At 39.2% G+C, this 288,358-nt stretch overlaps 1 protein-coding gene across 1 annotated transcript; it reads right to left on the bottom strand.

The window, feature by feature from the left end:
* Nucleotides 1-105,876: 105,876 nt before the first annotated feature.
* csmd2 (CUB and Sushi multiple domains 2) lies at nt 105,877-288,127 on the bottom strand. Its single transcript, XM_036566374.1, is given in 64 exon segments — nt 105,877-106,341; nt 108,949-109,126; nt 109,221-109,413; nt 111,562-111,649; nt 115,460-115,572; nt 115,792-115,953; nt 116,066-116,131; nt 118,590-118,769; nt 119,088-119,199; nt 119,290-119,363; nt 120,697-120,870; nt 121,018-121,191; nt 122,259-122,438; nt 123,221-123,397; nt 129,196-129,378; nt 132,737-132,910; nt 135,158-135,346; nt 144,242-144,415; nt 144,529-144,702; nt 144,826-144,999; nt 146,580-146,774; nt 146,982-147,167; nt 149,389-149,577; nt 151,485-151,631; nt 156,248-156,436; nt 171,504-171,617; nt 174,334-174,414; nt 174,504-174,649; nt 177,616-177,793; nt 183,383-183,571; nt 184,875-185,084; nt 185,212-185,328; nt 186,637-186,706; nt 187,003-187,121; nt 188,316-188,420; nt 189,396-189,492; nt 193,185-193,309; nt 196,236-196,439; nt 197,563-197,658; nt 205,431-205,544; nt 207,570-207,686; nt 209,078-209,272; nt 212,995-213,182; nt 213,351-213,489; nt 214,414-214,605; nt 218,208-218,410; nt 234,443-234,569; nt 243,559-243,750; nt 245,012-245,168; nt 247,065-247,234; nt 248,051-248,239; nt 249,296-249,511; nt 250,045-250,161; nt 250,492-250,662; nt 252,693-252,892; nt 254,965-255,103; nt 257,458-257,652; nt 262,040-262,366; nt 267,161-267,343; nt 275,773-275,885; nt 276,617-276,720; nt 280,690-280,811; nt 287,772-287,896; nt 287,997-288,127. Coding segments are annotated over 63 exon segments (9,792 nt in total). The 5' UTR covers nt 288,116-288,127; the 3' UTR covers nt 105,877-106,341; nt 108,949-108,966.
* Between the last annotated feature and the right edge of the window lie 231 nt (nt 288,128-288,358).

The raw sequence follows: 288,358 nt of genomic DNA, 5'->3' as shown, positions 1-288,358 counted from the left end.
GTGAATGCTGTTTACTTGTGTATAGGGCAGTTGCATACCTAGTTACCCTGATGAAAAAAGAACAGCTTAGACCAGCAGGGTGTTTTGTGGTTTATGCTGGTTTAGGACTGGTCTGGTGCTGGTTCAGGTGGTCACCTTGCATGGCCCTGGTGGTTGAATTGCATACTAGCATCCAGAACACAACAAATGCTGGTTTTGTTGGTGACCAGACTATGCTGTTTCATGGTTACATTCATGGTGTTGTTACACAAAAAGTAATCCATTACAACAGCTTTAAGGACTGTATGCTATTACTAATGTCCATGTCCCAGGGAAGGCCACCAGAAAACTGTGAGTCTACATTAACTGTTCTTTACTTAGGATAAGTATCAGCTGGCTGGAAAAGAAGTCATCCGATGTGCATAGGAACAAAAGATCCTTAGGGGAGTGAGTGGCCTTACGTTTTGTGCCCCTGCTTAAGGCCTGTCCCTCCTCAGCCAAGCCAGTGTTACGGGATCGTATCCCGGGGTTCTGCTGAAAGGGCACAGCTCCATTATGCCGCAAGCAGAGGTGGTGGGGGTGTGCAGTATGGCAAGATAGCAAAGGGGAAGGGTGAGCAGGGGGTCTCTGTTAGCATTTTCACTCCCACTAATAGCAGCAGTGACAAGATAAACATCCCCAATTATTTGCTCACCCTGCTGGTCTCTGTCTGACCACAACAAATAGAAAGAGAACAGTGATACATGTGATACATGCAAAAAAGGCATATGGAACAAAAATATTACGGCAGTAACATACACAACACAACACATAATATACACGTACAGAACGGTCTATACATATATATATATATATATATATATATACACATATAAACCCTATGACATGTTTGATGTCTTTTAAAGTGAAGTTAAAATATTTAGATTTATCATTAGGTTATTTACAGGAATATTTTTTGAAGTAATTTTGGAGCATTTCTGTTGGTCCGTTCATCATGAAATTTTGACACAACATAAAGGGCAAGTTGTCTTTTCAAAGTAGGTCAAAAAATGAAAAATGACAAAAATGGAGATATGAGGTTTTGTCCCGACAGCAGCGATTTTCTGCAACTTAGAAACTGATATTTTTTGTGTTTAAAGCTGTGTTTGCTAGTCATGTACTGGCTAACAGTTTGAAGTTATGCTCAAAATTTGCTAAAATTGTCACTACCGAAACACTACTAAAACATTTTGGTGAAGTCTGAGTAGTGTTATTATTATATTGGTGGTGTTATTATTGTATTGGTGGTGACAAAGTGGAATGTTTAATCATTTGTTTTGATAAAATAAACATAATTAAGGTACAGGGTCACTCAAACCAAAAGATTTTTAGTCTTAAGTCACTGAAAATGACTCTACCAATTTGGTAAAATTACATATATTATATATATAAGGTATGCCATCCCCTTTGTGTTCACCTACACATTGCCTTGGATGTATGAAATGCACAAAGAAAAAAACAAATAAAAAAAAATCATCATTGATTCTGTTTTATAGATATTTGGAGTTTTGGCAACATAAAGTACAAAAAAAGAAAACTCTAAAAAGGCTTTGTTTTACCTTGGTTAAATCTAAGTCTGGGCAACAGGCCCATAGTGTATTTAATATATCATAAGCATAATCATAATCAGGCAAGAACTTACGATAAAAGTACTTACAGTTTTTAGTGCAACAAGCATTATAAAATAAGGCCAATGCGGTGCCAAGACAGAAAAAGAACAAATATCAAAAGAAGCTTGTACTGAAGTTCATTACTATTCCGAATGAATCCCTTTAGGCTACTCATTACTTAGTGCGCATTTACAATATTAAACAGGTATTAGAGCAAGGTTTCCTGCTCATTTGCCAAATCCTCTCAAATATCAAACATTTCACCGATTGACTGAAGACAAAATCGCCCAATTAATTATTCTCCAGTAATTCTCCAAAATCCTATTTCAACATGTTGATGTTCACTTTACATATCGTGTAATGTATGTGTAAATGCTGTCTTGCCTGATTGACTGACAATCTACTTCTATTTCTGCTGACCTATACAGCACAGTGTGTGGCCAGAAAAGGTGTTCACAATCAGGATGCCTGCATCAGCTGTACTCAGGGAGGTCCAGATGCTCGCATCGTGAGAAGAAAAATAGGAAATGAGAACATCCCCCTATTTGAGCGACAACATTATTAGTCTCTAGTCACACAAAGAGACTGAAGGAGTCAGAAAGTACAGCAGTCACTGTTATTCCTCTCTCTATCAAGACTCTCATCTTTCCCCCTTCTCTCCTCTTCCCTCTCTTGGCTCTGGGTGCTTGTTATCTGCCAGGGAGAGGTCTTTTCTCTTCCAGTGAACAGTTTCAGCAGCAGGCAGTAATAAAGGCTCAGGACCATGTTACTTTTACAAAGCCATCAACAGAATGAAATCAGGGTAAAAGGGAAAGCGTGAGAAAAAAAGCAAACACTGATAGCAATCTCAGATGCGTGGGAAAGAAGGCCAAGAGGAGAATCAAGACCATTATACAGAGTGACTGCTACCTGCAGCACCACTTTTCATCAGGTATGGTGGACCTGAAGGGTGGTTCTGAACGTTATGTGTAATTATAGCTAATGTAGAATCTTCTAGAGGATTTGAGGTGTCGTCTACATGCTATCATCTTGTGCAAAGACTCAGAAGTGCAATCCTACAGAATGCTTCTTTAAACCCAATTCAGGATATTGCGTAAGAAATGGATGCACCATGTCTAATATCACAAGGTGAGTCCCTTAAGCCAATGCAAACTGATGTAGCCTAAAAGTTGCAGAATATTTCTGCTTTTCTTTGTGTTTGGTGACTGACATCGCAGCGTGTTGTCCAAGTACACTTCTGAAGGCTGCGGTGCTCAGAGAATCAGCACGCACACGCCAGCCAGCACAATTTAGCATGAAATGGGCAAGCGGCAAGGAGGCGGCACAGTTCCACTTTGGGCACAGTTTGAAACCAGCCATGTGATGTGTAGACCATCCACATCGCAAGCATCCATCAAACATCTCTCAGAGGCTGATGCAGTTTTTTATTTACACAGTGGAAAAAGCCTCACAGTAATGTGTCAAATTTCTGTAACAAGGCTCATTTTTCCTCCAGGAAAGTCAGGTAGAAAATTAGGCTGGATTGTCTATTAGTGTGTATTGCTGGGGTTTTTAAATGTCAGCTTCATCATGTGCTCTATATACGTCTTTTGTCTTGACTTTACAATATGAGTTGACCAATAGGCATTTTTTAGGGTCAGCACCAATAATTAGTTAACAAGGAGGCTGAGGACTGATCTATAAGGCTGATATTAATTTTCCATAAATTTGTAGTTTATAGAATAAAAATGTATTCCTACATAATAAACATAATGTTTAATGAGGTATAGAGGAGAGGAGTGGTTGCTTTCACTCCACATGTTGCTCATAATGCTGTGGGTGGGATATTGAGACAGGTCTCAGATGTGTTGATTGGTTGTTCCCGACATGTCATATTTATTTCAAACAATCCAGGAAGGTTGTAGGTGGGAAATTAGCCAGAAGTATTTCTGGTTGCATTAGAAATGCACATTCATCATATAAAAGCCTTTTTATCAGCCAGGAAACGTTAAAAATGAAGATTCCCATTATCTAAAATATGCTAAATATTGGATTAATTATTGGTCCCTAGTTTATGGTGATGCAATGGCCACATACAATTGTTACACATTGCATATGTACTTACTTTATCATTCATCATTTTACTATTATCTTTTATTGTGCCTGTCATTGCTACAGAAATAGAAGGATAGCAAAGCATTGGTCTAACCAGGAGTCTGAGAGAGAGAGAGAGAGAGAGAGAGAGAGAGAGAGAGAGAGAGAAGGGCAATGGTTAATTAGTCATGTTCCGATCTGTGTGTTAAAAAGAGAGAGCAGATTGTGATGGTTTTACAAGAAATTCAGAAAATGGCTGCAGTAGGTAAGGAAAGGTCATTTGAGCTAACTTTCATGAAAGCACTTTAACCTCCTTTACCTGTGTGCTGGACTGCAGCCCCACCATTCTGGCTATATGCAAAATGAGGGTCAGTTGCTCCCTGCTTTATAAGACACTTTTTACTATAGTGCTTAAAGCCTGGAATTAGCATCTGCCAGTGATAAACTATGTACAATGATCTGTGCCCAGCTGAGCCTTGCACTGAGAAAACTGCTAATAAAATGGAAATTTCTTGGCTATGCAAAATTTCAGTTGGGCCCCTAGGTAGAAGCCTGCTTAAATAACAGGCGGAGGGACCCAGCTGAGTGCAACTGGGCAAAATGTATTCAATAGATGTAGATCTAATTACAATGAGCACTTTGGATGGAACAGCAATAACTGCTGGGACCATTAATCTAGTCTACTTGGCCAGCATACAAATCCAAAGTAAAATATAGATACTCTATTCTGTGCACTTATTTGGCACTTTGCCTCTTTTCTGACCTTAAGTGTGGAATGTCAAATGATCTAGTTTATAAAAAAAGAAGAATATATATTGCACACATTTATAATTTATAATGTTTTAATTTAATTTTAATATGACGTTATATGTGCAGTATTTAACAAAAAGTTCAGTCAATTTTTATGTTTATAACCTCTCCACAATGCAGCACAAAAAAATGAGGTCACTCCAAAAAAAGATGATTCTTTAAGGGTTCTTTAGTAAAGACAATGGTTCTGTATAGAACCATAAACAGTCAAAGAACCATTGGCATGCATAAAGGGTTCTTTGCAAGGTGAAATCGTTCTTGAGATTGATGGAAAATGTGTAATACATGGTTCTACATAGATCCTTCTTTAAAAAATGGTTCTACAAGCTTGACATCATAACAATACAAGAATACTTTTTGGTGCTATAGAGAACCATTTTCAAAAAGGTGCCTAGATAGAACCATATTTAATACATTCTCCATCAATCTGAAGAACAATTTCATGAAGCAAAGAACTCTTGGAGCATACCATTGTCTTAACTAAAGAACCCTTGAAGAACCATCTTTTTTAAGAGTGTAGTGAAAATACTTATGGTATCTAATATAAACACTACATTTACTGAATAGCAACTGAAAGTACAACACAAACAGGTTTTTCTCATTTCGTCTCTGTTATTTCCCCACCAGAAAACATTAAAGCAAGTGTAACAGCATTACAAGAAAGATTAAAGCTGCCAATAACAGTCATTTTTACTCATCACTTATTAAATATCTTATTTCAAGCATTTTTTTCTGGAAATAAGCAAAAAAAGTTGGCATTGTACTTGAAACATGCCAATGGAATAAGATATTACTTACATTACTTAAAATATTTTGCTTAAAATAAGTAAACATATATAGAAATAGGTTAAATAATCTTCTAACATTTGTAGAACAATCTCATAATTAGAAATATTACATATATTGACAACATTCAAAATGTTTTCACTTGCTAAGGTATCATTTTTTGCAGTGTTGTTTTTGAAGTCTAAAGAATCTCCACATAATGTAAAGGTTCTATACCAGTTTAATCCAAAAATCCAAGCCAAAAACGCTTTATGAGTCTTTTATTTTTAGCGGGTGCATGAACACTGAGATTTATTATCAGGAAGGCTTCTGCGAGGGAAGAAAGCACTCAATCAGACTCTTACATTGAGAGGCACTTCTGATTATGCATAAGACTTTTATTTGAGTCCTTAAGCAATGATGCTGTCGTAGGAGCTTTCTTCTGCGGTTGGGTGTAATAGCATGGATCCTTTAGGGTTTTCTTATATGCCATGTGAGTCCTTGTTTTGTGCCTGTATGCCAAGGATTTACTCACAGAGGAGCGCATTTGCTCGGGTGTAAATTTGTATTGAATCTGGCCCCATGGTTTGATAACCAGGTGTCGGTCTAAGCACCCCAGACAGGCTTTATCCCCCAGGCTTAATGTCCTTGCAGTTGAGCGTAATGCTGAGAGATGGATGGGCCCGACGTTCTGGCCACACCAGGCTAGGCTGTGAGATTGCATGCCTGATACCATCCTCCATCTCGTTGGTTGTGACATTGGTCCGATCAATACAGCTCCCCCATGCGCCGTCCGTCAAACCGGCGAGGTAAGCAATATCTCCAAAGAGTTGGGAGCCAGAATGGGATAGGGGTTGGAGAGTACTCACCAACAACCTACACCCCTCAATATAACTACTTCACACGGATCACTCAATCTATCCCATGATGGTCGCTCATGAAGGACAGACCTCTCTCACTGTCTCTGATTCTGTCCATCTCCGCTTCTTCCTCCAGCCTGACATCCTGTGATCGACCGGGTGCATTCTGGAGTCCAAGCTGTGACCTGGACTCTGCGAGACCCCATCTCCATCACCTGCTTTCCATTTCTCTTCCGCTGTTTCTTCCCTAATCCCCCCTCATCCACAGATTAACCACTCTCAGTGAGCCCCACTCAGGCTGCCTTTAGACAGCAGGCTAAGTGCTCAAAATCGGATTTAACTTCCAATCCGTTCCCTTTTTGGGTATCCATTCACACAACATGCAGCCCAAATGGATCTGTGTGCATTCATTTGTAAGTCCAGGTAGGCTCATCCTCATAGCAATAACAAAGGCATGTTCAGGAACAGAGTTTGCCTGACACGTGTTGAGAAAGAACCAACTCTAATTCTTAACTAGGATGTTTTGCTTAGTGATTCACTCTCTCTTCATATGAGAGTTGTCTGCAGAGGCAGTAGGGAAGACATTCGTCACATTCTTAAGCAAACACTGCATGACAGAGGAAGATATATACTGCCCTTTTGTTTGCTGCAGCTGCTACTGCTCATATTTTTTTTACATAGCAGCTTATTTGGCTTATATTTCATTCCATCTGTGGAGCTGCTAACTACTTGCCACCATAATGTGACTTACATCAGAACTGTCACTTGGTTAATAATCTCTTTCTGGGCTTGTCAAGTCATGAGGCTGAACAGAGATTATTAATGTGGTCCAATCAGAACTCATGATTTCGGGTCTCTTGTGATCCACCAACAGTTTCCTTGTTCATTTCTATTTCTTTAACCTGTCTGTCTCAAAGCAGACTCAGAAGACAGTATTGCTTTTTTGAGAAGTTTCCTAAATAAAACCTATGCCACATTTAGGGTAGGGGTCTCCATTCAAATGACTCAGCTTGTGTGTGTGGGTGTATTTATACACACATATATGTATATGTTGTGTGTGTGTATATATATATACACATATATATATGCCACATTTAGGGTAGGGATCTCCATCCAAATGACTCAGGTTGTGTGTGTGTGTGTGTGTATATATATATATATATATATATATATATATATATATATATATATTAGGGGTGCGGGAAGAAATTGATTCTTAGATGCTTCGCGATGCAGACGTGTTTGACAGTCTCTCGTTGCAGATTTAACGTATCAGGAAACCAAATGCGCTGCTTATAAATGCGAATAAGTCCATTCATCTCCAAATGTTCGTCTGTCTTTCTCTTTTCTTTTTTTGTTCGCTACTAGCCAGGCAAAACCTTGTTGCTACGTGACCTGCAGTCTTTCGATATTGGACGTAAATGCATTATGGATCATTACAAATACTTAGCTTTAAAAGTCGTCAGACAGTAAGAAAATAGAAATCATGTATAGAAGAAAAAAGATGCATCGATATATATATTCAACAGTGATCAGTGGGAAAACAGTATATCAGTGATCTCGGTGTGCAAATGGCAAAGAAGAAAATGAAAACTGACATTAGATCTTTGTTTTTCTTAGTAAAATGTGAGTGCAAAAAGGTATTTGACATGCATCAGTAATCGTTCTTGGTTAACCACATGGCTAAACACATTTTCAAAACATACAGGAGATCATGCTGTACAGCATGCATTTGTGTTTTACCTATTTAATAGCTCTTTCAGATCTAAATTATAGATAGATTTTTATATCTCTTTTATCCATGAGCGCACATGAAAAATGAGGAAAGACTTAAATAATGATCTATTGTGTTAAACAATTACAAGGCTTTAAGATGAATGAAGTGCATGTACTGACACTTAATGATTAGTTTCTATTGTTGAGATTACTGAACTGTTTTATATAAAAGCTAACGTTAATGCAGTTAATAAAGAATACAGTAGCAACATAATTATAATGCAGTGTCACAGTGAATAGTTCAGGTGAGAGAGAGGTTAAAGCATTATTTCTTATAGTTATGTAACAAGTTATAGTTCATTTTAGATAAGAATGTTTTCAACGTTAAATCAGCACGTTCATAGTATAACACTAATCACTTGGTCAGGGGGGTATAGGCAAGATCGACCCAAAGAAACCTATGCCACTGGCTGTGGCACATAAAGAGTAAAACTATGTCTATCCAAAGCACTGTTGCCTTGCACTTCATGTTTAAGTTAGCAATATAGCTCAGGAACTTATATGAATAAATGATGAAGAGAGACAAGCTTATTCCCTATATAGAGTCAACCCTGTGACCAAAGTATCACAAACCAAAATTAAATAACATAAATCATCCCTCTTCAGCCTTGGCTTTAAACACAGTGAACAATGCCAATGTAGCCGAGCTTATCATGTTAACCTGATTTCCCTAGAAGACCTGAAAATACCACACCGGAGTTACTGATGAGTTAATCCATCTGCTTTGCCCTGAAGGCAATACATTATGCAAATGCACACTTTGTTTGGGGTGATTTATATAACCGCAAATGGCTCTCTAAAGCACCATTCACTATGTGTTGATTGCGGGTTAGTGCCATGCCCCAATTCTCTTCTTTATATGGGTTTATCCTTAGACCTTTTCATTAGGCAGAATCTGTGGGATGGTGATAACATGCTCATTAAACACAGGCATTTTCATATGTGGTGGCATCTTTAGAATCGACGCACGATGAGGTAAAATAGCAAGTTTCTCAAGTGAGAGAAATTAACTCGAAATGCTTTATATTAGCAATATAATCAGGACTACATGAAACAGTGCGCTGTACTTTTTATGGGCACTCACACACATTAGGCATTTTCTTAATGCTAAATGAAATGCTAATTAAGGGAATGAAAATTAGGCACTGGAATAAATACCTGTGAGAGAAATTATATAAGATCTCTTGGTGGTGACATGGTTGAGTCTATATCATCCTACAGTCAGTGTTTTCATAACAAAAGGTTTTCACTTTTGTATTGCTACTACCACCAACATTCAGCACTGACTGAACATTAACAATAAGCTCCATGACTGTTTGCAACGAGCCAAATCTTGCCTGAATACTTTTCAAATGTTGTTGCTTGTCTGCTCCTGCATTTGCTAGTGTGTCACATATGCACGGATGCCTATTTAAATGTCTTGTCGCATATGGCTTCGGAAACGACACCTCATTATTGTCCTCTGGGTAGGCCAGACAGAGCAAGGGGGGTGGATAACAGGAGAGATGGTGGAAATGTCGACCGCCGCGTGTGTCGTAAAAGAGATATTTACTGTAAATCTCCAGCAGATGGGGGGCCGATAAAAATCACAAACACAATCACAAGCGGCTTTATTACAGCCTACACATCTGTTCCTGGAGTTAGCTTGGCAACGGGCCACCATGCCTCACATGACAATTGTATAATATTTCACTTATTGCCTTTTAATGCCACTGGATGGGTATTATAGTGGTCCCATAGGGCTGTATTTGCAGCAGTGCATTGAAGTAGGCAGCAATGTGTTGAAACTAGGCTAAAATCCTGCATAACATATTCACAGCAGCCTACTGTAGAAAGGACTACAGAATCAGAGAAAATGAAAGGCCACAGCAGAATTTAGCATATCAATACACCAGAGGAGGAGGTGGAATTAGCACCATGTTTTTTTATCCTTATTTTTGTATGAATAGGCAGTGCAGTCTCCTTGTGTAATTCATTATAAGCTGCATCAATACAGAAATGATTGAAGCAGAGTAGCAAAATGCCGTAAATCTAATTAGTCTCATTGATTGTGGCCGTGCTGGAGCAGCGGTGGCAGGCGGCAGGGCGATGCGTCAGAGGCAGAGGGAGGCTGAAGGACGTGGTAAGTGGAGGGGGCGTCAGGCCACAGTAGACAAATGGCAACGGGCTGCTGATGAAGGTGAGCCTGTGCCATCTGCAGCGCTCAGATGAGCTGACAGCAATTTCTCACCCCACTGATGCAAAGCCCCTCTACCCCCTCTCCCTCATTCACCCACTGTATCCCTCGCTCTCGTTCTGTCTTTCTGTCTGCCTCTAATATGGTCTGGATATCCCTTCTCCCTTACTCCCTTTATCCCCTTTACTTTTCCTCTCTGTTGATGCACAAAGACTCACATTTTATTCAATGAGTGTATTCCCACCCTGTGTGAAACACATGCAGTACACTCTCAAAAATAAAAGGTTCTTTGGAGCGATGTCAGAGAAGAACCCCTTTAATTCCATTGAGGACCAATCCAATAGCTAGTTCTTTAACCAGACCCCCCAAAAATTCTAAAGCACTCTTGTGGATTCCTGATGATTAAAGATGATGAGTTAGAGACTTATTATTATTATTAAACAAAACATATCATAAAAAGAAGAAGAACTGCAGTTACAAGTTGATTTCTTTTGAAAGGCAAACCAAGGGATGAAAATCAACAGAGTCCAGGACTGAGAGAGAAAAAAGGTCCAGGCACTGTGGGTAGTGTAACTTTAATGTTTAATGTTTTGTTGACATATCAACAAAAATAACAACTCTTAGAAATTAAGAAAAGGGATATGGAATAAACTTTATACAACAATGATGTTAAGATCCATATGTATTGATAGTAGTGATATTTGGATATAAAAGTCATGTTAGACCCTCAAAGATTTCATAAGTCACCCCATTTCTTTGGAAGACTTAAGCAAGCCAGTCAGCAAAATACACTACATGGACAAAAGTATCGGGACACACCTCTTAATCACTGAATTCAGGTGTTTCATTTAGTCCCATTGCCACAGGTGTATAAAACCAAGCAGCTAGACATGCAGTCTGCCTTTACAAACACTTGTGAAAGAATGGGTCATTTTAAAAAGCTCACTGAATTTGAGCATGATACTGTAATATGATGCCACCATTGCAACAAGTCAGTTCACAGCTACATGCAAGCAAAGCACAATGCCAAGCATTGGATGGAGTGGTGTAAAGCACACCGCCACTGGACTCTGGAGCAGTGGAAAGGCATTCTGTGGAGTGATGAATCATGCTTCTCTATCTGGCAATGTGACGGACAAGTCTGAGTTTGGCGAATACCAGGAGAACATTATCTGCCTTGTGCCAACTGTAAAGTTTGATGGAGGAGGGATAAGGCTATGGAGTTGTTTTTCAGGGGTTGGTCTAGGCTCCTTAGTTCCAGTGAAGGGAAATCTTAATGCTTCAGCATACCAGGACATTTTGGACAATTGTATGCTTCCAACTTTGTGGGAACAGTTTGGGGAACCCCCTTTTCTGTTCCAGCATGACGGAGCCCCAGTGCACAAAGCAAGGTCTATAAAGGCAGGGCTGGGTGAGTTTGGTGTGGAAGAACTTGACTGGACAGCACAGAGCCCTGACCTCAACCCCAAAAACTGGAATACTTTGATTAAAAAAAATCTAAATTTAGTTTGTAATAAGATCATTGTAGTAATTCTCTTTCCTGTCAGAATTCACTTAATGAAATGTAGAGTTGCTGGCAGAGGACTCTGTAGGGTCTGGATGGTTAAAGAACCATTTTTTGTAAATGAAATGTGAGTGTGAAGACCCTCCATGTGATGTAAAGGTTATAAACTTTCTTAAAAAGTTTGCATTCTTCTATACTTCTTCCATGGCATCATTAAAGGAACTCTTTTGACACCTTTAGTTTTTCCTTTAATTTGTTGCAATGTACATGAATTGGAAACAGCACTGTGAGTCAAAAGAAATAACTATATTAGGTGTGAATTTATACCACTGGGCTTGTTTGTGTTTGTTATGTGTGTGTGGGGGGAGGGAGGAGTGGTCGGGGCTAGGATACAGCAATGGGTCAAACCTATATGCTGACAGGTTAGTGTAATGACCTGCCTGAGGGAATGTATGTGCAATCTCCACTACATGGAGAGGTACTGAGCTGGTGACTTAAAGCGAATGACCCCCATTGAGAGTTGTGGCTTGGCGATGGCCGATAAACATCCATGGAGGCAGTGTGCTGCTTCTCAGCCCTGAGAGGGAGATTTTATCTTGAGAATAAAACTGTCCAACAAGCAATGAAATGTTCCTGTACAGTGGTGCTTTCCTGTACAGTGACTCATTTACCATAGCAGCCAGTGCAAGTAAACGTCTAGGGCCAGTGCTTGGACCCCTACATATTGCTTTCTCCTCAATTGCCTTCCTGCACAATTTATGTGAGCACAGGGTGCATAGCGATAGTTAGTCAGAATCCTCACTGTACAAGTGACCCACTGACAAAGAAAGCTGCTCCTGCATAACGCAGCTTACAGGGCCATACAAATAGACAGCAAATATCCAGCACAACTGCATGAATAAAACTCACTGCCTCATATGTCACTATGCCAATTTTAAGGGATTAAATTTGTAATTCTTGCATCATCAATGCTCAGAAATGTACACAGGTACACCACTTCTAGTCTAAAGACTAAAGGCTTACTTTTATGTGTGAATTGAGCCATAAACAGATCTCTTATAACTTTAAGTGTCAGTATAGCTTGGTATCTTTCAGGTTTTGGAGGTAAAAATAGAAATTTATCAAAAGCACATTCATATTTTTACTTTCTGAGTTTAGGCATTTTTATACTCCGAACTGAACTGAATTTTTTTAAAGATAAGGTGAATTTTTGCTAAGCAAACAATTTAGCAATTTTCAATTAGCAGACCTCACCAAATATTTCTATAGCTAAATGCAATTAATTGACAATTTAAAAAATTCACACCTTCTGTAGTTACTGTCGCTATGTGTATCTATACCACTTGTAGATTAAAAAGCTCAGTACTATAAAGAAAAGTTTAGAAACACATTTCATCATTCAAAAGGCTTTACAAGATGTTCAGTGCAGATGTACATATTTGAGAACTGACCGTATTAATGTAGGCAAATGTTAGTAAAAACAGGATTGTGGAAACTGTTCATTCCAGGACTTTTTTGGCGACTAGACAATAAAGTTATTACTGGAGTTATCCAGAGCAATGTTAGATGCTGAGGAGGATTTGTCTTGTATACGAGGACTTTTAGCAGACTTTAATGAAACTGTACAAATGTGAGTGCTATCCTGTTTAATCTGGCTATTTTTTAAGCTAACTGTCAGAGGCTAAATTCAGAAAAACTAACTTAGCTAACTAATATTAAGTGTTCAGATTAATTCTGCTGTTTTGACACAGAGCTGTGAGTGTGGTCTTTCACATAGTATAATCCAAAACTTTCCATCTTTTGGACTGCAATTAAAACAGCACCACCTGATTCTGTTCCGCAGTAACACATTTTCATCATTGATTAGTCTAATAATTCTGACTAATTTACTACAGTTTTGTAGGAGATTTTCCTTCGCTTGATGGAGAATGTAGTGCTTACACACAGTTGTGATTAGCTGACAGGTTTGTCAGTCGTTATTTTGCAAATGGTCAGTTGTCCTGAACTTTAAAATACTTGGCTGTTATGACAGAATTTTTCTGAATTTTCATGCTCAACAATGTTCAATTAGATCTCAACAAGATCTTCCAGAATGTATCCACATGAGAGTAGTCTTTCTCCTTTACAGCCTACAGGCAACTAAACAAGAAAGGATGTGCTCATGCACAGATGTGAGTGCGGATGAAAAGAAAGGCAGAAGGAAAGTTCTATCTTGATTTACTTTGCAGTTATTGATTCAACCTTCACTGTCATTTTTTTAGTCTAATGAGAGAAAGTCCACTAGAACTCCAAAAATCTCAAGCCTCTAAAGAACCATGCATTATACATTTAGCATCACCAAACCTGGCTACTTTTTTGCCCACTTGATCTGTTTCCTGATACAAGATTCCTCTCAGTAATTTTCCTTTAAAAACATCAAGAAAGTAGCATGATGAGCAAAAGAACAAATAAAGAACAAGCATGAAATGTTTCTGAATAGATTTATTTTACATGTATTTCACAGAACTCTGAGATTGTGCGCCTTTTCATGAATAAGTCTTCAAGGTTATTGGGAAAACTATTTTTTGGCATGTTGCATAATTGATTTTTAGATGAAGGATAAGTATGATTTATTGCGACTGTAGATACATATTCCTTTTTGTTCTACCTCTGATTTATGATTTGATAGACCTGTATGTGAATGATGGGTGTTTTATCGGACTGTACATCATGCAAAGTAGTTGATCACAACCAGACCATCAGTCAGTTGTGATAGAGTCTAAAGGACAGAGGATCTGCACTCCTCGAACACTTTGGCCTTATTCTATTTTTGAGAACGCAGTATTTTATACGCAGAGTTTTATACACTAGACTCAACTAAATCATTTTGCTCAAAATAAACTGACTGGCTGGTGTTTTATTGCCATTACAAACACTCTTGGTAGGCTCTCACACTAGGCGGGCTGCCTGTTTTGGATTTGCAGGCTGTTTTAACAATATTTTCTGTAGTGTTGTGATTGTTATGCATTGCTTTTTGAAAAAATACAGAACAGATTCATTTATTACAATATTTTTAAAGATTGTTAACAAGTTTGTAATTTTTGTCCACAAAATACAAGAGTATCAAGTAGATTCAGTCCATTATGGTTAAATATATCGCTGCTGTCTGAACAAAACCTTATATCTCCACTTCTGTTGTTTTTCAGTTTTTGACATAATTTGAAAATGCCTGTTGCTCTTTACACTGTACATATCATGATGAATGGAACAAAAGAAATGGCCTAAAAAGACTTGGAAAAAAGTCTGGTTCCACTGACTTACAAAGTAAAGAAGGTTGTTTCCTTCCCCTGTAAGTTATCATTTTGGAGATACAAGGTTTTGTTCCGACAGCAGCGATATGCATTATGTAAATTCAACCCAAATTTCTTTTTCAGGAGGAGTTTATTGTGGTTCTGGTCCCTCTGTAAATCCAGTTCACCAGTGTGCTCAAGTCGAGTTAATTTAAAAAACTGTGAAGTAAGTCACCTTATAGCTGAGGTTGACCTGACTTTTCATTTTTAACAGTGCCTATAAAACAGTCCCTAACTGGGAGCTGCCCATTTATTTGAATAAAGGTTCTAAGTAATTAGCTTGTGTGACTGTTTGAATATACTTGACAAGAACCACCTGACCATAATGGCTTTGTTTACATGCAGATTGAATACATTCTGATTATAGATTATGGCTGAGGTGTTTATATGCTCACTCTACTCAACAATCTGATTGAAAATCTTCGTTTACATGTACACTTCAAGTAATCTGACCTAAAATTACGCGCATACGTAGAGCACCACGTAGTGTCGACGTTACCATGACAACGAGCATCACATGAATCCAGTCTGAGTGAGACCAGCAGCAGTGTGCTACCTTTTTTTTTTGTTTTCAGCTGCCGCACTAGTGTTTATATTTGCTTTAAAATTATGTCACACTCAGGAAAACATACTTCACAGGTACTTATTAAAGAAGGGTGAGAGGAAGACGTCACGTTCTGAGACACATAAGTTGGACGCCCGGCCCACTGCTGTCTTTTAAAGTTTGAAGCATAATCTTCGTCTCTTCTGCAGACCAGTTTCTGCTCCCGCCATGTTGAATGTTATAAACTTTCACTATGACGCACATGCTCAGAATGTACTTAATCTTTCTGATTGGGAATGTAATCAGATACAGGCGTCTACATGGCTATTATTCTTCTATTTAACAGATTATTTACAGAATTACCGACCTTGTTCAATCAGGTAGAAATTGTATTCCAAATGGTCTCAATTGGACTAGTCTATTCCAACTGAGGTGTATACATGGACATATTCTATTCCAACTGAGCTATTAGTTGGATTATTAAAGGATTATCAGGCTGCATGTGAACATGGCTAATGTTGCATTAAACTACTCAGGGAGCATTATGCATATCTGTGGGCATCTTGGTTTTCTTTACGTTCAGTTATTTGACCTTGTGCCTTGAGACGACATATACCCCACTATAAAGCTTACCATTTGGTCATAAGGAACGTTATGTCTGAATAAATGCAAAAATCTGTCACTCTGGTTTGTGGAACAGCTAACCTGGAGGATCAATGTGCAAGCTCATACAGTGCATACAGAGTGAATACAGGGGATTGTTGAATTATACCAATTTGAATAGAGATAAGAAGAAAGCATTCTGTATGTGTACCTGTCTACCTAATGCTTTGTAATGCCACACGAATACCTCAGAGGGTGAAACTAGTTTTCATTATCTAGAAATAAAGTACTGTGCAAAAGTCAGAGATCACCCATCATTTATTATTTTGCAGTCAAAAAGCCGTTAAGTACAAGTTATTCATTTTTGACCTACAATTGACCTACAATGAGAATCAGCTTTTGTAAATATTACATTACTGTCCCAATTAACAAGAACCATAAGTGTCATGCAAACAATAATGGCAACTACAGTTCTGAGCAAAAGTCAGAGATCACCTTTCATTTATTTTAGCCATTAAGTACAGGTTCTTCATTTTCCTGCAGATATTTTTGAGGAGAGTAGTTATAAAATAATCCACTTTCACAAGCAAGGGGAAAGTCAAAGGAAAATATCTGAAAAACTGGAGTTCCCACAACTGAAGTTTAAAAATTGATTAAATAATACAGATACTCATGGGACTCAATAACAGCTACGAGTGATATGGTAGACCACCATCATATAAACACTACTTAAATCTTTTATCTTTGAGAGAGTGGAGAAAATCCAGCTGCACTCTTGCTTTAGATTTTTATCCACGCTTCCACTGTGAGAAAACTGCTCAACACTAGGGGTCTGAAAGAACCTGTAATGAGAAAAGCAAACACACTGCTGGTGCTCTCAGAACAATGAACTGTCGAATTCAGAGTCCAGACCTCAACACTGTTGAATGTGTTTGGGATTACTTGGATTGTGAGAGGCAGAAAATGCAACCAACTTCTAAGACTGAACTTTGAAGGTATACAAATGTCCCTGCAGATTTCTTTGAAAAACTAAAAGCAAGCCTCCCGAAAAGAATGGAAGCTGTAATGAAGTCAAAAAGTGGAGACAGTAAATACTAAAAGAAGATATTATGTTTAGTTGTTGAGACTCATATTCATTCTGTGTTTTCTGCTTTTTTTTCTTGATGCTTAAAAAAGAAGTTCAATTTAATTAAAAAACTTACTTAATGGCTGTTTTGACTAGAAATTAAGTTAATGAAGGGTGGTCTCTGACTTTTGAACAGTACTGTATTAGGATAAATGTGTTGACTAGTACACTGATGATTGGCTGTATTGAGTGAATAATTATTGCACATTAATAATAGAATTGCAGGTATTCAAGAGATTAGATTAACCATTTAACCTCTAATTTTGGGTAATTTGTAAGAGTGGGCTTAGGAAGGGTTTAAATGTGTTTTTCTGACCATTTTGTCCTTCAGCACCATGCAGTACCTATATTTTCTTTAAATGGATGTAATTCAGGGGAAACATATGAAAAATAATTATTGCAAATTATTAATCCCCCTGTTGACATTTGTTGTCCAAACCTGCCATGTCGGCTGAGATGTATCATTTGGCATTCAATTTACTCTGCTGTTCTTGTGATTTTAATTTACAACACGTTCACCACAGATTCAATTTCATAACCCATGCATGTGTATGTACCTTCCGTCTTATTATTTGTCACGTTAACCTTTCCCTCTTTCAGTCCGGTATCATATCTCTCTCCATGCATACTTCTGGCGATCCACTACTTGGTATAATGCTGTGCCTCCAAAAAAAAGAGCTTATGTATTTATAATGCATTTCTAAGCTCATAACTGCCGACGCAGAGATCTTACAGCTCATTTGCATGCCACACGTCTCCACTCTGCACTGATGAAAATTATCATAATAAATCTTTTAGGTTCACAGTCAAAGGACCCAACATCCTCTATGCCTACAGCCTGGAGTGCTGAAGAAAGTGGAGTTACAGAGATTAGAGATGCATTTAGGAAGTAATATCATAGACCAGCGCTGGCGTGAAACAAATAGGACAGAAAGTAAGTGGACCAGTGTAATGAAGTAAATATCTGAATGTTAGCAACGGTTGCTATGCCTGTGGTGATGGCTGCCAGAGGTTGAGAGAAGTTGACTGTTGACAGACACGGTTGGAGGTGGTTCATGAGCAGCATAATTCATGCAGGCTCTGCTGTTGCAAAAGCTTTGCAATGAAAATTAATCTATATTAGAGTCTTTCAAGATTCACAACACAGAGGTGATGACTTTCTACTGAAGGGGCTTGGCTGACGGAGCCCTCTTAGTTGTGGTCAGTCTGGAAAGACTTTGACACAGATCCATTTTCATTGCAAAGCTTTTGCAATAGCAGAGCCTGCATATATTATCCTGGCCTTGGCACCTTAGTCCTGATTTCCTTCTACATGTGTGTGGTGGAGAGCATCCTCACTTCCTGCACCACCATGTTGTGCAACAACTGCTCTGTTGCAGACAGATAGATGCTGCAACAAGTGTTTGCTGCAAAGAGGATCATTGGCAGCAGCCTGCCCACCATCATTGACATTTACAACAGCAGGCATAGGAAAAAGGCCTTCTGCATCATGAGGGACTCTACCCACCCCGTTAACTGACTGTTGGCCCCCCTCCATTCAGATAGGAGGCTAGGCAGCAATAAGGCCAGAATTACCAGGCTGAGGAGTAGCCTCTTCCTGACAAATTCTGCATCTCACTGAACAATTGCTGCTATTATTATTGTTATTCCACATCAGGGCATCGCTGCAATTTGACTCTGATAATTCTGCACTTTAAGACTGAAAATTCTACAATCTGTACTCTACAATTGCTGCCTTCACTGGGCAATTGCTGTCTTACTATACCATTTGCCGTTATTATTGATATTGTTTCATCAAAGCACTGCTGCGATTTGGGCCCATTTGGCCACCTTGTTTACCTTTTAGTTTTTCATTGCCTCATTTCTATCCACACTCCGCTCACTTTACAGTGATACTTATATATTTATTTACCTGTTTTATTTTTAATGGTGTTTATTGTGTGTTTTGTTATTACTGCTACCTGAACAGGGACCTGAGTACTTCATTTAGTTCCCTTTCATGTACAACATGTTCTAGAATGACAATAAATGAATGTGGATGTGAACCTGAATGATTCACTGTGGGTAGCTGAAGACTTATTGCCCCAGGCAAATCCTGTATGACTGGAAAACACTGTCTGCTGTGACCTTTTCATTAATCTTATTTTCCATGCCAAAGCCAATTCATATCATAAGCATAGTTTTGTCACCCTCTCATGTCCACATAGGCCTAGATATAAAAAAAAGAAAGCGCACTACTGAAGCAACCACTCCAGTGGCACATCCGCAAGGAAGTGCTCCCCATAGACTTTCACAGATTTTCAGGTTTTTAAAGGTCTCTTTCTTTTGGATATCTGACAGGATCAATGTTTTTTGTGCAATGTTACCTGCTAGTTAAGCCTGTCCCTATTATATGATGCTACCAAGCTATGAGGGTGAGCAGGCTAGCTTGTTCTTCTGCAGAGACAGCTAGACACTGCATCTTTCCCAGCTGCTGCTCATGTGATGTCATTGCACAGCTGAATGTGCTGCGAAGAGGTTTCTATCTACAGGGGGGTTCACACTGTGTTTTTCTGAAGGAGGAAAAAAATGAGGCACATCATGCTGTTTTTTGCATTTTTTGAAGGTTATGACAAGTAAAATTAGCCAAACATCTTGCTTATTAACTATAAATATTATAACAAAACAAGATAAAACTTATCTGAAATGTCAAGCACTGCACTCTGCACCCTGATTGTGCTACAAACCTATTGTTTAATATGTATAGACAAAACGTATTACTATTAACTAGCCAATGTTATGCTGTTAGCAAGAGCATGCTAAACTAAAAAGCTGGTTTTTGCTTTCCATTCCACAGAATCTCTAAACGGTATCCCTACACACTCAAGCACAGATGTCAATTAAGGGAAGTGCAGTTGATAAATATCTTCATTTAGAACTTCCTGCAGCGTCATAATCAAACAAGAAGCAACACTCATCTTCGGGACACATGCAATGAGTGATGGGAAAATTTTGTTCACTACTCCCTACGCAGTTTGATGTTCCCTTCCAACTTGAATATTTTCGATACCTGTGGTTTGGAATCACTCTTAAAATGTCTGAATAGCCTGTGCAGTCCACTTTGCAGGGAATTACTTCGGCAAATGAAATGCACTGTTAGATCTGCGAAGAACTGCAACCACTAATCCTTAGCTTTTATCTGATTGGTCAGCACAGAAAAAAATGCAAAACACAAAAGATCAGAGTGCATAAAAGGTGAGACGTCCTGTGTGCAAACGCATCTTTGCCTTTAAAAACTATAGAAAAACACACCTCAGCCTGCAAAATGCATCTAGGTGATGGTTGGAGACAGAGAACAATACTACCCACCCAGAGAGAGTGGGGTTGTTACTGCATCACCATAGATCAAACTATGATGTTCGATGTTCAGGCTCATCTTTAAACCGTTACTCAAAATCCAAAATCAAAGATATTATTATATAAGCATTTTTGAGTAAAATATTTACATTACATCCATAGTCAGCCACTCTTTTTACAGCGTATAGAGTGGCCAGGTGGCTTTACATTGTTAAATTGTTATGTATGAAGTGACCTCAGCAGCTACATGGCTCTCTAATATATAGCTGCTATTGCAAAAAAACCCTCATATTTGGGACTGTAATGTATTGCTTTGGAACTTTAGTCTACTATCTGTGTATAAGCTTTCTCCAATGGTAAGCTGTGATATATGGTGGTGGGTTAGTACAAAATGAAGCCAGAGCCACTTTCCCACCTGGGCAAGACCAGACAAATGCTACGAGGAGGAGACAAGCTGTGCAAACACACATCTGTCACCTGCTCAAGGGTGATTTAAAACCATGTCTAGAAAGAAAGAGATCCGTCGCTGTCGCTGGTTTCACTCCTTTTCTACTCCCTAAACCTTGTTTTCTCCAATGATAGTATCAATAGTATTAAAGTAATTTCTACAGTATCTAGTGCATCTAGTGTACTGTCACTCACAGCCAAAGAATATACAGAAATGTATGTTAATCAATGCATCTAACAGCTTCATATTGTGTTATTTCTGAGACATGACTGAGCAGAGTGTAGCTCTAGAAAGGAAGTCAACTGTCAAAACATGACAAAAATGTGATGCAACTAATAGCAAACATCAAACAGTTGGTTATTATGAAATACATGTTTTTACATGATCTGGAATCAAACACAGGACTTGGAAAATATCAGCTTCAAAGGATTTTTGAGAAACCTAATTATTTAGGCTAGTTCACTGCCCACTTTATGACTGTTTTTCTGAAAACAAAGACAGCAATTTCATCATAATTAACACGAGAGGGAGGGTGTTATCGTGAAATAACATCACGGCTGTGATTTGGTCGCAGGCACGAGCCAAAGGCAGGTGTCATAGATCATCATAGCCGTGATGTTATTTGCGATAACACACGACCTTGAGTGTTCTATTGCTTTTATACAACAGTTAAATAAATAAAGTAAGAAATTAATAAACTGGGCCGTGAACGTGGCGTTTAATATGTTTTAATGTTAGCAGTTCCTTCCGCCAAATTATAGTTCCTTAACAAGCAGCTCGCTGCTACATCAGAGTAACGAGCTCCGCTCACTCGCTGCACAGCCGGCAGGTCGTTCTCCAGCTCCACACAGACCAACTGAGAGTTTGGGAATTTAATGCAGCCTCATCTTCTGACCAAAGAGTCTGACCAAATCGGCTGTCAGTCAAATGTAAACTTAAATGTGTCCATTTTCTGTTTGTGCGAAAGTAAGAAGTAAAAACGTTCAAATGGCTTGAGCATCTCCTACAGCTGTCAAAGTCGTTGCTTAGCAACGGCATCTCAGCAGAGTGATACAGTGTTTGTGAAAAAAATGTGATGTTAGGCGAAATAACAACACAGTTAGAACTCTTCTTAACCAATCAGCTTGCGTGGCCAGAACTAGCTGTTGTATAATGCTGGATAGCTTGTTCACATATAGCTCAAACAGGATGTAGTCATGCTGATAAATGTTGGTTTTACTAAACAAACGAAGTACAAAATCGGGGAGAAAATTAGGGAAAAACGCCCAAAATAAATAAATGCCCAAACAAGTAAATAAATAAATAAACAAACACAGCATTTCCTAATTCTTTTGGACCATTATGGAGATTATTAAAATTGGTTATTACTCAAAAAAAGTCATTTAATTCTGAAATTGTGTTATTACTGCTGCACAATCTCTTATACCCATAGAAATGCTCTAAGATCACTTGGAATAAAACCTCTTTACATTAACTTACATTGAAAGGTATTGCCTTCTCCTGTAAAGCTACTATTTTGGAACACATTTGTTTTTCTTTGGACAGCGATGAGTTGTGTTAACATATTACTGTTACACAGTTCTCTCAAAAGGCTTCAAAATTAGTACAGAAGTAGAAAAATAACCACGCCATATATATCTGTATACAACCTGTTTATCTTTCTTTATTTTAATTACTTTTAACTTATTATTCAGTAACAACCACAAACTTCCACTGCAATTTTTAGATTTATACATCAACCAACTTGTTACAGTTACAATTACTAACTTATTATTTAGTAACAACTTGAAAATTAAGATGTATTTTTTTGGTAAATACAACATTATTACCATATCACAAATACCACAATATTACCATATCATTACATACTTATTACCAATCATTTTCTAATTAAAAAATAATACATATATGTTACCAAGTTTAATGGGAAATGAGAAAATAGACAGCAGTGAGAAAATGAACGACTGTACATAATTTGACTTAGAAATATGCTTTCATGCTTTTTTATGCATTCATCGCTTTATTCACCCATTTATGTCCCTCTTCAGAGAACTCTTTGGGCTAATTTTTGATTACAGTTACATTGTTCTTTTGAAGTTGCTTCACCTTCAGCTCCACCACAGCATTATTAAAATCAAACATCTGAAAGTGCTGTTTTGGGGGTAACCGTCGTGTACTGAATCAGAGCCTGCTGTTGAGCAGTGGAGAGAATGTGGATGTTGCTTGGGCCTTGGACTCATCATGTTAATAACAAATTGAAATCCAACACCAGATGGCTTCTCAATCTTGTAGATTTATCTGGCATGCCCGCAACACTCTTCAGTTTTTATCATTCAGATAATGCCAGCATAAAGAGACAAGTTTTTCATTAATTGTGAATATGGGGACTTTTGGCAGCAGTACAGAGCTGAGCATGCTCAAAAGCAATTATTCATACATGAAAAGCCAGCCACACTAGAGATAGTTACAGATTTAGAGGTAAATCTAATTATACTTATCACTGCTGTCGGAAGAAAACCTCCTATCAACATTTTTGTCGTTTTTCAGTTTTTGACATTTGAAGATGCCTTTTTCCCTTTATACTGTGTGTAAATTTAATGAAGAATGGACCAAAAGAACATTAAAAGTGAAGTGTGTCTTTTCCTTCTCCTGTAAAGTTACTGGTTTATTAAAATTTTCAAATTTAGATGGTAAATGTTGGCATTAAGAACCATAAACTATGGCTTCTTATTCATGTTTAACTGAGGTCCCCAAAAGTACATTTGTGCCTTACTTTAAATGCATTACATTCATTATGTTGGGATACAGAACGCCAAACCAAGTGGCATTTATTTGAAACAGACCATTCAAAGACAGTAATTTTCTTTTTGGCAAAGTATTCTTTCAAAAGACAACTGGTGTGTTTCAGATCATTATTATTTGAGCAGCTTCTTTGCAGATTTCTGTAAGTGCACATCGTGAAAGCCTTGAACGCTCCTGAAGTTATGATCCCATCAATGAAGACAAGCTCACTAATATTACTGTAAGATAAGACTTGACATTTCCACCTCTGTGCTTTACAGTAGCCTTAGTGCAGTTGGTTTGGAATTCCTTTCTAGTGTTTTTCTCTGAAACAAACAGCACCTTAAATAAGTTAATTAATTTTTACGAATGGTTAAATTGTTAAAGTGTCCAAATTCTTTTGGGAGCCACTGTATGCATATATGTACAGTTGAGTTGAGTAAAAAAAATAGATGGCTGAATACTGAATACACTGTGTTACAATACATAAAACAGTAACAAAATACATTCAGAATACATTTAGATTGCATCTTCATATGGCATATTTTAAAACTATGCTGCTGTCATTTTTACTTCGTTCGTGCTGCTCTTTGCTGTTTAATGATTGGCAATTTTTTACATGTAGACTCACTTACAGATGAGGTAAACGGTACTGAGATTACTCAGAATTAGGGTTGGAAAATGCAACATTACATGTTCTGTTTATGTTGCCTGTTAACAAATTACTGATTCTCTATTATAAAGCACAGCTCTCTCAAAAAGCTTTGAAATTAGTCCAGTTATGGAACAATCACCACACTACATATATGTGTATAGAATATCTTTATCTTTCTTTATTTTAACTTTTTATTTAACTTATTATTCAGTAACAACTAGAAAATGTGAATGCACTTTTAAGATTTGTACATCTGGTTATAGATAGATAGACAGATAGATAGATATATAGATAGATAGATAGATAATTTCACAAAAACGTACGTATAAACAAGCATTGATTGCGTTTCTTTAATATTCCGTTACATCCTGTCCCTGCATGTGTAGCTTAGGAGCTCATTTTTCGAGCACTGAAACAGGTGGAGAGACTCTGAATTTTATCTACAGCAAATGAAGAGTGAGACAGAAGCAGGTGAGATAATGACCTCCTGTGCGTGCCTGTGGACAGGGCTAATCCGCTTCCCTTTGGTAGTGCCAGCCGTGCAGAGGACAGATGTATGTGCTGCTGGAGCTCATTAGACTGGCTGTGACTAATTGAGACTAACAAGTTCACGAGGACACCTCGCAACTAACACGCTCGCCCTTCCAACAGTGAGCCCACGCTTACAAGCTCAGCTACAGGTTCCTCCTGCTAAACAAGCCCCCAAGTTTCTCCAACTCAACTTTTTTCTTGTTTTCTTGTTTTTCCAGAGATGTTGAAGCTGGGATTGTTTTTAAGCATCGGGGAATAGTCTAGTTTAATGTGGCTTGGCCCAGTTCTCGCAGTTGTGTACTCAGACTCAAATAGCAGGTCTCCAGCTGCATCCACTCTCTCCAAATTATTACCATCATTCATTCTGGTCAGCTGTGGTGCTGAGAGAATGCTGAGAGATGTTTTAGAGCTGCGTTTGACGCAAGCCTATCCTAGACCACAAAGCTGGGGGAGACAATGACAGTAGTGTTTGGACACGCTATATGACATGCCTTTTGGAGAGGAGCTCCTGGTTAGCCTTTCATGCACTGGAACAGATTTATGTGGGCTTAAGTAAATTGCTACAATGACTTCAGTCAGATACATCATAAAAGGCCCATATCCTGTGTTTTTCTTGTTTTCTTCACTTTTATTTTTCCCCTGAGGTCCATTTATGACATTTGTGTGGGTTTATGTAACAAAAACAGTCCTAATTCATTTTTACAAAGCCGGTTTCTAACTTCTTTTTATCCACTGGAATTTAACAGGTTGTTTTTGTTACCATCAAGACTGATTTATGTAAATGATCTATGTTCTGATAGGTTGCCCTGTACACTGCCTCATTCAGAAAGCAGTTCAGTGCAGCAGAAATATTTGATGCTGTAAAAAGTTAAACTTGTTTGCACATGTTCAGTGTACATACAGCTAAACTTAAGCATGAAAAGTTGGTGCTCGCCTGTCTGGTGGTACAGCTTAACATTGGGTACTGCTTCCATTCTGAATGATGACTAGTAAGAGACAATTTTAGTCTGAGAATTGCTGTAACATTACTGTGTCAGTCATCTATCCAACAGGGCTGTATATTAAGTCAATTGAGTAGCATAAAGAAAGCAGACAGAGGAGCACATTTATAAACATGTTTTTCTTATTAAGAAAACTGTCTTGGTCATTCAAAAGCAAAGGGAAATCTTTAGGCCCCATTGGGGTAAATCTGTGGATGAGCTAATGCTAGAGCTAAGAGTTTAACATTAGATGAGGGACAGTTGTCGTTTTCTACTAAAGGTAAATTATTTTCAGCTTAAGAAATGATGCTGAAACATGTCAAGTTGTCAAGGTAACACTGACAGCAGAGAAATATCTCTTCCAACTCCTGCTATCACAATTAGCCTAGCCACACCAAGTTATTTTAAACTTCTCATTGATGTCTGTGGCAAATGAAGGCACTCATGTTTCGTAACGCTAGCAAAGTAAAATAATGGTGTGCACCACACATTGACTTTTGTTACTGGGCTTTTTCCATATGCTGCACTTCTAAAGACGTGTTTTTGCATATACCCAATTATACTTTTCATTCCAAGATCATATTCTAAGAGGCCTCACAAGTCAAGGAAAGAGAAAATATCACACGGCTGTTTTAGGAGCACAATGTGATTGGTCGGTTCCCTGATTAATAAACAATTTTGGTTGGTACATTTTTATCTGTTTTTACGGATACCACCACGGAAAACCACCCTGATTGAGTCTCCTGCAGTCCCTCACAGACATGCTGATATGATTTGAGGTAAAAATAGACACACCATGATTGAAAACACCTGAATGTTGATTCTGAAAAATAATAACATGATGTGCTAGTCTAGCATCCTAGTAACCGTGCATAAGGTTTTATTAACGTCAGCTCTGTGGAATTAGCAGTGTTTCAGCAGCTAAGTGCACTATTAGCAATTGTGTAAAAGGGTATACCCTTATATGTATATACTTATATGTAGCCCAGGCTCCATTGCCCATCCCATTACTCAGGAAAACCAAACAATTGAACGGGGTGTATGGGTGTGATTTTTGCTACAAGGTGGAACGTTGTGCAGTCTTGAGCTTTGTAGCTTATTATATGGTTGATGCAAATTGTGCAGGTGAAAAAAAGTGATGCATAGTGATGAAGGAGCTTGTTAAGTTAGGAAGGCAACTCAGTAGAGACATTCAGTTAAACATTTTATCCAAGTTCATGCATGAAATAATGTGTGATTATTTTGTGAAATAAAAGGACTATAATCAAATGCTTATGAATATTACCTGTCACGTTTTGTACAAAAGAGAATTTAAATGTGTGAAAATGTTTTTGTTTTGCTTTGTTTTGCTTACATAATACATAATACATAATATAACACTACAATATTATAAACTACAATGCTTAACATGTTAATATGATAATCCTGTGAACTTTATGATTCTGTAAACATGAGTTTAATAATGCACAGATAATCTAAAGGTTATATGAAAGAAAGTAACTTTATTGCCTAAATTTGGTCAATAAAAAATTTATTTTATGTGGATAGTTAAATATTTTTTAAGTATGCTTCTGTATGTGAGTGAAAACCATTCACTCAACTGTACTTCCTAAGTTTTACTAAAGCATAATTTAAAGGAATTCATTTTAAATATACTTTTTTAATAATAAATTTAAGTTGACATGAAAATTATCTACTTTTGTAAATACTTTTGTTTAGGTATACGTTTGTATGTGAAAAATATATTGAAAGTGTACTTCTGAAGTTGTATTAAAACATACTTTAAATAGCATTTCTTTAAAATATACTTTTTAAATAATACACTTCAGTTGACATGACAATTAAATACACTTTAGGATGTTTAGAAGCACATGTATTCTAAATGTAACAAAACACTAATGTATAATTTTACATGTATTTCTTCAAAGTATATATTATAGAAATATGGAAAAAGTATATTTAATATGCATTTTCATAAAATTAAATGAAAAATGTACTTTTAGTGTTCTTTACATAATTTTAACATACTTTTAGTGCTTCCTTTTCACAAGGAAAGGCTTCAAAAGAGGGCTGTCACTGACGTCAGTACTAAAAAAGACTGTAAATAAATTCTCAGGTCTAATCATTTTTTAATGTTGTGTCCATCCAAAAAATGATGGGAGAGAGAGGGAAGAACAGTGAAGTTGTTTATGTGAGTTCACGGATTTCTGACTCACTGACACAGCAATGCACACCCAAACTATACCAGTGTTGTGCAGTGAACTGTATGCATAAGAAATGAAAACTGTGTTTCAGTATTTCAATGTCAATATCTAAAACCATTCAAGATACATTTTTTACTTGTTGGCCAGGTTTTTTTAGGACTACATCACTGACGTAAAGTAATATACAGACAGTAGGCAATGCACTGAGAGAGAAGGCACTGAGTCGCAAGATTATCAGGGTTCCCTACCTTATACCTCTCATTGGCAAGTTTACCTACTAAACACTGACCTAAATGCCAGACTGCTCGGCTAATGTGGAGATGTGACTATAGTACCTAAGAATAAGTGTTTGTACAGTGTCACCTTTTAAACTTTACAGTTCTAGACGTGAGAAGTTCACCCTGTCAAAATCTCAAGTCACCTTGTGAAAGTGTGAACTCATTTCACTACATCAGGCTGAATCTTTCCTCATACTTCAATGTGAATAACCTGCTGTAGACTGAATAGGCTGTGTAATATGTAAATGCTTTGATTTTCATAACAACACTAACACAATGAATTCAGAATGTGCTGTTTAGCAGCTTCCATGTAAGCACAGTTGGACTGGGATATGATAACATTTTGAAACGTTAACAGTTGAATAATATAAAATATTATTAAATTTATTAATAAATTTATTTTTAAAAAGGAAATAATATGGGACCTTTAATGCTCAAACGGTCATTTAGACTTTTCGTATAACCACTATTTTCATTACCATCTCAAAAACCTTGCTCTTTCCAGCATTCATTAGATATCCCTCAATGCAGGCTGCACCACTAGATTGAGGTACAATTTGGCCTGTTTCCATAAAACCTTTTCTCAACTTTCTCACCACTGTGTTTGATACAGAGCCATCAGTTCCATTAAACCTTTTAAATATTAGCCTGGAAAAATGCTAAAGCACGGCTTTAAAAGGTTTCTGAACCTGATATGCAAAAACATGAAGCCTAAATTTATGAGGTGTCAGAGTGAGAGTTTCCTCTCTGATCCTATTCCCCTGTAACTCCTGACAGGGAAGAGGGATTCATTTATTTACTCTCTCTCTTTCTATACCTGGTTGTGGCTATATTTAGCGCTGTCGTATGAAGCTTTGTTTGTTTCTGATCTACAGAAACGCTGCTGAAGTCTGTGAAAGCGGTTTTAAAACCAAACGATAATAGTCTCGTTTTTGTCTTCCATAAATAAAGCCAGCAGATCTCAGAAGTAAGCTTTTTCCAAGAGAGATACGCCCACTATTCGGTTTATTCTATTTATGACCTCTCAAAGTGCTGCAAATGCAGATTGATGCAGAATGTTCTGATATCTGCACAGAGTGCAGATCTTGAACTCTTCAGCAATCTTTAATGGCAAAGGAGACCCAACGGTCTCATTATTTTTAATGGAGGCTCACTGTTACAGGGATCACATAGTAGCGGATCTTAAAAGTAACACCTTCATCTCCCACTCCTCCTGTGGTATAACAATGCTGTCTGATAGTCACTGTGAGCTACTGGTATGCAAGATTTTCTACTGATCTTTCACCAACAATGTGTGGGAACCATGTTAAAAATGCAGTTAAACCATTAGATTGTGTCATGACTATAATGTGAATGTGTGAAGGGAAAGGGCTATTAATAGTTTTCTAGGATAATAAAGCTCTGGTCTGGCAGAATGGGCAATGTGTAGGTCAGGGAAACTAGAGAAACTATAGGGACCAGTATAACTATAGCTGTGTGGTTTACTGCATGGTAGGGCTGAGTTCATCTGAATTCAATACCATGAATTTCCATTTTTTATCTGAATATAACAGCAGGACTACAATGTATAATCCCCTCATTACAAAGTTGAATGCATATTTGAGAGTTCAGTGGTGCAAAAACACTGGTCAAATGAAATGTAGAAAAAGTGAAATGGTCAGTTGAATTCTAACCATATTCTTCCCAAGTGGGCAGGCACAGGCCTGAATGCTTGACCTCTACAGTGAGGGGGTCTTTTGGCTGTGTTATACTGTAGTTATTGAATAATAAGCCTTAATATGTAATAAACCTGGAATTTTAAGGGGTAAACATAATGCATAATAATAATAATAAGACATTATACTATCAGTGCCAAAGGAACTCAGTGCAGGCTTATGTAGTATATGATGATATTATATTATTATATTGTATTATATTATGTACTGCAATATGTCTTTGTAAGCTTTAAGTACAGTGACAGAATTTACATACTTGTCATCTTGGGCATAGATTATTATTGAGAGACGTATGATGTTGTAACCCAATTATAAAAATGATATGGCCCACCAAATTAGTTTAAACTGCAGGCTCACACTAAAAATAAAATAAAATAGAATAGGTATTCATATTAATATTATATTCATACTACTATTATATTCATATAATGTTGTGATCTATTTAAACTCAAAATTAAAAGGCATTAACTGAGATAGTAATAAGCTAACTATATTGACGCTATCAGAACAAAACCTGGTTTCTCCAAAAGGGTAACTTTATGGGAAAATTAAAATAAAAAAAAAAGTAAGTTTTTTAACTGGACTTTTAAATTAAATTTTTTGTGTTTTTTCCATTTTTTTTTAAGATCTGTTTGATGTCTTTTAAGTTCAAAGATTTAAATTCATTGATTATTTAAAAAAACAAAACTTTATTTAAAAATGCTGTCTTACTTTTTCATGTCATTGCTGAAACACAACAATTTTTAATTTAGCCACACGCCTGCATTTCAGAGCAGGAAGTGAGACTGCGTCCTTGACCCTCATGACCACATGGTGAGCAGTCAGATCCCAATGTTTTAAAGTAAACATGCTCCAAAAATCAGAAAATCAGTGTGTGACAAAACACATTTTCTGCAACTTTTTTGTGTTTGCAGTAAACTATTCTGATTTTATAAGACAGCCACAACTGAAGTTTGTAATATTTTGATAGTGTTAAGGTTGTTTTGGTAGTGACAAATTGAAATGTTCAACCATTTGCTATTAAAAAATAAACATAATCATGGCATAGGGTCTTTCAAAGCAAAATTATTTTAGTTTTAAGTCTAAACCAGTTAAAAATCCCAAATATGTTTTAAACTTGGTAGAATGATCCATACACATCTTGTAAGCTGTATTTGTGAGCTCTGAGTAAAGTGAGGCATATTTTCCTTAATATAGGAAAGTGTATTAAAGCCTTGACATTTCCAATATTTTGTTCCTCACTATGAACATAATTAGGGTGGGCCCTCAGGGCTTAAGCCCTGAATGTTTCAATGCCAGCCCCAAATAATTTGAACAGCTCAGATTTATAAAAACAATGAGCTGTTATAACCACCACTCTCACTTAAAACTCAAGTACTCATCATATGCCTCCCCAAGACCCCTCTTATATCACATTGAGGACAAATTTACTGTGGCGCAAAGGCGAGAGAAAATGAAAAGTAATTACATATATGAATTCTATCACTTTACCAAAAACTTGCAAAGACATTACAATACATTACATGTTAATATAACATATTATTCCATTCCAAATAAGTATAATTCATAGGTTATTAAAAGAAATCATGGCATGGCTCATAATGCATTTATGACTAGGTAGAGTTTCTTTGGTACAAACAATATAAGGTGTTAAGAACACTACTTATATTGCATTATGTTAACAATTCATAATGCATAATAAACATGAATATTAAGTTTTTTTTATTGTTAATAAATCTTTATAGCCACTTTTATAATGCTTAATGGACGCATTATAATGTATGCTGAATTTGGACATAAATACTTATAGACAAACCATTAATAGAAAGTGTTACCCAAATTTTTTTCTGATTGATCATCTTTATTCTATAATGAAACATCTCTCTTTTCTTATTGGGAGTGGTCTCTTCCAGGATGACAATGTCCCCATCCACAGGGCATGAAGGATCACTGACTGGTTTGATGGACCATCATCAAAATCATCATATAAAAATGATGTACAATGCTGTTTCTAAAAAAGTCCAATATATCAAATGCATACACATTTTGAAGTTGATGTCACCAACATGTTTCAAAAAAGTTGGGATGGGGCTAAAAAAGACTGGTGAAGTTGTGTAATGCTAAAATAAAACATCTGGTGATTAAATAGCAACAGGTCAGTAACTTGATGGGGAATAAAAATAGCATCCCAGACAGGCTGAAACTTTTAGAAATAAAGATGGGGAGGTGTTCACCACTCTATGAAAGACTGCAGGGGCAAACAGTGCAACAAATCAAGAATAACATTTCTTAAAGTAAAATAGCAAAGAACTTGGGTGTTTCATTATGGTTCATAATATCATTAAAAGATTCAGAGAATCCAGAGAAATCTCACACAGTTCATTACTGCATCCACAAATGCAAGTTCAAACCTTACCATGCAAGGAAGAAACCATTTATAAGCAGGTCCAGAAACACTTCCACCCTCTCTGGGCCTGAGCTCATTTAAGATGGACCAAGGCAAAGTGGAAAAGTGTCCTGTGGTCTGAAGAATCAGAATTTTGAATTTTGTGGTAATCATGGACACTGCATCCTCCAGGCTAAAGACCATCCAGCCTGTTATTAGCACACAGTTCAAAAGCTAGCATCCATGATGGCATGGGAGTGCATAAGTGCACAAGGCATGGGTGACTTGCACATCTGTGAAGGCACCATTAATACTGAATGTAATATACAGGTTGTGGCAACATATGCTGCCATCCAGGCAACATCTTTTTCAGGGAAGACCTTGCTCATTTCAGCAAGACAATACATGTATTACAACAGTATGGCTCTATAATAAAAGAGTAACAGTGCTAAACTTGTCTGCCTGCAGTCTAGACCTGTCACCCATTGAAAGCATTTCTGAAATGAAATAAAGGAGACCCTGAACTCATAAGCTGCTGAAACGGGAAAACGTTTTACTTTCAGAACTACAGCAATTGGTCTCCTCAGTTCCCAAATGCTTACAGAGTGTTGTTAAAAGAAGTGGTGATGCAACACAGTGGTAAACATGCACCTGTCCTAACTTTTCTAGAACATGGCATCAAATTTAAAATGGGCATGTATTTCTCAAAAAACAACAAAATTTCTCTGTTTCAGCATTTGATATGTTGTCTTTGTACTATTTTCAACCAAATATTGGGTTTGCATGATTTGCATGTCATTGCATTCTATTTTTATTTACATTTTGTACAGCATCCCAACCTTTTTGGAAATGGGGTTGTAAAACATATGCTATGCCCTTCACCGTTACATAATTGAAGACCTATGGGAGATTTTTGATTGATGTGTTAACACTCTTCTCCACCGTCATCAAAACACCAATTGAGGGCATATCTTTTGGAAGAGTGGTGTTCCATCTTTCCAGTACAGCTCCACAGACTGGTAGAATCTATGCCAAAGTACACTGAAGCTGTTCTTGTGGTGACCCAGTACCTTATTAAGGCACAATTTTTTACATATACAACATTTATTCCAATAATGTCCTTTTTAGCAATTATCAAGGAATAAATCAACATTTGAAAAAAGCATGGTTGATAAACAGAACACAAGACTTTGAACTACTTCTGCCAAAAGAGCCATCAATTCCAGTTTTTAGGTCAGCCTTGCTTTTGAGTTGTTCTGCAGATGGTAATTAAATCTTTAATTGTCGGGGGGGCAAAACTGGCAAACAGATTTAATTATCGCCTTTAAAATTAAGCACACAGATTCGGCCCCATCTCTGATTTATCGCTCTCCCTTAATACACACAGCTTTAATTGTACTATTAAGTCAGAGAAAACATCATTCAAGGCCAGGCTCACGGAACCACGACTCTGAGGGCTGAAACAAGTGGAGATCTTGTGAGGACACAGATAAGAGCGCAGGTCTCTTCAGACATGAGGCTATTTTTTAGGCCAGGCTTTTTACAAGAGTGGGACATGGCCTTGTGTTTCTACACTGTAACAAATGTTAATAGTCTTCCATGTAGTTGTTTGCCATTATGTTCCTTTAACACAATATTATTTTGTTAAAACATAAATCAAATGACTACCTGATTTACCCGACTACCACCAGCTGTTATTTGAGTATTATTTGTTTTAATCTAGTATAACTTTTACAGTGAATACACTAGAGAAGACACACTACCACATTTTCTTTTCTGATATGATACCACATCAAAACCTTGTGTATTAGCTAATACCAATATAAATTCAAAAGCATTTTACTTAAAATGAACATCAAAAAGAAGGCCAACATGACACCTATGACACATGACACACTATTAGAAATTAAGGTTCTGTGCAGGTACATTTTTCATTCATCAAGGTACAGACAATGTAAGTGTTCCCTCAAAGGCACAACAGTTATTTCAAGGTCCAATTGTGAACCTTAAATAAGTTTTTCCCAGGTGAAAAGTTCGTATTTGTACCTTTTCATAACGTAATGTTTAAAAACAGAACAATAAAATAAAAAGCCTGTAGATGAGACGGGGTGTGTGGAGAAAATACAACTTAGAAAATATCAATGGATTATGGTACAATTATGTTCCCTGACTAAAGGTACTGAGATGTACCCTCGAGGGTACCACCCCAGTGACAAGAGGGGTACTGCCCCAGTGACAGTCTCATACCTTTATTTCTGAGAGTGCAGAGGGGACCCTCAGACCCTTCTAGGCCATCAGAGAAGGCCTAATGATTTCTCTGAAAGAAAAATATTTATTAATATAAGTATTATGATTATTCCGTTTAATCTGCAAGTACTGTCATTATACTCTTATTTCATTGCTGAGATACAGCCAAGTGAGATCTCCTATTGGTTAGGCCTTCAGGAGCTGAACTGAAGGCCTAACGTCAAATTAACCACCAATACAATTATGTATTACAAAACTTACAGTGGACTCAATCACATTTTGATTGAATGTGAGCAATTTTACCAGGAAAAAGTTGAAGATACATCACTGACTGTGAGTATAAGTGATAGCCTTGAGTCTTGACATTTGTTGCCCGATCTGAAGGCCTAGTTCTAGTAGTCACAGTACGCCGCTGCTAGTATTCATAAATAGACGTATTCATATGAAATGATTTAGAAAAAAGGCAGTTGTATTGAAAAGGGAGAAAATAAAATATGTGGATGTTTTTAAGATCTCTCTCTTTTTTTAAAAAAATTGAATCCAGTTGGGAAGCAGAGCAAATATTTTAACATCAAAATCATCTCGAACACTTTGAGCAACTCAGCTTGAAGTTTCCCTTTCACCTGTGTGTGTGTGTGTGTGTGCGTGTGGTCGGCTAGACTGTGCTGAAATCTGATCATTCATAGCAATCTGTTCTGAGGCCCCTAACTCAGAGATGGCAAGCTGACCACCTGTAGTTCCAGCAGCCCTGCACTTTTCCCATCTCATTGATCTACACACACAAGCTCTCTGCAACACTTTATCTACATGTATTAAAAGCCACAACAACTACCAGCAGCCACTTGACATGTGGGTATTAAAAAATCAGCAATGAGAATAAATATAGCAGACATTAGAAATTCATGTCAGGCATCCACATCAACTCACCAATGAGCGCAACAAACTGCATCACTTTTTCTTCATGGCTACTGAAGCTCAAAGAGCAGAGATGCCCAAGACGGAAATCATATATGAGAGCACTTTAAATAATTGGACAATGATAAAGATGCAAAATGCAAAGTAAATATAGTGATCCATTATCCAAGTACCAGCATGCAACCTATCCCCTCTCCCTCCGACTTGCACCTCTGATTTACCTAAACATTTACATCTGAAGCCTTTTTCAGTAAAGATCTGAAAGGTAAAAGTGAGATTAAGCTGTTCAAACCAAGCTGCTCATCTGAACATTTGAGTCATAAGTGCAGTCATTAAGCAGGCACTAATGGACCTGAGCGGGAGTTTTGCTCTGGTGGTAAACCCACACAACGGCCCATTATCCTGCCCATGGAGAAGAAACATGGCCGCACACATGCCCTGATGAGGAATGGAGGCTCATCAGAAAGAGGTGTTTATCATTACATTTGCATTTCATATTTACACAGTGATGGGCCATAAATCAGCAACCCTGATCTAGTGAAGATGAGTGTGAGTGACAGTGACTGCAGTGCAGTCAGAGAGGATAAGAACTAAAGCTATAACAATTTCAATACAGTAAAGAAAAATGGAAAAAAGAAACAGTGTATCAACATTTAAAACTGTATTGTTGACAAGCCCACAGTTGACAGTGTCTCTTGTAAAATCTGAAGGTGAATTTAAACATCACATCTTGAAAGTCACTTGAGATCACCTTTCATTTATTTAGTTTCCAGTTAAATGGCCATTAAATATAAGTTATTCATATTTCAGCATCAGGAAAAAAGTAGAAAACAAATGTTTAACAGAAGATTAAACAGAAACATCAGCAACTAAATAAAACATCAAATTTTGCTGTATTTGATGTGTCCACTGTTTGCCTTTATTACAGCTTCCATTCTTTTCAGGAGACTTGCTTTCAATTTTTCAAAGAAATCTGGAGGGATATTTTTCCACACTTCCAAAGTTCAGTCTTAGAAGTTGTATTATCTGCTTTTTATGATCCGGGAAATCCCAAACACATTCAATGATGTTGAGGTCTGGTCAGCCCAGTGTTCTGAGAACACTAACAGCTGCAAAATAAATGTACAGACATGAGTCACAATCTCATTTAACCCATTAAATGGCCAGGGCTCACCAGAAGGCCCAAAGTTTTATTATACTCTTCTATACCTAAAAATAGCTCTTGCATTGGAGTCCCTGTAGTTACTGAATAATAAGCCTTATTATGTAATAAGCCTGGGATTTTAGGGGTTAAGGGGACCATAAGTGATTTGACAAAGATCTTAAATGAAACTGTCATGTAGCATATAGTTTGCAACTGATGACTGCCCAGAGTCTGCAACTCATGGACAGTGCTACTATGTTCAGGTCCTGCTAGTTTTGAGGGCATTACAATCATAGTTTCATTTTTAATTGAATGTGCTAGAGTACAAATTTATCATTGTCTAATTGCTTTGCTGTGTGTGGGGACAAACAGAAAAATATATAATATATCAATATATACATTTCACTATCCACATTTCATAGTCTAAATCAGCACTAATCACACTAAATGTCACATTAGGCTCCTCAGCATTTAATTAGCTTGTTTACATCTCCCTCTGCCAGAAGGTTAGCCATCCAGGTGAGAATTCTAAAGATGAAATTAGCGCTAGCTGTCATATTTGGGAGGAGGTTGTCTGAACCAATGAGGTAAGGGCATAGGTAAGAAATGTCTTGGAAAATACGCACTCTTAGCTCTTATTATTGACTTTTGAGCAGATAATTAGCTCTTTATTATGCTGCAAAACGCAGGCGCCAGTGACGGACAAAAGTTCAGTACAAACAGCTGTCAGCTGCGGGTTGATGTGTTTCTTTTGGTCCATCGGACTGTGTGAAAATGGTGCACAGTGAAAACCTTCAAATCTCACCTTTATTGGCAGCTTAATGTGCCCCTGGTGGAGACTAATAAGTCCTAAGCTGTGCTCTTTATTACCAGATGAGTTTGGTTAAAGGGTCCTGATAGGTTGTGCTGAGTGCCCCATGAGTGGGCTGTTATGCACATTACAACACCGAATCATCTCATTCAGTGATCACTCCTGATGCTAGCAGCTGGAACACAAGCTGGTATAGCACTGAGTAAAGAGTTTCAAGTCGTCAAAGCTATTCAACATAACTCAAAGTACAATTTAAGCTTAATCAATGTTTAAAACCTTGAATGTCCAGACATTCTAAGGGTAGTGGGTGAAAAGAAGCCAAACAAGTTTGAATTTAAATGATATCTGTAACAAATTTTAATCTTTAACAAAATGCCAGCATGCCTTTTACATTATATGAACATTTAATTGTAAATGGGCCAGTAAAATGGCCTGAGATTATTGGAAATAGCATCTCATTACATTAATGTACATTAAAGTTCAGAATGTTTGTTCTTCTTCCATAAAGTCACCATTTAGAAGATAAGAGTTTTTTTTATGACAGTGTTATATTTGTAATGTTTGTCATAATACTGCCAGGCATCACAATTTAAACAGCCAGCAGTTAGAATGAGAATGGCATTAAAAAAGCATGTGTTTCATCAAGGTTGCAACTTGTATGGAGGAACAAATGAACACCACTTTTATAACTAGCCAGCAGAGGCAGAGCAACATTAGTGAGCACAGCATATAACAAACTGTCTGAAACAGTAATATACACTGCCAACATGGGAAATACAGGGCATTCTGGGGGGATCTAGGACCCCCTATTTAACTTCTTGGATCCCCTGAATGTCTCAAAATTAGTCCCTGAAAAAAAATGATTATGACATTATGCTGTCTGTTAGAGAAAAATAGACACTAAAATATAAATTCAGGGAGAGGTCATTGTTAAGCAGGCGAGTTTCTGCCTTTGGTATTCTTTACTAACTATTAATCCAGTACTGATCTGCCTCAGGGAGGTGTTTTTGCAATCTGGTTTACTCAGTTGGTCATTTATAGCCTAGCAACTGTAACTATGCCTGGGATACCTCTGAAAAACTTTACAATATGCCGTAGCACAAAGCACTGTTAAAGCAAACACTTTGTTGTCACTGAAGCTAGCATCAGTGCCGCTGTGGCAAGTAAGTTAGCAGCCAGTCAACCCAATAGCCAGCCAACATGGGACTGACCGAATAGCAGGAGGTATTTTACACACTGTACAGTGCATCAGTGACTGTTGAGGTTGTAAAGCAGTTCCACAGATGAGTCAGCCTCCATGAGGCTACCCTACACTATAATTTTTAAATGACTTTCCATCAATTACAATACAAAATCTGAACTAGCTACAGCAGGCAAGACTAATTCACCACATGGTCACACACCTGAAGCATTTCTGTGTCTCAGGTTAGCAACAGTGAAGTGCATCTTCTAGACCAGACAATAGAAGACTGAAAGATAAAACTTCAAGTACATTACCTGTTATTCGCTTGGTGTGCTGCATTGTCATAGCAGAGTCAATTCTTATGACAAAGTTTCTGCAACATTTGTCACACATCACAAACCATTAGGAAGCCATTATACTGTTGCCCAAAAACATCTGGAAGCAATTTATTTTTCTCACTTCAATGAGTAATGTAAGCATATGAAAGAACATATCCTGAAATTCCAAATTTCAGTTTAAACAAACAACTACAGAGCAGACATCTGTTTCCAGTGAAGCTCTACTTAAACTAACCTTTATAATGAATCTCTGAGAAATCCTCAAGAGAAAACTCATTAACTTTGTTCTTATTGCTGTTGCCTAACGCTTGATCAATGTCTTGGCCCTAATCCCCTTTTTAAAATGTCACATCTACTCAAGATCACATTATTCACTATATGGGGTTGAAGCCTTTCAGCATTTATTCTCACCAAGCCAAAGTGAAATAAATCCTGCATGTAAAAACACTGAGTGTTGAATTTGTACATAGATGACAGGGTATGCTACTGTAGTTAGACCATATATAGACAGATGCTATTAATCATAATGTCAAAAATAACCAAGTTATTTAAACATCAAAGAAACAGATTAAGGAGGGCTTTAACAATCTCGCCATCATTTTGTTGCAATGCCATTCATTAAGAATATTTAAAATGGACCAACACTAAACCACTCTGACAATATTCATGGTGAAGAAATCCTCAATATGTCTATGACATCCATCATTCTTTTTCTTTAGTAAAATGTACAGTTAGTAATTTCCCAAGTCTACCCCATCCTCCACTTAGATTCAGAGACACTAGATGGCTCACAAGCATCACAAAAAGAGATTTAGGCACAGATTTGGATTAAACCAATCAGAATCAACTGCAATTGGCAGGTCAGTCTTTAATGCTGTCAGAATAGAAACTATAAGACAACACATTGTAATGATAAATTTACAGAGGTAAGAAAAAACATTCTTAACTTATAATGGAAATTCATATAAAAAGTTTTCTTTCTAAGTCACTTTGAACTATTTTTTTGGTCCATTTATTATGACATATTCACACAATGTTAAGGGCAGCTGGTGATTTCAAATTATTTTGTAAAACAAACAAAAATAAAAGACTGAAATTGAGATATGAGATTTTGTCATGACAGTAACGACACACTGAAACACACAGTATTCACATACATCCTCTAGACTCTCAGATTGTGGTTGGGTAAATATGAGCCAAAAAAGACTGAAAGAATGCACTTGTTGTTTATCAGCTTGATCATCGCAGAGAGAAACCACACAGTAAGATACAATTATTAAGATTGATGTGACACAATTGTTAGCACCTCTGCATTTAGTATTTTGTGCACTGTTTACCAAAATCACAACACAGTCTTCTCTAATAATGCTGGCTGAGGTGGGGAAACACATACAGAGAGCTCTGAAACCATTTATACAAACAAAATCTCTCCAGATTTCTCAGTGTTCTAAGACTCTGGTCCTCACTTGTGGGTTTAGGTCAAGGGACCAGGATGACCACTGCAAAAGCTTGATTCTGTAGGCAGTCAACCATTTTTGTGTGGATTTGGAGGTCTGATTTGGATCACTGTTCTGCTTTTCTGTTTCTTTTCTTCTTCCCAAACTGAGGGTTTGAACATATTTGAGTTCAGTCCAAAATACTGTAAATCCATTTGTAACAATTTTAGATATAAGTATTTCAAAAGAATAACAGCTGACGTATGCTGGAAAACACATTTATCTAATACAAGGTAGTATTAATCAAAATATTGCATTGACATTTCTTGTATTTGTAAAGCCCAGTTCCAACAACAAATATCATTCAAAAAGTCTTTCATACGTTTGTCATGTGTGGAGAGTAATGAGGCTGAGCAAACCTTAATAAAACTAGCACTAACACTGAGAATGACACCATATAACAAACTACAAAGCTTTTAACCAAGAAACACACAGAGCAAAACAAACACACGGCAGACACTGAACCATATAACTACATATAACAATGAAATATAGACTAGACAGCCAAGGACTGAAACAGGGGAGTAGATATAGCTAGAAACAATAGGGACCACCTGGGAGAAGGAGGATAAAGGAACTGCAAACGGGTGGGAATCCTAATAGGGAAGGTGGGGGAAAGGGCGGAGCAAAGGAACCAAAACAAAAACAAATCACATGGCCAAAAAGCACATGGCTACAACACAGGGGAAAGAACAGGCACACTCAGAGGAGCACTGGGGAAACGATGACAATGTTCACTTGTATTCTTTTGAAGGCAGGTCCATCACAGCTCCAGTTTGAAAATTCCCAGTGATTACATTAGTAGTGGAGATGGGTATTTTCAACAACTTTTGTCTCAAACAATTTGGGTGTTCTCTGATCTTACTCATGTTGATGGGTGGATAAGGGCATTTGACCTATGTGTCACTTTATACTGAAATAAGAAATCATGGATGTCTACTTAAGTTCCTAAAGACTCAGATATGTTCAAAAAGGTCAGACACGAATGGCAATATATGCCAATTAGATTTTGTTGATAACTGACATGTAATTTTTTTGCAATAAGTGTGACAAATATTTTTGAAAAAAAAAAAAAGTTTAGTTGTAACATCAAAATGCTAAAGACATTGTTCAAGCCTTTTTACTCATCACTACCAAGACTGTCAATAATCCTAGAAAGCACTGTAGTCATTCTGATTGCATTCTGACTTTTAAAAAAACGCCATCAATAAATCAATTTACATATTCCAGTGTCAGCATTTTTCTGCTTTTAATGATTTTGCTCTCTCTCTCTCTCTCTCGCTCTCTCTCTCTCTCTCTCTCTCTCTCTCTCTCTCAAAAAAAGGTAACTTCATATGAAAAGGCAAAACTTTCTTTACTTCTAATGAAGATAAATACAAAGAAATTTTAAATCAAATTTAATCTAATTTTGGAGCATTTCAATTGGTCCATTCGTTAGGAAACACCGAAATTTCCACACTATGTAAAAGAGAAAAAAGAAGATACTTTGTGATACAGATGCAGTGACAATATATGTAATGTACTAGGCAATAAACAGGACATCTAAGCTTATTTAAAAACTAATGCTTCCTCTCAAAGCATTTTGTACTTTGGTCACACTTTATTTGGGTGGTCCTGTATAGATGATCTACAGAGGCTTAAATCATAAACAACATTACTGGTGATGCTCAGTTGATTATCAACATTATGACTAGGGTTAGGTTTAGGAGTAGGTGTTAGATTTGCCTTGAGGTTAGGATTAGGGTTAGGTTTAGTGTTAGGGATAGATTTGACAGAATCTTACACACTCAACTTCAAGTTCAGTTGCATTTAATAGATATTTAGTTGAATGTTACATCAAGGTATACTGAGCATCTACAAAGCATCTACAGTGGACCAGCCAAATAAAGTGTTACCTGTACTTTTTCAAAACACTGGACATAACACATGGAAATGGTGCATTTTATTATGATCATCCTGAGCATTTACATTTAGTCCATAATGTTGGTTGACCAAACTCAACCACACTGATATTCTGTCTTTAATCATTTAGAATGTCCCTCAAGTCCTCTTGCAGACAAAGTCTGGTACATTTCTGATTCTTTTTAGACTATGTACCAACCTTCCACTTGTCTTTCAATGCAGTCCAGGGTACAAATCCAAAGAGACTGCATTCATCCATTAAACAACTAGACCGAAGAAGAAGAGCAGGAACAAAACCTTCTTCCCTTGCATGCTCTCCAACTTTTCCATCCTTCTCAAACTTCGATGTTAAGAAGGCTGATGGCATCAACAGGAAGAAGAAGAATCTCACCCAAAAACAAAAAAAAGTCTGCACAGCAGAAGCGATGAGAGCGGCTACAGAAGAGAATGCTGCTGTCTGCATTGTTTACGACTTTCCTTTTTTTTATTTTTTATTTTATTTTGCCCATTGCCCAACCTTACATCTCTTTCATCAGAAACACCCAGGAAATAACCCTAGTAGGTCTGCTGTGGGTCTGAGCCTTACAGCAAGTGTAATTATGCCCCAAAATAATCATAATTACTAATGTGCTGGTTGGAATGTCAGGGGGAGTTTCAGGGCTTCATGGGTTGAAGAAGAAGTCAATTGCTTTAACCGGTTCCCCACATCAAATCACTTTGATGTGAATGCTCAATGAGAAAGTTAGAATGAATGTCCTCTGATGACACCGCTAAATTTTACAGGGCCCGAAATTGCAGGTAAGATGAACAGAAAAACACAACTTAGCCTTTTATCTGAAAAGAGGAAGTAAACTGGCTAATCTGATTAAATTGAACTTCAGGTAATAAGTTCACTGAATGTAGCAGAATGTTAACTGACTCAGTGAAACTTTTAGATGACTCCAAGATTTCAAGAGAGATAAACCGTAAGCCACTTAGATACCTGAGGAACGTATATGGGACATCCAACAGCTCATTCACTGGAGAGACTACAAGAGACTCTACCATCTTATGGCTGAAAAACAATCATTGATTTTCTTCTGAAAGACTGGAGGACCCAGTCACTTATCAGCCTGGACTGACTGGTCATTACTATGGACTACAACAAGAACAATATGTGGACACAGAGATTTTTTTTGTCTCTTAAACTTATTACTGCTGATCTTGTAGCTCTGTAACAAGGTACAATCGATAGCTTATAAATGCTTTACAAGTTGAGGTCATTATAAAGTATGTCCTGGGGCCTTGTTTAGTCATTGCTATAGCTATTCAGAGCAAAGTTTAAAAATTTACATGTAGGACTATAGGGTCTGTTTGATTTCAAGGTCAGCTAAAAGAAACAGACAGCCACACATAAAGAGAAAGATGAGGCTCAGAATAAAACTTTTGACAGCCATGGCAACCACAAAAAAAATATGACATAGATATTTATGGGCCAGAAAGACATTTCATTAGGTTCATGTTCTTACGCACTTGACAAGTTGTGCAAACACTAAGAACAAAGTACTTAACTTTTATCTCTCTTTATCTAAAAATATATTGTAATAGGATTAAAAGAGCCAGTAAGCATTTCTTTTCCCAAAGTGATGGGTGGAAATTTGCATTTCTAAGTGTGGAGGACTTTAAGTATGTGCAGTGCTAAATTTTCCTTGTAAAAAGATGACCTTGCATTTAAGGCAGAAAAGCGTGCTCTCAGCATCGGGCGTGTGAAACAGAGTAAGTTACAGGTTCCATTAAACTAGAAATCTTAAATTAATGCACAGTGACTATGGCTTAAACTTGGCAGAGCGCTGTATAGATTGTTGGCATTTCCTCCTCCGCAGGCCCAAACGCCTCCACTCATTTAGTAGTAACTGGATGCTTTATTATGCAGAATAGCTGCCTGGTCGGACTGAGCCAAAGCTGTCCACTGAGAGGGTTGCTAATTCCATTTCTCCTCTTCACATGCCAGCGTAATGCCAAAACATCCAGGATCCACACGCAGCTGCCTCATGCTTCACATAGAGACGGTAGCACAAAAGGACACTTATGTGAGTGTTCGCTACATAATGTGGCATATTTAGAAGAGCAGGAGATAGGCACTATAGCTAGATCAGCTCAGCTCTTGGGTGCCACTAGTAATTTGTATAAAAGCAATGACACAAAGTATAAAAGCGTGACACTCTTATCTGATTTTTACAGTACGTCATCTGTAATTACTATTACTGACTCTTCTCTAAGTATGCCTTGGAACAGAGGTGGAAAAAGTACAGAGAACCAGCGCTTAAGTGAAAGAATGTAAATTCAATTAAAAGAGAAAGTGTGGAGCCAAAAGCATACTTCAGTGAAAGTCAAAAAGTATCTGCATCTGTATCTTTAAAGGGGAATTCCACTGATTTCTCGAACATTTCTGCATAATTCAACCATTAAGATGTAAACAAAGTCTTTCAGAGTGGTTTGATGTGAAATGCCATTTCTCAAAGAGAATTGTTTACAACAGTAGTGATTTGAACCAGACATTTCTAAAAGCTTCTTTACAGAAAGCTGGTAAATGAAATGGTTATAAACACACTTTTTTAATTATTTTATGACAGATTTTAAATATGTTTTTGGCCAAAAATTTACTTTTACTTTTTTTCAGATTTACCACTATTTCACCATCATTAACATCATTAACATCCTATCACCACCACTATAAAGAAGTATAAGCCAGTATGTTTGTCTACAATGAACAATTTCACATCAAACCACCCTGAATGACTTTGTTTACATCTCAAAGAAGGAAGCATGCAGAAATTCTAAAACATTGGTGGAATTGCCCTTTAAACATACTCAAGTATATACAAGTGAAAAGTAAATGTTTTCATAAATAAATTAAAAATTAACGGCGTTGTGGAAGTTCTGACTCTTGTGGATTTACATTAAATGTGCAGGAACGTGACTGATGAGGAAAAATTGGAAAACATAAAAAAGAGAGAAAAGTCCTGGCCTTCAAGGTTTGTAATGAGCTGTAGTAGACTACCCCATACTTGTTAACGTCTCGGATTTACCCTGGACTCTGTAGTAGCCCTATTTGTACTTGGACTACTCTTGGTCTTCGCCATCGGTTGAACTAAATTTATTTTCTGGCCTCGACTGAGTCCAACTACCGCTTTATTTTCTTTTTTCTTTTAACGGTCACCGGCACGCGCTGACTGGCACTCAGCAGCTCAGTGTGAACTGGGCCGGAGCGAACCGTTGTTGAATGTTTAATCTACCGTTTTGATAACTGGCTGTTGCTAAATGTATTCAGAAGGCAAATATTTGCACCTAACTAGCTAACAGTGTTTTAATATCACTAATCAGAGTTAAATTGGTTAGTGATGCTACGTAGCGAGGCCAGTTTACAATCTGAAAAGCATGCATAAAAAGCTGATTGGGTGACGTTGAACCTGGCAGTAAAGTCATGCATAGAGGTAAACAACACTGTTCTGTTTCTGTAAAAACTATTGTACTGTATCATATTGTAAAAACAAACTTGTTAATATAAGGGGCAGATGAACCAAGCAGGTAAAAGGACAGGAAGGGTAGTTGATGTCAGATGGATGGCATTATTGGTTGGAACATTTCGTTTTGCTAATATAAAGGCTTTAGTTTGACTTTCATTTCTGTCAGAGAAGAATCAAAAGACATCTTGATATAATTTTAATGCCAAAACTGACAAACAAGGATTGTCTAAAACAGCCAAGTAAATTAACTGACTTCATTAAACCATCAAGACAAAAAACAGACAGGCTGTTGTTTATAATCACATTTTCATGAAATTTCATTATGCAGGCACTGGTTGAATTCATTTAGCATGAGGATTAGTTGCATTAATTCAGGGAAGAATTCAGAATGGGCACTGGATGGATTCATTCAGAGTGTGCCTTGGTTGGATTAGCTGAGAGTGGGCATTGGGTGCATTCATTCAGATCCGTCGTTGGTTGGATTTATTTAGAGCATGCACTGGTGGGATGAATTGAAAGTGGGCGTTGAATGCACAGAAACTTTGAATCTATACCACATTTGTGTTTGTAAGTAGAAGAGAAGGGAATTTTATTGTGCTTTGAATGTACATACAGTTTTGTTTTATGGAAAGAAAATTGTTCTTTTGTATTTTTCCAGTAATTTGTTCCAGAAGGAGATAAAGAGTAATTAAGGCCTGGTCTTGAGGAGGACTCGATTTTTGGGTTTTGTTATTGACCCAGTCTTGCTTTCATTTGAACTCGGCCTCGCTTTAATTTGGCTCGGTCTTTACTTGGACTTGGCTTCCTTTAGACTCGGTCTTGACTTTGACTCTATTAGTCATGGACTTGTCTTGGTTGGACTTGACAAAGGTGGTCCTTGACTACAGCCCTAGTAATAAGTATTTTGAATAGCTCAATGAAAATAAAAGGAGTCAAACTATGTTTTTTCTTTTGGATATGTAATTGTCTAAATTTGAATAATTCTTAAAGAATTATCCATTGAAAAGTTTAGCCATTTTCACTTTTGCCATTAAATGCAATTACCATCTGATTTGAAGCTGCCTTAGTTGAACCGCCTTAGTTTAACTTTTTTTCCCCTTCAATAATATTGATAAAACATATTTTGATGGAATTGTGCATGATTTACAAAACTTGAAGTGGCCTGGATTTGTATTTTTGTAGGTGAGCAAGCAAGTCAACATTTATCAAAGTGTTTTGTGTTTTTTATTGTGGTGGTTGTACAGGATTGTTTGATATGACGAAAGCTGCAGTGCGGTCCATTCTCATCTTTGCATGACCATCTTTGTGGAGAAATGTGAATGTGTCACAGTGATTACAAAATACAGGACAGAATTTGGGTTTGACTACCTCTGGTATATAATATGATTTAGAAAAGAGAAAGATGTATTCAGAATAATGAGTGTTAAAATATCTTTAAAATAAGACTTCTATGTAATACAGAATTCTTAGTAATAATTGACCGGAATCTCAGAAACATAGATTCACATCAGGGGACTGACCTGAATAGAACATTCGCTTTACTTTAGCAGGCACATTTGCCAGGCTGAAAAACTCTTACATGATGGAGGCTTTTATAGGAGAGAACAAGATTTTTTTCAGGGCTTGGTCAGTAGATGTAAATGCCATCTAGAATGTTTTCATGCCTAATGAAGGTTCCTTCTGCAGGGGGAGACTTATTCATTACTTTATGCTTGGCTGTAAGCTCTCCCATAAACTTAATGACCTTCCTCTTCCTTCATTGATTTTTAAACCCTGACCATTCACCACCTTCACACCAAAATGGTAAAGACTAAATAGAAGTTAACTTTAATGTTTGGCTCAGTCGATATCATTCCTGATAAAGCTGAATTAACTTACAGTATCTTTCAGTTTCAACACTTTTAGAAATGGATAATATTTGAGTGATTGTTCATTGTTACTATAATTAAGTATTGTTTTGGAATATTTGTGCCTAAAGATTTTTTAAGTGGCATTTATTAGTCATTGGTGTAACCAGAATATGGTGTAACCTGGGAGTGGGGGAGTTTCTAGCTAGGAATGTCCCACAGACACTATAGTAAGGTTGACAATGACCAATTAGCCTACTTCATTGCAGCTACCATAACCAAAGAAGACAATTGCCAACCTCATTTTTAATTGCACATGCCTTTCGAATAACAACAACTGAGTGCATACTAAGGTAGGCAAAGTCTAAGTAAACTCAGGCCTACCTTTTACAGCACTAGGCACAGATGTCTGGACAAATGGTTGAATTTAGCAGTTACTTTTAAGGTGGAAAAATTTATGCTGATGCCCCTTTGGGTACAGACTGTATATAAAAAGAGTAAGACTACATTTTGTAACATTTTCATTGGTATCAGAGGCCATTTTCAGCAGGCAGAAATCTGGAGTGGGGCCTGGCTTCCAAGTGAGGATGCCTAGGGCCCACCAGCCCCCACTGTAGCTACATTGCTGGTGTGAGCGTGAAGAAAGTTTTTAAAGAAACCTCCACAGAATGTAAAAGGTCTATTTCAATTAAAGGGTTTTCCTACAACTGTACATCCAAATCAATAACAATTTAGCCACCTTTATTTTTAAGAGTGTAATTAATTGAACAGTTAATGTAACTGATTCAGCCAATTTATCATCTCACCTGACTTCCTGAGGGAGGAAAGAAAATCTGTAGCAAACAGACCTTGAGGGCTGTGGTTATAATACGTGATCAAGATTACAAGATTTGTAAATAGAAAAAATATGTTTAGGAATTCATGGTCCACTTTGATGATACCTCTGCAGCTTTAGTTATTAAATATAAATTCTTGCTGTCAAAGAATTACACTGTGGTCTACTATAAAAACCAGCAGTGATATATTCATGTTCTTGTGCAGACAAATTAAAAAAGTTAATAGACGCTTTAAGACATAAAATCATTTTTCATATTCCTCTGAAGTATTTTTCCCAATTTCACTAGCAGATGTTTTTGCATTTCATTGGCTATAAAACATGCCATTAAACTGAATGCATGTCATAGGGCATGTAAGGCACAGCGAAGCCAGTATGCTTTTTAGGGCATCTCCCATGTGCTTGTGTTGAAGCAAACACAATTTATAAACACAGTTTCTGCAAATTTAAAAGACGTTGAATCATCTGAGAAAATGCTACCAGGCAATTGAAGGGGAATAAGTCAGAACTAGAAATAGAGCCATCTCTAGAAGATTTGGGGTAATTTGTATGGAGGAACATAACTTACTTATTTATCTGCTTATCTCATTTTCCACAATGACTTCTGTACCACAGTGAGATTTTACTGGTTCTGAATGTAAGAGAAAAGAGCAAGAAAAAGAAAATGAGTTCAGGGAGGATGCATAATTCAGGCTGGGGCCTGGAAATTACATTTTCCAGTGATTAAGCTATTATGACTTGGCCTCAAACTGCCACTGCAGGCAGATCAGATCATAATTGTGTTAATGATACACAGAAACCGTGATATAGATGGCGGGGGTGGAGAGGCTGATTAATGCCCAAATGAACTTGAGAACATATACAAATTTATACATCAAAAGGATGCAAGAGGATTTTCTCACTCCATTTAGACTGTCAAACAACTTCTGTCAAACAACTATTTTAAGCTCTACTAATTATTCAGAAGAGTTGCAGAAAACTTCACATAGACATTCTTATGTTCACAAAAGCATTTTGAAATAAATCTGCCAAATTATTGACTCCTCTCTGATCAACCCCTGTGCCTCTTTCTACGCAATCATATTCCTTCAATTCATTTTGTCTCATTCCACTACCATTACCTCAATCAGCATTAGTCGGAATGGTAATGTCCAAAGCATGCCATTAACTCTAACTAGTGCAGAGACTCTACTGTCTCATGCCTGCTATTAGCATCTTCCATAAGCTTCCCATCTCTCTCCCCTGTGCCATTCTAAAGCCCACTAGCTCTAACTCATACACTATGAGATCAAACAGTTATGGGGGCTCACTGAAATCCATAAGATAAGATGAAGTATGCGTTTGCTCCTGTTGCTATGGCTCAGAGTGTGGGGAATGGCCACATAGGAAGAGTATCAGTGGGGGCAGACAGTCTGAAAGCTGAGTGTCCCTTAATCACCAGCTTTCAAAGTCATTCCACAGCACCTTATGTGCATATCCAAGTGCACATTAAAAAGACATCAGGACCAAGGAAAGCTGGGCTACCCCTGAATGCAGCTCTGTATCAATAATTAATTGAGGGGGAGGACAAGTAGCCCAGGACCAGCCGAGAATACGTACCTCACATGTTCTTGATAGATTCTTCTCCACTTTCATGTCCAGCATAAGTAATCTCAATTTTTAATTCATTCATAACTCTCAGAAGTCAAGAGCTGGTGCTTTTGTTATATCATGCAAATATGATTACACAGTTGCATATTTAATTACATTGCTAATGGTGTAATCAGTTACATTCTGTATGGGATGTTTTGTGTCTGCACTTCTGAGATTTTTTTTTGTTTTGATGTCAAATGAAAAAAAAAAAACCTGTCAAAAATTGATGAAAAATGTTTTTCTCTCTGTAAAACATACCACATGCATATTATCAATTTCAAAACATTAAAACTAGTTAAATTAAGTAATAAATTAATTTTCTTTCCGGTTGAGTTATTTTATGTTAATATTGAGGTGTGATTCAAATGGGGTGTTCTGGATAGTGTGATAGTTGGGCTAGTGTTTACATATGCTTTTACATATGTACATGTTTTCATATGTGTAAGACAACCTCTGTTCTTCATTATGACTCAGTTTGGCATAAATGACAAAAAGAGAAGAAATCATGATTTAAGTTTGCCTTTAGACATATAGGTCTTACACAAAAGTCACTATTACTGTGCAGACATAATAGAAAAAATCATAACTTTTTTTCTCACGACCTGCTTCAGTCCTTCTGCTCCCACAATTCCCTGCGCAGGAGTCCAGTACAACACCAATCCTAGACTTATCATCTGTAAATGTCCACTACTGAGAAGATTATTAGTTTGATCATCCTGTTGGAAGAGCTCTGTAACACTGAGATTAATTACTGATCTTCTCTTTGATTTTTCAGTGTACTTAGGCTTTAAAAGTACTCAGTAACACTGAGATTAATTAATGATGATGACATTGATTTATCAGTCTAGTCAGGTTTTAACAGAGCTCAGTTATGCAGATTAATTACTGATGATCATATTAATTTATCAGTCTACTCAGGCTTGAACAGAGCTCAGTAACACTGAGATTAATTACTGATCACATTGATATATCCGTATACTCAGGCTTTAGCAGAGATTTCAGTCTTAGTAAAGAGGCTGTTAATTAACATTCTTTTTAAAATTCGTCTAACAAGCATGTTTGCTACATGATGTGTGCTGATTCTAAAATTGTTTGTAAACAAGCATTGATGGCGTTTCTTTTGAATATTGTATTTTTTTTATCATTTAGTGGGTAAGTATTCTAAAAGTATTCGCTAACAATGTAAAAAGGAAAAGTGTATTCTTGATACTGCCTTGACAAAATGTAACTTGGGCTGAATACAGATATTTAATTTCTGTATTCTGAATACTATTCCCAATACTTAATTTCTGTATTCTGAATACTATTCCCAATACTTGTATTCCGTTACATCCCAACCTTGTTTATTTATTATGTATTATAATACATAATAATACATATAATTTTAAGGTTGTGCCAACAGGCTCCACATAACCATGAGTCGTTAATGTCCAACAGTAGGCCTTCCCCATCACATCATGCTACCAAGCTGGGAGACGTGTAGCTACACTGCATCTTTTCAAACTGACATTAACTCAACACACTTTAGCGCAACACACTTGGAGGAGAACACTAACTCTCCCGTGTCAGTTATGAGACACCTGCGTGTAGGTGAAATGTGTGTGAAAATTTCATGATCAGTGGACCAGTAGAAATGCTCCAGAATTACTTAGAATTGGATCTCTTTACATTAACTTATATTAAAAGTAAAGAACATTTTTTGCTTCTCCAGCAAAGTTGCCATTTTGGAGACATTTCCTTTTTGTATTGTTGACAAAAATACATTGATAAACAATACATGCACAACTATTATTGCTGCTGTGGATCAACAGCTGGTTTATTGTCTCTGTTATCCTGTGCTCAATAGTTATATAACTCCAGTTATCATAGATTTAGAGAAGAATGTATTATATGTTCTGTGTTAAATGGAGCACTGTGTCCTGGAGAAACTACATTTCATTCCTCTCTAAACACATTTGTGATAAGAACAAATGACAAAGTTGACTCTGACTTTGTCTTTGATTTTTTTTTTGGACAGCGACAATATTTGATATCTGTGTGTTTACAGTTCATGTGATTCTCTACACATAAACACATAATCTGTTAATTGCAGCTGTAATGTTCTGCATCTTCTTTCATTCTGAGGCTTTGCATCCATTTTGCAGAAAATAAAAGTAAAAATGGAGATGACTTGACAAGAACTGATCCCTGGCTAAAATGTGACTTAGACTGAATAGATGTCTTTTGATAGACTGCATAACCCAGCCCAGAACTGGCATCTCATCTCTCTGTGTGATTAAGTGCGAGTCAGTCACACCTGATTTGACGATTTATCAACATATTATATGCAGAGGCACAGAGTAAAAATAAATCAAATTTGGCCAAATGTGTGTAGGTCTGAATTAGTCTCAAACACTGCAGATTAGCCACCCAGCAGAGTGAGTAAAGCTAGATGGCCTCTACAAGCTGATCACACAAATGCACACATCCTGCCAAGTCAGGAAAAAGGGGTGAGTGATATGTGGTGGCATATAGGCTGACAGGTAGAAAATGAAATGTAGGTAAACGCAGTATATGCACAGACACAACTATCGCTTCTGTGGATGTGTCTAACAGACTTAAATGCAAGTCATTTTCCAAAGGCTGAAATGCTGAACTGAACAGATCTGGAGACCTGCTGATGTATAACGTTTGTTCCGTGCAGTCTAATCTCTCAAAGGCTTCACAGAAGTTAAGAAAAGAAAATTGACAGTGCAATACATAATCATATTTTGGACAGCAGAATGAATCAGAATCAGAAAAAGAATTGCCAACATATTATGTAATCTTTACATGCATAGCCATGACTAACCTGTAAAAATGTCCCGTTTTGATTTAATTGTTTTGTGATGTCACAAAAAACAACACATTTAAAATGTATCCACCTTTTCAGTCTTCAGCAGTTTGGCCACATATTCTCAGTTAAAAGACGCATTTCAGCTTGAACTGCTTGAGAAACAATGCATAGTACAGGACAGCCAATCAGAACAGCGATCATTTACATGTATCAGTCTTAAAGGCACAACAACAAAACCAGTCTGTTAAATTATAAGGTATACAGAAAAGTTTATCATTGTTTATCACTATGAATTATAAAATCACACTAATGTCGGAAGTGGACCTCAGGGAGTAGAAAAAGAATGTAGAATATGAGCCCCTTAAGATATAAATACTGTAATACACAGGACAAATATATAATTTTATTAACTTTACTTATTGTAATCTAGGCAGACTGACTGCCCAACAAGACTACAAACTCACTCCCTCACAAGCTTTGCCATAGCACAGTGTGGCAATCGTCCTCTGTGCTTGATAAATGGACAGTCAACTCAGTTTATTATGATGAATGGGAATTCAGCAATGAGGGCAGTAACTGGGAAAAGTGCTACCGGTGGCAAATTGAAAGCTGATGCCTACATGACCCCCTGAAATTCTAAACATTTTTGCCCATGTATGCTTTTGAACTAAGGACTGACGGAGCTTCTGCTGTTTGTTATGAAAGATTTTCTCAATATAGTTACTGCATTTTTGATATGGACTGGCAGACTATTGATAGATCTCTCTCGCTCTTTCTCTCTTTCACAAAAAATCGATTTTTAGCTTCAAAGGCTCAGGCACCCATCTATTTAAAGGTCCACTGAGAAGCTGACAAAATATTATGAAAATTATTCATGCTTAATAGATATTATTGCAGTGACAGAGATTGTAAAAAGCTTGTAGTAATTGAGTGGTCTGTGAGCTGAGAAAATTAAACTATTCCTTAAAAAGGCATTGCAGATCCCTTACTCTGAACATAAAATGCACCACAGTTAAAGTACCCCAGGCTGCTTTACATGCCTTCTGCCCATATGTGCCATGTCTAAAAACATTTATCATGGGGTTTCAAAATGCGAATTGCAGGCAAATGCATAAAGGAATATATAAAGGGCCCACAGAATTCTGGATTGTACTCATTTTTGTTGAAATAAAGTTTTATGTAGTATGTAAACATAGCTTCAGAACATACTATTCGTTCGCTAGTCCATGTGGTCCATATATGGAAGCTAAGCTACAAAAATAGCATCTTGTGAGGTTATTGTTTTTGTCATGTCACAAAAACCAACATACAGTTGTAGGTGAATGTTCAAACATCCCCAGTCAAATGACATATTTTGTTGATTTTCTCAGTAAAATAAGTATGAATCCTCTACAAGGAACAACTTAAATATGACATTAGTGCATAATTCATATTTATTTGCTGAGTTTACCATAATGGCAAACAATGAAACATAAAATATAAAATGTGCCATAACATTTGCTCATATGTTACATTTAGCAAATAATTCAGCAACTGTGAATAAAAGTGTGCAGAAATGTGTTTTCTGTAGATGGCATGTTCATTTTCACTTCAGAAAACCTATAAGCATGTAATTTGACCAGGGATGCCAAACTTCTGAATACAACTGTATATCACTGCTGTCGGATCTCTAAAATGGTAACTTTATATGAGAAGCGAAAAACATACTTTACTGTTAATGTAAGTCAAAGGAACCAGATTTTTTTCTGAGTCATTTTGAGCGTTTTCTTTTGGTCCATTCATCATGAAATTTATGCACAGTGTAAAGGGCAACATGCATTTACAGGCATTGTCAAAAAATGAAAAACGACAAATATGGACATACAGGGTTTTGTTCCGACAGCAGCAATATATACATTCAGCCTACAGCAGTTTAGCTGTGCCTATTCACACTGAAGCTGTAAGGAGTGTTTCGCCCTGAACTGCTTTGAGAATTGTGTACAATACAGGTCAGCCAATCAGAACAGAGCTCATTTACATATATCAGTCTTAAAGGCATAGTTAAAAAAAAAAAAAAACATTCTAAGGGATAAAAACAGGTTGGAAATGGTCATGGAAAACTGGATTACGAATGCTTTTGGTACATATCCTTCCACAAACCTAATAAGTGGACGTCACAGGGGGAGAAAAATAGAAAAACAATGTAGGATATGAGTCCTAGTAGTTTGAATGATTGACCTTACGCAACAAACAGAGCTGAACAGAATTTGAACTTTCTCGGAGGAGGGCCTTTCTTGCAAGTTCAGTATGCAAATTGTTTAAGTTCAAGTGTAATGAAGGAGAGTAGAAAGTAGATGAGTGAGGAAGCCCATGGGAGATAAATGGCTTTAATCACCATCATTTCAGTCAGATAATAAGAGCCACCAGTGATGACACAGCAAGCAGAAACAGTTTCAGGAACTAATGCTGCTACTTTTAGCAAGCATTTAACCCATTTCACCAAGAGGTGGCATTAATAAACGATTAACTTTTAATGAGGGCCGCATTCCAGTTTCTTATAATTAGAATTTGGTTCAGTACATTTGAAAGTCTTCCAGTGTTTGTAACAGGCAAGCAGAGTTTTTCTGAAGTAGCTGTGAAACAAAACAATTCTTCAATTCTTAAAACATAAACAAGAAAGGCTCTCAACACAGTTTGCCAGAGAGCCACTTTCTGTTGGCTGTATTTGCTGAAGACTATGTAATATCGAACAAATCCATTCATTTTAGTCTCAAAGGTAACATCTTTGACAGAAGAATGCCCCTATGAAATGACAATGACTTTAGGCCACTTGCTGTTGAAGTAGATTAATGTACTTCAGAGTATCCTCTGATTTGATCTTTGGCTCATGGCAACAGCTAATCCACTGCTTAAGAAACACCAAGAATCTCTCCTAAAGGGCAAGAACTGCTCTTATCTGGATGAGTCGACATCACTGCCTTTGAACAGTGACCCTCAAGAATGTTAAATAATGACAGATATTTGTTTGTCGCATTGACAACTTGGCTTATATTGAGCACGTCACAAACTGGCTAAAATAGGAGACACTGGAACTGGTGTAACTAAATGTGGTCTAATATGTCTATTTTATCCTATATAAGTTCTAATTTAGTGATAAACATCTTAATTGAAAGTAATTGCTTGAAACATTCCATCAGTGTACTTAAATTACTGGATAAGTGCAAGAAACAGTATTTCCCAATTTCAACGTTAACATCATGATGCATTGGAGTAACTTGATCCTGTCATAAGATGAAAAAGTCTGTAGATTGAATTTCTGAAGGCAAACTCAGGAATGAACGTGATCCCAACTAAACCAATTCTATTGGCACATGCTGGCAGAAGTTTGAAGAATTGCTTTTACTTTTAAGGCTTTTTGGTATAATCTTCAACCCAAAGCATGAAAACATCTCACATTTTAAGATGTTTTAAGAACTTTAAAATGTTTTGAGTCACATACCTAGACCTTTTAAAACACTCTAATATTAAAATAATGTATTATGTATACAATACTGAGCACAGGTTTTTGGCACCTTGGATTAAATTATATTTGAAAAGCTATTTTAGTGGGCAGTACTTCTCTTGACAATGCATTTATAACGGAATAAACAGTAGTGACTTTACATGTCAATGTGTTTCTTTAACCATTACCAGATCTCTCTGTGTGGCACTAACTTGTAGTTATCATTGAACGCCTGATTTTTGAAAGCAAGAATATTACATTGTTTTCAGAAAAGAAAACACATTTATTGCCAAGATAACTGGATTTAGACAGTTTGCTTAGGAATTTTGCACAGTGTTGTATATAATTATGTAAGATAAGGCAAACTCAACACTTCCTCACTGTAACAAGCTTGAAATTTAAATCATTTATATTTGTACATCCTTTATTTTGCCTTTACATCGACTTAAAAAATGCTGAGTAGTAGCATGCTGACATTTTAACATGAGCTAGCAAGGTTATATTACACTATTTCACACTACAACAAACACCTCACCTTTGCTTACTTTAGTGATTACTTCCTTTAGTTCACAGTACCCAGTGTAACAGTCCCTTCAATGAAACCTCAAGCCACCCCCCCGCAGTCCTCTCCTCTCTTACACCAATCAATACATTCTCCCAACTAGCCTGTGATACTGACACGTCCACTCTAAACTCTGCTCTTTCAGCATCTCTCGACTCACTGTGTCCTCTTGTTTCAAAGCAGCTCGATCACTGACCTCCACTTCTCACCTGTCTCATGCTCTCAAATCAGAGCGAGCAAGAAGAGGAAATAGCAAAAGCCTACAAGGATCTAAGGGGAACTGGCAAAAGTCCAAGCATCAATCAGTATTTCCCTCTGTTCTCCTCTTTGATCGCTACAGCACAAATCACTTTTTTTACATGTGCATGTGTATGCAAAAGTCTGAACACCCCAGTCAAAAATATAGCATTTTCTACACATGTAAATGCACAGTTTCTATTTATTTTCTGGGGTGATCTTGTTGGAAAAAAATAAAACATAACATATAACATGAACCATCATACTGCACATGTTTTGGGACAGCCCTGCTGTATTGAAGCTCTGTTCTAGGGTGGCCTTAGTTTTGTCTGATGCACTAGGTCTCGATATTAGGGCTTCACTATCCTTGTTTATCCTAAATGATGACTCTCTATTGCAGCTTTAACTTCCACAGTGCCGAATTTTTTCTTGCCACAATCACAGCTTCCAGTTCTGCACTCTTTCTTTATTTAATACTTGTTCTCTAATACTTTGTCGATTGCAGTTCATGAGAGATCATGCACCAGGCTTCAGGGAGCTACAGGCAAAACTACTATATGTATTCTAATGTTATTGATTTTCTTAGAGAGCTTATATAATTGTCTATTTCTTTTTCTCATTATCATTATTGATTAAGATTGTATTCATATTTCACTCATTACTACTGAGATTATTTTTATTGTGACAACTATTATTCTTAGTATGATGACGATTATATTCTTTACATCTTTTATCTTTCATAGTATTGCTATCTATAGTCCTACAACAAGACATCTATTGTCTTTTTTTGCTTATCCCAGTGTCAGTCTCAGCATAATAAATAAAAAAGTTGTTCACAAAAGTGGCTTTTTGCCTAGGCTACATTTTGTTTGTTTTTTTCCCCAATATTCAGCAATTAAACAGTAAGTTTACATTAAAATGTACAGAATTGTGCTCTCAATAGAGGATGTGCTAACTTATTCTCACTTCAGAAAGTCGACAAAATGTTATTTAACCGGGGTGCCCAAACTTTTGCATGCGACTGTATTAGCAGGCCTTGGTGTGAGGTGGGGGATGCAGTTAAAAAAGGAGACAAAAATCATCCCCCAAATGTAAAATCACAATCCCCTCTTTACCTCCACTTTGTATTAATGCTGTTATGTAACATCACTTAAGATGTCTGTTATTTATAAATTGATTCTATCGATCTGAGAATTACACACCAAATTACTTTGACAGTTCTGGTAGTTCTTTACCTCAAATGAACAAATAAAACAGGTACTTTTTCAGGTTCTCCTGGTACGTTGTACTGGTTTGGCTTCAACTGTGTGTAAATCACTCCGAATGAGTGTGTATGCTAAAAGACTGAATATAAATGTATATGTCATTGATAAACAGAGAAATAAGAGTTTTTTGTTGCATATTAAATTCGACAACCAAACATTTTTCAAATCTAATCATTATGGAAACGGGTTGAACTTTACTGCAATGTCTAGTGTGACCACAGGGGCTGGTCTGATTTAGTATAGCAAAGAGCTTTAAATTCACTCACTGCCACACCAAAAGCTGCAAAAGCACACCTGACATGCAGCTTTTCAGTTCAGAAATGAAAATCTCTCTTCTCATCATAACATTTGTCATATTTTGTATCTCCACAGTAATGCAGTATTCATAATGTCTATTAATACCAAAGTACTGGCTGCTTTTGTATTGACACTTTTAATTAACTGAATGCATTTTACCAAATAAGTTTACCAATCATCTAATATATGGCTTAGATTTGTTAAATGTATTCATCTGAACATTTTCATATGCAGAGGGCAGAAAACAAAGTGAAGGATAATGAAGACTGGAAAGTGAAGAGAATATAAGATATAAAGTTTAACAAGCACAGAAAACTGGGGTGAAATAGCGCTGTTGCCTCACAGCAAGAAGTGTGTGATTCCTCGGCCAGGCAACCAGGATCCTTTGTGTGGAGTTTGCATGTCTCCCCCTTGTCTGTTTGGATTTACTTCCTTTCCACAGTCTAAAGGCACGCTGTCAGGTGAATTGGCACTGCTTAATTGGCGCTAGGTGTGAATGTGTGTTTTAGTCTGGACCAGTGACATGTCTCGGGTGTTTCCTGTTTTCTGCCCAATACAGGGATAGGCTCCCACCACCCAGGAGGATAAGTGGCTTAGAAAATGAGTGTGTATGCATGTATATATGTATGTATGTATTTTGTAGTCTCCTTAAGTTTTAATGGAAGTCAATGGAACAAAATCTTATTCTAAGTCATTGTAGATCATTTTTATTGCTCCATTTAGCATGAAATTTTGACGCAACATAAAGGGCATTTTAAAGCAATGTGAAAAGATGAAAAATGGTTTGTTCTGACAGCGACGATATCATTACACTGATTGCAGTTTTGTAAGATTGCATGATGTTAAGATTGCATTATATCATTCAAGAAGGCTCCATTGCTGATCATCATGTATGAAATGCTGCTCTTCTATTCTGTTGTGCTCTGTTCTAAGCCCTGTTCATTTCAGGATTTTGTGGTAGAAATGGAAGTGAAAGAGAAGGGTTTGGGCAATAAATGCTGAGCTGCTTAAGTTTAATTGCTTGTGGTGGCAGTCAAAGTCAATATGCTGGTCAATGGCCCATGGATTCCGCAGGTTCATTTCCCTTAATTGCACTACATGTGCCTGGCCAATGCATAAGTCTGTCATCATTAAAATAATAAGCAAGAGGAGGGAGGAGAGTAAATAGAATATTGCAACAATACAAGACAGATGACTAAACTTTAGGCGCTCGACTGCATTGAGGAAACAATCAAAGCAGAATATTAAACTAGACTATTACTGGGCTGTATGAGCTGTTATGATACTTCGTCATTTCTACTCTGAACTAAAATACCAGTGGCCTCCAGCCAACTATATACTGGCACAATTTAAATTAAAGCCATGGATGCAAGCCATTTTAGTTAACTGCTTTGCTGACCGTTACACTGTTGTGTCTTTTGGCTCCTAAATAAATACTAAAAAGAGGATGATGGTAGAAATATAGCCCCCTACTTTCATTTTTGTTAAGTCAGAGTTGCTGTCATAATGTGAGGGGATGTAAAATGCATAGTTTCTGCCAGCATTAAGGAGTTAAAACGTATGTTCAAGTTGATATACAGAAGCAAAATGCTGTTAGTAAATGAAATCATATTCACCAAGAAGTTTAGATAGAGTCTTGAACAGCAAGCTAACGTGACTCATGTTAGTTTGGTTCTTGCAAGAGGCACAAGCTCATCTTAAAAAGCCATTTCCCTTCGAAAATGGGAAGCCCTGAGGTTCCCTTGTTCAGGGTCTTGGCTAACATCTTGTGCTTTGTTTATCTTGACTTTGTCATTTGAACTGCCACAGCACAGTAGCTGAACTGTTAATAACAACTGGGAATTTAACAATCCTGCGGTCAGACACCAAGGGACCAAATTGCTGAGTGCAGACACTGGAAGACTGGGTAACAGAACAAACATCTTCATGGCAATGCAACAACAGGCTTAGTGTCAATCTACTGCAACTTCAACATTTTCCTTTTAGATGTAATGCATTTTCATCTCACATTTGAGAAAAGTCAGTGCCATAGATTTCATTTCAACTTGTCACTTTGAGGTGACACACTGCTCATACCACCCAACTCATGTCATCAGTGTTCTATGCTAAATAGTAACATTAGGCATTTTATAAATTTGAACTACTAGAACTATATTTTCAACATGCTATGACCCCACATGCAGTCTAGGGTAAGGAGAGTGGGGCCAAAAATGTGATTTAAATATAAGTCTGGAGAATAAACCAGGAAGGAACAAGAATTAAGCACCATTTCTGTCTTCTTTTACCATTTAATGCACGTTATGGTAGACATACAATAACATTAAGGGCACAATGACCAATCTATTGCTTACGTGGAAAGGAGTCTTGAACTGAATGGTGCTAAAGGAAAGAAACCATCAAAACAAGTAACCAACAAAAAAACAAAAAACAAACAAAAAACCTACCCTAGCTTGATAATATGCATCATATTATACAATATTATACAATATACATACAATATGACCAGTCATCGAAATGGTAGACATAAAGTCTCTAATGATGGCCGACACATCACAAAACCTATAATGGTGAGATAGGAACCAAACAGATGAAGAGACATACAAGAGACAGACAGACAGAGAGACAGAGAGAGAACGAACAACGGACCAGATATATGTGGTCTGTAATTAGCTAAACAATGTTTAGTAAGGAATCTGCAAGACTTACTAAACTAGCTAGCCATTGCTGAGCGCTACAGTATTAGTCTTTATTAATCCAGAAGAGGGCTAAAGCTAACAGTAGATAAGAATCTGGCAATGCCTTACATTATCAGAGGTAGTCTGCTGAGTTTACCTTGATCGTCATTCTCGTACATTCAAAAATTGTTAGCTCAGTTTACTTCAGGAAAGGCATGTGAAAGATATAGCTGACTGTATGGACTACATTTCCCATTTCACAAGGATGCATGATTTAGTCATTCCTCTCCAAATATCAAAAGGGATCCGACCCCCACCCTTTCACCCCCTCACCCCAAAACTTAGACCTGTGAATTAAACCTATTCAGTTTATCAGTTCAAGGTAAATGCTGTTAGTCATTAAGCGTTATCTGAGGATAATGTCAGTGTCAGTATCAGTTTGAGTCTGTAAAGTCTAAAAATAAACTATTCACGCACAGAAGGAAATATGCTAATTGTGCTTACCAAAAGAAATGGGTTATATAATTTTACATCTAACTGGTTCACTTATTGTGGAGTCTTGGGAAAAAGATTGATATTGTTGGGAAATGGATACATTCAATTGAACTCCAGTGCAAGCTATGTTTAAATGTTAATGCTGAGATCAATTTCACCCTTGTAAAGTAAAAGACCATTATGTGTTATATGTGCATGCAAATGTATTTTATACAAGGATTTTCATGAGCCCCAGGCAGCCAATCCCACACATTTAGTGCTGACCCATTCTCAGTGGAGAGTCAAGACCATAAAGCTCAATAGATGAATATTTAATACAATGCTAATACAAATGCTACTTTGTTTTATTTTGCCCATGGCAGAACCATTAGATTGTATTTTACTCAGAGGGAAAGTTAGCTGAGACCTGAGAGTATAGCAGTTTACCAGACTGCCTTCTGTAGCAGAGCTATAGCAAAAATATAATAATGAGCCTCATAGTCATCTAAATGATGAGCTTTGCATATATTCATGTTATTTGTAGCACTTTGCGTCTCAGAAATAAAACAGTCCTGCTTTTATTTAAAACATTGTACCCAACTGAAATTATACACTCCTTAATTCATTAAATTAATGGAGTTGAAAAATGCATGGACAGACCATTAGGCCTAATTTTACACATTTTGGAGGGCAAAAAAGGAAAATCTGACCTAGAGACAAGGCACTCTTAGGAGTACATGACTGCACACCTTCTACACACGTTTTATCTGTCTCATTCTTCAGGACACAATCTAGCTTTTCTTCCTCCGCAGCTGTAACTGTGGGAGCACAGGGCACAATAACTGTCAGTCACTCTGAAAAAGTGTGACAACCTTAGAACAACGTTTTTGTCTAGGTCCTGAAATGATCCCCCAAAGCCCCTCTCTCCTGAGACATGCTCACTTGAATGGCTGCCCTTAAACCTGTCCAGGAGGAAGAGCAGAGTTCCTGGAAACTATCTGATCGAGACAGAAGAAGTGGCTATATTTGATTCAATAAAGAGTCATTGGAATTCTCCTCCAGTAAAGTCTGGGAGACGGAGTCAGTCACTCAGATGATCTCATGGCACAATTTTAATCAAAAATGCTAAACCGCTTGTCAGTGAGGTTAGGTTCAAGTTGAGTAACCTAATGCGCACTTTTCTGCAATGCTGGAAGATGTTCACTTTACTTTTTCTTTCTCTTGATGAGCTTATTACACAGTACACATCATTTAACACAAGGCCCAGACACTTTCCAGCTCTATAGCTAAACTGCTCAGCACATGCTGTGTTCAGAATTACTCACTCATTTACATGTTTACCATTGCCTATATCCAAATTACACCAAACACTGAATTTGAAAGCAGCGAGTAACTCAATGCAAGACTTTTGGACCCTACTGTTCTTAGTCACTTTGAAACTGATGTAATATCACAGCTGGAAAAATGTATTTTTAAAGAGAAGCATTTTCTTCAGCCATCAAATCCAGTCAAGAAACCTGCCTTGAACTGTGTTGTATTTTACACTTGAGCAGTGCAGGCCTACATCATCTAATGAAGTTTTGTGACATAGTACACTGTATTCTTCTTTAAGAGTTCTTTAGTAATGCCATGTAAGATGCTTCTTTAAGTGTTCTTTAGTAATTACAATGTAATTAAAACATACAAATAACAGTTAACTAACAATGTAAGGCTCAGATTATTATACATTATTTTCCAGTACCACTTTGCTATAACACTGCCCTTATAAAGCATGTATTAATTATTAGTTATTAATTTAGACATTAATAAACTAATTTTAAACCATACATATACCTTTAATAAGCATGGACTCATTGTAAAGTGGTATCTAGCATTAAGGCAGATTGTGTTGGACTTACTTGTTTAACAAACAATTATAACATATTTTAAGTTGGAATTTTTTTTACAAATATGACAAATAATTGTCTAATACAATGTAGAAAATTAATAAATAGTGTTTTGGTTTGTGGTATATATAAATCGGAGGGGTCTAAACTGTTAGTTAAAAAAAAAAATTAAATCAATCTGTTACGTTAAAATTGACTTCAGAGTGAAAAAATGTGACGATCTAGTTTGAATACAATACAATACAGGTTGCCATTTAATTTAAAATAAACTCATCATTATTTGGTTACTTTGTTCCATTAATTGAACATGAAGTTTCATCCCTTCAACAGACCTCAACTGTGAATTGGTTCCACTTATACACACCTGCAGAGTCTCAATCTCTGTCCCAAAAATATGTGTAATGTATAACAGCAGATAATACAGATACAGCCTGGTTAGAGCCTGTTGAGGAGAACAACTGGGATTGAGTGGAGCTTCTGTCAGCGGCGCTGTGGCCATATGGTCAACAGGCCAAGCGCACAGAATGCTACGCTTTCTCTGATGTCTTAATTCATGAATCTGCTGCATCTATTTGGCTCTCAGTCAGCTGAGGCTGCAGCAGAATGTGAATGTGTGCGGTCGGATCAGTCATGAACGAATCTGTCAGGTTATAATAGGTTAAAGTCTCTCAAGCCAGAGTCTTATTGGGCAAGGTGGTCTGATGATCTGCCATGGCTGACAGCCATTTTAAGCAAACTAACGTAGCAAGCCATCAGATAGCAGGGCACAGGAGGGACACTCTCCAGCTGTTGTTTGGACCACTTCTATGAGGCGTGGTACATGGCACCACACATCATTAACTGCAGACCCAATACAGGGGAGTCAGGGACAGCTTAGGTAAACACACTAATCAAAGTTTCAGAGGAGAAAACCTTATGATGCAGCCTTAGCTAAAGTGCTGTTTACGCTAAAGGAAATAAGCATGACAAACTTCGCTGGTTAAATTTTGGGACAAACTCAAAAAGTATGTTTAAAAAACTGTCTGTTTCTTCACTTCTAAAACATTTCCAGAGTGACTCCAAGATGTTTGTCTCTCTTTAAAGTGTGTGTGTGTGTGTGCGCGCATGTGTATGTGTGTGTTATTCCAAGCTAGGACAGAAGTTGGCAGGATCGCAGAAGACGCATTATTCATAGAGCAACAGTGCAGTGCAGCTTGAGGCCAGAGAGCCAGCCAACTGTTCACAAGCAACTCTCTACAAGATTAATATGCACATCTTCCTCTCTCAGCTGGCACCCAAAGCAAAGAGCTCCTTTCAAACCATTCTACTTTAATATTATGAAATTCATATATTATGATAATAAACTAAACAAACTATAACAGGCCACAAAAATGGACTTAAAGCTGCTTTAGATTTGTTTATTTGATGGAGAGAGTCTGTTCTTGGATTTGTTCAACATCATTTGCCTTTAATAATTATAATTATTGATGAATAAAACATGGCATACTGATTTTGGATCACCTCCATGAAAGCAGACTGGTACTACAATTATAGGGCCTTTGAAAATTGTAGTGTAATTTATTGTACTATGCTGGAAATTTGAACTAGTTATTCACAAAAGATACTATGACAAATCTGCTCAACTTAGCTTGCAGTACTTTCCTTTCAAGATTAAGCTGGTGCTGTTGGCCTTTACTAGGCTACTTGCACATATCCACAATAAGCCTTGTTGAGATACAAAAGCTATGGAATTTATGGATAAATTGTACATGTAAAATGGGTAACAATATATGTTACACAGGGACTTCATAACACAACCATAAGCACTGAATAACAAATTTAAACAACATTGCTTGAGTATTTAGGAGCTTCATGTCAGTATATTATACAACATAAACATGCCATAGTAGATGTCATGTGCTATTATGAGTTGGCGTGACAGATTTTGATCAGTAATATAAAAGTCTGAGGGAAATTCTGCCATTTTTTTTTTAAGAATTCTACGTAATTCAATTACAACCCCTTAAATGGCTAGGGCTGCTGGCCAGCCCAAAGATTTATTACACACTTCTATAACCTAAGAGTAGTCCGTTTGCATTAAAGTCCCTGTAGTTACTGAATAAGAAGCCTATGTATGTAATAAGGCTGGGATTTTAAGGGGTTAAACAAAGTCATTCTGAGTGGATTGATGTGAAATGCACCATTCTAGAGAAACTTACTCTTGAATTTTCCACAGTGGTGGTGAAAACAGCTAGACATCTGAAGCATTTTATTTCTCTACAAGCTTCCTCACAGAAAGTAATTGAAACAGTTATGAATATGCTGTCTGATTCCTGAGATGTTGTTTCACAAAAGCTTTGGCCTAAAACATTTTTTAAAACACATTCACAGTGGAGATGCAAGGTGTTGTAAGGCAAAATAGTCCCCAAAAAAGTAGATTCACCACTACTTTACCATCATCAGCATTACATATAGAAGCTCAGAAGACGTGTAGGTTCACTAGTAGTTTTGGAAAGTAAATAAAATGGCTATGTTGTATATGCACTGGGACCCTGGTTTATATTACCACCACTAATAAGATATGTGAGGTGGTGAGGTTCTCAACAATGCAACATACATTCACTCTGACTGCCTTGGCAAAGATTGAATTATGACATTTTGTGGAATCTTTTACATTACCAGTAATTGTCATAACATATATCATACATGACAGCTTGTGTCACATACTAAAACTTTTGGTAACACTGTAGGGTGCTGTTCATAAGGCAATATGGCACCTACATAAGCTTGTCTTGACAGCTAACAGAACTCTACATAAATGTTTATAAATGCTTATTCCAATAGGCAGCATCTGTCATAAAGGCTACTTTTGTTAACATTGATCAAAATTGGCAAATATAACCTTTATAGTGAATGAAGCCTATTGGAATACATTTATGTAGAGTTATGTCAGTTGTCATGGCAAGCCTATGTAGGTGTCATATAGCCTTATGAACATCATCCTACAGTAAAGTGTTACCAAATTTTCTTTCTGTGGACTCTTGTTGTCACCATGACATCAAACATTTTGTTGTTCATTATAATAGTAATTATATTCCTGGACATCATGACATTAATAATGACAATATGACATCTGCCATGACTTGTTTTTGGCATGCTTCTGCCAGTGTTATGTAGCAGGGTTCAAGTAAAGTGCTGCAGATATTTTATTATGTAAATAAAAGGAAACTACATTTTCATATATCAGGTCCATATGAAAATGTCCACGTCAGGTCAGTTTAAGATTTAATGCTGTCAAACTTGATTTGCGTACATATTTTTATATGTCATTTTGCAAATACTGGCTGTTCATGAATACCTAAACACGTATAATATAAATGTGTTATTCAGTGCTTATGTATGTGTTATATATGTAGATAGTCTAAAAGTGTTCGCCTAATACATTCAGGAGTTCCTATTCTTTTACACAGCAAGTCACTCTTACACTTGATAGTGAAGAGATGTTGACCACAAGACTTATGTGCACTGTAGAAAACAGCATAGATTATCTTATTTTTTTGCATATTGTTTTTTTTTTTGCATGTTTTTGTAAATCCAGTTTACTTTGAGTGTATTTTAGTCATGATAAATGAGCACGCTCAGCATGAAAGCTCATTACTTAGGTTATGCAAAAGCAGAACCCTTAGCTGGACTGAAAAAGCTTTTTAACACACTGCATCAGTACTTAGCCTTAGACACAGTTTTATAGCTCTATTGGTTCCCTATATTTCAAGATTTCTAGTTACATGTTCACTTCTCACTGATGACAAGGTTGCTGAGGCCTGAAATTTTCTCTCAAGCAGCCTAATAGCCCGCCATCCTAACATTCTGTTGTAAATTCTTCACTTACTGTCAGTGCAAGTCATGTTAAATGCTGAGCTAAGTGAATGGGCTGTTTTTATGCTTTTGCCTGCTCTTGAATTTTGAATTTAAAACACAGAATTCAATTACATTTGGAACACTGAGGGATTTTCTGTAGAGAGCAAAATGTGATATTGATGTTATTTCAATTTTTACATCAGTAGGCCTACAGAAAGTAAGAAAAACAGCCAGTGAAAGATATTTTGAAGCACTCCAAGCAATTAGTTCAATGATTTCATTATTTATGAGCAATGCTTGTCTTTGCAAAGCTTTTTTTTTTGTAAAGTTTTTTTGATTCTGCTCGGAAGGATTGTCATAGATTTAAGAAAAAGAGACTTTTTGGCTGCTTTTCGTCTTTGTTCTACTACTTATGTGTACACTCAGTGCCCTGAGGTTCCCCTTGGCTGCCTCATCTGTTCTCTTCGAGCTGTGCATCCTCTCCTGTGCATTTCACTCATTCTGTCAGTCTGCTCTCCCTCAGTGTGAGAGAACAGCTAAGACAGTCAGAGTTATTAGCTGCTGTTGCTGTGTGACCCGAGGCTGGGGACGATGCTCAGAAGCTGGACAGGTCATTGAGATAGGCTGTCTAGCTGGCAGCGTGCGTGTCTGCCTGTGGTAGACAGAGCTGACCCTCAGCCATTTTTGATGCATTGCTGAAAACACTGTGCTGGCATTAATCATCTGTGGAACTACAAATAATACAAGAACACTGCCCATGTATGGTCATTAGATTGTATTAAAGAAACCAGAATTGTCCTCCCTTTTTTAAAAGGAAATTGATTCCCCAGGCCACTCAGTCCATATATGAAAACTAAAATACAAAAACAGCCTGTTGTGAATTTATCGTTTTTGTGATGTCACAAAAACCAAAACATTTACGTTTATCTAATACTCCACTAAAATTATCTTGTAAAAATGAATTATGACTTATGTCTCAGGGACAAAACCATAATACAAGAAATGTAGGATATTTGTTCTGTATAAAATACATGAACCTGTGGCCTACAAAATAATCCCAATGCAGATCTGCGCCTATCTTTCCTAACATGCTGTTATTTCTCACATTTGACCAAACAAAGACTTGGCAAGGAGACCAACTGCTCATTTTATGGGGGTGGTTATCATTCCAACCGCTATTGTAGCCAAGCACCAAACCTACATGCCAAAAAAGAACAACATGACCTCAGATCACCCTACTAAACAACCGATCTATCCCAGGACACATTTGCTCATGCTATTTTCTTTAAGTGTCCTCGCTACTTGCTATTCTTTTAAAAGCATTTATTCAGTTTCCATGCTTACTTCTGCAAGCAAATTCCCAAAACATCAAAGGAAAGTGAGAAATGAAAAGAGCATCTTAAATCTAGTCAATATATCTGTTTATCATTATGGGAATAGTGTTATTATTAAACTCATTTCTAGTCATGAGACCTCAAAATGAGAAATAATAGACATTTGGGGCAGATCTACTAACATTTTTGCATTGTCACAAACAATATTTTGTCATTAAAAGTGGCTGTTGCCATTTACTAAACAGTTCAGTGGTGCTTCAGCACCTATAAAAGACCTAAGGGATGGTTGCTGCTCTTTTGTGCTTTTGTGTATGCATTTATAGGAGTTTTCCTCTCAAAGAGCAAAATACTCCTTTATTTTGAGCAAATAACTCCTTTAACATGACTGACATCATTTGTGCCTAAATAGAGAACAGTGAGTTTTTCCAACATATTTCTTTTCAAGAAAAAAAACCAGCTGTAAACATCTGCTCTGCACATTATTCTTAACTTACATTATTATTTCGACATGATGAGTCAAAACCATAAGCAAAAAAAGGATTAAAAAACTTTTTCTTGTGTCTGGTTGAAACAAACTTTTGTGCAAAAAGCATGTGAGCCAAACATGGTTAGATTACACTGGTCATATTCTAATTGAAAAGTTGCCCCTGTGTTCACATGTCTGGAAGTTCTTAGCAGATGAACTGCTAATCTGCCCCCCCACATCATTAATCACATCCTAGAATGTTTGAATGTTTGAATGACATTGCTTCCTGAGGCTCTGAGAGGGCTGCTAAACCCTGAGACCAGAATGCTATGAACCTGACCAGCTTCAAGCTGATTCATTGTGTCTATTTTGATTCCAACCCCAAGATAAAATGAACTTGTTGTATTAACTGATGATGTTTTGCTTTGATTTGATACAGCTTGCATGACATACACGTATTGCATACACTGATATGTCTACTTCTCTAGTCCAGCCAGATGCTAGTTCCCATACTTTGTACCAAACATAGACCAGATATAGCTCATTTCAGGGCCCATCAGGGCAAGCTGACCTTCTAGTGCTTAGCTAAAAGAGTTTGTGTGACATGTTCCATGATGTTTTCCAGTCTAGTGCTTTGCCTAGAATTAATTTGTCAAAACATCATTTCAGGTAAATAATCTCTGATGTCTGTAAATATCATTAATCACTCTTTTCTGTGGTTTGTCTCGTCTCGTCAGCCTTTCACATTGCACAGTGACTTCAAGCATTTCTAAAAATCTTCTTTCAGTGCTGCTTTCTGAAAAGTCTAGTGAATACAAACAAAAATCTTCCACTCTGGTTGAGCTCAGATGAGTTATGTACATTTATTGAAATTCCTATTTTCACTGACCTCTTGGGCATGCAAAACAAAAAACAATAAACAAATGACAAAGCACATTATCAACAGCCTGTCTCTGGAAGCAAATCCTAAAATACTAGTTTAATTACTTTCCATCAGTGGAGCAACACTTTCACTTGAGTACCATTTTCTCAATAATCTGTCTGTCTCTAATAATATTACAATGCTGGGTAACATCAGGATAATCGCTAATCAAATGTCTGCAGAACAGCCATGTACAGACTTAATCCTAGGAAAGCTTCATTAAATCCTCAACAACTCAACTTGCCCTTTTAATCCCAAATTCTGTTTCGAATGTCTGACAAGGGATAGGATTTGGCAAATGACACTGTATTGCATAGGAAGTCTTTTGCACCCAACGCAAGAAGACTTTTTATAGGGCCAAGGTAGTAATTCTCAGGTTATCATGACTCAGTCATTTTTTAGCACAGTTTTGAAAAAATGGAGGATAAAGGATGGATTTTTAAAATAGTGTATTAAAATATCATACGAAGGGTCTGTCATTTGCTGCCTTTTATAGAAACCGCTGCAACAATCTGGACTATCTATCTTGTTTGTATTGTTTATTCCTCTAGTTTATGAGATCACTATTTTGCACAAGGACATACTACTTCGCCATCTATTGTTTTGAAATAAAATAAGTATTTGTTTGTATCAAACTAACTGATGTAGTGTATTTTAGCAATAGAACACGAGAGGGAGTGTGTTATCACAAATAACATCACATGGGCATGAGCCAAAGGCGAGTACCGTATCACAGCCATGATGATATTTGTGACAATACACAACCTTGGGAGCTCTATTGCTTTTCTCCAAAATAAAGAAAAAAGTAAAGCAAAGTCATTTCAGACATTGTATCAAATGTGCTTTAATATTGGTAATTCCTTCCACCAAAAAAAGTAGTACACTATCAAGAATGATGTCTTAGCAAGTGAGAACATCTTAAGGCTAGTCAAAATCTGTTCATCTACATCTACTGTTTCTCAAAATGAGAATATTTAGTTCATTTAGTTGTTCCTTCACTGCTGCCCAAAAAGTTTAACGATGAGTTCAGAATTCAATGTAGGCCTGCAGTCAGTCTGTTCTTCAGTGTGGCTTGTACTAAAGTATAAACTTATTAATGGTTAGCTGCAGCGTAAAGCGCATGGTTAGCAAACGGTGCTGAGCAGAATGATAGGACAGATTAATAATAAAGCAGAATAACAACACAGTGTTTTCACAGTGGCTATCAGTGGGTAGAATGCTTCTTAACTAATTAGATTGTGTACTTGGGACTAACCGTTGTATAAAATTAGAGCTCCATAGAATCAAGACATAAAACATAATATACTGTTAATAAATTCTAATCTCGACCTTGTAGCTGAAAATCATATATAAAGAGGATGTGTACAATTACAGCCCTAATAAATACAATAATTAGATTAGTCAGTATTGTTTCCTATATTTCTTCTGTGGCCTTATCATCCTTACTTTATGTCAGCTCTGTCATGAGATACCAAAGCTGACCTTGATTTTCCAACTACATTAGACTCGGGATCAGTATGAAAGACAGATTTATTAGTCTGACATTTGGGATTCAACACAATCATCAGAAAGGTTAACATTATGTGTGGAACATAGTGTCAGTGAGCCTTACTTCTCCCATAACTGTTTAAAGTGTGAGGCTACACATCATGTTCAAATTGTATTCAGGTTTCAGCAACAATCCAAGAGTGAATGCTGTTTCCTACTTATGTCATGTTGCCAGCTCACTCCTGTACCAAGAGACAGCAGACACCTCTGAGTATTAGGCTGTCTGATAAATGGGGCTTTGGCAGTCTGGAGCCAGTGGATGATAACTGCAGGGAAAAAAAAACACTTAATACCCTGTTAGCTGTCTACCATACTGCGGAAACACCTGTGGTATGGCCACTGGCTAATAGGGCTAGACATCTAAACAGTCGGAGACAGGGAGAAAAATCTGTTCAGGCAGCTAGAGGAAAAGGTATTAAATAAACTAGAACTGAAAAGTCAGTGCTTAAAAATTGTTTGCCATTTATCTAGTGGCAGTTTTGCTTACCTTAGGCATTCAGAGTAGTTTAAATGAAGTAAATGAAGAAAATACCTACATTTATATGGCTTTAAGACCATAGAGTGCATTTCTCTTTAAAGGTGACACGTAGAAGATTAAACAAGTAATTGATTAAAGATTAAAAAGAGAATGCCACTAATACACTGTGACAAATGGCTTGTCAGGTCAACCTAAAAAAAATCACGTGGTGACAAGCAATTTAATAGTTTTTATTCTACTCAAATATATATTTTGAACTAAACAAACACAAAGCAATTTTTTTAGAAACTTTCAATTGCTAGAGAAGCTTCACGAGAGGTCTGCACAGGCTTGATTATTAATGCTTGCACCAGCCCACTTTGACCACCAATTATGTCTGTCTGCTCCCAGAAAATCTAGTGTCATTCTTGCCCACTCCCGCTTGCAAAACCTCACACCCTTCTTGCCCACACCTGCACTTTTCAACCACACTCCGTGCCCACCTGCACCGCCTACTTTGGGCTATGCATAAGGTCTTCTAACATTTCTGTCTGTGTTTGCTGTAATCCGCTCCACTGGTGTAGGACATGTCCACCCAACCCACCTGACATGGCGGAACAGCCTCTAGACTCTCCGTAACTCCATGCACCCAGCCGCAAAAAAATCAATATAAATATTGAATATTTTTTTATAAATATTTTTGTAGGCTAAAATTTTGTAGGCTTGACAAAACCGTGTGAACTTGCACATGGCACCACACAATGAGCATCACGTGGCGTCGCTGTCGACAGACAAGCATGTGGCACCACAGCCGGCCAGAATAACTGTTCAAGCCCACCCCACCCAGCCAGCCATAATATGCCCCACAACGAGCCTGAAACCTGTTGGCTGTTTACCCACAATGACCATGGTGCCTCAAAATGAGTTCTGCCCACGAATCATTTTGCAGATCACGCAGGACCTGCAGGTGAACCTGCCTTGTGCAGACCTCTGCTTCACATTATGTGGAGGTTCTTTAAAGAAAGGTTAGCTATGGATTTAAAAGCTCTCAACTGAAAGGTTCTTTATGGAACAAGAGGGTCCCCATTGTGTTGGCCTGGTTCATGGAAAAGTTCTTCATAGAAGCAAAGGCTCTCCACTGAAAGATTTTTATGGAACCAAAAAGCAAACCCTTTAATTGGTTTAGAACTTTTACGTGGAGATTCTTTAAACAAACCATCCATTAAAAGAACCATCCATTTAAATGTTTTTAGAGAAACCAATGAGGTTCTCCTGTGGCATTGCTCAAAATACCCCTTTTGGCAGCTTAATTTGTAAGAATGTACTCTTTTTGTGAGCTAATGTTTTAAAATCTTTTCAATTTGTCCCATTTTTGTGTGGATTGTACATCAACAAAACTATAGCGTTAATCTTTCTTTGATGGAGTCTTGATGTTGAATGTGATATTATGATGAATATTATTTACTTTAAATAGAAGCGAAGCAGATTCTTTCTATAGTGCTATATTAAAGTTACATGCATCATAACAAACAGTGCGGAGGGCGGTAGCAGAGTCCTTCTGGACAATGACTGTACAGTACACGCTGCAGAGGCAGGGAGAGGAAAGGTCAGCCGCATCAGCCAGGAGGGTCGTCATGGAGATGACGGAGCGATGACAAATGAATGTCTTTGCTGTAGTTCACTCCCTGCTAGACGTGACATGGAGTCAACAAGCCAGCTTAACCAATCAGAAGCCAGGAACAGGCCTCCTCTCCACAGTTAACAGGTGTAATTATGCACAAGGCTCAGATTGAACATAATCACCATGTCAGCTAGAGAGGGGAGAGCAGGATGCGCCGCTTCAGGGAATGAAGGTCAGCATCAGTTATCCAGGCATGACTGGAGACATTATTCTCATTATAAGGAAGATTCTGTCAGCTCTGGAGCACTGTACCCCTTTTTAATTTCCCTCGTATAGACTCCTGCCTTTTGTGGGTAATTTTTTCATGAATAAATGACTAAATAGCACTCTCAGCTGCAATAACATTTGCTGGCATTTTGCATTTTTTAGAAAACAAGATGAGGTTTATTGTGGAAGTGCTAGCTTCATTAAAAACTACTCTTTAAAGATCTAGCCTATAGGTGACAAGAAGTAGGCTAACTTGCACTGTGTGTATTTATAGAGTCTTGAATCATATCTTGAGTCATCCTCCAAACCTGTCACAGTCATTAAAATTAACTAGCTAGCATGACACGCGCAATGCTCCAGATTCTGTCTTTCACAGGTACTCATCCGAACAATCCGTTCCAGTTTAGACCACCCCTCTGACCTCTCCATTTCTTCCTTACTGATTAGTGGCTCACACTAAGCACTTGCTCTGCCTCCTCCTGGCAGTAAGCTGCCTGCTCCATAATTACTAGAGTGCTCTCCTGAAAGGATCAATGTATGGTTCTATAATGTGCCCAACACGGCCCGTCGACCCACAGAAATTCTTCAGTGCTGCAAAGCAATCTCCCTCCACAGGCAGGCTGCTAATGTCCAGTACACACACCCCCTTGGCGGAGATCCTCATGAGCGGCCCGTACCAAGATCAGCTGTCACAAAGAAGATGCATCTCCATGCTGCACCCATTAACCATGCTGAGTGCACAGCGCTCTAATTACACTGATAAATGCTATCGTCTCCCTTCACACTGCTGCCAATTTATGATTGGGGTGACCCAAGTTACCAACACACATGAAGAGCAAAGAGCAACCCAGTGCCTCAGCTACCTGCTCTTGTACTGTATTGTGCACAAATGCACTTTACTGATTTAGTAGTTTGTGATTTACTTCTATAGTTACACGAGTGTTAGTGCTATTCTGTCATTATCTTAACATGCGTACAAGATTCATATGAACATTTTCTTCCTTATGACGCAAGTATTAATATTAATATTATACATTTTAAATTTAGGTTACTTGTAAGTCTTGTTAATTCTGTACATTTTCATGTACTTTTAACTAATATTTGTATGTCTTGCACTACTGTAACCCAATTCCCTGATTTCCAATATGGCCAAAAGTATGTAGACACCCCTCCTTATTATTGAGTTCAAGGGTTTCAGCCACACCCATTGCTAACAGGTGTATAAAATCAAGCAGGTTACCATGCAGTCTCCCTAGAAACACATTGGTAGTAGAATGGGTCATACTGAAGAGCTCAGAGACTTTAAATGTGGAACTGTCATGGCATGCTACCTTTGCAACAAGGCAGTTCATGAAATTCCTGGCCCAGTCGACTTGAAGTTCTATTATTTTGAAATGGAAACTTCTAGGAGCAACAATAGCTCACGAACTGTGTGTTGGGAGCTTCATGAAATGGGTTCCTATGGTTAAGCAGCAGCACACAAACCTAAGATCATTATAAGTAATGCCTGGTGTCGGCTGGAGAGGTATAAAGCACACTGCCACTGGACTCTAGAGCAGTGAAAACATGGTCTCTAAAGTGAATAATCACACTTCACTATTTGGCAGTCTGATGGACAAATCTGTGTTTGGCAGATGCCAGGAGAACGCTAACCATCGGAATGCATAGTGCCAACAGTAAAGTTTGGTGGGGGACCGATAATGATCTGGGGCTGTTTTCAGGGTTTGGGCCCCTTAGTGTTAGTGAAGGGTAATGTTAATGCTACAGCATACAAAGACATTTCAGAGAATTACATGCTTCCAACTTTGTGGAACAGTTTGGGGAAGCGTCCTTCCTCTTCCAGTATGTCTGTGTCCCCATACACGAAGTGAGGTCCATAAAGACATGGTTTGATGGATTTGGTGTGGAGGAACTGCAGTAGCCTGCACAGAACCTGACCTCAGCCCCACTGAAAACCTTTGGGATGAATTAGAGCATTGATTGTGAGCCAGGCCTTCTTGTTCAACATCAGTGCCTAACCTCACAATTGCCCTTTTGACTGAATGGGCATAAATTCCCACAGACACAAAATCTTGTGGAAAGCCTTGTTTCTGAACAGTGGAGACTGTTATAGCCACAAAAGGAAGGCCTACTCCATATTATATCCTGTGTTTTTATTATGGGATGTCCAACAAGTTCAGCAAACTTTGGCCATATAGTCTATCTTGGCCACACAGTGTTCTTTATTTCTTTCTATATATCTGTATATCTATCTGTCTGTCATTAAAAACAAACAAATAAAAAAAAATCCGTTTTTAAATTTTATTTTGTATTATTTTTATTTTTATACACTGTAACTGGCTACAGGTGGCACGGTGGCGCAGTGGTTAACGATGTCGCCTCACAGCAAGAATGGCCTGGGTTCGATTCCCAGCTGGGCGACCAGGGTCATTTCTGTGTGGAGTTTGCATGGGTTTCCTCCCACAGGCCAAAGACATGCAGTCAGGCCAGTTGGACATGCTAAAATTGCCCCTAGGTGTGAGCGTGAATGTGTATGTCTGTCTGTCTGCCCTGTGATGGACTGGTGACCTGTCCAGGGTGTATCCTGCCTTCTGCCCAATGACAGCTGGGATAGGCTCCAGCACCCCACTGCGACCCCAAAGGATAAACGGTTTAGATGATGTGTGTGGTAACTGGCTGCCGTTTATTGTTGCTTAAAGGATATAGTATAAAAATAAACTTTACAGGAGAACGTAAAAGAATTCTTTACTTTTAATGTGAGTTACAGTAAGTAATTTTGTAGCATTTCCACTGGGCCATCATGAACTTTTCACACAATGTAAAGGACAGCTGCTGTGTCCAAAGGCTGTAGAAAATGAAAAATGACAAAAGGCGATATGTTCTTTTTCTTTTTTTGTTTGGACAGTGATAATTTATAAATTTGTCATCATAAAGCTAAGAGGATCATTGTGTTTAAGTGACGGACAGTTCAGCTGGGCCTTTGTCAGCATTTAAGACAGCTAATGGACATTGCGGAACTCAAGCACAAGATGTACCTGCCTAAAGTCATTTTTACTGACTGATGTACAGTATTAGACCAGATACAATGCTGCAAGTGCCCAGACGAGACATCTTGCTGTGGTCAGCTAGTTTGCCCTCATTCTGTACACAGTAGTGCAGCACCCTCACTGTACTTCCTCCTCCTACTGTCTACACGCAGCTGAATTAAGTTTCTCTTGCTGAAACAACAGAGTCTTTAAGCATGGACTGAAGATGTGTGTGAAGCTCTGGGTTATGAGAGGAAAATGAACAAAATAAGTGCTCTCATTTCCCACTTCTTGCACGCTCCTCCTAACCCCCCGTAATATTGGAGCAGTGGGAGGCATTTGGGTAGCAGGTGTTCTAACACTCTGTGGACGAATGTTCATGATGAGTGGAGCTGCTCTAATCACTGTGCCCTTTCAATAAGCAAAATAATTATGTAATAAAAAAAAACACTGATCCACTGACGATGGGTGAGGTTACTTGAAGACTGCTTCTTGTGAAGAACATGAAGAGATATTTAAGAGAAAGAATATTTGGATGAAGATAAAGGTTTTTATAAAATTATTACCTTTTCTTTCATCCTATACTAATGTTGGTATACTGTAAAGTATTATCGCTGCTGAGTGTTAGAGCCAGTTATATTTTAAATGTAGTGTGTTTGCTTATTTATTTTTATGTACATTATGTACATTTATGTACATTGTTTGTTGTTTTATTGGTAGACATATCTGGTATTTCTAACTGCAAGAGAAACAGGGGGGCAGGGGCAAGATAGGGTAGCCATACTTTTCTTCAACAACATTATGAAAATGCCCTTAGATTTGTTTGTTTATTTGTACAAAATATGTATACGATATTGTGCAAAAGTGAGAGACCACCCTTCACATCTTTACTTTTCAGTCAAAATGGCCATTAAGTACAAGTTATTCATCTTTCAGGAGATTTTTCTGAGGATACTTGATAGAAGATAATCCACTTGCATAAAGAAGGACAACATTGATCAGATTGATGAGGAATGTGTTACATATGGTTCTACATAGCAACAAAGAGAGTTCTTCTATTGTTACAAGCTTGACATGATAACAATAGAAAAAGCCTTTTTGGTGCTATATAGGACCATATTCAAAATGGTTCTGCATAAAACCAAATACAACACATTCTCCACCAATCTGAAGACACATTTCACTAGAATTTAAGCATGAAATGGTTCTGTACAGAACACATAGCTCTAAATAGAACCATTGCCTTTACTAAAGAACCCTTGAAGAACCATCTTTTTTTAAGTGTGCACTCCACAAAAACTGCCACCATCAGAGAAACTGTATTTAAAGCTTTCATCTTTGAGAGGGAGGAGAAAATCAAGCTCTACTCTTGTATTGGATCTGAAAAAATCCACAGGGTTTCTGTCCATCCTACAACTGTGAAAAGATGACTCAACTCTATGAATGGATGTGTAGCTGTCAAGAAGCCATTACTAAGAGAAGGGCAATAAACCAAAAAAAAGGTGTTTTGTTAAAAATCAGTAGTCCAATGTTACAGTTTCAAGTTTTTTTTACTGTTTGTTTTTTTTTTGTTTTTAGCTGTTTTGAGGTTTTTTAAATATGCAAAATGAGTTTGTAGTTTTTCAGAAGCGCAGATGGCAAGACAATATTTCTGGACATCAGTGAGGTCATAGCAATATGTAACTGAATGCCGCAGACAACGCACATAAATACAGGAGATCTGTTCTGTTCATATGAGTGGTCCTCTGCAAAGTAAAGAGGGATATTTTGGAATGAAACAGTTGTTCTCTTCTCCCTTTGTCAGCAGCAACCCCTACCTCTCCCACTTTATTTGGTGAATAGGTCAGACATTAGCTGACAAGACAAAGCACTCCTGATACAATTGATGTCTCAAGCCCCCCAGTGGAGGGTAGCCTTCAGCAGCCATTTCTAGAAGGATCATGCTGAGAAGAAGGCTTAGGGTGCAGATGTCAACACTAAAATGAATCAGACAGCAAACTCATTAAGTAAGAGATAAAAAGCATGGCCATTTCATTTCAGGAGAAAACTCCCTCTCTCCACCAGCCACAGCTTGCACCTCCATGCCGGCTCGCTCCAGTCAGGCCTGTTGCTAGGCAACAATCACTGTGTCAATGATTAAAAAGTTTGATTTCTGAGCCGTCACGGGAGAGCGGTGTTCGCCTTCATAGATGCTTCACGACTGCCAGTGAAGCAGCAAGTTCAAAGATCCTCTGGCATGTAGAAAAAAACTCAAAGTAGAGTGCTAAAGTAGGCTCAGATGGATGACATGAACCCCACAGAAAGACTCACAGCTTCGATTTCATTGTACGGCCAGCATTTTCCTTTTTTCTGTTCTATAGATTAGCGGATTGAGAATGCAGTTCACACACGCTGAATCTGGAAGGAATCAGCGAGTAAGAAATCACGTTTACCTATCTGGGTTTCTATTTAAAAGGCTCATGTCCTATGTTTTGTTTTTCCTTTTAAGTCAACATGAACCTCCATAATTCATTTTACATAACCATTTTCCAACCTGTCTTTATCGATGATCCATTTGCTTCCTGGCAGCCATGAATAGCACAACCTTTAACTTACTTACATAGCTTAGTCTTCGATAAGTCTGCTATGGACAGTGTTCAGTAACAACACCCCTTTTCAATGTAAATGAGTGAGCTAAACTGTTGTAGTTAAATGTGTTTACAGTTGTGACATCACAACCATGACAAATTCAAAATAGGCTGTTTTGCAGCTTAGTTTCCACATACGGATTGTATGGACTTTTGGGTGAAAAGCACATGTTGAAACATTAAAAATGCTTACATAATACATCAAACTGTTTTACTTCAAAAGGGTTTTTTTCCACAATATGACTTCTTCCCATTTCCTCTTAATTTTACATCAAATCAATGAGAAAATAGGTCAGGAAAGAAGAAAGTGCATGTGTGAAAGTGAGCTTTTCAGATTCAGCTCGCAGACACAATGAAGACAGAGCACCAGAGGTCAAAGCACGAATCACCTGAGTCACCCTATCAGATTTTAACAGAGAAATATTCATATATGTGTCCATACTGGATGGATGAGGCTGTGTGTGCCCTTCTTGGCTTTTGCTGACTCTCTTCAGCCTCTCCTGCCCCCTTTCAGGAAAAAAAATAGCAGCGCTGTAGCTCTCACCAGTCTATCACTTCTGTAATATGGCCATTATTGGAAAGTTCCACAGCACCTTGCAGTTTAAATTGTGTCTGTCTGCTCTACGAGACGACAGAGTGTGGGAGCTTATGAGGACAGCACAGTGAGATGTGTCAGGATTTTACTCTCAGAGAATGGGAGAGATCGCTGCCTCTGTGTGTGTGTGTGTGTGTGTCTTAGCGTGTGTGATAGTGTGCAGATGTTGATGCAATTGTCACCAACCCTCAGCAACAATGGCAAACAGTAATGAAGATGCGGTCAGAGCTCAGGTTGTGAAAGGCCAATAAAGGGAGAGAGTTTTGCAGCTTGAGGGTAAACGGACTTTGGGGTTGAAAAATGTTTGATTGATAGATTGATTTAGTAAAAGCCTTCTAAAATGAAGCAGTGAGCCTCATGGGGGATTCTTGGGGTTTTTTGTGGAAACCCACTGAAAACTGACAGCTAAGCTTACATTTCATAGAGTTTCTTTTCCAGAGTCGCATGGTCGCCTGTCTACTGTGTGACACAAATGTCAGTGTAATTCATATAATTAATCTGTAACTTCACTCTCTATTATGCCTCTGCGTTGATAATTATTGGTAGAACACTTATCAGTACATTCTTATAACACACATACTGCTTGCTGTTCTATATTACAGTTATTCTGACTCCTAGATGGGCTCTAAATAATTAATAATCATAATCCACACAAAGTGAGTGTTGTCACCAGTGATCAGAAGAGGAATAAAAATCAGTAACACTTCTGAAACTTGTTATATAACACTGGTATCAGCATGTCATGGAAGATGTGATATGCTCTCATGAGTTGTAACATACACCAATCAGGCATAACATTATGACCACCTCCTTGTTTCTCTGCTCATTGTCCATTTTATCAGCTCCACTTACTATATAGGTGCGCTTTGTAGTTCTACAATTACAGACTGTAGTCCATCTGTTTCTCTGCATATTTACCCTGTTCTTCAGTGGTCAGGACCCCCATGGACCCTCACAGAGCAGGTACTATTTGGGTGGTGGATCATTCTCAGCACTGCAGTAACACTGACGTGGTGGTGGTGGTGTGTTAGTGTGTGTTGCACTAGTCTGAGTGGATCAGACACAGCAGTGCTGCTGGAGTTTTTAAACACCTCAGTGTCACTGCTGGATTGAGAATAGTTCACCAACCAAAAATTGGTCCTGTGGGCAGCATCCTATGCCCACTGATGAAGGACTAGAGGATAACCAACACAAACTGTGCAGTAGCAGATGAGCTATCGTCTCTGACTCTACATCTAAAAAGTGGATTGATAAGGTAGGAGTGTCTAATAGAGTGGACAGTGAGTGGACACAGTGTTTAAAAACACAATGTATGAGGAGAACAGAGTGAAGGGACACAGCACCTCCACACTTTTATTCCCTGCGGGTTCACCCCAGCACCACATGTGTAATATAAATGTGTAGGGGGGTGTACAGTGTGAAGCCATTGAAAATGCGTTGTTTTATATGTTCTTCACAGAAAATGAGCAAACGACAAGGAATCTGAGATCTTTTTCATTTTGGTAAACATTGAAAATGGGTCCCACAGACCCGAACACCACACAAGGGTTAAAAATGCATAGACATGGTAGCTAAATGACTAAATCATGTGGGAGTACACAGAAATGCAGAGGACAGAGGAGATTCAGAGCTATTGTATAGTTGCAGAATGTACAGTATAGCAGAATGCACCATTTAATACAGCAGTATTCAAGAAAATACAGCAGATTACTGTCATAATTCTTTTATAAATCTGCATAGATTATTTACAGTGTAGCATGTTTATAAAAATTTGAGAGGAAATTTATGCACTTTATTGTTGCATGGAGGCAAGCTAACTGTACAACTGCTGCTGAAAATGACCTACAACACTTTTGATCTTTATTTTTTGGCCAAAGTTTTTTAACTTTATTGCCATTAACACACATTGACAGGCATTTAACATATAACAAATTCACCTCAGATTGGGACTTCACTTCACATACATGTTGCAGGGACAGAACACATACACATACATCTACACATGCTATACGCATGTACACACACATACTCGAAAAAACCCTAACTGAGGTAAACAATAACAGGTTTCCATCGTCTCATAAAAATAGGCAGTTTTAATTGTAGCTGGGCTGTCATGTGTTTCATCATATAAACGTTTGACCTTTTATAACCACTGAACAATCATTGGGGGATTAGGCTTCATCCAATAATAGTAATTAATTTTTTTGCAACCATCAACAAAACATGCAGTATGTAACACTGGTCACTGGTAAACGTGTTCAGGCAACACCTCCATCAAGAACAATAATGGGTCCAGGGGAATATGAACTTCCAGAATTTTCTCCAGTTCCTCTTTAACATTCTTCCAGAATGTCTGTATTTTCGGACAATCCCAGAAGAGTATGATCACCAGCCATACCACAGTTTCTCCAGCATTCATTGGTAGAATTTTTTTTAAAAACACAAGCAACCAGCAGAGTCCTGAAATACCGCATTTTAACCTTCCAATCAAATCCTTTCCATAGCTGGCTCCCAACCCCCCCGTGACATCTGGAACATGCAGTTTCCCAGACTCCGTCCTCCACTACTGTCTTTAGCTCTAATTCCCATTGTCCTTTGATATATAAAGTGTTGTCTTGAAAGTCGATCACTAGTTTTTGTAGATATATTTTTTTTGTTGATGCACGGTGTTTAAACAAATTTATAAAATTGGTTTCTGGTTTGGTTGGTTCTCGTTTAATAATATCCCAGTTTGTGTTTTTTGGTCAATCATCTTTATTAGCAAACTCTGACTATGTGAATGAACAAGCAAACAAAAATTGTGCTTTGATTATATGTTTTGATTCAATGTATAGTAAGGAAATGTTTGTTCTACAGGTCAGTCAATACAAATGTTTGTTCAGTTGCCAAATAACACTTTAAACTGTGTTAGTAAGAGAAACAGCTTCACCTTTTTATTCAAATTTATAAAGTACAAGGTTTAAAAGGTGGAAACACACATGCAGACACACCTACACACAGTGGGAACTGACCTGTTTGAGACATGAACCCTTAGGGTCAGTTTTCAGTGCTCTGTCATCTGCACTCTCAGTCTGCAGAGATCTTCCTCAGTCATTATGCCACACCCCAGTCTGAAAACCCTGGTCTGTTTAGATTTTTAGATTTAGATCTGTTGCAGTTTTATGCACTTTTATATCTGTTGCAGTGTTAGCTGGCACACCTGTGTCCATGACCTTTGGTGACAGGGGTCTGAAAATAACTGATAGTCTACTCTGCACCTAAAACCTATAAATATACAGACACTTTAACATACAATACAGGACACTTAGAAATACAGAATAAAGAACAGAATAAAGGAAAAACAAAGGAAAACAAACAAAAAAAATAGTTTCATAAACAGGGAATACGCCTAGTCCTTGACTAGGCATTCTGTATGGAGATTCTCCAATAAAAGGAAAATGCAGTTCAGGACTAGGCTTAATCCCAGAGAAACTAACAATAATATTGTTATAATAATATAAGATATATAGACACCCAAACAATGCTCCAACCATGCATCACATTCCTCCTTCTACAGTAACATGGACAAGACTCAGAAGCTCCAAGCCACAAGGATTTCAGAGGCCAAACTCTTGGATCAAGTTCATATATCTCTGAGTTTCCTCCCTTGAGATGCTTTGCGAGGCCTTTACTGCAGCCACCTTTAGTAAGTGAAAAGCATGGTCAATTCGGTTGATGTCAGGTGACTGACTTGGCCATTTAAGAACATTCCATTTGTTTGCCTTAAGATGATCTTGGGTTGCTTTCATGGTATGTTTTGGTTCATCATCCATCTGTACTGTAAAGCACCGTCCTATCAGTTTTGCAGCATTTGACTGAATCTATGCAGAAAGTAGAGCTCTATACACTTCAGAATTCATCCTGCTACTTCTATCAGCAGACAAATCATCAATAAACACCAGTGACCCAGTTCCACTGGCAGCCATGCATGCCCATGCCATAACACTACCTCCACCATGTTTGACAGATGATATGGTATGCTTTGGATCATGAGCCCTTTCTTATCTTCTCCGTGCTCTTCTCTTCCCTTCATTCTGGTACAAGTTAATCTTGGTTTCGTTTGTCCAAAGAATCTCGTTCCAGAACTGGGTAAGCTTTTTTAGATGTTTTCTAGCAAAGTCTAACCTGGCATTTCTCTTTTTGAGTGTTAACAATGCCTTCCATCTTGAGGTAAACCCTCTGTATTTACATTCATGAAGGCGTCTCTTTATTGTAGATGTTGACAATGATATGCCAGCCACTTCTAGAATGCCCTTTACTTGACTAGATATTGTGAGGGGTTTTTCTTTACCATGGAAAGAATTCTGCAATTGTCCACTGTAGTTGTTTACCATGGTTTTCCAGGTCTTTTGGTGTTGCTGAGCTTGTCAGTGCATTCCTTCTTTTTAAAGAATGTACCAAATTGTTGAAAGTTTCTGCTGTCTCTTTAAAAGGTTTGTTTAGTTTTTTCAGCCTAATGATGCCCCCCTTCACCTGCATCGACACCTATTTGGGCCGCATATTGAGAGTTCCCATGAACGCCTGGAATCAACTCCAGACCTTTTATCTCCTTAATCTTTCATGAAACAACGAGAGAACATAAACCTTATTGGCTTATCGGTCAACTGTCCAATTGAGGGACTATGTAAAAAATGTCTGTAATTGGCTTCATTTCAAATCCACTGTGGCGGTGCACAGAGGCAAAATTACAAAAATTGTGTTCGCTGTCCAAATACCTATGGACTATAAATGCATTTAAATTTTTGCTTTGATCATAATTTATCCCCTTCCTCTCTCAGTCGAATGCAGGCATTACCAGTAACTGATCATTTCTTCTGCACCACTGTGAAACAGATTTTGACCTAAGAAGACTTACAGCCTTTCTCAGCTATTCTCTTTCAGTTACACAACAGCCTTTATTGTTTGGCTGTTTTATAGATATTTCCTTTCTGTTGCTTCAGTATTCATTTTGAGCAGCATCCTCACTACACTAACACTGCAAAATATGAAGCACACTAAAAAGTAATGAGAGGAAAATAACGCTGTAATATCGAAACAGGTAGAACCCAGTCTTAGTGGCATCAGGTGGTGCTGTACTGGTTGCCATGGAAATGTGGAAATATTCAATTTGACAAGCAAGTGAAGCAGATCAGGGGCCCTGCCAGTCTATCAGTTTCCTCTCTGAATGGATGTACCTGTATGATTAGAAAGGGGTGACGTGTGGGGCTAACCAGACTGGGCTAGTTCAGCTGAGCACTATTAAAACCTCAGCCTTCATGAGAAACATTCAACAGAACAGGAGGATATTGGATATGGACATGTCTATTTTGAGACAAAACTCAATAGTCCTTATAGTGCCAATAGACCATTTAAACATAAAAAAACATAGATAAAACATTCTGATCTCTGTTTTTTGTTACCCAATTTTTCTGGTGTTTCTTATTCCAGATTTTGTAGCTCCACCAACATGTAGCGATCCACCAAGATAAAAGTAAAGTTAATGTCATCAATGCACACAGTGCTCCCCAAACAACACAAGAACCATCACGGAAAAAAATCCTTTGCTGTGTTCTCAGCATGACAGCCATGACACCACCTTCATGTTTTAAAGATTGGGTTGTGTGCTTTGAATTATCAGCTGTGTTTTTCCTTTCTTTCCTTTTTTTATTTTTAAACATCAATAAAAATCATCTCCATTATTTTTTGCTTCTTATTTCTCTACATCATTTGAATACAGCAGCTGTTCTTTACGTTGCGTAAAACTTTCATGATGAATGTACTAATAGAAACGCGCCAAAATGCTTGGAAAAAAAATCTCTTTGCAATAACGTGCATTAAAAATTAATTACTTTTTTGCCTTTTCCTGTAAAGTTACCATTTTGGAGATACAAGTTTTATTTTTTTCTTCATGTCTGTAGTCACTTTTCTGTCCTCATGAGTTTGTAGACAGTTACTGAGCCCACATGTTTATGCCTGCAAATTCTCAAGGTACCATTAATATGCAATATGAATATATGTCTGCTTAGTCTATTGAAGCCTTATGCATATCTAAAATGGTGATAGATATCTTTACAAAAACAATAAACAATAAAAAGTTTTATGTTCTTTTTGCATTGTACTCATATTTTCATCTTTGTCTATTGCTACAATATTTATGGAAGGAACTGTACATATTCTTATAGAATATACAGATATATACAGTCACAGATGGAACACAGATTAGAAACTTTACAAGAGAAAGAGAAAACATTCCCAACTGTTAAATGTAAGTTGATGTAACAAGGTTTTATTCTCGCTTTGAACCTTTTTCTATTGGTCCGTTCAGCATTAAACTTTCAGATTATGTCAATAAATAAATACATAAATAAATAAATGAATGAATAAGACACAAATTGAGATACAAGGTTTTGTTCTGACAGCAAGTGATTACAAAGAGTGGCTTAACTACTGTGTCTTCATAGTCAGGCCTGTCTAAATTTAGAACAGAGGCGGGGGGGTTGGGGGGTGGGGGGGGGGCTGAATCAAAAGTTTTTAGCATCACATCTCACAGAATTAATCCTCTGCATGGATATCTCGCTGCTTCATAGCGCACTGAAAGCTCCTCATTACTTACTGTCTCACTATGAAGCAACTGCAGACTTGTAATTAAAGATTCAGTGGAGATTCCGTACAAAGGAAAGCCATTCTTTCTCCCTCCTAACAAGAGATTGTTTATCTGACGTGGCACTAATTGCCATATCACTGCCTTTCAGTGAATGCTACTCTGAGATATTTTCCGAGTTTGAGTTGGTCCTCCTAATGCATACATAATCCTAGAACAGATTAGGATTAATACACCTGTTTTACACTAGCTGTGGGTCAAAATAGCAAAACGGGCTGTGTGCTCTTTGGAAGTGAGTTATTTTGTTTAGTTACACTGTACAAAGGTAGCTTTGAAATTATATATTTAATTACACAGAGTTACACGATGAATAACATTTACATTCAATTTACATCCTTGGTGTACAGCTTTGAATCTGTACTTGCAATGTTGTTTTGATGTCAGGAAATTAACTTAAAAAAAAAAGGCTGGGGATTACTTTAAATTCCCTTACAGATTACGGATTACCTGTTAAATAATATAGTTGTAACCTAATCTAAAGGATTACTGTATTAAAGTAATCTGATTACCTTCCGTTACTTTTGGATTACTTGTCTTTGTAGACTTGTGTATTGTTTAAATAAAGACGAGAAAAATGATTTTTTCACCAAGAATTTAACACAAATCAAACACAAAAACTGCACTGTTTAATGGAACAGAATAATAGATTATACTTGACTTAAACCTTGGGCCTCACAGAAACTGTCACTGATCTCACATTAAGCGAAACGGCCAAACCTAAGTGGAGCAATATATGGAAATATTTCAAATATAAAGATGACTAATTTGTACATGTACACTCATGAGCAGTGGAAAAGGTGGCAAAGTTCAGAAATCAAGCAGAGTTCCCCAGGAAAAAACAAACAAACAAAAAACTTAATGATAGGACAATGAAAAAAAGACTAAATAAGAACACAGGGAAAACAAGTAATGACTGAGGAGTGATCCAGTTCACTGAGTTTAACATGCAAATGCAATATGGTTAAAAACTATATTGCTCTCCTGTGATTTTGCCCTAAATTTAAAAAAAAATCTGTTGCTTAGCCTACTAAAGTCAAAAGATCAGCCCAGTAGAAATCTTATTTTGAGACCCTTTATCAATAGTAATTATAAATTGAGGTCATTCATTTGAGATCCATCTGCTAAAAGGCTGTATTGGTTCACAAGGTGTCATGTATGTGGTTTGAATGTAATCCTGCAGGTAATCCCCCCATTTTTATAAGGTACCTGGAATCTGATTACTGTCTTTTTTGCTGTAACTGTAATGGATTACAGTAACTCTTTTTTGGATCCTGATTACATAACGCTGTTACATGTATTCTGTTACTACCCAAACCTGGGCTTTATATACCTGTTTTACACTGGCTGTGGGTCAAAAAAGCTTATTTTAACTTACTGGGTGCTTTTGGTTTTGGTTTAAAACACATTTTGGCTTTAATGCTTAGAAGGCAGGAGTTGTACTGTTTTGTTATACTATTCAAAGGTAGCTGTGTAATTATATATTTAACTATACAGTGAGATACACATGTGAATTACATTTATATTCAATTTACATTCTCCATGTACAGCTTTGAATTTGTATTTGCAAGGCTGTTTTGTTGTCATAAACCATCAAAAACAGCAAAAATACAAATAAAACAACCTTTTAACTAAAAGGAAATTTCATTCATTTTTGAAACCAATTCCTGTGTAATTAAATCATAATGTAAATAACAACACTCAGAGTGTTTTTGAAGTGAAGTGCTCTGTTCTAGAGAAATTTGCAGAACTACACACAGAATTGTTAAAATACATTCAAGGCAGTGAGGTACATACAGGGCACTAGCAAAATATTCCCAAGAAAACATATTTTTCAAGTTTATCAGTGAGGGACCCATAGGGCCTTCTAGGCCGTCAGAGAATGCCTAATTATTTCTGAGAAAAAAAAAGATGTCTGTATTTTTAGTTCATTTTTATTCAATAGAATCATGCTTGTATTGAAACTCTGCATGTGTTACAATACTACTCTTATTTCATTGTTAAGTTCTGGATGAAGGGTTAAATTCTTTAACTACCCAACAGAAAACTGGCCAACTAGGGATATTTTTTTAGATTTTTTTTTCCAAGTTTCTCCCCAATTTAGTCATATCCAGTTCTACCCAGTGGTGGACGAAGTACACAAACCATGTACTTGAGTTAAAGTATGGATACCCAAGGTAAAATATTACCCCAGTAAAAGTAGAAGTTCCTCCCTTTAAACCTCCACTTGAGTAAAAGTACAGAAGTATTTGCCTTCAAATGTACTAAAGTATCAAAAGTGAAAGTACTGAAAGATGAATTATGGTTCTAATGTCCTATTACCATTTTTGTAACAAAACTCTTGCTTTATCAACTCATTTTACATGAAAAATACTCTAGTGTTACTCTAGAGTAAACCAATCTTTTAATAGAATGTCATTAATTAGTCTGACGCTGATGTCTATTAAAATTATAAAAAGCACAAAAAAACTGAAGGCAAACAGTTTCTTTTAGGTAGAACCGAGTGGCTCTGAAATAACCTTTGCGAACAAGCAAAGTTTCAGTTTAAGATTTATTTGCAACTTAGTTACAAGTTTAAATTTAATAAAAACTTGCTTTAAACAGAGGTTTACAAATGAGTTTTCCTTTACTGTACTGCATCTGTAGGTCTCTGTTCATAAACATAATCTAGCTGAAATGAATTTACTATGAAATGAAATAATGTTTGTATAAATTCAGAAAAAAGAAACATGCCAGTCACAACTGCATACGTGTACATATTTCTATATTGTGGTCTTACACAAAGTTTGGTCAGAGTCAGGAGTTTCTTCCATCGCTTATGTAGTAATAGACACTCCCAAACTTTTACGCTGTTGCACTGACATAGAACCGTGTGCTTCCACTGGGTAGGTGTGTCCAACAGGTCAAAACAAGCTCAAAACAAAGTGCACGCTGTACCCTGATTGGTGTTCTTGCTTCATGCTTCTTTCATTTTGACATGTTAAGTTTTTATACACACATAACCTGAAAGGAACAACAGATTTTGCATAATGTAGTGGAGTTTCCAAAAATGGAAATATTTCAGTAAAGTACAGATACAGAAAAAAAATACTTTTTACTTCGTTACTGTCCACCACTGGTTCTACCCACTAGTTACGACTCCCCCAGTCATACGATACCACCAGCGCTAGGAGGGTGAAGGCAAACACAAGTTTTCTCCAAGTCATGTGAAGCCAGCCACCACATCGTTTCGACATCATTGGACAGTTGAACATTCTTGGAAGAGAACAGTAACCGCCAGTTCTGTTACGTCAGCTAACAGACGTCTTGGCTAGCATCGCGCTGATTGATGGGGGAGAGGGAAACCCATCCATCTCACCCATAGAGAGCGAGGCTAATTGTGCTCTCGTTGACTTCCAGCCACAGGTGCGCATCACATTGATAGGGCCAGCGCTTAAGACAGTTGGTTAGGACTTTAAGAGCTGAAGAGAAGCATTAACATTTTAGATTAACTGCCAGCATAATTACAAATCAATCAACCAGTCGGCCAATTTTGTGAGAAAAAACATCACTCTAGGCTTCCTGGAAGTCCTATAAACGCCACTGTCTGTAGATATGAGCAGCAGACTAATCAGTGGATAGTTAGAAATAGAAAGTGGTGGCAGCAGCTCTATACCAGCCTCTCTACTGATGAGGTCACTGTGAAACTGCTTGTTAAAAATGCTAGTTAAAGGGGAACTCCACTGATTTTTCAAGAATTCTACATAATTAAATGTTTGAGATGTAAACAAAGTAAACAAAGAGTGGTTCGATGTGAAATGCTGCATTCTAGAGAAACTTGCTGAGTCAGAATTGTTCACAGTGGTGGTAATAGGAACCAGACATCTATAGAGTTTAATGTCTCACAGAAAGTTATTACATGAAATGGTTAGATATATGCTGCCTGATGTGTGACACACTGTTTTATGATAGTTGTGTGATAGGGGTTTGGCTTAAAATGTATTTTAATCACTACATTCATAGTGGAGGGATACATGCAGGGTGTTGTAAGGCAAAATAGTCCACAAAGAAAACGTACTTTTTCAGATTTATCACTATTTTACCATCATCAATGTTAAATATAAAACCTCAGAAAACACATGTAGGTTCACTGGTGGTTTTGGATAGTAAATAAAATGGCAATATGTGTGTGGTAGACATTGTGACCCCTGGTTCCTATCACCACCACTGTGAAGAAATCAGAGTCTGTAAGTTTCTCTATAGTGAACCATTTCACATCAAACCATTCTGAATGACTCCATTTGTATCTCAAGGGCTGAAATATTCAGTAATTTTGAAAATTTTATTTTTTAAAGTTAAACAAATGGCTAACGTCTCTCACAATTTTGAAATAAAACACAGAATATTATTTAAATAAAAATTCAAATGTCTGTGTTTAATCTGCAATGGCCAAAAAGTTCCTGTAAATCGATGTTAGCTTAGCACTAACAAACTACTAGAATTCCACAGGGACGCTATTAGAAATTAGCATTATCACAGAGGTGGGTTTTTCAGAGTTTTGACATATGGCTCGAATTGAAGGCCTAGCTCTAATAGTACCGGTTCACCACTGAGGTTTACCACTTTTATACCATTACCAGTGTACATATAAAAACTCAGAAGAAACATGTAGGGTCACTGGTCATTTAGGATATTAAATAAAAGGCTATATTTACGTTGCAGACATTACAATCCCTGGTTCCTATCACCACCACTGCAAAGAAAATCAGTCAGCAACTTTCTCAATGCACCATTTTCTATCAAATGCTAAAACATGCTACATGTTAGCATTTTCACAAATTGTTAAAATATCTCCTCAACCAAAATATCTCCTCTTCTGCTTACACATGGAAAAATACTATTACTTGAAAGTTTAGAATCTGCACATTCAACATGAGCTAAAGTGATAAAAATGAATATGGAATTATGTACTATGCTTGTGTAAGCACTGGTTATAACTGAGGCTCAAAATGGTTAATATATATCAACAGGAAATAAATAAATGATTGTCATCTGTATTGCTGCATTAAACTCAAAGACTCTGTTGAGCCTCGATATAATTCTATGTGTTTGACTCCTGCTGGACTCAGGAGCTTAAGCACCGGTTGCAGGCTGGTAGGGGTCATCCTGTGAGATCTACTGGTAATGACAGATAATACAGCACTGGGTTGTTTCCTCTGCTACAGTTGGACAGAGGCTCATGGCAGAGTAAGCAGAAGCCCTGCTGACCTCAGAGACAGGGAGAGAAAATAGACTTTCAGCCGTCAATCCTTCCCAAAGTCCCCTTGAGTCCGGGCGGCCAAAGACCGAGATTTCACATGATGCAAAATGAAGCCCAGGCTGGTAAGAGCTAGGCAGGGAGGATAAGTTGCTTCTGTATCAGCCAGAAAAAATGAAAAGCCGTCATCTCATGGGCACACGAAAACACAATCACTCACAGATACATATTCACTTGATACAGTATGCAACGGAACTACAAAGGCTAAAATAGAAAGACAAACTGCCAGCGAGTTAAGCTGGTTTGACAAGGCAGATCAAATAAAGATACTGAAGGAACACAAGCAGTGTTACATAAGTCAGCATAGCTGCTCTATTTACGGGACCCTTCAGAATTATTGGCACCCTTGATAAAGGTCATTGTTGTGGGGAATTATGTTTTATTTTTCTCAAAAGCATTTGTCACAATTACTGGTCCCCTTCATTTTGCATTCTTCCACTGCCAAAATAACAGCACTAAATCATCTTTTGTAATGCTTATTTTCCTTATTGTGGGAAAATATGCATAAAGGGATCAAAGATTCCTCCCTAACAATCTCTCCAAACTCCAGACAATCTCTGCAAACTTCTTCTTTAGCTCACACCAAAAGCTGTAAATAACATTTGTGTCGAAGGACTGGGATGACCACTGCAAAAGCTTGTTTCTGTGGTCAATGAACCATTTCTGTGTGCATTTGAAGACATGTTTTGGATCACTGTCCTTCTGTAAGATCCAGCCACGACCTAGCTATAGCTTTCTGGTAGAGGCAGGCGGACTTTAATCTAATCTAATGATACGATGGTGGTCTAGAGTTCATGATACCCTGTATCCAAACAGGCTTCCCAGATCTACTCCAATTAAAACTTCTTCATAACATTGCAGATCCACCACCATTCTTCACCGTAGGCACTGGGCTCTTTTCTACATGACTTTTACACCAAATTCTTTTCATCTCATCAGACCACATAAGTGGGTTGGAAGTTCCAGTGATATTTGATGAATTTCAGGTATTTCGTTTGTGGTTTGATGAGAGTAGAGGCTCGTCACTTGTTCTAATTAGTCAAGTCAAAGTTTATTTACATAGTGCTTTTTATAACAGGTGTTGTCACAAAGCAGCTTTACAGAAAAATCCGGGTCCAAGCCCCCATGAGCGTCACCGATGGTGATAGTGGCAAGGAAAAACTCCCTAAGAGCAAGAGGAAGAAACCTTGAGAGGAACCAAGACTCAAAAGGGGAACCCATCCTCCTCTGGTCAACACCAGGCAGCAAACAGCATTAGTATAAAATATTAGAATAAAAATATTAGAATAATATTTTATATATTAAATAATTTGATGGAAGTGGTGTTTAATTGTAATTTTAGAGGTTTGGTGACCTCATGATTTTCAAAAACTGTGTTCCTTGAATCATCCTCCTCACTGTGTGGGAGCAAAACACACTTTCAGGCAGGTTCATCACAGCTCCAGAATTCTTAAATTATTGCCCCAGTAGTGGAGATGACTATTCAGCTTCAGGCATGAAGCTATTATTAGAGTCAGTGCCTGATTTATGAAGGTAGGCAACATTTTGTCCCGTTTCATTCGTGTATTCTGTGCTCTTTCCTGTGCTGATGGATGACTAAGGGTGTTTGGCCAGTGTGTCACTTTATATTTATACCCCAGCAAAACAAGCCATGAATGACCACATAAGAGTCATATAGAGAGTTTATATATATATATATTACATATATATATTAGAGAGTATATATATATATATATATATATATATTACATGAATCTTCTGTCTTCTAGCCCTAGGCATCCTGTTGTATTCATTATATTGTCTGTTATACTGTTCAGTTTAGTCGAGACAGACCATGAGTAAGAAGCCTTCAGAAGGAATTAACATGGTCTGCAATCACATTAGAATGTTTTAAATGTAATTTATTTTTCCATTATAACATTTTACACTAGCAGCTTCATGGACCAGCTTGCCTCACTTTTTTTTTTTTTGCCTCACACAATTGTAGGCTTCATTTTTTATTTGGAGTGCCTTTGGCTGTGCCCCACCAACAGTGACTGGTTAGAGACCTAACTAATAACATTTGAATACCAGATGATTGGCAAATGGTGCCAAAAACAAGTTAACACTTCCCAAACTCTGACCATAACCATGACCATCGTCCACTAGCCACTTGAACGTGGATGGAAGCACCCTTCACTAGCAGGAAGTCCTATAAGGGTTAAGCAAGGTTCATCACCAGCAGATTGGAGCTTTCTTCTTTCCCTTTATCACTCAAGGTGACAATGACCCTTCAACCAATCACAGCTCATGCACAGTTCAGTGTCTTTAGGGTTAAATCTGTAATGAAGGAGTTTAACCGCTTAGACCTGGAAGGAAAAAATGCAGCCCATTAGCACAGCTTTAGGATCCTACACGAGTCCCAGTGAGGGATTCTGTGGAAATAATGGAGGTTCTTGAGGTCAAGTTGTCTATGGCACTCTGGCCAAGCAAGTACACCTACTCAAGAACAATGTGGCTGCAAGTCACCCCCAATTAGCTCTTGTTCGTGATTTTTTTCACTACCCTTATGGATTTCCACCATCATTCTCTCGTATAGCTGACATTCAGTGATGACAGAAGACATGCGAGTGCAGGTGCAGCATAAAATGTGCCCTGATGTGACCACAATATGCAGCCAAAATGTGCCTGAAATTAATGTTTGATTTACTAATGGCAGTTTTTCAAGCAAACTGCACGCAGCCCTGTCCATTAACTGCTCACTCGTGAGACACAGGGTTACAAAGAGGCAGTGAACTAACAGAGCCATCAACAAGATCGAGCAAAACAAAAATGAAAGTTCATGATGAAGAGATAGCGGTGTAAATATATGACCACCAAAAATTCTACAAGGGAGTTAATTTACAAAAAAAATGAAATATTAACACACATTGTGTTATTCTAAAGGTAAACATTCTTTTCAGTATGTTTTTGAGATCTGAAGTTGTGCTGTTATTCTGTAGTCGATGTCATGCTCATATTGGGAAATGAATGCTTTTATGGATATCCGTAACTGCTGTGTAGTGAATTGTGTAAAACGTGTTTTACTGCATGGACATTTTTCCTCTCAACGTCTGAATAGGCTGTTAAGAAGATGAAGTATGACTATTGTTACATGCATGCCAAAATTGCTGCACACTGAATCTGCATCATAAGTCTGTCAACTACATGAAAATACCCCACACAAAACAGCAAGCTTTGTTAAGAGTGGTAGTTTAGAGGCTTCAGCAGTAGTAGACTACAGTTGAGTAGCTTGAGTTGATGTACAATAGTTTTTAATAGCAGACTTTCATGCAGTGTCATCTCAGAGTGCAGGAGTATCAACTTGCTTGTAGCATGTATGTAGCATTATTCATACTTTGACTCCTAAATGACTTTATAACTCAGATGATTCAGTGACTTGAGAAAAATGTACACAGAACAAAATGTATCAGCGTTAGCACTTTTTAGTTTGACATGTTCGAAAATACTATTCATTTTTGTCATTGATAGGAAAGTATCAATCTCCAATCTAAAATAAACAGAACCTTGTTCAGTTATGAAGAATACATATGACAATACAAATTAAGGGTGCCTTTAATTTGCAACAATTTGAAGTTGTCATGAAAACAACACAGTACCTAGTGTGGGCAATACAAACCATCCAATCAAGAAATGTGGTCAATTCACCATCAGCTGCCATCTAAGGCTGAGTTCCTGAGACTTATATACTTTGGGTGACATGGACCAGAGGTGGCATATATGGTAATTGGCTCTGAAAGTCCCTACTGCTGACCTCAGACCTATCTATATCTGTAAACAAGGACTTGATGTATGGAAAGTTCCACCTTTGCAAACAGGTATCCATTGAATGTTCCCAAGAGAAGCATTTGGAAATTACTGTTTCCCAAATTTGTTGGTTTATTCTCTGTATTTGGCGCTAAGGTTACAGATGATGCTCTAATGCAACACCGCTAATCCTCAGTGCAGACAGCAGAAACATATGTCTAGGTGTCACATAGACCTGATCTTTGACCTGATTTCCTCTCTGTCCTCAGGTTGAACTTCTACAATCTACCTCTGCATTTTCTACTGAAGCGTGTGTCTGTGAGTGTGTGGGACGTGTGTGCTTATTCTATTCTGCAAGAACCAGATGTCGATAACCTGTCACATGCACCCCATTTCCAACTGAACCCATATAGAACACTAGACCCAGAGCTCCTAAAATAGACATGACGCTGACTACAGAATGACACACCACTTCAGAGGTCTGTTCCTCTGTCTAACTGCTGTGTCTGCTGCCAGTGTTAGAAGAAGTCTCTCAACAAACATGTCTTTTCAGATGCTAATGCAAATTTGCATAGTTTTGAAAGGTGGTAGAAATTTGATGCAAAAACGGCCACCATGAGTTGCTCAAACTTAAGTAAATCAGGAGGAGTATGTGATCAGCTGCATTTACAACATTTTTTTGTGTCATCCTCAGATATTTTGCCCAGCTCCCCCTCAAAATGCACAAGTATGAAGAAGAGAAACACCTTCTATGTTCTTCCATGCACAATGCCGCAAATCGTGCATCTAGGATCATGCACAACTTTTGAACATAATGCGGACAGAATGTGTCCATTTTGCAAGTGAAAAAGGTTTCGTACTCTGAGCCCAAAGGCCACCTCTGAAAACACTTTTGTGGTAACATGAAAAGCTGTTACACTGGCCACTGATTTAGTAATGGGATGTTAATCTATGCTAGACTCATTTGCATTTGAGACTATGATCATTACACTAGTCAATTCCTAGACTCAAGAAACAATGACTCCTTGGCAGAGTGCTAAATTTGTAAAATACCTCACACACAAAGCTGTGCAGACTCTCTCTAACAGTCTTTTGTGCCTTCGTCAGTGATTGTTCTGCGTGGGAAGCGAATGGAACTCTGGGCGATGCAGGCCTTTAATTATGCATCTAGGATATTCAGGCATATGTTGCACAAACCTTTAAACATGCTAGCTGGCGCTGTTTTCAAAGTTCAGATAAAAGTACGCTCCTTCATGTAGGCACAGCAGTACAGTAACGAAAACAACTATTTAAATAATGAAATGCCACCCCCACTTTCTTCATGAAAAGCCTTTAGCTCCTGGTGTTTTCTAATGAAGGTGAAAGCTGAAAATACCTGTTTCACCAACACCTTAAAAGAACTCATGGCTTCTTCCACCACACATCTTCAAGACGAAAAGATGAGCCTGGGGTATCTCCACTGCTTCTCCTTTTACATATATATGTCCAGAAGAATCCACACATGCCTTCTGATTAGTGGATCCAGCTACGTTAAGCTGCACTTGTTCTTGGCATCATTTGGTAACACAGTTCATTTTGCTGATGTTTAAATTGGGCAGACACAGTGGAATAGCAGGCTCTGGAGTAGCTGAATGAGCCTAAGGTCACCATGCCCACTGCTGAGTGCTGGTTAGAGGGGTATAAACCCCCAGCATTGGGCTGTGGAGCAGTGGAACGGTGTTCTATACGGTGATGGAACATCATCCAATCTTCTTTTGGATATTTGGTTCCAGAACTAATCATCCAACATCAGTACCTGACCTCACTGATGCTCTTGTGGCTGAATGCAATGTTCAAATATCTGGTGAAAGTCTTTCACTGCAGCAAAGGAGGGACAAACTCTCTAATTCACTCTTAAAAAAGATGGTTCTTCATGGGTTCTTTGGTAAAGGGAATGGTTCTCTTTAGAACCATGAAATCTATATAGAACCACTTCATGCTTAAATGGTTTGTTGCATGGTGAAATGGTTCTTCTGATTGATGGAGAATGTGTTCTATTTGGAACCTTTTTGGATGTCAAGCTTGTAACAATATGAGAACCCTTTTTGGTGCTATATAGAACTTTCTCAAAAGACACTGAACCATATACCACACATTCTGCATCAATCTGAAGGACCTTCACCAACGCAAGAACCATTTAAGCATGAAATTGTTCTATATAGAGCTCATGGTTTCACATAGAACCATTCTCTTAACTAAAGAACACCTTTTTAAGAGTGTACCAGTGATTTCAGATGAGCAAGTGTCTGCAAACATTTGGATATACAGCACAGATTGAGCTTAATATGATGTAATTCTTAGTAGTAAAACAAACGACAGTATTAATGAACCGAGCCACCATGTAATACTGTCTGTATTTGTACTACATTTCCTTGTGGAACCTGTGAAACGGATCCAGCCTTGTCTCATCTTTATATTTTCTCACTACTGATTCGTATCTGATTCCACTGCAGTGATGCTATCTGTCCAGGTGCTACAGCTGACTGGAAATCGAAGCTAATGACACAGAGAACTGGATTCAAAAGCTTATTATTTGCATTGGAGTAAAACTATTCTGACCCATAATGAGGTTTGCCTTTTGCAAAGTTTCAGTGTCACAATTAATGAGAACCAGAAGTGACATGCAAACAATAAGGCACTACAGCGCTGTCCAAATGTCAGAGATCACCCTTCATTTACTTAATTTCCAGTCAAAAATGGCCATTAAGTACACCTTCTTCTTCAGGCGATATTTCTAAGGAGATTAGATATAAGATGATCTGCTTGCATAACGAAGGAGAGAGTCAAGGGAAAATAAGAGAAAAACAAACCAAAACTGGAGTTCAAAAATTATTAAAAGATATGGAGAAAATAGGCCTCCTAACACTGTCACCTTTAGATAAAGAGTTCTTAAAGCTTTTGTCTTCGAGAGAGAGGAGAAAATCCAGCTCCACTCTTGTTTCAGATGTGAAAAATCCACAGGTGTTTCTGTCCATCCTTCCACTGTGAGAAGAAAACACTGTGGGTCTAAAGGATGTGTAGCTGTCAAGAAGCTGAACAGTAAATTGAGATGAAAAAAAAAGAAAGCTTGCAAATCAAATGAAGAAGCTGTTGGTGTTCCTAGAAAAATGAACTGACCACCTCCAGTCCAGCAGCCAGTTGCACCATCTGAACATAAGTTCAATCCTAGCCTAGTTTGAACGTAAACTGCCACTACATTCAAGTTTACGAGCAACTAGAAGTTAACCGGTTGCACCAAGTAACATAGTTTCAACGTAGCTTTAGGTTATAACTTAAAATTTACACATACCCTATAGTAGGTGTAAGTTCTGCCATAAATCTGTTAAAATGGCTGGTCGTTTTGAAACTTGCAAGAAAACGAAATATATCTCAGTACTACTTTGTGTCTGGCACCGAGATATTTTTCTACAGGATCATTCTAAAACTGGGTGACTGCATCAGTGCTCAGGTTGTGTGTGACGCTGATCTTTTTAAAGTGTAACTAACATAGCTAACGTTAGTTTTGTCATTCAGCAGATTTAAATAGTGATTATTACGTTAGTCGCAGCTTCTCTTCGGTACCAACACTGATAAAGTGCCGTTAAAGTATTGTGCATAAGAGCCGAGTTTGAACATCGAAAAAATTCCAAGCAGCAGAACAGAATAAACATACACACGAGACGGACGCTTTGAGGACACCACTTTACTGTAAAACACAGTCTGTTTTTGAATTATAGCTAATATGATCAACATGCCTTGACAAGCGATTTACCGTGTATCGAGATCATACATGTAATGTTTCCTGTTTATGTCGGGTACTGTTACTGATTGGCTGCAGAGTGAAAACGTCATTCTGTGCGACAGTGTTTTGATCTACGATCACTTTACGCACTACTAGTTAAGATGTGCCGTAAGTGTCTGTGGTGCAACCGAAATTCTGTGTGTCGCTAGTTTTAAACTAACTACTTTCAACGTAAGGTTTAGGATGGACTTTACACCCTACATACGTTCAGCTGGTGCAACTGGCCGCAGACAATACTGAAAACCTCTACAATACTTAATTTGAATCTGAAAATGCAACCAACGTCTAAGACTGAACTTTGGAGGTGTGGAAAAATATCCCTGCAGGTTTCCATGAAAAACTGAAATCAAGTCTTCTGAAAAGAATGGAAAGAGTGACACATTAAATACTGAAAATTTGAAAATATTTTGTTGTTTAGGCTTCAGGGTAATTTTATTACATACATTTTATGCTTTTGTCCTGATGCTGGAAAAATGGGAAAATGAAAATGAACAACTTGTGCTTAATGGCTGTGTTGAGACTGGAAATAAATAAATGAAGGTCAGTCTTTGACTTTTGCATAGTGTTCTAATTGTGGTTTCAAATGAAAAACAAAAAATGCTTCCATTTCAATCCTTTTTGCCCCCTAACAAGCACAGTTCTGCATTCGGAATCTTCAAATTAATTCACAACTTCAAATCAGATCTGCAGTGCAACATAGAAAGAAAAAGCAAAAGTATGTTTTTAATTTTTATTCAAAAAACTTCAAAATAGGTTTCAAGTTCAAGAAAGTAGAATAAGCTTAAACACAATGCAAAGCATCATATACAGACGGATAAAATACATTTTATATACTGCAGACAAGCCATGTCGGGTATTACATATGTACAATATGTAAACTTGTATATACAATCTTTTTTACATTTACAAAAAAAAGCTTTGTTTCTATTTTCTCTTTGTATATATATATAGATATTTTTTTATATTCCCCACTAGCATTTGTACTACAATAATGAAAAACATTTACAGATCTGTCAATCCATTTTCTCTTTTTTATATTACAAATGTATTTCCAAAAAAATATATCTCTGTACAAAAAGTTTTGTTTTTTTTTTTGTTCATTTGTTCTCCTTTCTCCTTGTGTAATTCACACTAGGCCAGTCCATTCAGGTCCTCTCACATTTTGTACACTTGCTTTTCAACAACAACAACAACAAAAAAAAAAAAACCCTTTTGGTCAAAGAGCATATAACTGCAGTCTGACTGTGTTCCTTGAGGCTTTGGCTAGGCAGAGCAGTCCTGTAAAAGTCACTCAAGGTTGGGCACTTCTCTCTTGCTGAGCGGAGAGGAATGCATGGGTTGTTTGGGTTCTTTTTTTTCTCAAAAGGAACAGTTAAAACAGGAGGAAAAGCAGGATTCTGAAAAGTGCATACTGAACGTTTCAACATAGATTTTGATTATTTAGTCCAAGGATTTTAATGGAATCATCAGAATACATACTCTGGGGATAAAAACTATATCAATATAGGTTATGTACAATTCAAAATATATTTCATAATATGGATAAACATCTTTTCTCTGGGGACATTTTGAGAGTTACTCAAGGTGGTTATTTGATTTGCTTCATGTATAAGCCAGTGAATAGTTGGCTGGTTGCGGGAAATATGAAGGTAAAGATATTTAGCTACTTTACAGGCAATTCAGAGAGCTGAGATACATTCAATGTAATATGGGCATTTCCATGTGAATGCTACTTCCCTTCTTGTCTTACTTCATCCATATAAGGCTTGAGACTCTGACGTTCACGAGTGAAGTGTGTACAAACAACAATGTCAGTGCAATGCCAGTGCAGTCACACCTGAAATGTAGCCATAGAACCAGCAAAAGTTTGGGTAAGGGATCTTATTTCCTTCCAACTAATATAAAAAGCAAGATCAACATTAACAGAGATATTTCACCAACACAAGCAGCTTGAAAAACAGAAGCTGCTGGGAGTCTGACACTTTAACTCAATGACCAGATCATATAGAGTAATCAGGCCCTTTATAGCTCCCCAGGAGAGACAACGAAGCCTGGTACGAGGTGATAAAGATGGGCCTAAAGAGTCAGCCTTCATTGCAGCTGGAAAATATGAGGATCTCTGGCCTGATCACCTCTCTCTGCACAGTGAACAGGAGCTAAATGACATCATAGAGGCTGAAAGGCCAATAATTGAAAGTTGTTTGCTAGTAGCAGTAATGCTTCAAAGCATTCATATCGCCAAAACGGATATACTTTTTAAATGTTATATCTAATAGAGCAAAGCTATACAATAAAGGCAGCGCATACCTTCCACTTTGGCAAATAAGTACCATAGCTGTTCTATGATAATGCTAAAGATATTGTAAACCAGTGGCTGTATATCAGTAAGAAGGAACAGATTAATGATTACAGCCATCATACATGAAGTCCAGTACAGCAGATGTTTATTTTTTGGGAGGTTTCTAATGAGCAACAGATTGCCTGGAGCCTCGCCAACACATGGATCTACTGTAAACGAATTCAAAGGTTTTCAGAAAAGCTCAGCTCTGTTTGCTTGCTCCTGCTTTCTCTCTTTCTCTCCAGTCATGTGTTTTTCTCCTGGGCTAAGAATAACACAAAGGCTTAACTCTCAGCCAAACACAGCAGAGCAAGAACCAGTAGCTTTGAAATTCTCCCCTGGCAGTTGACAGTTGTTTTTTGAAATGCACCGATGTACAGTATCACAATGGTAAATAGGGAGCTGGGGAAAGACCAAACCTTCTGTGAGCCAGATAACGTCTGAGAGAGCTACCAAAACAGTGGTGCAACGGATGGGCAAGACCTCAAGAAACACCAGAGGTTGCCTGAATCCTTCTCAGCTTCTTTTTCGCAAGTATAAAATAGGAAATAAAAAGAAGGAGAATTTCGGCGCTCTCTCGTCTAAAAAGCCCTTCTCCCTGGAGTTCCCTTAATAAAACCCTAAATGATAGATTGAAAGTGTTTTCCTAAGATCATTTTAATTCAAGTCCTAACGCTAAAACGATAGCTCAGGTCATATGTTGTATTCCCCTTTGCTTCTGTAAAACAGTCACTGGATTTATATCAGAAAATGTCTCAATTTTACCACTGGAAATAAATTGCTGGGGATACAGAGTCATAACTGACATATGATGTGTGGGAAATAGTGTATAAGTGAGTGCAGATGCCATCCACTGTGATAAAGCAATTTGAAATGAAATTATGTGAGGGAAAGGAAGAAAAGAAAAAAAGAACAGCGTCATATTCTGCAATGTGAAGCGAATGCCAATACGTTTAAGATAATGTGCCTGCCAACCGTTTTGCCTGTGAAATCACAGGGGAAATACAATCTTTGCTTTTTCCATCAACTCACAATTGAAACAAGCACTGGGCAATATTATATTCACGTAGCTGAGATAAGCTACAGATTTAAAAAGTAATAAAATTGTAAAAGCAATTACCAGAAGAGAGGTGAAACAGACTGAAGGAACAATACAGCGCTTCCGTTCAGAAGCTGTTTTTTTTTTCTCCGTAGCAAATAATGTCAGGGACTTTAAATGCTCTTTGCAAATGCAAGCCAATGATAGTAGGCACTAGATAATTGTGGGCTTGGAAGTAAGAAGGCTACACAAAGCCAAAAATAGGCAATTCCATGTGACAGAAGGGGAGCCACCACATGAGTATACTAAATGACTACAGCATGCTGGATTGATTTTCCAAGCTGGACCACTAAACAATGAGAAAAAGAAAGAGAGCGTACAAAACGCTGCCGGTCCGGCATTTATGCTCATGTTTTGTAGGCAAATATACATGACTGAGGGCTTCTGATATGAGAACACTAGATGAGCTTAATGAAAGTATAACAATAAAATGGAGGCACGCTGTCTGTGGGACATATGTTGCTCAGATGGGTCTCAAGTACAATCTGGCCAACGTGCACACATTCCTGGACAAGAGCAAGTAAACCAGGCATAGAGATAAACCCACTAGTAATCTATCTAATTGATAAATTATCTTCTGAAAGCCTATCATAACTTTACTGACTGCTTTCCCTTATTTTTTGGGATTCTTCAGCATCTTCTTTTCTTAATAAACAGCCAGCAGTAAGACTGATGTTCAGTCTTTTTATCACTTAGTCACTGCCCTTAATATCAGATCAAAATGAGAGTGAGAGAAACGAAATCATAAACACAGCTTTCTATTACAAGCCATCTCCACCTCCACAATTCTGGAGTGACTGAGATGTTGTGAATATGCCCTGTACCATCTGCAAAGGTCCCTATTAGCCTAAACCAACTTAAATTCTGCAGAAAAATGTGTGTCAACAAATTGCCTGGTTGTTTTTCAGTTTTGGTCTTTTTTAGGTCATACTTTATCCTTGAATACACACAATGCTATTGAAATGAGGGGAAAGTATTAGTATGCCAGGACAAATTACATTTCATACCACGTTTTCTTGCTTTGATCTTAACTAGAAGTAGAACTAACACAAAGATCGAATTGGCACCATGTCGATTCAGCTTTGCCTTGATCTTGCGCGCTTGCTAGAATGCAAGGCTTGGAGATATGACCAGGAGTCAACAGGCTACGTGCTTTGTATGTTATTTCTTTTGTTGTATTTGCCGTTGTTTTGTTTGTGTATAGAAAAAAAGTTCTGTTGACAACCTTTCCATGAAGAAAGGTAAAGTAATTAAAACAGAAGACATCAGCAGCACCCCCCCCACCCCTTGAAGAATTCACAGCTGAGGAATAGTGCTTCTGAACACCATCTCTGTAAGCCTGCAGGCCACAGCGCCCAGAACACTCCATTACTGCTGGCTGCCTTTTTAAATATCAGTGAACAGTGCTCAGGACATCCACTGCAGACTAATGAGGGGTGGGAGGGAGACGGCGCCGCTCAGATGGCCCACACGGAGGAATGCAGATGTCATCCAAGTCCTGAATGTGCACTACATTCCTTGCTGTAAATGCAGGACCCGCAAAAAAAGAAAAAAAAAAAAGCAACAGAAAACTAACAGAATTCAAAGAAGATAAATCGCCTAAAGTCAGCCTTGCCAGCTCTCCCCACACACACAAATAACCTTCCCCATTTCCTTTCATATTCTTTTCCAGCGCTTTCCTCAGGGGCATGTACCGGCTTTCCAATCTCAGCCAGCCAGGGTGGCGAAATGCTGCAGAGAGAACACTCCACGCTCCAGGCTGGAGCGAGCAGAGAGAGGCCCTAATGATAGAACCCTTGTCTTCTAATAAGCCTCAAAATCTCATTCTACTTCAATTCACGCTCTGTGGCTTCAGGTGAAAATTTCAGAAGAATTGATAGTGAAACTGTCAACCAGAGAGGCCCAGTAATGTGAACAAAGTCTGCGTTTATCTGTAATCTCGCAGCTTCAGTGTGCAAGGAAAAAAAAACAGGCAAAATGCACTCCATGGAGAGACAAAAAAAGAATGTCGAAAAGTGAAACAGAGCTCCAACTGTCCAGGGTGTTCCTCTCACTAATTCCATTCATAGCAAGACTCTCCACATATCCCTGTTCATCCAGAGAAAGAAAAAACAGCACCAGCAGGCCCCTTGCTACTGAAAGCCCAGTATGAAAATAGCCCACCCCGTTATTTTTCGCGCTCTCTCTCTTTTTTTTTTGGCAAGCGACAGAATCGAGTGTCACAATCGTCCCCTCTGCCATGCCAAAGTTCCACAGGAAGCTCTTCCCGAAAAAAAAAAACAAAACAAAACCAGAGAAACAGCAGACGCATGTAAGAACAGGTAGAGTTTCAGATAGCAGACGCTGCTGTTGTCGTCTCCGAGGAACATGTTTGTGTTTCCCCGTCAAGATTTTTTTTTATTAGTTTGTTTGTTTCCTGCCTCATCATCAGGGAGCGATCTCTTTTCGCTATAATTAGAATTGGTTAAAAATGAAAATAAGCTTCCATTCTTCTTTTCCAGCCCACCCACGCAGCCCGTTCCTGCCTGTGGGGCCCCACGTGTGGGCAGGGGAACAAACTCGTCCTCAACCTGTGAAGACGGGGATGAACGTATGTGTAAAGAAAAGACAGGAGGCAGAGGAGGAAGAAAGGAGGGGAGACGAAAGATGGAGGCGTCAGACAGATCAGAGCGGGAAAGAAGGCAGAGAAAAAAGAGATGCAGTTAGGAGAGGGAAAAAACAGACGCACTAGTTATAATCAGAAGAAAAAAAAACATGTCAAGCAATATCAAGACAGGGTTCTGAAATTTCTTCTCTTAGGATTGACTCATTCGATTATGAACTGATTAACCTTTTGTCATTATGGCATTATGTGGTTAAAACAAGCAGCTAATCAGAAAATAATGAATTTACTTGCATTAAATATGTACATCAGTTCCACATGAATGACATATACATTATATATCCAAGGTTAGTAGACATCTGCTCATTTAGCATTTCTTCTGAGATTAAAGGTACTAATAAAGAGTATGTAACAGCCTCTACTCTTCTGAGAAGGCTTTACACTAGATGTTGGAACATTGCTGTGAGGATTTGATTGCATTCAGCCACAAGAGCATTAGTGAGGACAGGAATTAATGTTGGATGATTAGTTCTGGATCACTCTGACATATTGCAAAGGTATTGGATAGTGCTACCCAGTACTTAGCACTGGACATGGAGACTCATGTGCAGCTGCTCCAGAGCATCCCATTCTACTGGCACTGCTTTCATCTCTGTGAGTGCTGTTGAACACGTGTATCAGCAATAAGTGCACCTTAAAGTATTATACTAATTAGAGAGGGGTACTGGGGTACTGTCCGGATAGTTTTGGACATATTGCGTATTACATCAACACAATTTTGTCTTTAAGTTTACTTAGTCAGTAAGTGTGTTCATGTATTTTATTCATGTGGAACCAACATACACACTTGAACCAAGTCCATTCATAGCACCATATTTTACAGTGTAGACAATTATAAACAACTTCATGTCCAGGTCTGCAGTCTGCATAGATGTAGTTTATTCTGCAACTTCTTCCTGCTAACATTAAGTTAACATTTCTGACTGTCCTCATCTCCTTGCCTCAGCAGTTTGTTCCCCACTTTGGCCGAGGGCAAAGCCAGAGTGACGAAGTCAGCCTTTCACTTCACACTTTCACTGGATTTTATTTTTCCCCCCTCAGACTCCACAGTCCAACAAACTGCGCGCTGAAAAGGCAGTTTGGGAAATGATGGCTGAAATCTCTAGTAAACGATACCACTGAATCATGCCAAATGAGAAAAGAAATGGCCGTGTGTCTTGCCCTAAGGCCTCCATCCTCATCCAGCACATTGCAGTGCAGGGTTTCATCTGTTTGCCTATGACCTTTTTGTCTTTGGTGCTGAGCAACTTTCTGTCTTTCCCAAATGAAGCACATTAGATATTAAATCCTGACAGCAAGTGTGTGCTGAGGGCTTTGATACACAGGATAATCCACAGGGTTGAATTAACTCTTACAGTGCTCGCTTGTGTCCAGCTACAGGTGATGAATCAACACTGTAAGTATTAATTGTTGAGATTATGCTGTGTATATCAGCACCCATGGTTTGTGTGATTTTATGTATCAAAAACAGTCAGAATTAATTTTTACATGACCATATTTCAACATCTCTTTATCCCTTACAACTAAACAAGCTATTTTTGTTATTGTGCCTAATAAACCTTCAGATAGGCTGCCATGCATTGGGCCTCATTCAAAAAGCAGCCCAGGCTGAAATGAGGAACAACATGTTAAGTTTGGACTGAAACCCTTAGAGGCATTAGGGAACTTCAGCTACTCCTTTTGGGTGTGAATATGTTCATGTGAATTCAAAACTGGCTATTTCTGCAGCAAATGCTGTGATCAGCTGAAGCTCTTAACTAGCAATTTCACACATCTGACTAGAAAAAAATCAAAGAAATGCCCCCTTGGCTGGGAATTCTCACTTGGAAAGTGAGGATAGTGTTCTTAACTCAGTGCATGACGTCAAATTAACACAGCTGCTCACTGTCAGTAGTGATAAAGAATCACATCTGTACTTTTAAATGAGATTTGCTTTAGATCTGTCCACATACAGATGGGGTGTGTGGAGTCAATACAACTTAGAAAATACAATTTCAATGGATTATGGTACGATTATGTTCCCTGACTAAAGCTACTGAGATGTACCCTTGAGGGTACCACCCCAGTGACAAGAGTGGTACTGCCCCAGTGACAGTTTCATCCTTTTTTTTCTGAGAGTGCACTTTGTAGCTAGACTGTGCAGAGGTGAAAAATGACACAGTTGTAAGCTTCTAAGCCAAGCTGAATGCAGCATTAGTTTGCATGTATGCACTCAGTGGACTATGAAGGGAAGCTTACCATGCAGGAACATTTGGGTCCTTTAACCCTTTAAGACCAAACGTGTTTCCACACTCACGAGAAAATACAATACATCTAAATTCTGTGTTAATAACTGGTATTATTGAAAAGCTGAGTTTATGCTGAATCAGAGCAATGAGATCACTTGGTAATTGAGTGATATATCACCAAGTTCAAAAATAAAGATATGGATTAGGTTAAAGGGTTAACCTTATTATCTTGAGTTTAGGTACATTAAAAACAGTGCAACACATTAGCTGAGTGCTCGGGGGCTTACCTGTGGAGAAAGCGGTGGCTATACGGCTGTGCAGACTGTGCTGACCGTGAACTCGGATTCATTGGCCATGATGTCTGTGGGCTGGATGTTACGGTCATACATGGGGTTTTCAAAGGTTGCTCTTCCATTAGTGTTCTCATGGCCTGCGTAACCGTTGAAGGGTACTTTGGGTCTTTTCCTGATGGTGAGACAAGACATATCCAGATTACTTAAACTGAACCATTATTGATATTGGAGTGAAACATACACTGTGTACAGCGAGATCACAGTACTGACCATGTTATCTCACTAGCACAAACAAAGCAATGATTGATTAGCCGGGCAGTGTTTACCTGTGTTTGTAGAGATACAGAGCGAATCCTGCTATAATCATGGCTATAAAAGGCACTAAAATGGCTGCTGCCACTGAACTGCTGTTAGAGGCAAAGTTGTAGCCTGGATTCTCCCCATTTGGGTCCAGACCCTCTGTAGAAGAGACACATAAAGAGTGACTTGTTATAAAACAAAAAGAAAAATGAAAAGACTCAGAACAAAACCTTTTTTTTCTGGCAAGACTTCAGCTACACTGGGGCATGTCCAATTTTACTCAACAGCTCATTTGAGAATCCATTATTTCTAGGAGATAATATTTCACACTTCGCAGACTTAACTTACAAGTGGAAAAGTCTGTGACAAAGCTTATATTCAAATTCATTTTAATCAAATGACAAATGGAAAAACAAACAAATAGAACAAGAAAGTCAGATCTAGATTTTCCATCTATTTCTGTAATAAGCTCTGTAGATGGACACATTTTTGGGAGATGTCAAACTCCATTATGCAAACAGTACTTTTTAATTATAGCTATGAAGACACTACAAAGATGAAGTCATTTGCCATTCATTTTTCAATTTAGACCACAGTGCCTCCCTAAACAACAAGAGAGTGACAAAGCACCTGTTCATCAGACAATGCCAAAAAACTCCCCAATAAAGTAAAAGCAAGAAAGACTGGGAGATTCAATTAACTTACTCAATAAAGCCAGCCTATCAAACCACAACAAATGAGGCAATGCTCTGATGCTCACACACACATACACAAACAATCCCCACCAAACACACACTCAGGCTCAGCACTCCTCAGCCCCCATTTATTAATAAATCTACTGTTTGCTCAGGCTCTCGCACAGTCGGGATCGGAGTGCATACAGCTGTCGATTAGAAATGAAGCACGGCTGTTTCATTATGGTAGGATTTCACAGAAGACCCTTTGATTTGGCCCCCACAAGCCATGTTCTGCACTCTCTCCCTGTCTCTCTGACAAATAGGTCATACAGTAGCCACTTAATATAATTCTCTCCCTCTCTCTCTCTTTACTCCTGCACCCCCCAACTCACAAGAGTTAATCACTTTCAACAGTTTATAACAACAAAGACTAGTGTATAAGCAGTGCTAGGAGTATTTAATTAACTCCTACCACCAGGAGTGAAGACTGGAGAGAACAGAACAGGCTCAGCACTTCATTTTTGATTTATGGAGGATTATTCCTATCATTCCCTACCTGATAATTCCCTAAAACTGAAAGATGACTCATTTACAGCTGAGTGTCATTAACACCCTGCAGTTTATGCCTAAAAATGCACTGCAATTAAGACTGAAAAGCACATATTACTGTCAAGGTGGTTAGGTATGTATGAAATATAATATAATATAATATAATATAATATAATATAATATAATAAAATATAATATGATATAATAAAATCCATTAATTTAGTAAGACAATATTATTATTTTAAATAACAACAACCTAATAATAATAATAAAAAAATAAGTACTTTACTCTGAAGTATATCAATAATAACTATTATAAATTGTTAATTTAATTATTTATGTATTATTGCTATATAAACAAGAACATAAAAATCAAATTATTTGTTTTATGTGCATGTTTTTAGACCTAATTTATAATATAATAATAATATAATATATAATAATAGATAATTTGTTATGTTAATGTCTGGAAACCACTATATATGTATGTCTGGAAAAGTGAGACACAAATAAAACTTGGTGATACATATGATACTATAATAAATATTTATCTCATTAGCAACAACATTAAAATGATAATGACAATAACAACAACAACAATAATAATAATAGTAATAATAAAATTATTATCATTTTTATAGTCAGTAGTAGCATTAGTATCATTACTTTTTGTACTTTATGTACTGGTATTATTGCACTATTCATATTTGATCAGACAGTTACTGTGTAACTGTGTAAATGTTTTACTCTGCATACTTATCTTTCTATATATGCTGCTCTCACAGCATACACAACCTACACTTGTATTCTCTCCACTCATTCTGTGCATATGTATATTAGATTTATACTTGCATATCTACATATTTTTTTTACCACTCTACCGTCCTTCTGCACTTTATATGTAAATTATACTGTATTTTGCACTTCTGGTTAGATGCTAACTACATTTCATTGGCTCTGTACCTGTACTGTGACAATGACAATAAAGTTGAAACTAATCTAATCTAAATCTAAAATAGTACCATAATCAAATAAGTAACAAGAAAAATAACAGCTGATATCTGTAAAGTTAAAGACATACCCAGCCTCTGAAGCCCAAACTGGCCAAACCCTTTTCCTCGAACAAATCCTTGATACACAAAGGAGTTAGATGAAGCCATATATGACACCTGTAAAGAAAAGAGAACAAACAATTAAAGACCTCATATTATAAAGTCAATACATTTTCAAAATGTCAAGAATGAGCTGTTGAAAGGTAAATGTGTCAGCAACGCAGCGTACCTCTTACTGCTGACATTTAATTTCAAACCTAACCCATTCCTCATCCTAGTGAAAAACTGCGCATATGCACAAGCAAACTGTACACACACAGGTATACACACACACACACACACACACACATATACACACACACACACACACACACTCCCACACTAAAGCCCTCATGACCCACACTTTTAATTACATTTTCCCAGCTGCTTGTCTCCGGTGCATTGGTGGTGGAGGGGGGGCGTCTGGCCCCGATTACTCGGCAATGATTTAACTGACGTTTTAATTAAAAGAAAAACTTTCTCAGCTCTCCTATTCCCAGGAGTGATAGCGTGTACGTGTGTGTAGGTGTGTGTGAAGTCCGGGGTCTGGCCTCAGACAAGAGCTCTTTCTGCAGTGTGTGTATGTGGGGGTAAGGGCAGGGAGAATACTAAGCCCCTGGGGACAGAGACCTCTACCTCCCAAAGACTTAGAACTGGTTCCATGTAAGAGTAACAAGCAGCAGTTTCAGTTCAACTGCCATATCCTCCATTGTTCTTCTGTTTTATTGTTTCCTGAGGTCTGTTCATGACATTTATGTCATTTTATGTACCAAGAACAGTCGTAGTTCTTTTTTCATGATCTTTTTTTCAAGCACTTTTTATCTCTAAGAATTTAACAGGCTGTTTAACTGACTGATACATGTAAACTATCTTTTTCTGATTGGCCCGTATTGTGACTCATTCAAACAGCAGTCTCACTCCTTATAACCTCAACATGAATAGGCGGGGCTAAACTGCTATAGGTTAAATGGGTGGATATAGGTAAATATTTTTATTTCATTAACTTCACCAAAAGAATTCAAAGCAGCCTGTTTTAATCTTACTTTCCATATAGTCCCAATCAAACGTTTGGGCGCCCCCTGGCCAAATGACAGGTTTAGTTGATTTTCTAATGGAAAATAAGTCAACTCTACAGAGAACATACTTCTGTACATTTTGATGCACAATTACTGTTTATTTGCTGAATTTAACATATTAGTAAAAAATAAAAATATAATGTGGCCTGTGCAAAAGTTATGGCACATTTTATGTTTTATTTTTTTCCCATTATGTTAAATTCAGCAAATAAAATTTGTTCACTAAAATTTGTGCAAAACTTAAGATATTCACATTTCCTCCCTGTGGAGGATGTAGAGCAGGGGTGCACAACTCCAGTCCTGCAGGGCCAGTGTCCAGCACAGTTTGCTGATTTACATGATCAAACACACCTGATCAGACCTATGTGTTAGTTCTCAGGTTTAGTGGGTGTGTTTGAGTAGGGAAACCTCCAAATTGTTCTGGACACTGGCCCTCCAGGACTGGAGTTGTGCACCCCTGATGTAGAGGATTCGTGTTAGAAAATGAACAAAGCATGTAATTAAATGTAAATTCAAACTTTTGCCTGTGACTGTTTATTACTATCTGATATAATGTATATTACTCAACAGGGCTTATGGATATGGCTATGTTGTAATACATTTTTAAACAGTTATTGAATTTTACATGATGGCAAGATGCAGTAATATTCAGAGTGGACTTGAAAGGTCAGATCCTGTTTCAATCTTGTAACACACACTATGATAACAGTGTTGAGCAGTAAAATGACCATCACACAGAAAAATGGTTCCACTTGCTTTTTGGTAAGAGAACCTTTTAACAAACCAATTTTCATATTTCTAAATAGTAATGTCCTTTCCTTTAAACATGTATGAAGATCTTAAGCTTTTTGAAAGCATATGCAGATTTGACTGAGTTTCAGAAGAGTACTGTTACCATTTGCAGTGAGGATGAAATAAGCATGATAAAGGCGGAACTTAAAAAGCTGCCTGCTTGTCATTCAGCTGCCATTTATAAGGACAAGCTGGACACTATGAATTCATGACGGACCATGTGGCTTTGTGACTTCTTGTTAAAAAAAGTTAAAAGACAGGAAGTAATGTGAATCAGAAATAAGAAGAGGTAAGACTCAGACAATGGAGATTTTTCAAACCCAAATAGCCAGAACATCTAAAACATACAAGTCATTTTTCTGTGAACTGTGATTATAAATTCAGATCATAAACAGACAGTGAATGTCAATTCACTCTAGTTTATGTATGATGTATGATTAAGTATGATGGAGGTTTGGACTGAGACAAACTGAAGTGTCACTTTAAACTCTTTCCCTTGCTCTAATCAGAGAGCAATTAGGAACATCAACATAAGGTCAAGACTGAGAGGATTTAGAAGGTTAAGATGTTAATTTCGGAGGGTTATATGAAATGCTTTGCATCTCACATTACTCTATTCCTCACTAAACTCATCTAAGTAGAGTTACATGTACATATATAGTGGTTTTCTTTGTTCTTCTCACCCTGGGAAGAGTGCAGCAGTGTTCTCAAAGGATCCATCTCACATTTGTACACTTGTGTAAACCATTTGAACTTTTGCACAGTGATATATCACATAACAACAGTAATTCTTAGTTGTCTTATGGCCTTGTTGATGAGCTGGCAGTTACAAACTCCCAAAACCTGAAACTATGAGGATAATGACAATGATATTGAGTTTAAATGTGTTCATTTAGCTCTTTGTTTACATATTTTATTATTTCTTTAATTGTACAAGCAAACTACAGTTATATGTGTGATTGTGTAAGTTTGAATCATGTAAGTGCATTTCCTATATTTTTTGTATTGTATTGCTGAAAGTATTGTTCACATGTATCTGTTCTGCAACACACTGGGTACTGCATGGCAAGGCTGATGCAACATGGCAAAAAATGTCAAAAAATGTTCACTTTGAAATTTATAATGAAATGTCTAACTCTAAATGGAATTTTGCTTCTCACAGAACATAACGGCTTGTTAACTTGTTAAACTATAGCTTGGAATTTCCCATTTAATCAATCAGCAAGAAAACTATAACTCAGGATGTCATATGTACAGGGCCAATTTGTAAAAATACATTTATAGGGCCAAAATAAAAAGTAAAAAAAGATTCTCAATTACATACAGAGCAAAATGAAAGCTTCCATAGACCTCTGAAGTCATGTCATCATTCTGTAGACAGTGACATACCCATAATAGGAACTCCAAGCCAAAGACATTTTCCCTATGGGAAAAATGAATGGTGTTTTCAAAAATTAGCTATAGTTGCATCCTATGGACCTACAATCTTACCAAAAGACCCTGTGCAAGCTAGCAAGCTTTGCCAAATGTGGTAGTTACATTGCTTTGGCAGTGGTAGCCTACAGTTTGAGCATCCGGTGTTGGCATATACTAAAGTATAGCAGCAGCCTTACTTTCATGTGATGTCATTTCAATGCATAGGAATGTTTGCCCGCTTATAGCACAGAAGTAGCAAAATTTGGAATGTTTGGAATGCTTCTGTTTACTACAAGGTACAAAAGCATCAGTTTTTCAAAAATGGCACTCCCCATAGAGAAAAACAGCTAAGATGCTTATAAGAGCATGACTATGACTACAAAGTGATGCATGACTTAGTGGGAATAGGGGTGTGGGGGGCAATCGAGACTTTCTACCTGCAAAAAAGTTCTTTTTGGGGAAAGTCAACAGTAAATTAATCTCTCCCTTGCAAACCACTATCAAACCTGCTGTAAAATACAGACTTCTAATAGTGTGCCCATTTAGCCAAGTACTTAATCCATCAAATGACATAAATGCAGGCCTAATAAAGGAGACTACATACATGTCCATCTAGAGCCCAGTTGTCAATTTTAAACTTGTTGACAAAGATCTCCACTGGTCCTCGGATCTGATGGACCTGCAGCAACAGATGGGCCTCCTCTCTCTTGTAGGTACCTTCATGAGGACAGATAATCTCAGTGAGTGCACTAGTACAGGTTCAGAACCATTACAAACGATGTTAAGAGAACAGGGAGCAGAGTGTTAAGAGTGGTACAAGCCTGAGTAGTGAGCAAAGCAAGTAGGCATTAGCTTCCTGCTGTGGCATCACATGCGAGGGCCAGGTAATAGTGTATGTGCTGGAAGGTTAATGTTTGAGAGGAGGAAAACACTCACCAGCCAGATTGAGCTGCACTCCACTGTGGTCCATGAGGGTGCCATTGACCCGGTTGCTGAACGGTTCAAAAGCAGTTATGCTCAGCATGGCTGGTTGCTTCTTCCCAAGGTACTCATACGATCCCCTCCACAGAGAGTTCTTAGCAAACACTCCACTAGGCACTGGCAGAGAAACAGACAGAGGGAAAAGGAGAAACTGTATAACAATGTTTTATTTCATACATCTCAAATTTTTCACTCTATTCTGGAAGAGCTTTGTGAGTCTGAGACCTACCCTGAAGTTTCGTGTTGGGAGGCTCTTGCACAGTTCCAACTGTTTTTCCGCTTGGTCTGTTATCAGCTGTGAAAGAGAAAAGAGAGCGTAGGAGTGAGAGAGCATTACTAGCAGCAATGCAGTGCTTAATTATTACAGTTTAATGAGTAGTTTATTTGTTACTTAGATGAGTAATAGTGTATAAAGTACATAAAGCAAAGGTCACTGACAGTGAGCCTACTCATAACAACAGCACAGTATTTTCTGTGGAATCTGTATGTAATGTTGTATTGATCTAGTTTCAGGAGACTGCCATTAGCATCCTTACTCAGTATCAATGAGCCATAAATGAAACAGTCATTAATCTGATTACCAGAATCAACCAACTGCATCCAAGCAGAGTCATATCCCAGTGGTCACAGGACTAAACTTTGTAAGAAGAGAACTACACTCTCAGAAAAGTAGGTACAGTAGTACCTTGTCACTGAGATGGTGCCTTCAAAGTAGCAAACCACAGCTGTTAGAGCTAGGCCTTCAGTTCAGGCCATAAATCTCAAAACTCAGCCAAAAACTAGTTAAAAAAATAAAAAAACACCTCTATGATAACAATTTCTGCTAGCACTCCTGTCGGATTCTAGCATTACGTTGATATGTTGAGTGGTGATGAGCTAACTGCAATGGCGATTCTAGATTAAACATGAACATTTTAACCCTGAAGATGTTTAATTTGATACTTGTTACAGACATATTAACATATATTTTACCTTCTATGCTGCAGTTTTACAGTCACTTTCAATTAGGGGTCCTGGCATTGAGCTGCTGCTGCTGCTTTCCATTTCTAACAAGTACCTGGACTTGATTAAAGCACTGCTTGTAATCATAGTCAGTGACCTGTCTTGGACTTGCAGAAGGCCAAAAGTGAAATTTTTGTCTCCCAAAATTGGACACTGCCATTGTGTATCAACACGACTGGTTGATTACGTGGTCATTTGCTAATTACATTAGTGGTTAATCTTACATATTAGGGCTTCAGTCCAGCTCCTGAAATCTTAATCAATGGGAGAACTCACTTATATATCTAGATACGACAGAGAAAAAAACCCTATTTGGACAATTCCCCACTGAGTGTTTCACAAATTTAACCCTTTTGTTCCCCACAATACTTAACAATGTTATAAGAGTATTGATACAATACTTGAAAAGTTCAAATACAGCAAGTATGATGATTTTATTAAATAGAAGTAAACTAAAAATTACAGATTTCTCAGAAATCATTAGGCCTAGAAGGCCCAGAGGTGGCATCTTCACCTCTGCATCTTCAGTACTTATATATAATAACTGAACCGTATTCTGTTGCAATTATTATTTTTTTAGGATGCAATAACTTGACTTACAAATACGTATCACATCCTGAAAAAGTGAATGTAGTGTGCCATACAAAAAAAAACTAATTTCAGGTGCATAATTGGACCTTAAGGACTATTTTTGCACTTTTAAGGGTACATTAAATTTTTGGTTTAACTGAACTTAATTAATTAGCTGATAGAGCATAAGATTTTCTTGATCTGTTAATTTAATATTTTAAGGCAGCCAGTAACTAAAATTTAAGTTAAAACACCAACTTTTTACAGTGCATAAACAATTTCAACTGTCTTCCCTTCCCCACGTTCTATCTTCTAATTAACTCACTATTGAGTCATCGTAACTTTTTCCCCTTAAAATATGCTCTTCATGACAGCTGATTTATACACAGCATTAGTCAGAATGTTACTCTGCTGCAGCAAAGCTTTTTTTTCTAATTGCAGTAGGATGTATTGTACACACAGAGTGAAGACAGAGCTTTTATTAGCTGTCAGACGCCTGAACTCACTCTCCCTCAGCTTCCCCACAGGTGCTGTTAATATTCCTCCGCTGTGAAAAAGGCCAGCAGCACAGTCCTCTCCTCCATCTTTATAGCTTAGCTTTAAAAACTATCAGCGCCATATTTCACCCACTTCCAGCTCAAGATCCATCAAAACCGTAATTTGCAAGTACCACTCTGCTCCTCAAGGCACACTGCGAAATGACAATTGTTTGTGTGCTATTTTGATTCTTTTGTTCGCGTTAACAGCCATGTCTGCTGAATGGAATCCATTCATACGTCGTAGGATGTTTAGCACAATCTGTGCAGTCCAAAAGGCCATTTTCTCTAACCAAATCGCCGGCTTGCGCTGGGCTAATCAGGGCTGTACTAGTATGAAATTCCAATGATAGCATGATGAATTGAGCCCCCTGATCGCGCCAGCCTTTTGAGATGAAACAGGTGCATGCAGCAATTCATCAACATTAGCAGGAGAGAGAAGCACAAAATGTGGTAAATCTGAGCAATTAGCTATTTGATATTAAGGCAGATGTACAACTGCTGTGTTTGTGCAAGTGGCAGATGCATGTAAAAAATGAAGGAAAAAAGAAAAAACTCCCCAAAACTAACTTTTATTATGGAAACAATAGGGGATTTGTAAGTGTGCAGATGTTTTGCATGTCTGAAGCCACTGGGTATGTATACCTGCACATAGTGGTGGCTTGCCGGTCCAGCTGCCATCCGCTCTGCAGGTGCGGTGTTCAGAGCCCCCTGCCAGGTAGAAGCCAGGCTGACAGGTGTAGATGAGCGTGTAGCCCAGAGATGGCAGCTCTATGGCTCTGGCATCTGCCTGTGCTGGGAGCTCGGGCTGACTACAGTGATGAGCTGAGGGGAGGCGGGAAGGGAAGAGGAGAGGAGAGGAGAGGAGAGGAGAGGATAGAAGAGAAGAAAAGAGAAGAGAAGAGAAGAGAAGAGAAGAGAAGAGAAGAGAAGAGAGGTAAGCCTAAATGCACTCTGTACAGGGTTCAAGTAAAGTTCTATTGGAGTGACATATCTTGAATACAAAAATAGTTGTTCTGCATTATTCATCAACCGTGTGGGAAATACTTGCATAAAGCTAAGAGAGCAAAAGAAATCTCAAAACGAAGTAAAGTAGGGCACATTAAACGAAGGCAGCTTCATATCAGAGAACAAATTACTTACCAATGCACTCTGGCTGCATGCCACTCCAAGTGAGGTTGGGCAGGCAGGTCCGAGAGATGGAGCCAAGGAGCAGGTAGCCCTTTCTGCAGCTATAGAACACTGTGCTGCCAATCTGAAACAAAAAGGACCAATTTAATTTAAAACAGTACAAAGAACAGTTTCATCAGTATTTATTACTATTTTTAATAAAATATTTTAATACCTGATAGCCTTGAGTGTTGTTCTGATATCCAAACAGAGGAGTGCCAGGATCCACACAGCTGGTGTGACTGGGATCTAGAACATATTCCCCCAAGTACTCAATCACACTCACTTGTATCATGCCATATTTAAACCTGCAGCTGCCCACAAGGGCTGCATTACTCATAGTTAAAATGACTACACGCAATAAATATGACGTTCCAAATGTTTTCTGAAGTGCAATCAGACTAACATTTTGGGCCAAGTTTGCACAAAGTATGCCCAGTCCTGGACTAAAATACGTTTTAATTAATAATCCCCACTGTATAGCTGAATCTAAGACTAGGTGTAATCTATGTTCAGAAAACAAGCTCAGTGAGGCTGTTTACACCTTGTGTATTCAGCCTGTGTTTTTTTTGTGACTGGATTGTGTTCAGGTTTCAAATGAACAAATGAAAAGCCTGTAAATGCATCGTGGTCGGATTACAATTAGATCACTTAAACCACATTCGGAGGTGGACAGAAACGGATCATGATCACATTTTAACCCAAGTGCAATGAAATACATTTTCCATATCCGCATACAATTACATAAGTGTGTGTGTCTGTCGAGCACTAATTAGCAGGTGAGACGATAAACAAGGAAACGCAAGGCGGAGGATATGAGAAGCCAGAGTTATCCTCAGATGAAAAGCCTTCTTGCACTCTGAGTCGATGAAAGTGTCCAAGCCAAGCTTTTTGATTTGATTTGGTAATGAGGAAAAATTAAACAGAAGTAAAGGGAAATTATGTATGTACAATCGGATCTCAGCTGGTCACACTAGGGAGGCATTTTTGAAAGGTGGATTCTGGACAGAGTAAATCCAGATGTGATCTGGGCATGAAGTACTTGTTGTTTGCAAGGTGTAAACAATCTCAATATGTTTCACCATTAGTTTCAGATTTAGCAACACAAGCTGTGCCTGAATGATGTCTGTTCATCATTGTGCTTTAATTATCTGAATCACAAATCAGAATTATTGTTAAAAATAAGACTGGAGAAACTATCATCATATTAAGACATTAATAAAGCTTTGAAAAATTTGTACTAAAAAACTGAGAACACTGATAAAAGCAATGCACTGGATTTGCTCAATCCAAATGTATACATCATATCTACATGAATAAAACATATTACATCCATCACTTTACTTACTTTTGGCAATAATTGTGTGGTGATGTAATATATTTTGTTCATAAAGAAATTGGGTACACATTTTAATAAAATAAATGCATTCCTTTTTTTTCAGTGGGTTTTATTCTGGGCAAAAACTCAGCAGAAACTTAAATATCATCATAATTATAACTCTAACAGTGATGCAGGTGAATCATCAACTTCAGATCAGTGTTTCACGATTCACTGACACATTCTTAGACCTCTTCCCCTTACCTATACAGGATGGCTGGGTCCCACTCCAGGTTCCATCATACTGGCAGTATCTTCGCGTGGACCCAACCAGAACCAGTGGTGGAAAGCAGGAGAATGAGACGGAAGAGAGGTAAGTGAAGCCTCGGTCCTCACGCCGGCCCTGGGCTGGAATCCCTGGATCCCCACAGAACACAGCTGCAACAGAGAAAATGTTACATGGGATATAAACAGTGACTCCATACTATTACCTGGATGTAAGCAGAGACCCAGCTTTGTGCGATGCAAACAGACCGTGTGAAATAGATGCAGAGCTAATGTTCTGAATATTTTGTTGAGACTTACGGAAGCACTGTGGCTTTTCTCCGCTCCAGTTGCCGGAGCCCTGGCAGGTGAGGATGGTGGGCAGAGAGAGCTGATAGCCCTGGTTACAGGTGTAGCTAATGCTGGAACCCCACTGGAAGTCTGTCCCTACCACCTGCCCGTTAGGGATACTGGGTGGAGCTCCACAGACAATAGCTGCAAGAGAACACAGATGATAAAAAAATAAATAAAAACAGAGTGGCTGGAGAGTGAATCTCTTTAAATTTGAACCTTTCATTAGCTTGCATATTGCTCTGTAGACTTGCCTGCATGTAATATTACAATAAATAAAATAAAACAGCCAACAACAAAAAGTCTTTGATGTGTCTTTTGATGTAATATTAGTCTGTCTGTATGTTAACTGTGTTTTGTTTATTTGAATTGTTTATGATTTACATCAGTGCTCATGTATTACAGTTTAAATTTAGCCTGCTGGCAAATACTGCCACATTTACCTTTCAGTTCATTAGTGTGCATCGTTCCTGGTATATAAATAAAATTAAACGGGGTGCATGATTGAAATCAGCCAGCATCAGAATCTGATTTATTTATTTTTGGGTGGTCTGTTGTGATTTGATGATGTAAAAGCTGCATTTAGTCTGCAATTTTGCGAACATCAGCTAATGGGCAAATAAACTTTGCTGCCTGCTGCATTCAAAAGATCTTTGGTTAATAAACATTTGGCTGTAAAAAAAAAAAAAAAACTGGCATTGGAACTAGCTGTGAAAATGGGTGCTAGCTAGGGGTGGATGGTATGGAAAAGATATTATGTCACACTACTTAAAGACATTTTCATGAAACATTGTATGTATAATGATATACTGACAGACAGACACAGTGCATTACTGGTGCCAGATTTAAAAATTACCATCAAAACTCTGGATACAACGATTTTTATTCAACATCTCACCCACTGTACTGCACCAAATACAAGTTAGTGTTCTTTAAATACTGACGACATCTACAACATCCTCAGAAAAGAATACTGTTCATCACGATAACAAAATTCATCACTATAACAAAATTTACCATAATAATGATAATATTTTGTCATAATGCTGACTTCTAGTGCCAACCAAAAAATCAACGTAAAAGACAATGTAATCAGTTCCTGCTCATTTCTTTCCTATTTGGAGCATTGATCAGTCATTATTGTTTACCAAACCAAAAGTGGCTAGTCCTAGATATGGTTGGGTTTTAGAGCAGTATGACGAGAACTGTACCTTTGCACACAGGCTTGGTAATGTTCCAGGTGCGGTCCTTTGTGCAAATGAGAGTGGACGCACGGTCAGCATCCATGGTGAAGCCTGGAGAACATTGGAAGCTGACGGTGCGGCCATAGGTAAAGTCACTGCCCAGTCTGAGACCATTTGCAGGTACTCCTGGGTCCCCACAGTTAATAACTAGACATGGAAAAAGAAAGATAATATGATGACAAGCACAAATCACAACAAACAGTAGTACATTTTCCAAGCATGGCCAATATGGCTTCTTTGTGTGGAAGATAAAAAAGCAACAGAGAAAGTATTTCTCACTGAGAAGGTATGAAAAAGGAGAGCAAGATATTTTATCACACTAAACCTCATTAAATCTCACCACTGAAACCTCTAAATTAATGAACTGTTTTAGGAATCCTTTTTAATAGCCTCTTTTCCACTTTAGCACATTTCATCCCAATTTAACTCAAACAAAGGTAAATTTCACAATTCATAAAGTGTCAGCAGTTTAGACAGTAACCACTTTCTCTAGTCAGCACCACCAGATCCTGCTCTGTACAAGAGAAACCAACCAGAGTACCTGGAGCCATAATATCTGGCTGTGACCTCCATTAGCTCAAAGTTTGAGCTCTCTCCATTGTGTGTCATGAGCAAGGCTATGCACACTGGCTGATGCTAAGAGGAAGCACAGTGCTAATCTCTATATCGCTTCAGCGCAGGCGATGTAGGTGTCTCTGATCAGCTCACGCCCAGGGCTAGCAAAACAACACCATCCAAGGCTTCATCTGGACAAAGTCTTATTCATCCTCTGCCTATACGTTCTTTGAAAGCACAGCCACTGGGAGCTTTGCGGATGCATAATGTATGAAGACAGTGAGCTGTGAAACTGTGTCCTTATACAGCAGCTAAAGCCTTACCCGACCCCGCGCAGAGCTTTAAGAGCAGTAGTGGTGATGGTTAGATGGTACCTGTGCACTCAGGCATGTCTCCAGTCCAGGTTCCATTGACAGTGCAGTGGCGGGTGAGCAGGCCGGTGGAATAATAGCCCTCTCTACACGAGTACGTAATTGAGCGGGAGAAGACCAGGCCATCGTGGAATTGGATCTGAGCATTCCGAGGAGTGCCAGGATTGCCACAAGACACCACTGAGTGAGAAAATGAGAGAGAGAATTCGATTTTAATGTTATTTGTCATGTTGCAGTATTCTGTAGCTCAGCATACATCAGTTTGACAAGATTCACAAAACTATATCATTTTTATGTTTTTGTTCAACAACATACTCTCAATACCCAGCAGGCATTATGCAACATTATCATACAACCCTTAGGAACCTGTGGTGTCAACCAATCCTGATTGCTACCCTACCCACTTATTTACAGGCTAATAAATACCACCAAGCTAGAATTACTTAACTCTTACTTCAGTCGTAGAACAAAAGTATAAAGAAAACAATGACTCTATCTTTATTTAGCACCAAATGGAGGCCAGAAACAAGTTTTTTATCCTCCCTAAAAGTAGACTGAGGTAGGATAGCCAGCTACCTTGCTAACTTTAACTTTCTGCTTGTTATCCACCTTATTTGATGAATCATTTGTTTGAGTTGTACATTCTCGTGTTTTAAAGTAGGGTTACTACACTTGTGCAGCTGCAGTAAGATATTTGGCTTCCTAACATTAACACTGATTATCTTCCTCTCTTCTGCATTCACCAGCTAAAAAACAAATTAAGCACAAAATCTAACAACTTGCCACCAAAAATCCACCTCAAAGCGGCAGCAGATTTTCAGAAGTTCCTCCCACCTTCAAGATACCTGATCAGAAGCAGGTTTTCCTAATATTTAAACTGGAAAATTTCACTCCATCACTCAACAAAACGTGTTTTTTCAAGAGGTCTTTAGTAAAGATATTGGTTCTTCATAGTACCATGAACACTCAAAGAACCATTCACATGATTAAAGGGTTCTCTGAATCATGTAAGCGTTTTTCAGATTGATAGAGAATGTGTTGTATATGGTTCCATATGTAACCTTTTTAAAAGTTCTTTATAGCACCAAAGGGTTCTGCTTTTGTTATGATACAAGCTTATAACAATAGAAGAACGCTTTTTGGTGCTATATAGAACCTTTTTTTTAAACCACATTCTCCATCAATGTGAAGAACGCTTTAATGATGCAAAGTACCTGTTAATCATGTAAAGCGTTCTTTGAGTGTTCATGGTTCTACATAGAACCATTTTCTTTACTCAGGAATTCTTGAAGAACCATCTTTTTTAAGAGTGGAGACTCTAGAGACTACTGCATCACTGCTGTAAGATGCAAGTAATCATGTTTAACACATGCAGATCTTTTCATTTCTGCTTTAGATGCATAAAAGGTGACATTGATAATCAACGGCACAAGTATTTTCTGTAGAATTAGCAGGTTATACTGCCTGAGTTCAAACTGATCATTAAGCATCCTGAGTCAATATGAATGAGCCATTAGTGTCATGGTCATTAGGTTGATGACCTTAATCAGAACACTGTATTCAAGCAGGTTCTTTCCACAAAAAGTCACTGAAGTGGTTTCAAAGAAGTGACTTTTTGTGGAAAGAACCTGCTTAAGGAACAGTATGTTATAGTGAAAGCACCCTGAGGAATGGAGCTAGGTGAACATACATGGATTTGTGCAGGTGTGTCTGTGCATCCATGTGTAACAGAAATACTAGTTTTAAAAACCACACAGATCAACACACTGAGCCTCAGAGGTCTTTGGGAGATCAGGGGCATAAATGTAGCAGGAATGTAAATGACTAATGGGAGATGAACCCTGCTTTAACCTTTATTTAATCACGGTAGTGCCACTGAGCAAAGCCTGCTCTTTCCCAAGGCTACAGTGCTGGAGGTAGAGGAAGGGCAGAAAGGACCGCCGTGTAGCTGTGGAGCATGCTGGGGGTTAAGAGCCCTGCTCAAGGGCACAAAGGCAGCGGTCAGAGAAAGGGCAGGGACTTCACAAATCCTCTGCTATCGAGTCAATATCCCTAGTGCCCCAAGTGTGATTAAAGCTAGTAGCTCTGCTGTGAGGCCTTAACCCACTAAGCTGGTACCAGCCATTTGCCATAGCTGTTCCTTAATTTGGCTTTTAATTAGTATGAAGTGTTATTATATCCTATTATATTAATTAACCATTTCTTGCCAATGAAGAAAAACAGCTATAATTGCATTTTAATCTACTCTTTTTCTTTAATTACATGATTTTTCATTGATGCTGTTGCATACTTGAAAAAAAGCTGAACATCTGTAAAATATATGTTTTATTTGTGTCACAAACTACTAGTTGAGCATTCAAACATGAACAGGAATATATTTCACACTTCAGTCACCTTCAAATCATTATTAAGCTCTTAGAGATCTGAATGTGTGCATATGCTCGCTCAGTACATCCAACAATAAGGGCAACAAAACGGTGCCTCCTTTACACAGTGGTGGTAGCATTGCAGACTTTAACGAGTTAAAGGGGAAACGTTAAAGCCTGAATGTATTAACAATGATACATAAGGAAAGACTTCTGCAGGCCTGCGACTTGGATATTTTTAATTAGTATAATCAAATAAAATTTTTTCCTTATAACGCTGTCATCAGATTAACTGGACACTGTCGACCCCAATATTGTGCTATGTTTACATGCAAAGATTTTTGCCAGTCCGACTGAATACATTCTGATTACAGATTAAGACTGAGGTGTTTATATGCTCACTCTACTCAACAATCTCATGGAAAATCTTTGTTTACACGCTCACTACAAGTAATCCCATCCAAAATGACACACATGCGTGGAGTACCACTTAGAGTAAGATGTCAGAGTGAGATGAGTTTTCAGGTGACGCACTTGTGTTTTTAATTGGGTTAAAATTATGTCAGACTCAGAAAAAATGTACTTCACATGTACTTATTAAAGAAGGCGAGAGGAACATGTCGTGCTCTGAGACACATTAGCTGGACGCCCGTCCCACCACCGTCTTTTAAAGTTCAAAGCATAAACTTCGTCTCCTCTGCAAACCAGTTTCTGGTCCTGCCATGTTGAACGTTATAAACTTATGTTATTATGCAAACGTACATGCACAGAATGTACTTACACGTTCCAATTGGAAATGTAATCAGATACAGGCGTTTATACGGCTATTATTCTTCTATTTAATGGATTATTTACAGGATTACCCACCTAGACTATTCTGATTGAAGTGTGTACATGGACGTGTTCTATTGCGATTGAGCTGTTAGTCGGATTATTACGTGGCTACTGTGTTAAGCTGCTAGTGAGCAATGAGGAGTGAGGAGGGAGGGGTGAGAACCCCTTGCCAAGATAAAACGAAGAGCTTATGTGTACAACTGTGTACAACACAATAAAAAAATGGCATTTACGCACAATAAAAATGTGTTTTTCAAAAAATGTTGACTGCTCAACAACAAAGACGAGAATCCAGGTCGCTTCCAGTTTTGTACGTCATTTACAGTTCAATCGAAATATGTTCCACCATAGTTTAACTGAACAACCTTCTCCAAAACAGGCAGAATGCGCATTTTTTAGCTATTGTGCAAAAGGGATAAGAAGGCTCCCTCTTGCCCAAGTGAAGTCTGGCTCAGCTTACATCTGCATCTACTTCAGTACAGAACACCTTACACACACACTTGTGCTGCAACTAACTTGGGTAGACATTAGAGCTCTCCATTTTACTAAGATATTAAATGCTTTCAGTTTGTGCCATTTCTCTCATTTCTCACACTAATAAATAAAGCCATTAAAGCAAAAACAAGTTTAGTGCCTAACATACTTTTGCTTCACATATGCTCATTTCTAAAGACACTAACAATGAACTGATCTCTGTCTCCTGAAGAGCTGTCCATCTTAATTACATACGGAATGGATTTTTATAGCTAACCAACCTCTGAGTTTGTGCCATTCCTCCTATTTCTCCTATTTGTAAATAAAGCCTAACAAAAAACAGGTTTACACCCTGACTTTCTTCTTTATATGCACATTTCTAAAGACACTAACAAGGGACTGATCTCACCTTAGTCCTTAAGACTACATGCTGGTAAGTAGTACTTAGAATGTAAATGAATGATTGGAAGCTTAGTTTGTTATCGATTTGTTCTTTTTAAATGTACACAGGACTCCACTACTGCACTGTCACTGCTGTAAGACTTGGATGCACTGGTGTGGATTACAGTGGCCTGAGAATTAAATCAATATCAAGGTATACACATGTATAGTAATGTCCACACTTGAGCACATGCATGTATTTGCACTAGCCTGTAACTTTGCAGGCACAAATAAGTAAAGGAAGAGAAGGCATGCAGATGTTAGATATTCAGTATATGTGAATTTTCAAGAGAGAAGCTTTCGGCCATTCCTTCAAATAAAGGAAAGAGTTAAAGCGGAGAGAGAGTGAGGGTGAGAGAGAGGAGAGAGAAATGGCAGCCATGTCCCCACGGGTAATTAACCTGGGTATTTCTGCTCTTCTGACAACCCTTTCTCTGCAGGCGCTTTACCCAGAGGGACATGAGTGGAATAGCAATGCAGGGAGAGCGAGAGAGAGCAGGACGAACTGGAGAGAGAGTGGGAGAGAAAGAGAGAGAGAGAGAGAGAGAGAGAGAGAGAGAGAGAGAGAGAGTAAGAGAGATTCTGAGGTGGAGGAGGGGAGAGAAGGGAAGGAAGACAGAAGGGTGGGTGAGAGAGAGAAAGAGACAGCATGTAAGAGAGAAATACAGAGAAAGAGGGAGAGGAAGAAAGAGAGTAAGTGTGACAGAGAGAGAGAAGAGAGGATACAAGAGACAGAAAGAGTAAGAGAAAGTGAGAGATAGGGAGAGGAAGATAGAGAAAGAGAGAAAGAGCAAGAGTGAAAACGAGTGAGAAACAGAAGTAAAGAGGACAGACAATGAGTTAAAGGAAAGATAAAGGAGAGGAAGAAAGAAAGAGAGGGAAGCAGAAAGGGACAGAGGAGAGAGAGAAAGAGGGAGTTGAGAAGAAGAGAGAAAGAAAGAAAGAAAGAAAGAAAGAAAGATTAGAGAAAAGGAGTAAAAAAGAGATGGAGAGGAATAAAGAGAGGGTGAGAGAGAGAGAGAGAGAGAGAGAGAGAGAGAGAGAGAGAGAGACCGAGAGAGTTAAAGAAAAGTAGAAAGTAAGAAAGAGGGAAAGAGAAAGAAAGAGTAAGAGAGTGACAGAGACTGAAGAAGAGAGGACAGACAAAAGAGAAACAGAGAGGAGAGAGAGAGAGAGAGAGATAGAGAGAGAAAGTCAAAGTGAGAGAGACAAAAGAAGAGAAGACAGAAGATTGAAAGACAAAGACAGAGGGATAGAATAGACAAAAGAGATAGATAGAAAGACAGATAGATAGAGAGAGAAAGTCAAAGTGAGAGAGACAAAAGAAGAGAAGACAGAAGAATGAAAGACAAAGACAGAGGGATAGAATAGACAAAAGAGATAGACAGATAGAAAGATAGATAGATAGATAGAGAGAGAGAGAGAGAGAGAGAGAGAGAGAGAGAGAGAGAGACAAAGAGCAGTGAGGTGTGTAAGAGACCAGGGATGGGGGGGGTGTCCATCACACGTCTTTGGGATTCGCACTGCAGCGAGTTGAGTTAGTGAGGAGGAAAAAAGGGAAAACAAGCAGAGGAGAGTAAAACATGTGTACAACCCCAGGTGATACTGCACCACTGGAAAAACTACAGTAAAGCTTCTGAGGCTGAGTGCATAACACAGGGGGAGAAGAAACACTCTCCTGCTCTCTCTTTCCTCCGTCTGTATTTGTGTGAAGTTTGGAGTGAGGGAATAAGTCCCTGGCTGAGACATTAGCATAGTGTGTTTAATCTCAGAAGACGCAGAGTGTTTCCGCTGCTGCTGTGATGAATCACACAGTCACACTGGCCTGTTCCCTGCAGCACTGCTGCTCCAGCTCACACTCACCCTGGCACTCGGGCTGTGTGCCCAGCCAGGTGCTGTTGGGCAGGCAGGTGCGCTCTGAGGACCCCCGCAGCACGTAGCCTGGCTCACAGCTGAAGCGAACCACACTGCCTGAGGAGAACTCCTCGCCCAGACGGATCCCATGCACCGGTATACCAGGGTCTCCACATCTACCCGCAGAATCACCTGAAACAACACACACACACACACATATATATCAGCATCTAAAAGGCAAAAAAGACCCTTATTCAGACCCATATATGGCTGTGCAGAATAATTTGGAGTATTTACTGAATAATAAGCCTTAAAGTAGCCATACATGTGTAAATGAAGGCATTCACGAATAATCTATAAAACAGAACTGAACAATAAATTGTTAAATGTTTTTATTACATCATTTTCACTCCCAAGACACTATCAAAATCACCTAGGGGCACCTCTACAGCTTTACCCTCATAAAGACTGCAGACACATGAATATGCGTGGTTATGCAAATTGGAAACATCCCATGTCCTCCAACCATTCCAACCCTACTTCTTCCCCCCACTACGCTGGTTACACTCAGTGATGGATAACTCTGGGTTTACTGGAGTAGATTCCTCATACTAGCTGGAGTCAATGGAGTTGACTCCTTGACTACACTTTTCTTTAGAGACAACGTATGTCTTGTACTTTACCTCTCTGGAGTTGCTAGATATCACAATGATGTGATGAAAATTCATAATTATACCAAGTGTCAGACAAATTTAGGTTCTAGTAGTTTTGAGCTGGAGTTCTTATGTGTCAGCAAGCTGGGATGCTGTTGTAAACTGCATCCCAGCTTGACTTTACTCCCTATCACTAGTTATAAAAAATGCTATTACCTCTTTCAGGGATACAGGAAGGTGTTTTAAGTTGGGAGCGCTTACATTTTTAGCAGTATGTAGGTCACCTACATCCTCACAACAAGCTAAACACTATGCGTTTTTATTTTTTATTTGAATTGGATAATTTGCATTTAAATGTATCTTAACATGCAAGATTGTAGTGAGAGGCGATGATACACAGATGTGCACATATAACCAAAACAACAACCACTAATGCACATTTAATGGTCTTTGCTCTCTCTTGCTGTATGAACTTTGTGCAAATGAGCACTGACCAATCACACTGTTGACATGAGGTGAGGTGTCATACCCAAAGCAAAGCTACACCAGAGATGTTATAAAGGAGGGGACAGGTCTCCGGTTGAAATATGAATAGAAAAGCTTGTAATGCTCATTATGGTGTCTATTTATGAAGGAAGTCCCACCCTCCGATCAAGTAGGCTAATCAGCTTGCTGTTTAAGCCACAAGAGGGAAAGCCCCGTCTCCTTGTGGAGATCTGTGCGTGTGCAGTGGCCAGAAAAGGCAAAAAAAATTTGGTTTTTGTGTGTTATTTGACCCAAAAGCTACAAACTCTTCACGCTGTTATTTTCAGATTTTACCGGTTAGGTTCTATGTAGAACTATATACAATACCAAGAAGAAACATTTTACCATGCAAAGAACCTTTACTCATTCTTTGAGTGTTATACATTTTCTTTACTAAAGAACCATCATTTTTAAGAGTGTAGACATTGAGACTCCTGGATTTTCTATCTCAAACTCAAAAGTTCAGCTTTTTTGTTACTTTTCTGCTATTATTTTTAGCAGTTGCAGTGAAACAATCCTAAAATCTATGAGTGCTGCAGCCCCCTGAACACCCCTACTTCCAGTGTCCCACATCTTTGATGTACTACTCTATTAAAAATGGATAAAGGCCACTTTGGAGAAGTGCAGTCTTATATGTTTGAACCTCAGACTGACTAGTACACCTTCAACAAAACTAAGGACTTGTTGATGGATCAGAGTGATAAGTTATTAACCAGTATTTACTTTTTTGATATTGCTCACTGCTAATGTACAACTGTACTTTAATACTGTTATTAACATTAGCAACAGTGAGCTGGTTAGCTAGTTAACTCCTGGTAAAACAGGCTCACATTTGTCATGTATACATGAGGGATTTTTTTGGACAATATGTATCCTAAATATGCACAATGTGCCCTGTTCACTGCACTGTCCAAACACTGTTAACATTAGCATATGCTTAAAATTTCCAGGTGTCAAGTGATTTTCTTCGTATTATTTTTTAGTATAGTAGACGATGCTGAGTTCAAGTTTATTTCGTAGCATAAAAAAGAGGTCAAATGCATCATTTTTACCATTCTCCACTGAGAAGTACTTAGCACGTCTCAAATGAAAAATGGGGGTCTCCAAGGTTAATAACTGAATGATAAACCTAGTTGAGGGGTTAAAAAAATTTAGAGGTGCGAGTGATACCAAAGGGGGTATCAGGTGTCTAATGAAAGTGCTCTCTAAATAGAGGTCAAAATGTACAAAAATGAATTACTATGGCATTCTTCTAGAAATTAATGAATTTTTTTGTCCCGATTCACTTCAAATAAGATCAGAACTTTTCTCTAAATTAACTTTTTATATTTGTTTCCAACACGTCCCCACACGCATACATAGAAATAACACTATTAACTCCAACAGAGCTCAGAATCAGTTCATCTAACACTGAGTAAACAATAAAAACAGTGTGAATAATTAGATTGCCGTTTTACAGTATCTCTCTGAGGTGGCCATTCTCATATACTAATGAGGTGAGAATTAAGACGGATCTGGGAGACTTGAGTCAGGTGATAATAGACTCTGGATAAGAATGCAATGGGGACAGCAAATTTCCTTCCTTTCATCTGTTCATAATATAAACGCGTCTGCTGCTCTCTGCTGATGAATTTACAAATGATCTCCTCAGTCCTTCATCTAGCCGCCTGGCACTGCAACACAAACAGCCACAAATCCTGGATGTCTCTTTTAAAATTAAGCAAATATTTAGAGATGCCAGTAATTTCTACTTCCTTGGTCCAAAGCTCATAGTTTGGAATTGATATTTATCCCACTGAGATCAGCGCGCTCTGCAATAAAGCGGCCAACGCGTACCCTGGGAGCAGAGACAGAGAGGGAAAGCTGCAGTTTTTGAGAAATATGAATGTCATGAATTGTGACATTAACCTGTCAGTGTGGTTTTACTGCCATGAGGCTGTGTTCCTGCATATCTGAGGGCTGCGAGGGGCTGATGGCTTTATAGTGAAGCTGGCCAGCTCATAACCTGGCAGGTGTGTGGGAGTTCATGTAGCAGGGGCTGATATGGGGAGATTAAAGCAGTTTATGGAGGGACAGAGCGCTTGCCCTTCAGGCCCACGCTCACATAGCTGTATCACTGGCCACTGATCTCTACTGAAGGCCCACAGCTGCTGATTCATCCCCAGCCTCGCAGAGGCCTTCTACCACACTTACAGAGTCCCTTGAGATAGATCGATTAAACTCTAGATGTCTACAGTCAATGCTGTCGCTTCTGTGATATTGGTGATATTTTATTGTTAATTGCATTGGAATTCTAGACTCTGGCACCTGTGGGCAGCGTTTTTTGGTAGTGTGTATTTGTGTGGTGAGGGGGGGTTAGTCACTCTAGGTACCAGTGCAGTGTGGTGGGGAGCCACTCCATTGGCCGTCCAGCTGGCACATGCGGGTGGTGTTGCCTACGATGGAGCGCTGGCCCATACAGCTGTAGCGGATCACTGAACCCACTGTGCGCCTATCCCCCGAGATCTGAGCATACGGAGGCATACTGGGATGATCACACAGCACCACTGCTCAGAAACAGCAGGAGAGAGGCAGAGAGACAGGGAGAGAGAGAGAGAAAGACAGAGAGAGAGAGAGAGAGAGAGAGAGAGTGAGTGAGAGAGAGAGAGAGAGAGAGAGAGAGAGAGATGCAGAAGAAAAGCTACTTTAAACACTTCTGACTTTTCATATGACAGAATGTTGAAAACCTACGAACATCTTCATATCTTTTGGCTAATTACAAACATTTTACCAAGTAGTACATTGCCCATCAAAAGTCTGGGGACAAATCTAATTTTTCAACGTTTTTTATTTTGTTCGTTTGGAAAAAGTTAACATATTAAAGACTAATCAGGTTCACTTTGAGGAAAACAACATCACGCATGGTGAGCATGCCAGTATTTGTGACTACCTCAGGAATAATGCTAAACCCTGACGCATTTTATGCGCTTGTTGTAATGTCAGCACTCATCAGCACTCAAACCTGTCAGGTATTTAAATCACCTTTGGGCCAAAAGAGCATGCTTTTAAAAATAGAAAACCGTCAAATCTTTATTTAGGCAAAACCAACTCTTCACAGCAAGGAAGACACTTTAATGAACATGAAGCTGAGTGTTGCAAAATATAAAAAAGCAAAGTAACCGCAAGAAATTTAAAATTGCAAAAGTGCCTGCAAAGTGCCTGTAAACTTTTAATAGGCAGTGTAATACAATTTTTCAGGCAGAAGTTACACTGCTGTGAAAAAGTATTTGCCCCTCACCGGCATTCTTCTATTTTTGCTACTTTGTCACATTTAAATGTTTCAGATTATCAAATTAATTTTAATATAATATAAATACAACATGAATAAACACCAAATGCAGCTTTTAAATGATCGTTCCATTGATTGGAGATAAAGATTTATTCAAAACCTATATCTCCCATATGGAAATATAACTGCCCCCTAAACCTAATAAGTGTTTGTGCCACCCTTAGCAGTAACAACTGCAATGATGCCATGAGTCTTTTGCATCACTGTGGAGGAATTGTGGCCCACTCTTCTTTGCAGAATTGTTTTAATTTGGCTACACTGAAGAGTTTTTTTTAGCACAAACTGCCCATTTAAGGTCTTGCCACAGCATTTCAATGAGATTCTTTGGATCACTGTTCTACTGCATAACCCAACTGCACTTGAGCTTTCGGTCACAAACTGACAGGCAGATATTCTCCTTCATGATTTTCTGAAAGAGAGCAGAGTTTATGGTTCCATCAATTATGACAAGTTGTTCAGGTTCTGCAGAAGCAAAGCAGCTCCACACCATCACACTACCTCCACCATGTTTGACTGTGGGTATGACGTTCTTATGGTTGAATGCAGTGTTATCTTTACGCCAGATGTAATGGGACCCATGTCTTCCAAAAAGTTCCACCTTTGACTCATCAGTGCACAGAATATTATCTCAAAAGTCTTGGGGTTCATCTAGATGTTTTTCGGGAAATGTGAGACGAGTCTTTGTGTTCTTTTTGGTCAGCAGTGTTTTGGGCCTTGCTGCTCTCCCTTGGATGCCATTTTTGCCCAGTGTCTTTCCTATTGTGAAATCATGTACAGTGAATTTAACTGAGGCAAGTGAGGCCTGCAGTTCTTTAGATATTAGTCTGGGTTCTTTTGTGACCTCCTGGATGAGTCATCAATGCGCTCTTGGTGGATTTATTTTAGGCCAGTCACTCCTGGGAAGGTTCACCACTGTTCCAAGTTTCCACCATCTATAGATAATGGCTCTCACTGTGATTAGCTGGAGTCTCAGAGCCTTAGCTATGGCTTTGTAACCCTTTCCAGACTGGTAGATTTCAATGACTTTGTTTTGCACCTGTATTTGAATCTCTTTAGAATGCAGCATCATGAACTGCTTTTTGAGACTTTCTAGCCTGCTTTATACTGCCAAACATGTTCTATTTAAGTGATGTTTAGGTTCAACAGGTCTGACAGTAATCATGCCTGGGTGTGGCCCATGAAACCAAACCCAACAGTCAAATGAATCTGGTTGACTTAGTAGCGAAGGGGGCAATTTCTTTTTCAAATAGGGCCAGGAAGTGCTAAACAGCAGTTTCTTTCAATAAATCAAATTATTATTTAAAAACAGCAGGTGTTTACTTGAGTTATATTTGTCTAATATTGAAAGTAGTTCGATGATCTGAAACCTTCACGTGTGACAAATATGCAAAAATAGAAGAAATTGGGAAGGGACAAATACTTTTTCACAGCACTATAAGTGCTTCTTGGAGAAAGTGTTTCTTACAGAGGCATTTGGGGAGAGAGCGGTCCCAGGTGCCATCTCCCTGGCAGGTCAGAATGCTGGTGCCCAGCAGGTAGTATCCTGGGTTACATGTGTAGGAGACGGTTGTCTGGAAGCTGTAGCGATGGGGTCCGCTGGGCAGGACCTGTCTGACACTGTTCTCCACATGGCCTGGCTCAGTGCAGTTCACAACTGAGGATAAAAATAGCACAAATGCATTTGTATACAAACAACAGTCCCCCATAACCCAAAAACCCACATTCTATGAACAACTTACAGATACACCTTGTATTATTCATAATGTGTTCTATGCTGTGTTAAGGTTTGTTCCTCATTTTGGTTGTTTATAATCATCAATAAATGCAAAAGGCTCTGGCTGATATTGTCTTCTGCACTTCATGTCATGTGTCTGCACTTTGTATTGCAGTTGTTGGGGCACCATCACCATCATCAGTGTGTCATCTCTTGAGTGGGAGTATTAACAATCAGGCTCTGTTCTGGATTGAAGAACAGTACAGACTGCCATGTATTTCCTTTCATGTACCAACGAGGAACCTTGAGCACCTAAGAGTACACCTATTACCTATAAGGTATAAGTGTATGGGGGCTCTTGTGAGCCTTAGACCCCAACAATCCACATTATGTAACAAAGTTTGGGTAATGCAAAACATGCCCATACACTCAATCCATTGCCTTTAATGTCATAAAATGTATGGCTGAGTGGGGTATATAGATGGTGTACATGCTTGTGGCCATCAGAAAGGTCTCTGGAATTGGCTGCTTTTCTCCATGCATGTCAAATAAAAAATCATATTGGTTGAACCTTCAACCTATGTCTGAGTTTGAAGTTGTATGAAGTTTGGATACCCCTGGTCAACTTATGTGTTTTGTTGATTTTCTAAGTGAAAATAGCACCCTATATAGATAACAAATGTAAATAGAGCAATTCCTCACAGTTCTGCCATTACTTTGATATAATCAGAACAAATCTCAGTAACTGTAACTTTTGCCATATTAATGCCATACACAGACAGGAGAAAACAGGCAATATTTTTCTACTCTACATGTGAGAATTGGCTTCTAAATTAATGCACACTTCTGCGTTGTGGCATGCCTTGTTGCAGCTTAAACAAACAGACATTTTCACTGATTTCAATCACAGGTGAGAGTTTTGTTTTACAGGAGGGTTATTAAATTACATGAACAATATAAAACTGTAAACTCATGATCAGTGATGCAGTTATTTCCATGGGAAGTAAAATTTTCATCCAAATAAAAAGTGGGGGAGCAAATAGGTAGGTAGGTAGGTAGGTAGATAGATAGATAGACAGATAGACAGACAGATAGATAGATAGATAGATACATAGATAGATAGATACATAGATAGATAGATAGATAGATAGATAGATAGATATTTGATTGATTCCGAAGGAAATTTAGCAGCCAGTAGCCAGTCACACAACACAGCACAGTTATAATAATAAGGGTGGTACAATATAAAAAGAAGAATGTACAGGCTCAGTGAAATTGTCAACTATAAATAATACTGTACTATAAACTATAAACAAATCTATCTCACCTATTACAAAAAGGCAGGGATATATACAAAAACCTATCTACAGGCATATATACAACTAGAAATGAGGGGTGCGACGATTATTCGTCTTAGTCGACTAAAATCGACCACCAAATTAGTTGGCAAATAATTTAGTAGTTGATTAGTTGGTGACGTCAGTACGCGTCTTTCTCGTGCTCACTAGGAACATTTTGACATTAGCGCTCACTGGAGACTTAACAACAGCGCGATGGCAGCCTCAAGAACAAAATCCTCAAAAGTGTGGAGCTAAACTCAGAAAAAAAGGTTGTCAGTTGTGCTATTTGTAAAGCTTAGCCTAGCTCTTAGCTGGCACGGGAGCACATCCTCCATGTTGGAGCATCTGAAGAGGAAACTCGTCGGCTCACTGGATGAAGAAGATTCATCTGGGTAAGATACGCCGCGTCCCAAACCGCATACTAGCTCACTAAATAGTGTGTAAAAATAGCGCATATACCATTACAAATGCACCCATTAGTGTAGTACGTGAAGTACAGAAGTGTGTGGTTTGGGGCGCGGCGATAGTTGTGCTAGCGAGCTAGTTAGCTAGTGCTAATGTTAAATTCCGTCCTACTTCATGTTTTGAGCTGAGCTGTAACATTTTTCGAACACTTTCGAAATGCTGTTCTAAGGAATCGTTAATGGAGTTGGAACAGAGAAACAAGTAACGGTTATTCACAGCGACACTGTTCACTTCCCAGATAACGTTTACACTTTTAAACACTGCATTGTTGTCTTAATGCCGAGGCCGCCGGTGCGTTCAAATTCGGCGAACACAGGAGAGCGATTACAAACAGGTTTCTGTTCCCCGCGAACGTTGGCCACCACTCTCAAACAGTTTCAGGAGGTAGTTCTTTTCGCACATACAGGGTAGCTGGACAAGGGGTTACCATTGAAATGAAATGTTTACACAAAGTCAGTCAAATTTAACTGTGTACACAACAAGTTTGCCACAAACGTTCTCCACTTTCCCATCGGTTCCATCAGAGCGCATCTCTGCAGCGGGAGCGCGAGTCTCTCACAAGAGCATGCAGAGATACTGATTTTCCTCCGTTTCCATAAAGACTTGTGATTGTAGACTTTAGTTTCAGCAAAATGTAGACGGACAGCAGAATGCACACAGCACAGACTGCACTGTTAAAATTTAAAATTTAAATTTAGATTATTCATCTTTATTGTCTTCATTGTTGGTTAGCAAATGCATAAAACAACCTCAAGCTAAATTTAAAAACTAATAAAATTCATAATCCGAATAATCTATTAATCGTTTCAGTAATGAATAGATTGTTTGATTATCAAATTAGTTGTTTGTTGCAGCCCTACTAGAAATACAGAAAAATATGCAACAAGATCTATCCTGAGATAAAAAAGGCAGTGCAATAATAAATGTGAAATGTGGATGTTTGTTATAGTAGTTATAGGAGTGGATGTTTGCTCCCCCCTCTAACAAAAGTGGGCTTACACATGCTTTTTAGTTCTGTAGTCCGTCTGCTTCCCTGTACAATTTGTTTCCCCCCCTTTTACCCTGTTTTTCAAGGGTCAGAACCAATAGAGGACCACCACAGAGCAGGTATTATTTGGGTTCTGGATCAGCAATGCTGCTGGAAGTTTTGCAAAGTATACAGAGAAACAGATGGACTACAGTCCCAAATTGTAGAACTACAGAGTATATTATGGTAAGTATGGTAAGTTATCTGTGAGGATATTCTTTACATGGCAATCGAAAAAAAATAAACCCCCAATGTACAGCTAGACACATGAGTGTATGAGCACACATGCACCAACACAAACACACAACACCTTCAGCAACCTTATCTTGAATATTTGTCATTAAAAAAATGAAAGTTTGAAGTCTGTATGCAGCGGAGTGATGGATGGGTAGCCTAGTGGAATGGAGAGGAGGCAAAGCTGGAGAGGAGAACGTCTGTCAGTTCACAACCAAGAGAATGAAAGAGAGCACACTTGAGTGAGATGGAGAACTGGAGGCAGGAATTAGCAGCATGCTTGTCCCTAATCAATCCATGTTCCATACCCACACCCATCTCAAAGTCCCCCCTTTCAGATCCCAACTGTGCCACATCAGATGGCATCAGGCGAGCGCCCCGATCAATCTGGCATACGAGACGGACGCAGGGGAGGATGTGGAAGAGCGGGGTGCGAAACAAGCCCCGGCGGTGCAGCCGCCATTAAAATTCATGACAGATGTTATCAATAAGCCATCCGTCCTGCACTTGCACATGGGTGGAGGGGGGTACACTCAAGCTATTTATACTGCATTGACATGATGATGGAGACGTGAGCGGTGGGAGACAGATGGGACAGGTTGGAGAGGGGGACGCCCTTCCGCTGAGCGGCTAACAGCCTGCTGGGGTGGCGCACTTCGGGCACTGGCGCCACTCTACCTCCTCACACAGCCCGGTGATTTATTCACCACTTTCAGCCACTTTCACTACTTCAGCTCATGTTGCCACCCACTAATCATGAAATGGATAGCGGAAGTGAGGGCATTTATTTCTGTTAGCTTACACAGTCTGCAGTGCTGAAGCTGGATGGCAGGTTGTGCCATGAACGTAAGTGCTGAAATGAATGGTGAGCACTTTAAAGATTTACTACAGTGAATATGACATAAATCCATAAACATGACTTGCATCGTCACTGTCGTAAGAAAATCCTGTATCTCAGAAAGAAAGTGCAGCTAAGAGAAGGCAAAAAATTTACTAACCTTAAAGGACACTGGCTAAAATTAAGCATTTAACCATTGCTACATGGTTAGCTAATATTAAGTTTGTGAGTTTGGACTGTGCCTTCAACATGTGATGGTAGCATGAGGGAAGACTGATTGACGAAGGGGGACAACTCTGAGATCTTGGGCTGGAGTTCTGGGCAGCTTCTCCTTGTAGCTAGAAGGCCAGACCCCTCATAGCTGTGGTAGAACTGACATAAGACAGGGAGGGGATGGGGTAGTGGTGGGGATTATGAACACTTCATCGCAGGAATGGAAGGTGAGGAACTGAATTTATAGGGCGATAGATTGGAAGAAGGAGGGTTTCATGCATATTCCGTCCCTCAAACTTTAGTTATAACATAACTACATCAAACAAGTAACAACTGCATTAGTTAATGTTTTCATTAAGTGATGCCTAACATTAACTATTGGATTGTTGACATTAAAAACCCTTTAAATGCTACATTAATAATGGTAAGCTAATAATATTAAGACTTATACTCCTCTGTTTACTCAGTTCCATCCAAAAATCATCATAATAGAGGATGGATTACTGAGATGACTTGCCAGATGTGTAGGAGAACAAGCTAAAAGTTAAAGCTATCTGGATATCTCACTTCAGTCTGGGTTTTTTTCTATTATATTCTATGTTCTATGATATTCTATGGCTCAATGTCTCTGGCATCCATTTTAGACAGAGTCACAGTTATAGTTTTCTTTATGATGTGGTTGACAACTGAGGGAAGAGTTACACTAATGCAAGCTTGGTTGTATTTATTAGCCCACAAATCTATAATCAGTCTTGCAGTCAGGGGTAGTTGACACCACAGGGATTCTCAAAGGCAATGTCATGTATTTGTGTAATGTACTGTAGTGAGAGAACATTGATGAAGAAAAACATGAAAACAACATAAATTCACAGATTCTGTCAAACAGATGAGGCTAAGAGATTCTGCACTACAGCAAACTGCAAAACAACACATAACATGTTAACCCCTTAAATGGCCAGGGCCCACCAGCAGGCCCAGAGATTTATTAAACACTTCTATAACCCATGAATAGCTCTGCGAGTTTGCATTAAAGTCCCTGTAGATGCTGAATAATAAGCCCTAGTATATAATAAGCCTGGGATTTTAGGGGTTAGAAGATTTGTAGTTGTACTAGGCATTCATGTCCTATAAATATTTCACTGCTGTTTAGCTGGTGTATTTTGTCTGTTCCAACTTGCAAACTTCAGAACAACTGAATATTGTTATAAATATTGTACATGGTAAAAATATCTTTAAGCATCATAATGTTACATCTTTGACATATCGGCCACCCTTGGTTCATACAATGCACAGGGCAACTGCCATTTTCAAATGGTGAAAAGTAAAAAGAGAAAAATCCTAAAAATATGGACTTAATAGTGTTCTATTATTGTCTGTTTGTTGGCTAATAACTGACTGAAAGTTTCCCTGAGGAGAAGTTCTCAGCTACTACGTGGAATATGCTGGATATATATGCCAGCATTGAAGGGCCAACTTCTGAACAATCCTGCATTCTGTAGACTTGAAATGAACTTAATGCATAAAAAATCTTCAAATGTTTCCTGAATTGCCTGCTAAAGAGAAAGCCAAAGCACTTCAATCATCCTCAATTCCAATAACAACGTTGGCATGTCCAATGTAATCACAATGCATCAACAGACCATTAGCACATTCATTAAATGAGCCAATGCTCATCAGGATCTAAGAGAGTGATGATATAGTTAGATGTAGATAGACAGATAGATAGATAGATAGATAGATAGATAGATAGAGAAGGGAGAAAGGGAAAGGGGGAGGGGGAGAGAGAGAATCCAAATAAAGAGAAAATAGATCCAATTTATCTGATCTAGAACACAATTGGACATTAGGCTCGTTTCAACCTCTGGCCACTGGCCATTCGGTAGGGAAGATGGATCATTTTCTGGCCTGGCCATAGACTTATCAGTGTGGTTTTAGGAGGCCATTTTGAAGAAGGTAGTGGCTTGGTCTGACACAAATTGGTGCTGATTAGCGGGGCTGTGTGGGGGCCCTCTGAATTATTGATGCAGCTCACAGCTTACGCCTTTCCAGCCGAGCTCCTTTTGTGCCATTAGCTGTGATTCTGCTGCTCTCAGTGCTAATGATGGGCTGTGATGGAAGGGAGATGGTGGCGAAGCGAGCACAGAGCATCAGACCACTTCAAGTTCCCTCAGCCAGGGTAAACACACATTTATAAAACAAAGACAGGGGAGGATGGAGAGGGAGGAAAAGGCAACTTTACGATTATAATTAACATGATAGATCTGATAAAACTAATAAGGAGGGGGCTAATCCTCTTATGTATCTGCATTTCAGGCTTACAATCATCCTCCACCTCCACAACCCACTACAGGCAAGCATGACTGCATTACTACAACAATGTTTGTATAGTAACAAAGGACAATAGTTTTGAACTCGCACTCTTAAAAGTAAAGAAGCCAAAAGTGTTCTTTGGAGAGACGCCATGGAAGAACTACTTTTGGGTTCTCTTAAAAACTCTTAAAAAAACAAAAATGCATAATTCTTGAAGAACGATTTCTGTAAGTGCAAGTGTGAAGAACATTTTTAAAGTGTTAAAGAGCCTCCATATACTGTGCAAGTTCTACAGCATTCAGTTCTACAACATTTTACATCCAAGCCAAGAACCATTTAGGAACCTTTATTATTAAGAGTGCAGTTGTGTACTGGCCACCCGCAGAAACGTAAAAAAAAAGAAAAGGTTCACATTTCTCAATTTTAAAAAAATCTCTTCCACTCAGAAGCCTGAATGACAAACTCTTCTTTTATTAAATCTTCTGGATTTCTAAGACTGCCTCACAAATAACCATGTTTCTGATCCATGAGAGGTCAAGTCTTTTAATGTGGCAGCAGCCGTCAGTGGCTGAGGCTCAGTGTCTCTCGGTTGTCAGTGCGGGGACACGACCCCGCCTGCAGTCCTTTCTGAAGCTGCCACTGAGACTCAGCCTGCAGCTTTAACCGAATCCAAACACGTCCTAAGGCTGAAGCCTTCCAATTCTGCCCGGCCAAACTGCAAAAGCTTCTCCGCTCTTCAATGACTCACTCCACTTAAATAAATTAATTAACTAATATATGAACAAAAACAGAGAAGAAAACATAGAAATGCAGGGAAGATCTCACAGGGGGGTTGATTCCAACACAGACAAGAGTCTGCCAATCATTTAGAGGGCACTTAAGCGCTAAGTCCATTCAATGTCAGAAAGCATTGCCTCCAAGCACTGACTGATGTATCATTATCATGACAAAACAGAAAAGAAGTCATATGCAAACACTTAATCTCCAGCTTGGAGTGGCCTGAGACTTTAAATTACAACATTGAATTTCATTACACTTTTCCAATTCAGTTTCTTCTAGAACTGACCGGTAATTTTATTCCATACCCACTACTACCCCCAATTGCCAAGAGCCACACAGCTGAGGTCCTTTAAGGTAACTGATCGCGTTTCTCACAAATACATCCATTTTTTTGTGTCAAAATTACTGCTTTAGTACATTAACTCCCTAAAATCTCAGGCCTGTTGCACACCAAGGCTTAATATTCAGTAACTGCAGGGACTTCAAAGCAAACTGGTTGAGCTATTCTTAGGTTATAGAAGTGTGTAATAAAACCCTGGTCATTTGAGGGGTCAGTGCATTTACTTATTAATGCCACTAATTTGTTAAATGCTGTTAACGCATATGACCCTTCAAACCAACCATAGTAGTGCAGGCTTAGATCCATCTGCTCATGCACAGTTGCTGTGACTCAGTGACCATAGCTCTCTCATTCAAATACTGCTTTTAAATGAGAATCCACTGATGACTGCCATTGTACATTTGTTTTTTATTAAAGTATATAAAGTCTGAAAAATTATTTACAAGTGAAACACGGAGCTGATGCCGGCGAACCCAGTAATTCGTCAGACTATGCTGGACAGTGCTCATGGAACTGGATAAATTAATCAACGAGCAGCAATCGTAACAGGAATCCATAATTTGTATGAACAAGAAAGAGCGAGAGGGCTACAATCACGGAGGAGTCAGAACATCTTCAGAGATGAAAACTGGAAATTGCTTTCACTCTAGTGTAATATTACTCATTCTTATGCTTCTCATCATGTTAACACAGGTTTAACTAACTTCAATAAGATTTTTTTCTGCAGATTTTACTGAACAATTCCTATATATTTGCTGAGTTTAACATATAAAAAATGAAAACACAAAATGTAAAATGTGCCAAAACGTTTGCACAGGCCACAATTTATGTTTTGTTTTTATTTTTGCAATAAAATGTGCAGAAATGTGTTCTCTGTAGAGGATGTGTTAACTTATTTTCACTTAGAACATCAACAAAACGTGTAATGAACACAATCTATCTTTAGGGTTAAATTTCAGCAAATAAGACAAATGCAATTAATCATGATTAAGTACACAAAATGTGATTAACCACAATCAATTATTTTAATTGTTTGACAGCTCTTGTTTTTATACAGTGCCAAATGTGGGATTTACATATATCCCATATTTACTGTATATATGTAACTACGGGAAAAAATAATTCTAACTCTAACCTTAAACTCAGTAAACAGAAAGCATGTAGCTTTTGTTAAAAGCACCTTATGAAGTCAGTATCATTTTGTTAAACATGTTAACATTGGTTTCCTCTTGCTTTTCTACAAAGTCCAAACACATACAGACACACAGAGTCACCTCACAGCACTTACTTTTACATCTAGGCAAAGCGTTACTCCACTGGCCATTGGGTTGGCAATGAGACTTGACGGCCCCCTGTAGCATATAACCAGTATTGCAGGCAAAGCGCACGACATCGTTGAGGTTGAACTGAGTTCCATGGGTTACACCATTAGCAGGGTTGCCTGGGTGTCCACATGTGATGGCTACAAAACGACACAACAGAGACTATGTGTTTATAAAAACAGCTATATCCACCACACTGTTGAACACACTTTCTCTTACATCTGCCACTGAGAAGAGCTAAACCAGTACTTACGGACACAGACGGGGGCTTTTCCAGACCAGCGGTGGTCTTGCTCACATATGCGCACGGACACGCCAATCAGTCTGAAGCCAGGGTTGCACTGGTAAACCACACTTCCCCTATAGTTATAGTTCTCGCCAATTATCTGTCCATTTACAATGGGGTCAGGAGAGCCACAGTGACCAGCTGAGGAGAAAAACACCCACACATGCACACAGACGATGACCTTGAGGTACAATACAAAGCAATTTAGCAGCAAATCATATTCTTGGAGGCTGAAAACAGTTGTTAGGTGAAGTGTTGTCTTACCAAGACACTGGACCTCAGATCCACTCCACAAACCATTGGACATACACTCCCTCACCCTGGAGCCCACCAGAGTGTAGCCCGTGTTACAGGAGAAAATGGCCGTGGCTCCGTACACAGTTAGAGTACCAATTTTATTTCCATTGGGAGGAGTTCCAAGGTCCCCACAGGAGATAACTGCCAAATACCAAATTCTCTATTATACTGTGCAAGGATATATTATACACAATCTTTAATAAACTACTTTAAGCTTTTTCAGTTTCATTAGATTTGTAAATTGGAAAATATTAACGTCGATGCTGTAACATCAAAATCTCGCAACCTGGTTATTTTTATACCATTTAAAAACACCTGTTGCTCTTTACATTGTAAGAACACTTGATAACTAATGGACTAATACAAATGATTTAAAACTACTTCCCAATGCAACATGATACCTATATAAGTTATATAACTCGCATAAGGTGGCATTGATGTTTTCTCTCTAGATATTGGGATGTGTCGTGAAAGTCTTTTGGGTGAAATGGCAGCACACTTTAACAACTGACTATGTGGCTTAGTGTATATCACAGTGACATAATGCTGATGAAGTCTAAATCTTATAAATTATAAAATGAAACCTAAGTTACATAAGGGCCACAGAAAACGCTCACTTCAACTAGCCCAGGGGTTCGGCAACAAGCGGCTCTTTTACTGCCCTGTTGAAGCTCCATCCAAGATTTTTAGGTAAAAATAAACAACCTTTGAAAGAAAATAAAGCTCTGCTGATCGTTTTAACACAGTTTTAACAATAAATGGTTTTAAAAGCTGGAGTTATTGTAGCCTGTATACAACAATCTCGCCTAGCTAGTAGCTAACGAGATGGCAAAGAGACTGGTTTAAGACAAACATCAATAGTTTAGAGATGAATGGACTTTTTTGCATTTTTAAGCACTCCAGCTGGTTTCCATTTAAGGTGGAACAGGAAAATTAGAAGCTGGTGAATGAGAAGCGACTTCAGCCTCGTAAAAAATCAAATGTTGAGAGACATTTTATAAGAAATTAATCTACTTTTGCAGCAACGTTTTCTGCTGGAGATGAGAGAAAAGTGGCTATAGCTGAGCTAAAGCTTAAAGCAGAGCAAAGTAAGTCTGCGTTTTTGTTTATATTATATTTTAGTCTGTACTAGGACTTTAGTACATACTAAGACATACTTACAGCCAAAATGGTAAAATGGACATAAAATGTTGTGGCTCTCAAGGTGGTTTGATTTTTGTTGAAAGGACAAAATGGCTCTTCTTAATATTTGAGTTGCAGACCTCTGAATTATTCTGACTTGGCAAGCTATGCCATATTATCGCCATAGCGTACACTAACGCACATGTACGTGTCCAAAAAAAAAAAAAAAAAAACTCACATAGATTGACCTGATATGAAACCTGCAAATGAAACCATACGTAAAAAGAACCCTATTGGAGTAAGTATTTATAAAGTTTATGTAGGTTATGTGAGTTGTCATGAAAAGCTTATGTAAGTTTTGTTTAGCCTTATAAACATTTCCCTACAGTAAAGTGTTACCAAGATATTTTTGTTACTCTATAAAGTGTCCGTGTTTGTGTTGCAACAGCAACTTTCAAGGCTGAGAAATTTTTTATAACAGAAATAGTTTTTGATCATTTATCAATTCCTGACCATTATATAGCCTTTGAGACAAACTGCAGGTGATGCTAACTAAGTTTCTGAATAATTCAATTCTAAGTAGACGTAAAGGTTCTCACTTTCACAGGCAGGTCTTGGCTCAGGATAATCCCAGGAGCTGTTGGCCTGGCAACGGATGACCCTCTGACCCTTGTAGAAGTAGCCAGGGTCACAGGTGAGCATCATCATGGCCTCATACTGATTTTGCATGCCATAAATAAGCCTCCATCTCCCGTGTTCCACTGCGGAGTGGCCGATGTCAGGGCAGGTGACAGCTGGAGAGAGAACATGCTTTCAAGTTAGTCTCAACTCTAAATGTCTGTCCTAATGTGAAGCTCCATCTAGTAAAATGTGAGAGGCTGGATATTTTTAACCCCTTGAACTCTAAGGAATGAATAATATGCCTCTAGTTTAAGGCACAGTAGATGGTTCACAAACATTTCATCAGCTTATTTCAGGCAAGGAATGCTCTCTGAACTTACGTATGCATCGGGGTGGGGCTTCCAATGGGCTCCACCTCCCTGACTCTTGACAAACTGTTGACACCGGCACTGTGTTGGCCAATCGGAATCCAGGGTTACACCTGAAAGTGACTCTTGAGCCGAGAGTGAAATCCTGACCAACAACACTACCATTCACTGGTGCAATGGGCATCCCACACAACACCACTGGGGAGAGAGAGAGAGAGAGAGAGGGAGAGAGAGAGAAAGAAGATATGATCAAGACTTACTACAGTATCCACTAACAATCTCTGACTGTCTAGAACACAGGAGGTGATCAAAAGTGACAAAGTGAGCACTCAACTCTAATATAATTATGATGCAGACAGCTGAGTTTATAGCGTGCCATGTAATGTTAGCGAGCTATATTCATGGCAAACGCTAAACTAGTTCGCCAGCTAATTATATGTGAAGTGCTGTGTGCTGGTTTCCGCAAAAGCCCGGCAATCCCACATTAACTTAACAACTGAGAATTCCTTCTGAGTTTTAATAATGACATCTCTAATGAACACCCTTAGTTAATTTAATTTCCAGTCATAATGGCCTTTAAGAACAAGTTATTCATTTTTTAGGAGATAGTTCTTTCAGTAGATTAGATATAAAATAAACCACTTGCATAAGGAAGGAGAAAATCAACTATGCAAGACCTGACATACACCAACACTGTCCCCATCAGATAAACAGCACAAAATCTTTTATCTTTGAGAGTGAGGAGAAAATCAAGCTCCACTGTCGCTTCAGATTTGAAAAAATCCACGTGTTTCTGTCCGTCCTACAACTGTGAGAAGACAACTCAATGCTATGGGTCTGAAATAATGTGCAGCTGTCAAGAAGCCCCTACTTGAGAAAAGGAAATCGACAACTAAGAACATTTGCAAATCAAACAAAGAAGCTGCTGGTGTTCTCAGAGCAATGGACTGGCCAGCCCAGAACCCAGACCTCAACATCACTGAATGTGTTTAGGATTACATGGATTGTAAAAAGCAGAAAACACACTAACTTCTAAGACTGAACTTTAAAGCTGGGGAAAAATATCATGCAGATTTTTTTTTGAAAACTCCAAATAATTAATTACTTGTATTTACTGACAGTTTTGAATTAAAAAAAAAAAGGGCAGCCCTTACTTTTGCACAGTACTTTACAAGAACAAAGATTCACGACACATTTTTGTTTGACAACAAAGGCAGCAAGAAACTCAGAAAGTAAATCCATGTAAGCAATGGAATCTGATATTAAGCCACTGGAGATGCTTTCAAGACCACAGGGTATAGAGTTTTTCGTCTCACTGTCTAGCTGTGATCAGATCATTTAAGATGGATGTTAATGCCAGGTGTGAACTTATCTATCTCTTGATTTCAGGGAAACTCTTAGCTTCACGCTAAAACACTCAGGTGATCAAGATTCAAACAGAACACACTATAATAATTATGTTCTGCTTCATGTTCATCAGTAAATACACTCAGCTAACATACATGAACACAAACATTGCACAAACCAGCATTGTACCTGTACAAACAAAGGTTTGTGGCAGCTTGAGTGGTGAGTTTAATCCTGAATAGAGATTACACCTGTGCATAGACCCAGAGCACCTGCTGCTCCCAGCTGCTGTTGTAAAGCATAGGTAGAGAAATCCTCTGTATGTCAGCGGTGCAATTCAATGACTCATTTTCCCTGCAGGACACCAGTCTTGCACAGAAAAAGACAGCCTGCATGTACAACAGATGTGACGCAAAGGGTATAAATCACAAGGGTTGCCCTCTAAAGGGAAACATCTTTTGATCTTTTGGTCATCCCTCAAAGCAGACCTCACACATAGAAGAAAAAACAAAACACACACACCAGCAGCTCCATTGATCTTGCTGATTATATAGGAGCCATGGGGCTGTTCATTTCAATCTGTCCAGCAAATGATTGCTAGTATTTACTGCGGATCTCATTGTACTCTAATACAACAGAGGGAGTCCTGTGAGGCTTATGGCCTGAGGCGCCTCATACCTTTCCCAGTCAAATTAAAATCTGCCTCGCTCACAGGCAAAAGCCTTGTTAGTCAGTAAGGAGCGCTACATGGGAGACTGCAAAATGGCCGACTGGATGGCCATGCATGCTTCAGCGAAAGCCAACTGTTGGTATGTGAAGAGTTTCTCCCCTTGGACAGCGCATTAGCAAAAGTGTCTGAGTGAAGCCTGCTGGCTAGACTGTTTATTGTGATGAGCAATTTGGATGGACGCAGCCAAGGCCCAAACGCCTTCCGAATGCCGAATTAACGGTCTCAGCATACCGCTGCCGCAGATGGGCTTAAGATGAAGGATGTGAAGATGGACAGGAAGACAGGCAGGGAATGGCTGCGGGACATATACCGAGGGGTTCTGGATGAGTGCTTTTAACCCACCTTGGCACAGGGGCACAGGAGCATTCCATTGGTAGATGCCCTGTGGGGTGCGGGTGCAGGTGGCGCTGCTCTGGCCAATCAGGCGGAATCCTTGGTCACAGCTGAAGCGCAAGGTACTGCCCAGCTTTGTGCCTGTCTGGCTGTGCACTGAGCCATTCACCGGAGGGTTAGGGGGGCTGCAGTATGCCGCTGTAAGACACACACACCCCACACATACACACCCACACACACACACACACACATAAGAACAGCAAAATAACAGCATCAGTCTGTGCTCTGTCTGCAGGAAATGTGCTTCTTCAGTGCATCTTTTATTCCTTCTAATTCCTCGCTTTGTTCACAGACGAAGCTGCATATTAATGCAGTGTTGGATAAGCCCATCCTTTAAGCAGAGCCACGGCACAACTGTGGAGAAGAAATTGATTAAAGGAGATGTGCTGTAAAAAGTGGATGCTCACAAAAGCCTATAAAACTGATGGATTCACAACACAGGCTCAAATGTGTTTATGCACACTTGTTGGATATTTTGTCTGCTTAAGAATAACACAGATGTAATTCGCTGTGCGCAGCAACAAGTCAACAGTTTTGAATAGGGGAAAAAGCCAGCCTGTGCAGGATGGGATTTCTAGAGAGAAGTCTCCAGTTAAAAACTCTCCTGGTTCAGATACAATCTTTGCAAGGAGGCTTGTGGCACGGATCAGATTGAGGAGGTAAACGAGTGAAACGATATGGGATGGAATGACGTAAAGAGAGGTATTGAGCCACAGGAAGAGATAAGGCAGGAAGCGGGGCGGGAAGAGAGATGCGTCCCATCCATTATGGTTAATCGCTATGACCACATTACATCTCCATAAAAATGCTAATTCCAGGCAAACACCACATGTCTCTATCTGCCAGGCCTGAAGAGCTCCAGCACCCTGAAGACAATCAGATAAGGCTAGACCACTGCAAGAGAAAAAAAAAGTTATGGCAATGGAAGCGTGGGCTTCACTTCAGGTTTTACGAGTGGTGAGGCTCTTCAACAAATTGTGCCGTTAAGGCAGAAAATGTGGAGGTCTCGAGCGAGCTACTCATCCATTAGCAGCAATGGGCTGGGATCTTGGATAAGGGACCAATTTGGGAATTTACAGCTCATATCCAGTGTACAGCATTAAGTAAAACTCCCCATGGAGTGGTAAAATGGCCGAGAGGACGCTCCACTGTTGTCAGAGAGAGAGGTGCTGCCGGACCCAGAGAGGCAGCGGAGACAGGCCTTGGCTCTGGGCCACTGACAGCTGGGTATGAGAGGAGGCTTAAAGGGAATTCAGCCTTCACCCTCTCCATTTGCAGTACATCTAGACATGCTTTATTCCCTCACCTGGCAAAGAGCGAACGCCCCAGGCCTTATGTTCGATAAAATCAAAACGCAAACAAATCTCTGTGTCGCTATTATGCCTTTGGTAGCAAAAACCTGTCTGGCTATCAATCTCTCCAACCCTTCCTCTCAGGACCAAAGGAAAAAAAACATACTCCATCACCAATCACAGCCAGTCACTCACCACTCAGAATACATTAATGCACAAGAGTGAGGTGGAAAAAAAGGTATGCAAGCAGAAAAGATGAGGGAAATGAAAGGAGAGAGAGAGCAAGAGCTTGCCACAAATTGGTGGTAGAGAGCCAGCCTGTGGAGAGAAAAGATAGATTGATAAAGAAAACAGTAGAACGCTTTGAATCTGCCCCGCCATCTGTTTTCCTCCCACCAAGGTATAGCTCCAGAAGGGGGGTCCATATTGAGGATGCGAACCTGCGCGCCGCTGCTGCTAACTCACAACGTCACTGATCTGGCTATCAAAACTCCATCGAGCATGGAGAGACAGAGCGCGGAACAGTGAGGACGCGGGCGGCAGGAGAGAACAGACTCCGCTGTGTGAGAGCAAGAGATGATTAGTCATCCTTCTGAGCCACTCATGATAAGGAGCACATGGAAACTTTTTAAATATTTATACAACAATAACTCATCCAGAATTATGCAGGTGTCAGGAGGAGAAATCTCCAGTCTGAGAGGTTATGAATGTATATCTGCACTGAGTAAATGCAGCTGTGACATTACTGCTCACCTGAATAGCGGATTCGGAAGCCCTTGTGGCTGGAGGTGTGGTCAAAGGACCAGTGCAGGTAGACTTTGTTTGAGGAGCTGGTGATGCTGAGAGGGGACGAGTAGTTCCCACTTAGAGTGATGAGCAGAGGACTCTGTCTGGATGGACCTGCATGTTAAAGACATGACCTTGATCACAAAACACAGCAATCATATTTCTGATTCAACCATAGGCTTAATTTACACTGCAGACATTGGGGACGCTGACGACATGTCCTCACCACTTTTTAAGTGTGCAGTCTATTGAAATTCTTTCTCTTATATAATTGCTCACACTAGAAAAGTGCCTAAACACTTTCTATTATGTCAAACAGACCATGTGGCAAAGTGACTTTGGTCTTTCCTCAACATTAAATTCACACATGATGCTCGGTTGGCTATGCAGTGCACTGCAACAGTTAATAATAGAGATATTTGCTATTTTTTCTTACCAGAAGTGAGTGCAATGGGTGATTGCAGGTTATAAATACAAATGTAATTATTCAGTATGATGTGGCATAAAATGTTTAACGGTAACACTTTATTTAGTGGTCCTTTCTAGATGATTAATAAACTCTTAACAGAGTATCAGTAACACATCAACAGCTTATCAGTGAAGTAGCAGTAGTGAAGCATCTAAATTCACTGAAGTAAATATCTTGAAGATGTACTGTTGATACATTACTAACATTAAGTAGATGTATTGTTAATATGTTCTTCCATACCCAAAACCTAACCCCAACCCTGGCCCTAATCCTAACTCTAACCTCAACTCAAAGCCTAATCTTAACCCTCATAAGTTTTTGATATGTTACTGAGAGTCTGTTGAGCGTTTGTTTCATTAAAAAGGACCACTCAAAATAGTGTCACCGGTTTAACATAATCAGTTTCATGTAACTTTCCTTTTTGTATTGATGTTTTAAGCTAAGAATCATTCAGCTGAACACAAGTCGTCTTAAATAGTTCTTATTCTATCTTTGAACTGCATGAGAATATGACAATCACGCTATGTTTACTGCCTGCTGTTCATCATTTAGCAAAAATGCTAAATGATAACTATTGTATAGACCAAGAATTGAAGGTATAGCTTACGGTCTTCCTAATTAGAAAGTGTATTGTACTGTGATTTTAGCCTAGTGTCACACCTCCCTCCAGGCCTGGCTGAAACTAGAGCCAATGTGGTTGCCCAGGACTCCAATTCCCAGAACTCCTTGCTGCATCACATGGCTCAGGAGTCTCACCGATCCACCCATCACCCTCTTCATCTCTGGACTACTGATTACACACACACCTGTTCCTTGTTTCCTTTGTTTGTTAGTTTAGTATATAAGCCTGGGCTTTAGCTTAGTTTATTTGCGAAGTATCGTCACACCTATGCGCGTACTGAGCGTTTCATCCTTGTTCCTGACTGCTTTCCTGTGTATGACCAGTTTTACGTTTATGACTCTGATTCTAGCTGTACCCTTTTGTTCCATGTTGGTTTTCTGGTTTTCGACTTTCTGTGATTTTGGACAACCCCTTTGACATTAAAGATCTTAACTCAAGTCTCTGCTGCGAGCGTCCGGTTCCATCTGCCACCGTTACACCTAGAGAATGAATAAGCCTGTTTATAACACACTCATGGATCCAATATCAATAAATCAATATATATATGCTACATGTCTGATAATTTGTAGACATCTGCTCATCCAATGTTTGCTAAATTCACTAATTAGAAGGGATACATTTGGACAAACAGTGTATATAGGGTGGGATGTTATATTAACTGCTCAAGACCCTAACCCTACAAAAAACCCAAAAGCCTTTTTATACATAAGCTGTTTACATGTTATTGTTTTTCCTGGTTTGCAACATCTTTCTACAACCTGCTTCTGACAGTTTTAACAAATCTACAAAACTTCAAACACACACGCCAGACACACATCAAAACCAAACCACTGGCAAGCATTTGTAACAGTCAAAACACAGCCCATCTGTTTCTTTCAGCAAATACCAAAAGGCCTGAAACCTTTAGCATATTCTGCATTTGCAGAACAACATAAGCCCTGAGAGGAATCCAGCTTTGTGAGGGCCACCTCTACGTCAAAGGGTTTTCCTGCGAGGGTGTGTGTTTTAGAGTTTGGGACAGGCTGCAGACTGGAAGCAGGCCTCCGTAGAGAGCCGTGTTTGGCAGCACATGATGAAAGTAGCCTGCTCTTCAGCTCGATGGAAGATGAAACGCTGTAATCAGTAGCGAGCATGCCAGCTCCCCTAAGGAGAAGCTCACACTGCGCCCAAATGACATGCAAACACACACACCAGCCGCTGCGTTTTGTCAGGCGCAGAAAGAGAGCGTGTTTCCTTACAAGCATTCAACCAGCGTCACTTACTCTACCTTTGCCCTTCTCTTACTTTCTCTTCTGTATGAAATGCAGCCCATAGATCATTCATGCCCTGTCAGGTTTTAAACAGCATGCATGCTGCGGCATGAATACAAATAAATCTGTGAAATGAATGTAAAACAGGCACGGATGTAAATCGTTCACTTAACCGCTATTTGATCCCAATTACGTTTCAGTGGTTGACCATTCAATTCGAGTGCAATTTAGTTTTACTTGTAATGATCCAGGTCGATTTTGTAAGCCATGATTCGATTCGCAGCCCTTTAACCAATTAAAGAGTTTTTATCTTTAAACAAAAAAGAAACTGATGAACAGACTATGAAATTGCCTCAGAGTTTACAGCGGCACCGCACTCTTAAATTAAAACTACTGTTTCAAAAGGTGTGTTTATATGCGTGCCACAGTAAAAACTCCTTCAGGTAGTACACTTATGAATACAAATTTATTCATAAAGGTTCAGGTTAGCGCTAGATTTTCCTCTCCAAAGAGTGTCAATACATGTCAAATCAGTGGGTGCTTCAGTTTTGGGAAAAAAAAAATCACAGCTGCAGATATTTCAGAAGTTGGAATCTGTGAAATGTGGTAAGAAAATGAAACAGTATATCATATGAACCTTAGATAAACACTAAATTACTGGTTCCAGAGATTATAGCACAAAGTTGTGATGGTTGTTTTTGATTCTGCTGGGTAGTCTGAGACTCAAGGCTGGTCTAATACGAATGACATTGAGCTACTGAGACATGAGCTATTTGGACACTAAAGGAAACATGTGAAATCAAAATAGCTCACAATGGTGCACCATACTTTAAAACTAATATCTTTTGGCATATGTTCTTAATGGGGCATTCCAGACTAAAATTAGAGTTTAATGTATTTTTAGCACAGCATTCCATCCCTCATCCTCATTGCTTTGACAGAATTCACAGTTTTATCTAGTTTTTATGTTTTCATTCAATAATGTTCTCTCACTACAGTACCCAACATGCATTACGCAAATGCATTGTACAGTGGGAATCCCTGTAGTGTCAACCAACCCTGACTACAAGCCTAGACACTGATATACAGGCTAATTTATACAACCAAGCTAGAATTAGCTAGCATTACTCATAACACAATTGAACAAAATCATAAAGGACACAGTGATTCTACCCTCATTAAGCAAAAATGGATGGAGAGACAGAAAGAGGAGGTTTTTACGCTTTCACGCTGATAAATGAAGCCAAACTGAGGTAAGCTAACAATATAGCCAGCTACCATGCTTTAGCTTACAGCTTATTGCCCTCCTCAACTCACATAATTGATTTGATCATTTGATGACTTAAAGACAGTTTCAACAGTTATAAAGCTGCAACAAGCAATTCAGCTTTCCAGTAGTGACATTAGATCCCTGGCCTCCTTCTAAATTCACCGGATAATGGGAAGATACACAATCAGAAGGGAGTCTTCCTAGTCTTTACAGCAGAAAGTCTCACTCTAGAGACTACTGCAGCATCGGTAGAATGCCAGTAAGCATGTTTTACAATAGATGTAGTGATGATTACATTTCTTTTTGACCACACTGTCCCTTTAAGGGAAAAGGAAGGGAACTAATGCAATTGAATTGACAGAAATTTGCTCAGCGCACTGATTAAATCCATGAATTGTTACACTCCTGAAAGGAGGAAAACAACAAAGACAGTAGAATGCTGAATGTCCTCCTCAGTCTGTAACAGTGTCTCCACCATGTGGTGATCTTTTCCTGCTTTAATGGCATCTAAAATGTGGTGACCCTCCATGTATGCGCACTGACCTGTTGGCCCTGTAATCCAGTTTCTAATCTCGGTCTAAATGGGAGCCTGTTGACCCACAGCATGGCCACCGACCTGCTAGCTGCCCCATGTGATCCCGACAGACTAAAGCAATTTCCATCGCCTTTTCAAGTATGGCTGTCACTGCGTGACCTATGTGAAAGAGCATGTATCTGTCCTGCTGGTCTCTCCACAAATGTCTGTCTGGCATCAGAGGTACATGTAAAGTCTCTTTGGCCACAGCACATTCCAGGTCATCAAGCATGTTTCTTTTGAAGTGATGGCTTTGATAAAATCTTGTTGCTACCACAAATAAAAATATATTGATGAAAATGATTAACCCTTTTTCACAGTAGCCATAAAATGCTATTTCTACCTGTTTTGGAGGTTTGCAGTCTTATTTTACCTCAGCACGGCTATCTATGAGGATTACTTTCACAGGAGGGGGTTCTAATCCCTCCCATTTCACCCCTCATTCCTTGCTAGCAGCTCAACACAGAGTCATATGGACTATGTCCATTCCACAGACAGAATGGGCACTAAGAGAAATAGGTTACAACACAATGCAAGACACTCACCATCAAAGATTTCCAGCTCATCAAACTGTCGACTTGTCTGGAAGTGCTCGATTGTGAAGGTGATGTTGTAGCCTGGCTCCACCTTCACCACCCAGGAGCATGACTCAAAGTGGGGGAAGCCGCTGCCTGGAGATTGGCTCAGAATGACCCCTGTAGAAGCCGTCAGCACCTCATTCATGGGACAGGTCACTGGCAGGGGAAGAGAAATATTTATTTCAGTTGTACATCATAAATTCAATTCAATTTAATTCAATATACACAGTTCTTTTTACAATAGATGTTGTTACAGAGCCCATTTATATCCAGATCCAGACCACTAATGAGCAAGCCAAGGGCATGTATGGGAAGAAGTGACATGTAAGTGCAGTGCAAGGCAAACATCTATTCTTTCAATCTACACTGTTTCTGATTCAGTTCTGTAAGTACTGAAGGCAGGAATAATAACCAGCACTTCTTTTGTCATTTACTTTCTAATTAAATAGTTTACCAGCAGGTTTAAAACACGATGGCATAAACAGCATATTTGTTTTTTACTCCTGTTTGTGAGGTAAAATGCGTATAGTTATCATCATGACAGTACACAACTGTTGTGCAACTACCAGGCTAACAAGATAAACCTTGCCGTGGATTATGGTTTTAAATATAATTTACAATGCCACAGAAAGTGGGATTGTTGGTATAGTGGAGTGGGGAACATCACTGTCCTCCATGTGGCTGATTGTGGTTCAGTTCCTTGCCTGGTAACACGATGCTGGGCCAGTGTGTAGACATTTTTGGAGAAAAAGCGCAGCATGAATATGCATTAAACTTAATTTAATTTGCAGCATATTGCAACCACTCATGTTACAGTGACAGCCTCTTAGAGAGATGGTGTAATCATGTTCCAGAGGAAACCTAACATAGTGTTAAGAGTTTTTCCCAAGGCAGCCAAAGATATTAGCTCTTAAGAGCATAGTATAACTCCCTGTTTTTTACAGTGTCAGAAATTTGGCTTAGTAAGTTATTAGCAACCCTTACTGCTGTTTGGTTTTTGTTCAAAATAACCACAATGTGATGCTAGATTATTATTATTTTATTGGCAGGATTTCCAGTGCTGCGGTGATGTGTGTATCCATGACAGGTCTGAGTAACTCAGCCGAAGCCTCTACTGGTGGGAGCAGAGGGTGAAGAACGATGAAGCTTGTGGAACCCAAACCAACCCCCTAGCTCTATTCCTGAGTCTCATTAAAATTGATCTTGAAGAATGGTCAACACAATTATACACACGATCAGCAGGGCACTTGTATAGTCTAAGGGCAAAAGTGCAGGGGCTCAAGCCTCCTTCCGGTCTATCTCTGCATATGCCTGCACCACACTATATTAATAAGAGTCCTTGGGCTAGACTCCAAATGCCACATTTGCCTACCTCTGTAACATGATTAAACTGTAGGTGACTCTGGATAAGAGTGTCTGCCAAATGCTGTAGAAATTTAAATGGATCTCTAGGCAAGAAACTTGCTGTGTAAAAAAAACACAGAAGGATTGATGGGGTCACATTATGATGGACGTGTGTTGGTGTGGTTTCAAACATTTTATCAGTTCCATCAAACACACCACTCAAAGATGCTTCAGAAACTGGCCTTATGTGAAATGGCCTTACCAGCCTGAAGAAGAAACACAGATGAGCTAATCCTCTGGGTTGTACAATGTCCAGACTGTCAAGGTCAACTCTGACAGTCTGGCTTTGTCAATGCTTGTCTGTACCTCAAATATCAATAAAAATGCCTTTATGAAACAGTCTTTCAAAGACAGAGGAATGCTGGTAAGAGAACCTGGCCTCTCTGATCCATCCTTGGTACTGATACACCATTCAGATCACTGCAACATTTGTTCTTTGCCAATGTTGTATGAGAAAGCAAGTCAAGCCGCTGAGCAACCGGAGGTCAGACCAGTTTAGGTCCCACTGCTGCTGACTTCATAGCTCGAAACACAGAACCACAGACATGAAACAAAGCATACACATAATTTGACAGTTCACTTCATACGCTCACCAGCCCAAGAAATGCATGTGTGTGTGCATGTGTACCCATGAGAGGTATAATCTCAGGCTATGATGGTACATGCAGCACCTCAGGCTAGAGGCTACAGCAAAGAGAAGGTGCCAACATTCGTGTTCAATTTGCCTGCGAGGCCATGACATTTCCTTACACTTTTCCTTTGAATTATGAGGCTTTATTCAGTGCCCCATCTTGAAGCCCCTCTATTATTTGTGCTCTAGCTGTCTGCATATGCTGTGAGAATCCAAACACAAATGACAACATAAAAGGATAAAGCCTCACCTTTGACACGTTTCTAATATTCCATCTCATTTTTCCTTCCGTGCCAAAGAGTCACGGATGAGAAGCTGCAGAATACACGGATGAAGCAGACCACAAGCTGGACGGCAAAAACTGTCATCTTTAAATATTTATGGCACTCGCATTTTGGATATGAAATATGGATTTTGTACTTTCTTGACTTGCTAAATAAATCTGCTGAAGGTGTAGAGCTCAGCTGGTGTAAAGGGGCTAAGGCTACAGTGATATCAACACGCAATTACAGCATGTTTGCAGAAGGTTTGCAGTGGAGTTGTCTTTCTCGCCTTCTAATTCCCTTATCTTTTTACCTCGGCAATCAGTCTGCGGAATGTGAATATTGACTTAAGACCACTTGCAGAGAGAACAAATGCGTTAAATCCCACTAAATGACATGACATGCTATAAATTGCTTTGTTTTCAGCACTTTACAGAAATGTATCAGGCTTACTAATTCGTTAAAATCAAATCCCCACATCTACGCACTGATCCATGTCTCGCTTTCAGATCATTCACATTCTGTGCATGCTGAATGCAGCCAAGCTTCAGCGGAGGGATGTCAGAACATGACGGATACCTCAACTCGTTACGCTGACAGAAAAGAAGTCCAACTGATGCAGCTCACTTCAAAAAGTAGTAGAAGGCAGAAGGAATGTCTGAGTATGTAATACCGTTATGAAAACCATCATAACACTTAACTACTTGCACAACAGCAAGTGACCCATGTGAGTTGTTGGCATGTTTACATACTGCAATGCACTTTGAATTGACTGTGTATTCATGCATATCACCCTTTGTCCATACGTCAGTTATCATATGTTCAAAGACATGGCTTTCAGAAGAGGCATCTAACAAAGATTTAAGTGTGTAAAAGCCTTTGCAGCAGGCTGAGCTCTGTGCGAACAGGCTGTGCTAACATTCTAACAGCAATAATGGTGACAACAATTCAATTATGAAATGTTACAGCTAGCAATGAGCAAATTACACACTCGTAAAGGAAAAAGTGTATTATTAAGCTTTCCACTTTCAACAGATCTCTGTAGCCTTTGAGTGTGTTTGTGCGCTGGGCAAATATCGTGCCCAGGCGAGCGCACTGCACGGATTTGCTTTGACACATCTCATTTATGAGGGTGAAATACAGAGGCCTATGAACTGCTGTAGTGCTCCGGGGGGATATAAAATGTGCATGGTGTTTCATTTAGTGACAAACATAATCATAGCTGCATATGAATGCTCACGCTAGCCCATCATCACTGCATAAAGAATAGTGCATGCAGGTAAAAATCAGTTTTTATTACTCCACCACACGACCCCACTTACTGTGTGTGAGTGCGTGCATGTACTGTATAGATGGGCCTACATGTGCAGTGACCTAGATGTTGATCAGACACTATATGATAATTGTGTACATGAACAGCGTATATGCTAACCCACATAAGAAGATGCACAGTAAGCCAGTTAACTACTAGATGGCTATTTTGCTAATATTAAAGGCCTTTAAAGGAACTATCTGAAGAATAGTTTGGTAAAAAATCTAATTTACACAATTTCCTACTTACTGAAACACAATTCCTCAGCTAGGAAGCTATGATGCTAATGTAGCTAACAAGTAACACACACTAATAACCACTCATTAGCAAGGTGCAAACTACTTCACATGTGCTGGTAGTCATTCATAAGGTAGACTGTAACATTAAACACACAACATTGCTATGGTGGACACTGAAATGTTGTTGTTTTAGGCAAACAATTTGCAGTTTTAGATGATCTCTTAGATAAGCAGAGTAGATCTGGTTTCATATGCCATCACGCTGTGCATTATCTGATGGTTGTCAAATTCTGTTGGCAAGTATGACTGAATGCATCCTGTACTGTTTAAAAGCTGCAGGTATGAACGGCGTTAACTCTAAACTTTCGCAGTAAAAGTTTCCAATAATGTTCTGAATATATTCTGTATCAGTGATCTCCAAGCCTGGTCCAGCTAATGAACCTCTTTCTAAGTCCTTCATTGGCCGGATCAGATGTATTTGAGTTAAGTAAGGGGCAGGGCAGCTTACTGGATACAGGCTGGAACTAAACTCTGCAGGAAGGTAGCTCTCCATGCTATCTAGAGTACCAAGGGTCTACCTGGCTCAAAAAAAAAATATATAAAATAACACGGGGAAACCAAAGATAAGATGCCTATTAATACTACATGTATGTGCATGTTTTATCTTAAGTTCTATTCAAGGTGGATTAGTTTTACCTGGGGGGGTGCTGTAATTTAAGTGATTAACGAGGATATCCATGATTTTAATCCAGTACAAATCTGCAATGTCCGTATTTTTTACAAGTCTGCTAATTAATTATTCCAGAGCAAAGTACCTTTTATAATGTGCTGAATGCGGAGGTCCTCACAGTGTAATAACAAAACTAGGCAACAGAATATTTCTTTCTTTTTGTGACATGACGACAAGGGCAACTGCTAAAATGGAGCTCGCTTAATCCTCAAGCTCACGTCAAGACTACTGAAATCCATAGCATTGTTGATCACCGATTTACAAGAAAACAGAAAATGAAACAGCCATCATTCTATCTTTAATGAAAGGACATCTGTGACGCAATTCATTGTGTATTCCCTTCTGTACACTCTGATTATGCACCACCATTTCGAACTGTGGTTGACAAGGAGTGTCAGTCCACACTGAAGTGATGTAAAGTCTCCTCTCTTGTCCTATTTATTTATTTTTTTTAAATGCCATATTTTCCATTTAGCTGCACAATGTGTTAACTGTTGAGAAGCGTGGCACCTGTTGCACAATACCGATGTGAATATCCACATGATGATGTTTCTATCAGGGCTATTTGATAGAAGTTAATATTACACAAATCTTTTATCTCATACAAATCAGCCAGTCAAATCACATACAGATCACATTACTGGATCTCCTCTGGTAAAACTAATCCAGCCTGAATAGGGCTTAATATATGTAGGGTCTGTCTGTATTCTGGACAGAAATTAAGCCTAGACCTGGACCACACAGGATTCTAAAGATTCTCTATTGAAAAGAAAATACAGTCCAGGACTAGGCTTACTCCGTCACCCGTAGTGCTTTTTTCCTTAATAAAATATCGTGATAATATTGTAATCTGTGGTGAAAGGTTAGGTCATCATAGTGATACTGCATTTTTTTTTATCCGCACATGCTACACATATGCCTATCACATACTCGGCCCAAAATGCACAGTCGTTAAGTAATCTCAAACAAACTTGCTTATGTGGTTCAAGTACTGTATGACATACTTTTATCTATAAAAATGTACAAAAGAACATTGCATGGCTAAAAACAGAAGTAACCTTAATTTGCTCATACATTTGTCCATTTTTACTTGTTAGCAACATTGCTTGAGTGTAAAACCAAACGAAGCAAGCTTTGGACGCTGCACACGTCTTGGTCAATTGATGATTAATAATTAACGTTTGGTCTGGGGAGGAAAATTCTGTAAATCTGACTTTTTGCTAAACTGTTCTTTAACAGCAGGTTGAAAATCTGTCTCTAACATTGTAATATAAACATGTTTTTTAAAACATAGCTCTGAACACTAAGAGCTGCCTTTAGTGGACATTCAGCTCAGATTAGCACAAATACAGAGAGCTGGAGCACGAACTTTCACACAGCTCCAGCAGCTCCATCCATGCAGTTCTTTCAGTATGACTGCAAACTGAGATTAGCTCTCTCAGCTTGTCCTTATCCTCTAAGCCACTTTAAAATGGTGGCTGAATGTAAACAGTTTTAGGGCGTAAATCTGAAAAAAGGAGAGAAAGCCTGTCAAAAAGCTCCCACTAATGACAAGTACACATAATCTAAGAACCTGTTCCAAAACAAGATATTTAACTGAATGATATATCATTAGTATGTATACAGCACCATGCAAAGGTCAGGGACCACCCTTTGTTGACATAATTTCCAGTGAAAATGACCATGAAAATAGGCTCAACTTCTTCATTCTTCAGGAAAATTTCAGGACTTTTTTGAGATCAGATATAAAACAACCCACTTGCATAAGGAAAGAAAACGTAAAAACAAAAAGACTTTCCAAAACTAGTATTTTAGGTAACTTTATTAATAAATAAATAAAAAAATAAAAGAAGACGTGAATCCTCACAATCATGCAAGTTCTGCTGGACCAGCAGACAAACAGTGTACACTTCTGTGTATTTTATGTAATACATGTTTCCTGACTGTTTTTCCTGATGCTGTTAAATTAATACACTGTAAAGGCTGTTTTAATTGGAAATTAAATAAATGAGGTGGTGATCTCTGACTTTTACACAGCACTGCACGTGCAGAGAAACCCAAAACTACCAGTGATGAAAACCTAAGGTTAAGGATAAGAACCAGCATAAAGACTGATGTGCTAAACTCAAAACATTGATGAGCAGAGAATAACTTCACATATCTGCACATATATGCACATATATATATATATATATATATATATATATATATATATATATATATATATATATATATGTATGTGTGTGTGTGTGTGTGTGTGCACATATGCCTCTTAAAGAAAGCATAAATAAATAAACGAATGAATGAATGAATGAATGAATGAATGAATACTGTTTATGTGATCTTGGAAACAAGGCATCATAGTCATTTAGGCACATTAAGGGAACATTAAACCAGGACAGTAGAGCAGCTGTATCTGAAAGATAATGCAACACTAATACAGTAGACTGCAGTGACATTTCAGAAGTGAACTACCTCACATGTATCTGACTGAAGTGCAAGATCAGGATATTAGCACCAGATAGGATCAAACAGAACAGCTGCAAAATGTTTGCACATGTGGAGACACACATGCACACACGCCCGAATGTACGTATGCAGCAGCTCACACACATGCACACACAACATGTCTACTTCTAGTCTGAGGTATGTACTATACCCACATTCAAAACATCTGAAGTGAAAAGACATGCCTTCAGCATGTTGGTATTTAATTAGAGTAATGCTTGAGGTGATAAGGGGGAGATCTGAGAGGATTCAGCAGCATTAGACACCTAATAAAAAAAGCATAGCAGGATTTCCAAATGAGCGAGAAATAAGAGGAGGCACCTGCCATGCCTGTTACCAGCCTGTATAGAGAAAAGAATGGAAAAGAGCAGACAATGTGTGTCTATGTGTGTCTGTATGTGTGGAGAAGAGGAAAAGAGAGAGAGAAAGCAAAAGAGAGAGAGAGAGAGAGGAGAGAGAGAGAGAGAGAGAGAGAGAGAGAGCGAGCACCTTCAGTTGTTCCTTTTGCCACAAGCTGTCAGCAATTTTGAGAAAGCCCTGGCAATCTGACACTGTTGATTCTATTCTTTAATTCAACCATCAAGACTTCTGATACATCCACAAGAGCATTACACTGATGCAATCTATTACTAATGCAGGAGCTCCTGCTCCAAGAGGGCTTCTATATCTGCAGCACCACACTGAGAGCTTGTGTCAAGAGTGTATATGGTTTCATATAAAAAGGTGGTCAGTCAGAATAACTTTGTTTTTGAATTGACCTGTCGCTATAAAGGGACAAGTGGATCCAAACTATACCAGCAAAATGCTCCCCACGGTGTCACAGAGTCACCAGACGCCCTCAGGATAGGGGTCAAGCATTCAAGCCTGTACTATTCTCTTGCTGTATGCCACACATGCACTCATCCACTTGTGGAGAGTATGGTAAAAATTTGAACATTCATTTGCATTAATGTTTCTGTAGAAACACTGTCCAGTAGTTTCATGACTGAAGCTCCTGTCGCCCGTGCCTCGTTATTAATCTCCACTGTCACGCAAAGCCTTGTATCTCCTTGTGTTTCTGTGCTTGATTTTTTTGAAAAGTTCCAGTTACACTTAACATCGTGTTAAAATTTCATTGTAAATGAACCAATGAAATAGTCCAAAATTACAAGGAAAATATCTTCAAACCCACTAATTGAGTAAATAAAACAGTTATGCTAACGTAAATATATCGAGTCTGTTCAACAAGTTCTTCTTTTGATATTGTGAAACTGGCAACTCAAAGTCCTGTTTGCAGTAAGTTAAATGAACTGTCCATGACTGATTTATCAACACTTGCATATTGAATTTTACATCATACATTTCATCATATTGGTAGACAGAAATCCAGCTGGAACGTGGGGTTTCTCAGCATTCTTAGCAGTTTGTTGGTTTCCATTAAACAGCACTAATGTTTCTTGTCATCATTTATCATCAAATAAAGCTCATTTTGGGTTGTAACATCTTCAAGCTAAAGTTGAGGTTTGGGTGCATTTTACAGGTATTTGTAATATTGACCATGATGGTGTTTTACCAGATCAGCCTGTATTAGTAATTAAAAGGAAAACAAATGGCTGTGACTCCTGGTCAGCTTCTGATCTGACTGGCTTAAGTGTTAGCTGGTGTGGGTTTGTGTGTCTACCATAGAGAGAAACTGTATGGCTGGAAGTGACGTTCCTTACTATTCCAGCTATTTCCAGTTTCATTTTATTGTGCAGAAATAATGGCATCCTCTGGTTCTTCTTCACACTATAGATTCTTTGTGGAAGAATTCCTTCACATCTTTCAGAATAAGATAATATGAGCTAACGTCTACAGAATGATAAATGAGGATGGATAGGTGAAAATTTAGCCATGTTAGGTGGAGATGTTGAAACAGCTTGCTGACAATAAACTAGTTAGCAAAAAGGTAATTTTTTTTACTTAAAAATATAAAGGGCATTGATAGGCTGTGTTATTTTGAGTTTCTCTAACTTATGCAGGTTTACTTTATATTCATACATAAATCTAGAAAACATAACAAAATCTCTGTTGTACCAGCATGTGAGTTTATATAGATCGTGCCAGCATGCAAATTTGTGTGGGCAGCTCCATAAAAACCCTGACTATGTGTTATTGGATGTGCAGCCATATGAAGCGCGTGTGACCGTACTGGTGATGTGAAATGAGAAAAAAAGGATTATACAGGCAAGAGCTGATGTATGCTGATGCAACATAATCGCGTCATGTTTATATAGGATTCTCTCTGCTTAAATCTGCAAAACAGTGGGTGACCCTGACGCAGTCTGATGTACGTTTTCTAGAAATTCATTCTTTCCTTCACTCTAAGAAACTAGCACTCTGAATTGGCTTCGGGATTCATAATGCATGTACAAAGTAGGAAAAACAGATGACTGAGACAAACATGCAACCTGTATATAGTCAATATATAAAACGTTCTGGCCATAGCATTTTTATATGATTTCTCTCTGTTGCCTTATAGTGTTACTGCTCACTTACATGTCTGTCTGCGGCTGGTGTTGACTTACTGTCACTGTAATTACAGTTTACAGTTCATTCAATGATGAATTACAAGTTACAAGTACACTGTCAAAACTGCACACTTTCTAAACTACAAACACTCATCTTTTCTTGTACTGGCTTGCACTGACTGCAAACACACATACTAATGTTTTACTCTATTCACCTTTCTTTTTGAAAACAGTTAAGCATTTAAACAACTCTAGCTGCTTTAAGTGTAGCTACAGCAGCGATCACCACAGTGGCTAATACTATGCACTATAATACAGAGTGTAATAAATCCAGTGAATAACTGCTAAATGTGCTTGGGCATGGCTTATCTACCTGCCTAGCTAAGAAGAGGAGTTCACAGTGAGGGTAAAATATTTAGAGAAAAGACTTTGAGGATGAAATAAAGACGTAAAAAATATGTCTCTGTGATTGGGAATCAAAGTCCACAAGCAATTAAAGAAATATAAAAGTCCTGTGCCTGGCATTCATCAGTAACTTTGAGCCTATAACATCAGTTTCAAGAAATGTATGCATTTGTTTCTATAAAATATGAATGACAAGTACTGAATATAAAATGACGATTTTTACTATGCCTGGCAGTAGCTGCACGACAAACACTCGTAATTTTGCAGAAATTTACAATTTACAAAAGCATACTGTTTTCTTAAATTACAGTATGTTTTAATATTTTATGAATTCTTGGAATTCTTAACACTTTACTGTATAATGTACTGTAGATTTCTGCAGAACCTTAACTACTCCAGAATCCCTGAAATCTCTGTAAAGTTTAAATGCATCAGAAAAGTGACATAATGCCCATTAAGCTTTGCCTGGACTTTCTGGGTAGTGGACCTTACTGTATTGCACTCTTGCTAATGAGCAGGCATTACCAATAGCTGTGTCCAGTGAAGTGGCAAATGAATTGGCATTCCGACCTTTTATTGTTATCATTTACTGTAGTGGAATTCTGATTATTATTGAAGTTTAAAATTACAGTAAAATTACAGAATCATACTATTTTGTATATATCCAGTACACTGATTGTAATCAAGCTTCCAGTAACTTTTACTTTACATTTTTTTTCCCCCCACAGTATGTGACATCTAAGAGTTAAAGCTCAGTTAAGCTCTCCCTTCAATCCTTTACTATTCCTGTTTCAGGGGTCCAAGCACCTGTCTCCTGTTCAGTAAAGAGAAACATTATTATATTGACTATAAATTTGCAGACTACCTTGGCAAGTCTGAACCTTTCCACTTTTTTCCTTCTGACTAACTCCTTAGTTGGCTTGGCCCTGTGATTTGTGGCGCTGTCTGGCTGCTCAGCCGGAGAACTGCCCGATGAGTCCGGAGGCATGGGGAAATTTGCATGGGGATGAGATGAATATACACACGGTCTTCTTGGATGAGACAAGTGTGGGGCTGAGCAAATCTTTCTGTGTATACTGTATGTGTCAGAGGAGAGTGGGTCCTTTCTGTCAAGAAGAGATAGCGAACAGAAAGCACAGATGACCTAGAGGGAGATGAGAAAGCAGGGGAGTGAAAGAGATTACGGCGGTACAGTGTGTTCAAGAAGGGGATGGGAGATGATGCTGGATGTGCATGAGAAACAGGCAGAGGGACGCTGAGAGTGTGCATGTACGCGTGAGAGAGAGAGAGAGAGAGAGAGAGAGAGAGACTGAGAGAGAGAGAGAGAGAGAGAGAGAGAGGGAGAGAGAGACAGCGAGAGAGAGACGGGGGCAGTGATTTGATACAGGGTGCAGCTGCAGCCTGGATATCCCTTGCATTTCAATGAGCTGTACTCTTTCTTCCCTCACTGCCCTCCCTTTTCTCCTCTCTCACTCTTTCACTCTTCTCTTTCTCCACTTGTCCTTTTTTCTTTCCTTTACACTTCTCTAACCCATATGACTCAAACCTTCAGGCCTTATTGGAGTGACAAATCCTTCTTCATCCGTCTCTACTGCTTGTCAGCGTATTTCCTTCTTTTTTTATTTATTTTTTTTTTTTTACTATTGTTTCTCTCAGGATGGTTCAAACAGTTTCTTTGACACATTCTTCAACAGTCCAGGAAGCAACCCACACAAGTGCACTGAATTTACTTGTTTCAGATCATTTCCGCAGGACCAAAAATATATTAAATTCACTGAATTTTGGCTTTCAGTTTACTTACATTTGCCAACAATCTCAATCAATATACTTTATTCACACTGAAATAATCTACACATTTGAATCAAGTACATTTTTTCAGTGCAACCTTGAAGCTGAACAGCCTCTTCTCCTATATTTACACTGTTCATTCAATCAAATATCAGCTTCATATGGGCGAGCCCACCACCTGAGGACATCCTAACACCCCCAAACCCTTCCATCCCAATCTCACTCTCTCTCTCTTTCTGTCTTCTTCTCTCTCTCTCCGCTATTTGACGCGCCTGGCCTATTTAATATGACTGACAGCCAGTGGCAGCACCCCAACCAAATGGAGCGGGTGTCAGCTGGCTATGTTGGCCCTCAGCATAAAGGCCTTTTCATATAGCTGGAGCGATTAGCCGCCGACACCTAATTAATGCTAAGATGAATTACACCAGTTCAGAGCTAGCGCTCTGCCGTGAAGGGTGAGGAGGTGCATGTTTGGGCTCTCACCACACTAAAGGAGAGCAAATCAGGCTTTTCTGCTTTTCTCTCTCCCTCTCTGCTCTTTTGCTCCCTCCCTCCCTGTCTCCCTCTATTCTCTCTGATACTTGCATATGCTGGGAGCGTTAGCACTTCCTGGCTATAATTAGTTGCATTTATTAGGCCGTGCCTCTTCTGCAGGCTTTCATCAAAGTCTGAAAAACAGCTGCAATTCTTCCCACCATGCACTGCCAGTAAACAGAAAGCCCAATCACCATTTACTCGCATGCTGAGTGAGGATAAACACAGGAAAAGAAACTTTGCATGTGCTCTGCATGTGCGTGTGGAAGGGTGTTAGAGTCGCAAAAGCTTTCTTTTACTGTTTGGCAAAAATTAAAACCCTTTATAAAGTGGAGAAACTACAGTACAATATAAATTCATGCATACAGTACCAGTCAAAAGTTTAGACACAGCTTCTCATTCAATGTTTTTTCTTTATTTTTATTATTTTCTACATTGTAGGTTATTACTGAAGACATCATAACTATGCAAAGAAGCAAACAAAAAAATATATATATATATGTTTTATACTTTAGGTTCTTCAAAGTAGCCACCTTTTGCTTTGATGACAGCTTTGCACATTCTTGGCATTCTCTCAATCGGCTTCATGAAGTGGTCACCTGGAATGGCTTTCAATTAACAGATGTGCCTTGTCAAAAGGTAATTTGTGGAACTGCCTTTTTAATGTGTTTGAGTCCATCAGTCGTGTTGGGCGGAGGTAGGGTTGGCACACAGTTCTATACAGTGAATCGCCCCATTTGACTACTTTTCTAATCCAAACTTTTGACTGGTACTGTATTGTCTATATATATCTATATCTATCTATCTAACTATCCATCTATCTATCTATCTATCTATATATATATATATATACACACACACATTACCACACACATATATATATATATATATATATATATATATATATATATATATAAAACGTTAACTATACTAAGTTGATGTAAGAGGCTTTTTTAAAGGAGTCAATAAGGTATTGATATGACACAAAAAACAGAAGTTTCCAAAGCCAGATGTCAAAAATTTGTAAATTTGTAAAAGTATAAAATGAAACTCCTACCAACCATGCAAATAACCAAATAAACAGTACATAAAGCTTTCATCCTTGAGAGAGAGAGAGGAGACAATCTCAACTCAAACTCAACACTATGAGCCTGAAAGGACGTGCAGCTGTCAAGAAGCCATTGAGGAAAGAAAATATGCAAAATTTAATTCTTTTTGCACCAGAACACAAAAATTTGCACAAGAATACTAAAACTAGACTGTGTCCAGAGCTCAACATCACTGAGTGTGTTTAGGATTATTTGGAAAAAAAATACTTCACAGTGATTGTATCTACACTCTTTGTCCATTTTATCAGCTCCACTTACCACATAGGTGCACGTTGTAGTTCTACAATTACAGACTGTAGTTCATCTGTTTCTCTGCATACCCTGTTCTTTAATTGTCAGGACCCCCACAGGACCACCACAGAGCATGTATTATTTGGGTGGTGGATCATTCTCAGCTATGCAGTGACACTGACGTGGTGGTGGTGTGTTAGTGTGTGTTGTGCTGGTACAAGTGGATCAGACAGCAGTGCTGCTGGAGTTTTTAGACACCTCAATGTCACTGTTGGACTAAGAATAGCCTGTGATACAAACTGTGCAGCAAAAGATAAGCTATTGTCTCTGACTACATCTACAAGGTGGACCAACAAAATAGGTGTGCCTAAAAGAGTGGACAGTAAGCGGACATAGTAATTAAAATCTCCAGAAGCACACGCTACCACCACCATGTCAGTGTCACTGCAGGGCTGAGAATGATCCACCACCAAAATAATACCTGCTCTGTGGTGGTCCTATGGAGAAACAGATGGACTACAGTCTGTAACTGTAGAACTACAGAGTTCACCTATATGATAAGTGGAGCTGCTAAAATGCACAACTGTAGATTGCACAAGTGTAGATACAGGAAGGTGTACTTAATAAATCAGTGTATATTAGCACTAGTCATGAAGGCTAGATTGTATAAATAATTCAAGCTGAACTGTATTGAATAGATTTAGAAGAGCAGTGAACAGATGACACTGCAAGTAGGAAAACAGCTATAGAGGTCCAATCGCTGAACATAAGAGTGTGTGTGTGTGTGTGTGTCTAAACAGAAGACTAAATACAAGTACTCTTGACCATGAAAAAGTCATTTTAGTTCAATTAAGCGGAGTTTTTTCTACCGAGGTGCTTTAACTGCTGTTCAGAGGCACTCTAAATTGGCATTTGAGTGAGAGCTACACTGTGAGTACATCACTCCCCTCTCCTCATCTAACTGAGTCACAAGTCCAGTCAGCTCTAAGGCTCTGCTACAGGGACAGGAGAAAAAAGGTATAATGAGGAGGTAGAGTATGGAAAATGGAGAATGAAATCAAGTAAAAGTAGCCTGGAGGAGAAGGGGGACCTCCAACATACTGGAGTGCTCATATTTGGCCAGCTTTTACTGAGCATTGTGCTTTTATTTAATTCTTCTGACCTGAAATATCAAGGTCAATGTTCCATATACTTCTTCCCTGCCAGGATCAAAGGCAAATAAGAGTATTTTCTTAGTAATACATGGTCAAACTTAAACGTGTAGTTGTACTTTTGAACGGTCCACTCAAGATGCCTGGTAGATGCTCACCTTGTATTTAAGACATTCAAGTAAGTATCTATTAAATTCACTTTTGTTTTCCCCAACCCTAAACCTAACACTCACTCTAACTTCAGTCTAACTCCAACCCAAATCTAAACCTATCCCTAGCCTGGTCCAAATCCTATCTCTAACCTTTTGATAATCAGGTTCACCATATTGAGCATTTGTAGATATGCTATATTGAACCATCATCCAAAAAGCAGGCCCTCTACTGAAACAATACTGTCTGTAATGAAGTAAGACACCACTCAAGCCTTACCATCACAAGAAGGTGGAGGTCCTTCGAACTCAAGATGTGTGCCCAATCGGCAGGTTAAAATGTTGTTCCCGCTCATGTGGTACCCAGGCAAACACCTGTAGCGCACAATATCACCTGTGGGGAGATGATGAGAAAAGAAGGGCAGGGAGAAAGGAAGAGGGAGGGGGTAGAGAAATGGAGGACCAGTGTGTTGAAATTCTGCATTGATTTATCAATACTCTCTCTAATGCAGGTCTGGCACATGCCAAGCTTTATGACAGATTATGGAGGGCACAGACTCCAAAAATGGATTGAAGATCTTTCTGGAGTGTACATATCCCTGGTAACAGTGGCCGGCACTTTCTGCCGCCGTCTCGCTCAAGGCTTGATGAAGGGCATCTCCTTTCACTGTCCGACTTAATAGCTGACAGTAAGGATACAGGGGGGAAAAGAGACAAAGGAAGAGTTGACGTGCCCAGGCTGCATTGCAGTGTAATTAAGGAAGCAGCACGGCACACTTTTCACCCTAATAGTACCGTCAATCTCTCTACCTGAGGCTGCATCTCAAAAAGAGCCACGCATCTAGCTTCAGTGATGCAGCAAATAGGAAAAAATCACACGCAATGACAATCACTACTACATGCTAAATAATGCATGAACTAATTGTACATCATTACATTCAAACATGCAAGGATGGGACCATTTTGTTGGATTTAGGCAGCATATTTATAACACAGCCTTTAACTTAGGAATAGTAAACAAACATGCAGAGCATACTTAATTACTCACACAAGCTGTGTGTGCGTGTGCGTTATGTGTTTACTACAAAGACAACAGCCTTTGCTAAGGCACTGAATTAAGCTAATGTGGCGCATAATCAATGATCAAAACATCAGTGAATCAGTGTGGGTTAGAGCCAGAGATAGACACTGTTTAAACCTCAACCGAGTCCTGATTACATGTTGCATTTCAGCTCTCCACTGGCCCAGAGCAAGCCACTTAGACCAGTTTAGACCAGCGGATCCGTCAAGGGCCAGCCAAGCGGTGACACAGACTTAATACAGGATTTAAGAAACCCAGCGATAACGATGGCTGACCAATTGCAGACACCACGAAAAGTGTTTTTCTACAGTAAAGTAGCAAGCAAGTGTTATTTTAGGACATGATGAAAAATGCAAACTGAACATTTTTTATGAAACGGAAAATATCTCAGGAAGGGGGAGGTATTTTTCTGCTGCAACTCAGATTAAAGCATGTAGGATAGCAAAATCACAGAAGAAGAGTGAGAAGATTTTACAGCCCCTAAAGTTTGAGGCATTAAACAAGTAGGTGTGCTGTACAAACTCCAAAGTAACCTGATGGAGAGTTCCAAGATAGTCTGACTAAATGCACTGAAATTCCCAACAGGTTCTGAGTATTGACTGGCTAAGTGTGTGGTATAATTTCCGAAGTGCTGTGTAATTATTCTGTATAAAAGGGAGGTAAGTAACAAGTCTAACTAAATTACACTGGAATGCTTAACAGGTTCTAGCTATTAAGCTGATAAAGCACATTAAATTATCTTATAATTGGTTAATTACAAGTTGTTAGGTACAAAGAAATGTTTGAACAGGAAGTGTAAAAATCTCTCAGTAAATTGCAAAGATCCAGTAAAACCACCCATCTACTCAGTAGATTCAGTTTGATTTTTATGTGATGGAAATGATACATACTACTTAAGACTCTTATCTCTTCAACAGCCATTTATAGCCTTTTTACCTTATATAACTTCCTGAGAGTTACAGACTTTTCTGATTTACAATATTTACTGATTTCCTGCTTAAACATGCATTACAGTGCAATTTAGTTAGACACACAGTATTTTGTATCTCACACTTACAAGTTACTACCTAGAACCTGTTTTATTTGAAAGACAGCAATTTTAATTATAGTCTATATGATCAACAACACTGGCTTAAGGTTTAAGTGGGGAAATTTGATCTAATAACATGGAGCTTGTGAACTGCCTGCAGATGAGTTAGACCAGTAAGAGGCAACCAAACCCTCATGTGCTATGTACATTACAACACAAGCACAACTAACTGACAGTCTGGTGCATGTCCAGCATTAAAGTCCTAAGCCAGAAATGTGGATATGCTAGTCTTCTTGGCCAAAAAACATGCCTGGACTTAATGTATAGAAAATAATCACAATTTAAATCACAGTCACAATACTGGTCAGAAAAATCAGTTTTTCCCCAAATTTTTCATCCCAAATGTTATCTAAAATATTTACTTTGTATTTTCGAGTTTGTCCCACACACTTACCTGGGTAACCTTAAAAATGTTACCTAAACTAGTCAAAAAATAATGTAATGAATATAAGACAATCATGTTGCTTTTTGTAACACAATGAGACGTCCTTTTTTAAATTCTGTATAAACCAACTTGATTGTTAATTTTCCTAATGATCCACAGGGAATGCAGCTCTGGAAATGAGTGAGCACATCAGCATAGCCCTCTGGGACTTGTTGTCCTGGCGGTGAAGCAGATTTCTCTCCTCAAAGTGAGTTCTGGAAGAGGGAGTGTGTTAGCGCTGAGGGAGTTGTGTAGCTATGTGTGTGTGCGTGTGTCTATGTGTGTGGCTGCCTCTGCTATTCTGGGAACATTATTAATGAGAGGCGCTCAAGCCTGAAAATGAACTGGCAGCCTGCGTCTCTGTTCAAAATGTTCCGCTTACATTGGCACAGGCCACCGTATCCATACAACACATGCCCGCCGCAGCCTGGGACGCTGGATATTACGGATTGTGTGCACATGGTTGTATGTGTGTGTGTCTGTATGAGACAGAGATGGACCACATTCCCACATACCTATTTTGAACTCTTTGCTGGCCATCAGAATTTCTGCATTAGGGATGATGGGAGGGGGTAAGCAGAACTGGAGCCTGTAGGCTGGAGAGAAAGGCAGAGAAAGCCGAAGTGTATATAAAGTAAAGCCATGATCTGCTTTAGCATGTATGAAGACAGGAAGACAGAAGTACCTTGATAGTTGATCTTGAAGAGTCCACCTTTTTCAGAGTTGCTACGGAAACGGATGAGGATCTGATTGGATGTGCTGCTAGGTGGCTCATTGGGTTCGCCCTCAGTGAACACGCCCAGCTTGCGTGTGGTCTCTTGAGGCCCATCCCTGAGGAGACAAAAAAGAGACACCCAATTTACAGTACCAAATGGAAAGAGTGTTTTCCTGTTAGTCTGAAAGGATGGGCCACCCCAGAACCCAGACCACGACATCATTGAAAGTGTTCGGGAGTATTTGGACCATGAGAAGCAGAAAATGCATCCAACGTCTAAGACTGAATTTTGGAAGTATAGAAAAATATCCCCTGCAGATTTCTTTAAAAGACTGAAAGCAAGTTTCCTGAACAGAAAGAAAGCTTAAATGAAAGCAAACCATGGTTAAATACTGAAAAATTGTTGAGGCTTCTGTGCAAGTTTTTATTAAATACATGCATTCTATTAATTTTCCTAATGCTGACAAATAAATAACTTGCTCTAAAAGCTTAAATCTTGACTGGAAATTAAATAAATGAAGTTTAACTATTGCACAGTGCTGTCTATAGTTTGTTTAACACTTTTTTGGAGATTGAATAATTCCATTTGTGTCTTCACTCCTAAATTTCTACTACTACTACTAATTATAATAATAATAATAATAATAATAATAATAATAGCTATAGCTAATAATAGCATATATAAATAGTAAAGATAAGGGCAAACCCCTCATGAAAAAGGTGTGTCCAAACTTTTGACTGGAGCTGTAACTTTTCTAGAGATCATTGCTCTTAGGCTCATTACTCCGGCACAAGACGTTCAACTCACTGACATGAGTCAACTGCGGTCCTAAAATCCTAAAATACAGCAATTTCATAAATTAGGTTAGAATGCAGCCATATGATTATTGTGCTGATCATCATGCAGTCAAGGACTATGTACTGAGTGAGGGCGTGCCACATCCACCACAGTCCCAGCCCTGGCCTGTACTGCATAGAAAGCTCCTTCTGCAAGTGAGCACTGAACAGGCGGAGTCACTTAGGGGCCATGCCCCCAGACTGCCCGTCCCCTGGTGCAGCCAGGGCAATTTGGCTGCTTCCCGATACCAATTTCAACCACAGCCATTCAGCTTAAAAACCGTCTGTCGGCGTCTGTCTGAGTGTGCACTAGAGATTACACCCTGTCCTGTCCATTCAGAAAAGAGCCTGGCTGGCTGGCTGTCTGGGTAAGTGCTGGCTGGCTGAGCTGCAACCAAGCTGCCAGGACAGAGCTTTTCCTGGCTACTGCAGCAAGCACTTTCACTACTGGGGAAAGATCCATTAGGTGACGTTGCACCTCAGTTTTGTGTAAAAGTGATTAAAAAAGGTACTACATATAAGCATAGTAAGTGCATAACGGACTGTAGAAAAGATAGGACAGAATTCTTCAACCTTGGGTAGATTTAGAACAACAAAAGCATTGTGTTATTTGATATTATTTCTCATTCATAGCTCAATGAAACAAGTACAAGAGTTCACGACTTATAAAAGTAATTCTGTTAAAAGTGTGGATTCAGAACTTGCAACTGATACCACATTTGTATTTGTAATCACAAAGACATATTATTATAATTTGTATTTAATGAAATATTATATATATTATATATATATATATATATTATATTTTGTGCATTATTTTGCTATAGTTTAGCAGAAAAAACATTGAGCCTGTCAACAGAATGTGAATAAAGCAAATATAAATACAATTTAGTATGTAACTATGTAGTTAATTATTTAATTGCATAATTATATTTAAAAAAGTATATCAAACTGATACTGAATGACTTCTAGGTTAACTCAGAACACAACAACCTGCTACAGTGAAGGCATGTTTAGGCACTGCTATACAGGCCTGTATACTGTGAATGCAAAAGGCAGATCTAGAGAACTTGAAAGAAAAAGAGAGACAGTGATTGAGAGAGAGAGAGATATAGATGTCCTTGAATGGCAGGGTCACTCTGCACTTTCCACAACCTGAACATGAAAGCTATTTGATTTCAGAGAATGAGTGAAAGTAGTGACAGAGCAAAGAGCATCAGACACATGTGAGAGCAAGGAATTACCCCCTGGAGCAGAGGTTCAGCTGCTCATTTGTCCAGTAACCCATCAAGGCAGAGAGTAAAGAAAAAAAAAGGTAGGGGAGTGGTGAAAGCCAGAAAGAGCAGTGTAACAAATGTGACAAACTTCACATACCTAGTTAATTTTTTAATGATTTAGAATGCAGCCATATGATTATTGTGCTGATCATTGGTTAATTTTTTTAATTAAAATTAACTAAAGTGAGTGAGAAAAAGCAAAATTTAATTTAGAAGTTCTAACCTTTTAAACTCTAGTCTTTTGACTCAGTTATTGATCTTAAGTTGGGAATGCATTGCATGACTTATAAAATCATAACAGATCGCAAAAATGGAGCACACAATGTCAGTCGTTTAGAGAATTTCTAGTCTTGCAACACAATAGTGAAACAGAAAGAGCTTATCAAACATATAATAAATTTTCATTTAAGAATAAGCATTCAAAAACCCAAATCTCTGTGTCATCGTGACAAAAACAAAGCTAAACTGGACCAGACTTCTGGGCACAAACTGTGGATAAACATGGGGCTGGGAAACACATATACCATTCTATTATTCAGTCAGAAGTAGACAAGCATTTTACTGTAAAGCGAGTGCTCGGAGATTCTGATTATTAACACAACAAAGTTATAAAGACACTTGTGCATTTCACTTGGAAAACCACTTTAGAGTAGTGGGCCAATAAATATCATGAATTACACAATAAAACTACTACATAAGGTTATAAGATACCAGAGTGAAAGGTTGAAGTCTGGGGCCATCAACAGGCAGCATTTCTGAACACAGTTCTTGGAGCCCAACAGATGGTCTGCATGTTTCCTCTATTCCAGATTCTAAAACACCTGAATCAATCCATTAATCCATTAAGGACACTGAATACCTGATACAGGTCTACCTGTGAACCAGGTAGCACAAAAATGTGGGCCATCTAGTGAGCCCTAATGAGCAGGGTAAGAAACATTGTTTTAAGGCACTGTCAGCTAGCTCACCATACAGTGATGAAGTCATGGGGCCCATGGATTTGCATCAGAGTGAAGTTCAGGCGCACACCCAAGCCAGGGGCCACCGTGATGAGCCACGTGCAGTCCACCGAATTGGGGTAGTCCTCTGGGTAACCGGGAGAGAAGATAGTTCCGTTGTCTGATGTAATATTCCCTCCGCAGGGCACTGTGAGGCAAGAACAGAATTAAATAAATAAGAGAGAGACCATGAATAACGATTCCACAAAACCAGATTCCAAGGGAATCAGAGAAGAAAAAAAAAGAAGCTTCTCTCTGCCGCTCTTTCCTTAATGCAACTCACCAAGGCCCAAGATTAAGTAAGAAAGCCTGTTAGCAAGCGCGGCCTGGGTTGGTATGTTCCAGAAAGATAAGGGCACAACCTTATCCTGGCAGGGAAAACAGAGGACAGGGGGACCAAGACAGGGGTGGAGTGACACAGATACCCGATTTACAGACGGACCCGTTGGGTAATAGAACATGGCCGAACTCCTCCCCGAAGAGCTCCCACTCCCTCTCCCTGTCTCAAAACTCCACATGCAACTCCACTCTAGAAATCCCTCTACTAGGAACTGCTCTGAACTCACAGCCATTTTGCAACATCGCTTGTTATTTAAATGTTCCTTGTCCGTCAGAAATCAAATCCCCCTCCCACGCCTGCTGATCCCATGCCGCCGCTTGATTCAGTCTTGCTGGAGTCATGGGGAAATAATCAATGTGATTCAGCACGCACATTAAAGACTGGCCTGGACTCATAGGCAGGGGTTAAATTGGAATTTGGAAGGCAGTGGAACTCTTGACAGTGAGCGGGGGAGGAGGTTTTGAATAATGGGCAGCTTTACTTCAGAACAGTTAGCTTAAAAAGCTCAAATCCCAAGTTAGCCTACACCATGAATATGCTGAGAGTTTCAGCTAGTTAACTTCAGTTCTGGAACCATCTCTGCACTGCATAGCTTTGTGTTTATAACACACCTAAGCAGGCACATATACAAATAGACTCCAGAAGGGGCTTGAGCCCCTGCCCTTTTTCCCCTTAGACTGTATAATGCCCTCCTCGTCGGCAAGTACAAAAACTGTATATGACCTCCACCACTCTTCAAGAACCATTTCAGTAAGCCAAGGCTCAGCTTCAGCTTGGGGATAGTGTGTCGAACTAGCGGGTCAGCTCAGGTTCCACAATCTTCAGCGCTCTTAGATGCCACTTCTTGCGCGGCTCCAAATTTTTGTTAGAGTTAAAATCACGGACTGTGCCAGGATAAGCAGAGCACCTACACAAAGTTATAATTCTAATTAGACAGCATATTGGGTAATGCATTGTGAGTACCTTGTATGCTGCAGACAGGGGTTCAAATCCTTGGTTGAGAAATAATACAAATGTTTTTGACTGCTTGGAAAACTCTTAAAACTGCATTTGGTTTCCTCAGAAACATGATTATATTGTCTCTTTTGGTAAGAGTGTCAGTAATATGGTATAGATTAATTGAATTTATATTCACATTGCTCTTTTCCTCTTGAGCCTTTGTATCCCCAAATTGTCTGTCCGTGTGCCTCCACCATCTCATCAGTAAATCAACACCTTAAGTGTAAAACTGTTCAGAGTACAGGGGATACAGACTGTAGTTGGGAAACTAAAGGATGCGGGAACGCTGTTCTGGATTATTACTGCTCCTGCTCTTAGGCATCCATGGGACAATCATGTCTCTCTGACCATTTACCACATTCTTTCACTCAAGGTCTCTCTGGCTCTACTGCCTCTATAGCACCCTCTCCTTCGTAACTTCTTGCCACACACTTTCACTTCCTCCTCATTTCTTTGTTAATCCCTAATGCTGTGTGCCCTCTCCCCTCACCTCACCTGCTAAATGAAGTATCGATCAGGACATTGATTAAAAGTACACCACGCCACCGAGCAGAAATGTGCAGTGATGCTATTGATCGGGGCAGAGCTGGGGGTGTTGACTGAGAGAGAACGGTGCAGAGTTGCAGGGCTACAGTAAACTGACTATGGCCACCTACTCACTGTAGGAAGAACATGAGAGGAGTGGGGAGAGAGAGGTGGGGGAAGAGGGCTATGGCAGGTGAGGTAGACAGGTGTGAAAGCGGTGGTGAACACTGACCACGCTTGTAATGCACGGGAAAGGAAATCTATGTACATGACTTCACACACAGAGCACGGCCCTGTGCTTGATCTGTTATAGAGGGTGTGCAGGGCAATGAGAAAGCCTGTTCATCAAAGTACGTCTCAGAAAGAGTAACAGAGAGAGAGAGAAAGAGGAAGAGAGAGAGAGAGGGAAATGCTGTCAGTTGATGTTCTGTGACCATCAAAAAATGTCATTCACTTCTTAAGTGCTCTCTAATCACTTATTATATGGTTCCGCTCAATATTCACAGACCAAAGCAAAACACTGGAGCCACGGTAATGGTCTAATTGTGCCAACTCACAGTGATTTCTCCAAATAAAAATATGGCCACCTTCTACTTCGGCTTGTGAAAGCATGCTGTTGTCTCAGTTTGGATGTGCTGTGCATCGTACTTCTCTCTTTTTTCTTTTGGACACACAAGCAATGTCAAATATTGACACAAGAATCATCCACACTACAAAAGGTCTTCAGCAAGATCCAGCTAAGCCACTTCCTTGCTGAGCCTCATTCCAGTGGATGACTCAAATGCACAATAGACATTTCCATGATTTTTGAGGGGATAGAATAGGGACCATTAAATATCTTGTAAACAGTTTTTTTTACCAGTGTGAATTCTGTAGTTGACATGACCAGAAGGCTTTTTTTGCATGCTACTTAGGTCTCCTCATATTATGCAATACTACCAAACTAGTAGCACATGCTTCCTTTGAGACATGAATATATCATTGTAAAACTCAACACATGCTTGGAGGAGAACTTCCAATTCTGTTACATCAGCTAACCAACACCTGTATTGGCTAGCACTGTCCTGAGAGATGGGGGGAGAGGGAGGACCATCATACATACCCAGAGAGAGCGAGAACAGTTATGCTGTCTTGGACTCACAGCCAAGGATGACTGTGGCATCATCTCGCACCCAGCAACAAGGCAAATGATTAGACTGTAGCATCAGTTGGGTGGCCGCAGCTTCACCATGAGTTTAATGATGATCCAATGCTTGGACTCTTGGTTCTCATAAGCCAAGGCAAATGACCATATTACTAATGCAATTTGGCACCACTATAGATTATCAACTGCACTCCATCTAGTTTTGGCATTTGGCTTTGATAATCAGACAACATGAGCTGGACAGCTAATAAAAGAAGGCGTGCTGCCATCTCTGTGAAATGCTTGGTGAATAAATGATGGAAATAATGAATAACCAAAAGTAGAGGACCATACTGGCAATACAACAGGGTGCCACCATTAGCACTGTCCAATTGTCTGTCTGTCCACCTGTTGGAAATCTACCCTTGCTGGACAGAGATCTGGCCTTATACTCTGTATATGGAAACTGAAACAATTTGTCTTTGAAGCCTTTCTGTTGCTGTCCAACCCTGGGTCATTCCATGCCCTGAGGTCAAGCACCAGTATCTCATTACTGGCTGACACTTCAGCTGTACATACTTTGTCAACCAGTCTTGACCAAAATTCTACCATTTTGACAGTCAGACAGCAACAAAATGACAACTGTGGAACTCCATATGGTTTGGCAAGTTATTTACAGAAAATACTTGCAGTTAAATGCATCAGGCTTCCTCTGAATTTTGCTGAATTAAAAGTAGGTGGAGACTCCACAAATATCTAGGTGGTTTGTGCTGCAAACCTAAACTGCTTCAAACCCCTAAATGCGTTTTGGTGGCAAAGAGACCACAGATTTTTCATCTTCTAAATTTAAAGGCTGGATTCTTTCACATTCCAGGCAGGTTTCCTAACACTAACGTTCTGCAGAGCTCAGGGCTTCTCAGAGGAGCAGGTTCACTTGCATTTACAGCAGCCTCTGTCTTGTCCTAGGATGCATTTATGCCTTCGTGTCATGCTTCATGTTGGCAGTAGGGTGGTTAAAACGATCAGAGCATGGCACAAAATTTTATGCAAAGCAACATTTTTCTTGCACGACCAAGGGTATGCGTGTATTGTTTGCACAATTCTCTTCAGTTATGCTAACTAACACGACCATGCTCTAAAGCCCAGCAACCTGAATGGAGGAGAAAACACTCTCCGACACACTGAGTGCGTCCCCAAACATCTTTTCTCCCCTGTGCCCATTCACAGGCTCCCACGCTCGTGCCACATGACTCACTGTTTATTTTACTTGTTGTATTGAAGCAACAGAAAATGAGTGGAAGAATTGGGCCAAGGATCAGGCATATGAATGAGGGCCCATTTCTCTTCCTCTACCCTCCGTCATGCCTTTCAGAAAGTATTGATTGTGTGATGCCCTAAGCGTGAGAGAACACATGGGCTCATTCAGGTGGTTTAAGTGAATATATTTGCATAGTTCATCTTGAACATTGTTTTGCCTCCACATAGCTCAGAGCTAAAACACAGAGCAGAAAAAAATATGTGAGAAGTAAATGCTGAGATTCAGAATGTCTTAAACTTTGCTTGGTAACAGTTAAGCCCTCTAGCGCCGAATATGTAACATTTCAGCAGTGTGGCATGAATTAACTAGGTTCTATTTTGGTCCAAATCTGAAAAACAGCTGAAATGAACTGAACTGGCTAAAGGGCTGATTTTCAACAGTTTTTTGCTTTTTACATGGCCATTTTCCAACCTCTGTTTATGCCTTAGAATTAAACAACCTGTTTTTGTTACTCTGCATTAAAAACTGATGTACACAAGTATCTTCTGTTCTACATTCTAGGTCCAGAGAGGCAATGAGGTAGCTATAACTTTGTGAACTGTTATCTTGAGATATCAAGTAAATTATCTTGTTATCTCAAGATACAAAAAGTTGTTAACTTGAGATGACGAGTTAAATATCTTGTTATCTCAAAATAACAAAAGTTGTTGTCTTGAGACAATGAGTTAATTATCTTGTGATCTCAAGATAAAGTTGTCTTAAGATAACAAGTTAATTATCTTGTGTTCTCAAGATAACAAAGTTGTTGTCTTGAGATAACAAGTTCATTGTCTTGTGTTCTCAAGATAACAAAGTTGTTATCTTGAGATCAGAAGATAATTAACTTGTTATCTCAACATAACAATCCAGAAAATTATAGTGACAGCTCATGGCCTCTCCAGACTTCCGTACTGTTCTGATTGCACTGCATCTAGTTTTGGCATCTGACCCCTTGACAAGTAAAATGAGGCATACCAAGCTAGGCCAGCAGCCTGAGCTAAAATGAACAGAAAAACCAGGTTTGGACTGAAATCTTCAGGGACATAAAAATATATCAATTTCAGTCACTTCTTTTGGATATGACACTTGCTTTCTGACAGGCAGGAACAGCACAATGTTTCAATCAACCTTATGATTCAGTAACTAAGACTGTCTGCGGTAACAACACTCCTTATCACTTCGTTAAGCTACACTGCTGTAGGCTTAATGTGTGGTCATATTATAATGCATTCATTGATGTGGCATCACAATCATAACAAATTCAAAACTGCCTGTTTTTGGACTAGGCAGTGAAATGTACATTTTAAACTTCAACCATTTTTACATCAAATTATTTATCAAATAATCAAAGACAAATCATTTTTCTATCACATGGGCCTTCAGACTGAACTCCTTTTTGAAAAGCAAGTCTGATCAAAATGACCACAACCAAAAAGAAATGAACAGGTCGTACCTTCACAGCGAGGAAAAGGGTGATCCCAGTTGCGGGTTGTGCCATGCTGGCAGGTTAAAATCGACTGTCCCATAAGCTGGTATCCTGGGTAGCACTCGAAGGAGATGGACTGTCCTACGTTGTACCCGGCACCGACCACCACACCGTGGCGAAAGGGTTCAGGGTCTGGACATTCTTGGAGCTCATAGGCTGAGGGACAAAGACAGGCAGACACAAAACCAATCTCAGAAGCCCATCAAAAACACTGCTTGTCAGAGTTAGAGATTGGACTGCTGCCTGTAATAATGTTTTTTGTGATTGCAATCCCAATCGATAGGAGTCCTGGAACCAGAGAGAGCGGATGTCTGTTTTTGATAAGCCGAAAAGGACTGAGAGAACAGGAAGTTTTATACCTTTCAAAAGTTTGATTCAGTTCAAAGGTTTCACATAGGCTACTTTTGACTGAGGCATTTGAAGAGCTTGGAGCAGTGGGAAAGAACAGCTTCAAACATAAGCTCTGAAAAGTGACTCTGGGAATAATAAGACCACCTAACACAACATAACTGGACTACAACTACACGTCTAATTCAAATATTGACTACTGCATGTCTGTAGAGAAACAAAAAAGTTGTTTTCTCTTAGCAAAGCTTTCAAAATGGAGGCCATGGCTATCTCTCAATTCTGGCAAGTTGTCATTGTTCATTTTTGGAGACTGAAAATATTACTGTAGACACTCAGAGCACTCGTCAAGTGTCCTTTCTGGTTTTCTATCTGTCAGTCCATCCATCCCATATCTGACTCTTCGAAAACGTTTGAAGACAAATTTGCCAGAAGCTGATCTGATTCTTGCGTCTGATTGAAACAGTCACTGCCCCTCCACCAAAATCCTTTCCAAATACTACAGAAAGTAAGCAAAGATCCAGGGATGCAGGCAGCCCAGGGATATAAATCTGACTAGAAGAATTGATTTCTATGGATCACAGCATCTTTTGTGAGAAACAAAGCATGCAGGCACAGCATAAGAGTGCAGCACTGAATATAAGGCATGATTTATATGCTAATGTTCACATAATTATGTAAATACTGATAGTGCATTTCAATTTCACAAACGTTTATTGAATTACAATATAAATTCCAGCACCTATTACGGTTGCCTTTTCAGAGATAAAGTTTAATTTCACAGACACACTTATACGGCACAGCACCCTGGGAATATATAACTGACAGAAGCAGTTCCTCCACCTGACCAACTTCATATACATCTTTCTAGGCGCAGACCTATTACCGTGCTTAGTGACTGACTGACTGGGCAAGGCATCTTAATTACTAAGGCATTCAATTAAGTACTTTATATAAAGCTGTGCTCAGAGAGACATGAACTGCAATATTTAAAATGCTATTTGCTTTGATGAAATACTGCTAAATGTTATTTCAACATTGTGTTTTTATTATTTTTTAAAATTATGATGCAATGTTAATTGCTAATTAAACCCACTGAGCCACACGTCTTTACCTTGGTAATCAAATCTGAATCCTGGTTTGTTCTGAGAGTGGTCACTATGGAAATACACTGTGGTTTCATGGGATGTGGTCAGAAGAGACGCTGGCACATCCTGCCCACTGAATCTGCCAATCACAGTGCTGGTGTCGAAAGGGCCGTTCCGGATTTCCAGGAAGTCATGATTGGCCTCAGTTGAGAAATTGAGAAACTGAATGTGGGCTCCTGTTTAAATGAAAAATAAGGAGATTATTAGCATTTTTATAACTATCAGCTCTATTTCTTGCAAGATTCACGATTCCATTTCTGACAAGATTGCCTTCACACTTTTTTTTAGTAGCTGTTTCCTCACCATAGCCGACTGGGAGGTAGATCCTCCAAGTGCAGTCACTGTTGCTAGGGTAGTTTCCTGGGAAACCAGGGCTCAGGATGGTTCCTTCCATCTCTTCTCTGATCCCACCACATTGTGCTGCATGAAAAAAGGACAACAAAGAAAAATGCATTACTATACGGCCACAACAATGTCTTTCCCTGGTTATTCAGAACAAGCATAAGACATATTTTGCAGCCATGTAGTGGCTGCATGTACATTTAGCTCACTAGTTTGAAGTAACCTCTTGCCGTTGAGGAGGCTTCATACCCGGCCTGCCACTAAAAGCATTTTTGAGTAGAAAGCAGTGTAATACATTCTCCCCCTGTTGATAATATAAAGGGAACATGACTTTCATTTATGAAGAGGGCCCAATTGACCTTTCAGAAGCATCAAAGGCCTCAAGTAGCTTTCTAGCTTTCGATTTCAAAAGCGCTTCCCCTTTTCTTTTTGGGAGAAATGCACACCTTCTCACGCTCTTCTCTCTCAGCCTACAGAGCTCCAAGCCTAACCCACTGATTGATTCCAACGTCACTTTGATTAAAGCCTTGGCAAGGCTCTGTGAACACAGCCCTACAAAGGCCCAGATCCCCAACGGAGAGCGGAAAGGTTCAAAATGTACTGTGTGTCTGGACAATCAGGGGCAATCAGGAAACTGCTGATGCCGGTACAAGCCATGAATCTCCCCGGTAGTTCCGCCAATCGTAGCATGAGACGGAACTAATTAGGATAGAGTAGGTCACAGTCATTATTCATGTTTGTCAAGAGCCATGCTCAGTGATTGTGGGCTAGTCTTTCTACCTCACCCTTTCACTCTGTTTAATACACACACACACTCGTTCATGCAGTGCCGTGGGACTGAATCTGCGGCCATGGTTTGATCAGTATTTACTGTTGCGCAAGGCCTTGATGTTGTTATTGCAGCGTGAGAGGGCACCACATGAGAGTAGACTGAGAGATGAGTAGCCTTGAGGGCATCTTAATGACATGCCAGTCACTGTGGAACTGAGCACTCATCAACTAATGGATGGGTTCCATTTTAACCAAAAAGAAAGTGGCCAAACAACCCTGAATCCATTTCTTGTTTCAGGAGATACAACACTTGAATTCTGAAGCCGTGTAGGTACAAAACTGTAAACACTGTTTGCATGAATACTGGTTTGTAGCACTGGCAGTGCATGCTGCATCAATAATGCCAATGCCACCAAAGTTTATATTGCTAAATTAAATTGCTAGATCTTGCAGCTCTGCCTGTTTACAAAGTAGAGGGACCAGCTTTTATTAAGCCTCGGTAACTTATTAACTACCTTATTCACATATTCACAAAATGCACATTCAAAGAATGCTGTTTGTCAAGTTAGTGGGAAAGTGTATGGAAAGCTCCATGCGACACAGAAAGCTTCGTACCAATGCAGAGTGGTGGAGGGTAATTCCAACGCCGCACAGTTCCTGGCATGCAGGTGATGTGCGACACTCCCTGCAATTGGAAATAAAAAGAGGAAATAAAATTCATTAATTCACTGATTGATTGATTTGTTCATTCATTCAATATTTCCTCAGTTCTGCCTCTTCTCTTTAGCTTCTCGAGCTTTGTAGTTCACGCCTCTTTCATAGCGCACTCCGAACTGCACTTTGATCTCCTTTTTGGCCATAACCTCTTAGAAGTGAGACTCAAAGCCAAGCCCTCAAAGCATCAGAGTGTCACAGACAGCTTCAGAGACTAGTTTTTTATGCACTGAGTAGTTATGTTGGCCAAACATGAAGCAGGCTTACCTGTAGAGTATATCCAGGATCACACTGGAAGGACACGACATTGTTCATCTGTAAACGCTCGCCCACTTTGAACCCATTCATAGGTATAATTGGTTCAGGACAGCTTGTGAGGGACACCGCTGAGAGATGAACAGAGAAAAGAGAAGGTCAGAAAAGAGAAAAACATGCCAACTGATCTTTAAAATCAATGGATTAACATAAGCGGTACACAGTTAGGCAAGTGCAGTCAATCAATTACTCAATCTACCAATCAATAAGTATATTGAACAGCTGGCAGTCATACCAGGTATTTTATTGACCACCAAGAGATTCTCTCTTGACATTTGTTTATTCTATGTAACAAATGTTTAACTGGAAAGTGGAGGCATGACTGTTTCCAAAACTGTATATCAAACATTTCAAAGACTCAAAAAATTAAAGATTTGTCACTAATTACCCAACAACTGAAACACAGTTCATTGTCCATTATCAATCAAAGACTCAAAGACAGCCTATGCACAATGTCATTGTTAAAACAGTTGTTACCATTAACCCTATTGAACCCAGTGCCACACCAGCAATCTATTCTGTGAACGTGGCATTCATTTAAATCTGCTGCCACAGGAGGTACAGAATGTGCACGTCTAAGTTGGCCAGAGTGAATCGTATCAGCGTGTAGAATCAGTGCTGTCTGTGCAGTCATAGTTCTGTCACTGTATAACAGATGTGCAAATTTACCTTTATTGTTGGAGCACAGAATTATTTTTGGAGGCACACTGTCAGATACACAGAGTGAACCAGCAAGCTCATTTATTCATTTTTTGGGGGGGGGATTTCTTTCCCCAATTTTCTCCCCAATTTAGTCATGTCCAACTCCACCCACTAGTTAAGACTCCCCCAATCACACGATATAACCAGCGCCAGGAGGGCGAAGGCTAGCACAGGGTTCCTCTGAGACCAGTGAAGTGCCACCACATCTTTTCGAAATGCTGCTAACACAACGTCACTGGTCAACTGAACACGCTCGAAGGAAAGTGCCAACTGCCAGATCTGTTACGTCAGTCATGGGGGGAGACGGGGGGGCTATCCTACCCACCCAGAGAGCGAGGCCAATTGTGCTCTCTTGGACTCCCGGCCACGGATGGCTGTAGCATCACCCGGGACCGAATTCATGATCCCTGATTCTAGGGCCAACGCTTAGACGGGTGATGGATTTTCAGTTTTGTTAGATTACACTCTTTACATATCAAATAAATGCAACAAGTAACATCTGCATTGAGAAATCGCATGATTAACAGACAGGAGTAAAATAGACAGCAACTCCCTGCACTTACTCTTGTACTCCAGCCTAAAGCCAGCTGCAGACACACTTATATCAGAGAAGAAGTGCAGGTAGAGCTGGTTGGAGGTGCTGTTCAAGAGCGCAGGAACTGAGGTACCTGCAGAAAAAAGAAAACAGCACCAAGAGAAAGACTTAAAAGACACTTAAAGGCACTGCCTCTAACGACAGCATAAAGCATTCTCATAATGCTACACAGAAAACATGGATCTATAACTCTGTTATGTTCATGATATTAATAACAACTGAAGATACAGATGGAAATTGCTAAGTGCTTACATTAAGCTTTTGCTTTGCAGCACTTTCTCATCGTTTTACAGATTTTGTCATTTTGCATACTGTCTAATTGTTTGGCATCCCCAAATTGAAGGAAAATACTGTACAGAATACTGGAAGGAAAAACAATAATGCAAAGAAATAATAACTAGTAAAGTGAAATTTTGGACCATTTCTGTTGATCCATTTGTAATGAAATGTTCACACGGGGCAGGGTGCTTTTAAGTGGTGTTAAACAAAAAAGCACAGAAAAGTGTTTTCATAATATCTCTGCACACATACATTTATATATATTCGAACGTGATCCACAATCTATACAGCTTGGCTGGAAGCCCAGGAGTTAACCAAGCCTATCCCCTGTAGAGCCTGAGGGCAGGCTGTACACACTTCATCTGAAGTGCAAGAAGGTCTTAAGACTGCAGTAATTTATTAATTGCAGATTTATTATTCACCCATCTCTCTCTAGGGCACTTGTAACATTTGTGCTTGGTGCTGTTCCAGCAGAGAAGGAAAACAACAACCTCCACATTGACACTTACTCATGACAAAAGCAACCCAGAGACATCATAGTATAGCTGCACCTTATCTGTAAACAAGGCATCGTAACCTTTTTAGAATGCAGCTGAATTTTTCCAGGCAATTTGACGTTCTGAAACCCACAATCAAACAAACAAACAAAAAAAAGATACTCAAACTTAGAAACTAGGCCGGTAACTCACTTCAGCTTCCATAGGAGGGGTGTTCAAAGTACCTAAAAAAAAATGCATGAGTCATCTGGCATGGGGAGAGGGCAGCCCACCTGAGAAGCTGCCCAGCATGGTGTCTGTGTTGTCGCCCCCATCAAACACCTCCAGAGAGTCCCAGTTCTGCTCAGTCACAAAGCTGATCACCTGGATCTGGGACAGACAATAGAAAACAGTAAGGTTTGGTTGGCATGGAGAGACAACCACTGAGTCTGAATGTGAATCAGCACTCAGTATAGAGTAAAGTTTTTTGGTATATTGATAGACAGAAACTTTAAACTCCATATTTAGTGCTCCACAACACCTCCCCTCAGCTCTTAAAATCAGATTCCCTCTTCTTCAAACTTTCTGCAGTCTATAAGCTCTGTAGAAGCCTCTTTTTCCACTGCGTTTGTCAATGTGCAAGCCAGTAAATATTATGGCAGGTATCTATTTTTGCCTCACTCTCAAACAGCCTGAAAAATTGGACGGTCACAGTGGTATGGCTGTGGCTATCACTGGGAGATTGTCACGTCTGATAGCCCTGCAGTCAAATGCTACGTTTATTTGTGCTTGCCACACACGCTGAATTGGAACTCTTCGGAAGGTGAAGGGAATTCTATGTGAAGGTTTTTACTGCAGTCTGCCTGACACAAACTAAAAGCAGAAACCCTAAGCAAATCTATACATGCAATTAAAGTCTTTCTTCTCCTTCTTTCTACTTTACTCATTCTGCTCTTAGCTTCTTCTTCTATGTTCAGCAACTTCAGAGAGAAAAAAAAAACAACAAATAAATAAAAATGCTTTATTCAGATGAGCTACTTCAGCAGATAGACTATGCCTATGAAATGCGCACAATCAATACACACTTTCAAATTACAATGCAAAAGACTTCTTAGATGGTAAAACATTCTTTGTCAAAGAAAGGTTAACCGCTCTTCGTACTACCGTAACAGTATCCACAGTCTGTTTCTCAGAGCAAGCAGTAACATTTGAATCGCCTCGTCTTCTGCAGTCACAAATCAAATGGTCCATTCAGCATTACATGTTTGTGACTAGTTGTAACGGAAAGGAGAGATCAAGTAGTGCACAGATGACCTTCTTTACCTTTCCTGTATTATCCCTCATCCATCTCTGCCACTCACTCTAACTTACTCTCCATCAGTCTCTAAAAGAAAAAAAAAAATCTCTCTTTCAATCTATCTCGCTTCTTAACCCCTCACTCCACATCAGTCTTTATCCCCCTCACTCAGAGACATGGATTCTACATGGGTTCTACTTTTTATCCTGTTAGATATGAACAGTATTGGAGGCTGATGGAGCAGTAGCCCTAAACATACATTCAGTTCCACATGGATACCCAGACAAGCTGTTCATATGCTTAAGTTTAATTCCATAGACTTGCTGGGCTGTTGACTGCAAAGATATGGATGGTGTGATTATTTGTAACATGCTTTTTGATAACAATTTATCTGTCTTGTAGTGTAGACTACTTATATTTCTTAAAAACTGCATACTTAAGAATAAGGAAAAATGTAATTAAACCTACACTATGTAAGACCTGGGGATTTGGAGCCCTCTTTGGTGGAAAAAAGTAATTTTGTAACATCAGTTGTGCTTTGGACCCCTTTCTTGTATGGATGAATCTGATTGCAAACACGGATGAATCTCTACTGCAAACACGAAGAAAGAATATTCAAGAAAGAGTCTGTCAAAAGTTGGTGAACGACTTCTAAGGATGTAAGTCAATTATGTACTGTTGTCAGCATCTTCATCAGCATAACGTTCACTTCACATTTGAGACCTAAACATCGAGCTGGTCCTTCTTTTTTCAGCTTTAAAGCTTTGCTGAAAAACACAACTGTAAAATATGTACTAAATTGTTATGACTTATAGCAGAACGTAGGCAGTTATTAGGAAACAATTCATTAGAAATTGTGACAGACAGTCAAATCCCATGGTTTGCAAGAGGAAAACAAGATTTATGTCATCATCTCGCCTTATGTTTGTAAAGAGTTGCCTTTCAGACTCCAGCAGTTGCTGTCTGCATGTAATGATGAGGTAGGTTGGTTGGATGTATGAGCATGAAGTATTTACTACAACTGGAAGAATCATAAGAAAACTGGAACAAACAGGCATGAGGTCAGACAACAGCCAGCAGAATATCTGAGGCAAAACAGCAGCCAGCATCAGCACCCAAAAACCACACAGGGGACAACAAGAATGGCAAGACTTTCCAGAGACGACTAATTAGAGTTGACTCCAAGTAATTCTGGACTTACTATTACAACTGTCTCAAAATGGTGTAAAAATGGAATTAAAATGGTATTACATGATTTTGATTTGACAGTGATGAAGTATAAGTGAGCAACAGGTGCTGGTAAGACAGTAATTCTAAAAACTGAACAGTTGGAACAGAGGAAGACATAGTTGGAGGGGTGGCACTGCATTTTTATTTGAACATCAGTATTGTTTTTTAATGGTTTTTGTAATGTCTGGTTTCCAGTCCTTAGTCTAAGACTGCCCCTCTTGTTTTCTTTCCTAGTCCTGGCTTTGTTTGTTTTGGTTAGTCTTGCTCTACCTTAGCTCAGCCCTTTTATCATGCCTCTCACCTGTGACTTGTTTGTATTCTCTCCTGTTCTCATTAGTCCTAGCTGTTCCAAGTTCCTTATCCATGTATATATTACTGCTTCATTTACCTTGTCCTTAGTCCTGCAATGTTGTGGCTTTATGTCTGTTTTCTAGCTACTCTACATTGTTTGCCACCACTACTTACTTTATTGACTCTCTTAACCTTGACTCAAATAAACTTACCTACCTCAATGCCTCCTCTGTTGCAATATTACACTAAGTGAAATGTGAAACTACAAGTAACAAGTAGTTTTTTCTACCAAAAGTGTCATGTCGAAAATAACTGTATAGCAGTTACAGAACGTACCAATATATGCATCAAATTTAAGGTGCAATCTTGATGTCAGTTGGTAGGAGGATTATAATGTGTAAATGCTTACAATAAACCAACACAAGGAAAGGGCTTACAATAACTTATTTTTATAGAACATTATTAATTCAAACTTTCATACAGAGGACAGAACAGCTTTTTACAGACATAAAGTTGTAGTAAACAACAAATGCAAATGAGTTTTTTTCTTATTAAACTATCAGATGTATTCAAAATAAAGTTAAAGAGAGTGAGTGCCTCTGGGTCCGAGTGGGCGTTCCTCAGGGACCAAGTTTAGTTCCACACTGGAACTTCAGTCCTGGCTTAAAACAAAGTTCTGCAGCATTTTACGAGCAACAGGGGCAAATGTCTGCTCAACTTTTTTATTATTATTATTATCAGAGCTATGGACAGTTGATGTACCATAGCTTGTCTAAACTAAAGGCCACATCTGCACTGGTTACATGAGGCAAAATGAACAATATACTTAATCCAGGCGAGGGAGTAAATGTTTTGTGGAAGGGATAAATGATTCCACAATAGCTGCCAAGAAAGCTCAGAGAACTCTTTATAGCCAAGCTTTGGATGTGCCAGGAAGGTAATATTGGACAGAGTTATGAGGCATGACGGCAGGAATTAAGGGCCATAGAGATACTGGTCAAAATCCCAGAATGGAGGGCATTTCTATCTTGTCCATGAGATTCTAAACTTTCATAGCCTGCACTGAAGTAAAAAATTGACACAGTAAAAAGGAAACAACTTGGAAGTACATCAGACTTGTTAATAACCCTTCACTGACAGAACTTAAAAGACCAAGAAATGTCAAACTACAGACTGAAAAAGAGTCTTATTTGCTGTGTCATGCTCATAACAAAGCTGAGGGAAAGAAAGGGTAAGGTGTATTGTGCTTTGAAAAGTAATGTACCTGTATTCCTGAACCTTCAGGCACGGTGATTTTCCACACACAGCTCAGACTGTTCAGGTAGGGCTCAGGGTATCCAGGAGACAGGATGGTGCCTGTGCGCTGGGTCAGATTCCCCCCACATGGTACTGCAGTACAGCGGAGAAGACAGAAAGACAGAACAAATGGTCACACACAGCAATACACATTAGAAGTGTACATCTCTGAGCAGGTATTTCAATTCTTTAGTAAGTTATTCAGCACATCATGAAAATTATTTTGGAATAATCAGAATTCAGAAGTACACTGAATTTTATTGAGGAAAAGTGGGAGCAAGGATGAAAATTCTATTTATTTATTTGTATTTCATGTCCATGTAATAAAATATTAGCCAAAATATCCTTAAGTCATACACTATGAAATTAGTAAGACACAGCCCTGAGTTTTTGTGATCATGAGTTAATATTTTTAGGGGATTTGACCACATGCTTACCAAAAAAAACCAAAATAAATAAAAAAAAAAAACTAAAAAAATGATCACCTTTCTAATCTCAAAAGGTTTCAGGTTGTGACTGACTATGTAGAAAAATAGCCTTATTGTAACTTTTAGTAACAACATTATTTTGAGATACCAAGTTAGTATTTCAAGAAAATATGCCATTATTTAGAGTTGCTACGTCAAAGCTTTGAAAATGTAAGCCACTATTTAGTGAAACCAAGTCACTATTTTGATAAATTATTATCTCAAAATTTGGAGAAAACAAGTAATTACTTTGAAATACTAAGTCAATATTCTGAGAAAGTAAGTTATTATTTTGAGATACTCAAATAATTTAAGAAAATAAGGGATTATTTCAAGATACGATGTCAAAATCTTGACATAGTGCTGCCAGAAACAGGAAAGGAGGGAAAAAACATCACCTTCTTCACCTTTTGAGAATATCATGGCCTCTATTTACAGAATGCATTCTCTAAAGTTTATAATTCACAGCCATGAGATACTATCAGACTACCTTCAAATAGTAAGTCACAGGCACAACAGTCATGCTCAAGCATTTTATTTCACAGGCAAAACATGCAAACAAACAAACAAACAAATTCATAAATAGGTACTATGTCCCCTATCCTTAAACATATACAAATGTGACTGGAGGATCTACTTGAAACTTTTATCTGAGACAAAAACAACCACATAGTTTATTAAATAATATTCAAATCGATAACTGATTTTAACATACCAAAATCGATGCAGATGATCTGCCATATCAGAATGACACATCACAATATATCTTCTAAAACACACATACTCCCCCCTTCAGGGATCTACAGTTTTTTATGTTCCTGGACTCCGTCTCTGCAGGAGCTCGAGTGGCCAAACATCTGGTGGCTGCAGTGGAGCGCACAGGTAAGCATCTGTAGCATCTGTGTTGTGAGTGTGTGTGCAGGCCACTGCACAGCGTACCTGCAGCAGCATCTGCATGAGTCTGTGTGTGTATAGCACTGGAGGCCATGGCTGCTGGCCCACATCTGTGTGCCGCTGCTTGTTAGGCAGGCAGGAGAAGGCATGCAAGACAGGTCCCTCTCAGGAGGAGAACACTCCAGCCTATTTACCATCGCTCTCCTCTAGGAGCTCCACCAGAGCACCAGCGTGAAACAATCTGCCAGCTAAAGTGCTGCACATCTCTAACCCTCTCAGGTACAAGCAGTACAGAAAGCAGATGCAGAGGAAGATAAAAGACTAACATACAGCATTCATGCACTACTTCAGTTCATGGAAATCCAAGGAGATTGCAGCCATGCTTCTTGCTTGTTTTGTCTGTTGTTGTGAAATGTACGCGCCAATGACATGATGTGCATTTTTGTGTCCAAGTCCATTATTTCCCTAATAATACTTATTTTGTGTGCATCAAAGCATATCAAAATGAGGCTGCTTTTAAGGATTTATTACCCCCAAAGTGTATAAATGTCAGGTAGTTTGACCATTTAACCACATACCCAGATTTAATACTACTAAAAAAGTTAATTCAGTCATATTGAATTCGAAATAAAATAATTTGGCACGGTTTTATGATTGAAAAGTTTAAAATCATAACATTTCACATAACAACAATGTTGAAAAACAGGGTAGCTTTAAAAGTATTTAAATCATTGAAACAACTTCTGTCCATAATTTCTGATTTCCTCAAATGTCATGTGGCACAACTGAAAGAATGGACAGGGTACTGCTGCATAAAGAAGACCCCAAGTGACCCTCATGGTTTAATACCAAGGTCAATAGCCCTTTCAGAAATATAAAAATATTCATTTTGACTCATATCCAGACTGCTTCAGTTTACAGCGTACCATATAAACCCCATAATAAAATGTATTATTTTTAAATGGATGTATAAGCATATAAACAAAGTTTATATGGGTGTCCACGGATGTCCAAAAGACTACTTTATACACATTTTCAGCACTGGTGTGTAATATATATATATCGGCAGAAATGCCCATCATATCATCGCTGTCTAAACAAAACCTCATATCTCCAAAATGGTAATTTTAGAGCAAAAGCAAAAACATTTTTAATGTACAACAGAAGTAAAGGCAACAAGAAAGTAAGTTTGGACCATTTCTATTGGACTGTTCACCATGAAATTTAACACAATGTAAATAGCAATTGAAGTTTTCAAATTATGCAAAGAGGTAAAAATAAAAATGGAGATGTAAGTTTTTTTTGCAAGAAATGTGCTTTATAAAAATGTAGTATTTTGAAAACCTTATTTGTCCTTGACTTATATATCACTGGTGGACCTGAATGTGAAAACAGACATGGCTGATAAATAATTCCTATTCTGTGTTCATATCACTGAACAAAGCAGATCTTCTTATGCTTATTTCTAAGAAAGACAGGACTGCGCATTACACATTTAACACTGTGGACATGTAGAGCTCAGAACATACACTGAAGACATTCAAAGGACACGAAATGCTGTAAATTCAGTAAGACGTCTAGCTGAGTTGTAGTGCCTGTGGCAGTATATGTGTGCAGTGAGGATGAAAATGCTGCAGCCCCAGAGGGGGCTTTCTCACCAATGCAGCTGGGGATGGTGCTGTTCCACTGAGCCAGAGCATTGGGGACCGTCAGGCACTCGATAGCACTGGGGCCCTCCAGCACGTATCCCGCGTTACACTCGAAACGCACCACAGCCCCCACTGCAAAGTTGTTCCCTGTGCGCCTCCCATGCCTGGGCTCCGGGACTGAGCTGCACTGAGTTGCGCTGGTTCTAGGGACGGCTAACAGAAGTGAGAGAAAGTCAAATTAGCATTAGATAACTTCACAGTCTATTGGTCTATAGTGAAAGGCTTAATATGTTAAGATTTACAATCCTCAGCACATGCATTCGCCAATATTTAACCTTTATATTTAACCTTACCCTACTGTGTATACGCTACAAATGACCCGTAATTCTTTTCTTACTCATGGCTTATTGAAATGAGCAGATAAATTCTGTGCTAATTCAAAAGTATCAGTTGATATCTTAGTAGAAAAAAAAGAGCAGCATACGTAAAGCTACATTTTTGCATAACGTGTAACATAACAACGTTTACATAAGCCTCAATTGACAACCTTTATTCTAGCAAGTGTCATGCCTTCGTCAAGTTTGATGTTATATTACCTCACCTGATGCTTTTGGGAATAAGCCTCAATAAATTTTTACATAGGTTTAGATATGTAAACCTAACATTTTATTGTGATTTTTTTGGTCATTTCTTGGCATTGAACCAAGCAGAACAATGTCAGAACTGCAACTGTTAAATACAGACTGTAAATTAAATGTAAATTTAATTCATGACAGACTTAAGTATTCTAATTCACACATTTAAGTCTCTGGCACTATGGAGCTGTCTATACTTTCCCCAGAGTGTTAATCAGACTTAATGACGTTGAGGTAAAACCACAGCAGGGCTGAATATGAACCAGAACAACACCGTTTAAACACTGATACACCTTGCTGTACTTTTCCATTAAGGAAATGATTGGAAATGTGTAGGCACATGACTACAGCAGGCTGGGGAGGTGAAACGGCAAAATAATACCACCTCAGCTCCTAAAAGCCAGGTCATCTATTATAGAGATAGAAAGTCAGGACATGCTGTGAGGGAAGCCCCACAGCAGCCACTAAGGTGCACCACATTCACTGTGTCATTTGTTAATCTGTGTGTGTGTGTGTGTGTGTAGGTACGTGAGCATGTTTAAATAATTCAGCTCCTTTCTCACTTTAGGGACTGCAGTCCTATAAACGAATGGTGATGAGTATCTCCAGGCTGTGGGTGGTAACTACGATAAAGGTGTAAATCTGTTAGCTGTAATAAAAGCAGGCAGTGCACAACAGAGAGACTAGTTTTCTAGTAGTACCTTGGTAGACAAGGTGGAAGCCTCTGGAGGTGGACTGTCCTTTAGAGGTGAAACGGATGAGGATCTGGTTGGAGGTTGCCAGTGGAAGTGACTCACCTGCAGGAGAAATTAATTAAAAAATACTTAAATATAACCGCAAGTGGTAATCTGCAGGTTCCAAGCTGTATTCTGCAAGAAGCCTCAACATTGCTATTTTGGCTACAATGCCTTTAGGTACAGGCCTGTTAAGTTTTCTCAATACGGCCAATACTAAGACTAAAATTTACTTGGGCAATGTTGACTATGTTTTTCCAGATATGATGTCAGTCTCATAGAACCCTAGCCAGGGTAACACAAAGTAGCAGCATGCAAAGTTTCACGTTAATCGGACAATCTTCGTTGTGTAACATTTTTCGGCACGTTATAGCGCCCCCTAGCAATGCAGCTGCACCAAATTTGGAGGTTGCCCACAACCCCTTTTAAGTACATGCCTATTAAGTTTTGTGACAATCGGTCAAAGCATTTTAGAGTAAAAAGCATTTCAGGGTAGAATATGTAGAAGTTCCATCACAAATTTGATTGACACTTGGCGACTATAATGTGCTGACATTTCTTATATTTTTTAAAGTTCATTGCATTTTCTGAGCACACACTGAACAAACAGTATATGAATTCCAATGAATTAACACATAAGCTTGCACCATACAGCCCCTCAGTGACAAATTAAGACCCTGAATGGCATGCTTTGTCAGAGCATATCTGTACCAATTTTGGTTTCAGTTAGACAATGCAAACTTGAGTTGCTGCCAAATGAGTCAACAAAGCTCCGCCTTGTTTGATGTGTTACAGCCACACTGTGTTAAAAAGTCAACATATTTTTGAGAATTATTTACTTAGAGTCCAAATCGTGTTTTAAGGTCAATTTTGAGATGATCAAAAGTAAAAGTGTTTTTCAAATAAAGAGCATTTGTAGAAAAACTGTAGACATTACAATATGACAAACAGACAAAGCTGTCAGTCTCACAGAAATACATTATTTCATACCTCACTGAATGCACTAAGGTAGAAAAGCGATGTTTTCTTGTTTTAGTGTTCTGAAAGATGAGTCGTGCCCTCCAGTGGATGATGGCTTTCAAACTTTGAAGGTTAGTAGAGAGTCCATATTTGCAGATACACATCAAGTTTTGTGTTGATTGACCAATTCTAAAGATGTCAAAGCCTGCTGAAATCTCATTGGATGATGTCAGTCTCTGGGGGAACGTGGGGCAGAATGGCACACAGTAGCAGCACGCAAAATGTAACGACGATTGGACTAACGTGATTTAACCAGGGTTGCCCAAACTCTTACATCAGCCCGTATAAACCCTGTACACAAACGTGTTTTACCACCGGGCAGTATGGTACAAAACACTGTAGTTACAGTACAGCTACAGTGCATTTTGCTACTTGTTTAAAACCGATATGTCTCATCTGTTTAGAGTCTATGCCGCTGGTGGGAAGTGGAAACGTTAAGCGTCAGCACCACTGTGAAACAAAACAATCACTTCAAAGGAACCTGCTGACAAAAACCCAGTGCTGGGGACAAATAAAACAAACTCAAAGGCCAACATGGAAGTTCAACCACAGCGCAAATCCTTCCCTGACAGCACAAGAGCAAATGCCAAAGACATGGATTTTGTCTTCTTTGGGCAAGTATTTTATTCAGACATTTTTTTCATCGTTTTTTTTCTTCCAAAAACATTTCCATTTATTTACTTATTTATTCATTTAGCAATCAATAGCCAAATGGCATATGCCTTTAAAGTGCATGAAAATGAAAATGCTCATTAGATCATATGTCTTATTTTATTTTATTAGTTGTTTGGATTAATCACGTTTTGTTGCTGTCGGAACAAAGCCATCTCCAAAATGGTATCTTCAGAACTTCACAGAAGAAGGAAAAAACCTTCCTAACTTGTAATGAAACTTAATGCAACATGATTTTTTTCCAAGTCGTTATGGAGCATTTCTATTGGTCCATTCGTCGTGAAATTTTGACACAATGTGAAGGACAGTGTTTTCAAATTATGTCAAAAATAAAAAATGTACCTGGTCAATAAAGTGACTGATTCTTATTAGAAATAGAACATCAAGTATAAAATCTGCTCCTTATTTTATATTTCCAGTATCTAAACACGGAAAATTATGATTATTGCTATTATTGTGCAATAAAAGATTCACTCTTTCTTGACATCTAAAGAAGTCCCCCATTCAAGTGGTCAACAGTTCATTTTTCCAGTTTATAAATTTGTAAAAAAATAGAACCAGTCCAGTTACACTGGGCAGAGGGAAATCTTTTCAGAGCTGATGGTATTACGGCTTTCTTCCTCGCTGTCAGGTATTTACCGTATAACCTTTCACATCTCATCAGGTAGACTCCCCTGAGGATCTTATTACTCAACATATGCTTTGTGCTTTATTGTGTGTGCGCGTGCATATGTGCATACACACAGTATGGACTGAGGGGAGGGGCTGTGTGGAGGATGTGATTCTACCCACAGTTCCCTGGGGCTCTGCTGGGCATGATGAGAGTATTTCGTGGAGTCCAGATTCAGCACTGACAAGATCCCTGCAGTGACCAGAGACGAGAAACACTACATGATATGCACTGCCGTGTCACACATTGGGTTACACCAATGCTGCCACCTGAGCCTGTGGCATGCTGGGTAGTTATTAGAGCAGGCCTCTGTGGGCAGCTGTCAGGATGACAGCTAATAATCCAGGCCGGGGTGAGGCGTGGGGAAACCCTGAGCGCTGATTTATTTACACCTGCAGTTTATTTCAGCTATGCTATTATTACCAGCGCTGCCGCAGTGCTGGAGCAGCACTATAATCCTGGGTATGAAGGACTAAAATAGATAAATGGTGATGCAATCCTGGGTGATAACTGCTTCCTGAATTGTCCATTCACTAAGTACCCAATGGTGGTATTAAAATATGAGCAGTGTTTCATATTTCATCAGCAAGCTTGATAACGTAGTGACGGCTACAAGTGACTGCAGAATAAAACACACGTCAATGTCATTGAGACCAGCACTTGACATTCAACATACATACAGATGCGCAAGGCTTCACAGAAATATTCTGCTGACCATCCACCCACACGATTCGCTGCACAGGGTTGCTGCACAATCTTTTATGCTTTTTAAAGGAATAGTGTGGCAAAACATCAGATTTACACAATTTTTTCCATTTAGCACAGATGGACTTCATCAGCCAAGATATGTTTGGCCTTCAATTTTTGCCTGCTTGTTTAGCACTGAAGCTATGATGCTAATGTTATTAACAAAATCAGAACTCAGCGGTCTAGTTCGGGCCAAACAGCCCAAATCATTTCTGTAAAAACATATCAGCAAAACTCAATCCGCAAAAAACGCATCCAGCTCTTCATTAAGGTCACATACAGATACTATGCAGCATGTGATCAACGTGATCCATCTCCAGTATGCCAAGGATACCTGGATGATGTACTGCTCTGGCAAAATATTCTAGTGCCGTCTTGATGATGTACTGCATCCCAAAATGCAACACGGCCATTTTGGGAGGATGTAACCACTGGCATAACTGCCTGGGTATTTTAATAGCTCTGGATTCAGCCTTTCAATACATTAATAATGGCAAAATTAAAGAAATGTGTCAAAATGCTGCTGCACGGCTGAAGCCACACCAGGTTTCTCTGCTGGCCCTGAAGTGGGTTTGCTGACTTAATCTGTTTAACAAAGTATATAACGTGGTAAAAGTTGGTCTCAGCCCAAATAATCCACACAGCATCAGTTTTTCAGGTTCCCGTCTGGAGTCATATTACTCCACAAACTGCAGGGGGACATATTTTTTCATAGCTATGCTAATGACACACAATTATCCATTTTGATTCCTTCTGATAAAGACTCTAAAGTCTGTTTACAGGCTTATCAGCTGAGTGTCAGATATTTCTCAGTAGATGTCACAACATTTTCTACAACTACATTACGAAAAAAGTGAAACACTAATACTTGGTACTATAATGAAAAATGCTTTATGAGAAGCTTGATTCTTTAGCTTCGTATACCAAGCCTGAAGTATGAAACCTGGGTGTGATCTTAGACTCTGACCTGCATGTAAACACAGTCACAAAATTATCTTTTTATCATTTAAGAAATAGCAGAGAAACTTGTTAATGCATTTGTTACAAGCAGAGTTGATCACTTTAATGATCTTCTTACTGAACTTTCTAAGAAAACAATACATCCCTTACAACTCGTACAAAATGCAGCAGCACAGATCCTAACAAAAACAAAACAGAGAGCTTAAATTACTGCAAGAACTGCACTGGCTACCTGAATCTTTCAGGACAGATTTTAAAATTCTGCTCCTAGTTTTAAGGCTCTAGAACCTGTGTACATCACAGAATGTCTGTCTGTTTATGTTCCAGCGTATGACCTTAGATCTGCAGATAGTGGCCTTCTACAAATACCTTTTGTAAAATACTGAAAACGTGGAAAGGCCTTGTTCAGTTATTATGCTAATTGTGGAACTCGATTCCAGCTTCAGTTAGACAGTCAGGCTAAAAAGTTTAAGAAACTTTTGAAAATGTTTCTTTTTAATTTTGTGTTCAATTAAAATTCTACGTCTCTTTGGTATTTTTTTTTTTAACTTGATCTGTCATTGTCTTGTCTATTACTGTACAACATTATCACCTGCCTGTAAAGCACTTTCAGCTGCCACCAGTATGAAAAGTGCTCTATAAAAACAGATATTATTATTATTATTATTATCATGTTAAAGCGGCAGCTTGAATTTGATTGGAAGACGTAGAAAAAAAGAAGAATCAGTGGTTGCTGCCTGTGCTGGCTAACCACTTTGTGTTGCGAGAAGTTTGAGAACCCAAATTTTAACAAATGGAGGATCATGCTTATTAGTCAGCAGAGGAAAAACAAGGGAGGGTGAATCCTCGCTATCAAAGAAGCAAAAACATGACGGCCACCGCAGGTTCTACTACACTGTACCATAGTACACTATTCACTACACCTCACTGTTAAATGCCAGTAAATCTTACACGCTGCACTTTTAAAATGTTACAGTTAGCAATAAACATGTCACAGTCCTGTTACTAAGCTTCAGTCAGAATTATCAGTCGTGTCTCAAAGTGAAGGCTGCAGATGAGGATTGAGAGACCTTGCTATAATTGGTATATGACGACTCCTCCTCAGTGCTCACGCATGTTCTAGACAGCTTGAATAGGCTGTACCAACACATCACGGCTAACTGATGCACTTGTAGGATCTTACAAAACTGGACGGCCTTCAGTCACATAATGGCCCAAAGTGTATCCTTTCTCGGCTGCATCCTTGGCTTTGGGACACAGCTGCTCTCTCTCTCACTCACATTTCTCTCATAGGGTTCACAAGTTCACAAGATTTTCTGGGATAAATCAGCTACTCCTAAGTGATCAGCTGGAGTGCTAACTTTCAGTAAAAGTCAATAAATTAAAGACTCTAACTAGCCAGCATTACCAGAGTCCTACTTCTAAACTCCACAGAAAATCAGTGCATTCAAAGAAAGCACACTTAATACACTATAGTTTGATGGATAGTTTGGCAGCTAAGGTAGCCACTTACTTCTCGGCCAAATTGGGGTGCACATGGCAAGTAATGCAAAACACTCCTTGTTCCTCTTCAGGTCTGATGAAGATGTAAACTTATTCACTGTTTGTAATCTCCTATCTGTCTATTCATGCACCTGGGTAGGCTGGGAAACCCACACATTTAAAGTATATGCTTAAATTATTGTCTTTAAAGTGTTCACTCTCCTCAGAAGCCTGTTTAGCCTGTTAGCCTTGCGTATTTCTGATTAGACAAAACCAAATGTTCTGGAATGGACCTGTTTGTGCTTTTATGCGCAGCAGAAGTGTGAACTAGGGATTAATATGGGGCTGAGAAACGCTGATATCACAGTGAGAGCTGGAGAAATATTTCACTACAAACTGGCAGCTGACCTGAAATTGTAAAGAGAGTGACCTGACGTCTGGATCCATACATCATAAACCTGACAAGGGCTCTTATGTGCCTGCGTTTTACACGCAGCTCCTCTGTCTCTGCGCTCTGCTGTTCGGGCAGTGTGCGTGCACGTCTCTTCGCTTTTTTCTCCACTCCTCTAGCTTTCTGATTGGCTGTTGTTAGAATAATTAGTTGATTAGTTGAAAATTAGTAGACCTTCTCACACTACAGGACTCGTGAACGTTTTGAGTTGTAAATAGCAAGCATTTGATGATACCAGAGAGCCTCCGATAACTTCAGAAATTGATCGGAGGGCTAAAGATTCACTCGTTTCTCCTCTCACAATACCAGATCATTCACGCCGTCAGTCACTTCCGATCAAGCTCCCGACCTGGAAAATCACTTCAGATTGTGAAAATTTGTTGCAATGGGCAAATCTGGGTTAAAATCTGGCAAAAAATTGTGTAGTGTACACCCAGCCTAAAACAGAAAAAGGAAAATACATTCTTAACAAGGTTTTTTTCCAAGTAATGTTGGACCATTTCTCATGTTGGTCCATTCATCATGAAATTTTAACAGAAAGCAAAGGGTAACTAGAGTTTTCAAATTATGTAAAAAACAAAAACAACATGCTATTCATAATGGTGTACACACTGTTTTCATAGTGTCAAGTAACTTCACATTGCTGCCCGAATGTTAAAGACCTCTGTACTGAAGTATGACACAGCATTCTCTATATAAAAAGCAACTGCAATTGACTGAATTGAGTTCAGAAATAAAACAGCATTGTACACGGGGGAGTCAACGCAGAAGCCCAGAAGGAGGAATGCTCTGATGCTCTGCGTCAGCAGCCACTATAGAGGCTGAGTGTGTGCTGTTTGTCACTAAGGGGCTATTAAAATGCGTCAGAGTTGATGCTAACAAGGTTTTCGTATGACATTTTTTTTCCTAAGTCAGAACTGTTTAACTCTGCATTAAGTTGCCTGCTTAACTCTGCCTCTATGAGTCACTGAGTTATGTTGACTACAGAAACTCAGTGTTTTCCTCCTCTCGGCTACAGCGCGACCCGATAATTAAGGAAGAATCATCCGTGCGCATTTCACACCGCTGCTAAACAGCTGGAGCCCCAGAAAGGCACGTTTAAAAGGCCCCTGTCAACTAGTTAAAACTGCAGGGGGACAGATGTTATAAAAGAATAAGCTGCAGAATTTCACAGAGCCATAAAATGTATACAAGCCCAGTGTCTGTCACTTCAGAAATGAATCCACATTATGAATTTAGTCACTAATTTTCTCTCTAATGTCTTAACTGTATGTTTCTATCCGGTGTGTAAAAATGCATCAGTGCATCTTGGCACATTGATCAGAGGCTCAACTGCATTTATTTTAGAATGTTAACAGAATTTTTTAGAATTATTTTATTAATATTAGCAGAATTCATAAAAGTACAGTATTGTGCAAATGTCATAGACCACCGTTCATTTATCTAACACCCAGCTAAAATGCCATTAAGCACAAATGATTCTTTTTTCAGGAGATATTTCTGAAAACATTAGATATAAAAAAATCCACCTGCTTAAGAAATGCTTGGTATATTGTGTTTTTATTGGCTATACTGCATAATAGTTCCTCTGCTCACATTTGTGTAGTCATTGTGTGGTTTTGTTTTTCTGAACTGTACCAACATATTCTAACTGAATCATGACAAATTTTGAGATTTGATGATGCACTGAATCATTTCCTAAGTAATTCATCTGAACAATTGTGAGGTCAGAGATTTACACCTCTAGTTTGTATGTGTCAGACTGAGATGAGTTATAGGTAGAAGTGTGCAGGCAGCATACTCTACCATATGGGGTGAGGGGGACCCACTGACCTGAATGAGCCCCAGAAAGTGAGCTTAAGACACGAGCGTGTTGTGTAGGACCATCGTACACCTCCACCACATCATTCAGAGCCGTCTGGAAGAAGGCAAACTGGCTGAACACCACTGTAGAGGACAGAGAGAGAAGGATTAAACAAACAAATGAAGAAATGACATTTTGACTCACAAACAGACAGCTGGGATCATGACTTGTGTGGGTGTGGCATGATGACTGAGGAAGAATTCACTGACCGAGCATGACAAAGCACTGGTCAGACACAGACTGGGCCATAACTGATGTCACAACATGTTACTGAATAGATCTACATCACTGCATCTGGTCTCCTGACTCTCTTCGTTGGTGCAAAAAAAGATTTACGCCACTCATAAATGATTTTGTCACTGGAACATGTAGTACCTAATTACAGAGAACCACACGTGTCTCCTTCACACACCCTGGAGTTCAGCTACGTGATTTTCCAAATGTGAACCACAGCAAAGAACCCGGTTCTGTAGTTCCACATGACAAAGCACTCAGCCTCTCCCTGTGGTTCGAAGTCATTAGACTGTGCCTATGAAAATGTGGGCCTTAATTATCTCTATTTCCACACCGCTCGACTCAGCCCAGAGAAATATGCTCCTGTTTTGAATTAGGCAATGCTGGGACGCTGCAGGGCCCTCCAAATCACCCAAACGACCTCCACCTTTTATGGATCAGACAACAGCGTCCTGTGGTCAAGTAGCACCTGCTGGGGTGAAATGAGGGATGACCATAATCACAAGCCCCCCAGCAGCCGCTTATTTCTCATTAACCCTCTTCAGCAGACAGAGGAGGGGGAAACAGCAAGAAATGCCATATGATGCAGGGTTTTGTAGTAGAGTGGAGGTGACAAGGCTTTAATGTAAAACACTTCATTTTAAAGGGTCCACTGTAGAAGGTTTGTAGGTGCTCACCTTATTGTAACATTCATTCAACTAAACTCCACCTAACTTGTCCCTAACTCTAAACCTAACACTCATGCTAAACCTAAACTTAACTTCAACTCTTAATCTAACATTAACTCTAGCTCTTATCCTACATCCAATCCTAACCCTAATCCCAATGCTGTTTACCAGGTTATTAATGTTAAAGAATATTATTGATAGTTTCAGCACTTGTAAATAAGCTAAGAGGAACCACCTAAAGAAAGTGTGACTGGAAGATCATGAAGGCACTTCAGTACAGGTGCAGCATGTGCAGCACAATATATCATGTAATTTTTTTCACAATATAGGCCTTTGCAATACTGATATTATCAAAGTCTGCAATATGCAAATGAGCCTTATAACAAATCACAGAGTTGTTTTGTTTTATTGTGTGCTATGAAAATCCTAAACAATCTCACATGTTTAAGATGAGTGTGATCTGGGTGCTTTTGAACTAATGCAAACAATTTTGATACATCAGAGGTTCTCATGTGTTTCTTTAAATCAGAAACAGAACACGAGAGAGCGTGTATTACTGCAAATAATATGAGCTTTGTGATTCGCTCACAGGCATGAGTTAAAGGCAAGAACTTTAGATCACCACAGCTGTGATACTAATGTGTAATAACACAACACCTCGAGTGTTATACTGCTTTTATACAACAGTTCTGCAAAAAAAAGAGAATAAAGTAAAGCAAAGAAGCCCTAATACATTCAGATGTGCTTCAGTAGTCAGTCTGTTAAGCACTTCAAAGTCCATCTTGTCTGACGAACTGTACTCTGATTATATCTGGTTAATTCTAGTTTGCGTAGTTGTTCTGTCTACAGCTAACAACCAAAAAGCTTGCTTAGGGGCAGCGAAATTTGTTGTCCACACTCTCCTTCAGAATATGACCAAATGTGCTGTAGGTCAAATATTATCTAAGTTATCTAAGTGCTAAATTGAAAATGTAGTAATGGTTAACTACAGTGTAAACCGAGTGGTTACTTAGCAACTAGTGCACAACAGAATGATACAGTTATTGTAAGGAGAAAAAACAACCAACCAGATTGTGTCATCGGAACTAACTGTTGAATAATACTTTGCAAGGCATAACATAATTGCAATTATGTAGCAATATAATAGCAGTGTAGTTTTCTGTTCATATAGTGCAGTGTTAATGTGCATGCAGCTTGGAAGCGTACCGTAGTCTTTGGGTACCGTCACTGAGTAGAGACACGTTCTCCCACTGCTGTAGTTTCCAGGATAACCAGGGGAAAGCACAACTCCTTCCAGCCCAGAGTACTGACCACCACACAGAGCTGAGAGAGACAGACAAAGAGACAGAGAGAGAGAGAGAGAGAGAGAGAGAGAGAAAGGGCGAGAGAGTATTAGACACTAATTTTCTGTCTCCGCCATCTCCTCTGCAGTGCTCCCTCATTCCGCTGATCTTAAATTACTTTCCTTGTCTGATTGCTGAGCTGTACCTCTGGATGTCTCCAGTATTTGCTGAAGTGAAATTGCAATGTTTTCAAAGCGTCTCTGCGGGTTAGCCTGCAGAGACGTGCCTTCTCCTTTCTCTGAGGGAATGGTGCACATGACAGTACCATCTACTACCTGGCTGGCACAAATCTGTTTTTACATATTCTGTTCCATTCAAAAGTGTGGAATTACTGTTTCAATATTATAAAAGCAAGCCAGTTGCACGTTAATGCATACAGTTATTTTAATACGCTAGTCCCCTAAAACTCAGACTGAAATAATTAGTAGGAAGTTAGGAAGAAAAATTACATTTATCCAGAATGATGAATGAACTGTAGATGATTTTAAATTCAATGAAAAAGCTGCATGACACTGAGAAGTTATAATATAATTAACACATAGAATGCCTCAAATTATTGTATAAATTCAGTATGTTATTTCTCACTGAGATATTGTTCAAAACATCAAAAAATACCTTTTGCTGTCTAGTTTATAGTATTTAAATCTACACTGTATAATTATTACTGCATAAATGTTACAAGTTACATGTTTTCACAACTGATATTGAGATTTAATTAATCCAGCAAGCCTATCTTCAATCCATCTTAATCCATCAATCCATCTTAATCCATTAATCCATCTTCTGCCTATCGTCAGAGACTGTGGTGCATTTTGTCACTTAATGTGCCACACTTACAAGACAGGAACACAGTACTGACATGCAAAATAACCAGCCAGGCTATTGTTTTTATGTGACCTGTAGGGGCAGGTGAATTTCAGAGATGACTACAACAAAAACACACCCACAGAAAGCAAAGTGGTATGCGCCAGCAAGAAATGCAAGGACATCAGATTATATCCTTAATAGATTATAGATTATAGATCACATTAGAAGCTTCTAAATGCTTGAAAGCTACTGAATAACAATTAAAGATGTAATATGAAATTCGCAAAAGATTTTTAATCCAGCTACTACATATAGCTCCATAAGACTCATCATAGCAGGCAGAGTGGGTACCTGTTTGCAAAACTGCTTCACATTGGACAGATTAAAATCAGTTCATGGATGTTTATGCAGACAGCCAATCAGGATACACCTGAAGAAAATTCCACTACAGGAAATACAATAGAGGCATACACTATGCGAGGTTGAGACAAAGATTTAATTACAGTAATTATGGCACTTACACAAGCACATTCTAAAAAGCCTCTTTGGCTGAGGAGTTTATACCTATGCACAGAGGCTTCGGTTTGTTCCAGCTGGGCTTGCTGTCTGATCCCATGATGCAGGTGAGAGTGGCGTCTCCCTCCAGAGTGTAGCCACTATCGCAGTAGTAGGTGACCATGGAGCCCAGCTTCAACTCTGTGCCAATGCGCGTTCCATTTCTGACAAGGCCTGGCTCAAAGCATGACTCTCTGGGGTTTTCTGTGGCAGAAAGAGACGGGGAGACGGGTTGGAAGGAGACAGAAAGGGTGAAAGTGGGCGATTTATAGCTGTTTGTTAAAATCAATGATCTTGCACTGGTAGTGAAGCAGCAATGGCTACAAAGACAGCTAAAGGTCACAACAGGAACAAATACATTGATTGTTGAAATGGAAAGCCTCCTAACTGAGATAAGAAACACTAAATAAGTGCAAAAAATTTCTGTACAAGAAAACACATACATGCATTACTATATTCAGTCCCCTAGAGGTACTCCTCATGCTATTTCCCTTTCCCCAGAGCAGGGACAACTTTGTGTTTGAGGCAGACACCGGAGAGATTGAAAGTGACACTATGCTGGATCGAGGAGTGCTGACTACACAGAACAGTCACTCATGGATTGGGCTTCTGTGCAGTGTACTGTGCGAGACGATTTGGGCCCAAATTAGAAATCAATCACCATTCCTACATGGCCACATGTGCAAAGAAAAAGAGAGTGCAACTTAACACAAAGCTTTTCTTTACGTGCTTTTCGGAGCTTGTTTCAGGACTCCAGTGATTTCTTTTTTTCTGAGGTCAGAGCATGTACACTTAACCCTTAAATGCACACCTCAGTTTACTAGCAACCTGTGATCTAACCCCCCATATATTTTGTCGTTTTTACCAGATAACTGACAAACCAAAATATAATAACAAAACATGATGTATTTATTATTTTGCTTTTGTCAATAAAACATTTTTGACAGTTTGCACTATCATGGCAGTTTGTCAGTCGGTTCATATTTGATATAAATGCCAGCAACAACCAAAAAGTGCAGTACTACGTAGAAGTCTTAGGCCACTTGAGAAACTATTTATAAGGGTGGTAAGTGTTTTTACCTGTTAGCATATAACATTACAAATACAAATGCAAACACAAACTCTGATACAGTAAAAGTAACAAGAATTTCTTTCAAAATAAGGTATTGATACACTACGTGGTACACTAAAAGTACTGGGTCATCTACACATTATACCTACAGGAGCTTTTATGACATTGCATTCTAAATCCATAGGCATTAATATGGGGTTGTTTCCCACTTTGCAGCAATAACAGTTTCCACTCTTCTGGGAAGCTTCCTACAAGATCTTGGGGTGTGTCCGTGGGATTTTTTGCCCGTTCATCCAGAAGAGCATTTGTGAGGTCAGACAATGATGTTGGACGAGAGAGTCTGGCTCGCAATCTCCGCAATCTCAACAACTGTTAATAATAACAAACAAATAAAAAAACCCTTTACATAAAATAGGCTTAAATATGATTTAGGTACCTTGGTAGTACCTCAGTGGTCAGCTGTATATGGCCTAACTTGTCTAGATACCTATGTGTCAGATTGCTTTGGAAATGCTTCGGATTACAGCAAAAATAGGAAAAATAACAGGAAAAATCTAGGCTCCTTATGGATTTAGGAATAATAAACATATTTATTTGGCAAGTTAAAACACCATGAAACAGCTGGAAAGATTCAATACATGCCTGCATGATGGTAAAATCTGACGACACAATACCAGGAAGGCATGTCACTTAAATGTGTAATAGTAAAAAAAAAAAAAAAATCTGCTCATAATCTGCCTATGTAAAAATGTAGATAGGATATTCTGATTCAAATCTGGCAAAAATCACCATATTTTAAAAAATAGCTCCCAGTAGTAAAACTATAAGCCAACCATTCGTAAGAAGAAATTTCTTCTTAAAACACACCAACGAAGTTTTCATGAAGATTCTGACATTCACCAATGTTTTCGTATTTGGGATTTGTTCTTAGGTAAGAACAGAATCTACACACACTCAAGAGCACAAAGGTGCGGTTTAAAAACACGTCATAAATCTGACATAGACTATTTCTTAAGGACCTTTCTCAAGAACACATTTAAGAAAAAAAACATATATTAGTGAAAAAACGTATATATTGGTGAATGAGGGCTAATATTTTGATACCATAAAACACTTTATCAGAGTGTACGGGAAAAATTAGCTGAGGTGAGAATAAACCACTTTTTGGCAATTTAGATTCACCATTCATACCTTTGGAACACTCAAACATTGATCAAACATCATACATTTAAGGGTTAACAGGAACTAAAGTTAGCCAGTGCCACAGTGGCCAGGTTATCATGGCAGGCTTGCGCCCTTCATAGCCAAGCAGAGCACTGATACAGGTCTCCAATCTGCTCCACACTGCCTGACAGCTGACATTAGCCAGCACCTGGCCTCACTCTGCTAATACACCACAGGCCTGGAGCTGGCCTATAATTAAGACTGGACAGTAGCTGGCCTTGAAGAGTAGCTCAAATGCGTGCGTATATGTGTGTGTTTGTGTGTGCGCGGGTTAGTGTTTTCAGACATCGTGAGTGTTCGATCTGGCAAGGAACGCAAAGACATAATAGAGAAGTTGCAAGTGTATGCGTGTGGTGTTTATTTAACTATCGGTCAAGCATGCAGAGTCTTGGCCCACATATCGCACCTCGGAGGCCAATCAGACCCAGTCGGGGGTTTGTGAAAAGCTGATTGGTCTGTTAAGAGGTTGACGGTGCCTAAAGCTTGATCCAAGAGCACTGGCACGCACGGGGCAACCAACAGGAGCCAGGGCCAAAGGCACAAGTGCAGGAGGGCTCAAAAGAAAGAGAAGATAAACAAACAAGCTAAAGTGTGTATGTTTACACCGTTTTCCACGTTATTAGTTCATAGTAATTCATTAGTGAGGCGATCGGGGTCTGGAGTTGGAGCTTTCGGAGTGCCACACACTGAGTCCATCTGCTCCACCAGATTGAGAGAATACTGTTCTCCATTCCACTAAGCACAGCTAAAGAGTGCTCTCTCACTGGCCAGCACCCACCAGCCAGGGCCAATGCCCATCTTAGTCAGCTGCTGGTGTAATAGTGTGGTTCATTTCGAGTTCACTGGCACCAAAAGGATATATTTAGTATTAATGAGAAGCTATACCCCCAGCTGTTCTCAATTTATTCCCAGCACCTTGCTTTGATTCGTGCAGGCTAGATACAGCACACTCATCAAGAGCAAACAAGAGACACAACGTGCCTTAGATCCACTGCACCTCTGGTCAACGTGACTAATTTGTGTGAGACTCACGCGACGGCAGACGTGTTTGCTGTTTGCACTATACCCCCTGAACGAGCAAACAAGCTAAAGCAAACAGAGAGCGGTCAGCGGGAGCGCGCGGGGACAACAAACAGGCATTTGTTCTCATTTGCACTGAGCCTTTGGTGTGACAGCGAAGCATTGATCAAACCCCAGCTTCGGCACACGCACTTCAGCTTTTCATTTTTCTAATAATTCATAATTCTTTTCTAGTCGCTCGCGAGAAGTACTATGGGTCGATAATTACATGGCGCAAGAAAGGAGGGAATATCAAGAGAACATTGAAACAGCCCGCTCCTCAAGACAACCAATTTACACCAGGCTAATATTGTCCCCTTACACATGAAAAACAAGAGGAGAAAAGGCAATGAACAAAGTCGATACTTGGTGAGTGGATGTAGCAGGATGCATGCTGCCCTGCAGCAGCTATTTGACCTTTCATAATCACCCCATGTCGCATACAATTAACAGCAATCATGTAGTTTGTGCCACAAACGCACACGAACCACATCAGCCATACCCAATAACACTCTCAAACAGTAATTATGCTAAATAATTCACTCCTAGCATTAGAATTTTGTAGGCGTACCTGTGTACTGCAGGACAAAGCCATTGCTGCTTAGCGAAGCGTCGCTGCGGAAGGCCAGGAAAAGTGTATTGGAGCTGCTCTCGATGCGCTCTGGGACATCTGTGCCATAGAAGCTGCCCAGCAGTGGGCTGAGAGAGTCGGGCCCATCATAGATGTGCAGAAAATCATAGCTGGGCTCCAGGCTAAAGCTAAAAGAAGAGGGAAAAGAGTGGTGATGGAACTTAAGTGCCATGAGATAAATATAAGTACCATTGTCATTGGCACATGTATTTATGAGTATAGAAGGCTGTCCATGGTCTATGAACAAGAAAGGGAGTATTAAGACACAATGAGCAAGCCACAGAGTCTTTGCTTACTGGTTGAAATTGAGGGAGATGATGTAGTCTGGAGTTACACTGACTGTCCAGTCACATTCTCTACCATGAGGGTAGGGCTCTGGGTACTCAGGAGACAGAATCAGACCACTTGGACCTGTCAGATTTCCCCCACAGGGAGCTGAAAGAACAAATAATGATAAACATTTGTTCATTTAATCAAAATTGCAACTGCCTTGTCAAAAGGCGCCAAGATAAATGTGACAAAGCCATGTTTCTGTTCGTTTTATGACTGAACACTAATCTCTCCTTAAGCAACCTAACCTTCCCCGACTCTAACATTCATGCTATGCCAGCCTAGATTGTTTGAGCTTTTCATGTTGATGTCCAAAACCACATAGATACCCACCACCCAAATTTAGTAGTGATTGTTTTTTTCCCTTCTGATTCAATTCATATTAATCTTACACCATGTCTTTTTCGTCCAAGATTAAAGTTAGTCAAAGCCTGAAGTTATTATGTTTTCTGTTCTAGCCTTTATTTTCTTCTGGTTGTACACAAGTCCTCTGTATTGACTCGCTGTATGAAGAATACTAATGACTGTTGACATTTGGTGCTGGGTTTTCACATATAACCTTGGAGAAGCCCCCAGATTTGCTTGTGGTTTAGCTAAGCTTTCAGGCAAACTCGATGTGGCCTTAATCGAACAAGGCAGCTAATTACAGGCTCTTAATTGCTGTTGTTAACTGCCATCACTTCAGCAAGAACAAACTTAAAATTCATAAAAGCCAACGAACATTGTCAAAAGACTTCTTTTTTCCACCTCTTGTGCTCTCAGATAATTTCCAATTAACCATTTTGAAGTGCAATCATTGTCACACAATTGAAGAAAGTGAAAACATTTTCTAAGCATCAGTTTACTCAATTACAGTGTTGACTAGCATTTCCACTGTAGAGAATACTGGAGCTCCCTTGCTTCTACAAAATCAAATCAACTGGTAAGTACTCTTTTGGTGCATTGTGGGCAAGTAGTTTCAGTCCATTCCTCATGCAAAGCTTCGAACAGCTCTGCTGTTAAATGGCTATTTCGAAAGGTTGTTATTACCTGAGCAGGTAGGTGGATCAGGCTGCCAGAAGAAACGGTTGTTGATCTCTGTGCAGGTGATTTTCGTCGCCCCCTGCAGGACATAACCAGGATCGCACTGGAAGACCACATGGTCCCCTGGCTCTCTGCTGTCCCCACTGCGAGTGCCATTAGTGGGCATGCCAGGGTCATTACAAGATGTGGCTGTGGAGACTACAGCGGCAGAAAGAATGAAATGATAAACAAAGATTAATTAACAGTCACCATTAACATCAACACTGGGACCAGCTTATACTCTAAAACTTGGATAGACAGTGCGCTGTGATGTAGGATCGCAAAAAAAATAGAAAAGAATGCATGGTAAGAGGGGGAATAGTGGAGAGGGCAATGGGAAAGGAGCAGTGTCCCGGGGGTGCAGATCGCTGTTGCCGTTTTTGGAGGATCATACCCCTACAGAGCAGACAGATTAGGCTTGTGTTGAGCTCTGTGATTCTTCAGCACGGCAGCGCACATCAGTTCCACTCGGAGAAGTCTTATCCATATTCTTATTTATTCAAACATCTGCGCAGATTCTCCACACAGCCGCCTCACTCTCGCTCAACTTTAGATGGGAGGGTGGGGGGTTTAAAAATATAACAAGGCTTTTGGAACAAAAATACCATGTGGAGAGACACAGTCACTCCCTTTACCCTCTGTGTAGCACAGAATGCCTGGCTCTTCTTTTCCTGCCTCCTGTGATTAGGCAACTTTTTCATTCAGATGCTAGGCAGGAATTCAGAACACCTCAGCAGAGCCGTGCTGCTAGAGATGGGGGAAAAAGTGGTTGCCCTGGTTACAGGTTGGGTTTAATGGCAGGAGAGCTTATGCCTCAGCTGGACTGGCCAGGGTATGGACGAATCCTTCACAAAGAGAGGCATTCTCTCTCTCTGCTAGAGCAGTCTCCATCCGTGAATATCTGCATGATTGTGCTTATGCTTACACTGTCATTTTATTTTAAAGGTGTAGCTGTTTATTGTAGGTGTTTCTGGCTCACCGCTGCTTCACATCAGCAGCAGTTTTCTTCTGAAGAAGAATCAGTAAAGGATTTAAATGCAAAATCTGAACTCCGTGTTCCTACGAGCATTGTGCAACCCTGCACAGGTGTGGTCCAGAAATTAACAGATAGAAATCGACAGAAGGGACGCAGTGTTTTCACTCAAATCCTTTCATGCTATTAGTCAGATTCCAATCTACTCCAGACTACTTCCAGATTGAGACTACTTTATTTCCAGCTGTTTCTACAGAATTAACTGGTGAAGATGAGACCGCCTTATTAGATAACTCCATTCCTCCAGGGCCTCTTTTATGAGGAAGTCTATGAGGTTTTGATATCCGGATATACGTTCCATGAAACATGGATAGTATCTCTCATTTGAGAAGAACACATTGAAGCACACACACACAGCTCTTGTAATAGCATCTTCACAGCAGACACCATCAAAGTTATTAAATATTGCTGCGAATACATCTTACAGACTTTATTCTGGAACAAAACAAGGTCACACAGTGTAATTCATGTGAGGTACCACTTTTCTTTAGCATGCCCAGGTGCTTCTTCACCTGTAGCTATCTCCAAGTATTGTTACTCCGATTGAGTGAATATTTCCCATATCAATAAACAGTTGTTGTAGTGCAATGACAGCAGCATCAAATACACCGTATGTGTATTTTCTCACACGGGTGTTTTTTTTTTTTACTTTCGGGCTTTACTTTCTATATAATTTGTGTTTGTGAGATCCTGCTGATGTGGGTTCGTGTCCGTCTCCTCACAAGGCACACATTAGGTACTCAAGCATTAATGGCTTCTCTTTGTGGACACTTTTCAGCCTGCTCAACGTGACTGAAATTTTAATGTGTTAAGGGATCCTCTCATATAAAAAAAAGCCTTAAAGAAAACCTATTAAAATATGCTCATGTTTTATGGTTGTTATCATCTTGAGGACATTTTGTCCCCATATATTTGCATGTAGACCTAGTTACGAAATAACCATACACATTTTTCCACACAAATTATATGCTGCATGTATCTACCTATATTTATTAAATTCTAAACCTAACCCTAAACATAATCCTAACCTTAATTTAAAAAACGTTTTGTCCTTTCAGTAAAAAAAAAGAAACGCAGCTTTGATTAAAAAAACAAAACAAAAACAAAAAAAAAACTACATGACCTTGTCAGGACAATTTAGCTAAATAGGTTAGCCTTGTTTTTACCTATGCATAAAAAACTACACATAGAAGTCCAACTGACAGCACTGATTTATAAATCTGCCTTGATCTGTATTTGAATGACAAGATATGTAAAGTTTTACTCTCTCAGCTTCATTGTTTTTGTATAAACATACACTCAATTCTGAATTTGATGACTACAACATGGTCCAAAAAAGTACTTTGTGAGATGTTCAAAAAATAAATGATGCAATCATTCATGGGTATAAGAATAGCGAGGAAAGGCCTAGTACTTTATAAGTAAGGGAGGGTTGAGGCTTGCCACTATCAAAAAAATTAAAAGCAAAATCTGTAAAAAAACAGTTTAAGAATAACATTCCTCAGCAAGCGACAGTAAGAATTTTAGGCATCAAAAGATTCAGGAAATCTGGAGAAATCTCAGTGCATGAATGGCAAAGCCAAAAAACACTACTGAATGCCATGAGCTTTGATCCCTCACACAGCACTGCTTTAAAAAACCAGCATGCTTCTGTGATGGATATCACCACAAAGTCTCAGCAATACTCTGAAAACCATTTCCAATAAACACTGTCCATCGCTGCATCCACAAATGCAAGTGAAGACTGTACTATGCTTCTCTGAGCTCAAGCTCATCTTAAATGGACTGATACACAGTGGAAACGTGTGTTGTGGTCTGACGAGTCAGCCTTACAGATTATTAATGAAAATAATGCATGTTGTGTTTACAGGGACAAAGAAGAAAAGGATCATCCAGACTGTTACCAGTAATCAGTTCCAAAGCCAGGGTCTGTCATGGTATGGTGGGGGAGTATTAGTGGGTAACTTGCACATCTGTGAGGGAACGATTAATGCTGTACACATTTTGGAGCAACATATGCTGCCTTCTAGACAGTTTGTCTAGGCTTATTTCAATGTGTTACAACAGTGTGGCTGCGTAAGCAGAGATTTTGAGACTGGCCTTCCTGCAGTCCAGAACAGTCTCTCTTTGTAAATGTGTCTTACTAAGCTCAGAATATGACAGTAAAGGCCATGTATGTTTGCACAGCTGATGACATTTGTAAAAGAAAAATGGCAAAATATTCTGCTTTTAAAAATTGGCATCTTTAATCTTTAGTCTGTTTTCAAGTGTTGTTAAAAGGAAAGGTGATGTAGTAAACATGTTCCTGTCCCAACTTTTTTGGAATGTGTTACATGCATCCAATTTGGAATGCGCATATATTTACAAAAGCAATGTTCTTAGGAAAAATATTAAATATTGTGTTTATGTACCATTTTTAATTTAATAAAACAGAACTTAATAATCACTGCATTCTGTTTTTAGATTTTTACTGTCACAACATTTTTGTAACTGGGTTTGCACAAATATATAAAAAAAAAAACACTATATTGTCACTACTGTGCAAAAACGTGTTGTTTTTCACTTGAATGAATGGACCAATAGAAATGGTCCAAAATTAGTTAAAAATGTTGCATTAACCTCCAATACAGAAATGTTTCTTCCGTTTTAAAGATAAGAGGTTTGTTGCAACAGCAATGATATGCAACATACAAAACATGTATAAATACATTTACACATGCAATCTCACCTGAGAACTGCAGAGCAAAGCCCTGCTTGCTAGTGAAGAAGTCGGTGGTGAATTGCAGGCTGATGGAGTTGAAGGTGCTGTGGAGGTCCGGGGGCAGACTGGAGCCACTCAGTTCCCTCAGCAGCACCCCACCATCCTGAGGCCCGTCCCAGATCCGCAACACATCATGCACCTCTTCTGTGTGGAACACCAGGAAATGCAGCCTGAACACACAAACACAAATGGACAAAACACAAAACAAAATATGAGAAACACCTACTGAAATTACTACTGTATTACTATCGTCCCTCCTCGGCCTTGAGAACAACAACAAATATCTGTGTGCTGGCAGAATAATAAGTGGCAAAGCCATAAGGGGATTGTATGCTCAATGAAATGATCTTTACTGACTATATTCACTGATTTACACTGATTTTCTTTTCTCCCAAGGATGCATTCTAACCACATTTTCTCAGATTTGTTTATTGCTAGAGAGAGAAAAAATTGACTGTAATGCCAGCTGGGAAACAGCTGGATTCCAAAAGTGACACTTGGTCCACTAATTTCAGCAGGTAAAGAGAAGGAGAGAGATTGAGGCTGAAGAAAGGTTTCATTGACAGATGGCAAACACAAACTGAAATAAATAAAGTGTTGCTGGTGTGCAGAGAACAGTTTGAGGAGGCAGCCGCTGGAAAGGATGGACCCCTGATGTTAGAGGTAGGGAGAGAGAGAGTGAGAAACAGAGAGAGAAAGAGAGAGAGGTTTGCAGCATTTCTTCACCCTGAAATACAAGAACATGATGGTTTGCTATGAAATTGGAGGATTCGGGCAGCAAACCCACACACATGCCAAGAATGGTACACTGCCTTTTCTCGTCAAAAGTTGGGGACAAGTTGACTTCCTTTGAAAACTGAATTTAGTGTTAAGTTTCCAATTAAGTAAGGAGAATTATAAAGGTTTTGTTGATATTAAAACAACTACCTTGCTAATACTTTAGGTTTATTATGCAGCACTCAAGTATGGTCCTTAATATGAAGAACAGGGATATAAAAAACTAAATAATGATTTGACAGCTTTCTTTTCCAAACTACTACTTATAGCATATGTTGAAATTCTTTTTCCCCACAGCGGTAATTTAAACACCTGAAAGGTCCAAGTGTAGATGAGTGCTGACGTCCCAATGAGGAGATCTATACGTTTGAGAAAAGCTAGGAATCGCCAACAGACAATATGTGCTGGAGGATGAAAGAAGATTGTGGTAATGTATTAAAGGGTGACCCTTCTAGACAGAGGGTCACAAGCACTTCATCACTTTACACATAGATCACTTCAGCTAGTGCAAAATTGCTGCTTTCCCAGAAGCCAGACTTGGTGACCTCATTCCTGGAAACAGGTGGCTTCCATGGGGTTATGGCTGAATGCACTAGTAGAACTTAAGGCAAGCAAGCAAAAGGACATGTATTATTAATGCTCCATGATAACATATTACACATGTATTTATTTAGGCTAACTCAAAAGAAACAAGTGAAAAGTGCACTTCAGCAGACTATCCACATGGGGAAAGCCAAGTCACTGTCCAGTTAAATTTCTGACTTGCCAGCCGTTGTGTGGATTTCTATAAATAATAACCTTATAGTTAATAATCTTAGTTTTGACTGAACTAAAGCTAATGGATATATACACACATGCATATATGTATATGTATACAACCATACACATATATATATATATCATATATATGTATATATGTATGGTTGTGTATATATATATATATATATATATATGTCTTTATGTCATATATACATATATATGTCTTTCAATTTAGACTAAACTAAGCCGTACCCATGGACATAGCTGGGGTCCGGGTCTGACCACTTTCCATGACAATTTAGACTGATCATCTTATTTTGTAATTTCAGTGTACATCCATTGTTACAGCATGCATTACGATGAATAATGTGGTGATTAGAATGGAGACATTCAGGTTGGTCTTGTAAAATCTATAACAGTGATCCATCAGCCTGTATGCAAATGTGGCCTCCCCCCTAAAGTGATGTTGTTTCCCAGTGATTTTGATCTGGTTGTTTGATGTACTCTTCCATATGGTCATCTGATACTCCACTGATTAAACTGATTCTGTGACAAATTGTGACTGATGACAAACTGCTCAATGAGTGTTAGTCATTAGGGGAGGTTGTAGCCCACCTTCTGCATAATGTTCTTTCATTCATGGGTAATTTTCTACTACAATTATAGTTTAGCTCCACTCCAGTTTAATAATTTTATTTTTGGTTAAATAACAAATTTAGTTAACAGTCTGGCTCTGCATTTTCTTCACAGCTTTTAGAAGGTCAGTTTGCTGAAAAAACAAGTTTGCTATATTTTACATAGTATGGACAGATGTTCCCTTTAGAAATCTTACATTTATACTACGCACGTTAATAAGTTTAAAACCCCAACTCCTTGGATAACATTCTCAGAGTACCTAGGGGGAAAATCTTATGGGCAAAGGAGAAAATGTGTGGCCTAATGCTGTCTAGGTGTCTAGGCTAATGCTAACGCTGCATTAGAAAGAGTCAGAAAGTCAGAAATTTCTGACTTATAAAGGAAAAATGCTTTTAAACCTCTGACTTGTGATTCCCACTCAGAAAGTTAGCTCTTCTTAACAGCTTCATTTCTCTTCAAGTTACAATTCTGTGGCGTCACTTCAACATGGCAGCACCCATGGAACAAGAATTAGTAGCATGTTTTAAGCTATTTAAGCAGACTTCAGTTTCGTATTTAAGCTTTATATGCTGTTGAAATTTAAAGTGAGAAAAACACAGAGCAGCAACTACTAAGGGCTGCATTATTCTTGATTTTAACATATGTATGTCTGTACAAGATGGCTGCCTCATATAACCCACGTTTGTTTGGAGTGTAGGTTGTACACATCGTCAGAAATTAACATGAAGCATTGGTGAGATACAATACCAATACAAACAGGTGAGGCAATATGCCATACTGTGATATGATCTCAGCAGCAGACTGAACAAACTATGACAAGAACCGCTTCTGGCATCCATTTCTGTTGTTTTCTTACAATAAACAATAATGGTCCCTAGTGTAGTCCTAGTGGTTACCAGGCTTATTGTTCATATCATTGTGCTAAATCAGGAAAAAGTTATGAAGGACGGCACTTTTGTGATGGCAGGGGTGCTTCAGTTCAGTTGAATTTAGCTATTAACCCTCTCGACAGAAAAAGGACACAGGTGAGCATGTGAACAGTGCTGCTCATGTAGCCGCTGTACCAACTATTTCCATAATTAAAAAAGTAAGGAAAAAACATTACATGATGTAATCTTTTGCTCCTATGTGTCATGAAACAATGTATAATGTCATTTGAAATGTAATATTATTGTCTCCCTTACTCTTCCAAGTCAACAGGAAGCATGAGCAATACATTAGTCTTGGATTAAGTTTCAAATAATGATGAGAATGAGTGCAATAAGTTTGCTGCCAGCAGCCATCTCAAGTTTACTGACAGCCATCTTGCATTTACCAACAAGTCCAAAGCGCTCTCGGGTGGGAGAAACTGGAGGTGTTACACAAGTGAACGTGAATGAATGAATTTACTTAAGTCAACCCAAATGTATCAGGAGAAGTGCCTGCACTCCCAAAATAAGCAGATGATAGATTATTCAGAACTGTAACAGAAAGCACACGTCCCTCTGAATTTGGCACATTTTGAGCTGATGAGAAATGCTCCTATCCTCCTGAGTTCTCCCACAGGACGTGAAGGCGGCATCATCTCCGTCTGCACGATGCGTATATGTCAGTCAGTGCGTTTACATGCATAGCAATGATGCAACTACACAAAACTCCTGTTTTTATTGGACTGGTGTCTAGTTTCGCGGCCCTTAGTTGCTGCTCTGTGGTTTTCCCACTTGGTCAGAGATATTGAGCCTTTGAGAGCAGGCCCTATAGTGTGGTTTCTCTACACCCACTGGAAAAAAATGGCTGCCAGAAATTGACTTGCTTCACATATATACATCATTCCCACATTAATAAAATGTATTACATCAACATACTTATTGCCAAAAGTAAGTAAACTGAAAGGCAAAAATTGTGCTTAAGACCCCTTCTAGAGTGGATGAACCTGAGAATTGCAAACGCACTGAAAGAGTATTCAAAGAAAACTCAAAGAAAAAGTGGATGCAGGACATATCTTAAACATCAAGCCACGTCTTCTTTTTGAGCCTGTGTGTGATGTTGATATGTAAAGTCGTATGACGGTCCGAAAAACCCCACCGAAATCTGACTCGAAGGCTCCGACTTTCAAATTATTATTTCAGATTTTATAGAGTGACACACATCATATTTTAGTGTGTTTTTCCAGATGGTGCAATGCTACTTCTCATTTAAATTAGAAAAATAGTGCGGGGGCAACCGCGTGGCGCAACCAAGCGCTGGCCCTGTCATCAGAAGATCATGAGTTTGATGCCCGGTGATGCTACAGCTGTCCGTGTCCAGGAATCCAAAGGAAGCATAGTTGTACTCGCCTTCCGACTAAACTAGGAAGAAAAGTGGGGGAAAAAAAAAGAAAAAAAAAGAAAAATAGTGCGGCTAATATATTCTATTATATTATATTATATTATATTATTTAATGGCTTATACAGTCTAAACTTAAATACTGTAAGCTGGAGACTAGAAGGTATTAAAATGCTTCATTCAACATAGCTGACCTCAATATGGCCAGCTGGGGTTCTGTTACCTGTCAGGGCAAGCTCACTACACTAATGCAACAAGAATCCCTTGGCAAGACTCAGTAATTGTTTGTTTCTAGTATTTTCTTGGCAAATTATCTGCCTTAAATGTTGACCACTACTTTTCAAACATAAGGTATTCTACATATTAATTTTGTTAGAACTTTTCAGTGTTTTACAGCTTTCTTAATCAGTATGAAATCATCTACAGCTCTGTTCGTCATTCCAGAAACATCAAACAACTTTTTTTTACAGATTAGTACAAATTAGTTCAAATCTATCATGTTGTAGAATGATAAGCATCATAGTAGAATCATATTAAAATTGTTCTGTACCAAAAGTTGTTGCACAATATTAAAAACAGTGATTCTAAACTTTTGCATACTAGTGTATGTGGAAATTATGTTCACATTTGAGTAAAATAAACTCAATGCATCATTCAGTATAAAGGAAAACTACAGAAACCTGGTAAAGCTGTTTACATGCTCAGATTAGTCACAGAAATCTCATAACTGGGTTCTCCTTACTGCAATTAAGCCCTATGATTAAAAAAATCATACATTTTGAGTTTGAATCTTAGCCAGGGTAAGATGGTGGCATTAGAGTGCATATAAACGCGCTGAGTCTCTCAAGCGCGGCAGGGGAGCGCGGACGTAAAGAACTCTGGAGATTAGAATGCGCAGCAGCCAGGGCTAGCATGCAGCAGAGGCTGTGTGTGTGGGTCACGTGGAAGCCACAGCTATCAGGCCTCATCATTATGCAGCAGCCTTTCGCAGGCAGCAGCATGGAATTAGCAGAGTTTGGCTGCTTGGGCTTCTTCTGGAACATCTGAGATGAACCCACTGACTGGGAGTTAGAGATAAAGCAGAGAGAGCGAGGGGATGGAAAAGTAGTGAGAGAAGGATGGACAAACAGTCAGGGAAGGCTGGTTTTTAGAGGAGAGGTCGGCATTTGAAGGATGTTGAGGCAGCTCTGCCATGCATATTGGAGTAATTGGTTCTTTTCAGTACAGTTTCAGCTAATCAGCCTCTGCTTCAGCGCTCACGAGTAAGCTAGGGTGGCAGAGAGAGAAAGAGTGAGAGATGGAAAAGAGAGAGACAAAAAGAGACAAAGAAAGAGAGAGAGAGAGATAAAGAGAGAGAGAAGACAGCAAAAGAAAGAGAAATGGAAGCGATGAAAGAGAGATGTAGGAAGAGAGAAAGTGAGAGAGAGAAAGTGTGTGTGTGAGAAAGAGAGTCAAGAAATAGAGAGTGAGAGAAAGGCGAAAGAGACACCCCCCCCCCACCGAACAGCTCTAGGATCAGAGGGTCCTGCCTGAACGAACACCTCGCTTTTACTTTCTTTTAGCGGCCAATCCCTGCGCCGCCACCGCTCGCTAATCCTCGTGTTCTTTTCGTAAAGTGCTCTTTCTCTCACCGCTGTTTTTCTTTCTTCTCTCTTTCACTGATGCTCTCTTTCTCCTTCTTTCTCTCTCTCTCTCTCTCTCTCTCTCTTTCATGCGACCCTCAGTGCGCTGGCGGGAGGGTGCTGCGCTGATGCATGCATGCAGTCTGTCAGATTTGCATGTTCAGTAAGAGAAAGTGTGTGCGTGGCGTCTATGAAGTCTGATCGGTTCTCTCTCAAACCAAGCAGGAAGCAGCGTCCAGCCGCTATGAAAGGGAGGGGAACTGTCTTTCATTTCATCTCCAAGGAGGCCAGAACATTTTCCTTCATCCTGTTTTTTTCCCTCTTTTTTATCTCCCCCTTGCTGAAAAAAGGAAAGGAAGCGAAAGACAAAGACGAGTCCTGTCCTTTACCAGTTAACTAAAAAGCCCATCATGCTTCGCTGTTTTTTTTCTTTCAGCGGGAAAAGTGTCGTCATTCTGAAATTGTGTGCTGAGGGGTGAGTCCCCTTTTATAGCTTGTCTCTTTCCTGTCTCTGAGAAATAAAGCGATTCAGTCACATGTCAGAAAGAGGTGCCATAGGGAGAACGTGCCAAACGACATAATGGAGAAAAAGAGCTGTGTCATATGAATACCAAAAAGCAGGGCTGCTTCTGGAAGGCCAACTTTCATGTGGCTTGAAGCTGGCAGACAAGAAGCACTGCAAGAACAATTAATGACTGACAATAAACCTCAAATGTCTGCAGCTTTTTAAACTTCTCTGCAACTGACAACTTTTTTGGTGTAAATGCTCGATCCTGTCTCGCAAACTAGAGAGTCTGGCAGAAGAGCAAACAAAAAACAAAAAAAGAAATCCCACAGCTTTCACTCCAGGCCCAGAGGTTAGGCCTCATGCTGTGACCAGTGCATTATTGATGGACATCTTAATCTACGCTGCTGGCAGATTGGTTGGTTATAAAGAGCACAATCAGCACATGTGAGCTCCTGGACCTGCTTCATCCACACTGCTTAAATCTGAGGCCTCATCACTTTCTCCTAGCCAAACCCAAGCTAAGAGCTCCCAGGAGAGAGAGCTGAGCAGGTGTTTACTCACAAACCTCCATGTATTTGCACATTCCTGGCAAAAGTCTGGGGACATCAGGCTTCTGAAAACATTCTAATACATATACGGGTTTGCAATGGGGTGGAATGAGATGTGGGAAGTGAAATGCAATATTTTAGGTTTTACAGTGAACCCTTGATGTGATGTAGTTAACCACTTAAAATTCCAGGCTTATTACATACTAAGGCTTATTATTCAGTACCTACAGGGACCTCAATGCAAACTAGCTGAGCTGTTCTTAGGTTACAGAAGTTTGTAATAAAACTTTGGCCATTTAAGGGGTTAAACAAATGTTGAACAAATGAATCTCTTTTCATTCAAATACCTAAAGGGCATCTCTGACTGGTCAGGATGCTCACAGCACTATATTCTTTGATTGGTTAGTTGGTGTTGCTCCCTGATTATTTTTCTTGGAGCCCTGCCCCTTTTGTCTCAAAATTAAAGGTACCCTTTTTGATGAGCTCTAAAAGCTTAATATGTTTCTGTACTATTATAGAAGTGCTTTCTTCTATTTATAGAAGAGCCGCTGTTTCTCATGCTCAAACTGTTTTTTTTGTTCAACGCTTTCAGTTTCCGTCATACAACAGCACCAGCTGATCTGTCAGACTTCAAAACATCTGCATTATGAAAGCAATGTAGTTTACTGCTGTATCAAAATGACATGCTTTGAGAGTCTAGGTTTATGAAAAAGCGTCATGGCATTTTAAGTTAGGGTTATAGCCAAGTTTCTGGCTAGCTAACTGCTTTCATAACACAGTGTTTATACACAGGTTGTCTTTTGGAGCATGTCATCGCTCTGTTTACATCTTTTCACAGCATCTCAAGAAAGCAGATAAACAAGATTTGTTTTCTTTCATAAGCACCTAGCCACAGTGCTACTTTGGCAAATGCTTACTGTGTTGGGATAATTGGCCAAATGCCTACTTACATTAGTCACAAACACACTTACTGCCATGGTTGGCTGAGGTTGGCTTCCTATTCGACCAGTTCCTTATTTGAAATTTACAAAGCAAATATTAGCCTGCCAGTTGCATCCTTTTATCAAAGCCAGGGATGGCATATTTTACGACAGAGGAAGTGCTGTTAGAGACTTTCTGCATTATCAATGTTGTGAAGGTTAATGTCGCAGTAGCATTTGTGGAACGATACACTGGGGCTACAGGTTGTTTACAATAACCTATCAAAGACTACCCAATTTTATTTTGAATATAGTGTCACACATGCAAACAATATCTGCCATAGAAATACCTCAGGAATAATGCCGAACCCCACACATTTTATCCCTCTGTTGTGATGTCAGCACTCAATCCTTTCAGCCTTTTTTACTACCGTGGCCAAAAGATTGTCAATAGGTGCTTTCAAAGATAGCTTGGAAAAGAAAACTGTCCAATCATTACTGAGGCAAAACTCACTCCTCACACCAAGAAGACACCTTGATGTACAAGAAGCTGAAAGTTGAAGCAAAATATACCCAAAGTATAACTAACACCTTTAACCTTTACTGGTATTTTGTGCAACTTTACTGAGCAGCGGTGTTACTATTGCAGTGTATGTGTGCATTTGCTACCATTCAGTATATGTTTTCCCTCCTTCACTCTGCTCTACATTTAGAGCACAGCAGCTTAGAAGCCGTATGAGACAATAACAAGATGTGAGCATTCAAGTAAGAAAAGCTTCGAACAACTCAGTGAGAGAGAATGAATGAGAGATGATGTGAACAATGAGTTTCATTTCTTCCAGCAGCATGCGCTAGTCATTCTCCAGCACCATTCCGCCCATCTTTACCAGCTGACCCATGCTCACAAGGCCAATACAGCTTCTCTGTGAGCCTGGAGCAACGGCTTCTGTCCATGATATGAATCTATAAGTTTGGACACAGAGAAACATCTGTGCTAACTCGCTATTCACACTACTCACAATACCTGAAGAGAGAAGAGAACAGGGTTAACCCTCCTAGATCTCACATCATACAGGCTGAGATGCCTCGTCTTACATTTTGTTTAATTAGTTCTCACTAGTAGCGTGTTGGAGAAAATTCTGACAAAAGCAGACTGCTTCCACATTTTCAGGCAATCTCAGGTTTTGTGTGCAAGCAGAAGAGGATATAATTTGTTATCAAATGGTAAAGACATTCTTGTTTTATGGAAAGAAAAAAAAAAATATTTGCAAGCCAGACTTGAATTTGCTGGCACAAAATGTGATTGTAATTCATTATGTAACTATGTAATTATTATGTAATTACATTTAAATAACAGCAAAACAATGATTTCTAAGGATTAAAACATATCCCTCCCATTTGTAATGTTAAATCCCTCCCAACATGTAATGTTAAATAAATGTTAAAGTTTATTATGTAATTATATTTAAAGCATGCTGTGCATGAATATACAGCAAAATGCCAATGATAATGATAATTGCAGGCTTCTAGTGGGCAGACCTACACAGTTCCATCAGAATGAAGTGAACGAAAAAATGATTTGAGTACTATAAGGGTTAACGTGTGGCCTGTGAGAGGAAGAGTGAGGGGATGAGCGTGTGTGTGTTGGGGGTTTGGGGGTCTTTCAGCCTCTGTTAATTCGTCAGATTTCCTTCGTGACTCCCGATGAGCCTCTGGATCCTCTGAGCCGCGACTGGGCTGTGCAAAGCCGGCTCGGCTACAGCGGGCTTAGCGGCTGGCTAATCCCATACGCCTGAGAGGCACCGCAGCCCAGTCATGTCTCTCTATATGTGTGTGTATGTGTATGTGTGTGAGTGTGAGTGAGTGAGAAGTGGCTCTTGAAGGTAATTATCACCTTCACCAAACAGTGTTGGATCAGAGGTGGAGATGTGCCTGTGATGAGAAGATGAAAGAGGGATGAGACGTGCTCTTCTCCTCCTCTCCCTAAAGCCCTGGACTGTGTCGTATCGCTTCAACGTAACACATCATCCTAACTCCGCCACTAAACACCCTCCAACACCACACTCAAACTCCATCAAATTTATGACACTAATGGAAGATGTTCATTCTTAGCATCTCAATATGGTCTGCTTATATTAAAGCTCCTATTAGGAGGAAGCGGATTGATATCGATGCATCAATACTTCAGATACTGACGGTTCTTTTTGAGAATTGATCCTTGATTGTAATTATTTAACAATAACCTTTTAAAGCTGATAGTGAATTCTGTGAATTCTCGAAGTCTGTAAAAAACAGAAAAATAAAATGATTCTAGCCAGGGCTGAAACAAATAATCTGACCACTCATTCATGACATCAGTATCTGATTCTATAGATAGCGTTGGGAAGCTGCCTTTACTTGTCAAGCCACAAGAACTGTAACCTAAACTACACCACATTTCAACAGCAAAGGGCTTCAAAAAGGAATTACTATATGTAAAATTAGCACAGTAAACTGCACTGCTCTCCTTGTGGTCTTTAAAGCTAAAAGAGCAAAGACACCTGAGAAATTAAATGCAGGAGCACTTGAAATTATCAGACGATAATAAAAGTGCTCAATAAATTTACGACAAAAGATTTGTACGGAGGCACAACAAGTTTGATGAATCATCTCTACTGAGCACCAGTACTGAGGTGAAGGTGACGCTAAAAACAGGGAGCTCAGAGCCTCAGATCTGTTTGTTGTGGTGAGTTCAGGCAGTAGACAAGGAGGGAAATACCGACATTGCTACCGGCGCTGCAGCCGCCACTTCCACTGCTGCTTCCATGGCGGTCAGTTCCACTCTCTGTAGCTTAGCTTTGAGCTCATCTCAGCCAACATGTTGACTGTGCTGCTGCTTTCCGTGATAACATGAGACGCAGTGAATGGTTTATAATGGCATATCATTTGGAGTTACATTAAGCATTCCCCTTTTTGTGTGCCTAAGAACACTTCTAAATGTATCAGTATTGGTCCCATGATACTAATCTCAGTATTACGTGGTATCAGATTGAAAATAAAACCCTCATTTCTTGTTCCTACCTGATGCTGTCAGCTCCTGTACTGCTCTGGCAGCTCTGTGTATCGTGTCTATTACAGCCCCCCCCCCAAACACACACACACTTGGCACTGCCTTATTAGAGACCTTGCGTTAGTGCCAGAGTCGTCCCAGTCCTAATGCATTGCAAATGATCTTGAATAATTGATCACGCAAGATGGGATCAAAAGAATGTATGCATACCTTACAGTAGTGAGGTTAGCCCTGAGACAGGAAGGTAGCTGAGCTTCTAATTACCCCCTGTCTCCATTAAGATTACCACTTCATCACAACACAGCTGTACACACAGGAGCCATACAGTAAACATGTGCACATATGTACATATATACAGTTCTGCATGCACATATATACTCAAAAATAAAGCTTTAATGTGCCAAAAACATGATAACCATGTTTGTGTACACAAGCACACACACACACTCAGTGCTCACTCCTTCTGGCTTATAAAGATTTCCTGCTGAAATAATAAGTCAGATGCACCAGAGAAGAGAGAGAATGTGAGAGACAGAGATACAGAGAGAGAGTGAGAGAGAGAGATACACAGAGAGAGAGACAGTACAGTACAGACTCAGTGAATGCATGGCCATAGAAAATGGGCAGTATAAAATCCTGGCTACCCAGAGAGGAAAGCGTGTGTGGTCACTATATGACAGGTAAAACACTCAGACCGGTAACTTTCACAAAGAAATTCAAACAACTAATCCTAAATTATATACTGTATATAACACAATGTAAATAATATATCCACAATATAAGCACTATATAACACATGTTGAAAGAGAAAGATGAGAGAGAGAGAGAGATAGAAAGAGAAAGAGAGAGCGAGAGAAGGGAAGAGAAAGTAAGAGAGAGTGAAGGAAAAAGAGTGAGAGGCAGAAAGATACAGACAGATATATACACATATATAAGGAGAGAGAGAGAGAAACAGACAAAGGCAGAGAGAGCAACACAGAGAGGTGGAGAGAGCGATAGAGGAAGAGAGAGAAACAGAGAGAAAGAGAGAAAGAGACAATGAGGGGTGTGTATTTTTCACTTGCACTGTAACATGTCCTTCAGCACCACTCATGAGCCTCATCAACACACACACACACACACACACACACACACACACACACTGAAGTGTGCTTCATTTCTCTGCTGAGCCTACATACAGAGTGGGTACTCTGCCAACTACACAATTCACCTGAATCTGAATTCAAGCTTCCCAGCAGTGTAAAGGTCTACTGTCATAGTTATTATGCAATTTTTGCAGTATCATTTTCACAAATGGTCAAGTTGGTAGTTACACCTACCTTGTACACTCACTTTCCATTTTATCAGAAACACCTACCATACAATGGGTACTGAATGTGCTGAAACAATCATTTTTTATCAAAATTAAATTTAAAAGAGTGCAACTTTCAAATTACAAGAGCGGCTCTCTAATAAATTAATTAATAGTCTAATAAATTAATATCACAGAGCTTGTGAAGTGCCTGTAGATGTGTAGACCAATCAGAAGCAACCAAACGTGCACGTGCTCTGAACATAACACAACTACAACTAACTGGTAACCTGGCACACCACAATCAGTGTTAATGCCTTCAGTTAAGAAAAAGAGATATGCTGGCCCTCATGAACAAAACACAGGCCTGGAGCTTAACGTACAGAAAACAATGCAATTCAAACTGCAGTCACATACTCTCTCAAATCGCTGAGTCCCTACTGGATGGTGCAGTGGGTCCGACTACGGCATAGTTCACGCATAGATGCAAACACAGACGCTTCGAGTTATGCAGACGGGGTTTTGCACATAGTTGCTTTCCAAAATGTGTTGTGACGCATTTCATAATGCAACAAGTGCAAGCTGCATTCTGAGTGTTACAGCAAGGGGCGCTATAACGACAGCCAAGCCTGTCCAAGTGGTTGTCCTCTATCGCCCCCTTCAGTACTGAGTGTTTTAACAGTCACAGTAACGTAATAACGCACAGTGAGTTTGTACAGAAGGACCGAGTGTTTGCAGCGCGTTAGCCAAGCGCTGTCATTTGTGTGAAGTATGTTTTAGGCCTAAGAGTCCTCTTTCTGTCTTTCTTGCTTCACTTCCAGTTCTCGCTTAATGGATTTTTTAAACACTGTGTACACTTTGTGAAACAAACTTTCTTTGTCAGCACAGCTTATGCATATTTAGATACTACAGATCTTCAACCATGCACAATTTGACTTAGACTTCCTCTAGCTTTTCTGACCACTGGGCCACTGTTAGTGGACTATTTTTAATGCTGCAGTTTCATTGTTCATCTCCTGTGTCTGACATGGACTGCAGACTGGGGGGGGGCAGGACACAAATATCAAGTATGTTCTGTGCCTCATAGCTTTGGATCGGTGGAATACACACATCATGTCAGAGCCACTGCTGTGCTGAGAATGGTTCACTACCCAAGTAATATCTGGTCAGCAGTGGTTCTGGTGGTTCCTATGGTGAAGCAGAGGGGGGTTACAAATTCTGAATAATAACGTGGGCTACAGTCAGTTGTTACTTACTAAGGGCACCTTTATGGTAGGTGTACCTGATAAAATAGCATAACAAACTGTCAACACCATGTATTTAGCAATAGATAAATATGTGGCCTGGAAACAAAACATACATTGTTGTGCACCTATGATAAAAAGATATTGATCTTGTTCTACACATTCTGCTTGTGTCTTCATCCTTATCCTGTCATGGCAAAGTGTTCAGCATCAGGTCAGCTAAAAACCCATGAGTGCCGCTGCTGGATAACAAGAGGAGAAGGAACACAAGGTCAGGTAACTATCATCATTCCGTGTGTCACCTTCGATTTTTCCCCCGTTACTTTCTGAAGCTAACAAGCACCTGGAGAGCAGGGAAGGCGCTTGATAAGGTCCTGTTATCGATATTCAGAGACTTCTTCTTGTTTCAAACAGAGAGCCTTAACAGCTCCGCAGCAAGCCCTGATGATAATGACGTTCGGCCTCATTCCTCAATAGCAGTAATTTGTAGACAAACAAAAAGACAAGAGGGGATATTTGGGATGTCTGGCTAGGTTCACTCTTATCACCTTTAGCCCCGAGGCCTTCAGTTATACTAAAAACAAGAAAAAAGCACTAATAAAGCTGGAGCAGGAAGTGTCTGGGAGCGGTCCAGAGTGCGACTGAAGGACAGGGGGTAGAGTCTGATAAACAGCGCTGTTAGAGCTGTGGACCAATTAGGCAGCACCCGGCGCCGAGATTTCATGCAAAATTACACTGGCGAAACGAGCGACAATTAACGGGGGCGCGTGTTCATTCATTAGCGGCGAAAGGCAGCGATTTGCAGGAGGGAGGGGAGAGGTCAGTTTGTAGGACTGCCAAAGCGCTAATGTCCTCCTAGCATCTCCCAGTCCAGTTGAATGAAACAGTGGCCTGGAACAATACTGGCACACATGCAAACACTGCGAGCGCTCAAACTGAGGGCCAATCACACATTGAGCTCACATAGCAAGCTCTCCAATTAGAACCTTGCAGAATTTGTAACACAGGCAGAGAGAGACATATGAGAGCGGTTGAGAATTCCCACTGTGCTGCTTAGATTTCAACCATTCTAGTCTAGAGTTGTTATCACTGCATTGTTATACCATTTAAATCTAATTAGGATACTATTTTACCATAAGACAACCCTGATTTATGGATTTAAAATTAGTTGATTAACGGCTATTAATTAGGTCACAAACACCTTAAAAACCATTAATAAGCTTATATCACACAAATAAAAAGAGCAACAGTGATCTGTTATATCTAATGAAATATCTGATGAAGCTGATAGGTTTAACACTGACTGATGGATGGAAGATAAAGTAAGATAAGTAACCCGCAAGATCTGGGGTTTTAACCGTGTAGATGAATATGGGCTCACTTTTTGGCAAGCACTAGTTCACCGTTTCCCTTTTTAATTATGTTATAACAGCTCTTACATGATTTTTAAGGTTTATGGCCTTATTATCTCTCTTCAAAACAAGACTCTGCGCAGCAATAACTTTACTCCTCTTTTAATGCAAATGTGGTATTGACCAAAAGTTTTGAATCTGCACTTTCAACAGAATTTTCAGAATTGCTTCAATGAACAATAAATGAAAAATAATTCAGTGAAAATATAATATTTAATTATATTTACTTAATTTACAAATGACAACACAGGGGCTTCCAAGTGATGCAACCATCTAAGTGTTGGCCTCATCCTTAAGAGACTGCAAGACTGATCTCCAGCAATGCCACAGCTATTCATGTCTGGGAGTCCAAGAGAGCAAAATGCACCACATTCTCTTTGGGTGAGTAGGATCGGCCTCCATCTACACTCTGCCATCTACCCTCATCACTCACTGCCATACTTGCCAATGCAGGCGTCTTTTAGCTGATGTAAAAGAACAGGCTTTAGGTTAGTGTTCTCCTCCAAGAATGTCAAGCTGTTGAATGACACTGCATTAGAAGCAGTTTAAAAAGACATGTGGTTGGCTTCACACCTCTCAGAGGAAACACATGCCAGCCTTCACCCTCCCAGTTTGTTAGCACTGTATGATGTGTGAGACCTAGAAAGCAGGTGGAATAGACTATAACTAAAATTGTGGAACAAAATTAGATAACCACCCCTCCAAAAAAAAGAGAGAAAGGCAAATATATAAGGAATGCTTTTTCTTTCCACAAAACATGACTGTAGGTACAACCTTTTATCAGTGTTGAGTCATAAAATATTCCCTATTAGCATAAATGTGATATCTATTTACAAAATGTTCAGGATCCACACTTTTGACCCAATTTCTCTGCTTGTTTGAATGATCAGTGAGTGAGAAATTACTAAAGAAAATGTAAGACAAGTGTTTCATTGTATATACACCATGAAAAACCTAAAAGGCTTAACAGTCTGAGATCCAAGGTTGGAAAGGAGATCAAATGTGGGCAAGCGTAGATGAAGATATCAAAAGGAGTGGAGAGGTGATGAATGGATGAATGGAAAGGACAGGGTAAAAATACATGAAGCGAGAGAAAAGAGAGAGTGGAGGAAAAGTTGTGTGGGGTACAGACCCGATTGTGCTTCCAGGTGCAGCCTCGATGGTCCACACGCAGTGCAGGTTGTGCTCGTAGGGTGCGGGGTAACCAGGAGACAGGATCCGACCCGCCGGCTCGTCCTTAATTGCGCCCCCACACTCGGCTACATGCAGAGGAAAGAAACACACAGACAGACAGACAGACATTATTTCATATTTTGTTTGGAAAAAAAACAACATGCTGTCAGTTAGCCATTGGGAGCTTCTGGCCTACTTCCTTTAGGTCTGGCATCACAATTGTCCTCTTACTAAAAATAGTTCAACAGCCAAGACATACAAGGTGTCCAAAGTTAGCTTCTTTAGTTTTGTATTGAAGCTAATGTAGCTAATAGGTGATGGAAGTTTACTGCAGTCAGTTTAACATCATGCCCAAATCTTGACACACCTACTTCAAGTAATGTTAAATTGATAATTAAACTTGCTTCATATAATTAATGATGTAACTGAAAACATGCAATGTTGTTATGTAATCAGGATCCCCAAAAAAAAGCTAACTCCATTCCCTTACAGTTTTAGAAAAAGGTAGTAATTAGATAACATATGTTATAAAAACAGGGTGATCATTCATGGTGCACTGTTAGAAATAAAGGTTCTGTGCAGGTACATTTTTCAATCATCAAGGTACAAACAACGTAACTGTACTCTCAAAGGTACAACAGTGGTTTCAAGGTCCAATTGAGTACCTTAAATATGTTTTTCACAGGTGAAAAGTATTTGTACCTTTCCATAACCTAATGTTTTAAAACAGAACAATAAAATAAAAAGCCTGTAGACAAGACAGGGTGTGTGGAGAAAATACAACTTATAAAATATAATTTCATTGGATTATGGTACGATTATGTTTCCTGACTAAAGGTACTGAGATGTAGAGGGTACCACCCCAGTGACAAGACAGGTACTGCCCCAGTGACAGTTTTGTACCTTTATTTCTGAGAGTGTGCCTATGTTCATTTCTATGTGTGTGCAGTTTGAAGTCGTCCCATATTGCTCTTTCCTTACTTGAATAACTGGTTAACCAAGAAATATTTAATGAACCTGTTTATAAATGGCCATTTACACAACATACATAAAACGCAAACAGTTACACATCACCAGTATTGTCTCTGTGCATTTCGTTATTAGGGTGAAGTCACCCTGCTTGAATAATTTTTTTCTTGCCTTTCTTTGATTATGTGACTTTAAAAAGACAAGTAACCCAAAGGTAATGGAATGTAATCATTTTACGTTACTTTGATATAGTAATCCTATTAACAGGTGATCAGTAATCTGTACCAGAATATGCTGTTAAAGTAACCCTTCTGTAAAAAAGGCACAAACATACATGACTTAGCCAAAAACAATAGTAGTAGCCAATTTGAATTTTCTCTGTACTTTGGTTCATAAACCATATAAGCAAGTCTATTTGAGATCACTTAACAAACTGACATAGACTGTGTTAAGTGTGTGACTGAGGTGGTACCCCCAAGGGTACATCTCTGTACCTTTATTCAGGGAACATGATTGTACCATTGAAATTTGAAATATTTTCTTCTAAGTTGCACTGACTCCATACACCCTGTCTTGTCTCCAGGCTTTTTATTTTATTGTTCTGTTTTAAAACATTAGGTTATGAAAAGGTACAAATACGTAGTTTTCACCTGGAAAACTTATTTAAGGTACACAGTTGGACCTTAAAACCACTGCTGTACCTTTGAGGGAACATTTACATTGTTTGTACTTTGATGAACAAAAAATGCACCTGCCCAGAACCTTTATTTCTAACACTGTAGGAGCTAGCAAACTTTAGAACCCCTACGTGTCATGTCTCGTCAGCTCGATTATATTTGAGATAAGGGAGAAATTCTGTACATTTTATTTTTACCAATCACTTTAAAAAAGACAATAAAGCCTTCAACAATTCAACATTTGCAGAGCTGTACTAAAACTGTCGGTGCTTCAAAGCAGGTAATGCAGTTTTGAGACGAGAGCAGAGGGGGAGAGCTGTAGCCATGGGCAGACTGCAGTGCAGGATCCTCTCAGTAGGGATGGGGACACAATGTGCCGAATATGATGCATCATCATGTGGCGGGGGCCAGTATAACTTTCCACTTTAAAATAATACATTCTGCGGCGGGCCGAGCTTTATGAGCGATGGGCAGAATAATGCAGTAGTATATCACGGCCGGCATTGAGACATCCCTGGGGAGGGCATATTTCCTTTGGCTAATATCACTGATAGGGTTTTGGTAATATCTTCTGCTTCGGGTGAGCCCATCCATCTTGCGGGAGGGATGGCAGGGGTGTCACGCCGCTGGGCACAAATCACTTGTTTGTCAGCAAGGTAGGGGCCCAAGCATGCACCACAGCTTCAGTTTCACGGATCAGGAAGCAGTGAGCTCCTCACACCGCGCCCCCCTGTCCCCGAGGTCATACAGATCAAATGTGTGCTTCCTCACACTGTACACCCACAGAGAAACACACTCAGTACGGGCCTAAAGGGGGCGATCCTGCAGAGGTCCATCTCACAGGCGGAACTTGTTTATAGCAGGAACGGTTAAGCAGATGCTGCTGATTGGAGGTGACTCAATAAGACTCAATGAACTGCAATATATGAAATTGGATACTGCTCCACACACACACACACATGCGCACACACACACACACACACACACACATATACGCACACACACACAACCACTAGACGTGGGCAATATGACCGTGTATTATTGTTAACATAATATTTTTAATTCTGTTGCTGGGTTAGACGTTGCACAAACCCTACAGAACACTGGTAAAAATCACAGTAATCTAATGACAAATTACACATTAACCACACAACTAATTTTTTCACAAGAAAAAACTTTCAAATTATATTTTATATTACTGACAAATCACACTGTTACATTAGATCAGGTGTAAGTTTTGTTGTCATATTTTAGAGGTAACGTTAGTATTTTTACTTATTCTTTGATTTTTTTTCTTCTGTTCCTATTACTGATTAAAAATTGCGGAACAAAATCAAAATAATAAAATTCCAAATTATATAATGAATAAAAAAACAAATATGAAAATATAAAAGTTGATTAAAAAAACTAAAAATGACTAATTTTTAGGCTTTTCTTTCTCTCCTTTTCATTTTGTTAGTAAACACTAGCATCATGATATTTGTATTATGTAGTCCTGTGGCCAGTGACAATTAATGACTTACCACTGTAACAGTTAAAACTTATTTACTACTGGTTTAAAATCTGTCATTCATTTGTTGATTTATTTCAAATAAACTATAGCAAGACACTAGTATGCCCCACATGTAAACATATCACTGATACCACATTTATGGAACGGTTTACATTTTAGGACAATCTCAGACCACAGTGTCACACCAAACAAAAAAAGCTTTGGGTCTTGGGAAACAGGAGTAAAATCATCTCTCAGCTCTCATGCATCACCAAACAGGTCGTTTCTAGTGGTTTCCAGCATCTGGCTAAGCTAAGTGGCCTTAGACAGTAAGGTTTGTGTGACATTCCTAATTTCGTTCTCTATTATTACTACATTAATATAGTTTTGTGGCCAAAACAAAGATGATATCAAACTACAACCACAACTTATACTGAACTGAGGATAAGCTTAAATTTACGCACCCGCTAAAAACGTGTGGGGGTGGGGAGTGGCCTTGAAGTCAAACCCCAGATCCAGTGTAAGTGTTAACCACTCTTTACAACATAAATATAATAAACCTGAATAAGAAGATTCAGGCTTAGTATTATGAGTATACAGTTGTATGCAAAGTTTAGGTGCCCCAGTCAAATGACATGTTTTGTGTTCAGTTGCTTTTTTAAGTGACAATAAGATAACACACTAATAAGAGAACACACCTCTGCACATTTTAATGCAAATAGTACATATATATTTATATACTCAGCAAATAAATAGAAACTAGGCACTCAAATGCAGAAAAACGCCATATTTAAGTTTTCCCTAGAGTAGTGTTTCTTAAACTGGCCCTCAGGGACTGTGAAATGGCCCTTATTCTTGCTCTAACCCCATGAGTCATGACTTCTGGGGGTCACTGCAGACTGATTTGAGAACCACTTTGTAAAAGACTTACTTACTTATATATGAAAAAATTTTATTTGCACTTAGAAACATGACAACAAAACATGTCAACAAAACATGTAATTTGACTGGGTGACTGTTCACACTTACATACCACTGTGTCCTCAAGTGTGGCAATATTAGATTTCTGTCCCCATCACTTACATAATGGAGACAGCGCCCAGCACAATACACTGTCACAGCCTTTAACAGGTGTACAGACAGCTCTGATGGGCTCAAACAAATGTCACTTCCTATTAGAGCGAGTGGGTGTCTGAAATGTCTCACAAACACACACACACGTCCACTTCACGCCCCCTCTTTCACTCATCAGAAGAGACACATGAATTTGCATGATGCCACTAAGCTGGAGAGACAAACACAGACACAAATAATTACAAAGGCGAGCGTACAGATTTGGCATCAGCTTAGCGTATGCGATGTTGACAGACGTGCAAACTCAGACGCAACACAGTATTGCCATCACTGCGCTGCCATACAGCTGGACAATTGTTTACAATCCAGCTCAGCACTGTTCTATACACTCCATACATCATACAGGTCTACAGCCCTGATCACACTTATGATTTAGACAGCAAACCATGGAAGACACTCAAATTACAATGAAGAATGGAAAAAAAGAAAGGTAGTCAAATACTCAGAACTGGGGAAAGCCATGTCATAATCTAACACCTCTGTTCACCATCACAGGCTCAAAAAAGTCAAGTACAACACTGCTATCAATTTCATCTTTTTTCCCTCTTGTACTATATATCAAGTCTTTTTTTTTTTCTTTCTCTCTTTCTCGGCTCTCCTCTCTGAACTTCTATCAGATGAATGTTCCCCTAGTGTAGACGGCAGGGTCATAAATCACTATGAAACAAACCCATCTTCTTCAACTCCAGAGATGACCTGCTCCGCAAGTCATGAAACCGCACTACTCTCTCTCTCTCTCTCTCTCTCTGTCTGCTTCCTACAGCGCTACTGTATGATTATTCTCCCACTGGGAAGTGACAAAAAAATATTTGCTCAGCCTCGCGCAGTTGTCCCTCTTCTCTCTCTATGACGTTCCATCCCGCGCTGAGGTCTCCGGGGGCTGGATACTATGACACAGCGATAGAAAATTCAACAGTATTGCAGGGTGCTTATAAGCTGATTCCTGATATGATTACAGTAGAGCAGCTCTTACTGAAGACTAGAAAAAAGAGGGAATTCACAGGCAGGCTGCTACATGCTGACTCAGATACACCAGGGATTGGCATTTTAACCATTTTTGCTCTTCAAATATCTACTACATCTACTATATCTATACATAATGTCTATTCTTTTTTTTTGGTTTCCCCAATTTTCTCCCCAATTTAGTCATATGTAGTTCCACCCACTAGTTAGTACTCCCCCACTCACACAATACCACCAGTGCTAGGAAGGCAAAGGCTAGCACAGGCTTCCTCCGAGACCTGTGAAGCCAGCAATCGCATCTTTTCGAACTGCCGCTCACACAAAGTCACTGGACAGCTGAACATGCTGGGAGGAAAGCACCAACCGCCAGATCTGGTACACCAGCTAACAGACATCTGCGTTGGCTAGCATCGCTGGTGATTGGGGGCGGGGTGGACTCCATGGATGGCTGCAGCATCACCAGAAATTGAACTTGCGATCTCCTTATGATAGGGCCAACGATTAGATGGTGGCGCCACTCGGGAGCCCCAAAAATGTCTATTCTTAAAAAAAGAGTATTCAAATATTCAAACTGGAAAATATTTACTGCTGTAAATAAAAAATGATGATACAAAATATTTAATACTCATTAACTGTGTGATGTTAGCATAAGAGGTAATCTGTGTCTGAAAGTTTGGTTGATTTGGTGATTTATCCTTATGTTTTAGGCAATCTGGCCTACAACTAGCATTTAATATGTTATATGTCAAAAGATTCTGTAGCACAGTATCGCGTCCCTCAGCCTCATCCAGTTGACAAAATTCATAATTTTCATAATTTGTCCATCAATATTCTGTCACTACAATACCCAGAATGCACTACACAAATACATCAATAAAAACCTCTAGAGATAACTGTGGCACCACAGAAGGGCAAACAGGCATGTTTACAGCAGCTGTAGCGATGGTTACACTTTTCATTTTGGCCATTTAATACATTGTTTGAACTACAGAACACTAACTTTCACAACACTGGAGAAATGTGTCATCCTTTTGTTTGAAATAGTTCCATATATTGCTGCCCTTAGATGTAGTCATTTTGCTTAACATGTCTATATTTAAATACCTGGCTGCATAAATTAATACTGCAGTGAGACATCCATATATCTGACTAATCGTGCCCCCACACACTTCACTGTGAGAACCTGAATCGTCTGCTGTCAGCTAGTGAGCTTCATATCCACAGAGCAATTTCTCAGCAAACATCAAAGCAGGTGACAAGGCAGATTTAAAAGTTTGGCACGCCATATGAAGAAGAACTTGGGCGGTTGACATAAGTAAGCAGAAATCCTGCAGCACTTAACTTTAAAAATCTGCCTGTTCCATTTTTTATCACACATTGGGAATGCACTCTAAAGCCTGGGTCACCAAGCATGCGGACTTTTATGATGGTCACCATGTCACAGCGGAGCATGTGGTAAAATTTTGATGACCGCTTGAGTCTGGCTGCGAGATTTGAAGCTTTAGCAGACACTCTGTGCAACTGGAGAGAAAAATCAACATTGTAGCTGCATCTTCAGCTTTGCCATGAAAAAGTAACAAGCCGACAGATAGCACAGACGGACTGAGAGAGAGAGTGAGAGAGAGAGAGTGACAGTGAAAATGAGAAAAAGAGAGAGGAAAAGAGAAAGGTAAACAGAGAGAGAGAGAGAGAGAGAGAGAGAGAGAAGAAAAGAGACAAAGAGAGAGACAAAGAACAAAAGAGGAGAGAGGAACAGATAAGGAGAGAGAGAGAGAGAAAGAGTGACCGTGAAAATGAAAGAAAGAGAGAGAGAGGAAACGAGAAAAGAGAAACAGAGACAGAGAAAGGGGGAGAGAGAAAGAGAAAGAGGTAAGTAGAGAGACAGAGGCAGAGCAACAGAGTGACGAGACAGAGTAACAGAGCGAGGATAGAGAGAAGAGAGACAGAGACAAAGAGGAACAGAGCAAAAGGGGTAAAGAGAGAAAGAGGAACAGTGCAAAGGAGAGAGAGAGAGAGAGAGAGAGAGAGAGAGAGAGAGAGAGAGAGAGAGAGAGAGAGATAAAGAGAGACAGAGACAGAGCAACAGACTGAGGAGAGTGAGCGGCTAACGTTATTGGTACATAAGAACAGTACGAAAGCTCATTTGCTAGCAGCCAGACTGCTAACCCTCATGGCTGAGTTGAGAGTTTAGAAATTTAGACGACTGACCAGCTAATTTGTTCATCTTCAGTTACTTAGCTAGCTAGGAAAAAAAGAGTTACCTTAGCTAGATAAGCAACAAAACTGTTAGTCTACAGTATTAATGAAGCAGCCCACTGACCAGCTAGCAAGATGTACACAGAAAGAGGGACCCAACCAAAAATTACTCCTGAGCAATGCCAAAGAAGAACCACTTTTGCTTCCCTTTAATTGAATTGTGCTACCTAACACTGACATAACCATACTATAAACATGTCATAGCAGGTGTCATATGCTGTTACAACAGATTAATACCGCCAACTGTCATGACATTTGTTGCAATGCTGTTGTATGTGTTGTTTGATGTCATGATGTCTAGTACTCTAACTAGAGTATGCTTAGCAAGAACCAAGATGTGAAGCTGTCATGACATTAAACATAATGGATTCTGTCATGACAATCACCAGTAATGGTAACATGACACTTTCAGGTTACTGGACATAAACCAGTACCATAACATAAATCATGGCTTGGTTATTTCAATATTATATAGCAGGGTTCCACTAAAGTGTTACTGAGTATTTTTAAAGTTTAAAGATCCTCCGCCTAAAATTCCACACAAACAAAGGCTCTACAGAGTTTATAGGTTTTTCCTAGACTTCTGTGTCCAAGCAAAAAGAAAGTTAAGCAGCTCTATTCTTAAGAGTGCATCCATGCTGGTCAGTGTTGATCTGCACAACCAAGAGTGCACGTTTCTGGCTTCTACCGCACTGTCAGAGAGTATGCAGGAGCAGTCAGTTTTCTAGCCTACACCCTGTCACACTGTGTGATCAAAGGATAGCGAACATCGCTCAGGACCTCTGGACTTCTCCTCCAGGCAGAAATTTTGTCTGCCATGGCGGAATCACAGCGAGACTTGGACAGTCTGACCCAGTTCATGACCATTTCACTTCATATTTCCTCAAGACCTTCCATCGTTTCGTTCCATTTTAGTCGTCCTTCCAAGAAAGGCTTTCTCATCCCTGTTTCTGATTACTTCGCCCTGTGTTAAGAATGAGTGCAGCTGAAAAAGGCAGCTACCCATGCGTGCAGGTCTGTACAGCCTCTCCTGAAACCAACAGCATCAAAGCCTATAATATCTACAGCTACATTTACACTACTGCCTTACTGCTTAATTCCAATTTTTCACTCAGATCCATTCCTTCTGTTTGTAAGTGATCCATACCTGTCAGCAGTGTGAACAGATGTCTGTCCTAAAAGGAATTTCGTGTGTACAGTTTGGAAAATTATTAACGTCATGCGCAAGATTTAATAGACAAAATATACAAAATCCTATACTTCAAGAACTGACAGATTATTTGTCATCATTGAATGATGAGAAGAGTGATATGAGCATATGCAAATCTCAAAAACAAAACAAAACAAAAAAAGACGTTGATTCTGATCTGCCTGTTATTACAATCACTTGGCCACGTCCTGTATGTGTATCTTCAAATCTAGGACCATACATGAGTGGCTCAAATCTGAACTGAAAGAAGAAAAAAAAATCATACAGCTCTGTTCACACAGCTCTGCAGAAATCAAATCAGATCTATGTTACATATATGTGTCACTTCAACCCTGCATAGCCAAAGTAAAGGGACATTGGTGTGCTTAGCTTACCCACGCACTGTGGGAGGGGGCTGTTCCACGCCCTCCTCTCCCCTCTGAGACACGTCAGCACCTCTGTACCCTTCAGAGTGTATCCCGGGTCACAGCTGTATGACACGGTGCTTCCTGCAAAATGACCCTTATCCTCACGCTTATAACCAAACTGAGGAACACCTGGATCCTCACATTTCACCAGCTCAAAACCTGAATATCAGAGAGAGAGAGAGAGAGACAGAGAGAGAGAGAGAGAGAGAGAGAGAGAGAGAGAGAGAGTAGTAAAAGGAGAAAAAGAAAGAAAAGTAAAAGACAGAGAAAAAGAGCAAAGAGAGAAAGAGAACATAGAAAAAAGAAAGAGAGAAAAGAGAAAAAGAGCAAAAGGAAAAAGGACAAAGAGAGAGAGAGATAGAAAAAGCAAAAGGAGAAAAAGCAAGAAAGAAAAAGGAGAAAAACAGAGAGAGCAAAGAGAGAAAGAAAACAGAAAAAGAAAGAAAAGAGAAAAAAGAGCAAGAAAGATAAAAAGAAAAGAAAGAAAGAGAGAGACAGACAGACAGACAGAAAAAGATGGTGGGAGAGACAGAGCAAGGAGAAAGAGAAAATAGAAAAAAGAAAGAGGTGCAAGAAAAATGAACAAAAAAGGAGAGAGATAGAGTGAGAGAGAGAGAGAAAGACAGACAGACAGACAGAGCAAACGAGGAGAAAGACAGAGTGAGAGAGACAGAGAGCAAAGAGAGAAAAAGTAAGAGTGAGAAATAGTGAGAAACAAAGACAGAGGGACAGAAAAATAGAAAAAAGAAAGAGAAAAATGGAAAAGAAAAAAAGGAGAGAGAGAAAAGTGATAGAAAGACAGCATGAAAGATAAATATGAGACAGAGAAAAAAAGGGACAGAGATTAGAGAGAGAGAGAGCGAAAGAAAGAGAGAGAGAGAGAGAGAAAGAGAGAGAGAGAGAAAGAGAGAGGGAGAGAGTCAGTCAGTTAGGGTTCTACCTGAAACACGGGTTCCATGCCGCCTCACAGGAGTCATTATAGTAAGGCATTGTGTGGAGATTAAACTCGTTATAGGAACAGTGAAGAAAAAAAGAGAATTGAAAAAGAGCTGTTCACAACAAAGTCACACACACAGGGATCCACTCATGTGGAATATGTGCGGGGGCCTCTATTATTCATGCCCACCTGAGGTTGCTATGGAGAGAGCTGGTAAGAGCTTGAATGGAGGTGTGCACCTACGGCCATGTGTGCATCTTACATGATCCTGCTGCTGTGATGGAAGCCGCGCGTTTGTGTGTGTGTTTTAGGCCTTTTATTTCAAAAATGAAATGAGTTCAAAAGGCTGTGCATGAAGCCCTGACCCTCATGTAATGTTGCATAATCGAAAGGCTATGAAAGAACAGACCCTCGCAGCTGGGTGATGAAATCTGCCTGGTGTTGCGCTGAAAGAATGATCCAGAGCACACAGCTGCTACTCACTGGTGAAGTGAAGCTCAAAGCCTTTGCTGGTGTTCTCACTGTTACTGATAAACTCCATGAACATAGTGCTGGACGTGCTGTTCAGAGTCACCTCCATCAGCTCTGTACCGGTGAAGACGCCCAGCAAGCGGGCACCGTTACTGTTGCCATCGTACACCTGTAACACAAACACAGAGCTTATATTAGGGATGTCACAAACAGATTATATTGCCCTGATCCCAGTCTGAGGAATGTAAAGACAACATGAACTGGAAATCATAGTGCATTTTCCTTCTTTACTGTGAGGTACAGTACTGTGGCTAAAGTTTTAGGCACCTGAGAAAATTAGTTTTAAAAACTATTTATGAGAGCAATAAGTGTTTATTTGCTCCTTGAGGAAGTCCAGTATTATTTGTACTTATCATCCAATACCTGGTTTGGCGAATGAGTGCTTTATTATGTCAAATGAGGAGTGCTGGTGACAGAATTTAATAGATACATGCAATAGATGGGGACACTGGGGAGAAATCTGGAACCAAACTTTGTTCTTCTAACCAGCTCTCAAGATACCAACTACTTTTTTGCAAATAAGACACTCTTGTTCATTGTTACTGTGTTAACTGCTATTTGCATTTATTCTAATATTCTACAGTCTTTATACAAGTAACAACACAGTTACTGCTGAAATTAGTGATTTTAAACAATCTATTTAGGTGCCTGACCTGTCTAGGGTGTATCCAGTTTTCCGCCCAACGACCGCTGGGGTAGGTTCTAGCCCCCCTCCATGGCCCAGAAGGATAAGCGGTTTAGAAGATGTGTGTGTTTAGGTACCTAAGACTATTGCACATTGCTGTATTTCCAGGTACATCACAGTATTAGAGGGGGTTGCTGAGCTAGCATGGTGGAATGAATAGGGGTGATGGGAGGAGGTGAAATACATTATTGTGTAAAATATTTTTTTCACCCACTGGTGCACAATGATGAAATCAAAAATGAGACGTTTTAGAGAGAAGCCACAGTCATTACACTTTCATGGAAGATTACAGAAAAATAAGGATTTTAATTTTTGAACGGTAAGATGAAGCGTTAATGTCAAGTTGATTTTAAAATCTAGTGTCTGCCTAGACTGTGATTTGTATTTTTGTAAATAAGCCTCATACAGTAGGAGGAACTTAAAGAACATTAACATTAGTAAAACCAGTGCAATTAAGGTAAAACATGATAGGCTGTAGCTAAGCCACTTTAAAATCACTTCATTTATTATGTGCATAGTGTGACACTCTAAACCCATATGTTTTGTAGACTGTTTATTTTCAAATGACAATTTTTATGGTGTCTTAAATACATTACATATTTCAAGTTCACCTAATATGCATAACCGGGCAGTTTCTAAACATTTGGGGGGCAACATCTTACTTAGGGATCCCCACCGACCTCATTTATTTTATTTTGCATTAAAGACTGAAAAAGAATTAATACTTTTAAAAATACTTGCTAAGGTAAACATTAACTATAAACCATGCAAACAGAATCTTTAAACTACTGAAGCGCCAACAGAAAGAGAAAAGAAATAGACAATAAATAAAACAAATAAAATAAAAATATACATATGGAAGAAAAGCCATCACCAAAGACTCTGAACAAAAAAGAATGTCCTTAATGCATAAAGTCACTACTCCTTAGTTTCGGGTTTGAAAGTGCAGGTACTCTTACTGCTAAGCATGTAATGTTTGTGCGCTCACATTTTACAAGTGTCTGTTTTCATAGCTTCACACTGCAGATGTTTAAAGCACTTATTAACCTCTGAGAACATGCCACAGCAGTAGATAATGTCTGTGTGGCACCTCTACAATAGTGTTGTAAATAGAGTGCAATGGGAAAAAATAACATTAACAACGGATCAGACTTATTATAGCCAATGCCAGTTCATTAAAATACGCCTGAATTGGCTCTGACACTATTCTGACATCTCTGACCCATGTATGTTTATGTCAGTATCTTTTAGGTCCATACATTGGTACACAATTCCATACAACAAATTTACAGAACCCCCCTCATAAAATATACACCATACCATCAGCATGTCATCCTCCTCCAGGCGGAAGTCTCTAGCCCGGAGCTGGATGCCCTTGCCAGGCTGTGTCTGGATGGAGTAGATGCACTCGTGATTGTTGCCATAGTAACCGGGGTAGTTTGGTGAGAGGAGGACTCCTTGTTTCCCCGTCACGGAGGAGCCGCACTCAGCTGGACAGAAGAGAGGTCAAATGATACATGACCCCTACCTGGGATATGACCCCCCACTAACACATCCAAACACTCATGCAGCAGACTCACGCTGGGAGAGGGGGGAACTGATTAAACATGGCTAGAGTCGTGCACTATTTTTTTTGAATATTTACATAAACAAGTGCATCAACAAATTTGTCCTTATCTCCCTGACTGGTACCAAACAGGATATTCTGATTAACATTTGCCATTTGCTAGTTTTTACTTTTTTTCCCTAACCTAAATAATCCCTTGCGTACCCCTTGTGTACGAGGCAGAAGAACTGACTAAACTCTTACTTATTAGGAAATCACTTGACCTAGTTTCACGAGAAATATAAACAAATAAACAGAAACCGTCAGCCAGACGTTGCCAAAATATATAAAATGTAATTACTTGCTTCAACTGAAATGTCAAAATCACAACATAAACCAATTACTTTCTAAGTTTAGCACTGCCAGCCATTCTGCCACTGAATAATTAGGGGAAATCTGGCCTCCGAGATATTTCACAGTTTTATTGATACAGATTATGTTATTTGTCACAAATGGAATTTGGCTTTCTTTTCCGCTGTATTTTGGAAAGATGGGTTCAACAGTTTTCCAGCAGTTTTACATCATGCACTGGCTTAGTATAAACCTCCACCTCCAGATGATTAGTCTGCGCGTGCGCATGTATAAATATGGTGCACCTGATTTCCCCTGCGTTCTAATCAGTGAACAGTGCTGCTGGGGGAGGGGAAGTGTACAATATAAATAGTGAACAAAGCAAAATAAAAAGCATGTGACCACCTACCAACACACCTTGGGAGAGGGGAACTCCAGACCCGCCGCCGCCCCCCTAAACACACCACCCTCGCTGGCCCCTCCAACCGGTACCCAGGGAAGCAGGAGAAGATGAGCGCGTCCCCCACCCCGAACTGCAGCCCTTTACGGGTGCTGAAAGGAGGCACGCCAGGGTCCTCACACGGCTCTAGATCATACTCTAAACAGAGGCAGAAGAGAATGGGCACCATCTGAAACCACTGTTTTGTCCCTTTGGGATGCACATCTGGATATTTTTTTAAAACAAAGTAGCGCAGTGGGTTCCAGCTCTGGTCCTGGTGGGCTGAAATACAGCACTGTTTGATTTGTCTGCTCAAACACTGTTTACTCAAAAAACTGATGATTAACTGATAATTAAAACTGATAGTTAACTAATAATTGACTGATATTAATGGATAATTAAAACTGATAATTAACTGCTAGGTTTAATCAGTTGCGTTTGAGAAGAAAAATCACAAAAGTCTTAATCAGAGTATTTTGACCTACAATATCTAGGGTATCACAAGAGCAAAGAAGAAAAAAAATTGTGAAGAATTGTCAACATTGCAGGCAATATTATAAAGAAACTCCAGACACAGTTGCCTGAAGGAAATATTTAAAGGGCCTCATGGAAGACTTTATTTTCCTTGATTTTTTTTATAATAAAAGAGTGTGATGAAGTATGTAAACATTGTAAAAATGTACCATTCACTTACCAGTCCATACAAAACAAAGCTACAAAATCAGCCCTTTTTGAATTCACTGGTTTTGTGATGTCACAAAAATCACAGCAGTTTAGCCCCACCCACTCAGACTGAAGCTGTAAGGAGTAATTAGCATGGACTGCTTTTCTTTTTTTTTTTACTGTGCTGGATTTACCCAAACGGCTAATTTTCATTTGGAGGTTGATGTTAATATTAAAATGATAAATGCTGGTATATAAAGACACACAAAAGATCTTCAAGAGTCCTCATATGCACTTTTAAGTGAATTTGTCAAGGCTGTTTGAGAGGAATAACAATATAAAAAGAACTGCTTTATTCCCCAAGTGATTTTGGAAGATTTAATTTAAACTTATTTATTCATCCCATTGCTACAATCACTTCCCTTAATAACTGTTTTTTTCTTGTTGTTTTTCTTTCTAAACTGTGTGGGACTAAGTCTTCAGCTTCAGGACTGAAGCTGCATACCTTGTTTAGGTAGACTGCTGAAATGAGAGTTATTAGGATCTCCATACCTGAGAAGGTGATGTTGAAGCCCTCGTAAGAGACAGAGAAGTCAGAGAGGAATCGGATCTGAGCAGTGTAGTTCCCAAACAGACCAGCACTGAGAGGAGGGGGCAGAGTAGAGCCGGTCAGTCTCCACAGTGGCTGAGAGAAACTACCATTCTCTGTCACCAGCAGATAGTCATGAGGACTTTCCAGATGAAACGTGTGGAATGTAAACTGGACACCTGGCAGATGAAGAAGGCAAAGGAACCAGTTAGAAAGGATATATCTATCTAGTACCTTTTATTCTGAGTGCTTTTTAGTACAAGTAACTTGTGTTATTTACATGTTCATATTATGAATATCTAAACCTTGTAACTCATTTTTTGCTAGTTTTTGATTTCCATTATACACTATTTGAAACCACCATGGCCGTCAAAAATAAAAATCTTATCACTTTAACTTACATTAAAAGTTAAGAATAAATTCACCTTCTTTTGAAAAGTTGCCATTTACAACGTTTTGTTATGACAGTGACATGTTACATTACCATGTGTATGCATCTGTACTACTGCCAGTGCAGATGAATGACAGCAGACCTGTTTATTCTTTGATTTTCAGCCTTAAGTGGTCATTGTAGTTAATAAACAAGCTATTCTGAATATCCATAATGTCTGTGCTGTGTGTGTCCTCTGATTACTTCACACACCACAGCAACTTAAAAACAATTTTCTTCCAGGATAATAAGTGCGAACTGCAAAAAGTTAAGCCCATTTACCTTTGCCATGTGAGGTCTCAATCATCCAGGTGCAGTTGAGGTTGTGGGGGTAGAAGTCTGGAAAGCCGGGCGACAGAATGGTGCCAGAGTTTCCCTGAATAAACCCACCGCAGAGAGCTGGGGAAAGGGGAGTATTTGTTAAAACATAGCACCTCCCACTGTTTTCACAATGCACTTAAACTGAGTTTACAAGAGGTGCCCTTCTGAAGGACATAAACATATGGAGGCAAATTATTCCTATCATTACCCAAAGGGAAAAATCAATAATGGCCCTAAGTATAAAAGCATTTATGGTGGAATAAGAGCACAGGGTGGAAAGGGTAGCGCCAATCCGTAAAAGACCCTTCCAGTCTGGAAGCAATGACGCCGCTAGGATAAATGACCTGTCTCTAATTTGTCCTTTTTCTCCAAGAGTAGCTATTTTATATAGGCAGAGCTGGGCCATACCATCGCAGCTGGGGAGGGGCCGATTCCACTGGAAGTTCGGTTCGCATTCCAGAGGCTCAGGGTCACTCAGTGTGTATCCTGCTTCACAACTAAACGTCACTAGCGCCCCCACGTAAAAGTCGTTGCCGTGCCGTTGGCCATTGACCGGGATCCCAGGGTCAACACAGTGGTCTGACTGCAGCTGCAAGGCTTTAGAAGAGATTTCACAAACAACATTACTCAAATGCGTATAAACAAACAGCTATTATTTTCTGCTGTTAGTGAATAAATTAAGTGAGAAAAAGCAAAGCTAGTCTTACATCAAACCGCACTGTGTTAAAATACAATGTGAACTGTGATCATAAATACATTACCAAACAAAAGTTGGGGATACCTTGACAGCCATTGACATTTTCTGAGTAATGATTGATTTTCACTGATGCTTTTCAATTAAATAAGATAAAAAGCTCTTTTTGTTAATATAAAACATCTATTTGCTAATACTTGGGGTAAATTTTGCAGCACTCAGCTTCATGGTCCTCAACGCATTGCTCTTGGTATGAAGAGCAAGTATCGATTCAACATTTTTTTCTTTCTCCAAAACATTATAGAAAGCATATATTGAACATCTTTTACTCTAAAGGAGGTTAAATACCTGAAACGTTGAGTGCAGCTGAGTGCTAACAGCGCCAGGGGATAAAATGTGTTAGGTATGTCATTATTCCCAGTGCAGTGCTTTTGTATGTTTTTCTTTCAGTTTTGCAGTTTTTGCATAGGCAATGGATCTAAACAGCCTTCTAATGAAATATACCTTTACTATGTTAAGTTATTGCAAGTTGACAAAAAAAACATGCTTATTTATTAAAACTATAGACTGTCAATGTTAACGCATCCATGTGTTAAATTATTAAGGCCACTAGTTTTTAAATGCTAATTAAGAAAGGCTCATACAGCATTTTACAAGCTTTGAACACTTGGTGGCATTTCTGAACAAGTACTTGAAAAGACAATATTTGAAGCAGTTTTAATTGTCTGTCTGACTAGACAGGTACACTTCCATTTTAATCCAATTTAATTTCTTTTCAGTCCACACTGGCTGCGCCATACACTAGCCCTTCTGACCTTTTTTGTGTCCAGTCTATTATTAAGTGTATATAATATAAACTCCATAGAGATTAAGCTACATCATATACTCATTTTGTAGCATTTTATAGTGTTATAAACTCTATACAACATATTTTATATATTTATTTTATATATCTTTAAAATAATAATTTACTAATATGTGATTAAAATGTGCTTCTGTGCTGTACTGACGTGTGATGGCTAATCTTCTATCATACCTACAGTGTTAAAGATCTTGTGCTTGTGATTTTGTCGTAATAAATTGATCTCTTGATTAATCATGACTAACAACACAAAATAATGTGATTAATCGCATAAATTTATTTTAATCATTTGAAAGCCCTATTAAAACACACTTTTGACAGGTGGTGTATACCATAGCAGACCTCTGTTCTGCAAGATATGGAGTGTGGTCCCAATCGACACATGCAAAACCCTTCTTCTTGTATCTTTCTAGTGCCACTGCTCTCATATAAGCTTATGTCTCAAATAACATCTACAGCACTTTCTGCTTGTACTGCTGTTGCTTTCAATAACTTCACCCAAGCTGGGATTTATGGAGTGACAAAGAGAAAAGGTTAACTCCACAAGAGTCACACATATAAAACACCAGTCGACATTTAAACTCCAAACACAATGCAGCTTTAGTGTGCGCTCGTGTATGCGGTGTGCGCCTCTGTGCGTATATTCCCGGGCTGCATTTGCATGTGCGTGCAGGCGTGAGCACCTGCAGATCACTAGAATTAAAACAATCACCATCCTATTATTTCATAATTATAACCCCTGACTGAAATCATTGCATAGTAACACTACAGCATGTGGTGATCATTTTTAATGATACCTTAATATTTCCTTTCATTTAGCCCTTGATAGTAGGCACTAAGAAATTCTCCACTTTAATTAGTAGCCTCCGATAACACACTGATACGTATCATGGAGGAGATAATATCATACTTCATCTAAGTATCATTAATTGAACAGAAATGATTTAGATGAAATAAACAGCAAAAGAACTCATGCGTCGTGGGAAAAAAAGAAAAAGGACTAAGAAGAAAAAAAACACTAAGTGCCTGCAACATATAATCATTTGGCTGAACAAAAGTCCATACTTTCATATCTGATGCGAAAGCCGATGTCTGAATGGCTCTTGTCAGTGGAGAAGAGCAGGTACAGGAAGTTGGAGGTGCTGATGAGGAACTGCGGCACTTGGGTACCTTGGTAACTACCAATCAGAGGCGAGGAGGGATAGCGCCCGTCCCGCACCTCCAGAACATCGTAATTCACCTCCGTTCGGAACCTGTGGATGAACACAGAAGCATAGAAGAGTGCAACAGCCACAAAGAAGGAGGCTAAATGCTTTTTTGAGGGGGTGTAGGGACCATGGACAGCTCCATCACAAGAGGCAGACTCGGTGCAGCTGCTATACCTTATTTACAGCTACAGTAGAGGGGGAAACATCACTCAAGCTGTGAGCCAAGCACGCTCAGACACGGAGCAGACTGCGTGTCCTGCAGCAGTGTGCTGAAGCCTGCTGCTCGCCACGTTCCGGCGCAGGCGGAGCACAGAAGTTTCAGCTCCGGGCCTGAGCAGCCTGCTTTCTGATGAATAAGTAATCGAGAGAGGCACATGCGCACACGCTGATGTACAGTACTGTGCAAAAGTCTAAGGCCACCTGAGAAAATTAGATCTAAAGCTGTTTATGCAGTAAATGATTATTTGCTTGGCCTTTAGAATAAATACAAAAAGTCTTTAATACAATAAATTAAAATTTGAGTCCGTCAGTGTTAACTGTTTACACATCTCTGCTTTATGTTTTCTATCGCTATATAAAGGTAGCATGCTAACACTGGAGCTGATCAGCGCAGTGTTATATACTGAGGAAGACTCGTCATCTTTCAGCAAACTTTAATGAAACACTACAAATGATGGTGTGTGTATGAGTACGCTGATATTTATCTTTACACCAAATGCTTTTAAATGCATAATCCTGTTTATTCTGACTTAATTTATCAAGCAAATTGTCACCACCCAAATAAAGAAAAACTTAACATTGTTTTGTAACATTATTTATGGTTAGATATCATTTTAACCCCTTAAATGTCCAGGGCTCATCGGTAGGCCCTAAGTTTTACTAAACACTTTCACCTATGAACGGCTCAGCTAGTTTGCCCTGCAGTCCATGTAGTTACTGAATAATAAGCCTTAGTATAAAAATAATGCTGGGATATTAAGGGGTTTAAATCAGTGTTAGCGAATACAGTAATCTAGTTAAAGAATGACTTTGAGCAAACATGGGTAATGCAATGGATGTTAACAGTTTTGACATTAATCTGTGGGCATGGTCTTCTAAACAGTTCAATCCAAAACTTTTTCAGCATTGAGAAGACCTTTTCACCATCTCAGCCTAATAATTTGGATGACTTTACTGCTTCCACCGCTTTCACTGCAGGTTTGTTCTGAGGACTTTTATTAGAAACTTTTATTTGCTTGATGGCTGAGAGGTACTTTAACCATGTTTTTGCAAACAGTCAGTTCTTGTGCAATTAATCACTATGGTCAAAACTTTTTTGAAAACCAAAAAAAAAAAATGTTTGTTACTTTGTAAATTCTTGTTACTAGCGCTTCAATGTCTAATTGGATTTATTCTAGTGTTATATAGTGTTTTTACAAGCAAAAATTTACTTTCTCTCAAGAATACACATACAATCTTTGACTTTTGCACAGTATTGCTTGCTTATGTGGGTGCAGTAGCTTAGGGTTGCCATTCATTCCTCTCCTCAGCATGTTTAAACAGGGGTCTGGGGGAAGGGGCACACTCCATTGGGAGTTTACACCAGTTCCGCTGTGATGAGATCAGTTCATATAACTACATCAATCTGTCCATCATAACATCATATTATGTTAGCAGAAGCTGCCAGCGCGTTTGCTCTCACACTAATCAGTGATATGAATAAAATGTGCCATTTCTGAGAGAATCTGGCCAAATGGAGCAGAACGACATGTTTTATTGATGCTACATAAAATCAAAGAGCAACAAACATTTTTGTTATATTCATTTTTCATGTAGATCAGACAATCATGTTAACGGCAGTGATAACTTAAAACTGTCCAAGTGTACACAAGTGTAGTCTGTGCACTGTTAATCTGGGGAACTGCAATCCTCTGCAGCCGACTTGGAGGATCCTGCCCACTCACTATGTATGCAGGCCATGTCTGCAGCATATATAATGGGACAATATTGTTTAAAAGAAAACATATGACATCTATAAGATTATTTAACATTAATACATTTATGACTAATTGATGTCATTGTTGAATAAGTTACTCTTTTAGTCTGAAGCTACACTAGAAAGCTTTAAAGAAGCTCACTTGTCAAAGATGATCTTGATGGGGTATCCAGGTGGAGCCTCGATAATCCACTCACAGTTGAGGGCTTCTTTATAGAGCTCAGGCCACCCTGGGGACAGGATGATGCCACTGGGGGCTTTCAGGTCTCCACCGCATGGAGCTGAGGAACGAACAATGGGTCAGCAATGACAGATTCCAGACCAAACTGTTTCTTCACATATTAACCTTCAATAATCTTTAGGAATTACTACAGTAACTTTTCCAGTTCCCTACAGACTTTGCATGTAAAGTGTGGCAGATAAGAGACGCCATCTTAATGTGATTGACATCACCTAGCATAACCTCTCAGGCAGCTTTTGTCTGCCTCACTGAGCCAGATCCCCACGGGCTGGCTCCTTAGGGCCTTTACTGAGGATGATCTTATAAAACAATCCAGGCTGTTTATACATACATATGCAGTCCCAAAAACTGCAAGAGATTGATCAATTCCAACTCTGTTCCATAAATTTAAATCAGTGTATTAGTATTCAAGTGAGTTTATCATGTTCTTTTGCAGCTTTAGTTGTTTTTCAACAGCAGGGTTAATGTAGCAAGCCTTAAAAGTTTGAAAATAACTTTGGAAAGCTATAATTACTAAGTGATCAAACCAACAGGTGTTTTGTCATTGAGTGTGTTGTTGTGTTCGAGCATGTGTGTGATTCTGCATGCATGAAAATGCAGTTGTACACAGCTGTGGCAAAAATCTCTGGTCCTGTTTAGATCTGGTTGTTACATTACATATGGATACAGTATACTTATGTATATTTATGAGGTTGCCAGCCTTATCATGCCAATTCAGTGTGCAGCAGTGTTAGCATGAGGCAAAATTCGTGTCCTTAACAACCTCATAATTTAGGAGAACAATGGGTTTTGGATTTGGAACCTTTTTTGAACCACAGCATGACAGCATTGACTTTCAAAAATCTCATTAATTTTTACCACAGAAAAATTTAGGCTCAATCTGAATTGGTCAATTGGTTGTTTAAATGAGCTGTTTTGCATATTACGGAGCATATATTATATATATATATATATATATAAATCACATTAAATGCGCAGGTCTAAACAGGGTCTCTGTGTCTTTAAGGTAGATGATATCATCAAATGACTTGAGCACACTGAAGGGCATCTATGAATAACACAATACATAATAAATGGCAGAAAATGATTTATCATCGCCACACTGGTGGATTTTATTAAATAAGGACACATGTTTTAATAACGAGACAGTTTGCATCGCATAAAACAAAAAGCATTAAAAAAATGGGGCAGGGATTCTCTATAAAAAACGCATTCCTCGAATATTTCATTAGAGTTGTATAAAATGTGGCAAACGGGATATTTTGTATGCTCTCACAGTCTTAACACCTCTCAGCAGACGGAGAATCCTAAATAAAGTTTTCATGGCTGGATTTACACGGCATATATTTCATCCCCATATGCACATCCGGGAGACAACATTTCTCAAGGGTTCCTGCTGCTCTGACATTTAGGTTGCAAGCAAGAATCTTGTTTATGCGGGTGTATCTGAGTATACTTAATGAAAAAAAATGTAGGGAGCGTCATGAGGCTTCAGCGGTACGCTAAACATTGTATTCAGAGGGCAGATTGTGCAGTTCTTTATGTCTGCAGATGTACCAGGAAATACTAGGGTATTACAAAGTTACAGAGGATAAAATTTAAATTATTACTTGTCATCATTAATTATTACTTATCATTTAATTACACTGTAATATCAACAGTTATTGCATGTAGAACTAGTATACAAGTATATGTGCCAAATTGAGTTTACCCAAAAAATGCAATATATATACTTTTTTGAATATGGTGTTGATGGACATTGTCTCACAATGCCATGTGAAGTGGAAAGGAATGAGCTACTCATAGCTGGAAATGTTTGAAAACATGGACGTTGCTGGGATTTACTAGCTAGCTAATGGGATTAAGCTGAAACTTAAGTACAAGATCCTCTGCTAGACATAATGATAAACAAAAAATAAATTAATAAATCCACTTTATTTAAGGCGCAGGCATAATGTAATGTTGGCACAACAACAACAACATCACTGCAAATTGATGCAGTACATTAATAATCTGCATGAAAGTGCCAATGGACTCCTTTTAAAATATTATACCAAGTAATTTTCATGATGTAAAGCTCAGATCACGTAATCTACTATTGATTTTTAGCAAGATGATGAGTGATGCTCAGTCACGCTGACATTGAGCAACAGTGGAAGTCAACGACTGATGGCGAGTGCCGACACTGGTGCTGGCAGCAGTGTGTACATCTTCACTGAAAACAATGGCATCAAATTTTTGGATGCTACGTGTCAGCCGCCTCACACGTCTGGTATGTGGTAGCTTTTAGATTAGTACATAGTTTATATCTTGTAGCTTTACTGTTTACAACTGGGACAGAGCACTTGACTATGGCTCACTGTCCATTTCTGTTTGATTTTAACAAATACCAACCTTCACAGCGTGGCACAGCATTGTCCCATACCACGTTGCCGTCTTTGAGGATGCAGGAGATGGTCTGAGAGCCATGGGTCTTCACAAAGCCTTCCTCACACAGGAAGGAGATGGAGCTGCCGAGTTGAAGGCTCTCCCCAAAGCGCTTTCCATTGACAGGCACGCCAGGGTCGGGGCACTCATTGTGCCGAAACGCTGGAAAAGAGAGAGCAGACCAAAACAGCTTAGCTGTGACATGTAAATAATGCAAAGGCCAACTTTATGAAAAACATATATATATATATATATTATATATATATATATATATATATTATATATATATATATATTTCATTGGGGAACCCTCAGGGCCTTACAGGGCTTAAGAGATATCAGTTTTACAGTTTTATTTAAAAGAATCATTATGTGTGCTGTTATTACAGTACTACCTCTTATTTTTTTATAGAATTTTTGTTCAGTTTTGGTTGGAAACAAAAAGGCCCAATGAAAAAATCCGAATTTTTTTCTGTGTTATCTAGGTAGGTATGGGCTAGTGAGCTCCCCCACTGGTTAGGCCTTCAGAAGCTGAACCGAAGGCCTTACATGTTGAGCACACTGGTCCAAGATCATTTTTGAGATTAATTTGTGAGATCATTTTTGTGAAGTAGAGTGATGGTAGTTTATATTATTGACATTTTTCATCAACACGACACCAGTCATACTCCCTTGTCATTACAAGGTAAAACAGAAGGCGACTGTGTGTTGAGCTGTGCCAAAAGGAGTTTCTGTCAGTGTGCAGCAGCATTTAGAAAAGCAAGACTTCATTACATTTTATTTGAATCAACATTATGGGGTTATTATCTATTTACACCACGAAGTGTTGACACATGTAAATCCTGCTAATCAAACTGTTTAATTTTTGTGAATATGGTAAGACTGCATACTCTCTGTACCTAGTTTCTAGTATGACCCCTCCCCCCACTCTTTCAGATCCAATCTGCACCCCGATTAGCCTCCAAGAAGAATATGAAGTGACAGAATAATCAACCGTGATTATTCGGCAACTTCTCTTTATACCTTTAAATGAGCCGTGTGTGTTACTGCGTTTACAGATATATGTAAACATAACAGAGCTGACTTGCTGCCCTGTTTTGTCTCATTTAAAAAGCAGTCTAGGCCTAGTTTCCATATCCAGACTGTATGGATGGCATGTTTTAAAACTTTAACACTGTTTACACATTACATTGATCTCTTATTTAAAAATGGAGTAAATTTGGTTCTCCATGATATGGGCCCTATGATCCTTAAATAAATACATAACAAATAAACACTGTGTTTTAAGCGTACTTTTGCAAGTTGCAAATATATGTGATTAATGTGATTAATCTAAAGCAGCCAAAACATTTTCATGTGCATAATATTAGAAATCCCATGATGCTTAAACAGAAATTAAGATTACCACAGAGATGTTTTTGTTTTTCATGTGTTTTTTGACATTTACTATGGTCCAATCTGAAGACCTACCTCTAACAGTCATGGTTTGCCACTGATGTGATTATAAATAAAAGTCACAAAGTCTGGATTTTGCTTGTGGGCAGGTCAGGCTGACTAACCACCTGTCTTTGCAAAATGTAATTTTGCCTGACAAACGAATACTAATGCATGAATAAATAGTACTCATAGTAGTATTTCTACCAGCCCCAATGGCAAAAAAACACCATCACACTATGCATTGTATTCCAAAACCATTCATAAAGATGACGGAGCGATCTTGTGACTCTTTATGTAAAACCATGAAGAATGTGCTTGTAGTCAGGGCTGTACTTGCCTGCTTCTAGTGTAATAATCGACTCTTCAGCTTCTATTGTTCTGGTGTATAAAGTTCTAAGTATTATATTTAATAATCCCACAATAATGAGTGTACTGTATGAATTATTAGTAGCTGTAGAGCTACTAGGGGAGGTGATGATAGCACAGTGGTTTAAGGCTCCATTGTTAACATTGCTATCCTGAAGATTTAGAGGTTTGAATCTCAGCGCTGCCAGCAGAAAAGTGCACAGAGCCCCGGGTCTGCACACATGTGATCAAGGAGAACAGAAGTCAACAACAGCTACACACCATGATCATGTACTTTATCAAGGAGATTAATCTACACATGCTCTACCGTGAGCTCTGAAACCCTCTCTCTCTCTTTTTTGGCTATGCCTCTGCTTCAGCCAAACTCTCCATTTGGAGCACTTAAGCATGCACATTCCTTTATATTATCGATCCAGCGCCCCTCTGCATTGTACTCAGGTGGAGTTGGACCTGCTCAAAAGGTTATGATTTTGTAAAACTGCCAAATTGTTCACGGCTATGGCTTCTTAATGAATTAGACGAAAGAACTTCCTGCACGGATGGAAAACTTTTCTGCTTGTCATCTCTGTTCCACAAATAAACTAATTCATTTCACTTAGCATGCAGTATTGATTTATATGCGCCTAGAAGTTACTTGGTTGATTAGGAAACATTCGGGAAATGCTCGCTGCATGTTGATGGGACTTAAGAGAAGATAAATCGTCACTTTCAGACAGAATTGTTTCAAAAAAATAGAAAAGAAAAAAAAACTTTTATTGCTTATCACTTTCCATCTCCCTCTCGCGCCCGCTCTCTATCTTTTCCTGGGCTTCTTTCTTCCTCTCACTCTCTCTCTCTCTCTCTCTCTCTCTCTCTCTCTGTCTGTCTGTCCATTCACACCAGAGGCTCGAAATGTGCTTTTGTGATGAATCCTCACTCTGATTCGCAGCACCCAAACAGACTGTGTACCTCATCCATCACCATCACTCTATTTATTAAACTGCCAGCCAGCCCTTCAATGGAGTTTGTCGTGCTCTTAATTAACATGAGCGATGGGACTCTCCCGCCCAATCCCAAAAATGGGGTACAAGGGGAGTCATGTGACACAGGATTCGTTTTCAGCAGCTATAATTAACTGGTGCTTCGTTTCATTAGATACTCGGAACATTATTCTGTAAATGTGAATCTAAAACTTTAGTTTCACTGCTCCAGAAAGTCTGGATATCTGCCTACACTATTAAACGGCCTCTCTTTCTTGTGTTTTATTTGATTTTGAGGTCCACTTATGTTCCAAAAGCAGTCATAAATTGTTCTTACATGATCATTTTCCAACCTCTCTTTGTCCCTTAAAATTAAACTGGCTGTTTTTGTTCCTGTGCCTTAAAGACAAAGTAAGTAAATTATCTCTGCTCTGATTGGCTGCCCTGTCCTGTGTCTCAAAAAGCAGTCTAGGCTGAAACACTCCTTATAACTTCAGTATGAACGGGTGGAGTTAAACTGCTGTAAGCTGAATAGGTTGAAATCTGTGAATGTGCTGGTTTTCATGACATCACAAAGACAGCCAATTTAAAACAGGCTGTTTTTTTGTATTTTAGTTTCCATAGATTTGAGCACAAGTGAACAGCACATTTTGCATCTTTCACAATGTTTACATGCTACATCAAACGTCTTTATTTCAAAAAAGTTAGGCAAACAGGGTTTTTCATGATATGAGCCTTTTAAAATAAAGGTGCCATAAAGAATTGTTTGAAGTGATGCCACAGAAGAACCACTTTTATGGAGCCCATATCATGCTAAAAAAGCTCTCACTTTTTAAAATTTGTTTGATATAGTATGTAAACATTATTAATTTCAAAATACCTTTCACTCCACATGTCACAAAAACTGTCTAAATATAGCCATCTATATTTACATATATCCACTAGGTAAAAGTGAATGATGACTGATTTTGGTACATTACCCCACACAAACGTCATTGCTGGACCTCAGTCCAGTGGAAAAAGTGGAAAAGATTTTAAAAAATACCAAAAAAAATTCCAGCACGGGTTCTTTGAATTATCTCCACACAATGTAAATGTTCTACACCAATTAAAGTTTTTTCTAAAACTCTATGTCCAAGCAAAGAATCATTACGGAGCCTTGTATTTGTAAAAGTGCAGTCACGTGTGCTGTCCCTGCTGGGCTACACTCAGTGTGGGAAATGAAAGCGAGAAGATATCTGGATACATACAAAGACTTTAAGATATGCTGAGTAGGAACAGAGAGTGCTGAAACCACAACGATGCTTCTTTGGGAAATGAGAAAAAAAAATCAGGCAGACATCTTTTGATCTTAAAATAACAAACAAAAAACTCTCAAATGCCTCCTAGCTCCGGCTGTATGAACACAATCACTAAAAGGTTTTGAGGGCAAGATTTTAGAGGATGTCTTTTATCGTGCCTGGCTGAAAAAGCTGAAAACACAAAAGTACATTCTTTTCAAAAATGAGCACATGCATGAAACAAAAGAGGATAATATGTTTGTGACATGAATATGAATAAAGGAGATTGACAGAAAGAGTCGAGAGTTTTTAATAGTGCCCTGAATCAGAATTTGGTCCATTATAATAAAGACCAAAGAAACGATTCATGCTGCTCACAATTATGCCAATTATACACAAAAGTTGTTCTTATTAAAGTTTACAATAGCAAAAACTTTCCAACAAACACAAGAAACAATGGTTTCTTCAGAGAAACTGCAGTAAAAACTAAAAAAGGCAGAAAGCTTACTGGTGAAGGTGATGTTGAAGCCACGGTCTGTGTACGTGTGGTCTGTGAGAAACTCTAGTCGTGCCACATGCCCGCTGGTGGTGATGGGTGAGGGCAGCACGTCACCAGAAAAAGTGCCCAAAATGGGCGACTCGGCCTTGCCCCCATCTTTGATGGACAGGAAGTCGAACTGTTTCTCCATGCTCAGGTCGTTGAAGGCCAGGTTGATGCGGCTCTCCGGCTTAGCGATGATCAGCCACACGCAATGCATGTTGTTGCCGTACTCCTGAGGGTAGTTGGGTGACAGCAAGACTCCAGATGGAGTGGTGAAGTTAAAGAAGCAGGAGACTGTGAAAAGAGCAGGAGAGGACATAAGAAAGGGCGCCTAGAAATATGCACTGACAAAAGGTGACTCAGACATTGACTTAATTCATGATGCACAGCTTGGATGTTTGTTTCCAGAAACACGCATAATGTACACTTTCCATGAGGTGATGTGACAATTTTCGGCATAGCTGAAGCGCCATGTTCAGCGTGAGCTGCGCCGCGCTCCCGTAAGCATGCGCTTCACTTAAGAGGATGTCAAGTTCTGACTGCCTTTCCACAGGTAGATAAATAAGAATAATAAAAAAATACCTATAGCTGGAATGTTTTCTACTGTGTGCTGACAGCAAAACTGTCAGCTTGCTATAATATGCGTTCCCCTTTATCTGACAGCCTTCTAGATGGAGCAAAGGGCCTCATCAGACCTTGAATGCATACATCACATTATGTCAACTGTTGATTTTACCTCACAATATGCCAATTCATTCCATCTTACATAACAGTCGTTTCTCCTGCCTTCACCTTGAATCTTGCAGGGGAAAACGTGGAGAACTTTCTGAGCAAACATACGTATCTGCGAGCTTGAAAGAAAAAAAAAAAACTTCTGGAGACCTGCTAGACCTTCAGAAACCTTATGATGAGCATCAATGAGAGTTCCACCCACCAAATGGTAAATTATAAGCATGAAAGATTATGGCTCACCTTGATCTCTGGGAGAGTTAGTGAAAGCCTATTGGCATGATTTCAGTAAGTTATTTGCTCGGGCTGAGCTCAACAGCCGAGCTCCACTTACTTCTCTTATTATTCTCTTAACATCTATTCCTGTTTGCTGGTTATTAGGATTATTTTCCTTCAGAGAAGTATGTGCTCTGTTTAATAGGAACACTGGTTAAGAGCATTGAACGGGACCTCAGTAGCACTCAGCAGAGCAAGAGCATCTTTGATTTGAGTCTACATCACAAGAAACAGCTTACAATACTTATCTGAACCAATGTCTCTTTAAGAGCAAATTAAGTTGAAAGCTGGCAAGCATGTTTTCCAATAACGCAAGAAATAGCTGCTACGACTGAATAACAGGGATGTGGGGCAGCCTCAATAGAAAATCAGAGGGGTCAAACGACTAACTGAGTCCAACAAAAATTCATTCATAACTCATATTCATGGCAGATCTGAGTAATACTAATGGCCCACTACTGGCGCACTTACTACCAGCCGGTCCCGCTGCTTACAAAGTGCCAACAGAAAAGATATAAAACCATTTCCACATCAGAAATCAGTTAATATGTGGCATGATTGAGACGGTGCAAGTTTGTTAAAGGGCTTGCATCATGGAAAACCCAATATTCTGCAGGATTTTTTTTTTAAATGAAAGGCTTTAATGTACTATGTGAACACTTTTAAAGTTTCAAAGTGTACCATTTACTTCCTAATCCATACGGTCCATACAACCGCATGCAAAAGTTTGAATATCCCACAGTCAAATTACACGTTTTGTTGATTTTTATTGAATATGTTAACACATCCTCTACAGGGAACAAACTTAAATATGCCATTTGCAAAATTAGTTTAACATATGAAAAATAAGCACGAAATACAAAATGTGCAGTAACTTTAGTACATTCTCTGTAGAGGATTTATACTTATTTTAAAATCAAGAAAACATGTCATTTGACTAGGGATCCCAAACTTTTGCATAATACTGTAAATGGTAACTAAACTTCAAACAGCCAATTTACAATTATGGATTACAATTTACAATTGTTCTTGTGATGTCAAGAAAACATACGTACATGTATGAAAAAATCAAAAAGGCCTTAAAATTCATTCATTCATTCATCATCTAAATCACTTATCGTTATGGGTTGCGGGGGTGCTGGAGCCTATTCCAGCGGTCATTGGGCAGAGGGCAGGAAACACCCAGGTCACCAGTCCATCACAGTGCAGGCACACAGACATACATACACATTTGCCCACACACCTAGGGGCAATATAGTATCTCCAATTGCTCTGACTACATGTCTTTGGACTGTGGGAGGTAACCCATGCACAAACAGAGAGTTCATGCACACACATTCAACTCTACACAGAAAGGACCTTGGACGCCCGAACAAGGAATTGAACCCAGGCCCTTCTTGCTGTAAGGTGACAGCACTAATGAGAAACAGTGAATAAGAGTGCTGTTTGTGTCCTTTGCTATCCTGCATTGATTAGCTCAGACGCGTTCAAACGGCTTGAGCAGCAGCAGATAAACAGTGAAAATGTTGGCCATGTTGAATTATTTCCGCAGTCTCTGCGAGGGAAGACAAGATTAATTAATCTGTTCATACCAAGCATTAAGAACTTCTTCATTACATGTTTGATACACTTGAAAATACAACGTCCCACTCGATAGGTAGAATACAGCAAAACAACAGAAGCAAAAAAAATCCTGTAAAAAAACAGCAATGGCATTTGTAGCCACAGTTTTTCAAATGACAAAAAAACTCATAAACCACAGGGCATAGTGGTTTGTGAAGGGCATAGTATAACTAAAACATACTCAAATTAATTGCCTTGGATCAGCAACCATTCTCTGTTTTGAGGACATTGCATTTTGTGGCACATAATATAGCCTACATTAGGGGATCCCAATCCCCTGATGCTCTGTTTTTGAGTTTTCCCTACTCTACACACCTGACGCAGCCACAAGGCACCTGTTCATTAGTTAATGAGTTGAATCAGGTGTGCTTGATGAGGCAGAGTGTTGGATCACCAAGACTGAGATTAGGAACTCCTGGCCTACATACTGTAACCACTGTCATCAAAGTTTATTTTATGTAATCTGTTTTTATTTATTATTAGCTTTTTTGTTTTTGGCCACAGCCTAGTGTGTCCTGAATTTTGGTTCCGTTTCGGCCAAGACAGCCTTCACAATTTAGCCCCACCCATTCACAATAAAGTTATAAGCAGTGTTTCAGTCCAGACCTCTATTTAAATGAGGCATAAACAGTGCAGCCAATCAGAAGTCATGTACACATATATCAGTGTTAAAGGCTTAGTAACAGATACAGCCTGTTTAATTCTAAGGCATAATGTGAGGGCAGAAAATGGAAATTTAAAAACTGATTATAGCTGGTTGTGTAACATAAACTTTAAAAAAGTCACAGAGGTAGACCTAGGTAGAGAATATAATAAAATGCAACAAAAATGTAGGATATGTAGGACCTCTGCAACCAGCTGCATTCTCCAAATGTAATTCGACATACATTATTCAGTTCAGATATTTGCACTGATGTCACCACCTTTTTACCTTTTCCTCCATTACTGCCTAATTTGTTTCAAAATATGCTCCATACATTTGCATGCATACACATTGGCCTCATCATCGCTGTACCAAAATAATCTCGGGACAGCACAGTCCCTTAATGAATTTTTACTCTTCTCTCTCCCTCTCCCTCTCCCCGTCCCCAGCCTTCCACCTGTCTTAGCACATCGGTACTCATTTGCATGACCTAATTGCTGATGCTGCAATTACTGGAAAAGTATTATTCATTTATCATTAAGGAGCAAGTGCAGTGGCCTTCGGTTCAAATTAAATAGGACTGTGTAACGTGGATTAAGTGTGAGCATTTAATGCATTCATGCAGGGTGAAGAACGGCTGCTTGAAGGTCACGATTGTAACATCTCTACAGGTGTTTAAAGAAGAGAGATTTGCATTTAATTTCAGATTGTAGCTGATGACACACAGTAAACAATATATGCTGTAATTTTAACCCTTAGAAGTCAGTTTTAGCTGGCACTAACAAGAATATATCATAATTTGATGTTAACTGTATCTCACTTTTAGCTTACTGTTTTATTTTGCCGGAAAGCAATTTGTATTTGCCATTTTTTGACATCGAGACAAATAAAGTACAGACTCTAACCTGCTTATATAGAACGCAAATCTAACTGTAAGTAAATACTTGTAATTTGTAATGTTACTATGTGACCACACTCTTGAAAAACATGCCACAAAGTGTTCTTTGAGTGATACCACAGAAGGACCTATTTTGGTTTCTTAAAGAACCATGTTTAAAAAAGAGACTTATGAGTGTGAGAAATCTTTCTAAAGGTGTAAAAAACCTTCACACACTGTAAAGATTCTACACCAGCAAAGGGATTCATCCTAGAACCTTTACTTTATCTGGAGGTTCTTTAAAGTTTGAAATGTTCTTCACACACACCTTATTTACAAAAATGTTTCTCTGAAGTACCACTGATTGAAAGATTTAATAGGGAAATGAAAGTGGGTCTTCTATGGCATTGTGCAAAGATTTATGTCATTTAAAGATGCAAAGGATCAGGATCTGAGCTGATTCAGGTATCTTATAATAGATCAAGTATTGGCTATATTAAGACTGATCTAGGTCCGATTCTGCGTTTTTTGCGTTCTGCTTACTCCACGTAAACAGAGTATATACAACCTGCAGCAGTGCAGTGTGTTTTCTCAAGAAAAAGCACATACACAATGCACCCACATCGTTTTTCACTCATGAGTCTAGTTGGACACAATGGTCGAAACGGAGGCTACTGAAGACATATTATAGCAATATGAAATCACAATGACCTATAAAATGGTCATTTCACATAAGTAGTCCACAAAAAAAGGTGAAAGTGATCAGTGCAAAAAGTCTGATAGGGACATCCCTACGTTTACAAATTACATTTACATCTCTAATTAAGTGATTACATTCAATACTACAGCGAAGTAACAACACCTCTAGACTGTGTCTAAGATGAATCATGATGAAGTGGTGGTTGCATGTATGAGAGTAAAGACTAATACTGTCACTTACACACACAGCTGGGCTTCTTGGCTGACCACTGGTTGTTCTTTTGACAGGTGATGTTCTTTTTGCCCACCAACTCAAAAGCAGGCAAGCATTCAAAATACAGCCTGTCCCCGTGCCGGAAGCCTGCGCCTTCTCGCTTGCCGTAGGCCGGGATTCCAGGGTCTCCACACCCGCCCTGGTCAATTTCTAAAAGGTAGGAGAAAGAAAGATGATCAGAAATGGGGTTATGAAGCAGAGAGACCCCTATCACAGTACGGCTTCCACAATAAAAGGCAATAAAAACACAATTCAACCATCTGGCTGGTAGAAGAGTGAGGCCTCTCACACCAGCTGAACTGCAGTAAAGGTCAGGAGAATGAAGGAGGATCAGTGGTGGGCTTTGATGGAGATGGGCTTCACACAGTTACCCTTACAGTGTAATGCTCCCTCCCTAGAGAGGAATTCAAGTGGAAATGATGCTTTCCATAGTGTCAGGCCAGTAGGACTGGCAGGTGACAGACAGTAGGAGACAGCTTGGCACAGGGGTAGGGAGAAGAGGGAAATTACAGGGTCTGGGTGGCCATTCTCTCCTGAGCTGGTGTCTGGGTCAGTATTTGTGTGCATGCCTATCCTGTTTGACTAAAGCCCCAAACCTCATAATTTAAGTGATTAACAATAAGATATGAGATTCTAAACCATTGCAATTCATGTTCAAATCAACCTCATGTTAATGTAATAACTTTTGGGCTAAAACTTTTTTTTTATTTTTGAGCACATTTGAGTACAGCAGGTGTCTTTACATTGTATGAAAACTTCATAATGAACATATCAATAGAAATGCTCAAAACTTGCTAAGAACAAAACTTCTTTACATGAAGTTATACTGAAAGTTAAGAACATTTTTGTCTTCTCTTGTAAAGTTGCCATTTCGGAGATTAATCTTCGGACAGTGATAAAATGTTAATACAATAATAATAATCCGCCCAAACCTTCTACTGGGGCATTATTTCACTCCAGCTAAGAAACAATAGTTTGTGAAATGATGACACACATCTGGCCCTGAGAGTTTAACCAGTCTAACCACTTTATCTGCTACCAAAGTTAAAGAAAGTATCTCAACACATATTTTGAGACCCTAATGCAAATTTACACTCAGTGTAGAGGAAAACTGATGCAAAACCAGACGCAGCAAATTGCTCAAGCAAGTAAATCGAGCAGAATATGTAATTAGACGCACATGTAATATTTCCAGCCACTTCTTGTACCATCTTCCCACATTATGCCCGGCCCTCCATTCAATGCATATGCATGAGCAAGAGAAGTGCATTTTGTGTTCTAACACGCACACGCCCCACGAAGTGCGCATTTAGGCTTGTGCACCAGTTTCGTACAGAACACGTGGGCAGAAAGTGTTCAATTTGCACCTGAAACTGCACCAAACAGGTTTAGTACATCTGGTGTTTTTGGGTTAAACAAACATATAGACAAACAAATGTGCAAAACAGATGCATACTGTCATCGTCAGAACAAAATCTCCAAAACAGTAACAGTAAAATTTACAGGAAAAAACATTCTTACCTTTTAATACATGTTAATGTAACAAGATTGTGGATCACTGCTATTGTTTCATTCATCATGAAATGTCCACACAGTGTAAAGAGCAACAATTTTAAATTATGCAAGACAATAAAAAATTAAATAAATAAATAAAAATGGGGAAATGATTTTGGTCTGACAGCAATAATGCCCACATACCCAGACATTTTAAGTGGCTGTTGTTCATTTGTGGCTGCCTCTGCTCATGCTGTTATGAGCGTGTGTCTGTGGTCTGTAGGAGTTTTATGACGATATGCAGGATGTCATTAAGACTTTAACCTGCTCTGCAAGTATGAATCACAGGGTCAGGTTTGCTGGGATGAAGCAGTGTGTAAATACATCTTGAATACATCCTCAGAGAAGATGTTTCAGCATTCAGCATGCTCCTGGAAAGACGAGGAAGTGGACTCGATTTATTCTAAACCATTATGTCAACACGCACAGCAAGCACAAGCTTATTCAGTAAATGCTGGGTCGTTTTTGGAAACATCTTGAAAGTCAATTTCCGAAATGTTGACTGTTAAAGCCTCTCTCTCTCTCTCTCTCTCGCCAAGAGCATGGTACATGCATGCAAAGCGGCCTTGTCGTTGTCCCAGAGCAATCTCAGGCTGGCCTGCTCTCTTAATGAATTCTTTTTTTTTCCTCTTCTCTCCCCTCATCCTTCCACCTGTCTTAGCACGTCAGGCCTCATTTGCGAGTGGGCTGCCACGGCAACGTGGAGAGAAGGCAGGGGAGAGCAGAGACGAAGCGAAAGAGAGAGTAAGAAATAGAGAGTGAGATAGGAAAGAGAGCGAGCGTGAAAAGAGAGAGAAAGAGAGAGAGAGAATAAGGGTGAGAAGGAGCAGGTGAAAAACCAGTGCAGCTGGAATACATACACTCAAAAGTGTCCAAGGACTTGATTATCCAACATTTCTTACAAAACCAAGGGTATTAACCCCTTTACACAGAGGGGAAAGAGGTAATTCTGTCTTTTAATTTACTTTTTTTATTCAGTAGTGGAATCTCTAAATATTATTCTTAAGCAGTGGCACCTCCAAATGTTCTGAATGAATGAATTAATGAACAAATAATTAAATAAATAAATCATTTTAAGTGAATACTTTCATTAATCATCACATTTGTTCACTGACAAACTATAAATAATCTAAACATAAATCAGTCTTGTGGGGTCAGATGTGATCTCACGATGAGAATAATGTTTGAGAACAAACTTTTTTTATGCTGCTTTGGAGATTTTGCCACAAACAGGGGTATGTCCCCTCTGAAACTCCTCCAAAATTGTTTAGCCTGTTCTATTATCATGCGGCGTGAAGCCCAGTCTCGCATCTTTGTCCTGCTTTCATCCTAAGGACCCTTTTTTTATTACCATGCAAGCCTTCCTTACAGTTAACTGTAAAACCTGTCATTAGATTTTATCCACTTGTGTAATAGCTTTGCAGCGTTCATTTACGAATATATTTCAAACACATAAATATTTAGTTATGTATTTTGAGGTTCCTCTCAAAGTTGTTGATTGACGGCTCTCATATGTATGATTCATCCAAAAACATTATGAAAATTCAAGATGGGAAGCCAAGGGATGCAAGATCAGGAGACAGATGTATGATTAGACTCCATACTGGAATAATCAGTACCATAAGCAAAACAAGCTAATAAATGAAACACTATCAGCTGACAGATCAGCGTGACACATGTGACATACATCTGTACACTTCAGTGGAGTTTTTGGGGGATTTTTCAGCCATGTTACCTTACACCACGTTACATCAATGGGCTCATGACAGGTTTGTTGACAAACGCACCATTGCTCCCTACTTTATGAGTTGACTAGTTTACAAATTTCAAGCTCAGTTTGTTCCCACTTTAGTAAATCTATGGTTCCACTCACATTTAGATAAAAAATTCTCCCCAGACGTTCTTGTTAGGAGATCAAATCTGGCCCCATACTACTGGCAATGCTTCCCTTCAGAGATGATACAAGCTGTGTGCTTGCATTTGAACAATTGTGTCAGCAGCACATGCACTGAATCCATGAATTAGAGAGGCCTCTGGACACTTCTGGCAATATTGTGTATATGTATTTTCCATGACTTAAAAAAAATGGTCACTGCTTCAGTGCTGTTTATGAGTGTGCATGTAGAAAGCATGTGGCGGATCCAAGGAGAAACAAGAGAAAGTGCTGAGGAATGGCAGTAGATCAGCAAAGGTGTTTAGACGTAGCTCTTGCCGTTGCTCTGTGCCTTGCCTGATTTGTCTACAATCTGTGCCATATTGTCCCAACAGCCGCTGAGCAGCGTGCACTGCATGCTACTGCAGTCAGGCTGGCCTGCATGTGGGATCGGTGACAGCTTGCCACCTGGACTCATTGTGCCGCATGTTTCTGAGTGTGCCATTCATAACCTCAGCTAAAGCAATGGAGGTCTGTTATGCATGGCCACAGTCAGCACAATAGACAGCGAGTTCCTGAGAGAAAAGCGCTGCTTACTAGTTACACTTCTTTGTGTGGCTGCGCACGCTGGTGTGTGTTTACATGCGTGTCCATCCTACCAGTGTCCACAGGGCTGCAGCTGTCCTGTGCCTGGTGCTGAACACTCCATCTCACACTGCAAGCTGACGTGCACTTTCATAAGGGCTGACATTTGTTATTTACCCATTTCAATTTTCCACTGATTTATTCCTCCGCCACTCCCCCCACCCCTTTTTTTTCCTTCTGCAAATCCAGATGGAAGTCACTGACTTCCCAGTGAAGGATTACTAATAATGCAGGAAGGCAAGAGTGCAAATAAATTCATCTATCCTTGCAAAATGCGGAAGTCTAAGGCACTTTTCCGAATGCACCTGGAGTCACCTGTCAGCTGCGCTCGCACTTCATTTATACACTCGCGTATGTGCTTGCCATGTAGTAACCATGTCACACACAGCCACAAGACAGTCTTTTAAACCAGACACTGACAATCTGATATTTCTGACAATGCTTCAGTATCAACAAAGCATTACATGTACATACAGTCGTATGCAAAAGTTTGTGCGATCCTGGTCAAGTTAAAGAAGTTACACACATCCTCTGCAGAGAACACACATTGTAGTGCACAATTACTGTTTATTTGCCAAATTTTGGAAACATTTTGGAAAAAATAAATAAAACCTATGTATAAGTTTGTTTACTGTAGAGGATATTTTTACTTTCACTTAAAAAAACAGGTCATTTGAGCTGACAGGACATGACTGAAGTGCCCCAGAGCAAGGCACCCAACCCCCAACTGCTAGGGCTGCCCACCGCTCTGACCAAGTGTGCTCACTGCCTCCTAGTGTGTGTGCATTCACTAGTGTGTATGTGGGTGTTCAACTGCACAGATGGGTTCAATGCAGAGGTGAATTTCCCCATTGTGGGATTAATAAAGGGCAACTTACTTATACTGGTTTTGTACTAAGAGGAAGTGAAGAAGTGCACATCACATCAAGCTATTACCTTGTAGATTACTGTGGAACTGCTGCCAGTTTAAAAAATGTCTTAGGCTTAATAATATACTCTTTTGGGGCCACTGTAGAATCAAAAGTCAAACTTATTCTAGGTATGGGACAGTGAGGCATCAGAGCTCATCTGTGTTCTGAAGGGCGGGGCTTGGTCCTGCCAACGTGGCAGTTGTTGTAAATTTATCTAGCTAGTAGTAAAAGCTGTGAGATAGCTTGAGAACTGAGCTTCCCCCTTTCTGTACACTGTTTTCTGAGTAAATTTGAAGAAAGCTGAGTTCTGGACTAAAACGTTGAATCATCCAAGTTTCTTATGAGAGCCCCCAACATCACACTGACGTCAGAAGTGGGATAGGAGAGTGAGAGCCATGAGCCACAAGTGAGAAGGCGTGCTGCTTTGCCTCTTATATTCTCAAGTTTTAATAAAGCTGCATTATGGCTTCGAATTCCAAGCTGTCTATACTTCTTCTGAGAACCCCCATGTTACAATATTTAGTTTTATTAGTATTGGTAACACTGTGCCACAACTAAATCTGTCGTGTCGAGGCTATACTTTATCCTGTCTAGCTCTCCATGTGAGGTATTTACGTCTACTTTAAAATGGTGCTCATTAAAGCCGGTGAAAGGGTGATTAAAATAATATAGGTATGGATTCTGTGACTTGTACACATAGTGTAATAATCAAAAAATATACAAGATGAAAAGGTGTCTCCCCTACCCTCAGTTTTTTAAATATACTCAGCTACTGAATATACCACATAATCAAAAAACAAAGGCACAGCTTGTGACTTGTGCATAGCCCCTTCAGTGTCCAATGAATTACAGCTCATGTTCCCTTTGGGCCTCTGGAAATAGAATATGTGGGGAATAAAGAAGAATAGAGGGATGCGGTGATGGAAGAAAAGAAGCTCACAAGCCTGAACCCCCCCAGCGGAGGTGAAGGAGATGCCTGTGGCATGCCCCTCTGTCTCCCTGTCTTAATAGCAGATCAGCTCATAAATAAGCCAGTGGCAGTAATGGGGCATTTGTCATGTCTTTACCATGTTGGAGCAGTGATGATGCTCAAAAGTTCCTTGCTTTTAATCTTAAACCCATCTTATACTGCAAGATACACAGCGACATCTCTCCATATGAACATGTACTGCCAAGGGAGGGAGGGAGGGAGGAAGAGAAAGAGGCAGAGAAGTCAAGAGAGAGAAAATCTGCATGTGGTGTGTAATCTAACCTGTCAGAAACATTACAGTAAGGAGTCTAGCTCTACATGTGCCAATTCTGCAAAAAAGTATGAAAATACGAATTGAATTAATTTGGGGAAGCATCTGATCTCAGAGGAAGGGAGGTAGAGAGGTTCAAAGAGATTCTTCAACTTCATTAAGTGTTTCTCATTGTTTTAATTATGTTGGGGTGTGTACTCTGCTCTACTTTCCTGTTATTTTGCAGATGAAAAATAAGTATATAACTCCGGGCTGGGGGCTCAGTGAGGATCTGAGAGTGACTGTTGGCTTTCAAAGCGTCTGGAGGAAAAAGTGCCAATTCCCAATGGTCGCTGGGCACTGTACAATTTTAAAGAATGGCCTGGATGAAAGCGCTGCTGTTTAGACTGCACTTGTTTCCAACTGAGGCGTGGAGAAACTAAACCGAACAAAAAGGAAATTATTGTTCCCTGCTCTGCAATGTTCTCCCGCTTCCACAAAAGAGGGAGCCACTTTCCAATGAGGCGAAATGAGAACGCTCTGCCTAGATGACCCCCTTCAACTTCTGGAGAGAGAATGATGATGAAGAGAGAGAAAAAAAGAGTGTGAAAGAATGGGCGAGAGAGAGGAAGAGATCATGCTGGGCTGTCATGGTAGACAAATACGCTGAAAGCATGGCAAGTGGAGCCGTTACTGAGGCAGACAGAGAAGAGAGGTGTTTAAAGATGCAGGGGGTTAAAAAGCCCCCCAAAAGGGAGTGCAGGCTGACATCTTCTTTTCTTTTCTTCTACTGATGGAGCAATCTTGGATAAGAGGTGGGCCAAAAGAAGGAGAATAAAAAAAAGCTTTAGAAATAAGAGGAGATTTTGTGGCAACTGTGAATCTATTTTAAAGATCAAAGACCTAATTCTTGGCACAATTATTGTTCAACGTACAAGAAAAAGAAGGGCAATGTAATGAAATGGTAAAGAGTGCAGACCTCAATGACCTCAAGTGGCCCATAGATCTATGTTGCCTTTAGTACTCTTCTCCTCAAATGACAACATGCAATCATTGTGACCACACACAGCAACACAGAGACCAACCGCAGTACTTTCTCCATCATGTTTATTCATAGGATGCTAGACAGCAGAAGACCATCAGAGCTGTGGTTTGATTGTGGTGATGGAGAACTGTCATTTTGTCCACTTGTGCGGAGACTTCACAAGAGAGTTGCAAGAGGCAGATGATTGCAATACTGTGCTTTGGGTCTTCAGAACTGAAACACGTTTAGCATCTAATAGGGCTGGACAATAAATCATTGGTAAATCGTTATTGCGATAATTGCCTCTAACCAATCATATTTTTTTGTGGAAGTATTTTCATGAATCACAATTCCAGATGAGTGATATCAAGGAAATCATGTAATTGAAATAAAGTAACCATGTCACCAACGATTTGAAAAAGGGGCATTACTGCCTAAAATCAGCATTTATGTAATATTAGTATCAGCACTGTATCCCTCAGCCTCACTGGTTTTGACAGAATTCACAGTTTTATATTCTTTTGTGTTTTCATCCATCAATGCTTTCTCACTACAATACCAAGCATGCATTACGCAAATATGTTATACCCCCCATTCGGCAAAGAAATCCTCACGTGTCTGCCCCTAAAGCAGTTTTTCAAAAGTTCTTCCCACCTTCAAGATGCATCATCAGAAGGTGTTTTTCTTAAACATTAAACCATGACACATCTCTCTCTTGAACAGCAGTGTCAAACCTAACCACTAAAAGGGCCACATTAAAAAATCGCACTCAATCACATTTTGCCATGACCCAAATGGGCCAATGTTAATTAAAATACGCCAAAACTACAACAGCAAAATAGGCACTGAATACTTATTCAAAAATAATTCTAAATAAAAAAAAATGTTTTAGGTAGTTTTTTTAAAACTGCCTATTTGCTCAAACTAGACACCAGGCATCTTTTCATTTCGTGTAACCGCTGGCCCATAGACTGTTGGGTTAGAATGCAGGGGGTTAGAATGCACACTATGCTGCAGTGCACGCTGGGGACTGTGGTGCTTCTGAGGGTGAAACGGGATAATAAGAACAGAAGATTAAAATAATTGTGTGGGCCGAATGGGACTGTGTCATGGGCCTTACTTGGCCCGTGGGCCTTGTGTTTGACACATGGGCTCTAGAGACTACTGTGGCACTGCTGTAAGAGGTCAGTAGGTATGATTACAATATATGTAACAATGGTTATATTTTTCATTTTGTCCAGAGTGCCCCTTTAACATAAAAGGAAGGCCTATCACAATGTAGGAATATAATCGTGATAGAAGTACTTTTGTCCATATCATGTAGAGGAGTTATCCAGTTTGATCTGACTTACCCTCGTAAGACACCTTGAAACCCAGGGAACCACTGGTGTCATCTGTCTTGAAATTCAGCCACATCTGATGGCTGGTGCTGACCACAAGGTCTGGAGTGCTGGTCCCCGACAGCCTGGAAATGCATTCAGGAAACAGACCGTATAAGACGAGCTCAGTGCACAGGCTCACTCTGCTCCTAATGTACTGTATACCAATAGGCTTGGCTGATCAGGGAGTTCCTCCAGCTCTGGGCTTATGGGGCCCACTAATTGAGCACATTAGGCTATTTGGGGCTCTGTGCACCCGGAGAGAGAAAGTCAGAGAGACAGAGGGGGGGTGGGTGGGAGAGAGAGAGAGAAAGAGAGAGAGAGAGAACCCAGGGACACCACACAGGAGCACTCTTCCAGCCCTGCCAGAGAGCACACATAAAACGCCATCGATAAAACTTTATGAACACCATAAATTTGGGCACAATTAATAACAACACTCTGAGAAACATTCCGAAGCATCTGGTTTGGCAAACTGCATTATGGGCATCAATATGCAACATGCTTTTTTTTTCCATTTTTTCCCCCACAGGGGTGATCTTGTTGTAACATTGAGAGCCAAAGTGATTGACAATCGAGCTTTGAGTATTTCTCCCATACGCTGCTACTCAGTGGGCTGATGAAACGAGGAGAAACAAGGCGAGAGGAGGAGGTGGAGGGAGCGGGAGAAGTTGAAAGAGAGGAGGACATCAAGAGATGAAAGAAAGGGAGAGAGGGAGGGACTGGGGAGAGCTATACACATACACAGAAAGAGAAAAGAAATCAGAAGAGAATAACAAAGAGGAATGTGAGAGAGACGGAGGACAAAAGTACTCACACATGAAAGACGGTCCTCTGATCCCCAATTACAGCTCCGTCACCCACTGTTAGGGTGTCGTAGCCACGCTCCAGGTCAAAGTCTTCAAAGGTCAGCTTTATCACCTGCACACAGACCCATCAGCTCCGTTACAGCACGCACAACAGAACAGACCGTTCATCCATTTACCCCCCTCCGCCCAGCAAGCTCGCCAGCAGCAATGAGTCAGTTTTCAGGTATTAAGGAAAAATAAATGGACGCGAGCTTTAGAAACCTTTCTATTGATGAGCTAAAGCAGTACTGACCTGATTATCTCTGGGTTAACAGCCTTCTCACAGCACACTGAAAGGTGTTATTTATGCATAGCCCAGGTCTATGATTCCATCTTCATTAGATTGCGGACAAAGATAAACCTCAATTATAACTCCAGGCTGCTTGCACTTCTTTTTATAAGTGAAATACAATTCCCACTTTCCTGAATATACAGACATCAAGTGCATTAGAGATGCAAACAGTGACCATAAGGTGAAAAAAAACCCTTCATGAAAGTTAAAGGATAAAAACAAGTACCCTGAAAAGGGTAAGAAGAAAAGGGTAAAGGAAATATTTCCATCAGAGATTTTTTTGTACCCAGCAGAAATGGGCATTAAAATGTGAAGAAAATAATTAAATCTAGATTTTTTCAGTATTACTGTGCATAGCTGATAAACAAAAAATAATAATGCAAGGGGAAAAAACAGCTTAAGTGAGAAGAAAAGCAAAAAAAAAAAATGCGCCGTCTAGTCTCCTATTTCAAATTGTCTGCCACATTTCCGCCAAATTCTTAATGTTTTCGGAGTGCTCAGAGACCGCCTCCTAATGAAAAAGCTTATATAAATGCAAATTGCATTCTGTCCTATGGTAAACACAGTGGGTAATGAAAATTGCCAGGAGTGGGGAGGCAGCATTCTGGGTCAGATCACCAGATAAATAGAGTTTTGCCTTGCTTTACCTCTTCCAGCCCTTGCTTTCTGTTGCTCTGCTTTCTCTCAGCATGTCATCCTGGGCAGGTATGGCCCGCCCTCTCCTCCAGCCTCATGGGAAACATGTGCATGGTATTGATTGAGAGCTCTGTGGGTGGAGGCAGACTCAGTTGACTCACTGTGGGTTCCTGAGAGCATGTAATCTCCAGAGCCCCAGGCTCCTTTCAGAAAGTCAAGATGCCGTGAGTGAATATGAACCCATGACATGCTGCGAAGGCCTGCGATCCTGCACTGTCTCTGAGCTCACATCTCTGGCACCCCTCTGTATCCCGTGGTAATTGAACCAATGCTTCACGCTATAAGATCTACAGGCAGAGCTATTAGCAATTATTCACAATGGCCTGAATTCACCAGTGAACACTTCCAAGCTAGCAGAGATGAACGCAGAGCTAATGTTTCAAACACTCTGATGCATGAAACACTTCTAATCGTGACAAGGCTGTTTCACTCTTATCGCTTACGTCTGACCAGCAAACAGCATAACTATTAAAAAAATCATTGCATTCCGGTACAGAAAACACAAAACAAAAATGGATCACCCCAAGCCTCAAATACATAAGAGTACCTCAAAAAAGCTTTGCTGTTCATACCATCAGACCACATACTGACTACAGGGACTGGGACTAAGCTGGAGGAGTAGATTTTAGTCAATGAAACGCTCTTCAGAGACAGAGTGGCAGCTAATACCAATCAGCTGGATGAAGATAACACTAAACAAAGACAGGCTGATAATTAAAAGTGAAAGAAACAACAAAAGCAATCAGCCGTTTCTCTCTGTGTGCAGCTAATTTTGTCTTTTCCTGTTTCCTGGGGATCCGTTTGTCTAGAAAAAGAAAGCTAGCGTCTAGACTCAAAGCTCATATTGACACTCTGAGGAGGATTCATCCCAGAGCAGCTCAGCATCCGGCCTTCCCTACAGACATCCATCCTCCTCCTCCACTGCGTATCCATTCAGCCTCTTCCCCATACCATCAACAGCTCTGACATATGGTAAGGGCTTGCACATTTGTCCTCCATCTCATTTGCTTTGGTTTGCTTTAAATATCTAGTCCATCCACCATTCTGTGTCAACATCGGTTTGTACAAATCCAAATCCTTAAATTAGTACCCATTTAATAATGTACCTTTCAGATATGGACGACTTAATGTCGAACACTTTCAATCTTTTATTAATAGTTAATTTCAGTATTCAAGATCTTCAGTAACTTACAAACAGGTCAAGGTAGTGCCGCAAAGCTCACTGCTTTTAATGAATTAGGCTGATCTGGTGTTATTAAACATGCCTTAATGTTCATTTATTTCAAACAAATAAGTTTGATTTGAATGATCCCTATGTAACTATCTACCATGATATGCTCTAAATCTGGCTAAACAAATCCAAATCTTTAATTTAGTCTACTTAATAACATGCTCCAACCAGATGTTGACAGATTACGTGAAGCACTCTCAGTGACCTTTCATGTTTAAAATCTCTTATTGGCAGGCATGCATTTTTTCTCTGCTGATACTAAGTACAGATCTGATACCAGGAGACCATTAAGGCTCCTGTGTTTCACAGTAGCAAAGCATGTAAACACAGACACACAGTACAGCTGAAGGTACCAGAGTAACTAAATTTTGAAACTGTACTGTTTTTACAAAATTGTTTATTCCAGTAATCACGACTACAAAACAGCACTGAATGTGGATCAGCAATGTATTTGATCCATTTAATCCTGCACAAAATATGAAATATTGAGGGGTATTTTTGATTTTGTTGCAATATGGCAACAGCATGGAACAACGGAAAGGCAATCCACAATGCACACAATGGGAGTAAATCAACTGCTGGACAAAACCATGGCTGGACAGTGCACAGTCCAGTGGCAGTGCACTAATTTATTCCTGTTGGATGCAGTAAAGATTGCAGTGCCATTGTAGTATGCTGTTATGCCATATAGTAACAATTGCACTGATTAAACTAAAGTATTTCCAGCTACCGCAATGTCATCAATTTTCTTATCACTGAAGTACACAGTTTTCAGTAAACAAAACACAGTTCTGATGATGGCAATATCAATGATGTCAGCAGCCTTCTATTTCCTAAAAGAATAGAAAAAAAAATTTACTTTTCAACTTTGGCAAGTCCTTGTTGCCATATGGCAGCACCATGCAGTAAAGAGTTAATAAGCTCAGTATTGTTGCTGATCCCCATCCAATATGTTGAACTGGTGCATCACTACTTATTGGTTCCCTATGTAATAGTTTCCATGAATACATTCTAGCTAAGCACTGCAATGAAAGACTCATTGTTTTTAGTGAACCAGGCTGACCTTGAATTTCTCAGCATGCCTTAATATTCACTTCTGTTCCTTAATTCCATTATTATCTAAGCCCACTGGACATGTCCAAAATGCACGCAGTAAGCGGCAACACCCAGTCTGATATCTTTGTGCACAAAGAGGCCGGTGTGTGGGTTTTGGCTCAGCTATAGAGAATACAAAGCTCATTGTCAGGTACATTTTGCATGGCCCCAGCTCTGCCACAATCTCACGGCTGACCCCACGTCTCTTCTAGGTGCCATTGTGCTGACACAAAAATAGAATGTCATTACGTTTGCAAAGAGCAGGAACAGCCATGCTTCATCTTCATTTGTGAGTCTCTCGCCAGCCCAGACAGTGTGAAGTAGAACTGTCCGTTACCCACAGGATGGGGTGGGGAGGGATGGGGGCGGGTGGCAAAACAGGAACATTAATGGCACAGCAGTCCATCCCTGCCCCCCTCTTCTCCCCTCTGAGCCAGCGTGATAAGAGGAGAGATTTGTAAAACCATTTGTTTGAGCCCAGAGAAAGAAATTTGGCAAGCAGAGTGTGGCCTTGAACTGGGCTCCAAAGTCATCACTATGGCTTCCTCACTCCTATAATATCCTCTCAGCTTACTTGATGGAGCGCCCTCTCCCTACCTAACTTAACTATTTTAACCTCACTCTCTCCTCTCCCTGAACCAGGCTATCAATATCATATCAATATCAATAATCCAAAGGCCATGAGGAACAGATTTACCACAAATTAAAGCTATAGATGAGGATTGTACCTTGTTGTGATCTGATGCTGTAATGATCCAGGTACAGTTGGCGTTGTTATCGTACTGGACTGGAAAGTTTGGAGATGTGATGACACCACTGGGACCACGAAGCTGACCACCACACATGGGTGCTGAGATTGGGGACAGAGAAAGAGAGAGAGAGAGAGAGAGAGAGAAAAATTTACATAGCATTTACTTAGCATTTAGTTGCTTTAATGACTTAAAAACTTCCTTGCGTATTGCACTAAATCTGATGTTATATATATCTGATGCAATTAGCTGAGAAATTGGTTTTCTTAATCCATTTGAATAAACTCAATACCTCAATGTGTTAAATTAACACTAACATTACAAGCTAACTACACAGTCATATGTCAATTATGTAACGTCACAAAAACTGGTAATTCAGTTAAAGTATGATTGGCTATTATGCTGTGCAATCTTTCTTCCTGGGGCTACTTGGTACAAATATAACCTTGAACCCAAGCAGATAATCAAAAACAAATCCCCACACAGGCTGGAAGAAAACACCTGTGGGGGCTTATAAGCTTCCACTAGTTCAGTGGACCAAACAAGCTCTCAAGTGAAACCTGCTTGAGCTCACTGCACCTCACTGCAATCACCCAACTCTCAGAGACATACTGACTGCGCCAGTGAGCTAATGCAACATATCAGTAACCTCAGTGATTAAAGCAGGACGATCACAAAAAGTACACCCTTGAGCTAGAGCTAATATTTGGAAATTACAGTAACTAGTATTTCCCAAGATGCCAAAAAATGATTTGTTTCAGGCTGTTGCTTTTGACCAGAACAGCATGCGGCCTGCAGTTTGAGAGACCTTTTGAGGGTTTGGTGGTGACTTGACTTTTGTGTGACTTTCTGTATGAGTTTCATTCTTTTGTGTGACTCCCGTGTCCTCCAGGAGGACTTTAAAGCCCCCCCCGAACGAAAGTGCTCGCTGGCTAATGAGGAGGGAGGGCACAGCCAGTATGTTTGCAGTAAATGAACGTGTCTGCAGGTCTGGGACCAGCTGCGGCTCTTAATGAGCTATGTCTGAGGTGAGCTCCTCAGGGGGCTACACACACACACGCAGCCACACACAGTCACCCACAGCTCTCCTCGCATACTTAAAGGTGGGTTGACATTAAAGAATAAATCCTTAAAAAAGTTAATTAACACCAGGGCCTGCTGACCACCGTTTTCACCTTCATAATATAATATGTGTAATCTCTGGTGCTTGGTATTCTCCTTCGTTTCGCTTAAGAGGTCCAGGGAGCTTGCTGAGTTCATTCACAGTCTGTGTTCATTCACAGTCTCCAACCTTTTTGGTAATTTTCAAGTTAATAGTAACTCCTACATTCACAGAGTGTGCAACACACAATCCTACAGCTACATAGAGAAAATCCTGGTACGTAAGCAACAATTAAAAGGATGTGGGAAATTCTGAAATCTCTCACCATTAAATGCATTTATTTAATCTGTACAATAAATAAGTGTTTGAACTGCATGTCCTACACTTTTAAATATAAAGGTGCAACTAAGGGATCTTTGGAGCGATACCATAGAACAGAGGGTCCTTCAACTCCAGTCCTTGAAAGCCAGTTTTCCGCACTAACATACCTGATTCAACTCATCTGTTAATTGCCAGGCTTAGCTGGTATTTTTAAAGTAGACCAGTTACCAAACTGTGCTGCAGACTGGGCCTCCAGGACTGAAGTTGAACATCCCTGCTATAGAAGAACCACTTTTTATTCCCTAAAGCAGTGGTTCGCAAACCTTTAACTGGTAAAGAACTTTTAAACTATATCAGGGGTCGGCAACCAAATGTTAAGAAGAGCCATTTTGTCCTTCCTGCAAAAATCAAACCACGTCCATTTTACCATATTGCCTGTAAATATGTCTCAGTATGTGCTAATCTGCTAGTACAGGCTAACAAATTTAGTATAAACGAAACCAGCTAAGAGCTTATAAATACAAATAAGTCCATTCGTCTCCAAATTATCAATGTTTGTCTTGAATTTTTCTCTTTGCCTGTTCATTAGATCCTAGCTAGGCAAAATTGTTGTCTGCGTTGCTGTGAGACCAGCAGTCTGGGTGCCAATCTTCACAGTTAAAGGTTGGTGAATTAGCAGTTATATATTAATTCCAAAGACCATTTATGCTAAAACTGTATTAGAACCATCAACAGAGCTTTATTTTACTGCAAAGGAGGATTATTTTACTTTTATCTAAAAATCTAATTCTGCTGTGGAGCCGCAACAGGGCAGTAAAAGAGCCGCATGTTGCCGACCCCTGCACTATATGAATGTTCTTAAACATATAAAAGTTTCTTCACTCTTACACATTTTATGTACAAACATGATTCCTTCAAGAACCATCCATTGAAAGGTTCTTTAATCCTTTAAATGGCCAGGGCCCACCAGCAGGTTCAAAGTTTTATTACACACTTCTATAACCTAAGAATACCTTAACCAGTTTCACTGAAGTCCCTGTAGTTACTGAAAAATAAGCCTTAGCATGTAATAAATCTGGGGTTTTTAGGGGTCAAGACAGTGGTTCTTGATCCAGTCCTCAGGGACCTCCAAACTGCCCATATTTTTGCTATATGCTTATGTGGGGTTTGGGGATCCCTGAGGATCAGTTTGAGAGCCACTGCCTTAAAGAACTTTTCAACAGAATTCCGTAAATGAGATGTGTGCAGGTGAAGAAACTTTAAGAAAATTCATACAACGTATAAGTTCTATACCAATTAATGGTTTTCCCTAGAACTGTAAATCCAAACGAAGAATGTTTTTGGAACAATTTTTAAGAGTTCTGGAACATTTCTGAACAATTATTTTGTGTTTGAGTGTTGGCAAGGACACAAATACATTTTTGAAGTGCTTTTGATGCACAAACTAAAGCAGAGTCTTGAATAATCCACACCGTGTTTTCAGTTTCCGGCCCTGGATTTTGCAATGACTGGCAGATGACTGAACTGTTAATGTAACTGATTGATCACCTAATGTCACTCTTACCAGCAATTATATAATCCAGGACTGGAAACTGGATTAAAGGTTCAGTTTTGAAGAGCTCTGAACTAAAGTATTATGCATTTTAGCAACTAGTCAAAAACATTAGGCCATTTTAATAGGCAACAACCTTGTGCACAAATTTTTGTTTTCTGGGATCAGCCAACCCTTCTGGTACTACACCAATATGCACCCAAACCATGTTACAATAAGCAGAAACAGATAGCATGGTTAAACTAGATGCATCTGAATTGTAATACACATTTCTAATGGTATGATAGACTAGCGTGAAACTGGAGCTCACTTAAGGTGGAACCCAGTCTCATGTGGGCAGAGAACAGCACTTGGAGACAAAGCAATCAGATAATCATCCCTGCTCTCTGAAAGTGTTTCCCCATGGCTAGTGCTAATCTCATTCTGCCTGAATTGGATCAGTGTGAAATCTAGCACTGGTTCCCCCTACTCAGAAGTGGGCTTTTTTATATAAGGCACACTGCAGGGGCTAGAGGTGTGGACACACAGCACACTGCAGAAGACTGGGACAAAGGGGAAGAACTCACTGAGATTACTTCCCACTTGAACCTGCTGTGACTTCCTGCCAAAGAGCCACTTTTTGCCATGGAGCTTTTATTAAGCCGTCCAGAAATTATAGCTATTAATTGGCTCTTTGTGAAAGTGGCTTTATCTCACATGACTATAGCTCATTTCTTATGGGTGGCACACTTTATGTTGATGTAGTCAGATGAAGAAGCCCTTAGAGCACTTATAGTACAACACATAATTCAACAACAGATATAAATCTGAAGTTACAGCCCATATATAACTTATTTGTTGCAAAACAGGCCATGATTGTCCTTATTTTTTCATAAAATATTCCTACTTTGCATAGTCAAGGACAAGTGGTGCCATTTCTGTAAAGTGCATTTGTTTTTTTGTTTGGTTTTTTTCTCTCTAGGTTTTCAAGTTTTACGATGTAGTGATTTATGAATTCTTTTCTAGAGCTACCGTGAAACACTGTTGTCTTAATTATTCTCAAGTTTCCGACTTTCCTGCGGCACTCTGCAATTAACGGGGCCATTTTTGAGTAATGACCTGGCATTTAGTAGTGTTAAATCAATGAAACAAGACGAATAATCATTCTCTACATTGCTGGTGAAAGGGAGCAAGTGATTGAAATGGGTTTCAGAAAGCAAACGCCAAATATCACCACTCTTTACATGACTAATGGGGCTTAAAGAGGAGCAGAGTGCGTCTAGGCTAGCAGACGCTTTCTCCATTCTGGATCCATTCTCACTTCTTTTCTGAAACGTTTCACAGTCAGATAGACGACGAAGGCTTACAAACCAAAAGCTGATCGTTAAACAATCAAAAACAAAAGCGACTGCAGTCATCCATCTCAAAGCTGTCCGACTACGTTTCTCTCACAGACTGTCACGCCAGGACATCCACTGTGCAGAGGCTGCTGCTAGAAGAGAGGGGATGTAACACATTAATGAAAGTCTAATAGTCCACAGCTTGCTGAACAATAGTGGGGAAATTAATCAATATCACAGGGCCAAGGAGTAGATATTAACAAGTGTGAAAGTATGTGTGGGAGTACTGGTATATGTGTGTGTCTGAGACGCATAGAGGACACATTATAACCTCGACGGGGAAATTGGAACGCGAGAGAAATGCGTTAGCCTGCGGGGCAGTCTGCTCTGCGCTGTGGATAATGTGATGATAAAGTGTATTAACCTGCATGACATCTACCATACGCACATCTGTCTTGGGATAATCCTCAAAACTGTCCTAATCCATGCAGTACGCGGCCAAGCACACAAAACACTCAACTTTTTCAGAAAATGAAGACGAAAGCGCCCACTTAAGCACTGTTAAAGGGGGTGTCCATACGTGCCGGCCTTTGAAAATGATGGCGCTGGTGTCAAGAACGGTTCTTTGAAGACGTGACAGTTGCAGGAGGGCTGAAGTCATGATAGCTCTCCAGGCCAATCACACTCAGAAAATTAGTAAAGCTTAATAAAGTAATTAATCAGAGCCGAGTGCAGCTAAATAAGCTGATTACTGAAGAGTGATAGCCATCTCCTCCCTCTCAGGAAATCTGCTGCAGATTCTTCTCTCCTGTTAGCCTCTCTCCTCTCAGCCTCCCTCTGCTCCTTCTCCATTAGCTACCTTACGCAATGCACAATAAACATGACATACATTCTAAACAGGCACAAATTCAGCCATACATTGTTCTTCAAAAGTTTGGGGACACTTACAATCTTAAAAATAAAGGATTCCTGGGACGTGCGGACAAAGCTTTAATTGATATACCTCTTTACCCTGTTTAGACCTTCACACACTCACATCTCATTTACAGAAATGATTCTTCAGAGAACTGTCCATTTAAATGTTCGGTAGGAAACCAAAAGTGGTTCTTTTGTAGTATTGCTCCTTTACTGTTAAGAGTCTAACTTTTCATTTAATGTTTGCTATATAATGACCTGGTGTTCTTTGTTGGTTTGCAATAACGTGACATATTTAATAGAAAATTCTTTACATACCGCCATTTTCAGTAAAACTGAAGGAACAACTAACAAAAGTACTTTTTTCCTTACTTTCTTTGCATACTCCATGGTGTCAGCAGCCACTAGCACATGAGTGCATGTCTAGGGCCTTGGAGTTTTGAATTTGTGCTTTTAACAATAGTTTGGGAAAGAAAACTGTTAAATCATTATTCAGGCAAAGCTTCACACTAATGAAGACACTATTAGTAACATGATCAAAAACTATTTGTGTGTAATTTTTTAGTTATATAGTATATAAGTATAGTATGCACTGGCTTGTTATTCTGGGATGTCCTTTCACTTCTAAAAAGTGTATTTTACAACTCCAAAATAGTAAAAATGGAACTGAACAATGTGCAGATAAATTAAGTAAATTAATCAGTTAATAAAACTAAATGTTGTGTTACATCCAAATTTCTCAAGTAATTTGTCTCATACGTCCTTCCCCTATACTCGTGCTTATGACCGTCAGACACTACTGGAATTTAGTAGAAACTATAAGTCACTGACGCTCTCGAAAACATAAACTCTTGTCCCTTGTCTCAGTCCCAACATCATTTTGTCTCTGCTTTGCCTAAGTCTGAGGGTAAGGTTGACTGGAAAATTGTTGCCTCCATCTAAGGTAATTGTTATTGAATATCAACAATATCTTCAAATAGAATAAAACAGTCCTTTCTCTACATATTTAATAAATAAAATCTGTTCACTACTGGTTGAGGATCTAATTGATCCTTTCCATGATGGCTTAACTGGGTATTATTTGTTTGTTGATGTTCATTGGTTCCAAAATTCAAACATTTCCTGAGGACAGATAAGAATGCTACTATTACTATGTTTTCAATTAATTATAAAAACGGATGTATGTTATTTGGTTTATATTCAGTTAACTTCTGGTGGTGACTTTAATAAGTTTTAGAGAAAGACAGTGAATAACCTCACCATCATTTGCTTCTAAAAGTTACTATACATTAATAATAATAATAATATTAATGATGATAATGATTTTACAAAATATAACACAAAATATAATTCGTAGACATATATCATCTATAATGAATGATAAGAAATGTGCAGTGAACTACAAATGAATTTCATGTTGTCTCCCTTTTCTTCTGGTCTGGCTCTCGTCTCAGTCTCGATTGCTAAAAAGTCTTGGTCTTGATTTGATATCACCGCTCTCATTGTTGCTAGGACCAGGTCTTGAGACTACAGCATCATCTCAGCTGTCCAAGCTTTCTCTATTCAGCTAAAGAGGCCATTAGCTATTCAGCTTAACAAGCTAACCTTACCTTTTTTTCCCCCACTGTATGTAAACCGCATTCTCTGTGCTTGTTTGTGGCACACTGGTATAAAGGTTCTAACAAAAATTTACGTCTTCAGAATTTCTTCAGTGTACTAGATGGATCAGTGTATCTTCCACTGCTAGAACACTTTCATGAACATGTAACTGAGTGTTGTAATTTCCAACAGAAGGCAATTTGTCCTTAAACTTTTGGCAGGCTATGTTAAAATCTGTCTCGGAGAGCAGTACCTCTGCAGATGGGCCGGTCATCACTCCAGCCCACATAGCTGTCCGTCACACGCATGCAGGTGATACTCTTGGAGCCCTGGAGCTCGTAGCCCTCATCGCAGGAGAAGTGCACTGTGGCCCCGCGTCTGCAGAACAAAAACACAAGAGCGCTCGGCTCATATCATTAACATCTCTGTTCATTTCCCCCTAAAGTAGGAAATCAATTCACTTTTGACTTGAACATACATTTTTAATGCTGCCCGTTCATCCAACATGTTTAATCTGGCACAGAGAGCTGTAACAATGTGACGAGGAGGCTGCCGCGCACTCCTGATGCTGTCTTGCTCTTCCTGTCCTGAGGCCATTTCTCCCCTCACTGGCCTGCTGTGCGTGTGTGTGTGTGTGTGTGCGCCTGCTGGATGCTCAGTAAAGAGTGCAGACCTCTAGAGCTCTTCTGCCTCGTTCCACCCTCCGGCTTTTTCCGTCTGCAACCCCTCACACTCAACCCTGTGTGCGTGTTACAGCTTGAAACTATTTACGTTGGGGTTTCGTAGTGCTCGGATATCATTTGTCAAATATGTGTCAGGCTCAGTTTGGATTATGATTTC

This window comes from Colossoma macropomum, unplaced genomic scaffold (assembly GCF_904425465.1).
Source record: "Colossoma macropomum unplaced genomic scaffold, Colossoma_macropomum, whole genome shotgun sequence".
Classification (NCBI taxonomy): Eukaryota; Metazoa; Chordata; class Actinopteri; order Characiformes; family Serrasalmidae; genus Colossoma; species Colossoma macropomum.
The sequence above is the reverse complement of the archived record's forward strand: the minus strand, read 5'-3'. Positions and strand labels throughout refer to the sequence as shown.